Here is a 279,234-nt window from a genome sequence, read left to right as displayed (position 1 = left end):
ATATGTTTTATTACATCAAGATCTCATGCACCTATTCAGTTTCACTGATTGACTTTCTGGTTTTTAATCATTACCAAGTAGTTTTGATGAGTAAGATTTTTGTAGTGTACTTTGAGATTTGGTTTCATTCTCTTTATTTCTAGATCTTTGTTACCATAAAGAGTGATATTATGACTAATTTGGAATACATTGGACTCTCATTTTTGTCTTTGACTACCTTTGGGTATATGCCCAAGAAGAGGATCATTGGGTCAAATACTTTGGACAAAAGTCCAAAATTCCAAATAGATATCTTAAAATATTGGATGAACTCATGACCTACTAGCAATATATTTGCAGGGCCTGTCTTCTGACAACCCCTCCACCATTGACTTCTCGGTTTTTGTCATCTTTACTCATTTCCTGGGTGTTAGGTAAAACCTCAGAATTGTTCTAATTTGCTTATTCTTAGTGATTTGGAATATGTTTTCATATGGTCATACATAATTTACTGTTTTTTTGAAAACTATTTTTTTGTATCTTTTGGCTGTCTGCCAATTACAGGACTTGACCATGTCTTTTAGTCAACCCAAACATAGAAAAAAATATATAGAATGGAAAATCCTGGGTTCCAATTTTCCCCCCTGTAAAATGAGGGAATTGGACTGGATGACCTGTAATATTCCTTCCTGCTCCAACTCTGTGCTTCTGTACTGCTAGATGGAAGAATTGCCAGGGACCTCTTTTACTGAACTGCTAGAGAATGTTCTGAATGTTCTGAATAGAAGGAGACAGAGCTCCTATTATGTTGAGTTTGTGTGTTTTGGGCTGAGAATAATTTAAACTTTGTGTTAAAGGAAATGTATACGTTCTTTTCACTAAAGAAATATCCTGTGTTAGTTTTCTCATTAAAAAAAAAGGCTTTCAGTGGAAAGCAGGGAAGGGTCCAGAGTCCAGCACCCCACCCCTCCCCCCCAAAGCAGTGCTCACTTTTTATGAAAAGTGGTATTACTCCAGTTCTCCTGAAATAATTAATTGCTTCCGGAATAGACACAGTTGTGGTAAAAATGTAACACAAATGTTTTCCAAAATGACACCAAACTATATTAGAGAAACTAGTTTGTGTTGGAAAAGTGAAGTGCATATTCTTCAGCTGAATGAATTGTAGCCATTAGACACCTTGTATCAGAAGAGGGAAACTTTTTCTGTTGAGGGCCACAAAACCACAAAATAAAATGGAGGGCTGTCCACTAGTAACTATATTATGTATACTAAAAATTAAAAAAAAATCTAAATTTTACATTTTCCCCAGATTGTGCGTGGAGTAGATACTGTGTATGTAGTAGGTAGTTGATAACCTGTTCCTTGAATTGAATACATAGTACTCTTTGGTCATTGTGTATTTTCACATGTGCTCTTATAAAGTAAATAGTTCTCTACCCATTTTGCAGTTCAGAAAACTGACCTCAGAAATTGACTTGCTCAGAGTCATATATGTAAGCTAGTAAATGGCTTAGCTGGGAATCCCACTTGCCTTCAATCTTTAAGGCGTGGCTTTATCCCACTAATGGATAATGCCTCAGTAGAAGGAAATTAATGGGAAAAGTCCCACATATCCATTTCCAAATTTAGACTAGTAAGCACAAAGTTTATTCAATAAATAAAATGAATACTACAGAAATATACTTCAGTTTTATAGTGTGGTCCATTTGAGTGAAATAAAGCTAAAAGATGGAAGGTGGAGAAAGAGAAAACTTTACTTGAAATTCAAAAACCTATTTCATTTATTAATAACTCATGTTTTTTAAAGCATTTTATATATATCATCTTATTTGATCCTCCCATTATCCCTGTGAAGTAGGTAGGGCAATTATCATAATCCCCAATTTATAGACAAGGAAGCAGTCTCTATGAAATTAAATTATTTGCCATCGTCACCTAGCTGGAATTTCAAGCCCTTTAAGCCAGGACTCATCAACTGTATCATACTTGCTTTTTTTTTTTAATGGAGAAAGGGTGAGAGGATTTTGCCCCATGAAATAATGTGAAAATATTGTCAGAATATGCTGCAAAAAAAGATTTTAACTCCTACTTAAATTTGGAAGAAATGTTTTGTTTCTCTCCATTTTTAACAGAAAGATGTCAACTTGAAAATGCAACAATTGTTACATCTTATTTTACAGGGGAAAAATTAGCTCCCCTCTTATGCTATCTTAGAATATCACTACTTAAAAACTTAGTCATGTTGTGTTTTTGTAATGATAGACATAAATACGATGAATCATGTAAATAAAGCCAAGGGCTATGTGTAATGTTGGTTTGGAGATCCCACCTCCATCTGTGCTTTACAAAATCTTTATTACTAATAGTAAATTCATATTTTTGCCCCCACCTTCACTTATGTTTCCTAGAATACATATTTTTGAATGACCCTAGTGTAGACTGCTCCTTTGGAGATTCTTTGGGACCCAGATTTTTGAGGAATGGCATGAGCTGGTTGAGATATGATAACACCACGTGACCTAGTCAATGATTGGTTTAATTGGCTTTCAGAAATAACATTTCTGGTAATGTGCTTTCTAACTTGATGGAAAAGAAAAAGTCTGAAGAAAACTAACCATGAGTGGGTTAAAAAGCAACCAGAAATGTTTTGTTTCCCAAAATAGATATATTAAAAATATTAGTTCATGCTGACAAGGATGATATCTGAAAACTATGATAATTTAAAAGCATGTAAGATCTAGAATTGGTACCAGATGGAGTTTTAAATGTCTTAAAATGCAGCAGTTGTCCAATAAATATTTGAAACTCTCCTACCTGCCAAGTTCAGTCCGGGGGTGGGTGTGTGTGTGTGTGTGTGTGGAGGGGGGTTCTAGTTATGCTTGGCAAGTGTATGGAGGGGGGTTCTGTTTATGCTTGGCAAGATGTGTGTGTGTGTGTGTGTGTAGGGGGGTTCTATTTATGCTTGGCAAGACCTGGTGCTGGAAATAATCTGTTGTGGCAAGGGTGAATTGAATCTAGAGTTTCCAGATTAATAACAGAAAAAAATGGTTGCCCCAAATTCAGACTAGACTTACCCAGGAATAAGAAGATAGTAAAATTGGGTTGCCCAAAAATGAGTCCCAGGTATCTGATCTCCTAAGGATTCTTAATATAAGAATAAGCAAAATCTAAGGGTTTTTTTAGCCACCAATATCTAGTGAATGTTACCAATCCACCATAAAAATAGCTAGCATTTATATAGTGCTATAAGGTTTGCAAAGTACAAATAATTTTTATCAAATACATTAAATATTATCATTTCACCCTCACAAGTCTGAAATGGTAGTGCTATTCTTATCCCCATTTGACTGATGAGTAAATTGAGGCAAACAGACATTAAGTGACTTGCCCAGGGTCACACAGTGTATGAGGTCCAATCTGAACTCTTGCCTTTCTGACTCCAGGTCCAGTAATGTATCCACTGTACCATGCAGATTCTTGGAGGGACTTGGTGTGGGTAATAGAAGAAGCATTACATTAAGAATGAGAAGCTATGGGTTCTGTTCCCAGTGTCACCAATTATTAATTGTGTGGATGAAGGCAGGTCATTATTTTGCCTCTGTGGGTCTCAGTTTTCCCATCTTTAAACTGAGAGGAGAATTAGATCACCTTGAAAGTACCTAGTAATGATTTTGTGAAATTCTCACAGGTCAGTCACTAACCTGGGCTGTATGTTGCATACTGTTGCTGAATGGGTTTATTTATGAAGTCTTCATAGATTGCAATATTTCAGGCTTTGGTGATAAACAGGTTACATCTTCAGCCTGCTATGCACTTGTCAATATTACTGACCAGTCCAAGGCTTTTTGATTTCTGCCGAATAAAGACAAATGGAAAGGGTGTGAACGTAATGATCTTGTGGCTGTTCCCTCACCAGCCTTGTACAATAGCACTTCACTTTAAGTTTCAAATTCATCTGAAGCTTATAAAAAAATAAACCTCTGGAAATGAAATTAGTTAGAATTAAAAGGTATGAGAAAGAGCTGATCTTTGAAGCCATATGACCTCAGACAAGTCATAACCTCTCAGGGCTCTCTGAAACTCTCTAAGATTGTAAGTTTCAGGGAAGATGCAAATCTGAATTGACGGAGGTACTCTAAAGTAGACCTTTAATTGGAAATTTCCTGTGACCAGAAAACACAGAATCAACCTCTGTCCATATAAAGGGGAAAGGAAGAAAAATATATCATTTCTAAGACTGAGTAGCAGAGTTATTTGCATTGGGTATTTCCCTTACCCAATAAAAATAGGTAAGATTGGATTTACATAAATATCTTCATACATACCACATGTTCATACATACATGTGTCTACATCTCAAATAGTTTAATATTTCCATTTATAATAATAGTACTTACATAGTACTTTAAGATTTGCCAAAACACTTTACAAATATTTTATCCTCACAATAACCCTGAGAGGTAGGAGTTATTATTATCCACATTTAAAAGATGAGAAAACTGAGACTGGGTCACACAGTAAGTCTCTGGAAACTAGATTTGAAATCAGGTTTTCCTGACTCCTGGTTCAACATCATGCAGTTACTTCCTTCTCCCCAAATGGATAAACTAAGTAAGATTTGCTAATGGAACTGTGCTGAGATGCAGTTTGGATTCTTCAGTTTGAAGCTGTAGTTCTTCTGACATAGCAGATTCTCATTGTTTTGTTAAAAGAAAATGAAATACAGGAAAAACCCCAAAATGTAACTTTTTCTAAACTAGCCCATCTCTGAAGTTGGATATTGTCCTTTCAGTTCTGAGGATTATGGGCTTTTGATCTCTTGCTACTTGCTGACACCCACGTTCTGACTTTTAATCCTCATCATCCAACTTAGGTCACCATCTTCTGTTAGAGTTCTTAGATTAAACAAGTGTAGCAGATGTCTGAGATTGAATTCTAATTAATTAGAATTCTGCTGCATTTGGGAATCAAGAAATTCTAGGTGTGCATTAGCAGGTTTTTTTGGAGGGAGGGGGAGCTTATTTTAAAAATATTTGATATCTTTTAATATAATTTGTTTCTTTAGTGATCTTATGTTTTTTATGCATTTAAAAACATCCTGAGAAGGGGTCTATCGGCTTCACTAGACTCACAAAGATTAGCACAAAGATTCGTGGCAAAAAAGACATGACAAAAACGACTAATCTTTTTGCACTGTAGTAATGATACTTTATCACAATTTAGAGTAAGTAGACCCTAAAGTAGAGCTTAGCTGTCAAATAATTGTTCAGCTGACCAGTCACCAAGTTCCCACCCCTTTGTCAGGAGGCTGCTCATAGAAGGGGTGACTTTGACCATGATGGAATGCCTTGCTGTAGTTTTTGCTGGGAGAATACTTCCTGACTCAGATGTTTCCGTTAACTCAGTTCAATAGCTCTTGACAGAGCTCTGCCTCTGATTTACCAAACTCACAGAACTGTAAGATAACCCTGATTTAACTTCTCTACCAACTTTTCTTTCAACAGTCCTTAAAATAAGCACATTTTTAGCAACTAAAGGAACAGACAACTGGAAAATCTGGCCATCTGGATGGCTCAGTAACCTTTCTAAATTGCAGTAAAGTATCACACAATTTCTGTTGATTTTTGCTACCATGTTGGAGCAAAAAGCACACAAATGAGAAGTAGCAATTGAGAAATTATACCAGATGATCAACTTTCCTTAATAAGTGTTGAATTTGTAGCTGTCTCAATAGAAAAATAAGAGCACATGGCCTCTTTGTCTCTAGAAATGGAAAGAGAGGTTAAAAAGATGAATCACATGACTAATTGCCTTTCCCCAACTCTTAGATTATAGATTATTAAAGCTAATAGGAATATGAAAGGCTATGTAGCCCAATCCCCTCATTTGACAGCTGAGCATAACTGAAACTCAGAAAAGTTATATGTCTAATTAGTCAAATGACTAATTATTATCAACAGTAGGACTTGAACCCACCCTAGTTCAACACGTTTTCAATTGGACCAGAAGTTGGGTGTGGCCAAGAAGAGTTGGTTGAAGATTATAGGTGGGACATGAGAAACTATGAATGAGCCACTGGGATTCCGGGTTTAATTCTTTCTACAGTTATCATCTAACTAGGTTGGGAATTCCATCCAACTGAACATGTGTATTGTGTGGGCCCTACTTAGACACAACCCTATTTAGAAAAAAAATAAAAACGCTTAGCTAATATAATGAAGAGATGCAATCCTAACAGAACACAGGAGTCTCTGGTTATTATCTACACTCAGACTCTCTTGATGGAAAAGATATAGTACCTGTAAGTTAGTGTGCAATATTGAAGAAATACTAGTTTGGCTCTGTTTCTTGATTTCTTTGTGATCTTGGAAAAATTATGTAACTTCCCTGGGACTCAATTTCCTTGTCTTTAAAATGAGTTCACCTAGATGACCGCTAAGTCAAACAAGGAGTATCTATTAAAAACTTGTTTATAATAAAAAACAGTTCTAGGTACTAGGGCTACAAATACAAAGAATGAAACACTTCCTGTTCGCTAGGAGCTTATCTTTTAATAGATGAAGCAACAAGTACATATAGAAAATAGGTACAGCATAATGTGAATGCAAATAGAGATATATTTATACATTATATATAATAAATATATATTTCACTACTTGTATACATTATGTATCTACTCTTGTATGTATATATTGGTGTATATATTTATGTGTATATATATCTACACATATTTTAAATATACACATACACACATGCATAAAAGTAGTGAAATGCAAGGTAGTAGGGGAGGTAATGCACTAGCAGTGGAGATGGGTTGGGGGGGATATCTAGAAAGGCTTTGTACAGAAGATGGTGCATGAGCTGTATTGTAATGCAAGAGAGGGACTTACTCCATAAGACGGAGGTAAGGAGGGACTGCAATCCAGGCATAAATAGAGGAGATGTGAGATGGGAATTACCTGAATGAGGAAAAGAGAGAAGGCCAATTTTGATTGGACTGGAGTGTGAGATGAGAGTAATATCCAGTGAGACTGGTAAGGAAGGATGGGACCAGATTGGGCAGAGATTTCAATACTAAACAGAGAAATTCTTATTTTATTCTAGAGGCAATAAGAAGTCAATGGAATTGGTTGAGTAAGCCTCTTCTAGTCCCAAACCCAATTTATTGGGGTGTATTTCTCTATACATATAGCTTCAACTTGATTATGGTTGGTTGGTTGTTGTCCTTCTTCGAAGAGGACCAAAATGACATCACCATCATAAAGTGAAGTTTCAGTGTGTCCGACTGGCTGATCAGACCAACACGAGCTTGGAATGCTCTACCACAGGTTGGGCACAGATAGTCTGTGTGAATATTTGGGGTGGATACTCCAAATCTGCGCATCCTATGTTTACTTTGTGCTGTCTCAATTCTGCTTTGCTCATAGAGTACAGCACCCTTTCTGATGGGGGCATGCCATGCTGAGAGGTCCTGTGCCAGTGCCTCCCATGTCGCACAGTCAAATTCAAAGTTCTTGAGAGAGACCTTGAGAGTGTCCTTGTATCACTTCTTCTGTCCAGCATGTGATTGCCTGACCCATGCGAGTTCTCCATAAAATAGTCTTTTTGGCAAGCATATATTTTGCATTCATGTGACCAACCCATCGGAGTTACTCTCTGAAGCAAAGTTTGGATGCTTGGCAGTTTTGTTCGAGCAAGGAGCTTATTCTGCCAGGTGATCCTCAGAATCTTCCTAGGACAATTTAAATGGAAGTGATTCAGTTTCCTGGCATGGCACTGGTAGACTGTCCATGTTTCACTGGCATACAACAATGAGGTCAACACAGCAGCTCTGTAGACCTTCAGTTTGGCAGTCAGTCTAATACCTCTTCTCTCCCCAACTTTTCTTTGGAGCCTCCCAAACGCTGAGCTAGCTCTGGCAATGTGTGCATCAACCTCATTGTCAATGTGTACATCCCTGGAAAGTACACCACCAAGGTAAGTGAACTTATCCACAGCATTCAAAACTTGTCTATTTGTTGTAACCAATGGTTCCACATATGGTTGGTATGGTGGTGGCTGATGGAGCACCTGTGTTTTCTTGGTGTTAATTATTAGGCCAAAATAGCACAAGCAGCAGAGAATTTATCCATACTTTGTTGCATCTCAGCGTCAGAGGCTGCACTGAGTGCACAATCATCTGCAAACAGAAAATCATGCACCAACACTCCCTCCACTTTGGTCTTGGCTTGTAGCTTTTTCAAATTGAAGAACTTACCATCAGTATGGTAGTTTACCTTGATGCCATGTTCATCCTCATTGAAAGTATATGACAACATGGCTAAAAAGCATGGGAGCAAGCACACAGCCCTGTTTCACTCCATACATATCCAAAATTCCTTTCTCCATGCTTACAATAAAACAAGGGGAATAATGCTCCCCTATTAGCAGAATTTTTTATTATTTTATTTTTTATTATAATTATGTTATTATTATTTTATTTTATTTTATTATTTTTCCTCTCTACTACTTCCCAAATTACCAGGCCTATATCAGTCTATCTGTCCATCCATCTATCTGTCTCTCTATTTCTAATCTTTCATTTGTTCTGCTGGGTTTAAGTTCACTATATATATATATATATATTGCTGGGATGAAAAGAACACTGGTTTCAGAGAACCTGGCTTTGAATCTTGTTTCTGCCAATCACTACTTTGGGGACTTTCAAAAAAAATCATTTAACATTGGTGAGCCTTGATTTCCCCATGAGCAAAATATAAGGAGATTCGATTATTTCTGATGTCCTTTTTCTTCCATCTTTCAAACCTCATTATCTATGTATGACTGGCATCTCAGCCCTCCCTGCTTTTGTCTTCCCCACCTCTCCTACCCTGTATGTACACTGTCTTCCCTATGGACAGGTTCTTAATTATTTTTGTGTCATGGGCCCCTTTGGAAGTCTGATGAAGCAATGGACTTCTTTTCAAAATAATGTTTTTAAATGCATAAAATAAACTATATCATGTTGCAAAGGAAACTAACTATATTGAAATAGTTACAAAACATTTTTAAATATCAAATTCATGGACCCCGAGGTAAGAACCCCCACTTTACAGGGTCACACGCACAAATGCTCAATTGTTTCCTGAGCCTATATACGGGACTACAACTGTAAGAAAGAAAAGAAATGTGCCTAGAAGTGCAAAGGTGAATGAATAAATGGAGTGGGAAGACAGGAACAACTAAGAAGCTATTATATGTTGCACATAAAAATTAATTTTAAAGTATGAATAAATATTTATTACATACGTTTATGTGATGGGGTGGAGGTGAAATACAGGATGAATTATTTTAAAATGAAATTACATAAGAGGGAAGGAAAAGACAGCTGTCATTTTATATTATCTGTATTAATGAAATTAATATTTCTATGAATAATCAAAACTTGGCCGTATACATTTATGTCATGATGTTATAGCAGACTAAATTTGAGGCTAGATGCTACATTAGAGGAAGAATATACTAAATAAACAATCCAGTATCTTTCTAGGCTTTACCCTATTCCTGGTGCAGTGGAAAGGTCCACTCTAACCTTTGAGTTATAGGACCTGAATTAAAATTTGAGCTTTGCCATAATTTAAGTGACGTTATGTCACTTAACTTCTGTGATTCCCCCTCTCTTCATCTGTAAAAGATGAGGTTGTCTTAGATGGCCTCTGAGGTCCTTTCCACCTCTTGATCTATAAGCGTCATAATTTTAGAGTTAGAAATGAACTCAGGAACCATTGGTGACAGAATTATAGACTTGGTGCTTGAAGAGATCTTGGACATCATCTAATATAGAGGTGTCAAGCTCATGGCCTTTTAGCCTCATGACCCACAAAACTCCAGAGTGCAGCCTGAACCCAATTAAAGTGTAATTGGGAAATGTTTAACAAAATAAAAATACAACTCAACATAGACAATATTCATTTGTATTTGTCTAAGTCAATATGAGGCCCACAGGGATCTATTTCTATTAGAGTTTGACACTACTGATTTAGTCCAATCTACTCATTTTATACATGAGGAAACTGAGGTCTGGGCAGGTAGGTGACACAGTAGACAGAGTGCCTGGTCTGCAGTCAAGAAGATTCATCTTCCTGAGTTCAAATCTGACCTCAGACACTTACTAACTGTGTGACTCTGGGCAAGTCACTTCACCTGTTTGCCTCAGTTCCTCATCTGTAAAATGAGCTGGAGAAGAAAATGGAAGCTATTCTAATTTCTTTGCAAAAAACAAACAAACAAAAAACCCCCAAACCCCAGTAAGGTCAAGAAGAGTTAGATATGGCTGGAAAACAACTAACAACAACCGTAATAAATTGAAGTCTAGATCTGAGGATTCCACTACTGAAAATGTGTATGCAAGCATAAAGTTTTGTTTTCTGGAAAAAAAAAAAGATTGCCTTTTTGTTGCTGCTTCTTTAAACAATGCAGATATTTAATAGGAAAATATACCTCCATATACTCGTAGGGTATGAAATGGAAAACTCCTTGACTTTATTACATACATGGCAAATCCCATGGCTCTGAACTCAGGTGGAATCAAGTTACAGGACCTTCTTAGAAAAATCATTTCAGCTCTTTCTCTCTGTCTAAGAAATGGAAGGGATGCTGAATCCAAAACTTTTTTTCCTCCTTTAAAGCATTCACAGTCTACCACATGCCTTGGATTTCATTAAATTGGCTCTCATCCTGAAGAATAACATTTCACCAGGTGTCAGGGCTTGCTCATTTTTATAGGGAAAATAAAATCTGGCAGTCAACAACGACTGCTTTGGTTGTAGGGCTGTGGTAACTGCCCTGAGAATGTGAGCACTTTCAGCAGTCCTACAAAGGCATCATTTAAAGCATGTGCAGCATGTCTCACATAAGCCCTAGAAAACTTAATGGGGCCTATCCTGATTGCGTAGCTTCCTCTGAAAGGTTTAGGGGAAATGGGGAGTATTTTTAGTGGCATGATGATTGGTTAAAGGTGGGGGCAGTATTTTGTGTCTTACTGGAGCCAAGTATTTTTAACACCAAGTGGTGCAATATAACCAAGTGTGTTTGTCCTGAGGGAAGTGACTGGATCCTTTGAGAACATTGATGTAATGGTTAAGAGACAACTGTGATTTGAGGACAATCAAATCTAATGATTACTTCAGATGTGAACATAGCTTTGAAGTCATTCTGTTCACAAAATGATCATTTTTGTCCTATTTATGGCATAGTATGCCCATCTAAATAATTGGTGAACGCCTTCTCTTTTATATGGGAATGTAGAGAAGTCATAAAAAGAGAATTTAGGGGAAAGAAAACTTCAAGATACGATTCAGCAAAGATGTGAGCTTATTAAGACAAACTTGATTGGAGGAAGGTAATCTGCTGCTGGGAGGAAGCATTCTGATACCACCATCTGTCCAGGGTGATACATTGAGGCTTATAGTCCAAGGCCTAAGAAGAAAGAAGAAAAATAGGATTTTGCTTATCATGTATACCACGTTTCCAAGTTTCCTGAAGCAAAATCCAGTCACATTTCCTATGAAGAAAAGTACAATATTCTTTAAATGAAATTCTCCAGTTACAACTCTGTGTACACACCAACTATGGATTTAATGAGACTGATGACTGAAATCATTCTTTGCCTTGACATTCGTCACTTAGGAACATTAAAATATGGCTTGTGTCTTGGTCTCTGCAGCAAAAGTAAATGACCCTTCAGCATCCTCGAACACATTCAGGCTGACACCCCAAATACAGGTTAGGGATTAACAGAAAAGACCTACCACCAAGCCCACAACTAGCCAAATAAATTTCTCTTCCTTCTCTAGGAGTTTGTACCTCTGGCAGGTACTACCCTAGGGCTAATGCCCCAACCCTGACTACCCAAAACAACACAGCATTTGCAGCTATTAGAGAGCTAAGCCCTCAGTTTCCATGTTTTTTTGTTTCCCCAGTTTCTCAGTTAATTAAAGAACTCCTCTGTTGTCGGTTTGCATTTCTGCAGTTCCTTACTTGCCTTAGGAACTTCTTAAATCTTCTGGACCAGATGGTTTCTTGAAGGGGTCTCACGTGTGAAGGCTTCCCATCCTGGCAGCTGAGGCAGAGTCTGCTATCTTAATGTTCAGTTCAGGCTCCCTTGATATCTCTGATTCTCTCTGTTATAGTACTGGTTCAAAGATGTAGCCCAGGTATCCTGAAACTAGCTTTGAAACAATCATTCACATCCTTAATGTTACATCAGTGGGCTGAGTACCCTGGTCAGAGACGTATATCATCAAGGCCGGAATTCAGTCTCAAATAAGATGTAAATGGGGATATTGATGCCTTCTATAGGGTTATTTCAATGCCGGAACAAAAACTTTCTTAGTTAATACTGTTAAGTTCGATTTATCTTGTGGACATCATCTCCATATCACAGGGTATTTGGATCAGTGACATGTAAAGATTCATGAAAAAAAAAACAGAGCTAGGAGGAAGAACAGTTATGTTAATCACTAATTTTCTATCTTTAAAACTTAGACTCCATTTCTCATTCTCTTTCTTGATCTTGATTTCCCAATTTACTTGAAGCCAAGTTTTCTTTTCTCCTGGTACTTCGACTCATTCCTCTTTTGTTCTGAATCCATCTATATTCTTCCATGTCATGGGTCAAAGAAAACACATTAAATAAACAAAAATTAAAAAGAAAGAAAGTAGTGGGCCAAGTATAATGGTACACACCTGTAATCCTTGTAGCTAATCAGATGTCTACACTAAATCTGGCACCAATATGGGGAACTTCTGAGAGAGAGGGTGAGAAAAGGCACCCTGCTACCCAAGGAAATCCAAGTGGGAAACAGAGATGGCCAAAACTTCCAAGCCAACCAGTGATGGCATTGGGCCCTTGAGTAGCCACTGCGCTTTCTGCCTAAGTGAGACAGAAGACTCAACCTCAAAAATTAATTGATTTAAATTTAAAATAAAAATGGTGGACTCTGGTTCTAGTAATGCAATCCATCCAGTTTGGTCAAGATTGAGTTTGGATCTGGTTGAGCATGGAGCGATGTGACCACCTTTATCTGGGAGCACTAGCAGAAGAGATATATATGCTTAAGGGTTAAAAAAGGGGAAAGTTTTTCTTAAGGCACTGAAGAAATCTCATGGGCTTAAATACCTTTTATCTGCTCTGAGAGAAAAGCAGCAATGCCTTTTAGGCACTTTCTTCTTTATAGTCTGGCATGCCTCAGATTTTCAGGTTAGCTTCAAAGAGATTAGTTTGACCCTATTTGGAGGGAGATAAACAACAGGTCTAATTGCCTTTTTATAAAATATTAAATTATTAAAGACCTCGATAGTTTTAGTCATAAGATCCTATGTTCGGAAATTACAAACAGAATGAAACAAAGAAATGAATTTCAGAACACTCATCATGTGCCTGTTTGCTGATTTTATGAACTCCAACTTTTAATAGAAAGAGAAGAAACACTACCCATCATATAGCAATGTGGATTATTTGTCTTAATAGAGCATAGTGTATTTCAGGGGCTGATACGCTACTGAGTTCAACAAAATTCTTTGTTCCTCTGCATTGTTACCCATTTCCCTCTTATTCTGTTTGAAGAAGAGGTATCCATGGTGTTCACTGATCATATTATCCTCCCCATTGTAATGGTTGGTTCTGGAAATATCACGGGGAAAAGTAGTTTGAATGCAAGCAAAGTGCCAGGGAAATATAGTCCAGTGACTCAGAGGAACGATCTCATGATTTTAGACCACATGGCAAGACTACGAAGCCTATGAGGTTTGAACGAGGGTCTACAATTTTATGAAATGGTGAAAGGCCATCATTATGCTGAGAGCCAGGAATAAGTGACCTGCAGTAGCAGTAGTTGATGGCACCGAGTGTGTACAGGTTCCTCTGGAATGGCCAGAATCTTTGTCCACCAGAGGCAGAGATTACAGCAATAATTAGAATGGAAATATACGCTTGATCATTACAGGGCTCTCTGCTGGCTGAGAATCTAGGTGTCCTTTTCCTTTCTGTCCCCAAAGATTGAAATTTAAATCCAGTTTCCTGATTCTGTTTTAAACTGTTCTTTACTGTTTCAATGACATTTTAAAGCCTGGTTTCTCTAGAATGAAAGATGAAATTGATCTAAGTTGTTTTGAGAGTATGTCTTTAATTGGGGGTAGTACATATGAGCGTGGCAAGGTCCAGAGTAAAGGTTTCGAATACATGGCCAGCTGGCCTCATGCATCTCCAAACCAGCTTAAAATGTAATTGTGAAATATTTAAGAAAATCAGTAAAAATATAATAAAACATGCATAACATTATATAACTTAGTCAATATGTGGCTGGCAGGGATCCTTGTGTATGGATTAGTGAACCTCATTTCTATTTGAGTTTGATATCATCTCTCTAGAGCTTACGTTTCACAGAATATGGTTGACTGGATAGTATCCTCTCCAGTTTGTCATTTAGATGCTGCCTAGGGGGATAATGAACTTTTAGGAGGCATTTTATTAATAATTTGGAGAACTCTATGAACTCTCCCGGAGTTTTCCTCTTTTTTTCCCCTAACTGTTCCTCTCAATTGATTCCTCTCATTATGCCTACAAATATGTTCAGGTCTTCCCAAATCTAAGAACAAGAACAAAAACAAACAAAAGCCCTAATTTACCTTAACCCTCCCACTGATCTGGCAATATCATATTTCTCTCCTCACTATCAAACATTTTAAGTAATAATTTATACCCAAAATCCCTTCCCCAAAACTCTATCCTCTTATCACTTGAAATTTGGCTTCGCATCACTCCACTGAAACAACTCACTTAGAATTCACCAGTGTTCTCCTAATTGCCAATACAATGACTTCTTTTAAATTCTTGTGTTCCCTGACTTCTCTGCAACATTCAATATTGTAACCTGTTATTTCCTTCCTTGACTTCATACAGTATACACTTTCCTGTACTAGTTGCTTTTTCTTCTTCCTAATGCCTATGACCAGATCTTCCCAAGGGTCTGTCTTTGACCTTCTGTTCTATTCTGTTCTCCTCTCCTCTTCTTTCCTTCTTCCTTCCTTCCTTCCTTCCTTCCTTCCTTCCTTCCTTCCTTCCTTCCTTCCTTCCTTCCTTCCTTCCTTCCTTCCTTCCTTCCTTCCTTCCTTCCTTCCTTCCTTTCTCCCAATCTCCCTTCTGTTTCCGCTCCTTCTCTAGACCTTTCTCATGCATGAACTCCAGACAATTTTTTCTAAAAGGATGTCCCAAGGCCACCTCAAACTCAGCATGTGAAAAATGAATCAATCTTTCCCCTTAAACCTGTTCCTCCTTCTGACTTATTTCTGCTAGTGTTACCACAATTCACAAAGTCTCCTCTGAGTAGGAGTATTATTTTTGACTCTTACCCAACCCTTACCTTTCATATCCAAAGAACAAGCCCTGTAAATTCAGTTTCCATGACATTTTTCACATCTGTTCCCTCCTCTTTGTTCCCCACTGCTTCCATGCTCTTGTGGGTCGTCACTACAGCAACCAAGTGGCACAGAGGATGGTTTACATTTATATATACAAACAAAGCAGCTAGGCGGCACAGTGCTGGGCTAGGAAAATTGTAGTTCAAATTCAGCCTCAAACACTTACTGGCTGTGTGATCCTGGGCAAGTCACTTAACGCCTTTCTGCCTCAGTTTCCTCAACTGTAACATGAGGATAATAATAGTACATACCTCCCAGGGTGTTATGAAGATCAGATGAGATATCTGATAAGATGAGATATCTGATAAGATAAAGCACTTAGCATGGTTTCAGGCATATAGTAGGCACTTAATAAATGCTTGTTTCCTTCCTTCCTTCTTTGAATAATCTTAAGGCTGGGGTTACAATTGAAATTCTTTCAGTCACTGAGCAGTAGCTGATGAAAATTTTTACAAAGTTCAAAAATCTACTAGAAGAATGTATAGCACAAGATGGTGGTGATTTAATAAGAAAGATATAAGTATTTTAAAATTGAGTGATTAACCTTTCAGTTTTTGAAATTTTGTAGCATTTATTCTTCTGAACTTATTAAAGCTTAAAACATCACTAAGACTTAGGACACTCTGTATATCTCATATCCTGCCATGCAGGAGAGAGAGGTCCCCTTTTCTTTATATTTTAGTAATGTCACAGTGGTGTAGTGTTTTTGGTTTTCAAAAATATATATAAATTTGATAGCTTGTATTCTAATCTCATTTCAAAAGTTTGTAATGCACAGGTGAAAACATGCTATGAGTTCCCTGGGGGCAACTTCACTGTCATTTTTTTAAAGCCTTGGAGATGACAGGTGGATGGGTGGAGTGGTATATGAACTCGCTGTATTAGGGAAGACAGACAAAGGAGGGCGGATCACAATTAATTTTGTATGATCTTCACTGCTTAGGCAATTTAGAAATGACTTCATTTACTTTTAAGTGGCTATTGGAGGGGCTGTAAATTTACAATAAAGCAGAATGCCTGGAGGTGATTTTAGGAATTTTAAGGTGTGTGCTAAATTGTTTTGCTTAGTAAATATAATCCCATCTTGTACGTTACATGTTTTTTTCCATGAATGCTGCTGAGTGATTTGGGGGCCAGAAAAGTAGTTTGAGAAAGTTGGTACTTGTAAAAAAAAATGAAAATAGTGAAAAATGAAGTATTGCTTCGAATGTTGGGAACTATTCCATCCTCCTCCTCCACCCCTGGCTAAGGTAGAAAATGAATCACAGAAGGTAACCTTAAAAGTTACCCATCTAGTGAATTTAACCCTCTAGTCAATGGTTGAATGCGTTCTACCTACCACATCACAGACTAGCAGCTGTCCAGTTTCTAAACCCTTCCTATAAAGGATAAGCCTCAACTTAGCTGTTTAAATGGCTCTTTTTTTTTCCTGGAAAGTTGGATCACAACCTTTGAAGATTCAGTGCAATATGAACTCCTGTAATGTTAATGAGATTAAAGATCTTCCCCGCCCATTAATAGGCCTGCCCATTAAGGGAAGTTTGGTTAGGGGAGGCCCACACCTTTTGTTAATTTCTCATACTCTGGTTCTCAAGTGTTGTGATGCCTTCTGACCCTGAAAAATGTATAAATACTCTGAGGTGAGGTTTTACTTTGGGGCTTATTCACTGGAAATATTTGGTCAGATGAGATTCTGGGCAGCCTCTAAGGAGCCCCCTGGCTTTGAAAACCCAGGTGTTGGTGCTTCTCTGTCTGGTAACTATGTATGTGTGTAATGGTCAGATAGCTGACTCTGTCTGTTGATCTGTGTTGTGTGTATCGCTTATGTCAAGTGGTGGGAAGCCCTGTCTGTTGATTATTATTTCTCTGAATTTTCTCTGAAGTTCAGGGTGCTGACTTTTCCCGCTGAACTAAGGGAATGATATTTGTGCTTGATTAAAGTGGTTGTTGACCCCTCAAAAGTTGCCTTTCCTTTTAGAAAAGCAGATCCAAGAACCCGTGATAGCAGGCCCTCCTCTGTATGTCGAGGTGCTTGCTTTTACGACTCCTTTTACCCATCATCTTCCAAATGGCCTATTTGCCGAGGGAGACTCAAATGTTGGAAGTAAAAAGTGAGCAGGTTTGAAAATCTGGAGGAGCTCTGCCCAAGCAGCTTAAATGGAGCATAAAGTAACAGACAGATGCTCTGAGTAAGGCAGCTTGGGATGGGGGCTGGGGCAGAAAGGGGATATCCCTGCCATTGGACCACAGACCTACATAGATTTTAGCCGAAATGACATTAAAGAAGAGGCGCTGACATAAGCTTTGCCACTGAACTCTAGGGACCACGGGACTCTGTCATCTGACTTGTAGCTGAAAAGTTCCATATGTGTTGTCTCTTCCATTAGAATGTGAGCTTTTCTTGAGAGGAGCAACTGTCTTAAAATTCTATTTGTATCCCCAGTGTTTGCAGGGTTTTTCATGGGGCTAATGCTTAATAAATGTTTTATTCATTTATTTATCCATAGAGAACAGCAAGATGTATGTTCCAGGAATAAAAACACTACCGTGCACTGACATTTCTATGATACTATGGTTACCAAGTGCCTGTCATATATTATCATCTGTGGAGGAAAATGGGGATGCTTAGCCTAGAGAAGACAGGATAGCTGTCTTCGAATATTTTGAAAAGCTGTCATGTGAAATAGGAAGCAATACTTCAGGCCCTCCTTACCTCCTGCCTGGACTCTTGCAATAACCTCTTAAATACTCTTTCTGCCTGCCTCTTTCATTCATCCTTCTCATAGCTACTAAGGATATTCCTAATTCCAGGAATTTTGACCATGTCATTCCCCTGGGTGTGACTCCAGTGGATCCCTTTTGCTTCTCTATTAAAATACCAATTCCTGTGTTTGGCATTTAGCCTTTACTATCTGCTTCCATAACTTTCCAAGCTTATAATATATGAATCTTCTGGTCCAACCAAACTGATATCTTGTAAAGATACATGATTTGCCATCTCTTATCTCCATGCTTTTGCTCAGGCTATTTCCATTACTAGCATGCACTCTCTTTGCACTCTCAAAATCCCTAGTCTGCTTTAAAGCTCAGCTCAGATCCCATCTCTGCCTAGAGGTGTTAACTTGATCCCTCAAGCTACTAATCCTCTCCCTTAAAAATCATGTTGTATATCTCATTACCCCTAATAAAATGTAAGCTCTGTGAGGGCAGGGTCTATTTCATTTTTGCCTTTGTACCCCTAGCATCTAGCATAGTGCCTGGGATGTAGTAGGTGTTTAATAAATGCTTATTGATTAGTTTGTTAGGTCCCAGAGGGCAGAGTGAGGAGCAGTATCTCCTAGGTACAAGTAGGGAGATTTTGGCTCAGTGTAAGGAAAAAACTTCCTAATATTCTGCCTTCCAAAAACAAGTACTGGGATGGTCCCAAGCAGATATTAAGCAGAAGATAAATGATTACCAGTCAGGTGCTAAATAAATGTTTTATGGATAGTCCGCCATGTTGTGAAAGAGATTCCAACACTGGGTAGGGGATAACTTCTGGTCCATTACAATCATTCTAATTATAATGTTGTTTCGGTCAGCTAATGCAAGTAAATATTATTATCTGCATTTTCCAGAAGATGGTTGTTGCAAAGGTTCAGGCAGGAGGGCCTGAAGTATTCTCTTTTGTCTTTCACATGATAGAATTTCAGAGAACTGAACCAGGACATGTAGCTACAAAGTGGCAGAGCTTGGACCGAAACTCAAACTGTTGCAGTCTTTCACCATAGACAGAAAGAAATGGAGAGAAATATAATTTTTGGGGGGCGGGAGGGTGTAATTAATATTCAGATTTAAGTGAGCATAGGCACTGACCACATTTTTTAAGTTTAATTTTTTCAATTAATAAACATTTGTTTTTTTCCTTCCTACTTCTTCCCTCTCTCAACAATTGATTACAACAATAAATCCCTCATAACAAATATTCATCATCAAACAAAGTGAATTCTCACATTGGTTGGGTCCAAAAATGCCATTCTGCATTCTGAATCTATCAGCTCTCTGACAAGAAGGCAGCTAGTGTAATTCATTTTCAGTCTTCTGGAATCTTGGTTTGCAGTTGCATTGATTAGAATCCTTAAGTTTTTCAAAGTTGTTTTTCTTTATAATGTTACTGTTGTGTAAATTGTTCTCCTGGCCCTGTTCAGTTCAGCTCATACAGGTCTTCCCAATTTCTCTGAAACGATCCCTTTCTTATGGTGCAATAATATTTCATTATATTTGCATGCCATAACTTGTTTAACTATTTTCTGTTAGGTGGTTACACCCCCACTGCTTTAGTTTCTAGTTTTTTGCTACTCCAAAAAGAACTGCTATGAATACTCTCATTCATATGGGTCCTGTCCCTCTTTCATTGATCTTTTAGGAGTAGAGGTCTAGTAGTGGTATGGCTGGGTCAAAGGGCATGCATGGATTGCTAACTTTAAGGGCACAGTTCCAAATCACTCTTCAGAAAGGGTGGATCAAATTACAGTTCCATCAGTAGCACATCTGTGTGCCTGTTTTCCTACAGATCTTCCAACAATTGTCATTTTCCCTTTTTGTCATCTTTGTCAACCTATTGGATATGAGATAGGACCTCAGAGTTAACTTTAATTTGCCTCTTTCTAATTATTAGTGATTTGGAGCATTTATCTTACTGGTATGACTATTGATAGCTAAGATGTCTTCCTTTTTAAACTTCCTGTTTCCATCTTTTAGCCATTCCTCTCTTGAGGTATGCCTGGCCATGGCTTTGTAAAAGGGCAAGGACTCAATGAAATAATTTCTTCAGGTCTACATTTCTAGATTAGGCCAAGTGAAACACAGAACAACTGTCACGAGGTAGAGGCTTAGATATCACTTGTTGAATTATTGCACTTTGCAAAAACTTGGCTTGATTTATTCAGAACTTTAGCAGCTGAACTAAATTTGAAAGGGACATTTTCATGTTTCTAATGTGCTATACTGAACAAGCCATTGAATTGACTTTTCTGGCCTGTGAACTCAGCAGCAATGGGGGTAAAGTGTTTTATGGTTAGACTTTAATCTATAGCCTCTCTTTAAAAAAAATGGGGAAAGCTCATCAAATCAGTGACCCCCCCCTCTCCCCCTGCCCTGACACTCCTGAAAGCAAGAAACAAAACAAAACATCATCTGGTTTGATTACACGGTGACAGTTACAAGGGCAAGGGGGCTTCTGTGCTGTTCAGTGAATGAAAAGTTAATGTTTAGTAGAAAATGACCAAACTAGAGTGCTATCCAGAGGCAGCCCTAAAAGTCTGATACTGAAGCTTTCTGCTATCTTTTGCTCCTCATCAGGCAGGAGATTTTTTTTTTTTTAGAACTTAACATTTTAATTTCAATAGCATTTCAATAAGAATATCCCTCCTCCCAACCCCCCCTTCAAAAAGATGGGGAATTATGGGTGTGGAATATTGCATGTACTGTCAGACACAATTGATGGATTGATTGATTTTTACTGAACTTCTCTCTCTTTGTTCTTGTTATAAAAGATGGCTTTCTGGATAGAGGAAAAGGGAGAGATAAATTTAGAAATGAATGGGATGTGATATAAAAAGTGACAGAATTTTTTTTTAAAGAAAAAGTAAAATTTACTTTTTAAAAGAAAAATAAAATGATGTTCAACCTACAAATACATAACCTAAAAGTGAAATTTATCTTATTGTTTAGGAATCCAAACACATTTACTTCTCTGTACCCAGTGGATAGGAACAGTAAAGGCAGATTATATACCATCAGACTTGAGGCTGTCAGGATCTCAGGACTGCACTTCCCTTTTTGAGTGGAAAACAGATACCAAGCTATGGAGAATCAGTAGACAAAGTTAGACAGATTGGAATCATCAGAGTATTAATAGAATAGGAAAGCAGGACAGAGGAAACTCAAGATATAGGAAGTAGCCAGGGTACTTGCATCCAGAAGGTCCCAGCGGCTCCCACTTTGCCAGAAGGTTGTAATCAGATGGTATATAAAGGTCACAGAGCAATCAACCCTATTGGTGTCAGTTTCTTTGATCTTTAGGTTATCCATGTTAAGGAGAGTGAGCAATATTTTGTGAAGGTAGCAAAAATCTGGAGAACTAATCAGTTCTCTTTTCCTCTCACCTCTCCCTCTTCTTCTGCTTCCTCCCCCGCCCCTCTTGCCCCATCTCAACAAACACACACTTTTGGGAATTTCCAAAGTTTTTTTTTTCTTTTTTTCTTTCCTTTTGTGTTATTATTATGCCTTGTATCAAAGCATCTCCCCTGGAGGACTCTGGGAGAGCATGTACTATGTGTATCCTTTGTTTTTCTCTCTCACAGCTGGTCTAGTAAATCTACTATTTCATCAAGTAACTTGGGCTTTGAGTATGGAAAATACTCCTATCCCCAAATGATCTTGGCTGCTATGAATCTACATTTTAAGATCAGAGAAAAGCCATGACCTAGACAGCTTTTCTGAGCCACTCCCTTCCTCACGGTGTGTGTCAATGTCAGAAATCAGTGATCAGACTATATGGGAGTCAAAAATATAGTAAAAGCAAATTATGACTGGGAAGGAGGTTGGTCTTAAATTCTCCAAGTACTCTTCCTCCATCTCCCTCCTTATTGGTGGTCAATAATCAGGACTCATTTTGACCTAGGTCAAGACAGTAGAGAAGTGCAGGCTAACCCCAAGGACTCACACCTGGTCAAAGAAATAGAGTAAGGGACCAAGAAACCATCACTATGTTCTCTGTTTCCAAAGACAACAGAATTGGATTCATTATATAAATTACATTATTATTATTATTATATATCTGAATCAGAATTTGAACTCAGGTCTTCCTGACTCCAAGTCCAGTGTTCTCTCATACTCACCTAACTGCCTAAAGAGAGAGAGACTGCTTCAAGGTCTCTAGTTACTGGGATTCAATACGGAAAGCAAAAATTGGAATCTTGGTATAGGACAGCAGAGTAAATTCAAGCTTTCCAAGTTCATGGCTACCAAGCTTCCTTCACTGTATTTCTTTTCTAGGGAGAAAAAAAATCCTAGGGTTAGAGAAAAAGCTGGAGATCAAAGTTAGTCATCCAAAGCCCCACCCATACCTGTTCTAGGGATCAAGGTCCAAAGCCAAGGGCGAGAGACCAGAAAAACTCAATGTAATCCATGGGGGCTGGAGGCATTTCAGCATGTGATTGCATGGTATTTCAGCCAAGTCTACATGCCTTGCCTTTGTTTGAACAAGACCCATGAGGCCAGATTATTTTAGACACACATGATTGGTTGTATTGACAAATTTACCTCTGTTCTGTGTGGCTGAACTTCTCGATATGCAGCTTTATACACATTGTGCAGCAGAGATTAGAATCTGGTCTGTAGTGCTACTTTAGCCTAATTTTGCATGGAAATTCTACTTTGAGATTTCTTTGGATAGGTTCCCTTCATTCAGTGTCCTAATAGTCTGATGTCAAGGTGATCTAAGGTTATTCTCTAATACTTGACATATCGATAAAGGTTTATTTCATTGTTTTGGAAGAAAATTTTGGTTAAATTCACTGAAAAATCACAGGATAAGGAGTCAGGATACTTGGATTGTAGCCATGTTTTATTATTAATCAACTGTGTACCATGTGGTTCATTTAGCACTTAGGAGTCACAGTGGATAGAATGCTGGGCCTAGAGTTAGGAAAACCTGACTTTAGACACTACTGGCTGTGTGTGATTATGGGCAAGTCACTTAACCTCTGTCTGCCTCAGTTTCCTTAACTGTAAAATAAGAATAATAAAGTACTACCTTCTAGGGTTGTTGTGAAGATCATGAGATAATATTTATAAAGGGTTTGGAACACACAAGTATTTAATAATACTTCCTTCATTTGACTCCACTGGGTCTATTTCCTCATTTGTAAAGTAAAAAAGTTTGAACTTTACAATCTCATGGGTCCCTCTCAATTCTAGCAGTCTATGACAGGCAGCATTGCACAATGGTTAGAAAGGTGACTTTGGAGCCAGGAAGGTTTAAGTGCTGTTTCTGACTCATACTGTCTGGGTCACCCTGAGCACATCCCCTAACTCCCCAGTGTTCTAGACCAGTGTGTCAAACCCCAATAGAAATGGGGTCACTATTCTATACCTAAGGATTCCTGTGGACCCTGCACATTGACTTATTTTTAAGATGTGATATTATCTATGTTTTTTATTCTATTTTTATTTATTTTGTTACATTTTAATCCAGTTCATGCCACCCTCAGAAGTGTTGCGGGCTGCATTCTGGCCACATGTTTATCACCTGTGTTTGGACAGCTCTTTAAGACCGTAAATTGCAGAGATGGTGCCAACCTGCATTGGTAGAGGGCCTTTCTTAACAAGGGATGAAATCACAGTTCCAGTCGTTCTCTGTCCCACACAGAAGAATTAGGTGAGGCGGTCAGTGAGGAAAACAAGAGGCCTTTTTTATTTGGCTTAAGGGAAGACATTCCACCTCTCCCCCCCCCCCCCCCCACCCAACGCACACAACCCACCCACCTAAAACTGCATATGAACTACCCAAATGAACACCAAAGGGGAGACAAGGAAAGTAAAAGAATACTAGGGGCAACCTGTGGGGATTTGGGACTAAAACCTCTAAATGAGGACAGAGGTCTAAATCTCTGCCCCTCCCCCCTTCTCCAGGCATGCTGAGGCCAGGAAAGACACCTCCAACCAACTAACTCACCACCATCCCAGACATGACCAAACATATACATACACACATGGGGGGGGGGGGGGGAGAACTAAAGCAAAATCTATATCTATGTCTATATCTACTGTATCTATATCTACTATATCTGTCTATTTCTACTATATCTATGCCTATTATATCTACTGTATATATCTCTATCTATACTTATATATGTATACATGCACATATATGTATATATATATGTGTGTATGTTTGTCTATGTTATAAGGAGCACCATTCAAGAGCCCTGGGAATAGTATTCCTCATGATAAGAGAAGGCAGTCCATGCTGGTCTGGAAAGCATGCTACTCATGGAGAGGCCAAGCTCTCACTATTCATAATCACTGCATACTTCAGGGTAAGTTCTATTTTAAAAGTTGCTCAGGGATCAGAGCCTTAAGTATTCTATGGAGACAGGGAAGTGGGACTCCCAATCAGGAGCATCTGATTGGTTCCCCATCTCTAATGGGAAATTACCGGTTTTGCAATTTGAGGTCTGGAGTTCAAATCCCAGCTCTCCCACTTACTACCTGTGTAACTTAGGACAAGTCATTTAACTTCTCTGGGTTTCAGTTCTCTTATCTGTAAAATGAGGGGGTTGGAGTAGATGACTATTTGTATTCCTTCCAGCTCCAAATCTATGATTTTATCTTGTTATGAAGTCACAGGTTAGGAGGTACCAACTGATTAGAAAAATTGGAAGTTTCTCACTTGGAAGAATCCAAGAGGGATCCCAAAAGGCTGGGAAGAGGAAGAACAGAAGCAAAAAGGAGAAAAATATAGCTTGAGAAGCTAGAAAGTCAAGGAGAAAACTCTTGCTTTGTCTTGCTTTTGATGGAGTGGACCTGGGGCTTCCTCTTAACTCCGGGCTTAGTCCCCAGTTGACCATTTAGAAGTAGATTTTGTATTTGGGTGCACATGGGATCTTGTAGAGATGCTCCTCATATTCTGACATGGAGACTTAGTATAGTCAGTCTGTTATTAAACATTGTTTATTAAGGACCGGGGCCTGTGCTAAGCCCTGGGGATACAAAGAAAAGCAAAAGACAGTCCCTGACCTCCAGGAGCTTACAATCTAATGGTGAAAGATAAATTAACAAAAAAGAGTAGAAAAGGGTGGAAAGTAACTTGTAAAGGGGGGCAGAATGAAGTCCAGAGGAGTATAGGTGGATAAGAAATGAAAAGATGACTAACCTATGTTCCCTCCTTACATGGAGGAGGAATTTCTACTCTCCACTAGGGGAGGTGAAACAGTAGCGAAAGTAAGGTTAGCCCTAGAAAAAAAGCCATTCCTTCAACTGTAAAGTAAGGATAACGCTACATATAAGAACTCCTTCAGTTTTCCTGGAAGAGGAAGAAATGCTGTGGGATCTGCATGGGGAAGGTAGTGACAGAAAGTACTCTGTCTCCCCATGCGCTGCCTGATTGGCACGTGGTCAGGAACATATGGCATCTCTGCTTCTTTTGTTTCTTTATGTTCATTCATTTCTGATGTTAGGTGGATAAACATCAGAGACAAAATGGACCAAGGTATACCCTTATGCTCTTTAAAAAGTTGGAAAAGGGACTTGTGGGTTACATGACCAACAAGATGGAGGACTAGACTCCTCTGATCCCTATAGCCTCTCAGATGTCTTGAAAACAGAGAGGATGTGCCAAAGGTAAAGCATTTTCAGTTCTTTCCATACAGAGGTGGGAAACCTGCAGCCTCAAGGACACATGTGACCCTCTAGGTCCTCAAGTGTGGCCCTTTGACTGAATCCAATAAGGATTTGTTCTGTGAACTTTGGATTCAGTCAAAGGGCTGCAATTAAGGACCTAGAGGATCACATGTGGCCTTCAGGCCGCAGGTATCCCACCCCCTAGAACATTCAGAATGAAAAAACCAACAAGTCCATGAACTGACACTGCACTCTCTCCTCCACTACCCACCAAGCTTATGAGGCTATACAGTCAACTCAAAGACCTGACACATGTGCTTGCAACAAAGCCCATCCTCACACTTAGGCCTCCCTCCCTCTTTCCAGTGCCATGGAAGTCTAGGTTCCAAGGTGATGAAATTTGCTGGGGTCTCTGCTCAGGCTTCAACAGTCAGTCCTGGGTTATTTTGTGCAGCAAAAGATCTCCTCAGGAGACTGGAGGAACAGAGGAAAAGGGACAGGCCATGTTTCTGGGCTTAAAATAGAGCTCAGCTCTATACCCCACACCCTCTCTCCTCCCAGAGCCTGGGATACCCAAACTACAGAAATCATTTCATGCCTTTTCATAAATACACTGCATACAGTAAGCATTCTTTAACATGACTGACAATTTTACCATGGTTACTGGGATGAAAACACATCGAGATAGGAGATCCAGAAGGAAGTGGAAATTTCCTAGTGGGCAGGGTGCTTCCGAGCAGTCTTATAGGATAAATCTACATTGATCACATCCTTTAGACTAAGGACAGAATTGAGGACTCCCAGAAGGTAGCCATCTCTGAGAACCATAGAGAGCATGGCACTTACCTGGTGCTCCCTCTTGGGCTGGGTAGAACATTTAACTTGAGAGTGGGTGCAACACTTCATAGTACTTTATTCTTATATTTAATAAAATCAGGCTAGTGTCTAGTAGCTCTTTTGGCACCCAAAGAGAAGCATGCCTTGTAACGCTGATAAACTGTCTTTGATTTTGTTTGTTTTAGCCTGAAGTCAGTTTGTAACTCAAACTCACTCATGATCAACAAGCATTTATTAAACACCTATTGAGTGCCAGGCACCTAACCTAAGCCTTATGATTCTGTATTCTTTTTCTGGGTGTCTAAACTACTACCTGTTTAAAAGGAAGTTAAAGTTTCAGGGAATCTCCAATATGGAATCCCCAGGGGTACATATGCTCATTATATCTGAAATCATTCCTGTAACATTTCAGGTTTTAAGGCATGTCTTAATCCTTTCCCAGTCAATGTCTTTACTGTGGTTTTTGCCAATACTTTCTATAAGTACAGTCTTTATAGAGGAGACTATCAGGGACAGATTTTAGATGAGGAATCCTTTAGGCATGAAAAACTGAGACTACTGAGGAAACACTTCCTCAATCTCCCTAAGTTTTATAGAAAGAAAGATATATTACTATTTATAATAACAAAACAGAAACTAGCTAATTTACTTTTGAAAATTAAAGAAACCAATCGATAATAATTAGGAAAGAAGAAAAGGAAGGAAACAAACATTTATTAATGTCTATCGTGTGCCTGGCACTGTGTTAAGAGATTTACAAACATTATCTCATTTGATTCGCACAAAAAATCTCTGAGGTAGGTGCTGTTATTATCCCCATTTTACAGTTTAAGAAACTGAAGCGCACAGAAGTTAAGTGACTTGTCCAGGGTCATACAGTTAGTAAGGATCTGAGGCTGGATTTGAACTCAGGGCTTTTAGACTCCAGAACCAGTATTGTATCCACTGCACCACCTAGTTGTGAGCAAGAATACTAAATAGACCAGTATTAAATAGAGAAAAATGTAGTTTTTTTCCCAAAACTTTTTAACTTGCTTGGGATAACTCTACTTTGTCCTCCTTTTTCTGAGTTTTTCACTCTTTCAGCCAACAAAGATCTAGTTGTATTATTAATGCTGCTTTGCTCTTTAAAGACAGCTCAGTCTGCATCCTTGAATTCACCTGATGTGGTTAAAGAACCACTGTATCTGGAAGCAGAAGACCAGGTTGGAGTCCTCGTTACTCTTCTTATTAACTCTGTAACTAGGGGCAAGCTGTTTAATGTCTTAGTGCTTCAGTTTTCTCATCCGCAAAATGGGGAGCAAAAACTGCCACATGTTTCCTCTTAGAGAGTTGTGAGAATCACAAAAGATAATGAATATTAAAGAATATTAGAGGAGAGGACTGGAGATGTCATGCTAATATATCATTTTACAGTTGAGGAAATGGAGGCCTGGCATAGAAAACTAAATTATCCAATGTCTCATGGGTAATTAGTGTCAAACTGGTATTCAGTCTGAGCCTTTTGATTCCTGGTCTGGATCTCTTTCCCTTATCCATCATACAACCTTCATGAAAGTGATTTGCAAAGATGGGTTTTTATTATTGTTTCTCAGAGCATCCCACCACTTCAAAGCCATGTTTTGTCCTCTGAACACATTTTTTTCTTCTGGAATAGCCTTCTTTTTCTTGGCTTCCCCTATGCCTTATAAAGTAGAGGCATTTGTTTCCGCTTCTGTCTAATTAATCCTCTGTAAGCTGTCTCTCAACTTACTGAGCAAAGTGATTTTTTTTAAAAAGAAGGGATTTTTTTTATCAAATAATATTTGGTGAGCAAAGATAAATCCAATCTACAGTAGAATTACAAGATAAACTATTTCCTTCATAACTTGTGCTTTTGTCAAAACAACTGTCAGTCTCTCAACAAATCCTTATCAAATGCCTACCAGGCACTGTGCTAAATGATGGAGATATAAATCAAAGGAGAAGACAGTCCCTACCCTCAGTGAGCTCACTGTCTAATGGAGGAGACAACATGAAAAAGGCCACACCATAGATACAGGATGTTTGGAGAAAAATCAACAAAGGAAAGGTACAGGCATTGAAAGAATGAGGAAGATTTTTTGTAGAAGGTGGGATTTTAGTTGGGCTTTGAAGGAAGCCAGGAAAACCAGGAGGTAGAGATGAGATAAATATTTTAGGCATGGGAGGACAGGCAGTGAAAGTGCTTGCAGTTGGTAGATGGTACCTACAGGGATGATGAAAGTCGTGTCTAGGTTATTTTGCCCCTGGCACTGTTAGAATAGGGTCCCTCGCCTTTTCTCTCACAATTATACTGTGGCTATGTGACAGCTGTCCTGCTCCCACCTCTCCATTTGACTGATACCTTCAGCCTTGCATTCATTTCTTTCCATATACTCTATGACCTTAGTACGCTGGACCTAAGTGCTATTCATTTCACAAGTCACCCCATGTCTAGAATCATTGCCCTTGCACTGACTGGCCCCTGTCCTTGGGCTCTCCCTCCTTACCTCTGCCTCCTTACTTTCTTGAGCTCCTTTAAAACACAGCTGAATCATGACTGATTAGAGAAATGCAAATAAAAACAACCTTGAGATATCATTTTATGCTTGTCAGGTTGGCTAAAATGGTTAAAGGGGAAAGCAATAAATGTTGGAGGGAACATGGAAAAATTGGGACACTAATTCATTGTTGGTAGAATTGTGAACTGATCCAACCATTTTGGAGAGCAATCAGGCATTATACCCAAAGAGTTACTAAGCTGCCTATAGCCTTTGACCCAGCAATACCACTACTAAGTCTATTTCTAAAGATGATTAGGGAAAAAGGAAAAGAACCTATATGTTCTAAAATATTAATAGCAGCTCTCTTTGTGGTGAGAAAGAACTAGAAATTACTGGAATGCCTGTCAATTGGGGAACTACTGATCAAGTTGTGGTATATGATTGTGGTGGAATACTATTGTGCCATAAAAAATGATGAACTCGATGACCTTAGGAAAACATACAAAGACTTTCATGAAACATGAAGAATGAAATGACCAGAACCAGGATAGTGTTGTGTGCAGTAACGTCAGTATTGTTTTAAGAACAACTTTAGGTGCATAAAGTCATTTTGACTGCTATAAATACCTAAACTGACTACAAAGGACATATGAAACAAGACTATCTGCCTCCAGAGAAAGAACTGATAAATAGAAGTATATATATAGAATAGTTTTACATACCTACACATATTTCTGTCTAATATCTAGGGCGGTGGCGGAGAGGGAGGAAAATAAGAGAAATTTACATGATAACTTTATTATATATTTAAAAGGAATAGCAAATTGTACATAATAGATTTGTAGTTTCATATTCAATCATCTTTTTTATTATACTATGTTATAGAAAAACTTGTTTTATTCCACCAAATAAAAATAAAATAGATCAAAATGTAAAAAAAAAAAAAAATAGACAGCTGAAATCCTTCCTTCTGCAAGAAGCCTTTCTTGGTCCTCCTCTCTTCTATCTCCTTTCCCCCAGTTGCTAATGCCTTCCCTCTGAGATTACCTTCTGTTTACACCATATACTCTTGTATATACTTAGTTGGGATTTTTTTACCTGTTTCCTCCCCCATTAGAACGTGAGCCACTCAGCAGGAATTCTATTCTTGTCTTTCTTTGTACCCTGGCACTTAGTATAGCACCTGGCCAAGAGTAAGCACTTAAATGTTTGTTGACTAAGTAAAAAGAAGAAAAATAAATGCTCTGATTGTATAAATATATTTGCTTTTACTTAAGGTCCTTCTCACTCTCCCTTGGTTCTGTTTCCCACATCCCTGTACCTCCCCTGACATCTGCCATCTTTCCAACTCTGGGCATCTTCCTGCAGCTTTCTTACTGAGAAATTCCTGCACAGTAGAGGCTTCTTCAGTTTGGAAGCAAAAAACTGGCTTAAACAGTTGTATTTATTTTTAAAGAAAATACGGTATGTGGCACAGGCCTTATCTAAAGATGCCATGTAGATTACAGAAAGGAATTTTAGATTTGGAGAAGTCCACTGTACAGTGAATGGGATGTGGAGCTGGAACCCTAGGTAACGTTTGTGAATACAAAATTGTTTTCTACAATCTGGGAAAGGACACAGGTGAGACACCTTGGTTTTGAGTAAAATACATACCTCTTATCCTGGCTTAAGTAGTGATTAAACCAAAGCCTACTATTTACTTCCTTTTGGGAGAACAAAACTAGAATTGAGAAGGAAGTTAAAATGCCTGAGGCTGTAGACCATGAATACTAGACCTCAGGTAAATCAGGCCCACCTTCAGCTGGAGCTTTTACCAGATGGTGTTAGCCTAAAAGGCCAAGGTCTCCCAGTGCATCCTGGGCCATCTCCAGTCATCCTGATGAATATCTGGTCACTGGATCCAGATGGCTCAGGAGGAAAAGTGAGGCTGGTGACCTGCGCAGCCCTCCCTCACTCAAAACAAAGTCAAGTGCAAGTCATGTTATCATTTCTCTGATGGCATGGTCTTCTTTGAAAATGAAGGACGAACACAACAACAAGATGGAGGGACTGGTTGTGTGTATTAAACATGGCTGCAGTAACAACACTTATGAAATGAAATATAGCACAACTACTCAGACCAGTTCCCATAAAAGAGATCATTAGTGATCAAAATTGGTATAATAAATTAAATTAATTTTTAAGAACTAAACAAAATGCATCCTTCCGTCCCCTCATTCCCCACCCCCTCCTCCCAACCTCTTAACCGAAGTCCAAACACTGCCTTGGAATTTATTACACAAATAGGCATAACTTTAGACTCTGCATTTAAATTTATGGTAATTATTCCTAAATGTACTTTAATGCCTGGACAAATTTCAGGCATGCCTTTTAGCTGTAAGATGAGCCTTGCTTCAGACAACAATTCAGACAGAGCCAACATCTTCGGCATTTGTTTTGGTTTCTCCCATTCCTTTAATAGTCTCTTCATAAACTTCTGTCAGCATTATAGCTCTCTGACTCCAACAAAGAAGAGTTGGACCACCCCAGAGTACAGTGTAGTCTGCTTACAGTTGTAGATAACTTTGAAGTTTAGAAATTATATTGTATGGAGAAAAATGCAGTTTCCTCTTTGGCACTGTTGTTTCTAGTGGGGTACGAGAAATTTTTTCTTCTCATTGAAAGGCAGTTTTGACATGGTGGATAGATAGATGGTTGGCCTTAAATTAGGAAGACCTCTGTTCAAGTCCTATTTCTACCAAAACTGGCTTTGTGGTTCTGGGTAAATCACTTAGCCTGTCAGTGCCCCGAAGTAACCTTCTAAGACGATTCAATTGCAGAGCAGGTGCTGATTGTAGCGGTAGAGGAAGTTTTCTCACTTACAGGTCCAGTCCTCTCTCCACTCCCTAAATGCCCCCAACTCAACCCAAACCAGAGAATGAAGCATGATGGAGGTTAGATAGGGACAAAACTAATGCATCAGTAGCTTTGTACTGTTTTTTCCCCTTAGAGATAGAAAACCTGGAGATGCAGGACAAGTCATCAATCAGTTTTTCTAGAGGTTCAGATTACCTCATAGTAAAGACAGTAAGGAGAAGGAGGGAGAGTTTTTTCCCAAGAGTTTTATGTATAGATATTAATCAACCAAACAGTCAGTCAACAAGCATTTATTAAGCATTTACCAAGTACAAACTATTGTACAAAGGTTGGAAAAGCAAAGAAAAGAAAAACATGGCACCTGTCCCCAAGGAGTTCACATTCTAATGGGAGGAGACAACATACAAGTAATTATGTATATGGAAGATATATGTTGCAGAAATAAAGCAAGGTAAATCAAATTCATCTAAATTAAATTAATCTTAATTAATTCAAATTAAAATAATCTTAGAGGGAGGACACTAATGGAGGAGGTGATAGGGTGATGGTTAGCAGGCTGATTGGGAAAAGCCTCCAGAAGAAAGTAGAATTTGAGTTGAATTTTAAAGCATGCCAGGAAAGCTAGGAGGCAGAAATGAGAAGAGAGACCATTCTAGGAATGAAGGACAGTCGGGGGACAAATGCACAGAGGGTGGGAACAGAGTGTTGTAGGAGAGAAATAGCAACTATGCCAATACAGCTAGATCCAAGAGTGTATGGAGGTATATATGAAGACTCCCTGAGAAAGGGTTCAAAGTGTGAAAGACATTGAATGGCCAATAGAGGATTTTGTATTTAATCCTAGAGGCAATAGGAAGACTGTGGAGTTTATTGAGGTGGAGGGGGTGGGAATGGGGAGGTATTGGAAAGATCACTGAAGCTGGTGAGTAAAGGATGGACTGGAAAGAGGAGAGGAGGCAAGGGGTCTAATTAGATTAATTCATTATCCTAATTAGTTTATTAGGTAAGAAATGAAAGCTTAAACACTGCAATGGCTGTGTAGTAGAGCGAAGGGGATGAATAAGAAAGAGACAAGGAAGGTAGAAATGACAAGATTTGACAACAAATTAGATGGGGTGGTGGCAGATGAGAGAGAGGAGTTGAGGACGCCAAGGTTGCCTGCCTCAGTAACTGGGAAGATGGTGGTACCCTTGACAGGAATGGCCATGTAGGTGTGTATTGTTAATGCATATTTGCTTATTGTTAATATAATTTTGCTTCTTAATGGGAAGATCTTTCCCATTCATTAATAGGCCCATGTGACCCACTTGGATCACACGGAAACCTGAACCACATGAGTCTAAATCACATGGAACAGGAAGAGGTGGTCCTGTCTTCCTAGCTCTTCTCTCTAGCTACTTGATTGATTGGTTTTAGGTATAGTGTGTCGCCTGGTCTGGTTTTGTTCTGATTTTTTTTTTCAAACACTTCTGTAGATCTGTAATCTCACCATCATGGGTCCTTTCTCTAGTACAGATCACAACCCACACCTTCTCCTGGGTCATCTTTTTGGCCATGTCTTTCTGTGAATTTCTGTGACTCCTCCATAAAGAATCCATCCATTGTGTTGGAGACTTTGTAGGTTCTTTTACTATCTCAAGGATACCAAATAGAGCAGTAAATCCATTCAATTTGATTGGCTCATCTGTTACCTTGGTTTGCATTCCCAGCTTTGTACCAGTGTGACTCTGGGCAAGTCCCTTCACCTTTCCAGGTTTCAGTTTTCTCCTCTGTAAAATGAGGTGACTGAATTGAATGCTCTCTGAGGTTCCTTCCAGCTTTAAATCAATGATTCTATAATCTGTTATTTTCACAGTATCCTTAAGATTGAAACTCCAGGAATAGGATGAACACTTCTGAGTGGGATTAAAATTGCCCAGTTGAGTTCCCAATGGAGGATAATTATCCCCCTGGGAAAAAACAAACCCAAAGATTCTTCTATCACAGTACTCTAGAAAGATAATAATTTAAATAAATCAGTAAAAGGATGACAGGATGTTGCCACAAAGATGCATTTTGAGTCCTATGAGCTACTTGAGAAAATTAATATTACATAAGATTTCCACTTTCATTTTTTAAAAAATTATTTTATTTTTAATTTATGGAATAAAAGAAGCATTTCCACAATATAATATGATAGAAAAGATGATTTGTACATGAAACTTCAAATCTGTTATATACACTTGCTATTCCTTTTAAACATATAATAAAGTGATGATGAAAGTTTCTTTTTCCCCTTTTTTTAATTCCCTTTCCCTTCCTTCCCTGCCTTAGTGATGGCTACCATTAGACACAAATACGTATGTGTATATATATATATATATATATATATGTGTATATATATATATACACACACATATATATATATATATATATATATATATATACACATATATATATACATACACACACACACACACACACAAAGTCATTCTATACATCTGTTTATCAGTTCTTTCTCTGGATGCAGAGAACTTCCTTCATAGTCCTTTGTAATTAATTTGGTTATTTACAATAGTTAACAGAGTCACTCTAAACTGTTCTTCTGTACCCTTTTGGAAACCAGATTGTGATTTAACCATTGGAGAGGCTGACCAGAAAAAGTAGAGGTTCAGGAATTTTAAGTCCTCAGGCATTGTTTTTTGTTTTTTTTTCCCTGAAGACCCAAAAGAAATATAATGACCAGAAACTGAGTACTGGAGTTCATCAAAGTTATGAGTGTAAGACTAATGCCTCCTGGTCACGTTAGAATGTTCTCTCAGGTTCAAAGAAGAGACAACACAAAGAGGGATGAGGACTGGGCAAAAGAAAAATTAACTCAATTTCTGTTGTAAAACAGTGTCTATCTGGCCAAACAGCATGAGTCAAGTATTAGAAATTGTTTACATCTGGCTCATGTGGATATGATAAGTGTTATTTATTGGCTGGATTAGGGAAATGTAGACTACAACTGTGTCCTAAGACAGAATGTCTGGTGATTTTAAATATGAGAAGAGTTGGTCTCTGTAGAGTAAATTCAATCAGAGTATGGGAAACCAGAGTCATCTCAAAATCAGTTTTGCACCCAAGAGCCCTAAGTCTCTTAAATGAGAATAAGCCCATTTTTTATAAGGGGAACCATGGTCCTTAAAACAGGCATTGCTTCAAACTTGGTTCTGTGGGAAATAGTTTAACTATCGAATTAACTTGCTGTAAAGTTCTAGGGTATCTAGGTGGCACAGTGGATAGGGTGCTGGGCTGAGAGTTAGGAAGACTCATCTTCCTGAGTTCAATTCTAGCCTCATACGCTGGGCAAGTCACTTAATCCTGTTTACCTCAGTTTTCTCATCTGTAAAAAAATGAACTGGAGAAGGAAATGGTAAACCACTCCAGTATCTTTGTCAAGAATACCTCAAATGTGGTCACAAAGAGTCAGACAAGACTGAAATGACTTAACATGCTTATAGAGAAGTGTAATGTAAACAACCATGGGTGATCAGAATTAAATATCCTCTCAACCCATTAATAGACTTCGGGTGGAGTCCTTAAGGAAAGCTTGATTAGAGGGGAGCTAGTTTTGTAGGAAGGCCCATACCTTTTGTTAATTAATGAGGCACTTTAAGAAGGTCATGATGCTCTCCAGCTCTGAAGAGCGTATATATACCCCAAGGTGAGGTTTTGCTTTGGGACTTACTTACTCTTTGGAAGAAGGTCGTGTACCAGGTGAGACTCTGGGTAGCCATACTTTTGGTATATTGCTTATGGTCAGACAGGTAGGAGCCCTGTCTGTTGGTCTTTATTTCTCTGCTTGTATTTTCTCTGTTGGTATATGTGATTAAAGAAAATTGTTGGCCCCCTTTTAAGTTACTTTCCTTAGAAAAATGGTTCTAAGAACCTGTGCCAGCAGGTCATCCTGAATGTGTGTCAGGGTGCTTGCTACAACAAGAAGAAATAGGAAACGGAATTTTAAGAAAGATTTTCTGAAATTTCAGGACTAAAGAGTCCCTGTTCAGCAACTTTCTACTTATGTTACCTTGGACATGTCACATCCCACCCTCTCTGGGCCTGTTTTCCTCATTTGTAGAATGAGGGGATGAGAGGGTAGACTAATAATCTATAATATCTAAAATCTGCTCTGAATCCTGTGATCTTGTAAAATGATGTTTTTGTTTTGGCCCCTGTGTATTTGGCCAAATATACACCTTTCTGCCCATCTTCTCTGAGCACAGTATTGGGTATGAAAAGAATCAGATTCTAGTCTGACCCAGTAGTTTTGACACTAGCTATGGAACTAGAGAAGCCACATGACCTGCATGTGCTAGAATTTTTCCTTTCTGTTAGGGAAAGATAAAAACAGCTGCTTTATTTACACTAAAAGTTTGTTGTGAGGATAAAATGAAAACAGACATGTGAAAATTCTTTGGAAAATTAAAAGCATAAGTATAATTATTTTTATTATTATGATAATGACCTTACTTATCTGGAGGTCAGTCATTGGAAAATTTTAGCCTTCTAATGTTGGAGGGATTAAAGGTAGAGATCAACTAGTCTAACCCCATCGTTTTTCAGATGAGGGAGATAATGAGGCCTAGGTACCAGTACATTTAACCTTCAAAATGTATGCTTGTCTTCCCTGGTACAGAATGTGCACTCCTTGAAGGACTTTTGTGTTTCTATCCCTAGAGCCTAGGGCAGTAATTGGCAAGTCATTAGAACTCAATAAATGCTTGTTGGTCACTTTGTAGTGACCTGAGATATAAGTACTAAATAGCACAGCCAAGAATCAAACCCAGGTCCTCTGAATCCCTTATTCTCCCTCTTATTCCTGTATTTTCAGATATGTAGTAATGTGGTCAAGGATTTAGGGGGGCCAGCCTTTTCTCTGAGCTGTTGAACTAGCAATTCCTCTCTGGAGCCTTCCTTGGCACCTTACTTACCCTATCATGTGACAGTCTAAGAAGTTTAGTTTTATAGCCTCTTCATAAACAGAGGATCAGATTAGAAAGTGAGCTCTGCTGACAAACAGACCACTGTCTCATTTTTCCTAGTGGAGCCTGAAGAGACAGCAAGGAACAAGACCACAAAAACCCTATAAAAATAAGAGCTGAAAGAACATTGGGAGTCATTTAGTTCAGGGTCAAGCAATCCTACACACCTTAATTCCCATTAAGAATATTGCTACATTATAGTGTATAATGAATGTTCATTATGACAACCTTGAGTCATAAATAATTACACTGAGTTCAACAAATATGTATTTTTGAATGTTCATTATGATGGATTTGAATGAATAAGAAAAAGATTTAATTACTATTTATTGAACCATTTTTTCAGTTGTGTCTGATTTGTCATAACTCCATTTGGGGTTTCTTGGCAAAGATGCTAGTGGGATTTGCCATTTTCTCATTTTATCGATAAAGAAACTAAGGCAAACAGGGTTAAATGACTTTCCTAGGGTCATGCAGCTAGTAAGTATTTGAGGCCAGAATTTAACTCCAGAAGATGGGTGTTCCTGATTCCAGACCTGGTACTCTACCCACTATGCCACTTAACTGTCCCTCAATTACATATATATTGCTTAAGAATCCAGGGAGGGCATAATGCATTTCATTATTTGTTTTCTTTTTTTTAAAAAAAAGTTATTGATGAATTTTGTTTTGACCTAACAGTTACTTCCTAATGAACACATGAAATATGTTCATAAAAAATAAATAATCAATTATTAACAAAAAGGAGAGATGCATCCCTTTTTTAACTTTGACAACACAGTGCTGAAATAATTAACCAGAGTTTTCTTGCTTCTCTATGAGACTTCATTTACATGATCAGAGTCACTGTATATATTGTTCTTTTGGTTCTGCTTTCTTACTTTACCATCATTTTATATAAATTTTTCTGGGTCCCTCTATATTCACTGTAGTTGGTATTCCTCAGAGCTCAATAACGTTCCATTACGTTCCTACACCCTAGATTGTTCAACTATTTTCCCATCTCTAGACACATGCAGGGGTCCCAAAGTCTTAGACTAAGACTGGTAGCCCCAAAGTAGATTTTGAGGTCACCCTATATTTTCTTTCAGCCATATATCTTTTGTATCTAATTTATTTTAAAAAATCTTGAGTTCCAGATTTTCCCTCTCCCTAAGTTCCTGCCTCACTCTTTGAGAAGGCAAGCAACACATTAATTATACATGGGAAATCATGCGAAATGTATTTCCATATTAGTAATGTTGCAAAAAAAATAAAGCAAGAAAAATAAGTGGAGAAAAGCCTGTGTTTCAATGTGAAGTCAGAGTTCATCACTTCTCCATCTGGAGGTAGATAGCATTTTTTATCATGAGTCCTTTGGAACTATTTTAGATCATTGGGTCAATTAGAGTAGTCAAAGCTTTCACTGTTGATCGTTGCTAGAATATTACTGCTACTATATGCAATGTTCTGTTTCTGCTCTGCCTACTTCACTCTGCATAAGTTCATCCAAGTCTTCCCAGGTTTTTCTGAACCCACCCCCTCATCATTTCTTATAGCATTACAGTATTCTAGCACAATCATGTACCACAACATGTTAAGCCATTTCCCAATTGATGGGCATCTCCTCAATTTCCAGTTCTTTTCTACCACAAAAATTGTTGCTATAAATATTTTTGTACATATAGGTCCTTTTCCTTTTCCTTTGATCTCTTTGGGATACATACCTTGTAATGGTATTGCTGGGTTAAAGGGTATGTACAGTTTTGGAACCCTTTAGGCACAGGTCCAAATTGTTCTTCAGAATGGTTTGGACTAGTTTACAACACCACCAACCATAGCCACATCTTCTAAAAAATAATTTTATCAATATTTTATTTTTTTATTTTTTCAAAATTCATTCTCTCATTCTGCACCATCATCTCTTATGACTAAATTGTTTTTTTCCATGATAAAAAGTGCTCCTATGAACATATTAGTACATATGGTATCCCCCATTGTCAGTCATGTTCTTATGATATAACCCCACTAACAAGATATCAGTGTAACACATTTTAGGTTTTCATAAAGACCCAGTTTAAGTAAAAAAAAGAGATTTCAGTATTATAGAAATTTCTCTCATTCAAAATAATTTAGGTTGTGCTATGTAAATAATAGGTATTTAAATACTGCTTTGAAGTCTGTAAAGTACTTTCTATACATTATCTTATTTGATCCTTACAAGAATCCTGTGAGGTGGCTACTATTCTGATATTCATTTTTACAGATGAGGAAACTGAGACTGACAGAGATTAAATGGCTTATCCAGAGTCACACAAGTAATGTCTGAGGTAGGGTTTGAATCCAGGTCTTCCTGAGTCCAAATCTAGTGCTTTATCCCCTGAACTTTATCTAATTCACTGTATTTTCTAGAGAAGGCAGCATTGCAATCAAAAGGAAAATTGAAATAAAAAAATAATGAATTCTGCTTGTGAGTCCCAGCTAGTCTCCACATTCATCTCTTCCTCTCTACTCACAAGGTTTTTCAAATATTAGTCTCATCAACTCCCTCATCCAGAGCTAACCTAAGACTCTCAATCTTACTCACACTGTTGTTGTGAGAACAGTGCCTTGTCAATCTCAAGACATAATATAAATCTGATGTAGATAAATCTGATAGTCATCAGAGACATAGGTGATACTGAAATATATTGAGCCTGCTGTGTCCATCGTCTTACTCCAGCTACAAAATTTACCACTTGGTGGCAGTAGTCAGTTCTGACCACGTGTGCCAGTCATTAAACATCTCAGTACTTTTTTCATCTGTAAAACTCATTCTTTCATTACTCTCCTTTAAGTCCTAGTAAGGAAACTCCCTCTGAGCAATATTATAAAAAAAATGTTACTATAAAATATAATCGGTCCATTTCACTCATGAAAGAAGAGTTCAGTCTCGTCTTGGGCAAATTATGAGATAACTAGCTGGCATATGGTACAGGAACCATAAATAAATCCTATTTCCTCAATGTTTCAGGGATCTGTGATTTTGTTCCTCTTGTGTGGGCTCTATGTTCATTGATGTGGATTGTGAACCTTCGAGAATAGGGAGGGATTCTTAACCTTGTTTGTGTCACTCTTTGGCAGTCTGGTGAAGTCTATGGACACCTTCTTGGAATAGTCTTTTTGAATGATCAAATTCATGCTAAGGAAATAAAGTTATTAGTTATAGCATGTATTTTTAACTTAAATTCTGGATGAGTGCAAGTAAAATATGTTATATTACAAATAAAATAGTTTACATGGAAATAGTTATAAAATATTCTTTTTAAATAGAGTTAAAAGTAATGAGAATCTTAATTTTGACCAAAGTTTAGACTCTGTGCTCTAAACTGAATAGAACTGGTTTTTGAGAGTCACTGTGGCCACAGCACACCCAATCACCTTGATGCTAAGCCTCCCTTGATTGTACTTGGTTGGTCCTCATAAAACAGAAATATCACCCTATTCCTGGATTCTGTTTGAAGATGTCTCACTTTGGTGGGACTTGCTAGAATTTGCTCTCCACTGGCTTTGGAAACTCAGGGTCACTTGCATGTCACAGTGAGGGTTCAGAAAAGCGCTTTAGTGGAGGAAAGCTTTGCTATTAAGGGATAATTGATGGGTGGGGAGGAGAAAGGAGGATAGATTATTGAATTAGTATTAAGGAAATGCAGGTTTTAGGCATAGTAAGTATTTTAACTTAAGTTCTGGGTGAGTGCTGATAAATGAAAGAAAGAAATGAAAATATGACAAATTATGATGGAAATCACATATGTATCCTACATAGTGGAAACTTCACTCATTCAGAACACCTGAAATGAATTTAGGAGTCAACTGATTCCTATTCTAGTTCCATGGTGTACTATGCATGACTTAATTAAGTCAGAGCCTCAGTTTCCTTATTTACACAAGAGGGATAAGCCTGTGTAACTCACAGGGTATTTGTGAGAACAAAAGTGAAAAATGAATTTGGAATGTTTGGAAACCCTGAAAGTACAAGACAAACTAAAGGATTATTATAAACATGGAAACCTAAGAGCCCTTCAACATACAGCTGATTTCTTGGACATAGTGGTTGAAGGGCCAATGAAAGAATGTTTGATTTCAAATATTACAAATATTTACTGAGATCTTGCTTCAGGAAAATTATTGACTGAACTCAATGTAATTACTACTAAGACCTTGAAAATTCCCCCAGAGTTTCACTGGAAATCTCACCAGATCTATTTTAGGAAATGTTTTTTTATCATCAATTCCTGGTCATTCTCTCCAGTCATTCCTTGAGTATTCAAGCATTTATCCCAACAATTTCTCTCTCTTGGAATTATTTTTCAGTTACTACTTGGAGGCTCTGAAACAGTGTCAAAATCACTGAAAAGCTATGATTCGAGTACTAGCTCAGAATCTCAATCTTTGTTTTAGGCTTATCCAGTTTCATTGGAACTAAAGATAAATGCTATCACTGTGCCTTATTAAGTAAGCCTACATTGAAGTCTCAAATAGTCTTTGCTTCCCTCAGAAGTTTTAAAAGTAAGATTCAAGCCAACAGGAATCTTGAGACTAGTAAGGAATATTAACAGTGTCACTATCCAGTAGGTAATAGGTAACCACTGAGAAAATACCTTACCCTAATATTGCCTCCTTTCCCCTCATCCTCACATCACTCCCGTCACTGACAATAGAGATGGACTATTTAAACCTATGCATTCTAGGAAATGAAAGTCAGATGCAACTAATAGAAGATACACAGCCCACTATCTGAAATTTATGAAAGTACCTTTGCTCCAGGTCAAAGGCTAGTTGGATGTAGGACGCCACTAGGAGGCAGCATGGAGTCATCAATTTATTGACAGGTTTTAGGTTGGATTCTAGTCTGTGTAAAATAGATGGAACTTCTTTACAGGAATCTCTTGCCTGACAAAAGGAGGAACTTCACAAGAAAAGTGATAGAACATTAGAAAGGTAGTAAGTAAAAATATTTGTGATCTGATAGAAAGTTATTTGCCCCATAAAAGACAAATCATTTATCCTCAGTTTTCTCATCTGTAACATGGAAAAGAAATAATATACTGCCTATCCCATAGGGTTGCTAAGAGACTCAAATGAAGTTAAAAACCATAAAACACTTTACAAACACCCACATTATGTAGATATAGACTTATAAGATATTACTGGTCTCATGTTTGATGTTAGAGGGTATTGAGAGAACCAAAGGCATTGAATGGGAAAATGAGAGGAACCACTTAATGCTGAGAGTAATAGACTCTTTTATTTGGTTTAAGGGAAAGTTCAGAACAGGAGCCTCCATGTTTTAACTAGAGACACTGAAAAGAGAAGGAGACTAGTACATCAAGGGAAAGAAATTGGAGTAGCCCAGTGAACTCCCCAGCACTGGAGCCAGGACCTTGAAAGTTGGCTAGCCCACTATCCTCTCTCATGCTGGGGACAGTATAGAGACTTAACTCTTTCACAATGGAAATGAGAATGAGCAAGAGGAAGAGTTACAACCAGGTGTAACCACAATGGGTCAAAATGTTCTTCCTCTTGGGTTGTGGCTTTCTCTGTAGCTGCTTCCTAGGCTTCTCCTCCTCTAGAGGAGTGTTTTTTGTTTCAACAATAGGCTGAGGTAATGGCAGATGCTTGTCTCAAAACCTGTGACCTCAGAGATAGGAAACTAACCTGGTTCAACTGAGAAAGTTGCCCTTCCTATGAAACACCTGAGGAGCTTTGATCCTGTAGCTTAACTACCAAGAGTTGAGCCACTTGTCCTGGAGCATGTTTCAAGGAGTCCTATATCATCATGGAATGCCAAATCACAGGACTCTGACTTCCTCTTGTGTCCTGAAGAACACTTCTAAGGCTCCATCTTTGTGTGTTCTTTAGTCACACTTATTGTAGGCTCTTTGGTCTCTACAATGGCTTCAGGCACTTCTGGCTTCCAGCTTTGAGAGAGAAGATAGATGATGCCACATGCTGCTTCAGATTGCTTCAGGGAAAGACTCCAGGAAGAGGCTGACATAAGAGGAGCTAGCAGTTTTCATCATGTCCTTGTCCCATCTTGTTATACTATAGACTTCAGGATCTTTTCCCCTTGGGTAAGATCTGGGACACTCTTTTTCAGTTAAGTTGAGTTGCCTCCCTCTCAACAGGAGAGCTCCTCCATTATGTATTGTCTGGTATATATTTTCGTATGTATACTTTCTTTGATATATGTCCTGCTATAGACTTGGATAAATAAGGTTTTTTGTTATTTCTTATGTATGCTTGTTGTGGCACTGGTATTTGGTTGGAAAGGAGTCAAGCACTGGATAAAAAGCTTGGGTCCTCTTTCCCCCCAATTAATGAACAGTAATCAAAAGTTTAGCTTGAACTTGAAAGCCATATTAAGAAGCAGTGCTTCTTAAACTGTGGGTTGAGACTCCATATGGAGGCGAGAAAAAATTGGCAATGGGAAAAGGTTTCTGAATGCACAATGACCAACATTTAATGAATCTGAGGTGTTTCTGGCAGTGCTTGCCTGTGTTGCAGTGGAAACTTCACTACAGCCTTGGTTCTGAACACAAAGCATGCGCACTTTCCACTGCACATATCCTTAGGCCAGGCAACACCAACAAAGGCTTCCAAAATGCATAAAAGTGGTCTCAGATGGAAAAAGTTTAAGAAACCCTGCCCTAGACTAATGATATTTAAGAGATCAGATAAATATAATTCTAGCCTGGTACCTTTTTGAGGAAAGCAGAATGGCCAGCCTTTTGGTCTCAACTGCCTATTTCTCCTCTTGGTAGGAAATAAAGTCTTCCTTGGAGAAGGGTGGGTGGAAGAGAGGCTAGAGATGTCTATTCTACCTTGCTTTGAGCCACACAATGACACCTCCCTGCTACATGTGGGGGCCAGCCCTTGTTACATATACTGTATGATGAAATGATGAAAGGGATGATTTCCAAGGCAACTGAGAAGACTTGCATGAATTTTGGCAGAGGGGAGTGAGCAGAATTTAGAGAACAAGTTACACAGCCACTATAAAGAAAAACAGTGGAAGGACTTAAGAGGTTTGTCAATGCAGTATCGACCAGATATTAGAGTGGATGCATGATGAAGCATGCTACTTACCTCCTGACAAAGAGATAATAGATTCACAGTTCAGAATGAGACCATACATTGTTGAACATGACGAATGTAGGGATTTGTTTTTCTTGGCTATGCATATTTATTATGAGTCTTTTCCTTCTTTTTTTGTTTTTTTTTTTTTTGAGGGGGGATTTGGGAAAGGAGGTTGTAAATAATAGAATTGTTCAAAAAAAAAAAAAGAAAAGAAAAGAGGGTAAATGAAACATTTTAAAAAGGCACAGAAGAGAATAGGAGGCCAGAAGGAAACACATACCAACAAAACAGCTTTGAAAGTTATATATTAATTTTTTTAATGTATAAAGCAAATTGCATGTAATAGGGATTTGTGGCTTTATATACAATTGTTTTTTTCTGTTCTATTTTGTATATGAAAATGCTCATTTTATTTGTTTGCTAAATTCAAAATTTTAAGAATAGAGGAAAGCAGACTAAAATGAAAATGAAATGTGTGTTACTGGTATTTCTTCTCATTATCTCCATCTCTCAGAACCCTGTACTACCTTTCCATAGAGCAGGAATGGAGCTTCTCATTCAGGAGAAACTGAGGGAGGATTGTCCCTCGCAAATGGATGCTCACCCAAATTAAGTGCTCCCAGAAATCATTTTGTTTTGTTCTCAGCCCATATCTGTATATTCACAAATCTTTTTTCACTTCTCCATAAATTTACCTTTCTTGTGAAATAAATGTCCAGAGACCAGAGTTCAGAAAACCAGTGAGGTTCAATCATTATCTAAAGGTGATAGGAATGACCAGACATCAATTTAATTTACATTTTAAATTCCTTTTCTGTCCATTTCTTTTTTTTAAAAGCAGCTTTCCTGTAACATTTAGCTTCTCTTAGGGCTGAGAGGGACTTAAGAGTAGTGAGTGACACGTGAGGGTCTCAAAACCTTTTATCATCTATGGGCCTCAAGAATACAGACACAGCTTAGAGAGCACAATGCCTGTTTGCTTCTGAAATCTCCTGTCAGCTGAAGTAAAAATCAAGTAATTCATTAGTTTCTTCATGTGATGCCAGCTACTGTGAAGGCTTCATTTTATTAGGAAGGACTCTAGTGAACTGGATTATTTTGATTATTTATCTTTGTGCGCGGAACTATCCTTTTCCTCTCACACCCCACTGTTTCCATGCCAGGACACGTAATCCGGCACTGCTGTCCCAGGAGTGGGGAACCTGTGACCTCAAGGTGAGGCCCTTTGACCAAATCCAAACTTCACAGAACAAATCCCCTTATTAAAAGGATTTGTTCCATAAAACTCAGACTCAGTCAAAAGGTCATACCCAAGGACCTAGAAGCCACATGTTGCCTTGAGGCTACAGATTCCCCAATCATGCCTAGTCTAAGCAAACCTCTTAATGAGAAAGAAGTAGGCCTTTTGAGGTTGGTGGACGTTGCAGATGTGGAGAAATGCCCGTACACCATAGTCACATGACCAATGGAGGGAGCAGAGAGCATGAGAATTTGGGGGAAGAAGCTCAGATTTGGGAGACCAGGGCTTATAGTTATGACCATTTTTGTACTGAATGTTATGATAACATGGAGATCTTTTCACATGAAGTGCTGCTATTTGAGGCAATAGATGTGACGGTCCCTGATTTCTTCTTACCGGTCATTTTCCATTTTGCTGGCCATGGTTGCTTTGAAAGCGAAGCAGAGAAGAGAGGGCTGGTTGGACTGGGCTTGAAAAACTCTGACTTGTTCCCAATGCCTTTATATTTCTAATTAAACCATTGGAAGAGCCTTCGCTAACGTCAGCATTTTGCTTGGCAGGTGTAGATTTTAAACAGAATTGAATAAAGTCTAGCTACCTCTACAAGTAGAGCTCTAGTCTTAACTGTTGTTTGGCTTAATTTTTTAAATTTGAAACCATTGAGTAGAAACATGAGATGGTGTTTTGTTTTGTTTTGTTTTTTCCTGAGAAGGTGCAAACCAGTGAACCCAGAGGAGAGTGCTAAGAGGGCGGGCTCCAGTGAAATGAGAGAGCCCTTGTAGGAGTGCTTAAAGGGAAGGATTTGTCCATTTTTAGCTTGCCACTTGTCATTTTTCCTGCCCTTGTGGGTCAAAGAAATGAGCTATAGTTGGAAGATATCTTGGTGAGTGTTGCTAAAGATAGACTGAAAAAGGATTCTTTTTGTTTGTTTGTTTATCAGTCTGCAGTTATGTTATTTGGTAGCCCATTATGAATGCTTGAGAAATGGGGGCAAAGGAGGGAAATTCATAAAATAATCTGAATCTGGGAAGGGTAGCTTAGTAAAATCAGACAATTGGATCTGATGGAAGTAGGGGAGTTAGGCAGAGGAGTTCTCCCTACATGTCTGTAAATAGAGAGCCTTTGCCTCCAAAACAGGAAACCAGAGCAGCCCAATGTTTTGTACATGTGTCCTGGAAATGAATACATTGGGCAATGTTTAGAATAAATGGAATGAGACAGATCGGACTTGCCTTCCCAGAATAGCTATGCCTGGGGTATTGGAATCAGAGAAGGGTTTAGTAACCATCAGAAGGAAGAACGATGAATTTAGGGAAGTACAGTGAAACTTCCTCTTCTTTCAAAAGCTTCATTCTCTGGTCTGCTTGTGAACCCTGTTGTTGTCTGAGTCTTCCCAGTAGTTTCTGCTTAAATGGAATGAAAACCTCAGCTGTTGCCCTCTATGTTATGAGTTTTCTGAATTTGGGGACACCTGAGTCAGCTCTTGGATCTCTCTCCCCTTTACTCCATGTAAGTAACATGACTCCTTGGTCTATGGAAGGGAAGCAATTGCTGGGTGTATATATTAGGGCTGCAAAGCTGAGGGCAGCCCAGGGATAGTCTTGATTTCTGTGGGTGTCTTCTAAAGTGTGAATCTTGAGAAAGTAGCTCTTCAGCTCAGCTCTTTGTAAACCCACTATGACAGTGACAGGATAAAAGGGTGGTATTGAAGGTGTCCTTAAAATGGGGGCTTATCCACAGGCAGTCACTTGAAAGGGCAGTGCTGTGTACTCAGGGTCTCTCTCCTGCTCTGAAATGGATGGAGTATTGATAGCTGTTTGGACCATCCACTGTGGGGCTGATTCAGACCAGCACAATGCTGCGTTTGTGTGTGTTCTGTAAAGTTCATTTGGGGGAAGTCTTGAAGTGACATCCCTGTCTGAGGGAGTGTGTGTTCTTTGTGCCTGATTTGCTGTCCATTCTCCATCCTTCCCTTCCCCCTGCAGTTAAAATTCCTCTCCCTACCCAGATGCCTACAGCTGGTGGGGATTTCACTTCAAGCAAAATCAACATGCTGAAGAACCATGGTAGGGATTGAAAGGAGAGCCAAGCATAGGCAAGGTGCTGCTTATTTGGTAGACTTTCTTCCTTGGGGCTTTGGGAGCCCCTCTTTAGTTTGTCTTTGTGTGGAGGACATTTAATTATTAGAGGAAAGCATTAGTTGTGACCTTTCACATAGCACCTTTGACCTTAATAGTATTTATAATTATTAATTAGCCACTTCCCTTCCTGTTTTGACCCTACCACCTTCCCAATCACCCAAGTTTTCAACTTCAGAGTCATCTTTGATTCTTCCTCTGCTCTCTCCCTTCCTCCCTCACATCCCGTTGTCCAGTCCTCTCAATGCCACCTTTGAAGTGTCTCTGGAATCTGTCTCGTTTTCACTCCCATTCAGGCCCTTGTTATGTCTTTCTGGACCATTCTAAGAGCCTCCTCCTAATTGCCCTCCCTACCATCAGTGACTCCTCTTTCTATTATGTACTTCCCATTCATGCCAAAGTAATCTTCCCGGTGCAGAAGTCTGATCATATCACTGTCCTGCTCGAAACTTTTCAGTGACTTCCCTGTTGGCTATAGACCTGGTTCCAACATCCCTTTAAGGCCCTAATTGCATGATCCTCCCCTTTAGAAGTCCGTTCCAGGCAAGCTGGAATATGAACTATCTTGCCCCATTCTGCATTGACTTCACCTGCTTCTGCCTTTCCTCATTCTTGGAACAACCTCTTCCACATCTCCACATGCTGAAATCATAGGGCTTGATCTCTATGGTACCTTTAAGAGCAATTTTAAGAGCAACCTTTAATACTCTCCCATTTTATAGATGAGGACCCTGAGACCCCAGGAGGCAAGTGGCTTGCCTGAGGTCGCATAAGTAGTAGAGCTGGAATTTCAAATTCAAGCCACTTGACTCCAAATTCAGTGCTCATCTTACTAAACCGCAAGTTCTCTTCCTTCACACAACTATTTCCTCTGGGAAATCTTCTTAAATTTTGTTGGAACATTCTAGACTGCTTCTTTACCTTAACCGGTCTGTCAGCCTTCTTAGATGATAAACTCTGGATGGACCTGCCATGCTGTATTGTTTGTTTGTTTGTTTACATTTGTCTTGTATCCCTCATGTGTAATACAATTATTTTATGAAATGTAGCAGCTGCTTAATAAATGTTCATTGGGTTGAATTGACTTGAATGCCTTGCATCTGCACAGCAATTTTCATGTTAGAAGGTGAATTTCCAGTGGAGAGCTCACTGGGTCATCCCAACAACCCTCTGATAGTATCCAGTATCTTTATTTTATAGGCGTTGAAACTGAGGCTCCGAAAAATTAAGTAACTTTCCCCAAGTCCACAGGGCTAGTTAAATGGGAAAGCCAGGACTTAAACTCAGATGCTGTGATTCCCAATTTAGTTATTGCTATGACACCAGAGAATCACAGGATTTGGGGTCTAGAAGGAATCTTACAGATAAATTCTCTAGATCAGTCCCTTGCTTTTACAGATAAGGAAACTGGAGCTCAGGGAGTGTAAGTGACTCACCAAATGCCACACACATATTCATTACTTGCCCAGCACTTCTCACTTATTAGCACTGTCCTAGGGATGGTATACATAATGGATAAATATTTAAATGGCAGAAAAAGACCTAATGCTTGCCTTCTGATATGCAAATATTGAATAAGATTTGAAAATAAAATTGTTCCTTCCCATTTCAAGTGAGGAAGGAAAGGACTGGAGTTTAGAATTAAGCTTTCTCTCTTTCTCTTTTCTTCTTTCCCAGTCTTTGTATCCTGTTCAATGACAGGAACTAAAGCTTGCCTTCTCTGCAGAAGTTGCGTGTTTCAAGTATTTCAGGTGTCCACTGCATGAAGCAAGCTCCCACTGAGCAGAGTGGAAATAGGAAGTTTTCTGCAGCAGCGTACTGGGGCAATGAGAGATAAGCTATTACTTCATGACTCCATTGCTTGGGTCTGCTTTCTTTTTGACTCCTCCTGGCCTCTGTTTGTAAACTCACTTCTGCTTTTGCATCCATTTTGGAGCCTAGGAGTGTTCCTGTTACACTCATCAGACAACAGCACTCTGAATGGGACCTGAGTTTACTTGGCTTTTTCTCCTTTTGTTGTTGAAGAAAACCACTGGGGTAATGCTGCCATTAGGACTCACAAACAATAAAGGTCTTATTATATCTTTTCTGTACCTCCTAATTGGCCTCCCTACCATCAGTGACTCCTCTTTTAATTATGTACTTCCCATCTATGCCAAAGTAATCTTCCCAGTGCATAAGTCTGATCACATTACTGTCCTGCTCAAAACTTTTCAGTGACTTCCCTGTTGGCCATAGATCTGGCTCCAACATCCCTTTAAGGCCCTAACTGCATGATCCTCCCCTTGAGGAAGTCTGTTCCAGGCAAGCTGAAATATTAACTATCTCGCTCCATTCTGCATTGACTTCACCTGTTTCTGCCTTTCCTCATTCTTGGACCAGCCTCCTTGCAGATCTCCACATGCTGGGATCATAGGATTTGCCTTATCTCCCTAATCTATGGTGGTCTTTCTCTGGTGTCAGGTGACAATGATAGTGGAGGAGGATCATAGGTTGTTGTTGGGAGAAGGAAGAGAAGTCATTCAAGAGTCATAGCTCCTAGATCAGGCAAAATGGAAAGAGCAGTCACTGTTGTTTAAACCAGATGACTTCAATGTCCTAAAGATTGGGGTTTGTTGTGATGTGACATGTTTTCTTGTCTAGATTTTTAATTCTGTAGTTCAACATGTTCCAAATGGGGGTCAGTTGCAAGACTTGAACCAGGACCTTTGAATTGGCATATCATCTGTGCTCCGATACATACTAGCTGTGTGACCCTGGGCAAGTCACTTTACCCTGTTTGCCTCAGTTTCTTCATCTGCAAAATGAGCTGGAGAAGGAAATGGCAAACTACTCCAATATCTTTGCCAAGAAAACCCCAAGTGGGGCCACAGAGTCAGCCAGGACTGAAAGAGACTGAACAGTAACAACAGTCTAACCACTAGTATCACAACCTTCAATTTCAATTTAATAAGACAATATAGGCAGGTGGTTTCTTTAGGGTTGACGGTATGACAGAAAAGAGGAAGGAATCCTACTGAGAGAAGCCTTTGGTTCACAGCCTAGAAGAGTAGCCTTAGTTTAACAGAGACTAGATAGAGCAGGGACTTTGGAGTCAGAGGGTTTGCCTTTGCATCCCATTACTAATTGTGTGGGTAGGTTATATCACCTTTCTAGGGTTCAGCTTTCTTAGCTGCAGGATGAGAGTACTAGACTACCAGGGGTGGGCACATGGGGCCCTGTAGGCCCTCAAGTGTGGCCCTTTGATTAAATCCAAACTTCACAGAACAAATCCCTTCAATAAAAGGATTTCTTCTCTAAAACTTGGACTCAGGCAAAAAGACCCAAGGACCTAGGAGGCCACAGGTTCCCCATCCCTGGACTGCATGATCTTTAAGAATCCTTTCTGAATCTAAATCTATGATTCTGACTATCACTGGTAGAAGCCATGATGTCAAATCCCTGAAATTACCTACCAGGACTTCAAGACAGAACTGGAGTTCTGGAGGTGATTTTCATAAACATTTGGTAGAGATGGTAAAGCAGAGATATAGACTAATAATTCCTGGTAGCTTCTCTGTCACCCTTCTTATAACCATCGTCATCATCATCATCATAACAAAATAGCCAGCCCTTTGATAGCACTTTAAAGTTTCTGGTGAGCACTTTGCACGCTATCTCCTTTGACCTTTACAACAACTCTGAGATATTATTATCCCCTATTTTACAGATGAGGAAATCGAGCCTGAGGTGAATTGCTGCCATTATGTCTGAGGCAGACACTTACTTGAATTTGAATTTAGGTCATCCTGACTCTAAGCCCAGGACTGTGCTATGCCTCCCAGGGTTTCAGATTTTTTGCAAGTATTTGTATATTATGAGACTTGGTTGCTTATTAACACAGTTGTATCCCTTCTGGGATGAATATCCTCTTTTAATAATTTGTCTAATCTGCTCTTCCCATATTTGTTTACTTTAGGGCTTATTCCTTCTAGTTTCATTGTTGAATTCTTCCATGATAATCTGACTTTATGGGTCTTTCACTCACTTTCTATAAAGTTTTTTCTTTCACTGATTTTCATCTTATTATGGAGCAGTTTAATTTTCTTACCATTCTCCCCCCATAGATTTACAAACAAACTTGTATTCTAAACCAGTGTTGCCCTTGGCTGCCATCTTTCTCCTCTTGACAAAGAGATCAAGCATACCTCCACATGAGATGACCAAGTGTTCCATCAAATGTTTTTTGTTGTCTTTGGATGCATGATAAAAAACAACCCCACCAAGTGAAGTCAACAAGCATCTGTTAAGTGACTGCTATGTGCCAGGCACTATGCCAAACATTGGAGATGCAAAGAAAGACAAAAGACAGTCTCTGCTCTCAAGAAATTCACAGTCTAATGAAGGAAATAACATGCAAACAACCATGTACAAACAAAATATATACAGAACAAACTAGAGATAGCCTCAGAAGGAAGGCACTAAGGTTAAAGAAGACTTGAAAAGGCTTCTTGTAACAGGTGGGGCTTTTTGTTGTTGTTCAGTCATTTATTTTAAAGTTGTATCTAACTCTTTGTGACCCCATTTGGGGTTTTCTTGGCAAAGATACTGGAGTGGTTTGCCATTTCCTTCTCTAGTGTATTTTACAGATGATGAAAATGAGGTAAACAGGGTTAAATGACTTGTCTAGGGTCACACAGCTAGTAAGTATCTGAAGGGTGGATTTGAACTTGGGAAGATGAGTTTTCCTAACTCTAGGTCTGGAGTTCTATCCGTTGGGCAACTCAACAACCATAACTGAGACTTTAAGGAGGGAAGCCAGGAGGTAGAGATGAGGAGTGAGAGAGTCCCAAGAATGAAGGGCAACCAGTGAAAATGCCTAGAGTTGGGAGATGGAGTGTTTTGTCTGAAAGAATAGCAAGAAGGACAGTATCACTGAATCTCAGAATATGTGGGGTGGGAGGTTGGGAGAGAGAGCAAAGTATGTGAATTCTAAAAGGGTAGAATGGGGCCAGGTTATGAAAGGACCCAACAACTCCTTTGTCAACCGTCTTTGGATTATCTGTTACACCTTCCATTTCTCTTCCTCCAGTATGGTGGTTCTCAAATGCTTTGGTCTCGGGACCTTCTTACATTTCTACAAATTAACATTTATTTGGTTTTATCTATCAATATTTAGTGTCTTAGAAATTAAAACTAATTAAATTTAAAAATTAAAAATAACAATGAATTCATTAAACATTATATAACATTTTAATGAAAAATGGCTATATTTTCCAAAACAAAAAGAAGTTATTCATGAGTAGTATCATTTTATATATTTTTTTTGCAAATCTCTTTAATGTCTGGCTTAATCAAAGACAACTGTATTCTCATATAGGCCTCTGCATTCAATTTGTTGTGACGTTTTTTAGTTGAAGTACATAAAGAAAATCTGACTTTGGACAGACATATAGTTGGAAAAAAGAGGAGTATTTAAATAGGCAAATTATGTTTCAGTAGTACTATGAAAACAATTTTGACTTCACAGATCCTTTGAAAGGAATATGGATTCCTCAGGAGTCCAGAGACCACATTTTGAGAAATGATGTTCTGACAGTATGTTCACTTCTCCTGGACAAGGATAGTAACAGTTGGGATGATGATGATGGTAGTGGCAGGCAGCTTAGTATAGTGGATAAAGGGGCAGTCTCAGAGTGAAGGTCTTGATTCATGTTCTGGGAAGACAAGGTAATAAGGATTTAAATGGCCTCAAGTACTGTGTGTAATAAATGCTTTGCAAATATTATATCATTTGACAAGTGACTTGTCCAAGGTCACACAGTTAGTAAGTAGCTGAGGCTGAATTTGGAATCAGGTCTTCCTGACTCCAGGTCCAGTGCTCTATATATTGTACACCTAGAATTCTCAGACACATGCTGTGTGACACTGGGCAAGTCCCCTAACCTCTCAGTGCCTTAGACAAATTTCTAAGACTGATGTAGAATAGGTGTCAATTTCCATTGGCAAAAGGAATTTCCTCATTGAGAGTTCTCTATACCATGAAAATCATAGGTCCATACCCCCTAAAAGATAGTAGTATCAATAGCTTTAATAATAATAATAATAGCATAATTTTAGTAATAATAGTTGTGTAATACTTTAAAGTTACAAGTTTATCACATTTGAGAATGCGCAAATACTACTTCTACCTGAAATTTTCCTTTTACCCACCTAGAAATAGTTGCTTCTTCCTTTGAAATTCTAAAAGTACACATTGTGCCTCTCATTTGATTCTTATAAATACTCTTAGTATAACAGTAGATCTAGGACCTGGTCAGCTGCCCTCTTCCTTTAATAAGCCTAGAGCTCTTTTTGACTCGGTGAAAGAGGTCATTCTCTGCCTCATTTCTTACCTGGCCTTAGTCATTGAATGATAACTCCTTCAGTCCAACTGAAACTTGGAAAAGACTTTAAATTAAGAAGGTCAACCATCCAGGGTCACCTCCAGTTGTCCTGATCTATATCTTGCTACTGGACTCAGATGGTTCCTGAGGAGAGAGTGGGACTGGTGACTTTGTACAGCCCTGCCTCACTTAAATCCAATTCACTTACAAGTTACAGCAACACCTTCCTGAGGTCATGGTCCTCTTGGAGAACTAAGGACAAACCACAACAACAGTTCCAGGCTTATCTACAGATTGGGTAGAGGTCTCCTTTCTTTCTTATTGATAGAGGTTCTTTCTTATTGATCTGGATATTTATGTCTCCACTATAGAGCCCTAAGGGGAAAAATCACTTAAAACTTAGATTTGGTTCCTGTCTAGGATCTCCCTAAAACAGAATAGAAATGTACTGAGGGTACAATGTGGATTGGGAGTAGGATAGCTATTTATGCACATAAACCATAATTGATTTACAAGTGCACATGACAAAGACTTAAAGCTCAGTGTAATAATGTATAATCTATATCTCCTAGGAGGTTGGTACTAAAAACATGGGCCATTTTGTCATATCTTTGAAGAGGCATTTAACTTTCACCTCAGCTCTGGTAGTGTCTGATCACCTCTTTTAAGGTCTATGTCTTCTGGTAAATCAGGCCAAGCCTTGAGTTCATTCTCCCATCTGTGGCCACCTTTTCTTCTGAGAATCATTATAGTAGTTGAAGGGAATGCTTCCCACAGTGTAGCAGGCACCAACTGAAAGACTCAGAATCTCCTGACTTCTTGGATTTATAAGGTCGCTTCCTGGGGCAGAAACACCCATCTCAGGATTGCTGTTTGATCACCTATGCTCAGGGAAAGAAATACAAAGCCGAAGCATTTAAGGACCTGTGGCCTAGGCTTAGTCTTATATAGGCAGCAAACTTTCTATCTGCTGTATGTAAGCACTAGGACAGGGAGATAAGAGAGACCCTTGTTTTCTGATGGTGGGAAGTCTCAGAAAATGTTCTATACCACACGTTCTAGAGAGAAGAAGAAGACTGGGAGATTACCAATGATTAAGCCTCTTTTCATGCATCCATCCCCTCTCCTTCTTTTGTCATTGAGAGAACAAAGGATTGGTGTATTATCCCAAAGTGTCAAGTGTTTCAGCACTGATCCAGAGCTCATATGTCCCATCAGAAGTGGCCCAAGATCCCCTAGATCAGGGGCTTCCCCCATTCCATTAGCTATTTTTGTGCATGATCCTTATTAAATAGCAAATTTCTTGAAGGCAGAGACCATACACATAGTATATATATTTGTTGAAGGGCATAATGCCATACCTTACACAAAGTAGTAAATATTTGCTAAAATACTGGAAATAACTGTTCTTTCCACTATAATTTGTGCAGTAGAACATAGTATAATGTCTAGAATAGAAAAAGAAATAAGAGCAAAATATCTGCCTGACTTCCTGACATTACTGTGACATTTATTGTAGATGTTAGAACAATTGGTAAATAAACTAGAAGCTGATTTTGAAAGCTTTCCATAACAGTGGAAGCCATTTCTGGAAACTAGATCGAAAGGTACCATTTGCCTTTTTTTTAAAAAAAATGCTATTATCTAAAAGAGGGGTTCTAAATCTCCTGTTTCATGAATCCCTTTAGCAGTGCAACCTATGGATCCTTTCTCAAAATGTTCTTAAATGTATAGCATAAAATACACAGAATTACAAAGGAAACCAATTCTATTGAGATATACCTATCTGTCTGTCTGTATATGTATGTATGTATGTATGCATGTATGTATGTATGTATGTATGTATCTATCTATCTATCTGTTTGCATGTCTATGTGCTAAGTTCTTTGATGCTAGGATAAGGACTCCCCACTTGATGAGACTAACTCACATTATTTCACCTTGTCAGTATTCTCTAGAAGCCTTCCTCTGTTTCTGGTAGAGCCAGTCCAAGTTCCACATTTTACGGAAAATTATTCACAAAGCCATAAAAAACATTGCATTCAACTAAAAAGAACATTTTCCTCTGTTGGGGTATGTCTTCAATTAATCATCATTGTAGTGTAGCCCATTTCCACCAGGTGCCTGGACTACTGGAATAGTGTCTTTTTTTATCAATCCATCCTCCACAGAACTACCAGAGTGAATTTTTTTTCTGTTTACCATTTACTTTAAAAGGCATGCAGAGTTGGTGTTAGACAGCACTGCAAAGTAAATGTGCCTTCAGTTGCACCTTTAAACCTTTGTGCCTTCAGTATCTACTTTCAACCCCTGTTTCCTCAGCTTCCTCTTTCCTTCTTTAGGGTCACCATCTTTCCATCATTAAAAACATAGGAAAAGGATCTGAAACTCATTCACAGTAAAATGTAATATTTTCCAGGGAGATTCGCATTTTAGCAAAAGATGAAATGACAATTCAAAGAAATAAATCTTTTCTACATAAAATGCTTTGTAAATCTTTAAATGTTAGATAATTCTTGTGGAATTTCAGACATCAACAAACTGGTAAGAAAGGATTGAGTGGAGAGAGTCCTTCCAATATTTCTGAAGCTATGCTACTTAAGGGACCCCATGTTTGCTCCCAGTGGTACCCTGTAAAGCGTCTTGGAATTGGAATGAAAGGACTTCAGTACTATGGGACCTTAAGCAATTCAATTTAATTCAACTACAAGAAGGTCAGTTTGGTTAAAACTTAGAGTGAAGGAGGATGAATAATGTGAAATAAGTCTAGAAAGAGAATCTGGAGCAGATTAGAGATTATCTAACTATATTTTATACATTATTTATATTTTATCTCAGAGGTAATAGTCACTAAAGCTTTTCGAGTGGGGGAGCGATTCAACTACCAGTCATGTGCTTTAGGAACATGAGATTGAAGGAGTGAGAGACTGGAAGCATGAAGGCTATGACTATTGTGACATCCAGATGAGAAGTTAAGAGGGCTGGAACAAGGGTGGTGTCCATAGGAGGAGAAAGAACAGGAGGGGTGTGAAAGATGTTGTAGAGGTAGAATTGACAAGCATTGGCAGTTTATTGGCTATGAGGGATAAATAGGAGTCACAAAATCGTCAAAAAAGCATCATAATTAGAATGGACCTTTTACTTAATTTCATCCAATCCATATCTGATCAGGAATTTCTTCTCTAATGCCTCTGGTAAGTGATCATCTCAGCTCCATTTGAAGTTCTTAGCTTACCGCCTCCTCCAGGGCAGCTTATTTCACTTTTGGACAGTTGTGATTTTGAGGGTATTATCCTTACTTTGAACTAAAGTCTGTTTTTGCCTCTGGGACCAAGAAGAACAAGCCTGATCCCTGTTCTAGATGACATCATTTCCAATGTTTAAAGTCAGGTATTATGTTTTTCTTAAATCTTCTCTAGGTTAAACATTTTAATTCTTTCATGTGATTGTCATGGAATATTTTTAGATCTTCTCACCATCTTGATTGTCCTCCTTTGGATAAGTTCTTAATTATGCATTTCCTCCCTAAAATATTATGCTTAGAAATACAGTGTTGTACCTAAACACAATACTCTATGGGCAATTTGACCACAGTTGAGTACAAGATGCCTATCGCCTCCCTTGCTTTGAAAATTGCACCTCTCTTAATGCTGCCTAAGATCCTTGTTAGTTCATATTAAGTTTACAATCCACTAAAATCTCTCTCAAGAACTCTTACCTATCTAATGGCAGGTAGCTGGTTCAGTGGATAGAGGGTTGGGCCTGGAGTCAGGAAGATTCCTCAGAGTCTTATGTTCAAAATATAATGCTTTGCCTCCATCTCCTCAAGTGTAAAATGAGGATAATAGCACCTATCGCTCAGGGTGAAATGAGATGACGTTAGTAAAGCAAGTTTTCTGCCGTACAGTAGGTGCTTCATAAATGTCTATTTCCTTCCTTCCCTTCTCGTGTCCTTCCTTCTTCTCTTTCCTCCTTCCCTCCTTTCATAGCTGCCGTGGGTATTTTCAGAACCTGCCATTATTTGTGATTCTGCTTTTTTTTGCATTCTAAGTCAGCTAGAAGTACTTCCTTACTTTGGCAAAGATCTAGAAGCTCTCATATAATTAGACTTGGAAGAGTCCTTTTAGGATCACAGATGATGATGATGAGGGCAGCATTTATATATTTATATAGCACTTCAAAGTTTACGAAATAATGATCTCATTTGATTTTCACAACAAATTTAAATGATTAAAAACAAAAAGGTCACACTACCAGTTAGTGGAGGAACTAGGTCGCTAACCTCCTAAGTCGTTGTTATTCAAGTCACACCATAGTGGGATACGAACTGATAAAGTCTCTCAGGAAGTGGTTTCTGAGATTCTCCTTAAATATGCCCACTAATGGGTGGTCCACTACTTCAAGAGACAGCTGATTCCATTTTGGGATGCCCTAATTCAGGGGTTCTAAAACTTTTTTGGCATCATGGGACCCCTTTAGAAATCTGGTGGTTACTCAGAATCATGTTTTAGAGTAATTGATGGAAATGTTGTATTTCAGTTAAAGATTGATGAAAATAAAAATATAGGGATATTTTCCCCCCTCCAAGTTCTCAGACCCCATGAAGTCTATCCATGGGTGCCAGGTAAAGAGTCCCTGTTCTAATTTTTAGGAGAAGGCTCTTGGGATGTGCCTCCCTGTAGCTTTCATCCATCACTCCAGTTCTGCCATTGGTAGGCCCAGAGAGGGAGACTAATCTCTTCTACATAGCTACTTTTTCAGGAACTGCTAAACAGCATCTTTTTCTTCATTTGCTCTTTTGTATTTTTGTACATCAGTACACCAGTAGTCACTACGGTGTAGGGCAAAATGAAAAGAAATTTGATGGTCTGAAAATGGAATGAATGCCTTATGAAGCCATGAGAATTCTGTTTTGAGAGAGGAGTACCTTTAAGTAAAAGGTAAATGACTGTCAGAAATGTTGAATATGAGATTTCATAATCCTCTCAAAATGATAAAGGATTGGACTAGATGACTCCTAACTTCCAACTCTAATATTCTATAATGCTATAGATATTTATGTATATAATCTTTATGACCTTCTTTTCTCAACTTGATCATAGATGTAGAGCGGGAAATCATTTTCTAAGTTATCTAGTCCATCAAGTTGAGAAAACTGAGACAGATCTCAAGAGGTTAAAGGACAGATATAAATTTCTGGTCGGGTTGCTTGGCTCCAAATCCAGTACTCATTCCATTGTACCATGTGGCTTCCTTTTTCTCACCCTCCATTTTCATCCCATTTGAGGACTTATTTGGATCTACTGGACCTTTTTTGGCAAGAAAATTAGCTCTGAAGTGGTGCCTAATGCAGAGCAATCCCCTTAAGTGGTCTCGCAATGAAGAAATTCATCTACATCACTGGCAAAAACTTTCAGGGAACAAATCCAATATGAGTCACTTCAGTGACTTTAACCTGTGGCACTGAGCCTTAAATAGTAAAGAGTCATTTCATCATAGGATGGAAATAAAGTGTTACACAAAACAATGGAACACATTTAGGAAATGGGGGGAAAAAAGCTCATTGTGAAGTCTATTAAAAAGATGTCTTTTCATGAAGGGTTTAGCTGGAATTACTATGCAAGAGAGGGCATTTCCCAGATATGGGCACTTCAATCTTCATCTGGAAGGATGCTCTTTTTCCAAAACCTTATGGCAGAGGAAAAGTTCAGGCACTCAGAATTAGAAAATGATGCAATAGGATGACACATTATTCCAAAGAGCTAAACAAAGGGTCCACTCTAAGCAGTGCTAAAAGATGAAATATTCTAATGGCTGCACCAAATCTCATCTTTTTTGCTGTTTTCATTTGGTTAGGTTGTTCTGTAATGTGTACATGATTTCTGTGTACCTGCTTAACTACCTAGCACAAACAGCCTGGATTTCAGTCATTCTGGCCTCCACCACAATATTAAACTCTCATAAATGAGTAGCACTATGGTTTTCAATTACACTAATCCATACTACTGTGACAAAAATGGGAAAATATCATGGTCCAAGTTTGAATTTACTTTGTTGGGGGCACAAATTAGAATCTTAGCACCTTCTCTCTCCCTTCCAATTCCCTTGTTTCACTTTTGTGTAGTACTTAGCTTATTGAGGGGTTTGAACAGCTTTAAAGACCTACTCTACAGTAGTTAATAGTTAAATTGGACAGTTTCTCTTCTGAAATACATGAAGGGAAGGATATATAGTCTCAAGAAGACTGTACACTAGTACCTAAATTTTGAGAAGGGGTACGAACTTACTAATTTATAAACATTTGTGGTACCTAGATGCTTCACCAGTGTGAACATGTTGATGTTAGGAAAGGTAGTGAGATATTGTGGAAAGAACATTGAATTTAATACCAGAAGACCTTTCTTCAAGTCCTAATTCTGTCTCTTACTAGATTATTATGTCCTTAGGAGATTCCCTCCAGGACTTAGTTTCTTCATTTGTAAAATGGGGCTAAGAATACCTGCCCTGTCTATCTCACAGGATCAGCTTCTTTCAAAAGACCAGGTGGCATAGTATGGAGGAATACTGACCTTGAAGGCAGAAGACTTGGCTGCTGGATTCAAGTCCTTTCTTCTTCCCTTATTTGTTGTAGGACCTTGGCTAAGTCATTAGTTCCCATTTCTGTAAAATAGAGGTAATAATATTCATCCTATCTACCTCACAAGGTTGTTAAGCATAATGTTTTATATTAAAGCAAGCTATTAATGTCAATCATAAGTTCTTAGAACTTTAGAATCATAATAATGACAACAACCTTGAGAAATAGGTTCTAGTACTACCCCCATTTTACAGATGAAAAAAATGAGACCACCAGAAGTTAAGTGATTTGCCCAGGTTCAAACAGCTAGTATGTACTATGAGGTAGGATTTGAACTCAGGTCTTCTTGATTGGGTGTTGTAACAGCAAGCACCCTAGCATGCCCACGATTACCTGTTAGTGCAGGTTCTTTGATCTGCTTTTCTAAAAGGAAAACAACGTTTGAGGGGTCAATAATCTTCTTTAATTACATACTAACTGAGAAAATACAAGCAGAGAAATAAAGACCAACGCTTCTAACTCTCTGGCCATAGGCAACATCATAGATCAACAGACAGATCCAACTGTCTGACCATTACCAGAGAGTTACCAGAGAGAGAAGTACCAACATCTGGGTTTTCAAAGGGGGGGGGGAGTATAGATGAAGAAGAAGGAAGAAGGAAGGAAGAAGGTTTGGAAGAAGGTTCCAAAGAGTAAGCCCCCAAAGCAAAACTTCATCTCAGAGTATATATATATACACTTTTCAGAGTCAGAGGGCATCATGACCCTCTTGACCCAGTGCTTCATTAGAGATTAAGAAAAGCTTCCCTTAATGGACTCCAAGTGAGGCCAATGAATGGGTTGGGAAGATCTTTAACTCCCATTAACTTAAATCTCATTAACATTACAGGTGTAGATCCAGCATTCTATACATTGTTCCACTATAGGGATCATCTGTTTCAATGCTTCTTAAACAATGGGTTGGGACCCCATATGGGGTTGAGAAAAATTTGGCAGCGATAAAAGGTTTTTGAACTTGCAATGAACAAAATTTAATTAAAAATCAAACGTGTAATAAATCTGAGATGTTTCTGGCAGCACTTGCTGGTGTTGCATTGTACAACTTCCCTACAGCCTTAGTTCTGAACACAGAACATGTGTATTTTGCACTGCATGTGGCCTCAGGCCATGCAATGCCAATGAACACTGCTGAAATGCAAAGAGGGGTTGCCGGTGGAAAAAAGTTTAAGAAGCCCTAATCTAGTCTAAGGATTCTTAACCTGGAGTATAAGGGATCTATGCCTTAATTTAAAAAATTTTTTGAATGTGTCATTTGGAATTTGTATCTTTGATTTGACAAGGAAAACAGCAGCTCTCTGAGGATTGTGAGATATGTGTTAGACTTGTTTAATGCATCTTTATTAATGTGCTTTGAAAGCAAATGTTACCTTGTTAAAAAAAATGAGATGTGAAGATATTTTGGTTATAGAAGATCTAATGGCTTTTATTAAATTTACTTCAAAAGATATATAGATTTTTCCCACTTAAAATACATTTTTTGATAATTATATTTCAATATAATTGGTTTCCTTTGTAATCCAATATGCATTCAAAAACATTATTTTGAGAGGGGATCCATAGGCTTTACCAGACTGTCAAAGAAGGTTGAGTTGACTGAAGGTTGTTACTTAAGAAAGTGATTTTCTTTTCCTACTTTCATTGATGTATCTATTTTTCAGTTTACTTGATTGTATCCTTAGTAAGCTCTTTTTATTGCTTTTTTTTTTTTTCATTTCTGTATTTGTATCAACAATGCCTTACAGGTAATAGATCCTTAAGCTTGTTGATATAAGTAAATAGAATTGAATGGAATATGATCTCAGGAGGTGAGGAAGGGTAGTTCTTGTCTAAACCTAATACCTAGAGTATTCTACATGCAGTAGGCACTTAGCAAATGTGCATTTAATTTGAAAGGAAGTATCCAGAGCCCCATAATACAACTGAAGTGATCTCACTTATAAAGAAACCTCAGAGGATGAAATTTAATTTGTTAATCTCTTGCCTACATGTTTGGCAGACAGACAATTTTAGACTATAGTTGTCTACAGCATTTCATCTGGTCAATAGCCAATCTTAGTGACCTCAGTTTAGACTGGAGGATAAGTACTTTTCATAAGAAAAAAAATAGCATAGCACTGAATAACTATTACAATATTATTACAAATACTTTCATTTACATTAACCCACTTGACCCTCATAACAATCCTGTGAGGTAGGCAGAGCAGGTATTCTTGGCCTCATTTTACAGATGAAGAGACTAAATCCAGGAGTGAGTTTCCTAAGGACATAAAACATCTAGTAAGAGACAGAATTGGAACTCAAAGACAGTTCTTCTGATAGAAAATTCAAAGCACTTTCCACTGTATCTCATTACCTTTCCAAATATCTAACATGTTCACACTGATGAAGCAGCTAGGTGTCACAACAGGTAGAGTGAAGTGCTTAGAGTCAGGATTGTGTTCCATCCTTTGTTGCTGAAGAAGACCATGCCATCAGAGAAATAATGACATGACTTGCACTTGACTTTGTTTTGAGTGAGGGAGGGCTGAGCAGGTCACCAGCCTCACTTCTCCTCCAGAGCCATCTGAATCCAGGAAGACTGGAGATGACCCAGGATGACTGGAGATGACCCAGGATTGGGGTTAAGTGATGTGCCCAAGGTCATACAGCTAGTGAGTGTCAAATGTCTGAGGTGAGATTTGAACTCAGGTCCTCCTGATTCCTGCACTGGTGCTCTATCCACAGCACCACCTAGCTGCCCCTTGGAGTCAGGAACCTTTGAATCCAAAGCCTGCCTTAGACACTTGTCAGCTGTGTGTGTGACTTTGGGGAACCTTTCCTAGCTTCAATTCCTAATCTTCATAATTACAGTGAGATTGAACTCCAAGGTCCCTTCCAGTTGTAAATCTATGCTCCTAAAATCCTATACTTATTGCATTATGGTTCAGTAGAACCACCTCCCTAACTAGCATGAGAAAACTTGGTGGAAAGGTGGGGAGGGATCCATTGATTATCCCACCCACTTAAAAGAGATTCTTAATTGAATCAATCAACTGGAACTGATGTGAACAAAGCCTGTATACTTCCTTGAATCAATCGGTCACTTCTGAGAGACTGGGTCATGCCTTAAGGACTTTTGATGAAAGGAAGGGGTTGTCTCAGAAACAAATTACATGCCTGGAAGTAGAAAAGAAGGAGTGGAGTCTTCTAAAGCTGAGCTGAGAACCAGCAGCCCTGAGGCAACCAGTGAAAGGAGAAAATGAAGGTAGGACTGAACTATGGAAGAGAAAGGGGATATTGAAGAGGGCCATTAGCTCATGTACATCTTGGTGCAGGAAACCTAGGCTGACTATTACCAGTGTGCCCATCTACTCAAAGACTAAAAGGAAATATTGAGAAAAGATCTGCTCTGTTCCCAATTTCATTCTCAGTGCCAACTGACACTATAAAGTTCTCTATCTTGTTGCCCAAATGTTTCTAGTAAAATCTGGATTTTGCCCCAATCATGGAAGAGCTTGGGATTAAATAGAAATAAACATAAATGCAGGTTTAGGCAGAGAGCCAACTTCTACCTAAAAAGTTAGGAATTTCTTAAATCTTGGGGATGGATGTGGAACAAATGCTGTTGAAATCATAATTTTTTTTTGTGTGTAAACGACCTACAATTGCAGAGGAATGAACCATGGTGACTTTTGTGGATCACTGTATTAACCATAGAATTTAAATGAATTAGTTACTATAATAATAGTAACTAGGCAGCTAGGTGGCACAGTGGATAGGGCACTGGACTTGGAGTCAGGAAGGTTCATCTTCATGAGTTCAAATCTGGCCTCAGCTGTGAGATTCTGGGTAAGTCACTTAACCCTGTTTGCCTCAGTTTCCTCATCTGTAAAATGAGTGGAGATGATGGCAAACGACTCTGTTATCTCTGCCAAGAAAACACAAAATGAGATCACAAAGAGTTGGACATGACTGTGAGACTGTACAACTGTAACAAAGGATTACTTAGGGAAGAATTCTGTATTTGAATTGTGAGAAGCAGAATGAATGTAGGACTGTGAGCCAAGAGGCCTGAGTTCTGGATTTGCTACTGACTAGCTCTATAGCTTTATGTGAGTAGTGGTTCACTCAGGGTGGATATCAGTTCCCATATCTAATAATAATAATAATAATAATAATAGCAGCTAATATTTACATAGCACAAATTATAATTTAGTCACAATGCTAACTAAGCACTTTCTGATTATCTCATTTGATTCTCATAATGATCTTGGGAGGTAGGTATTATTGTTACAGATGAGGAAACTGAGGCAAACAAGGTTATTAAGACTAGAATGTAAGTTTTTTTGGGGGGGAAGGGGTGGTTTCATTTTTTATTTTGAATCCCTAGAATCTAGCACAATACCTGACGCATAGTAGGTATTTAATAAGTGCATACTTTTCTATTGATAAGCTAGATGACCTTTTAAATTCCCTCTCAGGCCTACACATTTAAATTCCCTTATAATGACTCAAAGGAACACATGACCTCTTTTCCCTTGATGAGAGCCAATTACTGTGAGATTGGTGAAGGGGCCTGGGTTTCTCTCCTCTTAGTCCTCTGTAATGCTTTTCTGGCTAGAACTGGATTTCTCTGTGCAATTCAAACTGCCAGGGCTTTCTGCAGTTCGATTTTCAACTTGATTAATCAACTAGACCAACTTTTATGTAGGTAATGGGAAATTAAAGACAGAATGTGTACTCTGAAGGTTCAGCAAGGAATTGGAGTCCTGTTGTGTTTCATCTCTTGAGCACTGACTAACGTTCCAGGCCTGTGTACAAATCAGTCACCTCAACTGGAACACAAACTCTTTAGCTATTTTGAACTAAGAAGTCAGCACAGGAATATGAAAGAAAAAAGACTGCATCTGTCATATAACATGGGTAAGTGAATTCAAGGGGATGGGAGCCCAGTGATTTTAACAGGGGTGCACCACTTGTGTCATTCAGAAGCCCTGTCTAGAATAGCTATCTATACTTGGTCTGGAATGCTGCCTATATTTTCTAGAATGGCTGCCCAGTCTTAAGAGATACTTGCTTGGAATCATAGACTGGGTATGAAATGGTGATGTCCCCAATAAGGAGTTCACAGTATCTTTGGAACTCAGCACTAGAGTCTATGTGTCATGGGTATAGAGGTCTTACATAGCACACGTCAGCAAATGAAAGACCATGGCTAGGCTGTTATCTACAATGTCAGCTGGAGCTTTCCACACTAAAATAAGTATCTTACAATGGCCTCTAAGACCCTGCTTTAGGACGCTGAAAGCCAAAAGGACTCAGGAATCTCTACAATAGAACCATGATATTTCAGAACTAATATAGACCTTGGAGATCATCTATTTAACTAACTCAAATCTTCCTGACTCCAGGACTGGTACCCCTGTACCACCCACCTGTCCAAATGAGGACTAGATGGCATTTTAGGTAACTCTAACATTTTATTAGTCTTTTTGTAATTCTTCATCTGATTTTTAAAAATGTATCTATAAAAGCTACTATTGTGTGAAAGGAAAGGATACCCTTTGTATTTTAATGTGTGCGTGTGTCTGTATCGGTAATGAACACTTTCAGCATTCTGATGAAGCCTATAGACTCCTTCTCAGCATAGAGTTTTTATCTACATTTGTAACCGAAAGAAGTGCTAAATTTTAGTTAGAGATTACTGAAAACAAAGATGTAAGGTTTTTTTTTTCTCATCCAAGTTCATAGACTTCTTGAAATCTGTCTTCCAGGATAAGAACACCTAAGTTAAGAATCCCTGATCCAATGTAGCCTCCTCAAGGGATGTCTGAGGATATTAGAGGTCAAAAGATTTAAATGACTTGCTTATGGCGACCCACAACTAAGTTAGTGGGAAAGTAAGTTCTTCTGATTTTCAGCATTCCTTCCCTAGACCAAACTTTGCTTAACATTCTTATTGGTATTTTTCTAGTTGAAGGTATTTAACAGTGTTAATAAAGGTCTCAGGACTCTTCTGTGTTCATAGCTGAATTATTTCACACAGATTGCTACTCCTCACCACCCCGTTTTTCTTGGTTATTGGATGTGAGGGTCTGTTAAGACCCAACGCATTTAAATGAATTGATAATGAGAGACTTTACCCTTGATGGCCACACATTTTCCTGGAGAACTGAGGAAAAGCTCATCTTCATCTTCAAAGGCATTCCTAGACCTAAGGAAAGCAATCAGATAACTTCAGTGAGGATAGGAGTGGAGATGAGAAATGACCCATGTGTCTGAATGAAGATACAGTCTATTTTTGAAATTTTGAAAAGAATTTGAAAGAAAAAAAGAGAAAAGTATAAGAGGCAAGTGGAATGTTGGGAGGAAACCCTTGGATAGTTTCCATTTATTTCTTCTTCTCCTTTGGGAGGTTAAATCTGAGGAAATTGAAAAATGCTTTAACTTTACCCCACTGTCTGAAAATGGAAGCCCAAGTTACTGTTCTCAGTCTACATACAACTACATAATCACCCTTGCTCCTACTCACCAAATGAATTAACCCTTGTTTTTCAATTATCTCAGTCATGTTTGACTCTTCATGACTCCATTTTCTTGGCAAAAATCCTGCAGTGGTTTGCCATTTCTGAAGAACCAGTTCACTTTACAGATGAGGAAACTGAGGCAAACAGTGAGAAATGACTTGTCCAAGGTCCTACAGCTAGTAAGAGTCTGAGGCCAGATTTTAACTCATGAAGATGAGTCTTCCTGACTCCAGGCTTGGCACACTATCCACTGTACCTCCTAGCTGCCCTGAATTAACCTATGGTATGTAAATGCTTCACCATTGCTTCCACAGCACTCTGATGATAATTAATCTCATTTGCATATTTTCAATAAATTCATGCCTGTGTTTGTATTGTTCATCTTGGCATTATCAGGGGCAGCTTTCCCCATTACTTGGAGTCTTCTTCTCACCTGCATTCACCTGTCTAAATCCTATCCTATGCTCAGTTCAAATTTCACTCTCTGAGTCCCCTTTTATCTTCTTTGTCCTCTCAAATCATGTAGCTCTTGGTTTCTGAATTATTCATACTGTCATGGTATCATATGATGCCATCTTGTTTTTAAAATATTTTATCAGTGATCTTCCTAAATAAAGTATAGGTCCAACCACATCACACCTCTACTTGATTAACTCCAGCCCTTTATAAATTGGCCTAATGCTACCTGTCCAGTCTTCTTATACCTAACTCCCAGCATATTCTTAACATCCAGTGACTCTAGTCTCCTTGTTCTTCTTCACACATGATATTCCCCCTAACTTCTTGTATTTTTACTAGGTATACCTGATGCCTGAAATGCTTTCCCTTATTGTTTCCATCTCATGGATTCCCTGGAGTAGGGAGATGGAGTGAATTATTTGAAGAACTGTAAGGAGACCAGTGTTACTGGATTATAGAATGCAGTTAGGGATGGAGCATAAAGTACAGAAACCTGGAAAGATAGGAGGAGTAAGGTTGTGAAGGGCTTTGAATGTCAAACAAAGGATTTTGTAACTGAGATGATAGAGAACCACTGAGTGGGTTTATTTAATGGTGTGGGGAGAAGGGAAAGAGAGACAGACAGACAGACATGGTCACACCTGCACTTTAGGTAGATCAGTTTGACAGCTGAGCAGAGGATAGACAGGAGTGTAGAGAGCCTGGAGGTAGGGACACCAAGCAGCAGACTCTTTGAATAATCTAGGCGTAAGGTAATGAGGACCTGCCCCAGAGTGGTTGGTAGCATCAGAGGAGAGAAGTGGTCATAGTTGAGATATGTTGTGAAGGCAAAATCAACAGGACTTGGAAACCAGATGGACCAAGTGGATGAGAGGATAACACCTAGGGTCTAACCTGGTTTACTCCAAGGGTAGTGGAGCCCCTTGACTTAATAGGGAAGTTAGGAAGAGGCAGGAGTGGGGTCTGTGGGGAGGAAGATGAGTTTAGTTTTGGTCATGTTAAGTTTAAAATGTCTACTTGACATCCAGTTAGAGATTCAAATGATTTGTTCATTCACCCCCTTCTTTCCTTCCTTCCTTCCTTCCTTCTTCCTTCCTCCCTCCCTCCCTTCCTTCCTTCCTTCCTTCCTTCCTTCCTTCCTTCCTTCCTTCCTTCCTTCCTTCCTTCCTTCCTTCCTCCCTTCCATGAGTCTATAATCTTCACTTAATATAAGAAGGCAGCACCAATGTCAGGAAGACTCGAGTTTCAACTTGCTTCTCATACTTCCTAAAGGACCACAGGAAAGTCACTTATAATCTCCCTGAGGCTCAAGTTGTAAACTCATGATACTGTAATACCCCCTTACAATGTCATGAAGCTCAGAAGTTTAAATTTGAGCTAAAAGAAGCACCAACATTCAGGCATTATGAAATCTAATAGAATTTAATACTTGGAGTGCAGAGATTATTTTATTTTTGTCTTTATATCCCTAAAGATTTGAAAGTCATTCAACTGTCCTGAGCCTCAATATTCTCCTCTCTGAAATGGGGCAGCAATTCCTTTTGTTGGGCTATTGTATGGATTAAATGAGGATAAACTATGCATTGTAGTCCTTTGAAAATTTTATAATGCTATGCAAATTTCAGTTGTTTTTATTAGTAATCTTAAACCTCATTGGCTTGGCTCCAGAGCACTTCATGCCCCTTCAACTTTGTGCCTTTGTTTGCATCATTTCTACTTCACTAGAATCCTCATCCTGTCCTCTCTACCCGTGCAAACCCTAATCATCTGTCCAACTCCAACCTAGATCCCACTTCCTCCAGGAGGCCTTTTCTGAGCATTCCAGTCATCAGCTATCTCCCCTTTCTTTGAACTCCTCTAGCATTTAAGATCTGGCTCATCCATTTTGACATTTGATCAAATGTTATTGTTCAGTTGTGTCTGACTTCTTGTGATCCTGTATGGGGTTTTCTTGATGAAGATACTGCAGTGGTTTGCCATTTCCTTCTCCAGCTCATTTTACAGATGAGGAAACTGAGACACACAAGATTAAGTGACTTGCCCAGGGTCACAGAGCTAAGTAAGTGTCTCAGGCTTGGGAAGATGAATTTTCCTGATTGCAGGCCCAGTCCTCTATCTACTGTGCTACAAGCTGCCCCATTTAGTCAAATACATCATGGTATTGTGACTTAACTGTTTTGTATGTGCACGTTTTGTTCCCTCTGTTAAACAGTGAGCTTTTCAAGGGCAGGTGGTGCATTTCTCTTCTAAGTATGATTTAGGTCCTCAATGAGTCCTATTGAATGAATGAATAGACCCTTCAGTTCTTACCTATTGGAAGGCTTCCTAATGACTAAAATAAAGGCTCTGAAGACAGATTTGGTTCAGACCTTAAAGTCTCTATCTTTTGTATGTAGCAACAGTCCTTTCCCCTGGGGATAGGGAGTGGATCTCTAATTTCCTTGGTTGAGGGAACTTAGAAACTTCTACCAGTAAAGGTCTTCATTTTCTCTGCAATTTGATCTTAAAAGAGTTGCCTTAAACACTGAGATGTTAAGTGACTAGTCCAGGGTCATAGTACCAGATCTCATAGAGGCCAGACCCAAATCTTCCTAACTCTATGGCTAAGTTTTTACCCACTGGGCCACATTATCTTTTCTCTCCTTCTTCCATGATATCTAGCTAAAATATATCAAACTTAGAAACAAAAAGATCACATAAGCCTTTCTACAATCAAACAGAAGAAAGAAGTAGGGGACATAGAAAAACCAGGCAGACAAATTAAAGCCCACTTGTGGCCTCGGATAAGTCATTTGATCTTCTTGGGTCTTGGTTTCTTTATTTATAAAATGAGGGGTTTGGACAATATTTCTTATCCATAGCCTATTCATTTACACAGTCACCATTCTAGTTCAGACCCTTATTACCTCTCAGTAAGACTGCTGCTGTACTTTTCTAATTAGTCTCCTAAATGGTCCTTTTGCCTCAAGATCCTCCCTACTCTCATCCATCTTCCAAACAGCCACCCAAGTGATTTTCCTGTAGTTCAGAGCTGACCAGGTCACCCTTCCTCCTCCTCTCCCCTACTCAATAAACAACAATAGTCTCCTGTTACTTCTTGGATCACAGTTAAACCTCTTTGTCTGGCATTTAAACCTCTTCACAGCCTGGTCCCAACTTTCTTGTTGTTCTATTATATATTACTTCCCCTCTACATACTATACAATTCAGTCAAACTGGTCTACTTGATGTTTCTGAGAAGAATTCAATTTCTTATCTCTAGATCATTACACTGGCTGTCCCTTACGACTGGAAGGTTCTTCCTTTTGAGTATTTTGCCCCTTGGAATCTTTGTTTTCCTACAACACTTGGCTCAGTCACCAATTTTTGCCTAGGATTGTTCCTGGGCACCCCACAAGATTGCTTTGCATCATTCTCTGCATGTGTTATATTTATACACTATATGGGGGTACGTTGCCTCTCTTTTAGAATGTAAACTGTTTACAAGCTGGTCAGGACTGCTTTTATTTTTGTCTTTTCATCTCTAGGGTTAAGAACATAATAGGCACTTGATAAATGGTTGATTGATTGATCAACTAAGGTTTCTTCCATCTCTAACATATTATGATCATAAATTCACCCTTAAATGCTACCAAATATAGTTTTAGCTGCTCTGCAAGGAAATTTTATCCTAAGCTAATGTGGCTGATCATTCGGGAAGCCAAAGGAAAATTAAATTAGAGCTAGTGCTGTAGGTTGAGCATAAGTGCCCTTGAGCCTTACTTTTTCCTCTCTTCTCTTCTGTATTCCTCCTCACTCATTACTTAGTATGGCTTGTCAGTAGCACCTTGTACAGGCACTTAAAACTCCTGTCTGGGCCCGATGGCATGATTACATCATGCTTTTCATCCTGGCTCACTCAGTCATTGTGATTAGAAATAATTTCCTTTCCTCTCTCCTCCCAGTTTAGCTACCAGGAAAATTGGTGTGGTCCATTTGGTTGGTAAGACTCCTTTTCCATTTAGCTCTTCCCCTTTCATGCATTACATTGGCCTTTCCAAGTTCTGTCTCTGTGTTGGACTCTGCTCCCTAAATGTCACTTAGAGTCCAGGAAGTGTCCTGAGATAATTTTGTTTGGGGTAGTGTTGAGGAGTTAAGCATCACTTCAAATAGGTGGGATGATGGCCAGGACCTATAAATCTTTTCCTTTTTGGAAAAAATTTCATTAAGTATGTGAGAAAACATTTATTAAGCACACATTTACTATGCTCCAGGAATGTGAAACAGTCAATGTAATCAAGGAATTTATATTCTATTTTGCGGAGACTAGACTAGGACAGTGATAACCAGGGAATGGAGTTTTGGCCTGGGAAATCACTAGGATAGTGAATGAAACAAATGGGCAGTGGATTGAGCCAATTTTTTGTGAAACAAAAGGCAGTTTGGGTTTGATTATAGTTCCCAGAGAAAGAAGTAAAAAAGTAGGAAACTATGTGGCAGCAGAGCTGGAGGTGATTAGGACAAAGAAAAATTGCCCTGGGGAGTTCAGAGCTGAGTGAATTACTTCTTTCTAGACAAGGTCTTTTGGAGGTTGAAGTAGCAGTAGAAGCAGCTAGATGGGAAGTAACCAGGACCAGGGACAGAGGGTTAGGACATCTTTTTCTTATACAGAAATGTTTACTGTACACATCTCTTCCTTTTGTACCATTGCAAAAATCTGGGGAAGTTGCCCTCAGCTTGGTAAATTTAGACGTTTAGTAAAGGAATCCAACTCACTTAAGGCTTTTAAGTAACTGAGACGTTGTAGATTCCAACTTCAAGACCAGTTTAGACTAGCTGACTTCAAAGATCACTTCTAACCAATGATAACTTGGGCAGTAGCATAGGCATGAGTCATTTAATGTTACTATTGTAATTGTTTTGGGGTGCCATGAACAATACCCATGTAAGATGGTGAGCTTAAATTGATAAGTGATGTGTATTCTAACTGTTCCACACAATAATATTGAAATTAAACCAATTAATAACCCTGCAATGGCCTCTAAGTGTTCAAGTGAAAAGAAGACTCATTGAGGCAAACCTCATTGTCTCATTTTAAGTAATTGCCACAGCCACCCCAGCTTTTAGCAACTACCACCCTGATCAGTCAGCAGCCGTCAATATTGAGGCAAGACCCTCTACCAGCAAAAAGGTTATAAATCACTCAAGACCCTGATGATAGAATTTTTTAGCAATAAATTAAGATATACACATTTGTTAAAGAAATAATACTATTGCATACTTAACAGAATACAAAATAGTGTAAACATAACTTTTATATGCACTGGGAAACCAAAAAATTCATGTGACTCACTTTATTATAATAGTTATTTTATTGGTGTGGTCTGTAACTGAACCCATAATATCTCCAAGGTATTCCTGTAATGGGTTCAGGACAAGGGAAGAAATTTGCCAAGCTAAGTGGAAATTCTCCAGGTCTCAGCAGCAACCCAGAAGTCAAGGGATATTTGCAATGAACATTTCTGCATAATGAAAGGATTTCTAAGCCCCAGCTGTCATCCTACCAACTAAGTGAAATGTCTCCAGGTTTGAGCAACGGTGCAGCAGGGAATGCTGACATTCCAATATATAGTATTTCTAGCAATGAAGCAGGTGGAAAATTACCTCTTTGGAAGTTTTTGCCTTCATTGCTCTGCTCATGGAGGAGACAGTGACCCAATTAATCCATTTCACAAATATTTATTATATCCGATTGTCTAAGTAGGGGAGACAGTTTGTTGTTCAGTCATTTTTCAGTTGTGTCCAACTCTTTGTGATCCCATTTGGGGTTTTCTTGGCAAAGATACTGGAGTGATTTGCTGTTGCCTTCTCCAGCTCATTTTACAGCTGAGGAAACTGAGGCAAACAGGGTTAAGTGATTTGCCCAGGGTCACACAGCTAGTAATCATCTGAGGTCAGATTTGAACTCATGAAGATGAAACTTCCTGTCTAGCACTCTATTCGCTGTGCCATCTAGCTGCCTGAAGGAGAGAAAGTAGGATTGAAATAAAAAAGTAAGACACAGTTCTTACTCTCAAGGATCTTGTATGGTAATTAGTTATGCAAATAAGTATAACTTAATGGTAGTTATCACTTACATAGCGTTTTAAGGTTTGCAAAATATTCTACAAATATCTCATTTGATCCTCATAACAGCCTTGCCAGGTAGGTGCTATTTTTATCCTTGTTTTACTGAGGCAGACAGGGTTAAATGATTTGCCCAGGGTCACACAGCAAGAAAGTGTTTGAGGCTGAATTTGAACCCAGGTCTGCTTGACTCCATGTCCAACCCTCTATTTGCTGTGTTACCTACCTACAATTTAAAAGAAGTGCTAAATTGTCTAAAAAGGCTATGAAATTGGATAAAGAAGAAAATAATTTCCATCTGAGAGCAGGAAAGGACACTTTTAGGAGGGGTGGCATTTTGACCCATGAAATTTACAAGTGTAACATGTAGAAGTATAGTTTGGCAATAGTGATGCTCATAGGAAAAGGGGAGAAATCTGCCCGGCTAAGTGGAACTTCCTAACATTTCTACAGTGGTAGCAAGGCAGGGAACATTTATATAGTTATATTTAGGCACAATCAGAAATGGGGATTTTAAAACTCCAGCCACCATCCAACCAAGTTCCTAGTATCTAATAACAGAGAAGAACAGAACATGAAGGATGAAAGGGATCTTAGAAGCAAACTAATCCAATACCCTCATTTTAGAGAGGAGGAAACTGAGACTGGGATAAGTACACTTCCAATTCTTAATTATCTGTATGTAGAAAATTCACTCTATTAAGGGTTCTTAGTCTAGGGACTGTGAATTTGGTTTCATTTTGTTTTTCCATATTTTGATGGGATAGAAGGCCACTCTTGGAGTCAGGAGGACCTGAATTAAAGAAAAACCCCAAATGGGATCACGAAGAGTCAGACATGACTAATTGACCAAAAACCAACATATTTCAAATAATTAGTTTCTTTTGTAATCCAATATATTTGTCTTTATGCATTTATAAAAGCATTGTTTTGAGAAGGGGTCCCTAAGCATCATCAGTTGCAAACAGGGTCCTTATGAGATGCCAGAAAAATAAAGAACTGTTTCTCTAGGGCTTTGTCCCAGACTAACTTCTTTTTTTGCTACTTAATGTCATCCTGGGCCTTCCAGCATCTTCCTGTGTCATGAGTTCTATGTATGCATTACTGTCTCTTATGAAAATGTGGTCGTTGTGATTTGAGGGCTAACCATTCCTCAAATATCTCCTTCTTGGTTACTTGCTGCAGCTTGATGGTTTGCCTTTAGTGCTTTGGGTTACAGATATTTTCCTTGATCAAATTCAAATATCCCTATGGTTATATACTCTAGGATCTCACTAAGAACTAGTCAGATTCTTTCAAATGGCATAGCTGACTGAAGACTAACCAGGTGCTGAAAGTGAAGCAGATGCAGACCACAGGGAAGCAGGCCTGGGTTGGGGACCCAGGTCATCAAGAGAACAACATGAAGGCAGAGCAGGAGAATGTATCCCAGAAGGAAAGAGAGGCTCATAATGGAGACAAAGGAGGGCAAAGAACATAAATGCCTTCTATCTCACAGTTTTATGGGTGGTTGGCCTTGGCTGTATGTTCAGTTAGTGCAAACACATTTTAATATTAACTAACCAAGACAATTCGAGAGAAAAATTAGCTCCATTGAGGGGGGAAAAGCTGCTTAAAGATACTTTAAAAGGATACTTAAACAAGGGATTAAAATTTTATTTTTATTATTTGGTCGTTTGGGATTATCTGTGTTACAGGTGCTACTGCTTTTTTATCAGGAATTCAGCAAATACCTATAAACACAGCCATTTCAACATACAAAGAACAGGAAAAAAAGGATTATGTCTGAAACTGTGAGCTTTTGTTAGACAGTTTGTTTTATAAAGCATATATATATTAAATTTAAACTGTAGTAATTAATCTGGCCTGTTTATTTGTTTCCCTGTTGGAACTTCCTTCTGCTTTCCTTTATGGCTTTTTGAAAGTCAATAATAAGCTTTTCTTTTTTCTTCTGTTTATTTTCATCTCTATCACTCCTTACCAATGACACCTCTTTCCCCAACTAGAAGTTCACTCTAATAATATGTTAGGCAAAACAAAACAGATCTTTCCTATCCTCAGTTAGATAATGAAAAACCAAATCATTTTCCAAGTGAGTAATCCAATTTGAAAAGGTATTATAAGAGGAAGGGGCCATGCAAATTGGGATGGAGAGGTGTCATCTTAGATTTAATTGTATTAACCTTAGTTCAGACCTTAATGGGATTTTAAGAAGCCCTGCTTTCCTTCAGGCCTTTAGAATTGGCCAAATCTTGTATTCTGAAGGTCATCTGACCCAGTTTCTTAAATGTTGGGGGATGAGTGTCTAAATTAACCACCCTTATTTAAGGATGGAGATTATAAAATCTTTCTTATTAGTGCCTATTAGTTTTAAACTTATTTAAAAATGCAGATTATAAAATCTTTCTTTTTAGTTCCTATTAGTTTTTAACTGTAATCTTTAAAAAAAAATATAGATCCTTTCCATATGATGGGGTTTTGCCCTTTGTCAAACAAAGACAGCAGATGCTATCTGCTAAACAACAGGTCATATTCATTAGTCTGCTATCTTAGTGGTGGTGATGGAGTAGACACCCCACTCTATCTTTCCCGGTTTTCTGGAGCTCCTTTATGACCAATGACTTGAATTTACAGTAGGGCTGACTAGGGTGAGTGTGATTTCTCGCTGGGAGTAGTTCAAAACTAACTGATCCATGTGGGAAATGAACAGATGTCTTTAGCCTCATTAGGAATGAGTTTTGATCAACTAAACAAATAGATTATCTTTCTTCTTTACCCTATGCCTACCCAGACCGTTTTTATTTTTTAAATCACAGAAAGAGATTAAGTTTGTCTGACCCTCAGGGCCTGAGGTGAGAGAACCCCTGGTCTCTCACACAGCACGGGTTTCACAGGATAAGTCTTTAGGAATAAAGGCAATGTCTCTCACCCTTTCCTCTTTTTAATCATGCATTTCCCAGGACAGGCTGCCTTCAGATTAGTGGAGAATTGCCTTAGTTATACCACTCCTAATAGTTAGCATTTATAAAGCACGTTAAGGTTTGCAAAGCACTATATATGTATTATCTCATTTGAGCCTCAGATCAATCCTTTGAGGTGGATGCTAATAATATAATATGCCCATTTTACAGATAAGGAGATTGAGGCTAAGGTTTAAATGGCTTGCCCAGTGTTCTTTACCCCTAGTTAGTATCTGAGGCAGATTTTTCAGAGCTGAAGGTCTTACCCACTGGATTAGCTAGCTGCCTTGATTATAAGACATCTTCATGGAGCCCTGTGCAACAGTGCTCCCAGCCTAAGAACCTAAGCTTCCAGTTGATCTTCCATGAGATAAAGGTCAGTTTTTGCTACTCATCCTTTGTAACTCAGGCCCTCTTCTCTGTAGTTCCTCCTCTCTCTGACCCTATTTACTATAAGCAATGAATGTGGCTTTCTGGATCAGAGATTTGATTTCTTTACACAGGAGTATTTGTTCTGACCATACTTATACTGTCTCCCAGGAAATTGGAAATGATGGATAAACTTATCATTTGGAGCCAATAAGATGGTACAGTGGATAGACTGCTGAGCATGGAGTCAGGAAGACTCATCTTCCTAAGTTCAAATCTGGCCTTAGACTCTTAAATAGCTGTGTGACTCTGGGCAAATCACCTAACCCTTTTTGCCTCAGTTTCTTCATCTGCAAAGTGAGATGGAGAAGGAAATGGCAAACGATTCCAGGATCTTTGCTAAGCAAACCCCAAATGAGGTCACAAAAAAGTCAGACACGACTGAAAATTACTGAGCAAAATGGATAATTTCAAGCAGAATCGTTGCAAAACATTTCATTCTCCAACTTAACATAATTATGAGAGAACAACAGGGAAATCTTTTCAGTCTCAAGCATTTTGGTGGTGTAAATGTTTTGCCAAAAAAATCCATCCATCCAGAATAAATCAATACATACAACTACAGTTAAAAAACCCCCAAACAAAACATTTATGAAGACATAAATACTTCCCTATAGAAGCTTGTGATAATGCTACATTTTTCTTAAAGATGCAGTAAATAGAGAACACTATATACAACTACCATTGTTTCAGATGTCAGAGAGAGAGAAGAAGAGAGAGAGGGAGGGAGGGAGAAATGAGGAGAGGAAGCCAGGGAGAGAGAGAGGTGTTTCTAAATGTTATAGCTAAGTCCTATCTCCTTGTACCTCAATTGCATCCTTCCTAAGAGTTCCAGTTAGAATCGGGAGGAGGAAACAAGTATCTATTAAATATTTTCTTTGTGCCAGATATTGCTAATCACTAGGTATATAAACACAAGCAAAAAGAGTGACTGCCTCTGCCACGAGGAGCTTACCTTTTAATGGGGGAAAAGACAAAAAGTAACTGGCAAGGGGGAGAGCTGATGAAGCTACCTCCCTCTTGATTATGGCTATGTGGCTAATTATATTTTATCCAATTGGCTATCATTATTTATAAAAACCAAACATTCTGTATATTGCCAAAAAAGTTTTAATTTGTTTGTTTTTAGACTACCACTTCTTAATGAGTGGGAAATGCTTTGGTGTGCAATTAGACCAAAGGAAACTCTTTGAAATTCAAGGTTATCTCTGCTCCCTGTGATTTTGCAGTTAAGCTGGTGTAATCAAAGTTTATAGGATAACACTAGTTTGTGAGACCCTGGGCGAGTCACTTAGACCTGTTTGCCTTGGTTACTTTATTTTGTAAAATGAGCTGGAGAATACCTTTGCCAAGAAAACCCCAAATGGGGTCATGAAGAGTCAGGCATGATGAAATGACTGGACCACAACAACAATAAGTTTGTGAGAGGCTCAGAAATACTTTTAAACAATCCACCTATTTGTAGTATTAGAAAAGAAGCACTCTTTTACAGCTTTACACACTAAGACTGGGAAGGGTTAGTTGAAACAGCTGAATTGAAAGAGACAAATCTTTTGTTTCTGAAGTCCGATTTGGTTCTTGTCAAGAGGAGGGGTGTTGGGTGAGTTTGTTCTCTGCATCTTTTTTTTTTTTAGTTAGATTTTGAATGGACTTTGTTTAGATAGTACTCTAAAGGTATCAGGAAGGATTATCTTAGATAAGGAAGTGATCAAATGGGATAATATTGAATTTCTTTCTAAATCCACACATTCACTGCTCAGGCCTTTCTTTTATTCCTTGTAAGAGCACATGGTTCCTGTTCCCTGTAGCAGAGGTATGCTTTGCTAAAATCATACGGACAATTTCCATCTAAATTTGGGGTAATTACAAAATGTGCCCATTTGGGGATCATATCTAGGGCAGAAGTTTTGAGTTTTCAGAGGTAAAAACAAAACCACTGACAATAGTTGTGAGCTCATGTGATATCAGGACACAATTCTTTTCATTTCTCCATTTCCCATCCATTTGTGGGTCTATATCCTCTCTCAACACTAGGCTGCTATGGTGCCAAAGCTGGCAAGCAGAGAGTGGGAAATCCATATCAAATAACCTGATTATTTTCCTTTTTGCAAGTGGATGACAAGACAGACTTTGGGGGATATTTACTGAAAAGGCTGTTATTAATGCAGTAGAGAGCTCCCCCCTGAACATTTTCCTTCTTGACCTTGCTCGTCTTGTCTAGGGTCTTAACTTATTTCATTTCTTTTATCTTTGATTCTTTGGGCACTCAGTAGCTTTGTGAATACTTTATAATAGTTTTTTGTGACTTGTCTTGATCATGGCCTTTTCCTAGGTCAGCAGTTTTTTATAAGTGCCCACCACTGTCATCTTCCACACTGAGGCAAAAGTATTCCTGATCACAGATGACCAGATGAAAGTTCTGAAGATTTTGTCCCAAAGTATAACAATTTGCCCCCTACCTTTTCTGATCATTATCTTGATAAGGCTTTTTGGATACTACTCATATTAAGTCAGGCCCAGAATGCCAATTTATAGGTCCTGGTTTGTCATTTTTGATTTTGCCTCTTACTTAGCCAATTACCTTTGGCCTTGCCTTTCTAGTGGCATCATTTGGAAAATACAGTGATTCTTGTTTAAAAAACACCAACAAAACTAATAAAAACCGCCACCCTGACAACCTTAGAATCTTGAAGAAGAAATTATTATAAGTTTGCAAAGCAGCAGAATAATTTTTAAGGTTGATTTTTTTATTCCCCTACTTGGTATGGGTTATCTGATAACAAGTAAAAGCCTCTTTCAGTCCCAGTATTTTACTTGTAATGCTGGGGATGTTAAAAATCACATAAAAGACTCTACCTTCCTTAATAATAATAGAAAACATGCATGAATATGTTTTAGTGCAGTTTCTTTGATAGCTTAAAACTCACTAATACTTTTGGAACACCATGCACATGGAAATATGAAGGCTAACAAAGCATCTACATCACCACATTTTATTCTCACAACAGCTCTGTGAGGTAGCTGATACAGATATAATTATTTCCATTTTAGAGATGAAGAAAATGAGGCTGCAGAGAGGTTGTCTCATGTCTGTAGTAACATAGCTTGTAAATGTCAGAGATGGGAATCAAAACTTGGGGTACTAATTATACTCATCTGGACCAAAGAGAGCTTCATTGAGGTTTTTTATTCAAGTCAATTTGAATGTGGTTAATTGAAGATTAAGCCAAAGTTATGATATATTTGAGGGAACTGCCTGGTCTTGGGATCATTGGGTCATCAATTTAAATAAATTAGATATATGGTGGACAATAAGTTTTATAACACCAGGAGCTCTGGTTTATATTGTCAGAATCTTAATTAGCATGAGGTAAACAGGGTTTTGACCCAAGGCATTGGCATCAGATGGGGCAGGCTTCCTTTCAGAATTATCTTCAGGACATTGGAACTATAGTATAGCTACCACTCTGACAATTACATTGCCATGGCACCACTCTCTCCTACCTTCTCTTCTAATCCTGATGGGAGCATGGATGTAAGTATCAGACTATGGCCTCTACCAGCATGGCTGTACTGTGGTTAGTTTGTCTTTTGCCTCCAAACTCAACTGTGCTAACTTTAGGTGAAAATATTTCTAATTTTGGCCTTCAGTACTCTCACTATATTATCACCTCTATTGCTGTTTTATGAAACCAAGGAAACGTTTCATAACATAACATTTCAGAAAGCATGTCTGCCCTTCACAAATTTGCACATGAAAGTGAAAAACAATTTCCTAAATAAGTGACCCATAGATATGTAGGATATCTGGGAGGCAATATCAAAGAGACATTAAATAATTAGTTTCTTGGAGTTGCTGGTGGCCCCTTGTCCTGACTTCTCTAGTCTAATACAGTTTCAAATGTTAAGAAGTTATGTCCTTAGGTTTCTATTACCTTTTCCCTGTTTGAAATATGGATCCTATGGATTGGGGAGCTTTTGAGCTGTGCCAAAATAAATGTTTCTTGTTCTGTGTCTTATCTAAAGCAAACAACAGGAAAAAGAGAAATTGATAAATGAAAGTATTTCAAAAATCTGTTGGCCAGTTTAATTGGAAATAAAAAGGAATGTAACAATTTCTTTTTCTTTTCCCCCCTTAAATACGTTGAGTATCTGGGGTTTATCATGTGGGAAGGGTGGATGTGTGTTAATTTAGTTGGATAGAGGATTAGGACTCTGAACAGAGAGAATTCTTTTTGTCTGGTTTTTGAAATCATCTTAATCATCATTGATCTTCTAGCTGTTGCTTTGGGTTCCCCGAGTCTCTCTAAACATGGATTGTCCTAAATTAATTTATTGCATGCTTTTTTCCTCTGCTCTACATATTTTGGTGGAATGCACAAGGCTCCAGAAGAGCGAATGGATCAGCAAGGCCTTTTGTTGACAAGGTGACTTTGTCATTGACCAGCTCCAATGCAATGTGAACTTTGTAAAGGAAAGGTGCATATCTTTGAAGGTGCATCATGATTTTGAGTTGTACTTTGTAATGCCTTTGGGATTATGTTGCTCCTCAAAGAAGTTGCTTTGGTCAACAAGAAAGCATTTATCCATTTGTCAGTCCAAAGGAGGTTAAAATACTTGCAATTTAAGAGTTAATTTATGAAGAAAATATTAATATCCTCTTCCCTGATATAATTCTCTCTTCTCCCACCTCCACGTATTTGCATTTGTTGTCCTCCATGCCTATACCAGACTCCATTCACATCTCTGCCTGTTAAAATCTATCCCATCTTTTAATGTGGAGCTCATTTAGTACCTTTTTCAAGAAATTTTTATAGATCATTCAATCATTCAAGTAATTTTAAGTGCTTGTTATGAGCAAGGCATTCTGCTATGCATTGAAAATACAAATACATAAGTAAGTCAGAATTTGCCCTCAGGGAGCTTATCTTTTGAGGAATATATCATGTTCTGAGAGCAGTGAATACAGGATATATATGAAATAAAATATATGCCAAGATTTAGGGAGAGGGAGGAGAATACCAAACTGTGGGAGTAGGGAAAAGGTCCCTTGACCTTTGTCTCTTGACGTATTTGGCATTTGAGCTGAGAGTTGAAGACAGCCAAGAGATGGAGGAGGAAGAGCATTTCAGGCATAGATGAGAGCCTCTACGAAGACGGAGAGACAGGAGATGGAGTGGTGTACACAGGCAATAGCCAAATGGTATGGATGAGAACCTCTGTAAAGACAGACAGGAGATAGAGTGGTGTACACAGGCAACAGCCAAATGGCATGGATGAGAACCTCTGCAAAGAGAGGAGATGGAGTGGTGTACACAGGCAACAACCAAACAACCAGTTTGGCTGGAATACAGAGAGAAAGTTATATACGACCAACCTGAGCCAGTTTGTGAAAAGCTTTAAATGCCAAGCAGAGCACTTTTTTTATTTTAGCCTAGAGGTAATGGGGGACCACTGAATCTTTCTGAGCAGAGAAAAGCATGTTTAGGACTGTATTTCAAAATAACAATTTGGCAGATATGTGGAAAATGATTTGTAGAGGGGATATATTAGATGCAGGAAGACAGGTATAACAGTATTGCAATAGCCCAGGAGATAAAAGCCTGGACTAAGACAGTTGTGGTGTAAATAGAGAGAAGGAGATGATAAAAGTGATGCTAAGGAGGTTGAAGCAACAAAACTTGGCATTACTTTGGACTGAGTGGGGCAGGTGGGAGTGAGTGACAGTGAAAAGGGAAGATGATGCCTAGGTTCTGAACTTGTGGTGATTGGGGATAGGATGGTACCCTCCCCACAAACAGGGCGGGGGGGGGGGTTCTAAATAGAAGGAGGAATGAACTTATGAAGAAAGAGAATGAGTTTTGTTTTGGACATATTAAGTTGGAAGTATGGAAGGAGAGCTGAGGGCATAGATGAAGACTGGATATATTAATTAATTAATTAATAACCATTTTCATAGAGATGTGAGAGTTGAAGAGATCACTAAGTATATAGAGAGAGAAGAAGGGAAGGTCCAGGACTCAACCCTGAGATCCGCTTACATGTAGGGAATAGGATAATAATAGCAAAAGAACATGTTTACAGAGTACTTTACAGTTTGCAAAGTGCTTTATATATATGATCTCATTTTATTCTCCCAGGAGCCCAAGAGGTAGATACTATTATTGACCTCATTTTACAGATGAGGAAACTGAGGCAAACAGAGGTTAAGTGACTTTCCCCAGTCACGTAGTTGACTATGAACCCAATTCTTCCTGACTCCAAGTCCAGCTCTCTAGCTATTGCCCAAAAGTGCCTGCTATGGAATTGGATGATGATCTTTGCAAAGGACTCCGAAAAGAACAGGTAGAGAACCAAGAAAACTATGAAGGAACTGTGTTATGAAAAGCCCAGGGAGGTGAGATGATGCAGAAGGAGGGGGTTACCAATAGTAACAATTTCTGCAAAGAGGTCAAAAAACTCTAACACTGAAAATAGGCAGTTAGATTCAGTAATAAAGAGATCATCCCTGATCTTGGAGAGAGAGGTTCGCTGAAGTCAAGCAGTGGGAATGGAAGCGGGTCTGAGGAAGCTGAGAAGTGAATGGGGGAGTAGAAAGTGGAGGCAATGAGGGTAGCTTACTCTAGGAGGTTGGTTGTGTGGTTGATAACTTGAGGGAACAGCAAAGTCAAGTGAAGGTTTTTGGGGTTTTTTTAAAGAATAATGGAGAGTGAGGCATGTTTAAATGCAGCAGGGAAGGCACCATTGAGTAAAAAAAATGGTTGAAAATTGTAGAGAGTACAGGGACAATTTAAGGGGCTAGTTCCTGGAAGAGGCCAGAGGGTTTGGCATCAAGGACACAAGGAAAGGTTCTTTGCCACTAGACATGAATGTCACATCTCTCTTTGACTTCCTTGTAATGATGACATTTGACCTTGTTTTATAGTTATTTGTGTATATCTATATCTATATCTATATCTTATTATTCTTTAAGACCTTAAGGTCTTTGAGGTCAGTATTGAGTACTTTTTTTCATCTTCCTCTCTCTCTGATTCCCTTCCCTTCCCTTAACTGAAAATGATCTCTCTTTTTCCATGTTTCCCTAAAGCACTTTATTTAAACCTCTCCTTTTTCTTACCACATCCTCCTTATAGCCACCTGTAGCCACCTTCTTTGGTTGAAAACTCCCTGAAGGCAGGCACTATGTGTCATTTTCTGTCTTTGTTTCCCTAGTTCATAACACAATAATTTGCACAAAATACATACCTAATAAATATTTGTGGGAATTGAACTGGACATAATTAGCACTTTGTAAATGTTTTTTGAATTGAAATATATTCATCCACAGATATGGCTAGTGATTAATCATAAGGAGTGCCATGGGAAGGAACAAAAAAAAAGTACTAGAGGCGGAGCCAAGATGGCAGAGTAGAAAGACACACATGTGCAGGGTCTCCCCACACAGCCCATAAAATACCTGTAGAGAGGGACTCTCAACAAATTTTGGAGCAGCAGAAGTGGAGAACAACAGAGTGGAGGAGATTTCCAGCCCAGGGTGACCTGAAAGGCCCATGAAACATCAGTTGCAGCATTCGCAGAGTGGAGTGCTGAGCCTAGCCCAGCCTTGGCTGCATGGTTCTGCACCACGAGACTCTGGGAGGAGGACACCTTGGGGCCAGAATCTCCAGTTGCAGCAGTGGGTCCTCAGATCCCTTAACCCACAGGAGCCAAAGGTCAGTGACAGGGTTTTTTCAGCTGGCCAGGAAGGGAGAAGGGCCTTCCCATAGCTCTGGCCTCAGAGGCTACATTGGGCAGGCAGCAGCAGTTCTCAAGGCAGCCCCTATGTCAGCCCACATACATTGTTGGATCGTAAAACCCCTGGGGACACTGAGGAGCTGAGTCTTGCCTCAGCCATGTGTGGAGGCCCTGGGGGAGCTGGTCTTTGTCTCACACTGAATGGTGGCCCTGCCCATCCAGCTTATCTGAAAATCAGCCCCCAGCACTGACTTGGCGGAACTGGAGGCCAGGTGGCTATGGAGAAGTAACTGCTAAGATTCTGGACACAAAAATCTCCCTGCTTCCAGATCAGTGTACATGCTGGATTGTGCCACCTTGGAGGAACTGAGATATTACAGATTCCCAGAGTATACCCTATTCTTGACAAAGGACCCAAAAGTCAAGTAACTGGTTGGGAAAATGCCTAAAAAAGGAAAAAAAATAAGACAATAGGAGGTTACCTTCTTGGTGAACAGATATCTCCTCCCATCCTTTCGGATGAGAAAGAACAATGCTTACCATCAGGGAAAGACATAAAAGTCAAGGCTTCTGTATCCCAAACATGCAAAATAAATATTCAGTGGTCTCAGGCCATTGAAGAGCTCAAAAACAATTTTGAAAATCAAGTAAGAGAGGTGGAGGAAAAACTAGGAAGAGAAATGAGAGAGATGCAAGTAAAGCATGAAAAGCGGGTCAACACCTTGTTAAAGGAGACCCAAAAAAATGCTGAAGAAAATAATACCTTTAAAAATGGGCTAACTCAATTGGCAAAAGGGGTTTAAAAAGCCAATGAGGAGAAGAATGCTTTAAAAAGCAGAATTAGCCAAATGGAAAAGGAGGTTCAAAAGCTCACTGAAGAAAATAGTTCTTTCAAAATTAGAATGGAACAGATGGAGGCTAATGACTTTAGGAGAAACCGAGAAATCATAAAACAAAACCAGTGTGAAATATCTCACTGAGAAAACAACTGACCTGGAAAATAGATCCAGGAGAGATAATTTAAAAATTATGGGACTACCTGAAAACCATGATCAAAAGAAGAACCTAGACATCATCTTTCATGAAATTATCAAGGAAAACTGCTCTGATATTCTAGAACCAGAGGGTGAAATAAATATTGAAAGAATCCACTAATCACCTCCTGAAAGAGATCCAAAAAGAGAAACTCCTAGAAATATTGTGGCCAAATTCCAGAGTTCCCAGGTCAAGGAGCTAGAAAGAAGCAATTCAAGTATTGTGGAAATACAATCAGGATAACACAAGATCTAGCAGCTTCTACATTAAGGGATCGAAGGACGTGGGATATGATATTCCAGAAGTCAAAGGAACTAGGACTAAATCCAAGAATCATCTACCCAGCAAAACTGAGTATAATACTTCAGGGGAAAAAATGGTCTTTCAATGAAATAGGACTTTCAAGCATTCTTGATGAAAAGACCAGAGCTGAAAAGAAAATTTGACTTTCAAACACAAGAATCAAGAGAAGCATGAAAAGATAAAAATCATATCTGTACCTGATATTGAACAATCTGACACTGCCAAGGACTTTGGTGGCAAAAACTTTCTTTTCTGGGTCTTCTGGAGCTCTAGCTACTGAAGAGATGGGACTGTAATCTCCATCAATGAGGAACCTGAAGCACAGGGAGGCTAAGGGGCTGCACAGAGATGAAGGGATTTGTATTGCTATTGTTTGTTTTGCCTGGTGTGATTTGGTTGCTGTCAAGAATCCTGGTGTGGAAACCTCTCTCCAATCAGCACATAGTCAGGGCATGCTGGGTCACAGTTTACATTTGTTCATGTCATATCCCTTATAGTATGTTATCTGTGTATCTATATACATATAGATAGATATACACATGCACACGTATACAAACATATGTATGTGTATATATGTATGTATATATGTAGATACATATATATGTGCCTCTGGAAAGGAGTCACCTATTGTATGACTTCCCCAGTCATGTCTTTGAGACTTTTCTGAGTGGGTGCAATAAAGGGAGGGGAAAGGTAGGGCTTGTCTTACATGCGGGAATCGAATTGGACATAATTAGAACTTTGTAAATGTAAGTACTTGACATAGTGACATAGTGCTCATAGTAAGCACTTAATAAATGCTTTTCACTCACTCATAGCCTTACTTTATGACACAGTCACCAACTTGGTGAACCTTACAGACCCAGGGAAGAATAAAACACCAAGTACAGTAGAAAGAACACTGGCTCTGGATTCAAAAGACTGGGGTTTGGATCCTACCTTTGATACTTACAATGGCACACTTACTAGATCTATGACCACCAGAAAGTTGCTTAACCTCTCTCGGTCTGTTTCCTCATTTGCAGAATGAGAGGGTTAAACCAGATGGCCTTTGAGGTGCCTTTCAGCTCTGACTCTAAGATCCTATATTGTTCATTCATTTCAGTCACGTCTGACTCTTTGTTACCCCATTTAGGATTTTCTTGGCAAAGATGATGGAGTAGTTTGCCATTCCCTTCTCCTGCTCATTTTATAGACAGGGAAACTGAGGCAAACAGAGTTAAATGACTTGCCCAAGATCACATATCCAGTAAGTGTCTAAGGCCAGATTTGAATTCGTGAAGATAAAAATCCTCCTGATTCCAACTCGGTGTTCTATCTACTGTGCCTCTTAGCTAAAATTCTATACACATGTTCACAAATACTTAGAATATAAAATGTCATCATTGCAAGACAGATCTAGAAGAGAGGCTTGAAGGATTCATCTCTAGCTGGGGTAATTTCATAAGGCTTTTTGGAGGAAATGACCCCTGAGTTGGGCCCTTAATGAAGGGAAGAATTTCAACAGATTTTCAGATGGAAAGAATCCAATTCCAGGCACAGAAAACGAGAAGTACAAATGTGCAGAGGTGGTAAAGGGCAGGATCAGATAAAAAGTTATCAATTAACGAAATGGATTCAGCAAACCATAAAGAAAAGTCAATGTTTAATCTAGGCTTTATGACTTCTCAGTTTTTATGTACACCTGGATCCTGAGAGCAAATTCAAGAGTTTCTATTGGGGTAGGTTTCCTTGTCTTGCCCACCCTTTAGACCTGTTGGTGGCACTCATGGACACTACTTAGTTCTGGCAGTGACCTGCAAAAGCTGTAGAAGCTACTGATCTCTGGCATAGAAGAAAAGCAGACTGTGGTTTCCTGTGACATCTCAAGCTTAAGCTTCCAGGTCAAGCTTAAACCTTTTGTTGCTATGAGGTTTTGAAGAATTGATAAATATGCTAGCTTCTTATACTCAGATCAGTTCTCTAGCACTGACACATGACTTTCAGGAAAGCCACACTTGATTCAACCATCTCTAAAAGTCCTATATCGCTACACTTTGTGTGTGTGTGTGTGTGTGTGTGTGTGTGTGTGTGTATGTGTGTGTGTGTGTGTGTGGGGAGGGGGCTAAATTCCTTGAGAAAGCTGTCTATTAGTGGTGCCTCCATGTCCTCTCTTTTGCATTCTGGCTTCTAACCTCATCATTCAACTCAAACTGCTCTCTCCAAAGCTACAAGTGATTTTCAAATTGCCAAATTTGTGACCTTCCATCAATTCTCATCTTTTTGGCTCCTCTGTTGCATTCAACGCTGTCAATTACCCTTTTTTCCTGGGTACTTTCTTTTCTTTAGGTGTTGATTATCCTGTTCTCTCCCGATTCTCTTCATAATTGATCTACCATCTTTATCCTCTTTTACTGGATCTTCCTCCAGGTCACACCCACTAACCATGTGTGTCCCTCAAAGATGGGCCCTTTGCCCGTTTCTCTTTTCCCTCTATACTATCTTGCTTGGAAAGATCACCAGCTGTTATGGATTCACTTATAATCTCTATACAGAAGCTTCTCAGATCTATTTATCCAGCTCTGACCTTTAAGCTCACATCATCAACTGCCTATTGTACATCTCAAAATCAATATTTTGTCCCACATCCTCTCCTCTTCCCAGTTTCTCTGTTAATGACAAAGGTACCCACCACCATCTTCAAATCACATAGGCTTAAAAGTTCAGTGTCATTTTCACATTTATCCATACTCACCTGTATATCCAATCTGATGCTAAGTCTTGTTTCACCCTACAACATTTATTTTTGTATATATCACCTTCTCTCTACTCACAGTTGCTTCCCTGGTACAGATCCTCATCACGTCATACTTGATCCATGGCAATAGATTACTTCCTGTTTGATTTCCTTGCCTCAAGTCTTTCCCCATTCCAATTTATCCTCTACACTGATGCCAAAAAAATCGTTGTTTCAAAGCCTAGGTCTAACTATGTCACTCCCTACCCAACTCAGAAGTTCTTAATAGTTCTTTATTACTTTCAGGGTAAACTCTTTATTTAAAACTCTTAACAGTTAAGCTATAGACTAACTTTCTAAACTTATTTAGGGTAAAATGAACATTTAGACAATAATTCAACAGCCAATAACATCATATTAAATGAAATTGTCTACATTTTAGCAGATACCCAAAATTTTGTTACCTTACTTTTCAGTAAGAAATGGTTTCCAAAGAAAACAGTGGGTTAGAATATAAACTCATCCCTAATATCTTACAAAAAAGCATGACGGGTTGTTGTGTGATGAGCAGAATCATCTCATAAAGAACTTATGAGTAATGGATGGTAAAGCCATCTTAAAGAAAGTTGGCAAGATATCCAATGAAGCAGAATCAATCCCAACGGCTTTATGAAAATGCATGAAAGGACTACAAATGAAAGAAAAATGGCAAAGTTTTGTAAGAACTATTTCAAAAAACTGTTTTTTTCATCAAGAATAGTAGAAGAAGCACCTTTGGAACCTAACATCATAGTCCCTGAGGTGCTTAGAGAGGAGGTAGAAATGACACTGAAACAAGAAAAAAACAAGGACAGGAAAATCAGTCAGGTTGGTTTAAGCATACATGTAAGAGATTTGCACTAAGGTAAAACAATTGTGAGGATGCTGAGGGACCAATTAACAATGTATCTAAAGGAAGGGAAGATACCAAAAGTGTGCAGAAAAATCCCATGCCTTATTAATACTGGAAAAGGTGGCCAAAAGACCACCAATAACTACTGAACTATATTCCTATTCTCCCATGTATATAACATTTTGATGACTTATCTAAGTATTAATTGAGGACATCTTCAATGAAGACATTTAGAAGGAAATAAGCAGGCTTTCACAGGTGATATTCAACAATAAATCGCATTTTCCTTCATTGAAGTTCTACTCTATTTACCTAAGTGTGTCATAGATGTGTCCTTGGGCCATTTGTAAGCCCTAGTAGGCTTCAAGAATGGACCAGCCAGGGTTTCCATCATTTGGGACTAGCCTAGGGGCAGATTCCATACCCCTGGACTAGCCTCATTTAGCTTGTGGAGGCTCATGACTAGACTGTTGAATATCAAGAGACTAATTTTTGGACTTCACTTTCTCATGTATGTTGCCTTCTAAAGACATGAAGAGTCACTGATCTTTCATTGTAGAGAATTCCTGGACCAATGAAATAACAGATCCTAGAAGTATCAAAGTAAGGAGTATACTTTGAGTGAAACCCCATGTCACTTTCTACATATAAAATCTCTGAGGAGGAAAATACAGAAAGAAAGGAAATAGAAATGGGAAACTAGAGACCCCATCCTTGCCGAAGGTGGTGAACAACACTGAGAAAGAAAGAAAACAAATGAAGAGATGAAGAGCCTGATAAAGAAAGGTTATGAGAGATAGTATATCACTGACACTTGTTCTTTGATGCTAAAAAAAACCAAACTGTCTTAAAACCACTCTGAAAAATAGAGTTGAGTTGTGTCATTTTCTCCTTTGGTGGTATTGGATGTGGTCAGATTCTTCTAGTACGGCTCTGCTTACCTTGACTTTCCATTCTCTACAACCTACTCTCTGTTCCATATTTAAAAAGCCCATTAAGAATCTATTGTGCCCAGTGCAATAATTTTAGAAACCTATGTATGTAGAAAGCAGAAGAGTCTAGTCTTTCCATTGAGCAAGAGGAAGGAAGAGGTTACAAGGGCAGTCCATGATAAATACCACCATATAAAGTACAGGGAAGAGACCGTTACGTAGTAGTTCATTCAGAGGTGAATTTCAGTGGATTATAGATGTAGAGATGGAAAGACCTGAGAGGGAATCCAATCCTTTCATTTTTACAGATAAGGGAAACTGAGGCCCATGGAGTTTAAGTGATTTGCTCTATGTCACAGAGGTGTGAGTTTCAGACAGGCTACATTGGTAGATTATAGTGGGTGTTGAATAATTTTTTATTGATTAGTTGTTTTATAATTTAATCACTTTGGAAAAATCACTGAATCACTTTGTGTAACCAGTTCCTTTACTTTTACCAGGAATGGTGGTAGTTCCTTCCCTGAACATTTTCTTTTTGTAGGGATGTTGTGAATTTATGTGATTAAATAAATGGCCAAAATACAGACGACAGAGAGAGAAACCTAGGTTCTACATTCAATTCAGATTAAGTATCTGTGATGTGGCAGGCACTGCGCTAAGTGCTGGAAATACAGAAAGAGACAAAAGACAGTCCTTGCCCTCAAGGACCTTACAATCTTATGGAAGAGACAACAAGCAAACATACATACAAAGCAAAACACACAAGATAAATAGGAAATAATTAGCAAAGGAAAGACACTGGAATTAAGAGGGGGTTGGAAATGATTCCTGTAGAAGGTGAGAGTTTTAGTTGGGAATTAAAGGAAGTCAGGGAGGTCAGTAGTCAGAGTGTAGGAAGGGAGAACATTCCAGGCATGAGGGACAGTCAGAGAAAAATGGTCAGAGCCAAGTTTAAAATAACTATTATTATTTTTTGGTTGTTCTTGTTGAAACTCTGTGATCAATAATTATGGAGAAACCATGTTCAATAACTGGCATTCTCTGGATACTAGAATAAAAAGACTGCAACTTAAAAAAAAACAAACAAAACCCCAAATCCCACTCTATTGAGAGACATTATTCTCTATGCATTAAAAGTATTTGACGAATATATTTAGTGACAAGAGACCTTTGTCACTATATTGATCCTAGAAGACTTGGGTTCACCCTGGACCCATACTAACCGTGTGACCCTAAGTAAGTGACTCAGTGTTCTAGGCAGCACTGTAAGGTCCTAAGTTTCAGAGAAGGAACTAATCTTCATGGATAGTGAGCTCTCTCACTGGGCATTCTTTTATCAGTGAAATCATGGGTCATCTCCATCTCAAACTATTACTTGCATAGTCTTTTCTGTACTGAATTTAAAATATAGTCAAGCTACCTTACGTGTTCATTGTTGATTATTTCCTTTCCCCTCCCTTATTATTAAGGAGTGTGAGAGGGGGAGGCAAGGGGAGAGCAACATGTGGTGGGAAATGAGAAACTCGGTTTCCAAAATGATTCCCAAAGTAGCAGACTGAAAGTCTGACAGGTTCAGTTCAGTTTTTAAAATAGTGTTTAGAGAAAGAAAGTGTCAAGACTGTAACATGTTTTATCATCTCTCAGTAAATAATGTGCTTGTTTAAAATATGATTGGCCTCTTTAAACAGGAAGCTGAGAGGATTAAAGTGAATGTTTGTGCCTGGCTTCGAAATCTGAGGGTACTAAGAATGATTATTCCCTGTGAGCCAAGAATTCTTTTGCCTTTCACAGGACCAGGTCATTCCTGAGGTTGTCCATAGTCATGAGACAGAGTTCAGGCACTTTTCTAGCAGAAGGGACTTTGCTCAGACATAATCAGAGTAATCTTGGAGTTGCATACCAGAAGTTGGCTGCTGTTCTTGGAGGCTTTTTTATTTAAGTAGGATTTTTTTTCCCTCTTCCTTTGGTATCTCACTTTAATTATGAACTTTTCAAACACTGATAAAAAAAAAATAAAGCAATGCACAAGAAATGACCCATGCTTTAGTCTGAGGAAGGATGACTGAGGGCAAGAGAGGTTTCTGAGGCAGGGGGGAGGAAAGGGAAGAGAAAGGCCATGGGAAGAGTCCAACTTCACTTCTATTTTTTCTCCATGATACCTAATGTGTAGTGAGGAAATGATGTTTTAGTCAAATACCTTTGAAAAGTGCTTAGTAGGCAAATGTTTTTGATATGTCGTCATGATGAAAAACACATGCAGATGCTGTTAAATCATGAGAAATATCTTGAGTTCTTGCCTGTGCACCCCCCCATGTGTGTAAATATTTAACTAGAGGAACGGTCACATGAGAACCACTCCAAAGCAATCTTGGAGGCAGGAAGCCACAAATGATAGGTCTGAAATTTACCATGCATGGCTTATGTGTCCAGATAAGTACAGCCAAATGAAAAGGCTCAGGGAGGTTTATAAATAGCAGCAAACTTGGGTGGGAAGGATTAAAGGGAATTTTAATAGACTTTTCTCAAGTGTAATCCAGACACTTGGTATATACCAAACCAAGCACAAAACCTTGTATGTGAATGATTTGTTCAGCTATGTGTTTGGAGTCTTGAATGTATTAATCTTTCAGTTACATAGGCAGCTAAGGCAACACTATAGGATCATAAATGGACTTATAGGATTTTTTTTTTGAACTAGGAGAAAGGGCTTTAGCAATCATCTAGTCTAGCCCCTTTGTTTTATTTATTTTTATATTAATTTTTTTCTCTCTTTCCTTCCTAAATTTACCCCTCCTCATTGGGAAAAAAATGAAAAATCAAGCCCTTGTAACTAATATTTGTAGTCTCTTCCCATCTTTCCAGTCTTCTTCCATCTCACTCCTTAACACATATTCTTCAATCCAGTGATGCTAGTTTCCTGGCTGTTTCAAGAACAGGAAGCATCTCTCAGCTCAGGATATATAAATATATTTTTGACTGTCCCACATGTCTGGAACACTCTCCCTCCTCCACTTCAATTACTGACCTCCCTGGCTTCTTCTAAGTCCCAACTAAAATTCCATCTTACAAGAAACCTTACTTAAGCCCTTTTGATTCCTGTGTCTTCCCTCTTATAATTATTTTCCATTCATTCTGTATGTAGCTTGTTTTGGACATATTTGTTTGCATGTTGTCTTCTACCATTGGATTATAAGCTCCTTGAGGGCAAGTATTGTATTTTGCCTCTTTTTGTATCTCCAGTGTTTAGCTCAGTTCATGACTATAGTAGGTATTTAATGAATGTCTGTTATTGATTGAAATAAATCATTTCAACTTTGTTCATGCATAGATCCAATCATATCTCTATAGCAGAAGTTCTTAAGCTGAGGTCTGTGAAGTTGTATAATTTTTTTTTAATAACTACATTTCAGCATCATTGGTTTAATGTGCAATCATATGGTTCTGATTTTATTCATTTAAAAATATTCTTCCAAGAAGGGGTACACAGACTTCATCCGATTGCTTCAACCTTCTGCTCTAGTAATGGCACATGCAAAGGGTTGTTCATTTCTTGTCTTCTGTTAACAGCAAAATTTCCCTTTTTTGTCTTTTATTTTTGTGAAATTGATTTAATTTTCTCTGTGGTTTACTACTGCACTGGCTTGCTGCTATAGCGATTGTGTCTCAGGTTGGCATCCACCAGTGCCCTTTTGCTGTTCATTTCCCACAAGGGTATGACTTCTCCTGGCAGCTGATGCTATTAGCTTCTTGAGTGTTACTCACCAAGCAATGGGTCAATGCACTGACCCTGGTAAGAGCTGGCAACATTACAGCGCCTTTCTTTTCTGAAGTTGTTCCAGAATGCATCAAAACTGTTGGAAACCAGTTTTTTTACAGCAACACCCCACAGCACTACTTTAATACACCTTACTTCACCAAGAGAATGACAGCTAGGTTATACAATGGATAGAGTGCTGGGTCTGGAGTCAGGAAGACTAATCTTCCTGAGTTCAAATCTGACCTTAGACACTTACTAGCTATGTAACTCTGGGCAAGTCACTTAATTTTGTTTGCTTCAGTTTCCTCATTTGTAAAATGAAATAGAGAAGGAAATGGCAAACAGAATTTGAATTTGAATAACTTTGCCAAGAAAGCCCCACATGGGGTCACAAAGGGTTGAACACAACTGAAATGACTGAACAACACCAACAAAATATTTATGCAATGCACACCAGATACAGAGTCTGGACACGTAGGTTCTAGGTTCTTCATATCATCTCTTGGATCACCAACCCCCTTCTATCCATTTGTACAGCTACTATTTCAGTTCAGATTCTTTTCACCTCTTGCCTAAATTATTGTAACAACCTCCCAATTGATCTCCCTGCCTCAAGTCCCTCCCTATTCCAGTCCATTCTATACACTGCTGCCAAAGTAATTTTTCTGGGACCATGTGATTCCCCTACTCAACGAACACCAGCGGTTTCCTATCAACTCTAGGATACAATAAAAGTTTGTCTATTTAGCTTTTAAAACCCTGACAACCAGACCCCACTCATCTTTCTAGCCTCATTGGTCATTACTCTCCCCCTCACTCCCCTTGCATTCTATGATCCAGCCAGATCTGTGCTTCTCACATAAGACATTCCATCTGTGTGCTTTTGCTCTGGTCTGCTTCCATGCTAGTACCTTCTTACCTCTAATTTATAGGATCCTTCTCTTCCTTTAAAATGCCACTCAAGCATCATCTTCTTCATGAAGCCTTTCTAGAGCTGGCCAAATGCTAGTGTGTTCACTCCCTAACTACCTAGTATGTGGTTATATTTCTTAACTTTATATGCTGTATATCATAGATATGGAACTTCTGTGATGGCATGAGACTTACAAACTGAGTGGGGCTGAACCAGATTAAAATGTAATTGGGAAATGTTTGACAAAATACGTAAAAATACAATACAATATAGATAATATTAATTTGTAGTTTTCTGTTTATATGCTACCATAGGGATCCATTTCTATTTGAGTTTGATACCACTGTTGTATATATATTTATATGTACTTCTTATATCCTGAGTTAAAACATGAAGTCATGATGAGTAAAGGTATTTTCATTCTTTGTAATTGTATCCCTAGCACAGTGCCTGACACATAATAGGCACTTGTGAAATACTCATTTACTGATTGTAGTCCCAGCACTCCTGCCAGATTTCTATGTGATCTTGGACAAATCATATTATTTCTCTGGGCATTAGTTTTCTCTTCTATAAAATAAGATGTGACTACATGAATCTAAGAGAAAACATAAGAGAGCATAGGCAGCACACCAGTAAGCTGGAAGAGGCAGCAAAGTGGCACAGGAAATTCATCACCATATATTGCACAATGTTACAGAAAATGTGTCATTGAGTATGCAACCACCCTTAACTAGAAGTTCTAAGCAAGTCAGAAACTTGTGTAGCTAGGTGGCATTTTCACTTAATTTCTCTATTGTTCGCTAAGTTTTGTTCAGTCATTTCAGTCCTGTCTGACTCTTCGTGACCCCATCTGGGGTTTTCTTGGCAAAGATATGAGAGTGGGTTTGCCATTTCCTTCTTCAGCTCATTTTAGAGATGAGGAAACTGAAGGGAACAGGATTAAGTGACCAGCCCCAGGTCACACAGCAAATTAGTATCTGAGTAAGATGAGTCTTCCTGACTCCATACCCAGCAGTCTATCCACTGTGCCACCTAGTTGTCCTTTATTAAGTTCTTCCTGCAATATTTTGCCCTGAGTTAGAAAATCTTTCATAGGCTCAATCATTCTATCTCCTTCAACCATTTATTAATTTACTTATTTTAAAGCCTGAGTTTGGATCCTACCTGAGGCACTGAGCAGCTGTAGGATTGTGGGCAATTTAGGTACACTCTCTCAGTCTCACTTTCTTCACCTGTAAAATGGGGCTAATGATAGCCTCTAGCTCACAGGGTTGTTTTGTGGATCAGATGAGATAACAAATGGAAAATGTTTCACAGATTTTAAAGCATTGTGTGGATATTAGTTTTTATTATTGTTATTCTCCAAAGAAAAATATTGCTCTCTGTACTATATGCTTAGCATATTATTATAACTACCATTTGTAATAGCAGCGACAACAAAATCACCCACTTTTTTTCACTCATGAGGCATGGAGGCGACACCAGGTTTCAAAAAACCATAACAGAAGACCAAAAACTTTAGCAGGCCTAATCAAGTCTTTGAAATGGAGAAATTTCAAGTATGGGCCCAGTGACCTGTTTTATGTCTTTAGCCTGAGGACAAATTGAACTGAATTAATTCAACAGGGATTGATTAAGAGCCTTTTGTACTAGGCACTATCATGCTGGGGAGGGGAGAATGTAACTGTGTTAGCAGTGGCCTCATCTCTGGAAAGCTGGATACTAGGTAAATATTTTTTCCACTTATAAGTGGAAGTACCTCAAGACTATCTCTGGAGGGCTTGGGGAAGCAAGGAGTGAGTGTGGTCTGCTGTCTCTGCATGAATAGAAGTGAGTACTCAGATCATTAAAATTCTATTTTCTTGAATTAGGGATGGACAATCATAGATTTAGAGCTAGAAGGATATCGCGCAGATCATCTAGAGTCCTTTCATTTTATATATGGATAAACTGAGGCTCAGAACATCTAAGTGATGTGCCTGGGGTCATATTCCCACTAAAATGACAGTCAGGATCTGAACCCACTTCCTCAGGTACCAAATCCCCCATTCTTTACCATTGTTAGTAACAATAATGGTAATAATGTTGCAGATTAGCATTGGGAGCTTCTTCTTTTAAATGTGCTTTATTAACCTTCTTTGACCCTCATGGCAAGGCTACTTTTATTCTCGGGATGCAGAAATAGATACAGAAAGGTTAAATAACCTAAAGTCAGACAGTAAACTTGTGACAGAGATAAAATTAGAATCTGTTTTCTTTTCCCTAATCCTCTACCCTATCTAACAGATACAAATGCTCATTCACAATTTATTCATGAAGAAAGAATAATAGGTAAATCTTAGTGCTAGTTTTCTTCAAATTCATCTCAAGCATCTCCTGCATAAGACTTTTAGTGATCACCCCATTTCTCTCCTCTCTTTGAACTGCTACTGTTTTCCCCTCATATGTATACGCTACATATGAACTTTGTATATACCGATATATGTGGATTTCTCTGCCATATTAGACTATAAGCTCCTTGAGGGCAGGACTATTTTGTTAGTATCCTTGTTGGTACAGATTTTTTTTTGGTCTATATCTCTTGTAGAGATAGAATGCTTGTTTCTATTTACTTGAACAGATCAGTCCCTAGTGATTGCACAGTTCATAGAGAAGACAAACATACTGGGTTGCCTTCTCTTTTTAATGAAAAGAGAAATTGAATTAATGGTTTGAAGTCACCATAGCTAATTCAGAGGGTCAGTGGTAGAATGATGTTCCTAGTATTTTTTAGATATTTATGTAAGGACATATCCTGGCTCTTTGACATATAGCCATAACTATTTTTGACACTAGTATTTGCTTCTTCTTCCAGTAAATAAAGCCAAGCCTTATTAATTGAGACTTCTCTAATCCTTAGTCAATGATAAGTGGAACAAGGGCTGTGCTGAAATTTTTATTTGCTAAGTAAAACTTTTCTTTAGAAATACAGTATATCAATTTTATAGTGTAGTAAGGATGCTTGAAAGGCCTAAGAGAAAAGACTTTTCTAGCATGGTCAACTGCTTTAGAAAATTTTGCTTCACATAAATTAAGGCAATGATAATTACATGTTATTTACTTATGTTCATTAAAATAATCCTACTAAAACCTGTACTTGCAGGACCACAGAATAACTGATCCAGATCTAGAAGGGATAATAGAGGCCAGGAAGTCCAATTCTCTTTTTACAGATGAGGGAACTGAGGTCCAGTGTGGTAAAGTATCTTGTCTAAGTTCACACAAGTAATAAGTGACAGAGGCAGGATTTTCATAATCTCACTCCAGATTTTGTTAGCGTGGACTAAATACTTAAGGCTGAATATAGAACAAAATCCACATTTCTGTTACGAAAAAGGAAAAGAAAAATATATCCCATAATTCAGATCCATTCCTCAATTTAATTTGAATTAAGTAGTCTGTAGTGATTATTTACAAAGCACCAATATGAGCTGGTTTAAATTTTGGATAGTCATATCATTAACACATCACTTAATGTACCCTCTTAAGATGAACTCAATATAATTTAGAATACAGTAACTATCTTACCCCTCTGGGGCAGTTAGGTGGCATGATGGATAGAGTGCCAGGCCTGAGCTCAGGAAAATTTCTCTTCTGAGTCAAATCTGGCTTCAGACACTTACTAGCTGTGTGACCCTGGGCAAGTCATTTAAGCCTGTTTATCTTAGTTTCCTTATCTGAAAAATAAGCTGGAGAAGGAAATGGCAAACCATTCCAGGATTTTTGCTAAGAAAACCACCAAAGGGGTCACTAAGAGTCAGACACAATTGAAAAACAACAAGAACCAATCTTTCCCCTGAATCACTTTGCCAACCATGGCTAATTGAAGGTATGTCCATTCGGTCATAAAGGTGTTCCTCCCCCCACCCCCGCCCTTCTTGGTCTACAATTTGAACTATTCTTAGTTTTATAATTACCCATCAAGAGTCAAATTTTTGGTACCCATGTTGTTGAATATCACAACTGACCTTTACAACTGAAAGAACAAAGCCAGGTTGAACAGTAATAAGCCAGGCACAGAAACTCAGGATAAATATTCTAAGGCATTGCCATCTTGTGGTCTACTGAAAAATGACACATTCTTCCCCTTTGATCTTCGGTTTCTATCTGTTGGCTCCTTTCCAGTTGCCCATTGTCATGCCCAGAGCTTTGCCATCCTTTAAAAAATCCTTCCCTTGCTTCTACCGTGTCCTCAAACTCTCTCTTCTACTTTTCACAAAGTCCTAAAAAAAGGCCACCCACATTTATTGCCTTTCCTTCTTCACCTCCCTCTCCTTTCCAAACCCTGGAAATCTGACTTCTGATGCCAAAGATCAATTAAAATAGCTCTTTCCAGTCTCTTAACTGTTAAACCCAATAGTCCTTTGAAAATCCTCATCCTCAGCTCTTCAGCTTTTTTTGACGCTGCTGGTTACCTTTTTATCCTATGTATTCTCTTCTCCTTCAGCTTTCTGGATACCATTCTTTTCTGGTTCTCATCCTATCTGACAGCTCCTTGGACTTTGCTGAATTGTCATTCATGTCTGGCCCTTTAAGCATGAATATATCCCAATATTCTTTTCTTCCTGCACCCTCTTCTCATCAGGGCTTGATTTATTGTTTTGTTGATTGCCTAGATTTGTGTTGGAGAAAATGTTAAAAAATGTAGATTAAAAAGTCATTGGCCTATTTTTTTGTGGGAATTGGGAGGAAGGAGACTGGAGCCTGTTGTGAAACATTTACTACCATACCCCTGGAGGGTGGGAGACTAAAAGGCAATCCGAGGGCTGAGGCATGACTGACTTACTCTTTTATCATCATCAAGATTAGCTCTGTCCTGAGGCCTAGCTCCAATGTTAATTTGACTATTATTTAAGGAAACTTCTGATTTAAGAAGCAGCCTGGCTGCTTTCTGCTAGAATTTTTTAAAATGATAAGGTTATTGGCATAGTTTTAAATTCCTTTTCATCTTCAGTCCAAAAGAGGAATGTTTTAGAAAGGGTCTCTCTATTCCTCCTTAATTTAAAAGTAAGCATATATCAGCCTTTTTTTCCGTCTCTTCTTTTTCATGAAGGAAGGTTCACATTTGACAGACAGGTTAAAGGAAGAACGAATAAAATTTTGAGATGGTTTGGACTCAATAGATGAAGGGAGTGATAGAGAAGATTTCAAATGAATTCTAAGATTTCAATTCTAATGGATAAGGAGGGTGATACCTGATCATTTCTGATTGGCCTCCCATAAACTGCCCATATACATAGAGCTCCAGATTTCTGTGGGTCATGGTTGGCCTGACTGTATACACATAAACACATTTTAACTGAGATGCAGAAAATGAGGGTGTCCTAGGTATCTACTTATTATTCATGCCTCTTAAGCTGAGTTGGTCATACATGAAAATTAAATGAAAGTTTTATCTAAACTGAAATGCAGGCAGAAAAACAGACCAATTGAGAAGGATTTTCCAGAGGTACTGATAGAATTAAAGTGGAGAGTCATGAAACCTTGAATGAGTTCAATTTTCAGGACATAGTCATCTCTCATTTTGGATTGGATGATTTTGACCTCATTTTCTCTTCCTTTCTGGCTTCTGGCCCAGAAATTCAATTAAACAAACATTGATTAAACACTTACATGGAAAACACCATGTGGGATTCTGGGGATACAAAGATCCAAACAAAGTTGTCCCTGCCCTCAAGGACCTTATAAACTTGAGGGAGGAAGCTGAGAGGTTGGACATGTACATAGCTAAATATAATACAACATAAGGTGGGAAATCAATGAGAGATAAAAATGAAAAGAAAAATTAAAGCCACTTATTACATACTTATTCTATGAAAACACTATGGTAACCTTGACATATTTAGAGGAAAGGAAGCTATTTCCTTCTTTCAAGAAGCTGGTATTCTAAGAGGGGAGACCACACCTACTGGAGATTTCAGCTGCAAGTCGTTTGGAAAGGTCTCAAGGATTTTGGAGCAAAAACTTCCTGGGTCTTTAATAGCTCAGGGAGGTTACTGTTGCAACACCCAAAGGAGAAGTTTCCAGAACCTATCGCCCCATGAATTGTTTCCTGGGACTATGGTTTTGCTTATTGGGCTGGAAGCAGGACCAGTGGCCTGGGAGTGAAGTCTGAGAGGTAACCTTCCTACTTGTGGCAATAGTCATTGGTTGGGAATGTCAGGAAGGTGGCCCCCCTTTTCATAGTGCTTGCTCTCTTCAATGCTGGCATCATGTTCTAGGAATATTTAAGGAGGGAGAAGACACTTTCTGATGGGGAGGATAAGGAATTTCAAACTCACATCCTTTCCCCAGTTGCAGATTTTATTCCATTAATGAAAGGGAAAATGGTTGAAATATTTTGTTTTACTTCTGCACTTTTGGGAGGAGCAAAGTAATTTTACTCATGTAGGGAACTATTGGTAAGGAACCTTTTTCTACCAATATAGATATGCACTATTCCATAATTTCTAGTGTCTAAATATGTTGTTCAACAAAATATTGCAACTTTTCACAATATTTTATAGGTTATCTAAATCAGGATAACACCATTTGAATAGAGCTTTACTGCACTTTATGTACATTATTTCATTTGATTACTCATAAAAAATGATGTAGATAGTACAAGTATTCTCCTTATTTTATAGAGGAGGAAGCAGGGTCAGCAAGGTTGATTTATTTCCCAATTATGTTATAATTCATAAGTGTCAAAGGTGAGATTCAAACACATGTCTGCTGACTCCAAGCCTAGTACTTTTTTCATTATACCACACTGTTGTAGTTCAAATGCAAGCTAGAGTACATGGGGAGAAAAGGTGTGAGATACTCAAGAAAAATAGAGAATGACAAGAAGAAGAGTTTCAGTTTTATTTGATAATCAATAGGGAGCCACTAAAGAGTTCTGAGGATGGGGATGATTCAACTAAATCTATTAATAAGGAAGAAAGTCTGGTAGCACTATGAAGGATGAATATAATCAGGAAGGCCAGTTAAGAGATTTTTGCAATTGTCTACGTTGATGGTAATAAAAGTATGGACCAAAGTGATGGTAGTGTAAATAAAGAGGAAGGAAGAGAAGAGAGGGTTATTATGGAGGCAGAACCAGCAGTAGCTATGTATAGGATCAATGAAAGAAGAAACAGATGATATGGTGGGGTAGTACTATAGATCACCCATCCTGAAGGAGGAAATAGATGATATATTTGGGAAACAGACCATGAACCAGATTTAGAGATAGATGTAGCTGTGAAGGCAGATTTCAACTAGCTAGGCATCTGCTGGAGCTCCTCCTCTGCTGAACACAGAGGAACTGATGCATTCTAGACTTCCTTTCATAATATTTTTATTCTGTAGAAGTGACAAGGGGAACTGCTATTCTGGACCTGATTTTAACTCACACAAAGGAAATGGCTGGAATGAGAAAAAGCTTAGTAGAAAGTGACTGCTCCATCTTAGAATTCATGAAGAAAGATAGGAAAACTGGACATAGTTTCCCATATAGGCTGGAGTAGTGGGTGGAGTTACATTTCAAAGATTTCAGAAGAAGGGTGAACAAGATGTTATGATGCAAAATTCTACAGAGGAAGTCATCTTGAGGCAAGGTAAGCTCTCAACTAAATTCTAGTTTCAAAAATACATTATTCTGATGAGGAAGTAAAGGGGAGACTATCTAAAGAAACTGATGTACATATATAGAAAACTCATGGACAAACTTAAAATAGAAAAAGATTATAATTAGCTCAGGTTACTGCGGTTTGCATGCAAAAGGATGTCATGATCTTCTAAGATTAGTATCAGGAGGCAGCTAGGTGTCTTAGAGGCAAGGAGGTGGCTTAATGGCTAACGTAGTAAATTTGGAATCCAAAAATCTTATTTTGAATCCTACCTTAGACTCTGGGCAAGTCATTACCTTCTGTCAGTTTCTTCATCTGAAAAAGGGGACATGTTAAGAAATAACTGATGAACTCAAGTCATTAGTTGTAGAAAGCTACAGCCTCTGAGTACTGAATGACCTGACTGATATGGCTGGAGAGCTGTTGTGAATGATCTTTGAAAACTCTTGTCATACAGGAGGAGTTCTTCAAGCCTGGAGATGAGTAAATGTCCCACTGGGGTTGGTTTGTTTGCATTTTTAGAAAGAACACAAACTCTATATCAGCAAACTTGATTTCTATTTCTGACAGAATTCTAGAATGAATTATTAAAGAGATAGCACAGAGCTTTTAGAAATGGAAATGATGATAACTAAGAGCCAGCATGACTTCATCAAGAGGAGGATACTATACCAGGCTAACCTCATTCCCTTTTTGACAGGGTTAATAGGTTGGTAAATAAGGGGAATTCCACAGATATAATATAACCAAATTTCAGCAAAGTATTTGACCATGTGTCTATCTGATCTTTGTACACAAGATGGAAAGATGTGGGTTAGATCAGAGGTGTCAAACATTCAGCCCACAGGCCACATGTGGCCCACAACAGTCCAAGTGTGATAAATGAGATGAAAATGTAATTGGGAAATATTTAACAAAATAAATAAAAATATAACATGTGACTTTCTAAATCAAAATGCAGCTCATAAGAATCCTTATATATGGAATAGAGGCCTTGTTTCTACCACTGAGCTAGAAGGTCATGCTCTTAGGTGAGTTTGGAGCTGAAAAGAAATAGTAATAAATCATTGTCAATTTGTGCAAGTTTTAATCTTGTTAGAAAAGATCCAATATATGGGAAAAGATCATATATATATACATATATATACACACACACATATATACACACATACATATATACACACATGCATACACTTAAAAATACATGTGTGTACACATACATAGGTCTACACATATACATATATATTTAAAAAAGAAAACCTATTGGTGCTTATGAGGATAAATTCTCAGCTATTCAGAAAATATTGTTCTCCTGAAGGATTCTTTTCCCTTGTGTCTCAAATGGCTAACATTTTACTATACCACATTTTTAACCATAACTTTCAATTTTCTTCTCCACCAGAACTGTATTCAGAGTGGGTATGAAGCAATTGTACTGATTTGGGTTTCACTTCTTTCTTCTACTGCCCACACTGTGGTAATGGTGCTAATGAGCATGGGAAAAGTAAAATACAGAGGAGAGAATCAGAAGGAAGTAAGTGGGATCATGTGCAAACACAATGATGGATTTCTAAAGAGCAGAGTTAGCTATATTTGTCTTCTTTTGCTCTGGACCTATGTTTACATGCAGAACTCTAGTGTGGAAAATTCCTATAGTGATACACACTGGTCTGTAAAGTGCAGTTTTAGAAAGCTAAAAGTGTGAGATCTCTTGCCCAGGGTCACACAGTTAATATATATCAAAGGCAGGACTTGAACATACATCCTCCTGACTCAAGGGTAACCTTCTAACCACTACTACCAGGATGCTTTTTAATTTATTTTTAAATACTTTTCTCATTATGAATTTGGCATTCATCAGTAACAATGAGCATTTCTATATACAAAGACTAGAAAATGAGGATCATACATGAAATCATGAAGCTTTTGCAATATAGCTTGTTGTTTTTGTAAGGAATATATCAAATTTAACATGATTGTACCAATATTGCTCATCTTGTCTGTGTATACCTCAGAACCTTTCTATTCTCTTTGGTACATTTTTCAATGTTTCATTGATGTTCTTTTCTTTTTTTTTTTTGTATTGTCACTTATCACCTTTGTATTATCACTTCTTTATATCCCCATAATACAACTGACCCTCCATACTAGGATACTTTTACAATAAATGTGTAAAGTCAGCTTGTTCTTTTCCTCTTAAATAAAGAGTTCATACTCAAAATTTTATGGGATTATTGAATATTTTTCAGCATCTAATAATAAAAGCCTGACCAAGGTTGGAAGGGCTATGGGAAAACAGGCACATTAATTCTTTTTTGGTAGAGTGATTTGCTCTTTTCCTCTTAAATAATATAAATCCATACCTAAAATTATGCAGCATTGTTGAATATTTTTCAGCACTTAAGAATGAAAGACTAACAAATATTGGAGGTGCTATGGGAAGACAGGCACATCAATTCACTGTTAGAACTGTGAATTGGTCTAGCCATTCTGAAAAGCAATTTGGAGCTATGCTCAAAAAGTCTGGGCATTTCTTTTGACCCAACAATCCAACTACTAGGTCTATATCCCCAGGTGATCAAAGAAAAGGGAAAAGGCTCCACATGTACAAAAATATTTACAGCATCTCTTTTGTAGTGGCAAAGAACTGAAAACTAAGGGGATTCCTATCAATAGGAGAGTGGCTGAACAAATCATGATAAATGAAAGTAGTAGAATATTATTCTCCTGTAAGAAATTATGAAAAGGGATAATTTTCAGAGAAACCTGGGAAGACTCATATGAACTAATAGAATGAAGTAAGGAGAACCAGGAGCACAATTATTAAATATTTCCAATTTATCTTTATGAACTGTGATTGATGCAAAGACCAGCCATGATTCTAGAAGACCAATGAATAAGAATGCTAACCAATTACTGTTAGGTGATAGATTCAAAGTACAGAATGAAACATATTTTTTGGACATGACTATTGTGGGAATTTTTTTCTATGTATATTTATTACAAGGGTCTTTTTCCCAATGGGAGAAAGGGAGAAAAATAGATTTTTGTTCATTGGAGTTTTTTTTTAAAAGAATGAAACTCTAAGAAACAATATAACATTAATTTAATCCATATTTTTAAGTCACCTCTATATTCCAGGTACTATGGTAGATACTGAAGCTACAAAAAAAAAAAAAAAAATGCAAACAGTCTCTGACCTCAAAGAGCTTATATTCTATAGGACAGAGAGTAATATGGAGACAGATAGGAAAACAAATCCAAGTTATATACGTAGAAAATAAGTGATTTTTGGGGGGAGTGAACGTGTTGTTGTGATTTGTCCTTCATTCTCAAAGAGGACCATGACATCAGGAAGGTAATGCCATAACTCCTGCAAGTGAATTGAATTTAAGCTGGGGAGGGATGTGAAAAGTCATCAGTCTCACTTTCTTCTCCAAAGCCATCTGGGTACAGTGGCAAGATGTAGATCAGGATGATGGGAGATAGCCCCTAGTGGGTGAGTAAAATGGAAGGAGATTTAGGAAACATCCACAGCAACTAGCCCTTGAGCTGATTGTTAAATGACCTGTAGGTGTATGGAGGAAGTGAGGAGAAAGAATATTCCAGGAATAGGGGATGTTACACATAACTATGTAAAGCTGTAGAAATGAGTGGTAGAATTTATGAGTGGGGCATTGTTAGCTAGAGTATAGAAAATGCGAATGGCAGTAAATGGAAATAAATCTGGAAAGCTAGCTTGGAGTTAGAAGTGAAGGTCTTTAAATGCCAAAGAGAAGTGTTTGTTTTTGATCTTAGAGTTAGCATGGTATGATGGAAAGGGCATCTAATATAGAGGATGACCTGGGTTCAAATTCTACTTCCGATATTATCTATGTGACTTCTGGCAATTCATTTAATCTCATTTAGTCTCAATTTCTTCATCTGTCACATTAGGGATTAGATAAGAAGGTCTTAAAAGTCTGTTTCAGCTCATTAGATTGTAAATTCCTTGAGGGAAGGGATTCTTCCTTTTTCATATTTCTATCCCCAGCACTTAGCAGCCTAGCACATAGCAGGCAATTAAATGTTTATTGATTGTTTGAGAGAGACTATGGCAGGGAAACCAATTAGGAGTTTACTGCAACAGTCTAAGAGAATGATCACAAGGAGCTGGGTGTGAATAGACATGATGTAAATGAAGAGGATGATGGATGCAAGTTATGTCTTGGAGGTTGAGTTGACCAAACATGGCAATTGAATGAAAGGGATTGTAGGAGAAGTAAAAGTTAAGTGTTAAGGAGGATTCCTAGATTCTGAACATGGGTAACTGGAAGGATGATGGTACCCTGTCTTTTTAACCTTATTGGATATTCTTCCCTTTTCTACACTTTGCAATCTAGCCAGCTATGTCTCTCGATGAGGATATAGTTCCTGTCTCCATGCCTTTCCCCTAACGGTTCAACTGTCTTATGCATAAAGCCTTTCCTTGTCCCACTAACTACTAGTGCTTTCCTTCCCAAACTAATTTTTATTTAGGCATTTGGTATATATTCAGTTATTCAATTCATATTTATGCTATATATACATATATTATTAAGTATTATTACATTACATTATATATTATTTGTCTTTTTATTAGAATGTAAATTCATTGAGAGAAGGGAATGTCATGTTTTTCTCTCGCATCCTCAGTGTCTAGAACATGGTAGACACTAAATGCTTCCTGGCTGATTGACAGAAATAAAAAATTTAGGAACTAGTAGTGCGGTTTTTTAAAGGAGGAGCTAAATAGTGAGTTTATTTTTAGATATGTGAATTTGAGATGCCTATAAGACATCTTAAGGCATCTAAGAGAGGTATCCAGAGGAAGTTGTAGCTGTGCAAATATGCAGATTTGGGAGTTATCTGCATAGACATGGTAGTACTTGTCTATCTCCCTGGTGCCTCTTGAGAGCCAGGTCTGTTTCACGGTTATCTTTGTACCCTCAGTATCTAGCACAATGCCTGGAATATAGTTAGTGATTTTAAAATGATTATTGATCGAATGAGTTATTCATTGTGTCCTCTCTGCCACCCAGCCCCATGCTGCCTAAATGGGGGGCACTAAAAGAATAGTTGATGGATGGACTAATTCAAAAGAATCAAGGAGGTAAGCTTTGATAATATCATCTTAAAGGACAGAGAGTTCAGAACATTTCCAGGAAAGAAACATCTAGCTTTTCCAAGAGCTCTCCTGACAAAGTGCTTGACTAAATGGGAACACTGTGGCTTGCTCTTCCTTTGATATCTGTATATATGTGTGTATGTGTTATGATGCTCAGTCACATTAATAGGTTACTTTTGTGCGCTCTTCAGGAAAGGAGAAGAAACCCTTCCCTGGTGTTCAGTGCTGACAAAGATGTTGTTTTTTTCCTCTTTATTCTCTTTCAGTTTGCATTGCTATTTAGTTGAATTAGTTGGGCACAGTCTGTTTCTGCTATGAACAAATAAAAATAGCCTCTTCATCTGAGTTAATGTAATTGACTCAAGTAATTCACAGGGTGTTAAAAGAATTCGGAGCTATTAGAGCTTCCTTCTATTTCTGAGGATTGCTGTTAAGACAATCTATATAATTGAAGTAGAAGTTTCTGAATCTTGTCTTCTCCCACTAATAGTGAATTGTAGCTTCAATAATTCTTCACCTAAGTTGTAGCGTTTTCAGATACTGGAGTAAATTGACATTTTGCCTTTTATGCAGTATTTTCCAAAAGAACTTGGAGTCCTAAACCATCAAAATAGTAGCTATATACCTTGATAACTGCAGCTTTGATAATATTCATTGTTGATTTGTGAAAGGGAAGTGTCATTTTGCTTCCCAAACTAGTTGTTAAATTTAGAAAAAGTAATGGGGAAGTATGTCTATGGGCCTCTCTAGTGATCCATCCCTTGAGACTGCATACTCAGCAATTGAGATAAGGAAAGAATGATCTGGAACAACATCATAATGCATTGGTATGCGCTCCAAAAATTTGCAGTATGCTGAATAAAGTTGAGGAAATGATAGATAATGTGTCTTCTAAATTAAATGAACTGTATATGACTTAGAGGATTTAGAGATGGGACCATAGAAATCACCTAATATAATCTCATTTTTCAGATGAGGAAACTGAGCACCAGAAAAATTTAAATGATTTACCCATGGTCTTAAGCTGTACAAATAGGACTCATACCTCAAAATTCAGAGGGGACAAAATTCAAGAAAAAGCTCAGTAACATAAAGCCCAGGACCTCTGATGTCTATGCACAAATACACAAAATATGGCCAAGAAGCAAGAAAAGCTGGAAATCTAAATGCAAGTAGACAAATTTTATATCATCCAGAATACTGAAATTTGATGAGATCATGACTGGAAAATGACTTTGCTGGAAGGTATGGCATTCGAAATCATCCAATAAACAGATGTCTCTTATGTGCCCAGTATAGCAATTGAGTCTGGAGTACAAAAGGGAAATCAATAGTTACTAAGGAAACACTTAACTGCCCTTAATGAATTCACATTTAGGCTCAGATGACCTATATCTCAGGGTACTGAAATGATTGGCAGATATTAAACCACTCTTAGTGGTCTTTGAAAGACTGGAAAAGTCATTAACAATTGGAGAAGGATAAATATCCCAATTTTTGGTGAAGGAAAGAGAAAGGAAAACTACAGGGAAACAAACATGATTTGAACTGCTGGCAAAATTCTAGAAGATATGATCATTAAAGAGATAGTTAGGGAAACCTTAGAAAAAGAAGCAGTGATCAAAGACTTAGCCATTAAGAACAAGTCATAATGGACTAAACATTATTTCCTTCTTTTGCAACATTCCAAGATTGGGATATTAAGGGAATTGGGCTGATCTAACTTAACCTAGGTTTTAAACAAAATATTTGGTAAAATCTCTCATGCCATTCTGGTAGAAAAGGAGAGATGTCTACTAGATGATAATACCATTTGATTCATTACATCGACACCATAAAGAGTGGTCATTAATGATTTGATGTGATCTGCAACACTTTTATGAGTAATTTGGATAAAGGTACAGATAAGATAAAGGGCAGCTAGTTGGTACAAAGAGTAGAACCTGGATATAGGAAGACAGAGTTCAAATCTAGCCTCAGATACTTACCAGCTGTACAACTTTGGGCAAGTCATTTCACCCTATTTGAGTCTGTTTCCTTATCTCTAAAATGAGCTGGAGAAGAAGTGGCAAACCATCCTAATATCTTTGCCAAGAAAACCCCAAATAAGTTCACAAAGAGCAGGACATGACCGAATAACAACAATACAAACGTTGTACTAGGCTCTTTGGATATAATTTCCCACCAGCTTCGCTGCCTTTGGACTTCTTTGGATTTCTCCATCATACTTTCCTACTCCCCACACCCCTTCAGCTTCCTTTTGTGTATTGTCTTCCCCCTTGAATTATAAATTAAATTATAAACTCCTTGAGAGCAGTGACTGTTTTTTTAAAAATGTATATTTGTATCCCTATTTTCAGGAAGTGAGTGCCACATAGTAGTAGTCAAATGTTTATTGATTATTTGCTAAATCAGCCCCTACTTAAGGGGTTTGCACATAGGATTATATACAAAATACACAAAAATCCAAGGTAGTTTTGAGGAGGGTGGGAGTAGCATTGGCAGTTGGGATAATCAGGGAAGGCCATAACATAAGAGGAGGTATTGACCTGAGTTTTAAGGAAGTTAGGGATTCATTTTTCTGTCTCTAAATTCCTCCAGGGGATATAATAAGATTTCTAGCTAGATGAGACCTTAGAGATCATCCAGTCTAACCCTCTCATCTTTTTTTGTCATTTTCTCCCCAAATTTATTGGTTTTCAGTTTTCAACAATCACTTCCATAACTTCCAAATTCTCCCCTCTCTCCCCTCCTTCCCCAAGATGGCATGCAATCTTATATGGGCTCTATGCATACATTCCTATTAAATACATTTTCACATTAGTCATGTTGCTTAGAAGAATTAAAATGAATGGGAGAAACCATGAGAAAACAAAACAAAACATAACAAAAGAGAAAATAGTCTGCTTCATTCTGCATTCTGACTCCATAGTTCTTTCTTTGGGTAAGGATGGCATTTTGCATCATGAATCTTTTGGAAATGTTTTAGGTCTTTGCATTGCAGTGAAGGGCTAACTCTATCAAAAACAGTCATTGCACACTGTGGCTGTTACTGTGTATAACGTTCCCTGGTTCTGCTCGCTTCACTCAGCATCAGTTCATATAAATCTTTCCAGGTTTTGCGGAAGTCTCCCCGCTCATCATTTCTTATAGCACAATAATATTACATTACATTCCTATACCACAACTTATTTAGCCATTCCCCAATTGATGGGCACCCCCTCAATATCCAGTTCTTGGCCACCACAAAAAGAGCTGCTACAAATATTTTTGTACATGTGGGTCCTTTTCCCATTTTTATGCTCTCTTTGGGATACAGCCCTAGAAACCAACCCTCTCATCTTACAGATGAGGAAATGAAGGTCCAGAGGGTTAAATGACTTGCCCAAGGTCATATAGTTAGAAGTCACCAAAGCTTTAGCATTTGGATGTTATTTACATTGCTGTATTATTCTGTTGATACAAAGAGAATTAGGAGATAAAATGAGTTAGGGCTCTTTTTTGGGGGCTTGGTAATAGGAAATAGATATTCGTAGACTCGAACCACAGAATACCAGAGAAGGAAGGAAGATCAGAATTATCCAGCCCAATTGGGCGTAGAGCGAGAGCTCCTACTACATCATTGCCTACAAATGGGCACACAGTTTCTAACTGAATACCTCCAGAATTGATACATTTTGAGGACTGCAAGCCTGTAAAATAGAATAACAAGTAGGACTCAGATACTTGTTTATTTCTTGCTTCCCTCTCCCACCTCCCCCTTTTTGTGCTTCCAGCTTTCACCATTTATGTATGTTAACTCACTACTCATGCCAAATTATAAAAGAATGGAAAATCTTCATGATTAATATTTAAAACATTAAGAGCATCAGAAAGCATTAAGGAGACATACCATATGGCCTTTAGGCACAGCTATGCAAGTATTAAATATAGCCATGCTATCATAAGTGTCTAAAGTGGTTTGGTAATTTAATACTATGTGACATAGTGAAAGGTAATTTGGCTTTTATTTCTAAGGGAAGGTACTCCACATGTGGGCTTGTAAAAGAAGAGTAGAAATTAAAACCTTAAGTGAGTTATATATTACTTAAGCAACTTTAAAAAACCAACGCCATAGTTCTAATTTTCTTAAAGCTGAATCTGTTCCTTTATTCATTAATTTATTTTTGACAAGTAAAAACCCAAGTTTTGCTATAATCTTATACTTTGGGAAAGTTGTAAGAATTAATCACTAATCACCCAGAGAGAGAAGTTAATGTATTGTTAGAATAATTTTAAAAACAATTTTGAATTCATATTCAACAGGACATAATGGAAATTTCATGCAGTAGGCTGTGCAGTCTTTAGTTTCACTCCATGGGAAATTAGAGCTGTTAAATTAGCAGGAGGTAGCCTCCCCCATTGTTCTTTGAATGTAATAGAAGTCTGTTAAGAGTTAGCAGAAAAAAATTAATAAAATCTGTGCTATTAAAGACTTCAGAACTCAAATATACCCTATTGCTCTCTGTTTCTTGCATATAAAACTTGGCATTCAAATTCTATGTGTGTTGCTGTATTTAACCTGTAAAACTAATTTAGGTGAAGAATGAAAACAATAAATTCTTACTGAATTAGCTGAGTTTTTGAAGGTAGTGTCAAAGCTGAAAGATGTTGCATTTATTTTCCTGGCTGGATATTTTAATGATCAGATTCATTATTTCTTTACAAAGCTCAGTACCCAGGGCTAGAGAAAAATGTCTCTATCATTAAACAATTGCATAATTCCATGGACTGGAATCTATGTATTGATTTGAAAAACATCCATAGATAAGGAATTATAAAAGGTATTGTTCTATGATGAAAGGATAAATGGTTCTTGAACTGACAGATGAATTCAAGCTAGCCATCTACATTTTATACCTGTGTTTGACACCTCACAGGTGCTTTCCTGGAAGGAACTTTGCTGTGCTTAAAGTTTTGTCAGTGAATTCCTTTTTTTCATTCCTTAAAGGAATGCTGGTTGTGTAGTTCCTTTAACATTAGATTTCCACTTATCAACTTTGTAAGCCCAAGCAATTTAGGGAATACATCTGAGGCTAAACAAAATTCCCCTCAACCTCCATGTTATATATGCTAATCTTCTCCTTGATCAGAGGAAATAGATCTGGGAGCAACCGTAGAATTTAGTCTAACTTAACAGCTGTGGGAAATCTGTGTCTTCAAGGCCACATGTGGCTCTCTAGGTCCTCAAGTGTAACCCTTTGACTGAATCTACTACTTTTTCTTTCTTGGTAATCTCATTAGATTCTTGACTAATAGATTCAACTATCACCTCTATGCTGATGACTTTCAAATAAATTTATACGTTCCATTCTTGCTCTCTCTGGGGCACTAATCCCATTGTACATCTAGACCTCCATGTCCCACAGGCACCTCAAAATCAACACATCCAAAGCACAACTTATTATCTTTTCCTTTAAATTTCATCTCTTAATCATTTCATTTCTCTCAAGGGTGCTATCATTCTTCTAGTCACTCAGGTTAGAAACCTGGGAGTCACTCTTGACCCTTCTCTCTCCTTCACCCCAGAGTAATAAAGTAGTATCTTATATTACCAGAAGTCAAATCTTCTTGATTCTGCCTCCTCGATCATTTTTCATATTCATCACCTTTTTTCTATTCACACTATAACTATTCTGCTTCAGGTCCTCATTTTACCTCTTGCTTGGACTATTACAGTAGCTTCTAATTGTTCTCCCCACATCCTACTTCACCCCTGACTCCACCAATTTATCCTCTATGCAGTTGCCAAATTTGCAGGTATGGACATAGCACCCCTTGCTGAAGAAATTTCATTGTCTCTAGGAGAACATGCAAGCTCCTCTGTTTGGCATTTAGAACCCTTCACAATCTAGCTCCACCTTACCTTTCCAGGTTTATTGTGCTGGACTCCCATTTATGTACTCCACATATGAGCCCAGCTAGCTGACTTGTTTTTCTCCATCCTTGACATTTCACTTCCTGCCTCACAAGTGATCTTTAATTCCTGGGACTTTTTCTTCATCTTGCCTCTTGGAACCCTAACTCCCTTCAAGTCTCGGCTCAAAGGCCATCTCGTTCAAAACCTTTTTTTCCTTATTCCTTCAATTGTATATGTTCCTGATTACGCTGTATCACTTTGATCGAATATCACTTATTTGCTTATCTGTGAATATGTAAGCTCTTTGAGAGCAAGAACTGTCTTACTTGTGCATTTTAATTCCCAGAGCCTAGTCTAAGGGCTAGCATGTTGTAAGTGCTTAATAAATGCATGCTGATTAACTGCTAAATTGTCAGTTTGTTGAATTGAACCAAATTGTCTAGTTCAAGGCCACATAAGTACTAAGTATCAGAGCCATTGATTCCAAGTCCTGAATCTATTTAGTGTACTATTTGCCTTTTATTATACCATATTTCTTGTCCCGTCCATTTTTGAGATGCTTTAATTAAACAGTCTCAGTATTCCTAAACTTCCCGTTACTTCCTACCATCAGTTCCTTTGCTCATGCAATGAGAAAATCTTTAGGATAAAATCTGTGTTTCTGAGAAGGTTGTAACCAAGTTTAGTTCTGGTAGTTACAGAGTATCTCAGATTCACATGACATCCCATTACTGCTTTCCTTTTCCTTTTTTTTTTTTTTAAACTCTCACTTCCTATTGCATATCAATGAGGATTTATGATTTTAAAGCCTACAATGGAACTAAAACAGTACCTATTTCTTTTGAACAATGTAATTCACTCATAGCAATGGTAATTGCCATATGAATATTTAGCCTCCTACTCCCATGTCTCTTGTTACCTAGGTGATTCTTCCTGGGAAATCAGGCACAAGGTAAAGCAAGTTGTAGTGAGTTACTGGTATGACTTCAGGGTATCTTCTTTTAGCTTTGCTTGTGAATAAGAGACACATTGGCTCTAGAGCTGGCCTCCTTACTGGTTATCTTTTTCCCTACCCCAAAATCTCTGAGTTTAGCTGAGGGAACATGTTGGGGAGCCTGTCTTTTTCTTTATATGCTTTTCTATTCTTTCAGTGCCAGTGACACTTTTTGGAGACATGACTATAGGTTAGGTACAAATGCCATGGCATTGTGACTCTCATGGAATACATTTTGGGAGATGGTTCCATTTTCTCTCTTGAAGATTGGTGTACTGGGAATATATCCTAGGTTGTATAGCATTTGTGACTTCATCATGATTTTGTCCTTTACAAAACAGAGTATTTACTATGTGCCAGGCATTGTGCTAAGCACTGGGGATACCAATACAGCCAAGTAAAAGAGTTGTATTGAACTGTGTGATCCTTATTAATCATTTATCTGTTTGGCACCCCAAGAAATATCCTAAAGATTATTCTTATAAATAAATAAAAATAAAACAAATTTCAGAATCATTATTGACATGCATTGGTAGAATAAGTTTCTTCATTGAGGAACTGTTTATTATTATGTTTCGATTATATTATATTATTATTATATCCTTATACTGATGAAATTCCGTGTCCTGACAAATAATGAAAACAAATGAATATGAAAAATTCATAGAAATATTTGAAGACTTGTATTAACAGAATCAGGAGAACAATATATTCAACAAGTATAATACAAATGGTAACACCACCAAAAGGCGATCAAATCCCATTTGCATACAATACAAATTTTGAGTTGTATAACTCAAGGGAGTTATATTCTAATGGAGAAAGGCAAATCCAAATGCACCACATTTAAAGTCTCTGAAATTTTCCCGTCATTAATTGATATTACCACAGTAAAGAAAATGGTTCTTATTTTAAGCAGGTATAATTCAGACTTGATGGCACCTATTTCTTCCAGAAAATACCTTTCCTGGTGTCTGAAGAGACATATCACATAAACCATGTGAAAGCTTGGGAAGGCATGTCCATTCTTGGCCCTGTTTTCTAACTTCAAGGCCAGTCCTGAACTAGTTGATGCAGGGTTAGACTTTTCTAGTGGCATGAACTTTGTGACTTCTCAGATAACCCTTCCATTTACATAAGGAAGAGATGATGGGAGAACATTCTGCTGAATTCTACCTCTCCCTCCTCCAACTACCCCGAGAGAACATTTATGCAAACCTATCAAGAAACTTTGTCCAGTGGCTGGACATCATGGGATTTTTCTCGACATTTCTTGGCTGCTTGGAGGAAGTTTATTTTAGTTTAGTTTAGTTATAGTTGTCTTTCCTCCCAGTTCCACCTACCTCATTCTGGGGGAAAAACGTGTTAATCCCTCCACTACACATGGAAACCTGGTTACAACTACTTACTCTGTGAACAACTAGTTACATATTTCCATGACATCCAATTATAAATATTACAACATTTCTGGCAAAAGTATTATAAGTTCAGATCATAAAAATACTTTGTTGAAACTCAGTCTTGGGTAGCTAGGTGGCACAGTGGATAGAACACTGGCCCTGAAGTTAGAAGGACCTACGTTCAAATCTGGCCTCACACTTACTACCTGTGTGACCCCGGGCAAATCACGTATCCCCAATTACCAAAAAGGAAAGAAGAAAACTCAGTCTGAAAATCTCTTGTACTTTAATTTCAAAAAATCTCTCTGAATTTTATTGCGTTTTTTCCCATTCCATAATCATTTCCACTTAATTTCCCCTGTTGAATCCTCTTTTGGAACAAAGGTAAAGATCATTACAATGGTTGAGAATTTGATTGCCTTTGGTGTTGCTACCATTTATATTATTATGGTTGTTGAATATGTTGTTCTCCTGATTCTGTTTACTCTTCATCTGTTAATACAAGTTTTCAAATATTTCTATGAATTTTTCATATTAATTTGTTTTCGTTATTTGTCAGGACATGGAATTTCATCAGTGTAGGGATATAATAATAATAATATAATATAATCAAAATGTAATAATAAATAGTTCCTCAATGAAGAAATTTGCTCTACCCATTCATGTCAATAATGATTCTGAAATTTGTTTTATTTTTATTTATTTATAAAAATAATCTTTAGGATATTTCTTGGGGTACCAAATAGGTAAATGATTAGCAAGAATTACACAGCTCAGTAGGTCATCCTGACTCCAAGACTGGCTCTCTATCCATGATGACATGCTGTCTCTCTCACAATTTCTTACAATTCAATAATATTACATTCCTTTCAGATATCACAGTGATGTAGTCCTTTCCCAGTTGGTGGGTTCTCATGGTTTGTTTTTGTGTGTGTCTGTGTGTGTGACTACAAAAGCATTTGCTTTTAAAATTGAATACTGTAACATCTCTATAGAGTAAAGATAAGGGGAAACCTAACCTAGAAGAGGGACAATAGTGGTTGAGGGTGGACTGAGAGTGGTAGGCTGGTAGTGGCATGAGAATTGGTTGTAGAGGGAGAAACAAATGTGTCAACTTAGCCTACACATGAACTCTCACATTCTTGGTCTACTCAGGTGATCAGATGATTTGTTTACTGGAGAAAGGGTTGCAAAATGGACTGGCACCTGCCACAGTGCATCGCATGAAGCAGCATTTGTAGATTTACTGATTGTCACCAAATACTCAGCTAGAATGCTGGACTTTGAGTTAGGAAGATCTGAGTTCAAATATGGCCTCCAACATTTATTACTAGTGTGATCCTAGGCAAGACACTTAACCTCTGTTTGGCTCAGTTTCTCTACAATAAAATTCAGCTAATAACATCACCTAATCCTCTGAGTAAGGCTCAGATGAGAAATAATTGTAAAAAACATTTAGCAACAAATAATAATAATTAATATTTCATCAATAAAAATAGCTTAGCCTGTAATATAGTAGGCCCTACATAATTGCATATTCTCTTTCCTTCTCCTATAAGCAGTTAAACAAATAAATCAACCAACCAAAAGAATTCAACCAAAGTGTCTGTGAAGACAAAGCCATTTGGAAATTCACTCCTGTAAAATGCCATATGCAGAATAAATTTAACGACTGTCTTCTTCTCTCTGTCATTAGTTTGTCTTTCAGGGACCAGCTCCAATTGTCCTGGTCTCTATCTGGTCACTGGACCTCGATGGCTCCGGATGAAAAAGTGAGGCTGGTGACTTTGCACTGCTCTCTCTCATTTAAATCTAATTCACTTGAAAGTCACGGCATCACCTTCCTGACATCATGGTCCTCTTTGAGAATGAAGGACAACAACAGTTTGTTTTTCAAAGCCCTTCACGATCTAGCCCTCTCCAACCTATCTATTCTTAAACTTTCCTGTATTTTAGGTCCCTTTACATGCCCTGTGTCTCAGTGAGAACTGGCCTCTTTGGTGTTTCTCACACATGATGCTCCATCTCTCTTCTCTGAGCATTTTCACTTGCTGTCTCCCATGCCTGTGTCTCTCTCTTCATCTCTGCCTTCTAGCTTCACCAAGTTCCTTAAAATCTCAGCTAAAACCTCATCTTCTGCAAGGGGCCCTTCCCAGTTCCTCTTAATTTTCGTACCTTCCCTCTGAGATCAGCTCAATTTATCCTCTAAATATCTTGATTGTATGTAGTTTTCATGTTATCTCCCCCATTAGACTGTACATCCTTTAAGACCAGGGACTATTTTTTAACCTTTATTTTTATACACGGTGCCTAGCATATAATAAGAGCTCAATAAATGCTAATTGATCTACTGTCTCTCCTCCTTCACACTGGACATAAATACATGAGTTTTGAAAATAATACATCATTATAGCACCTTATTCCTGAGCCATTGTCTAAGAAATAGACTGTAGTAATACAAGGTGGAGTTATCACAGTTTTAACCTTTTCTTTCAGTGTCAAAAGCCTCTTCAAAATGATTCTCCTTTGTACATAATAATGACACATTGATAGATCCAGAGAAAGGAATATCTGAATTCATTCATATACTTTTCATGAGTGTTGTATGCTTTGTGAAAAGTCATAGAGTTCAAATAGGATTAGAAATAGAATTCAAAAGGATTAAAATGTTTATTTCATTCTACTTTTTTCCAGAAAACCTTCAACTGTGAAAAAATATCAAACTTAAGTGTCTGAGATATATACATAGCCATCCAGGCTTTCTCTGAGATTCGGTTTCCATGGCTACATAGTTTTCAAGTTCATCCTCCTGGTAAGACCTTGGGTAGTTATGATAATCAGTTTACTACTGTAGAGTAAAGAGGAATTATGGTGCAGTGGGAAAAGCCCTAACTTTGAACTACAAAGATCAGTGGTCAGGTTCTATCCCTGTCACATAAACCTGTATGACTTTGGGCAAATTATTTAACCTCTGTGGACCTCAGTTTACTCATCTGTAAAATGAGGAGATTGAACTAGTTGGCCTTTAAGATTCCTTCTATCACTAAATTTATGACCCCATGTTGACTCATCCTGCTGCTATAGTGGGAGGTTTAGATTTCTCTTTGGACAACTAACTGTATCCAGGCTGATAAGCTGAGTAAGAACTTATATGCTTTTTCTTGACTAGACCAGAGGTAAGCAAAATTAGAGTAAGATAGGTCATAATTATGCTTGATTTTGATATATGTAATTAATTCATCTTAAAAACCAAGTTGTACTTTTGCCTGTTGAGTAACTAAAGGGCCCAAGATCATATACCCTTTGTTTTGCTAACTTGCAAGCCTGAAATATGTATCTATTATCTTGGATCAGATTCACATACTCAAGGACTTGACTTGCATTGTCAGATAACTCCTTTTAAATAAGTTAATTTTTTTTGCAAGCCAAATATCCTTTTTCTTTCTTCCTTAAAATGGAGTTCTTGATGGCAATTGTGGTTTCTTTTAATTCTAATATAATTTTTTGAAAAAAATCTCCATTGTTTACCATCAGGCAGGCTATTGACGATATGTGAAATTGAAGCAATTAAGTGGTATACAACATATGTATTCCACAAATATAATTTTATATTATTTAGATATGTTTATATGTATACATATAATGCATCTGTACATGCATATATTCATTTGTACAAACATACATGTAGTAACTGAAAGAAAAATTGAGCAGTTTCTGAAAGTTTTTGAACGGGAGGGTAAAATGCTTATTTGCACACTAGAAGTAGTATTTGGGAAATGAAAAAGGATCGGATGAAAGAAGACCCTATTAGCTGTGTGACACTGGGCAAGTCACTTAACCTCTCCTTGCCTCAGTTTCCTCATTTGAAAATGGGATAATAATGGGATGTACCTTGAAGGGTTGTTGTCAGGATAGAATGAAATAGTAATTGTAAAGTGATAAGCACAGTGTAGGACAGTAAAAAATGTCTGAGTTTGTGTTTGTGTGTGTAAGTATATATAGGTTTGTGTGTGTGTGTGTGTGTGTGTGTGTGTGTGTGTGTAGAGTTAATGCTTTGTAAATTAGCTACTATTATGACAAAATTATTGTGACATTGGACAAACAACTCAGTTTTGGATTTGCAGAATCCAAATTAGATGATCTGTGGAGGCAGGTAGGTGGTACAGTGAATAGAGGGCCAGGCATGGAGTCTGGAAGACTCATCTTCCTGAGTTCAAATCTGGCCTTGGACACTTACTAGCTGCATGACCCTAGGCAAATCACTTAACCTTGTTTGCTTCAATTTCCTCAGCTGCAGAAGGAGCTGGAGAAGGAAATGGCAAACTAGTCCAGTATCTTTGCTGAGAAAACCCCAAATGGGGTCATGGAGAATCAGACGCTTAACAACTAAACAACGACAAAGATGATTTAGTCCCTTTACAATTCCAAAATCTGTAATTAGCACTCTCATTGAAATTTTTGGTGAGAAATCTGTCATGGGGGTCTTCGAGCAGAGTTTGTATAACTACTTGTTGGGAATGTTGTGGAAAGGATTTTTGATTTGAATAGGGTTTGGATTACATGTCCTCTGAGGTCTCTTCCTGTTCTAAATCTGATTATAACAATTTGTCCATGCCCCAGAGAATGTGTGTTGTTCTGTACCAACATATAAATTCCAACACCTCTCTAGAAAGTGTGAGCTGCAACACCACTCAGTAGGATTTTCTTTTTTCTCTTTATTTTGCTATGCCTATTGGATCTGTGCCTTAGATGATGATTTACTTTGCCATGGGATATAGGAAAGTGAAGCAATTTTTCTTATGAAGATATGTGCAGGTTCTGATCTAATGCCTATAATTAAGAATCAACAAACTCCCAAGGAATTGCCTGGATTTTTTAAGAGAATTGAAGGTAAATATTTTGTACATTGCCTAGGAAGTAACTGATGATTTAACAGGTGTTTCTGTCTCAAAATGTTTTATGATTTCCAGAAAAAATAGCAATATAAAGAGTGGGAAAAGAAATCTTAAGTAGAAATGGAGAATTAGGTTGTAAAGAAATGCTTATAAAGACCTTTATTCTTTAAGAGGTTAGGTCTACTTTTCAAACTGTCTCAAGAGCAAGTGAGATATTATTTGTCTGGCAAAGAATTTCATGTCCTTCTGTGATTGTCTGGTAGAAAAATTTGGACCTAACTTTCTAAAGAGATAGAACCAAATTTGAAGACTGAGGGGGAGTTAGAGAACAGAAAAGTTCTGACATCTTTTTTTTTCTCTTTCCCTCTACTTTATAGTATTTCATTTTTTTCAAATTACATGTAAAGATAGTTTTCAACATCTACTTTTATAAAATTTTGTGTTTCAAATTTTTCCCTCTTATTCCTTCCTCTCCATCCTCTGTTCCCTCCCCCTTCCCTAAGACAGTAAGCAATATTATATTGGATATACATATACAATCATATTATTCATATTTCCATATTAGTCATATTGTGAAAGAAGAATCAGAACAAAAGAAAAAAACCATGAGAAAGAAAAAAAAACAAAAAATGTGAAAATGGTGTGCTTCAATCTGCAATCAAACTCCATAGTTCTTTCTCTGGATGTGGACAGCATTTTGACCATGAGTCTTTTGAAATTGTCTTGGATCATTTTATTGTTGTCTCAACAATAAAAGCTAAGTCTATTATAGTTGATAATCACACAGTGTATCTGTTACTGTGTACAGTGTTTTCCTGGTTCTGTTCACTTCACTCAGCATCAGTTCATGTAAGGGTTTCCAGATTTTTCTGAAATCTGCCTGCTCATCATTTCTTATAGCACAGTAGGATTCCATCACAATCACATATCACAATTTGTTCAGCCATTCCCCAATTGATGGATATCCTCTTAATTTCTAATTCTTTGCTACCATAAAAAGAACTGCTATAAACATTTTTGTACCTGTTGATCCTTTCCCCTTTTTTATGATGTCACTGGGATACAAACATCATAGTAGTATTTTTGGATCAAAGGGCATGCACAGTTTTACAGCCCTTTGAGCATAGTTCCAAATTACTTTCTAGAATGGTTGGATCCATTCATAACTCCACAAACAATGCATTTGTGTTCTAATTTTCCCACATCTTCTCCAACATTTATCATTTTCCTTTTTTGTCAAATTAGCCAGTCTGGTAGGTGGTACCTCAGAGCTACTTTAATTTGCATTTCTCTATTAACAGTGATTTAGAACATTTTTTATCATATAACTATAAATAGCTTTAATTTCTTCAACTGAAAACTGACATCTTTTGAGGTAATTTCCATGATCTATTACCGGAAGACTCTCTTAGACTATTTTCTGGAATATTGGGTTTGTAGACTGTCACTAAAAGGAAAAAAACTGTTCATAGGCAGCTAATTGTCCCATTCTCCTATACTTTTCATGTCCCCTTTGCTTTACTTCCTTCAGGGGAAGTATCAAAAGTTTTCCAATTAAAACCAAATTATAAAGACTATACAAGGGACTGAATTCCCTTGTGGTATATTAGCTCGCTGCTAAAATGGAAACATTGGAACATAACTCAGAGTAATCCTGAGGTTCATTTGATTATTCATTATTAAGCACATGGTTCTTGTTTGATGAAAGTTTGAATGAAAATGATTCATTGGGTATATGTGATTGTAGCCCACAATAATCTCATCACCTTTAGATCTGGATTGCAGTTCAAATTGTGGTGATAGAAGAATGCTGTTCTTTCACTTTGTGGTTCACAAACTATGTTGGTTCATTGGAGGAAGAAAAGATAAGTTTTGAGCCCTTATTCAGTGTGGGTTAACTGGGTGCATCTAAAGTTAATACAAGCCTAAACAGTCAGTTACTCACCATGATATTAAAATATTAAAACATTTAGTTGGATGAAATGTGCCTAGTAATATAATAAAAACACGATTAGTCACATTCTTGAATGAATTGTATCCTTCCATTGTTTTCCCTTTCTTCCCAACTCCCCCCCCCCACTGCACCCCCCAAAAAACTGAGTAGCAAAGACTTATGCTCTGGATAGAGAAGGAATATTCAGTCTCTCTGAGTAACCAGAGTATACTCCTGGACATACCTGGGAATGTTGACTTCAGTGAAGGAATTCAAAAGTACTCATAGGTACTTAAAATCAGGTAGATTTTTAAAAAGCAGGTTGTACTGCCTATGGAGCCAATGTAAACTTTAGACTGCTATAATTACGTTTTTTTAATTATTATTATTTCCCTTTCACCTAAGAGTGGTCTTGGTCCACCTGTTTTCCCTTCTTCTCCAATGTAACTGTAAATACACAAGTACTACACACACACACACACACACACACACACACACACATACACACACATGCATAAAGTCACTCACACTCACATATTTATTGCTGTCTTCATCAGCTTTTCTCATTAGCCCCAATTCATCCAAAGCTTTGTCAGTCTCAAGCATGACTATTAGAGGACCCTGCCATATTTTACTTTTTTATTTATAGTCGCTTCCCTCAGGGTTCTCTGGTACCCTTAGGAGCATCTTTCATCTTTGCCTTTGATACAATTTCCCCATTAATTCTTTTCCTCCAATTTTAGAGGTGAAAATACTTGATTTCATTTAACCCTTAATAATTAGATTAACTTTAAAAATTTTATTTATTTCTTTCTAGGTTTCAACATTCATTTCCACAAGATTTTGAGTTCCAAATTTTCTCCCCATCTTGCCCCTCCCCCACCCCAAGACCCTGTGCATTCTGATTACCTCTTCCCCCAATCTACCTTCCCTTTTATTACACACCTTCCTTCCCTTATCCCCATCTTCTCTCTTTTCTTGTAGGGCAAGATAGATTTTTATACCCCATTATCTGTATTTCTTATTTCCCAGTTGTATGCTAAAACAATTCTTAACATTCATTCCGAAAACTTTGTGTTCCAGTTTCTGTTCCTTCTGCCCTCCCCACCTATCCCCACTGAGAAGGCAAACAATTCAATATAGGCTATACATGTATAGTTATGCAAAAGACTTCCATAATAGTTATGTTGGGAAAGACTAACTACATTTTCCTCCATCCTATCCTGCTCCCCATTTATTCTGTTCTCTCTTTTAACCTTGTCCCTCCCCAAAAGCGTTTACTTCTAATTACTCCCTCATCCCATTTGCCCTCCTTTCTACCATCCCCCCACATTCTACTTATCCCCTTCTCCCTTACTTTCCTGTAGTGTAAGATAGATTTTCATACCAAATTGAGTGTGCATGTTACTCCCTCCAACTACTCAAATACTGAGAAAAGTTTCAAGAGTTTCAAATATTATCTTTCCAAGTAAGAATGTGAACAGTTCAACTTTAGTAAGTCCCTTATGATTTCTCTTTCCTGTTTACCTTTTCCTGGTTCTCTTCATTCTTGTGTTTGAAAGTGAATTTTTCTATTCGACTCTGGTCTTTTCATCAAGAATGCTTGAAAGTCCTCTATTTCATTGAATGACCATTTTTCCCCCTGAAGTATTATACTCAGTTTTGCTAGTAGGTGATTCTTGGTTTTCATCCTAGTTCCTTTGACTTCTGGAATATCATATTCCAAGCCCTTTGATACCTTAATGTAGAAGCTGCTAGATCTTGTGTTATCCTGACTGTATTTCCACAATACTTAAATTGTTTCTTTCTGGCTGCTTGCAATATTTTCTCCTTGACCTGGGAACTCTGGAATTTGGCTACAATATTCCTAGGAGTTTTTTTTTTTTTTTGGATCTCTTTCAGGAGGTGATTAGTAGATTCTTTCAATATTTACTTCACCCTCTGGTTCTAGAATATCATAGCAGTTTTCCTTGATAATTTCATGAAAGATGCTGTCTAGGCTCTTTTTTTGATCATGGCTTTCAGGTAGTCGCATAATTTCTAAATTGTCTCTCTTGGATCTATTTTGCAGGTCAGTTGTTTTTCCAATGAGATATTTCACATTTTCTTCTATCTTTTCATTCTTTTGGTTTTATTTTGTAATTTCTTGGTTTCTCATAAAGTCATTAGCTTCCATCTGTTCCATTCTAACTTTTAAAGAACTATTTTCTTCAGTGAGCTTTTGAACCTCTTTTTCCATTTGGCTAATTCTGCTTTTTAAAGCATTCTTTTCCTCATTGGCTTTTTGGACCTCTTTTGCCATTTTGCTTAGTCTATTTTTAAAGGTGTTATTTTCTTCAGCATTTTTTTGGGAGGTCTCCAGCAAGCTGTTGACTTGTTTTTCATGATTTTCTTGCATCATTCTCATTTCTCTTCTCAATTTTTTCTCAACCTCTCTTACTTGATTTTCAAAATCCTTTATGAGCTCTTGCATGGCCTGAGACCATTGCTTATTTTTTTTGGAGGTTTTGGATGCACAAGTCTTGACTTTTATATCTTCTTCTTATGGTATGCTTTGTTCTTTCTCAAGAAAGTAACCTATTGTCTTATTCTTTTTCCATTTTTTGGGCATTTTTCCAGTCAGTTACTTGACTTTTGAGTCCTTTGTCAAGTGGAGGGTAAACTCTAGGGATCTGTAAGTTCTCAGTTCCTCCAAGGTGGCACAATCAAACCTGCACTCTAGTGTGAGAGCAACCACAAACTTTTCCCCCTAGGATCTGTGAGTAGAATTCCCTCTCCAGAGCCTCCAGCAGCTCTACCACACCAGTGCTCTTCCTCACCCCTGGGCTGCCACTCAAGACTGAGACTCAGATCAGCTGCTCAATTTCCCCAGGTTCATTAGGGTGAGGGCTCCAAAAATGGACTCTGTGCTGCAGTGGGTGCCACAACCCTGGGCCTGGGGCTAGGGCCAGATCCTGCTTCCTTCTCACCCAGGTGAAAGACCTTTTACACTGACCTTTGAAGCTATCTTTGGGGGTTGTGGGTTGAGAAATCTGGGAACTGCAACTGCTGCCCGTGATTCCATGCCCTGAAGCCTGCTCTGGTCCTGTCAATGCCCCACCATGCATCCAAAGCTGGGTTGCACTCCATGGACTCTGAGCCTGGTGCAATAGACCTTTCCTGTCAGCCTTCCATGCCGTCTTGGGCTGGAAAGCTCTTTTGCTCTGTTGTTTTGTGGCTTCTGCTGTTCTAGAATTTATTTAGAATCATTTTTTACAGGTATTTTATGGGTCATGGGGAGAGAGCTTCTACAGGTCTGTCCTTCTACTCCACTGTCTTAGCTCTACCCCCTCTAGATTAACTTTTTAAAAGGAACATTTACTTTAAAGGTATGACAAGAATAAACATACAAACATTTTCCCCAATATCTGGGGTACAAGGTTCACAGCTAAACTCCGGTGTTTTTTTTAATATAGCATCAGCCCCACCAAGTTCCAAGTACAGCCCCCCCCCCCCCCCCCCTTGCTTCTCCAGGCTTCCCTGCTGAGCTAGCAGCAGCACCTGGCCTGGAATTCTGGGCTTCATCATTACTATAACTTTCTTTCCCATTCTTTGTACCTCAAACTGGAAAAGAACAAACAAAACAATACTAAAATCCCAGGACTCTTTCTTGGGACCACAGGTCCTAAGGGGGAGGGGAAACTTTTTTACATTCCCAACTTAGTCTATGGCTATGGGTAACTGAGACTTTCGCTTCTAGTTGCTATCAGAAAGAGAGAATGATCATGCCTCAGTCAGGTAGATTTAAAGAAGCAGATTGTTTTGGCTATGGAGGCAAAGTAAAACTCCCACATGAGTGGGAGTATCTCTATCTTATGTGTTCTGAATACACACAAAAACCCCATTATATGTATATGTATGTGTGTATAGATGGATAATTATAGGTAAGAAAAGGAAGATCTTGGAGTGCAGGTTATTTTGCTCACTGCTGATCAGCAAAGGCAGGGGGTTAAAAAAGAGAAAAAATACATATCTTGAAAGCTAACATCTAGTTAAGAAGATAATGTCAGAAATTGCAATTTTGATTTCTTGACCATGGTCTAAATGTAAGAATGGCAGACTCTTGGCTAGGGATGGAATGTACCTAAGGAGTACCATACTTTTTGATCCATTAACTCTACTGCTAGGCATATGCCAAATTCAAGGACTAAAAAAGAGTCTCCATGTAATTCAAAATGTTTATAGGAGCATTTTTTTGAGTAACAAAGTCTAGATATCAAGTAGAGGCCCACTGATTAGAAAATAACTAAACATGTGATGCATGAATGTAAGGCAGTATTACCGTGATATAAGAAATGAGGATGATGAATGCTAAGAAATTTAGGAAGACATAAAAACTGAAGATAAAGGAACTAAGCAGAATCTGCAAGTTTTACAACAATGTAAATGGAAAGAACACAAAAGCAATTGAAACAGAAAGTTCTAAAATTATAATGCACAAATTTGGTCCCCAAAAAAGGGATATGAGAAGACACCTTCCTGCCCCATTCTTTGCAGACATGGGAGGGTATAAGAGTGGAATACTTTGGATGATGTCAGATTAAAATAATTTTTTTAAATGTGTTAGTTTTTTTGAAATGGTTTTATTTCCTCTTTTTTATTCTTTGTCATATTGTACAGCTTTTCAGAGGGAGTTGAGGAGAATACGTCAGGTGATGTAGGTGTCATAAAACAAAACATATCAATAAAATTATTTTTTAAAAAAGAATGTTTTTGCCTGGAGTCTTGCAAATCTAATCATAAGAGCTTTAAACTAAAAGAAAGGAAAAGGAAAATAACTGCTATAGATAGATTAGATAGATAGATAGATAGATAGATGGATGGATGGGTTATAGATAGATTGATAGATACCACCTTCATACTGCCTCCAATACTCTTGCTGTGGTGATCCTCAAATACTAGGTATCTCTTGGGAGAGAAGGCTACCTCACTCTTTTCCATGATTTCTGACAAAAGTATAGTAACTTCCTAAGTTCTTAAAGGGGATTTTATTTGAAGATCTCCAGGGAGTGCTGTCTGTAGAGGGGGATAGTTGGGGAACCACTATTCAGTACTATACAGTATCTTTATATATACTTTATATGTATATCTTTATATATACTTATACATAGATACATTCACAGTCCACAGTTTACAAAGTGTATATAAAACAGCACATAGTAGGTACTTAATAAATCCTTGTTGATTTGGCTGCTGTTTACATCTTTTCATTCAACTTGTCATGTAGCCCATTTTGCTCTCTTTTCTATAAGAATACATGTGAGGCTTTTTTCTTCCATTGGTAAATTGAAAAGATTAGGCTAAAAGAACTCTACAAGTCTATGAGGTCAAATCTATTACAAAAACCCAATCTTTATGGAACGATATGTGTTATTGCTGATGGCTTTCATATCCAGCAATACTTGTCACAACAAAATTTTAGTATAATGAAAAGATATGAAAGAAGAGAAAAGAAATCTGAGTCATGCGTAGGAATATATTATAGAAAAATTGTGTATAGATGGATGAGGCTATTTTGAGTAGAAGGAGAGAGAAGCCGGGGAGAATAAGTAGATAGCAGAGGAAATGGGTAGAGGCAGACAGCTAATTAGAAACAAAAATGAGGCATGAAGGCAGGAACTAGAGTCAAGAAGGTCTAAGTTCAAATCCATCCCACACGCTTGTTAGTTGTGTGATCCTGAGCAAGTCACTTGACCTCTTTCTGCCTCAGTTTCCTGATGCATAAAAAGAAGAAAGCAGTAACACCTACCTCAACAGGGATGTTGTGAGGACCAAATGAAAGAACACATAGAAAGCACTTTAAAACTTAAAAGTGTAACAAAAATATTGGTCATTATTATTGCTATTATTTTTATCTTTGACTTTATTTAAAAAGCAACTGGGAAACCACAGAACATATATATACTGAAGGGAAGAAATAAATAAAAGTTGCATACTGAGGCTGAATAGGGAGGAAGTCAATTAGTTAAAATGTATCGTGGTAATATTTGTATTAGATCTTCATTGTGGTTGAGGTGGTAGAAATTAAATGGCCTGATAAAAGATAACTCGTATCAGATCACAGAATTAGAAGGCACTCTAGAAATGATCTTGTCCAACCCCTTGATTTTACTCTGATGCTTATATAAATTCTGTTACTAGCTCAGTCACAGAAACAAATATTTTTCTTTTTTGTGTACAACTTAGATTTAATAACCTCATTGTTTAGAAAATGGCCCCAAAATGAATTCAGTCAGGATCATAGGATCCTAACTTTAGAGCTAGAAGGAATGCTAGAGACCATTTAGTTCAACTCTTATTTTTACAGATGGAAGTGAAAGTTGTTGTTTTGTTTATCATTTGCTCTTTGTTCTCAAAGAAGACCAATGACATCCACAGGGTGATGTCTTGACTTGCTAGTGAATTGGATTTAAGTGAGGCTGAGGCAGTGTAAAATCATCAACCACACTCTCTCCTCCAGTCATCAGAGTCCAATGGCAAGACATAAGTCAAGAAGACTGGCAATAGCCCAGCATGCAGAGGGAGACCTTGGCCTTTTTAAGTGGAAGTGAAAGCCCAGAGGATTGAAGAGACTGTCTCAAAGTCATACAAGTGGCAGAGCTTAGGGTTTTAATTCAGCTCCTCTCAGTTGAAATCCAACTGACTTTCTACTGTACATGGAGGATCTAGTTTCAAATCCCTCCTCTGATCCTTATTACTTATGTAATTTCCAAGTTTCTTGATCTCTAAAATAAGTGTTGAACCAAATCAGGGGTTTACAACCTGGGACCTGGGGCCTTTAAAATTTTTTTTGGATAAATATATTTTGATAAGATTAAATGGCAATGAAGTCACATTGGATTTCCAGTAGAAATTTGATTCAATTCAACATTTTAACGCACATTGTATAGTGCTGGGAGTGCTGGGTGTACAGATAAGAAAACAGCACGGAGTTTACAATCTAATGAGAGTAAGGGAAGGGGAAGAGGAAAGGATAAGATAGAATCTGTGCAGAAATAAGCGTGGTACAAGGTATAATATCAGAGGAGCAAAGGAGAGAACCAGATAAAGGAATGTTTAGGAACATTAAGCAGAGATACAGATCACTTTCTGTAGAGTGGAAACAGATTAAACAAACACATAGAAGACAATGAATATTTGTTGATTTGAATTATGAAGAATAGTTAAATTTAGCATCAAACTAAATACTGTACTTAAATATTTTTAACCACTAGGTGGCTCTTTGGATACACTTTTGGGTTACAGCGAAAGCTAACCTTTTAATGAAGGTATCACTATGAATTCATTAACGAAGTGTTTCCTGGGTATCTTATTAGATATTTTCCCCAAATCCTCCCTAGTGAATGAAAAAGGACAGCTAGAAGAGTCCCTATTAAAGCCATCTAACTATAGAGGCAGGTGTCAGGGTTGGGTTTCTGGCTGTTGTGGACCATTGCAGGTCTTTTGGCTGCTCTTTGATGAGTCTTGGAAAAGATTCCTTGCTGGAATTCTAGAAAGGATGCTAATTAGAAGAAAATACTAAGATTATTCTGCTGGCTATTATGTGTAGAAGGTTTTTTAGCAGCATAGCAATTATACTGAGGGGATCCAAAGCATCAAGTTTAAATCCCTCTCAAATGAGAATGGATCATAAATAGAAAAAGCAGTGATGAAGCCTCTCGGTTACAGTACAACAAAATCTAATGGATGTTATTCAGGGAAAGGTAAGCCAGTTTGCTGATTTCCTTTTTTTTTTTATGCTGTAATTAAAATGTGTTATTTCTCCAAAAGAGAATTAGAAAAGAAAAGAGATAAGATTTAAGTTGTTTATCAGTAACTGTAGAAAAGGGTCCCAGGGCAATAGTTTACCTGCCAGTTCTATTGTGGATGGGTCTATTGGATACTCCTGAGACATCCTAACTCCTACTGAAGCTAAGCCAGGATCGAGGTCAAGTGGTTCTCTTGAGAAGTATTTAGGAAGTCTTGGGCCTTCTTGAAGGCTGTGACAGATATAGACCTGAAGACCTACTTCAGGCAATAAGAGATCTGCTTACAGCAGCAGGGATTGTCTTTTGAGATCTAGGGAAATGATGAGAGAAGAGAAATGATTCCAGGGTTTTCCTGAAAATAATAATCAACTCTTACAGATTCTTCAGAGAGGAGAGAGATGCTACACAGGACAAAGCACTGGAGTCTAACACTAGAAGCAACTCAGGATTTCTTTGGATTAGGAGCTAATCTAATGTGGAAAGGCCATCCCTGAGCTAACTGTAGGTCATGCCATTCTGCTAATATAGATCCATGGGCCTGGAAAATGGGGCCCAGGCTCAAAGGCCTTTCTCCCCTGTCAGCCCCTTCTATACCCAGCTCCCACAAGGGCATTATGGGAACTGTACTTCTGACAATATCTAACACATAATTCACTGTTTTTTCTTTACTGGTGGTGTTGTTCAGTTGTTTCAGTCATGCCTACTCTGGGTTTGCCATTTCCTTCTCCAGGTCATTTTATAGATGAGAAAATGAGGCAAACAGGATTAAATGACTTGCCTAGGGTCACACAGCTTAGTAAGTATCTGAGGCTGGATTTAAACTCAAGTCCTCCTGACTCCAGGGTCAGCACTCCATCCACAGTGCTACATAGCTGCCCTGTAGCTGTTCCCTTCTGTAGAGAAGAAAGAAAATGAAAGATTTCATCAGGCATAGTGAGATGCCTTGTGCTTCAGCCTGTGGTAAGAAGTTTGGTGATGACAGGAGCTGAAAGTGTTTGGCGGATTTTTTTTTTTTACCCATCTCTAGATTGTCAAGAGATGACAGTTAATGTGTGAATTATGAAGGACGAGTGTGTGAGAGCCCTGCTAGTCTCTTCACGTGAACGATTGTGGTATATTTATTGTGTTGAAAAGAAAGTGTTTTTAATCATCATAGTTTTTTTAAAATAAACTCTTCATGCCATCTGCCAATTCATTGTTGAAGCATGGAGTCAGAAGAGAGGAGGAGCAGTAAAATAACCAGAGAGGGCAATATGTAAAAGAGAAAAGTAGTGAAAAGGAGAGAGGAGTTTCTAAAGTAAGTAAAAGAAGACAGAGTCATATTGGTGTATTGGGCTTGAACCAGATGAAGAGTTGGAAAAACACAGATGACGCCACGTCCTATGGCCCAAAACATCATTTTCTCATCCTATTTCTATTCATTACATAGGATGGAATGTTGTTGTACTTATTGGAACTCATACTGTGGGCAAACTGACTCAAACTGCTTTCTGAGGAAAGGAGGAGAAAGGAGGGGACAGGAGCTTTATTATGTGCCAGGAGCTGTACTAAGGGTTCTACAAATATCTCATTTTAGGTTCACAACACCCTAGGAGGTATTACCTACATTGCACAACTGAGGAAACTGAGGCACACAGCAGTTAAGTGACTTGCCCTGGGTCAAACAGCTAGTAAATGACAGATTTGAACTTGGGTAGACCCAGTGCTCTACCTACTGCACCACCTAGTTAGAAACCTCTGCCCTTAAGGGCATGGGATATTTAATTTTTTTATAGCTATGGTAATTGGCACAAGGCCTGGCAAATAATTGGTACTGAGTAAATGCTTGTTGATTGGTTGGTGAGTTGATCCTGGGAAGATGCCAATTCAAAAGATCCATGTACCCAAAATGTAATCCCCACCCATTGAACTCTGGATTATATTAATATTAATGGAGGGATATTGTGCTGGTAAATGGATTCTAGGTAGATTCTTACACACTGTAGTTTTCAATCTTCTCCTCACCCTAATATAACAATGGCATATATTATAAGAAACAGCCTTGCTATTGATTCCCATCCTTTTTTTTTTTTCACCCTTTCAGAGGAGGTGAATTTTCTTTTTTTCTTTTTCTTTTCTTTCCCTTGAACTGCTGCTTTCCACTACAACAGAACAGTGACGTTGTACTCCTTTTGCCTGCAAACTGACACATCCGGATGCTAGGTCTGTTGCTACACACGTTATGGGTTTGTTGATCTAAGGTAGTTCTGCTCTAAGAATGACTAGAGCTTTCTGTTTCCTCTTTCTCTGAGTTTTTAGATGAAGAGTAACACATTTTACGTAAATGGCTCCCATGAATTTTGGGTAATTTGTGTACCCAAGTGAAGTCTTGTCAGATATTGGTGCCATAAGTTTAAAGAACACATTGACGGGGTGGGTGCCATGTTGCAAAGTGCAGAAATGAAATCTTCCACATTTTATTTAAATAAGAAACATTTCTAGGCCATACAAACTACCTATTATTGATGCTGTTTTCATTTGGAATTTGTTTATTGCTTTTAGAAACTTGAATTACATTTATTCTGTTCAAAATGTCCTTCATTCCATCTGTCTATGTGTATTGCTCCACTGATTTTCAACTTAAATTTTTAAAAATAAATTGCCAAATAGCATTATTAAAAGAAGATGGCTTTTCATAGGATCATAGATAAGAGCAGGATATGAGACTTTATAAATCATCTAGACCAACCTGCCCATTTTGCAGATAAGGTAACTGAAGCCCAGAGAGGTGAAGTGATCTGACCCAAGTCATATAGATTTATTATCTATACCAACAATATTAGGATTTGAAACTAAGTCCTTGGGCTACATTTATGGTGTCCTTACATATTGTAAGTGTGGTAATAGAAATGTTTCTCCATAGAGTTTTGTGAAAGAAAAGTATCTTTCTCTAAATTCATTGTATTCTTATATTTAAAATGAAATTTTACTATCATTTCTTCAGTGACTAGTGTGGCCCCAGACCAAGAGACTCTGAATCATCGAGGTCTCCCATTTTGAAATCTATTTATGATAGCCAGTTTTAGAGCCAAGTCTGTGGCTCTGGCTTCCTTCTTATAGTAATTCTTACTTTCAACTTATTTTTACAAAGATTACATTGAAATGTAGCTAAGCTCGACACACCAATATATTTTAACCCCCAAAGATTTTCAGTGGATGAAATAATTACTAAATTTTTCAGGATCAATGTGATTTCCTAGAGAAGATCACTGTTTGTAACATTACTAGGATACCTTGTTCATTATGTTCTCAAATTTGGCAAAAATAGCCATTCCTGAGAACATATTTTATGAAGTATAAAGGAAACAACTTTCAATAGTAGATGATGCTTAAAAATTGAATTAAACCAGATAAGTCTGGTATTGAACCCTCCTCTTGTGTTTTCCTTGTTTCATTATGATCTCAATCAATCTTCAAAGCCCTATGTTCCAATAGAAATGTGGAAACTCATTATCCAGATGTTCTAGCACAAGGATTTTTTGTAGTTTTTCCTAATTATTGATTTCTAAAATTTATTCACTTTTCCTGAAAATTTGCTGCTGAGAAGTGACTCTACGTCCCTCCTGTTTTTCTCTGGTTTCTATATATGTATCCGGTTTAAGACATGTATGGAGAATATGAGCAGGATATATCAGAACTACAAATCCCAGAGGAAGTAGATAATGCCACATTTAATGTATATGATTATAAAACTGTTTTCAACTGATTTCTCAAGAACAATGATGCTCAATTAACTCAGGGAAGCCTTCCTGTGAAGAGGGACCATTTCCTTCAGAAGTACCATCACTCAAAGGTTGGATCCGACAGGCCAAATTCCAGTAAAGTGAGTGCCTCAAGACTTTCTTTCATTGTATTAGATTAAAAAAACACACTATAAAATATTATGGGAAGTAAGTTATGAGGTAAAATTGGACTTCTTTGGTTATACTGAGATTTGTGGTTCCGATGACTTTTATGAAAATTTGCAAAGGAATATTTATCTTGAATTAATCAGCTCCAGAAAAAATGCTTTTTTTAGGCACTCTCACATACTGCAGGGTTAATTGCATTCTACCAGAGTTGGATAATGATTCTATATAACCTAAACATGTATTAATAATTCTAGCATACAACTTAAACAGGTACTAAATTGGAAAGTAACTATTAAATCCCACTTCAGAGAATACCACCCAATATTATAATAAGCATTTTTACTGAAAAAAAATGACAAAGATTTGAGTTTAATTTCTTCTTTTCAAAAATTTCTTCAGAACTGAGTGCTATTTTTTTAAACCATATACTTGATTCTATATAACGGTTATTTCTATTACTCACAAGCCCAATAAACATCATTTTGTGGACGTGGTTAGTAGAATTCTGCAATAACTAATTCTGAAAGAAAGATTTCCTTTGGTCCTTTTCCTTATACAAGTCAGTTTCAATGAAGAAAGTGCCTGGTTGTACACTATTTACACTATATTTAGAAAGGAAAGAGGAGAGATGATTTTAAAAAAATGTTTTTTTTTAACCATCAAGTTTCTCCTACATTCCCCATACCTATGTGCCTTCTTAAAGAACCTTCTTAAATAAAAGCTATTTTATTCATTTATTTATTTAATAAGCATTTATTAATGTCTACTGTGCGCCAGGCACTTAACTAGGTGCTGAGGATATAAATACTGCTCTTACCTTCAAAGAATTTGTATTGCCCTGGGCAATAGGGGGGTAGAATGCTATGTTTCCAGAGAAATCAATGTAAAATCTACACACAGTGATTTTGGTGGAGGTAACACTAGTAACCAGAAAAGCCTTGTGTAGCTTAGGTAGCTCATGTAGCCTCAGGAACCGAGCCTTGAAGGATTCTTGGGGATTCTAAGGGACTGAGTGGAAGAGGGAATATACTCATAGCTGCAGGGTGAAGGGAAGTGACCTGTGTAAAGACATGGAGATGAGAGATGGAATATCATGCAGGTTGGCCAATTTGATTAGAATGTGTGTCCATATATGTCTGTGCGTATGCATGTATGAGAAGGTGAGGGACATACAATAAGCCTGGAAAGGTAGTCTGGAGCAAGATTGAGAAGGGCTTTAATGCATAATGGAGGACCTTGTATTTTATCTTAGTAGCAGGAAGGTTGTTGTCCTTCATTCTCAAAGAGGACCAAAATGACATCACTATGTTAGAGTCAAGTTACAGTGCATCCAGCTGTGACTACTCAGACACACAAGAATTTGGAATGCTCTACCAGAGGTCGGGCACAAAAAACTCATGTGAACATTTGGGATGGATTCTCTAAATTTGCATATCTTGAGTTTCTTTTGAGCTACTTCAATTGTGCTCTGTTCATAGAGCACAGCACCCTCTCTGATGAGTGTATGCCATGTTGGGCAGTCCTGTGCCAGTGACTCCCATGTCACACAATCAATTCCAAAGTTCTTAAGAGAGACCTAGAGAGTGTCCTTATATTACTTAATCTGACCATTGTATGAGCTCTTGCTCTGCGTAACAGGAAGGAGCCCCTAGGGCAAGGAAGTTGCAAGATTGGTTCAGTGGCTTCAGTGAGCAGTGTCAGAATGAGGTTGTACCCTTACTCTCTGACTAAATACCTGGAAAACCTGCAAATAAACCTTTGCATATGCAATCCTTTCAGACATTTCATGATCACTAAGACAGTACTTCTAAATGTTTTGAGTTTTGGTAATCCCTTAATCTAGATCTTTCATTATTGCCCAAAGTCCACTTGAGGGCTTTTTTCAGGACACTCCTGGCTTCTGAATGATTATCAATAATAACTGTTGCTCTTTCCCTCCCAGCTCCATTTACATATTTTTTTCTTTCTTTTGCTCATTAAAGGGCCATTCCTGGTTTACTTCTTAAAGATGCCTATTCACTGAAAGGGCATTACCTCACTCTAAGTGAGTACCTGAATAGGCCAAGGTCTCCCAGTGCATCCTGGGCCTTCTTCAGTCATCCTGATGAATATCTGCTTGCTGGATCCAGATGGTCCAGGAGGGGAAGTGAGGCTGGTGACCTTGCACAGCCCTCCCTCACTCAAAACAAAGTCAAGTGCAAGTCATGTCATTATTTCTCTGATGTCATGGTCTTCGAAAATGAAAAATGAACACAGACCAGACAGATCTATGCTTAAGGAAGATCAGCTTGACCACTAACTAGGTAGTAAGTAGATGGATTGGATAGGGGACAATCTTGAGACAGCAAAATCAATTAGGGGCCTTTTTCTGTAGTCCAAGTGAGAGGTGATATGAGATTCAACTAGGCAAGACAACCAGCATTTATTAAATTCTTAATATGTGCTGAAACTCTGAGAATATAAATACAAGGAATAAAACAGTTCTTGTCCTCAAGGAGTATTTAGTTAAATTGAGGAAGACAATGCAGGAAAGGGAGTGGAAAAGTAGAATGAGGGGGGGAGATGGTAGGAGGGGAGGAAGATTGGAGGCACCCAGATGGAACACGGTTTTGAAGACTGGGAAGTCAGAAGTGCCACTGGAAGGGAATGAAAACTGATCTGCCTGAACCTTTTCCAAAACTGGAGGCCCTGGGAGGGAGGAGCTCATCAATGGGAGAAGGAAGCTAATATTGGCTGATGGCTGTCTGGGGTGAGCAGGCTACAGACATCCGGTGAGCTCAGGGTGAAACTGCAGCAGAGGCATAAATCTAGAGTGGAAAGTCTCCAACTGATAGCCCAAACAGAGCAATAACAAAGAATGACCCAAAAGCCAGAAGAAGCAATGAGCAGCTGAGGTTATCTATAAGTGACACATCCTTCCTTATTGACTTCAAAATATTTGTTTTTACCTGCTGATTCATAACAGTGGGGCTAAGAATCAGTTTTGTTTCCTCTCTACATTCTGCAGATTGGGCAGGTAATTTTTCAACTGTGTGGTTATTATGACAAAATTTTAAGATAACAGAAAGTGCAAGTTCCATGGATTTATTTATAATGAAGAGAGATGTCTTACTTGAAATTTGGGTGGGAAGCCTCAAATGTTCAGAGATAGCTTATTCCTAAATTTGCATCAGGTGGCTGGGAGGTGAGAGGGAAAGTTCTTTCTTGAGAGAATCTTAGAGGTGTTCATGAAATGTGGTAGTTACAGAGGTCAGGAAGGGCAGCTAGGTAGGAAAGTGGATAGCGCTAGGCTTGGAACCAGGAAGATATCTTTATGAGTTCAAATTTGACCTCAGACACTTATTAGTTGTGTGGTCCTGGGCAAGTCACTTCACCCTGCTTGCCTCAGGTCCTAATCTGTAAAATGAGTTAGAGAAGGAAATAACAAACTACTCCAGTATCTTTGCCAAGAAAAGCCCAAATAAGTTCACAAAAGAGTGAGATAAGGCTGAAATGACTGAACAGCAATAAGTAAATAGACCTCATGATAGAAGGGTATTGGTTTGACAAAAATGAATAAAGGAAAAAAATAGAACAAAAGGTTAGCTTCTAAAAATTAAACTCAACAGATTAACCTTGAAGAGAAAATTTGGGCATAGACTTTTGTCCTGGTCTCCCATCAAGTCTCTAATTAGATTGACCATCTCACCATTGTCTTTGTCTGTGTTTATTTTTTCCTTTAAGGACATGACAAATTCAGAAGTGAGGTATGAGTAGTTGAATTTACAAAGTCAATGGAGAAAGATTCAATTAAGAAATTAATCTTGGTTCAAACATCAAGTGAATATTTTTCGTTGTTTTGCTTTACTTCAAATCAAGCTTCAATGAAAGCCAGAGGTCTTTGGACCATTTTAGACCCATTTTTGATGATGGCTTTGATTTGGAGTAAAAGCTGATGGGTTTTTAAGCATATAAAAATGTATGTAATACCTGTTGGGGAACCCAACCTCTCATCAGCTCAGTGTTTGTTTCCCCTCCTCCACCTCCTCGGGGCAGCACCTCCAGGAGTGTGGTCCCCATCTCCTGTCCCAGCTTAGACATTAGCAGGAATTCTCGTCATGTTTTATACTCTCTCAGGCCTTGATTTTTCTAAGTGAGTAACTAAACTCACTGTCTGGGAGATGGGGAAGGAACTTTTCAGATTCCAGACAAAGCTTGACATTCATGCACATTTGAAGTTTTTGCATATTGAGATCATCATAAATTTTAAAATTTTAAAATATAGTAAAATATTCTTGGAGGAAAAAAATAGCAAATATCCCTTCTGGTTCAGTTGTACATTATCCGGGCAACAATGATGGAAATTAGATCACTTGAAATTTAATTATAACATCAACCTACATACAGATTTTAAGTTAATAAAGCCTAAAACTACACTAAGACTTTGAGACATGTATTTCCACTTACATTGCCAATACTACTACTACTACTATTACTACTATTGTTACTACTCCTACTACTACTACTTCTATTACTGTTGCTGCTGTGGCTACTACTTCTCCATTTCCTCCTCCTCCTCCCTCTACCATCACCTCCACTACCCCACCCACTCTTTATATTGATTCTAAGGTTTACAAAGTGCTTCATACACACACACTTGTGTGTGTGTGTACGTGCCTCATTTGATACTCAAAACAACCCTGTCATGTAGGTGCTATTATGATGTCTATTTCACGCAGAAAGAAACCAATTCTATCTAACCACTCTTGGCGAACAGTCTGGGTAGTCTGTATCATATTCTCAACATTTAGTGATTAAGTGCCTTGTCCAAGTTCACTAAGTCAGTAAGCAGCTGAGATGTGGCTGAATTTAGGTCTTCCTGACTTCAAGTCCATCTCTCTTATGCTATATAGAAAAATTATCTTTGATTCTATGCAAGCTGTGGAAATTAAGTAGGAGAAAGGAAGGAATATACTTTATTAGAAAATAAAATTAGAATTAAGTATTAATTTTGAATTGCATGGTTTAAGGCACAAATTTGTTTTGGAAATGAAGTGAAACGCAACATGTTAATGCCAGCATATTGATTTCTGTTATCAGCGGAAAATTTTTGTTTTTCTTACAACAAAAAAAAAGGTCACACTATGCTAATATCCTGGTCAGGGTTTCAGAGTTTCAGAACTCTCTTGATGTTCCATCATTTTCCAGTGCTCTTCAGTTTGAAAATGGGAGGTTTGTTTTTCCCTTTCACATTTACTTTTTCAAAGTCAAAAATTTATCACATTTTTTAGATAACCCACATGGTGAACTAATGGAGGTGGATCAAAAGGACTTTTCTCTCCATTTTAAAGACTGGGAGAACTGAGGCAGAGCAAATTGTGACCTTTCTGAAAGCTTCCTGAAGCTTCTTTACCTTCAGGGCAATTTCCCCTTTCTCTGTTACTTTAGCAGTATCAGCAGTTGTCAGACTCCACACTAACAGCTACTCACAGAGAGAAGGAAAAACACAAACATCAGAGAGGAATTCTTGGAATTTTCTCTTTTTAAAACTGAAAAGTGTAAGACAACATTGTATCTACAGATGATATTCTTTGGCTGTAGACCTAAAAGAATATTGTACACACATGTAAAAGGAGATGCTTCTACTTTGATCAGTTCATTTTTAACTTCTGGACAGGTACACATATTTCCCTGATCATAAAAGTCATTATATGATTTTTTCTTGCAAAAGTAATCAATCTAGACTATGAGATGCTTCCCCTACCACATATTTGCAAGTTATTATGAACATTTTATTTCATATTAGCTAAATATTCTTTTTTTCTTTCAGCTTTGTTTCTGATAATTTGACCTCTCCCATGGCTGCTGATGGCAATGATATCGTAAGTACATTTTTAGAAAGCCTTTAGCTGGAGAGATATTAGTGGTCAGATGAGTGTAGAAGAACACTTAAAAATCATAGCTGGATTGATTGTGTGCTTGAATGACTGTTTTTCTCAATTCATTAACTACAATGAAGCTAAATTGCCAGAGGTTTTATATTCACCAAGTGCTTGATTAGACTCTCCTCTTTAGCAATCTCATTATCATCTGGCAATATGGTATATCTGTATTGTTTTGTCCTTTGTTTTAAAGTTGATGTGACTGATGAGCTTATCATGTGTGAATACAAAATTCAATGGTACTGGTACCTTCATTTCCAGAGTTACATTTTCCAAAGTGTTTCCATATCCATTATCTTTCCTGGCCCCACAACAGGGGTGTATGATAAATAGGGCAGGTGATAGTAACTCTTCTTTACAAATGAGGCATAAAGAGGTTAAGAGAATTAAGATGGAACTTATGTTTAGAACAGGACAATTAAAAGCTAATCTTTGCTTAGAGGGAACAGATTTGACAAAACGGGAGGAAAAAGTGAAATATATGTTAAAGTGATGGAGAAGGAAATGGCAAATCACTCCAGCACCTTCCCAGAAAACACCATAAGGGGTCACCAAGAGTTGGATATGACCAAGAAGCAACAACAACCACCATCACAAATGCTAAATTGAATGAATTTGGGACACAGAGGCAAAGTGGAAAACAACGAACTAAAGACAAATAAGAGAAAAACAGAAATCATACAATATTGGAGTACACTACAGATGATCCAAACCAATGAGAGGATCATAGATTTAGAACCAGAAAGGAAGTTAACTTGAAAGTTAATTTTAGTGATCATTCCACAGTCATGCCATTCATATTGCTTGGTTGTGGCTTTATATAAATATGCAAAAGGATGCTTTCACTTTTCCTAATTTCCTTTCTTTAAAAGTTTGATTTTTCTTCTGGGCTCGTCCCTGAATCCCAGTGGCAGAACTAGAATTTGAACCTGGTCTTTTGACTTCAGATCTAGTATCTTTCTATCATGCCACACTATTCTCTTGAGGTGGTGATTAAAGCTTTAGTAATGCTGATTATAAAGTTGGTATCTAGATATCTACTGTCAGTCTCACTGAGAAAAGCAGAGTGTCTGATTATTTTCTTGTCTTTCAGACAGTTTCATTTCTTGCAAAGTAGACAAAGCAATGAAGGGAACTGCTTCTTTGGATTTAATTCTGACTAATGAGAAGAAACTGGTCAGTGAAGAAAAGTGGGAAACTTAACAGGGGAAAATGAACCAATCATCTTAGAGTCTGCTATTTGGAAAGAAGTCAGTTATGCAAAAACATTTATTAAGTGCTTGTTGTATACTAAACTGTGTTTTAGGCATTTAGGAGACATATGAAGAAATGTGGCCTAGATGATAGAGTTAGTTGCCTCCTGAAGCTGGTAGAATATCCATACACAAAGATGGTTAATTAATGAATAGATTAATGTTGGAACTGGAAGAAGTCTTTATTGGCACACTTTGTCATTTGTACTTTGCTGTTTAACATTTTTGCCAACAACTTGAATGAAGATCTAGAAGGTGCACTTATTAAAATTTCTGATTAAAAAATCTGAGCTGACTAAAAAAAAAACAAACCCAAGAACAAAAGCAATGTAGTTATATTAGTGGATGACAGAATTGGTATTCAAAATTATCTCAGTAGGCAAAAATGATGGTGATATTGAATGAGTATGAGTCATAGAATCTCATTCTCTGAAAATTAAAGTTGAGTCATCCAAAGTGCAGTGGGAAGGTTTAGGGTGGGTGTGAATGGGTCATGACACAATACCACCCAAGAAGTGATCAGAAGACACAGCATGCAGGAGGCAATAAGAGAGGTACATGACCAGAAAAGACCAGTGGGTGGTCATGTGGTAAAGAGCAAGAAAAAACCAATGGCTAATGCTTTGGGAGGGAGGTAAGATTAGATGACTTAAAACCACAGGATCATAGATGAAGACATGGAAGGAATGTTGGAGGCCATCTGGTATATCCCCCTTATTTTGTAGCTGAGGAAACTGAGGGCCAGAGAGTTAAAGTGACTTACTCAAAGTCACACAAGTAATAAGTTTCAGAGTCTGTATTACAATTCTAGGACCCAAAACCTAGAATTCTTTCTAAGGTCCAGTGCTTCTAACTTCAAGGTTCTAGATTTGAAACCAAATAAGAAATTAGTAGAAGTGAGTTGTTAAAATTATTAGAAGCAGTGAAGTGGATAAAGCTCTGAACTTGGAGTCAGAAAGATTCAAGTGAAACTTACTAGCTGTGTGATCTTGGGAAACTCACTTAACCTCTATCTCCCATAGATTCTTCACATTTAGTATAGGAATAAGAGTAGTACTTGCCTCTCAGGGTTGTGGCAAGGACAAAATGACACAGGATTTGTAAAGTACTATGCAAACAAAATAAAGCTATTCTGCATGGCTAACTCATTACAAGTGAATGGTTTCTAGTTGTGGCTCTGTTTTTGCTTCATCGTCATCGTTATCATCATCATCATCAAGTTGGGTAGGACTAGGACCTGAGTTTTTTGACTCCTAGCGCAGGGATCTTATCATCGTGACACATGGTCTGCTTTCTTTTACCACTGAGCAAATATATTATCTGTCCATCAGTTGCTTATTCTTGTAGGGTGGAGAGCTGTTTGTCACTTTTCATCTTATGAGTGTTATAGGTCAGAACAAGTCATCCTAACGTTGATCTCTGTGTTAAGTTGAGGGATCCATTGCCACTTCCCTCAGCAGCTGTTGCTTGTGCTACACTAATTTATGTTCTCCTGCATTTCTTCTCTCTGCCCTCCAGCAATTAATCTTTCCTAGCTTTTTAAAAATAATTTACATGGTTTTTGGATTTCATACTGTCTTCTGTCCTCCACTCAGTTCAGGCATCAGGTTTGTGTTCTGGTTAAGAGTTTTTGATTTTAGAAATTTGATTCTACTGGACTGACCATTCCTAGAATTTTATTTCTGATGATCCTGTCTTGTTCATTTAGTTTAGCATGGTTAACAATGTTAATGAAACTACTCACGAACACTGATTCTATACATATAAAACCGTGCAGTCGGGATCCTGAAGCTACATTATTTTTGGTTTGAATACAAATTTATCCTACTATCTGCTTTATTTTCTTCATCAAATTAGCCTGCAGCATCTTTCAGAGACCAATACTATATGTGGAACCAGGTGCTTTTAAAATATACATACATGTATTATTTTTTTCCTAATTACATAATAAAGCAGATTTTTAAAAACATTTTTTAAAAATTTTGAATTCCAAATTCTTTCCCTCCCTCCATCCCTCCACTTCTCCCTCCCTGAGATGGTAAAAAATCACATATAGGTTATACATGTGCAATGATGTAAAAAAAAAATTCCATATTAGTCATTTTGTACGAGAAGACTTTAAAAGAAAAAGAAAGAAAATAAGTAAAAAAATAGCTTCAGTCTGTATTCAAACAATAAAGGAATAACAAAATTCATCTGGAAGAACAAAAGGTCAAGGATATCAAGGGAACCAATGAAAAAGTATTTTAAAAAGTGAAGGAAAGTGGTCTAGCTGTACCAGATCTAAATTGTATTATAAAACAGTAATTATCAAAACAATCTAGTACTGGCTAAGAAATAGAGTGGTGGATCAGTGGAATAGGTTAGGTACATGTTACATTATGGTAAATAACCATAGTAATTTAGTATATGATAAACCCCAAATTCATGCTTTTGCAACAGACTCATTATTTGAAAAAAACTGCTGAGAAAACTGGAAAAGAGTATGGCAGAAACTAGATATAGATTAACATCTCACACAGCGTACCAAGATAAGTTCAAAATGGGTACATAATTTATGCATAAAAGGTGATACCATAAATTAATTAGGAGAGTCTGGAATAGTTTATTTGTCAGTTCTATGGAAAAGGTAAGATTTTAGGACCAATGAAAATATGGAGGGCATTATAAAGTATAAAATGGATAATTTTGATTATATAAAGTGAAAAAGTTTTTGTACAAACAACACCAATATAATCGAAATTAAAAGGAAAGCAGAAAAGTGTGAAAATTTTGTAACAAGTATCTCTGATGAAGAACAAGGTGCTTTTAAAGATCTCGGGGTGTTGGTGGTCCGTAGGTTCATTATGAGTCAACAACATGATTTGGTAAGCAAAAAAGGTTAAGGCAATAGCTTGCATTAAGAGAAACATAATAGTGTCTAGAAGAAGAGAGGCTATCCTTCCATTGCATTCTTTCCTGATCAGACCAGTAGGTGAGCAATGTGTTCAAATATGGACTGCATATTTTATTTTTTTTTCTTGTGAATTTCAAAAGGTTAGGGGAGCTGAGACCAAGTCCCTGCCAGTTTTTTTTTTCCAATTTATTTATTTATTTTTCATTTTCAACATCAATTTCCACAAGATTTTGAGTTTCAAATTTTCTCCCCATCTCTCCCCTCCTCCCACCTCAAAATCCCATGCATTCTGATTATCCCATCCCCCAATCTACCTTCTCCTCTATCACACCCTTCCCTTCCCTTATCCCCATCTTCTCTCTTTTCTTGTAGGAGAAGATAGATTTCTATACCCCAAGACATGTTTCTTATTTCCCAGTTACATGCAAAAACAATTCTCAACATTTGTTCCTAAAACTGTGAGTTCCAACTTCTTTCCCTCCCTCCCTCCCCACTCATCCCCACTGAGAAAGCAAGCAGTTGAATACAGGCTATATATCTATAGTTTTGCTAAAGACTTCCATACTAGTCATGTTGTGAAAGACTAGCTATATTTCCCTCCATTCTATCCTGCCCCCCCTTTATTCTATTCTTTTTTGAACTTGTCCCTCCCCAAAAGTGTTTACTTCTAATTACCCCCTCCTCTCATTTGCCCTCCCTTCTACCATCCCCCCCACACATCCCCTTCTCCTCTACTTTCCTGTAGTGTAAGATAGATTTTCATACCAAATTGAGTGTGCCTGTTATTCCCTCCTTAAGCCAATTATGATGAGAGTAAGCTTCACTTTTTCCCTCTCACTTCCTCCTTTCTCCCCTCCATTGGAAAAACTTTTTCTTTCCTCTTTTATGAGAGATAATTTGCCCCATTCCATTTTTCCCTTTCTCCTCCCAATATATTCCTCCATCACTCCTTAATTTTATTTTTTTAGATATCGCTTCCTATTCAACTCACCCTGTGCCCTCTCTCTATATGTGTGTATAATCCCTCTAACTACCCAAATACTGAGAAAAGTTTCAAGAGTTACAAATATTATCATTCCATGTAAGAATGTAAACAGTTCAGCTTTAGTGTGTCCCTTATGATTTCTCTTTTCTGTTTACCTTTTCATGCTTCTCTTGATTCTTGTGTTTGAAAGTCAAATTTTCTATTCAGCTCTGGTCTTTTCAGCAAGAATGCTTGAAAATTCTCTATTTCATTGAATGACCATATTTTACCTTTGAAGTATTATACTCAGTTTTGCTGGTAGGTGATTCTTGGTTTTCATACTAGTTCCTTTGACTTCTGGAATATCATATGCCAAGCCCTTCGATTCCTTAATGTAGAAGCTGCCAGATTCTGTGTTTTCTTGATTGTATTTCCACAATACTTAAATTGTTTCTTTCTGACTGCTTGCAATATATTTTCCTTACCCTGGGAACTCTGGAATTTGGCTACAATATTTCTAGGAGTTTTTCTTTTTGGATCTCTTTCAGGAGGTGACCAGTGAATTCTTTCAATATTTATTTTACCCTCTGGTTCCAGAATACCAGGGCAGTTTTCCTTGATAATTTCATGAAAGATGATTTCTAGGCTCTTTTTTTGATCATGGCTTTCAGGTAGTCCCATAATTTCTAAATTGTCTCTCCTGGATCTATTTTCCAGGTCAGTTGTTTTTCCAATGAGATATTTCACATTGTCTTCTATTTTTTCATTCTTTTGGTTTTGTTTTGTAATTTCTTGGTTTCTTATAAAGTCATTAGCTTCCATCTGCTCCATTCTAATTTTGAAAGAACTATTCTCTTCAGTGAGCTTTTGAACCTCCTTTTCCATTTGGCTAATTCTGCTTTTTAAAGCATTCTTTTCCTCATTGGCTTTTTGGGCCTCTTTTGCCATTTGAATTAGTTTATTTTTAAAGTTGTTAATTTCTCATTTTGTTATTTTTTATTATTACTTATTATTATTCCTTCATAAAGAAAAATCATTTATTAAGCACTTACTATGTACTAGACTCTATGCCAATTTTTTTTTGGGTCTCCTTTAGGAAGGTGTTGACTCACTTTTCATGATTTTCTTGCATTGCTCTCATTTTTCTTCCCAATTTTTCCTCTACCTCTCTTATTTGATTTTCAAAATCCTTTTTGAACTTTTCCATGGCCTGACACCATGCATATTTATTTTGGAGGTTTGGGGAGCAGAAGCCTTGACTTTTAGGTCTTCCTCTGATGGTTTGCTTTGTTCTTCCTCATCTGAAAGGATGGAAGAAAATACTTGCTCACCAAGAAAGTATCCTTCTATTGTCTTATTCTTTTTCCCTTTTGGGGGCATTTTCCCAGCCTGTTACTTGACTTTTGAGTCTTTTGTCAAGAGGAGGGTATACTCTGGGGACTTGTAAGTTCTCAGTTCCTCCAAGGTAGCACAATCAAGGGAGAGGAGTAAACTTCTCTCCTGGCTGCACTGTGGTCTGGGAGCAGGATTCCCTCTCCAAAGCCTTTGCCAGATCTACCATGCCAGCACTCCTCCTTACCCCAGAAGTCACCACTCAGGGCTGAGTTTCAGATCAGCTGCTTAATTCCCCCAGGGTCTTTAGGCCAGGGCTCCAACAACGGAAGCTGCCACCATCTGGGACCAGAGCTAGACTTCTGGGTTTCCTTCTCATGCAGGTGAAAGAGCTTTGTCACTGACCTTTGAAGCTGTCTTTGGTGTTTGTGAGTTGAGGAATCTGGGACCCAAAGCTGCTGCTGGTGGCACCTTGAAACTTGCTCCAGTCCTGTCCCTGCCATGGTGTGGCTAAGGCCAGGCTGCACTCCACTCTGACCTGGTGTGATAGACCTTTCCTATTGGTCTTCCAGGCTATCTTGGGCTGGAAATCTCTTTCACTCTATTGTTTTGTGGCTTCTGCTGCTCTAGAATATGTTTAGAGTAATTTTTTACAAGTATTTTACGGGCTGTGAGAGGAGAGCTTCTAGAGCTACATCCTTCTACTCTGCCATCTTGGTTCTGCCCCCTGACTGTATATTTTAAGAAAAGAACTTCATCTAGCCATTGTCCTGGGCCATCTCTCCAATTACCCTATTATCACTGTCCCAACTCTCCCTACCTAGATCAGCACTCTCTGTATTTTGCATTAGCGATCCTCTCATGGACTTTAGACATATCCTAGTTCCTGTAGGAATTAATCCATGAAACTCTTGAACTCTCACCCTGGGTGTAAACCATCTTGCTTTGGGACAGAGAAACTCTAAATTTACTTAACTCACTATATATAGGTGGCTCCTAGACTATACCTAATATCCTGTTTGACCATTTCCCTAGGCCATGTTGCTACACACATAACTCTTTCCTTCTCTCTCCCTATCTTTTTACCTCTTGATTTGGGGATGGTAACCAAATAAATTTCATCATGATTTCAGGAAATGGGATTGTCAGTTGACTGAGTTGTGGATGAACTGACCATCTGTGATTGCCTTGATGAAATGACTCTCTAGTTACTGTTCCCTGTATGTATTTTCTTCTCTATTAGAGTGTAAGCTCCTTGAGACCAAGGCCAGTCTCACTTTTTGAACTTGTAACCCCAGTATTTCCTAGAACCTAAATTGGCATAGTGTCTGGTATATAGTAAGTGCTTAATAAATGCTTTTTCCTTTATGAAGGAATAATAATAAGTAATAATAAAAAATAACAAATCCTTTTCCATTTTGTTATGAATTCAATTTGTATCACATGAAGAAGAGGGTGACCAAGATGGTAAGAAAGAGTATTGTAGAACATGTTATATGAAAACAAGTTTAAAAAAATCTGAGGATATCCAGTCTGAAAAAGAAGAGACTTAACAGCCATGTAATTGCAGCCTCAAGTATTTGAATAATTGTCATGTGATAAGAGGGTTAAATGTGCTCTGTTTGGTTCTAGGTTTGAGAAATAGGAACAATTAGTTGTCCTTTGATTACAGAGAGGCAGATTTGAGCTTGCTATAGGGACAGACTTACTAACAATTTCTTGTTGTTGTTGAGTTGTTTCAGTTCTGTCCAACTCTTCATGACTCCATTTTGGGGTTTTCTTAGCAAAGATACTAGAGTGATTTGCTGTTTTTTCTCCAGGTCATTTTACAGCTGAGTAAACTGAGGCAAGCAAGTGACTTGCCCAGGGTCATGCATTTACTAAGTGTCTGAGGCCAGATTTGAACTCAGGAAGATGAGTCTTTCTAACTCCAAGGACAGCACTCTACTGCCACCTCAAAGTGAAATGAACTGTGTCTTGAGGTTATAGATATCTCCTCATTGAAGACCTTCAATAATAGACTGGGATGGTCACTTGTCAATAACATTGGAGCAGCAAGTCTTGATCCAGTACAGTCTGAGCTAGTTGGTTGAGATGTTCCTTTCATTTCTAAATTTTCTGAACTCTTTCAGAACAAATTATATCATTTAATGCACTCAAACAGGACTTTTAAAAAAAGTCTCATCATGGCCTAGAAGAGTCAACATATAATGCTAATAAAGAGCTAAAGCCATAACCTAATGGGTTGTTAGGATTGGAAATTCCCATGAGTGCTCTATCTAATCTAATGTTCTCATTTTGGATATGTGAAACTGTCACTAGGAGGGAGAAGCGTGATTCATCCTAGGTCATGCTGGGAGTTAGTGGCAGAGCTGAGATTGGACCCCCATTCTCTTCACAGCTGCATTCTCTTTTCACTATACCATTCTGCCTCAGTGAATTTATTCATCCACAGGATCTGGATCTTGGCACAAGGAAAAAAAATCATTATTATTTTGACATAGCTCATAAAGGATTTTAAGATATTCATGATTTTCTTCAACTCCTATTTACTCCATCAACATAACAACAATGATTTCATAATAACTATATCACTAGAAAAAAGATGAGCAACTTCCTATATCCTTTTGGTCCTAAAAACTATTATTAGAATTCTTTAGTCCAAGATGTGTATTAGTAAAGGGATACTTCCATTATGAAAGGAAACCCAGATTCACTTCAAAAAACATCGGATTCAGCAGGAATTTCAGAAATTCAATCTCATTGATGTCAATTTTTTATCCTAGGTCTAGCACCTCCCTGACTTAGTCTTGCCATGGAGACATGCCACATTGAAATGCCAATACTGAAAGTTGCAGGATTTCAACATCTTAGATTTGAGTTCAAAAGTAATTAATGAAACAAAATAAATATATATGAATAAATGAAATAAAATTCTGTTTTTGAGGAAGGAATTCAGTCACTTTATTTTCTTTAATTAAGTGAGTGACTTGGATTGACATGATCAGAGAAAGCTTCACAGAGCCTTGAATTAAATATTGAAGGTTGTGTACAATATGGATGATGGGGAAAGAGGCACATTCTTGGTGAGAGAAACAGCGTGAGTAAAAACACAGAGATGGGAAAGCATGAGATTTATTCAGGGTACTGTGAGGAAGTTTTTTTTCCCCTTTTCCTCCTGCCACAGATAATTTTCCACATTTTTTTCAGTACAATATACTTATAATGTCTGTTCTTATGTTGTTATTTAAGTATTAGGACAGTGATAATAAAAATATTAAATATAATTGTATCCTGCATCTCTGAAAAGTTGTATGTGAATCAAATGTTTGTAAATTATTATTTTGAATGCACTAGGGAATTTTTTCCCCCAAATTTATTAATTTATTTGTTTTCAGTTTTCAACAATCACTTCCATAATTTCCAAATTTTCTCTCTCTCCCTCTCCAAGACGGCACGCAATCTTTTATGGGCTCTACACATACATTCCAATTAAACATATTTTCACATTAGTCATGCTGCATAGAAGAATTAAAATGAATGGGAAAAACCATGAGAAGAACAAAACAAAACATAACTTAACAAAAGGGAAAATAGTCTGCTTCATTCTGTGTTCTGACTCCATAGTTCTTTTTCTGGATGTGAACAGCATTTTGCGTCATGAGTCCTTTTGAAATGTTTTAGGCCCTTGCATTGCTGTGAAGGGTTAAGTTTATCAAAAACAGTTCTTGCACTCTGTGACTGTTACTGTGTATAATGTTCTCCTGGTTCTGCTCACTTCACTCAGCATCAGTCCATATAAGTCTTTCCAGGTTTTTCTGGAGTCCACCTTTTCATCATTTCTTGTAACATAATGGTATTCCATTACATTCATATACCACAATTTATTCAGCCATTCCCCAACTGATGGGCATCCCCTTGATTTGCAGTTCTTGGTCACCACAAAAAGAGCTGCTATAAATATTTTAGTACATGTGGGTCCTTTCCCCATTTTTATGATCTCTTTGGGATACAGTCCTAGAAGCGGTATTGCTTAAAGGATATTAAAGATGGCCTGTTTTTCACCTTTTTTGCAAACTAAAAGATTGCATTATAATTCAACTTTTCCATAAGTCTGGAATTTCAAGTATTGAGTTTGCATAAAGCAGGATGGGTCTTTTATATTTTTAATAACCAATATTGTGGCAACAAAAGGGGTTATAAATCAATCAGTGAATCAATCAACAAAACCTCCTATTGTTCCAGGTATAGTGCTAGACACTGGGTATACAAAGAAAATAGTGAAAATAGAAGTTGTCCCCAAGTTGCAAAGAAAGTGTGTGCATATATTGGTACAGCAGGGAGGGAAGTATCATGCCTTTAAATGAGCCACTTTGTGACCTTTTGTTCTCTGTTTGGTAGGTATTTTCTCTCTCCCCATCCACACCCCCTTTCCCCTTTTGAATGACCTGGAATCAGAGCAAGCAGGTATAAGTAGGAATGTTTCACTAATATGGCCCTATTCATTCTAAAGAGGCTCATAAATCTGTAAGGGGATGATACCATACCCTGTCTTTCCTGCAATGTCACTGACTGACTGAATTGTCAGCTGCCATCAGGTTAGCTAGAGACAGTTTAAATTGGTGGTTATATCCAGCTAGTGAATGTGATTCTTTCTGACACTTCAGCCAATCATTGACTAGGGATGGAGGAATGCTGAAGGATGCTATCCAAATCCTGGTATCCTCCCTTCCTTCTCTCCTCTGCTTGTTAGACAAGGGAAGGAGGTCACTGGCAGCAGGCAGAGGATATAAAGCCCTGAAATGCCAAAGCACAAGCAGACATTACTGAATTCTCAGACTGCTGATGGTGACTCCCTTGCAACTTCTAGGTACCTGGAGGAAAACAAGACAAATGTAAGTCAGAATCTCTGCTTGTCCTCCCGTAGCTTACCATCTAATTATTTAATTGAGCAGACAAAAAACAAACATAAAACTACTAGGGAATTCAGGGAACCTAGAATTAAGTGCTAATAAGAGAAAGGGTCCTTGAAAGATCCCCAATAAAATGTGAGATCCCTAAGGGCAGGGGCATTCCTCCACCCTACCCCACCTCACTGTGCCAGGCTTTGTATTCTCAATGCTAAGTTTAGTGTTTGGTATCCAGTTTGTGCTTCAATGATTGTTGACTGACTGACAGGTGGAGGTGAGGCAACTTTTAAATGCCATTTCAAAAGGAGTTGTTGTTTAAGTGGAAGTAGGTAAAGGTGTAGGGTGTTGGTAAATGACTTATCCTTTCCATTTTACTGTTCTTCCTTTGGGAGATGTTTACAATTTCATGAGAGGCAGTTAGGTGGTACAGTGGATAGAGCATCAGTGCAGGAGTCAGGAGGACCCGAGTTCAAATCTCACCTCAGACACTTGACACTCACTAGCTATGTGACCTTGGACAAGTCACTTAACCCCAATTGCCTCATCCTGGGTCATCTCCAGTCATCCTGACGCATATCTGGTCACTGGATTCAGATGGCTCTGGAGGAGAAGTGAGGCTGGTGACCTACACAACCCTCCCTCACTCAAAACAAAGTCAAGTGCAAGTCATGTCATGATTTCTCTGATGGCATGGTCTTCTTCAGCAACGAAGGATGAACACACACACAATTTCATGACAAGTTAGTATGTAATAACAATTCTTCTTAGCCTTACTGCTAAGTTAGCAAAAAAGGCAGAACTTAGATTGCAGAGTACTTAATGGTACATGACAAAACCAGAAAGGAAATATATAAAAATAGAGTTAGTGAGGTGATTTCACGTTCCTCTGAAGCGTTTAGGACACATCTTCAGGAAAGCATATCCCCAAAGTCAGGAAACACAGCATCTAAACTAATTAGAAGCCCATAATGTAATCTATGTCACATCTGATTTTTCTTTGATTAGACACAGAGTGCCATTTCTTAATAAAGTGTTTATGAAATGAGGAAAAGTAAATGCTACTATGCAAATTATCTTTCTTCATTTATAGTAGATAAGCGGTTGAGCTAAGAGTCAGAAAGATCTGGTTTCAAAGCCTGTCTTTTACACTTAGGGTCCTGTATGACTGTAAGCAAGTCACTTAACTGCTCTCTGCCTCTATGTTCCCTTTTTTAAAATGAGGATACTGTACTTCACTGCATAATTGTCGCAGATGTTATGCCATTTATTTTTTGCAAAAAATGAGGTGAGATCATTATGTGAAGCTTTTTTTTAAATTAGAAAAATTGTGCTGGTATTACTTAAAAATCATTGAGTATTAGACTGTATTGCTGACAGATGAATTGTATAGTTTAGCTAGTATGGAAAGATGCAAGTCTTACCATATCACATGACTTACTCATGGCAGCTTCACCGGCCTGCTTGCTTACTCCCATTGTGTCTATGGCTCTTCATTGGGTAGAGTGATAATACTATGAGTACTGCAGTTCTGTAAACAAACCATGGAAGTCAGCTTTTGGAAATATACGTGAGATGAGAATTCTAGGTTGGAGGTTGGCAATGCACTAGAGATAAATGTGTATTTATTTGCCATTGGTGAATACGTTGCCCCTCTGTTTACCTTTTAAGTGGTGTGAAGAACAGATGTGTACTATGTGACAATTAAGCGATAAAAGGTTATAAACTAACTTTTGGAGTGAAAAAACAGAGTGCAACAATTATGCAGTGAAATACAGTAATAGCAGCTCCCTCCCAGACAGGGTTGTTGTGAGGGTCCAATGAGATAACATATTGCAAAGCAGTTTATAAACTTGAAAATGATATAAATGCACTACTATTGTTATCCTTGATGGCCATAGCCTTTAATTGGAAATAATAATTTTCTTTAACATCTTAAAAAAGTATATATTATTTTATTTTTCCCAATTACATGTTAAAACAAATTTCTAATATTTTTTTAAAGTCTTGACTTCCAAATTCTATACCTCTCTCCTTCTTTCCCCTCCCCCCTCCTTCAGTCAGATCTAGGTTATTCCTGTGCAATCATATGACAAGGAATAATAATTTTCTATATCAGAATTTTCTATTTTAAAGGTAGATCCTTAGAGCCAGTGAAGAGTATTCAGGAATATCTATATTTAATTTTGTTTTCTTTGTAATCATTACATATATTTGGTCTCATTGAGGTGCAGATTGTGGACTTAAATCTTTTTCCTTCCATTGAATGCTTATTGTATTGACTCAGGATATGTCTACATGGTAGTAAGTGAGAGCCTTGAGAATAAGTAACTGTAAAGTTTTATTATAAGTTAATGAATGATGATACAGCCTGTGTGTGAAAACTATTCTTACTAATGTATAGTCGCAACTTGACTGTGGAGTCAGCTTAACGGGGAGATGTGAAACAGACTTTTGTGCCTGAATGATTCAAGTGGGCATTATCCATATACTTTTACCACAGTTATGTACAGGGGTGCCGCTGTATTTTTAATCATCTACTTTTAACCAATTACCAAACTTGGAAACATCACTGAATCGCAGACTCAGAGTGGGAAGGGACCTCTGTCCCATCTTGTCTAATTCATTCCCTGAAGAAGGAATCCCTCTATAAAATACTCTGTGGATTAATGGTCACTTAATAGTTATCTTGTAAATTTTCAAACAACAAAAGTAGCAACTAACCACAACAACCTAGAACATAAATAATAGGAAACACTGATTACTTACACAATGATTCCACTGTGATAGAAGATTTGGCATTGCTACAGTGTCTTGGACTCAGCAAACTCTTAATAAATGTTAGTGTACAAAAATAAATTAATAAATTGCCCTGGGAAGTTTAATCTTAAGGTGGTTGGGTGAATCCTTTCCTTTTTGGCTGTAATGTTTGCATTGAAAAGAGGGAGACTTGAATGTGAACAAGGTTTTGGCAATTACTTGTGATCTCTTTTGGAAACCATTATTGCACAACGTCTCCTATCTGTCGTTCCCCAAGTACAAACCCACAAGCGAGACTTTCTTCAGACTGACGCTGAGTACATTGGTTCTACTTCCTGTTTTGAGAAATAAGATGTAGCTGACGTTCACTGAAGTTCTTAAGCCAGTATTTTATTTTCCATCTGAACAAATACACCTTTAAGGTCCTTGGAGTATAGTAATACCTAACATTTACATAGTGCTCTAAAGTTTTCAAAGCACTTTACTGTTATCAATCCCACTTTACAAATAAGGAGACCAAGACTGAGTGGGTTTCAATGACTTATAAGGGGTCATACAACTAATGAGTGTATGAAACAGGATTGAACTCAGGTTTTCCTGACTTCAAGGATAATACTATGTCTACTACATTATATTTGCCTGGAAATATAATATAAAACTGAAAGAAATGGAAATTCTATGATTTTCACCTTATAAAACCTATTAAGGATGGTGGGAGGAGTATTGGGGGGTTACAACCAGTTTGAGAAATTCTTTGGATTATATACAAGCTTAGATTAGAAGGATCACTACTGGGGCAGATCAAAGTTTAAGGTTTCTGACAAGAATGAATATCATATGTTACTTAAGAAATTAATCTGTAAACACCAACCTGATTCCTGATTGGAAAACCTGAGTTCAAGTCTCACTTCTGGTACGTTTTGGATTTGTGACCCTGATCAAGTCACTAAATTGATAAGTTTGGTGACTTATAGGCAACTTTATAAAACTGTAAAATGCAGAGAAGGTGCCAATCTATATTGGTAGAAGGAGTTACTTCACTAATGAAAGTATAGGTATGAAAAAAAGTAAAATTTCCCCCATGCAATTCAGTCAGCTTTCTTTCCTTCATTGATTTCAAGGTCCATCTTCAGTGTCTGAGAAAAAATAGCTGTGCAGTGGGTGAGAGCATTGAATTTGGAGTTAGGAAGTTCAGTTCATTGTTGTGTCTGACTCTTTGTGACCTCATTTGGGGTTTTCTTGGCAGATACTGGAACAGTTTGCCATTTCCTTCTCTGACTCATTTTACAGAAGAGAAACTGAGGCAAACAGGCTAAGTGTTGTCCATGGTCACACAGCTAGCAAGTGCCTTAGGCCATGTTTGAACTCAGAAAGATGAATCTTCCTGACTCCAGGTTCTGCACTCTCTCCACTCTGCCTGCCACTCTGAACTCAGAGTGCACATTTTAGAGGTATAAACCTGGGGCAAGTCACTTTACCTCTTTTTTCCTTGTTTCTTCATCTTTAAAATGTGGAAAACTGTAGTATCTACTTCACAGAATGGAGAGTATTAAATGAATTAACATATGTATGGTGCTTTATGAACTCTAAAGTGCTACATGAATGCTAGCTATTATTACTATGAACTAATTCAATGGGATGACCATTCAACTGTATGTCACAATATGGTTATTATACATTTTTCATTGACTGAGTTTTTCTTGAGTAGATTAATAGGTCAATCATTTTCAAGTGTCTGTGCCTCTAATTGAGGAAGACTTTTAGTATTCTGGAACTTCATTCAGTTTATTGATTCTACAAATAATTTTTAAGTGCCAGCTATATACAAAGCACAGTGCTAGGTTCAAATACATGATACTCAGATGGATCTGTCATTTCATCATTGTAGCCTCCAATAATGATCAATCCCTCTAGGCCTGATCCTCTTATATTACTCTCATCCATATCATACTACAAATTTGCTGCCCGGGACTGAAGTGGGGTGACCCAATGTGCCTTCTTTGAGTTTTCTTGACATAAAAAGAATAACACTGGGGTACTCAAACTGTTGATAAGTTGCTTGGCCTACTTCTTTTCTTTTTCGCTTATCCATTTCCTTGACGTCATCTGTACTACTTCTTAATTCCTTGCATGTAATATGTCCAGCTTGTTTATGCTTACCATGTGCCACTTCATTGTGTTTTGAGTGATCTGCAGTTTCATTCAGAGAATGAAATATTCTTCAACTCATAGTCATGTACCGTTACTGGAAGATTAGGATTAAAAGGATTGACATTTGTCTCAAGGAGAAATTTGAGCTCACTAAAAATATGGTACAATTTGGTGAGGCTAATCTCATTTGCTCTCTTCTTCCTGACCAATTATGGATGGACCAATCACATTGTCCATTTTCAGTGTCTGTCTGAGATGTGCATACTGGTGGATGAATTCTATAGGTTGTCTGCCCAATGGGTTTTCATAGTCTGAATTATAGGCATTCTTTATCCACTTGTTTTTTTCCGTGTGGATTGTTAGACCAAATATGTTAAATGGTTTTGAATCTCATTTAGAAAGTTCTAAATTGTTTTGAGGATTGTTATAATTATCACAATGTCATCTGTAGAAAGATTTGCCATCTATAACAAAACCTTCTTCAACTTGGACTGTATATTATTTTTCCTTCACATCAATGATATCCCTTTAGTGACTGTATATCTTTAGTGAACAATTGGTATGATGTCTAGACAGTGTCAGACGAGGTTATCTCTGTTGCATTTTTCATGGAATCTTGTATAATTTTGTCATATGCATAGGAGACACCTTGCTGGACATGATACTTTAAGAAGGTATTTTGCTGAACCCAAAAGAAGACTCTTTTTAATAATAGAAAACAATTAGAATATTGAGATCCCATATTCTTTACATCTTTCAAGTAATAACATGTTGTAAAGATGTAATCTCTTGTGAAACATCCTTTGTACAAGTCTTTCTGTTACTTTCTCATACCTTTATAAAGGTATGACTGCATAGCTGATCTATTTATTGCTATCTTTTCAGTCCTTGTCCTTCTTGAATTCTTTTTCACTTTTACATTTAATTTTATTTTTATTCTGAACTTTAAAAATGCCAAATAAGTGGAACATTTTCCTATATGTTTTAGAACTGTGGAGCTCGTTTTTTTTTTAAAAGTATAATAAATTCAATTCAAAACCTTGAAAACTGGCCTTATTGTGATTACTTCTGGTTTTCCTCTTTTCTCTTTTTTTGGAGGGAGTGTATGGGAAGTGCTCTATTTCTATTTTCCTCTCCCTTCAACTTACCTCCCAAATTGAAAAACAAACAAACAAACCCAAACCTTTGTAATAGATATGCATAGTCAAGCCAAACAAATTCTGACATGAACTGGGTCCAAAAATGTCTCATTCTTCATCCCAAGTCCAATACCCCTTTGTCAAGAATTAGGTAGCATGCTTTTTCATCAGTCCTCTGGCTTCATGGTTGGTCATTTCATTGGTCAGAATTTTTAAGTCTCTCAAAATTATTTTTCTTTTTTAAAGCTATTAATTGTATACACTATTCTGCTCCCTTCTCTCTGCATCAGTTCACATGAATCGTTCCAAGTGCCTCAGAAATGGTCCCTTTATGTAATTTCTTATGGTGCAACAATATTTGGTTATATTTATATACTATCATTTGTTCATCCTTTTCCTAGTTGATGTACATCCCCTTTAGTTTATAGTTCTTTACTACTGAAAAAAAAGAGCCAGGTATAAATATTTTGTACAGTTATATCCTTATTCTCATTCCTTGATCATTTTAGGGTACAGGTCTAGTAGTGGTATTGCTAGGTCAAAGGGTATGTACAGTTCAGTGCTTTCTTGACTTGCCTGTAATTTCTAACTCTATTAAATACCCTCCTTTTCTGGATATACTCTCTTCTCTCAGTTTCTGTGTCACTAATCTGTCATGGTTCTCTTTTTATCTCTATCATTAAATCTGCAAATGCTTCCTTGCATGATTATCATCAATCTTCCCGATCCCCAACCTCTTTGAGTGGTTATACAACAGGGCTTTCCCCAAGACTCTCCTTTTCTCTTTATCTCTTTGGAATTTCATTAGTTTCCATGAATTCAATGGGTATCTTTGTGAAGATGACATCCAAGTCTGTATATTAGCCCTTATCTCTTTCATGGTCTCTGGCCCTTCTTCTCTAACTACTTGTTGGCCATCTTTACTTGAGTGTCTCATAGGAATCCTAACTCTACCATGTCCAAAATGGAACTCACTATCTTTTCTTTAAATTTTTGCCTCCTTTTAACTTTTTGTGATTGCTGCTTTTGTTGGCATCACCATTTCCCCAGTCACCCAGTTTGTAAACTAGGAATAACCCTTAATTCTTCTCTCTCATTCATACCCCTACATTGTCAAGACTTGTTGGTGCTACCGACACAACATCTCTTGTATCTGTCACTTTCCCTCCACTGCCATAGTGGTTCAGGCCCTCATGAGCTCTCCCAGGGACTACTGTAATAACATCTTAATTAGATTCCCTTCTTCCATTCTAATCTCTTCGCTATTCATCTGCTAAATTGATATTTTCTAAAATACATTTGACTTTGTCCCTTCCTAATTTAAGAAACATCAGTGGCTCCCCATGGCCTCTAGGATCAAAGACAAATTTGTCTGTTGGAACTTTTCAATCTGTCTTCAACCTATCTTTCCAGGCCAATTGCACGTTGCTCTCCCCATAGTAACTACATGCTTTTTTCCTTAAATAGCTTCTCATTTCCTGCCTTCATGCATTTATGCTCTTCTATCTCCCTTTTATTACTTCTGACTCTTGAAACCCCCAGTGCTTTTCAAAGCTCAGTTCAACGGCCACCTTCCAACATACCTTTCTCAATTTTTCTAATTGATAATGTGCTCCCATTCCTAGTAATCTGCATTTATTTTGTATATTTAACACCCTGTTACAATAATTAACTTGTTTTTAAGCCTGGGGCAATATAATGATCTTTAAGGTCCATATAGTTCCCTCTTCTGTAGTTTTAGGGAGTCTATTTCAGATGAAAGGTTTTGAGTTCAATCACCATCACTTTGAATCACTAGTTAGTCAAATTCAGGGGTATATGGGGTGTTCAAGGAGGACTAGCACCTCTGATGTGAGGGCCATCCACTTGTGGTATCCACCTTCACCCAACTCTCACCTGTGGCTCCAAGAAATTGTCACGGTAAACCATCGAGGCAGATGGGCTAAACCAGGCTGAATGTAACCAAGAAGCCTCAAACATGTCAGTGAATTAGGGGGATATCTGTCCTAAGCATGTGAAGACTTCCCTCCGGTGGAATGGGCAGATGAGAACAATTTGCTCTAAGGGCCACGAAGGTAAATGAAGCAGGCACTGTGGAATGCTTAAAGCCTGGTCAGGCATCGAAACTGTCAAGATCATCCATGGCAGCCTGGGCCATTATCAGTCACCTTGACTTTTGTTCTTGCTATTGGTTCTTAATGACTCAGGAAAGAGAGTTAGGCTGATGACTTTATGCAAACTCTCCCTCAATTAAATCATAATTCACTGCAAATCAAGACATCACTGGTGATGTCATTGATCTTCTTCAAAACATAAAGGATGAACAAGTAAAATTTGTAATATTTAGACAGAATTTGGGCCCTCTGCCTAAATGTACATTTCTTTCTAGTTCTAGTTAAACCTTGAGTGATTTATGGTTAAGGAAACATTTAGGTTACTGGAAATGTTTATGTGATGAACCAGTAGATTGTGTCATCATATCTGTCTAAGGAAAGTCACTGGAAGAGAAAGTTGGAGAAAGAGTAGATTTTTCCTTGGGAATACCTTCAGTCCTTGACTAGATGGCTTCAGCTTGGGTCTTTTGCCCTGAGATGCTTGTTGAGTTGATCTTCCTTGATATTGTTTGCCACAGCTCAGTCCTGTCAACTCTTTCTGCTTTGTCTGGTTGCCCCAAGGCTGCTGGTTTTTGTTGTTGTTTGGTTTCTTGCCTCGCCTCTATGAAGAGTGATTCCTTCCTCTCCTCTTCCAACCCTCAGAATCCCCATCTGGTTCTGAGGTAGCACTTTCCTTTTATACAGATTCCTGAGGGGGTGACCAAATCTATCAAGTAATGGATGTGATTGATTCCAAGCAGTGAATAGATCTTCACATCGACTGTTTAATTCAAGAAGCATTCTTACCTAATAAAAGTAATCACTTATAAGTGAGGGAGATGATTAGTTGAGTCCCACCCTTCCATAGTGCCACCCTTTATTTGTCTGTGGATAGGTTCTATCCCCACACTGAAATGTGAGATCCTTGAAGATAAGTGATGTTTCACTTCTGTATTCCTATCACCTAGAGCAATGCCTTATAGATAATAGGCATTTGATAAATGCTTGATGATACCTTATTAAATTATTCTCAAAAAAGTTTATATAGATGGGAAAGTAGGTATATCTGTCAGTAGTTCTCAATGTCTTTTTAATCCCTTTTCTTTTGGCAGTAATAAGGTCTGTAATTTCCTCGCCCTATGCCCCACACTTTAATGATCTTTCCCTCTTTCGGATACCTTGCCTGTTAATGCTTTGCTGTCCTCAAAATTGTGTCACTCCCATCACAGATCTCCTCTGTGTATACCTGACCTAGTTCAGATGCCTTTCCCATTTCAGTTTTTTTTCCTATGTTATTTCCACTTCCTACCTAAACACATCTGGGATTGTGATGCATGCTCGTTTTGCTGTCCAAGGATGAAAAGACTTTGTTACAAAAAATCTTTACTGACGTTTTGTACCTTTCTTTGCTCATTATTCTTCTTCCCATTTTATCTCCAAATGCCTGATGGATGGCATTACTTACTTTGGACTATTGCCAAGCTCCCTTTAAAACTTTTTCCCTCCCATGGCTTCTTTATGTTTTATGAGGTAATACTGCTCATAATCTTTCACCATCTATCTTTGTAAGAGAGTTAGTCTTAACTGATATTGTACTTGGTTGCCATATTTTTTGCTTGTCAAAAAAATTAAATAAGTCAGGCACTAGGACTAGGGATAAGAAGATAAAAACAACACAACCCCTGATGTCAAGAGATTTGTTGTCATTACAATGTTATCTATCCCTAAATAAGAGTATCTGGAGTGATGAACCTTATCAACTATAAATCACTCTTTCCTTTGGATTCTGTACCAGACAGATGAGTTCTGGACTTACATCAAAAAGCAAAAACATGGTCCCTGCCCTCAAGGAGCTTATATCCTGATGGGAGGTGACAACATGCAAAAAATTGTTCTTTCAAGTTATATACAATATAAGTGCAAGTCTTTGTATCCTCAGTGTTTGTACATATAGTGGAATATAGATGACAATAAATATTTGTTGACAGAACAATTGATTGTTTAACTGATTGAAGGTGAATTTTCAGGAAGTTAGTAAAAAATTGGAAAATATATTTTTGAGATTAAAGAAAAAATAGGAGTTATCAATTTCTCAGAAGCTTTTTATCTATCATGAAAACTTCCTTCAAGAAGTTGTAAGACACCGAAATTGAAAGCACTATATATCCTCCAGAATAAAATTTACTGTAATTTAACTTCAGAAAATGACTGGTTTGCAATGGGGAATTCTGCCTTCCCATAGCTAGATCATTGACTAACTAGAGCAAAGGTCAAGCGTAAAACCAAATGAGAAGAAAGTATAAAGCTGAGAAGATACTGCATGAAATTGCAACAGTTCCAACCTGACCTATTTAAATAAGCTATTGACTGATAAAAGGGGAATGGATGTGCATTTTGAGTATCTCCATTTCTCAGAATAGCTAGCTAATATGAAGGAACCACTCCAACAAGGAGGCCAAAAGGATTCAGATAAAATTTGGTCCCCCGGCCAACTGAAGAGACAAATGCTGAGAACAGTGCTCTAAGCCAATTTGCAATATATTATGGAGAGTAATAGTAGTTTATAGATAGTATTATAATAGTTTCACCAAACAGTCAAAAGCAGTGGAGGGGAAAATAAATCCATAGAAAGCTTAGCGTGAGACCCGGATAGGCCATATTACCCCCAATGGTATGTAGAAATGAAAATGAAAGGACAGCAGGTATCCATGAAATAGAGCAGATTTGCTAGTGTTTTATAAAATGATTTATTCTCATAATTGATGACAGTGGAACCACCACTTTTGGACTCAACACCTCAGTGGCCCATGTCCTATACAAAGAAGTAGAAATATTGTTAAGAAAATGAATTTGGGAGGAGTTGATGAATCTGGTGAAATATATACAGAAGAAAACCAAGTTGGAGGTAATATAATTTTAGAAGAATGCAGAAATATATTTTATATATCATATATTTTCCAAATAATGAAAAAGGATTACAGATGGTATTATTCCTAAGAAAATGGAAACCCAGGAGATATTGGCAACTAATAACTCATATGTCTACTTTATCATCTTAATAAAATCTTTAATTGGATAGTCTATGCATATAATAAGGGTATCTATGATGAAAATATAAGAAGGAAACAATGTAGACTTATGTAGTTAATATTCCACCATAGACCACTTCTTCTCAGTTATGCAATTTATTGAGTGTTACAGAGAATACAAGATTCTACTGTGGCTATTGGGCATTGCATTGTTAATTGTCCTTAAATAACTGAGTTCAACTGTACCAAAATAATGATGGGTATAGGATTGGGAAGTATAAGAATGAGGTGTGATTTACTTTGCACATAGTAGGTTCTCAACATTTGTTGAATAAACAATTGAATGATTCCCCCTTCCCCACCCTTCCTCTCCTTGTACTCCTTAGGAATGGCTCTTGATTACCTCTTATTGTCATTTTCTTTTGAGCTGTCTTGGCATTGTTGTGCCACTGCTCTTAAAGCTCCTTCCCTGAAAGTTAAAACCTTTCTTTCTAGCCTCCTTCCAATTTTGAGTTCTATTTGTCCACGAGCCTGCTCTCAGCTAGGTTTAATTTACTTGCCTTACAGGGCTGTGAAGAAAACACTCTGTAAACCTTCAAGTTCTGTTATTATTAACCAATCTAGTGAATTTATCTGGGCCAAAATTTTAATGAGTGCTAATCATTTCCTGTGTTGCTCCTCTCCTGTAACTTATTTGCATCTTAATGGAGGACTCCTGGAGACAAAATCAGTGATTAATTCTCAAATTTTTTGTTCTAAGAACCCTTTTATACTCTTAAAAATTGAAGACTCCAAAGAACTTTTGTTTGTGTTATTTCTATTGATATTTACTGTGTTAGATATTAAAACCAATAAAATTTAAAAATTTATTTTAAATTCATTTAAAATAACAGTAATAGACTCATTACTACATGTTTACACAGATAACAACTTTTAAATGAAAATTACTATATTTTCCGAAACAAAAACAAATTAATGAGAAGAGTGGCATTCTTTTACATATTTTTGCAAATCTCTTTAAGGCTGGTCTAATAGAAGACAGCTGGATTCTTATATCTGCTTCTATATTCAATCTGTTGCAATGTGTTATTTTGGTTGAAGTATATGAAGAAAATCTGATCTCACATAGATATGTTATTGGAAAAGGAAGGATTATTTTAATAGCCTCTGCAGATAATTATGCACATTTTTTCTTTGATACTACACCAGAACTCTAGGAGTTGTAGGTAGTTCCTTAAAGGTTCATTGCAATGTGATTTCTGACATTTCTTAGTATTATTATGAAAATTTTTTGACCTCATGGATCCTCAGGAGGCTCTTCAGGACCTCTAGAGGTTCTAGGACTATACCTGGAAAACCACTCATCTACAGGAATTTCCCTATTTGCATGAGTTTAATGACAAATTGACTGGTCAGTGGGGATGATATATTGAAGGTAAAGACAGTGGTGGAAGCTTTGAATTAGCCCCAGATCACATGATTGCTCAGAGAAGGTCTTATCCTGATAATAGTACTATCCACACACATAAATCTTAAGGACCTCATACAAAAGTAAACAAATTCTTTTGTTGTTGCTTGTTTTCAAATGTCAAATCTTAGGATTTAGAATTGGATAGAGCGCTGTACTTGGAGTCATTAAGACGAGTTCAAATGTGGTTTTAAAAACTTCCTAGTCTTGTGGTGCTGGGCAAGTCACTTCTCCTCTTTGCCTCAGTTTCCTCATCTGTAAAATGGTGATGATTGTAGCATCAATGTCCCTGGGTTGTTGTAAGGATAAAATGAGATATTTATAAAGTGTTTTGTAAACCTTTCCATCCTAGATATTATAGCTACTTACCTAACTCAAAATTGTTTTTTTGTGTTTAAACTTTATCAGCCTTAGAATAGAAATGCAAAATATGAATATTAAAAAAGAAATAATCATCTAAATGAAACTAAGCTGTTTATTTTCATTATCATTGTTGAAAGAAATGTGAAGCATACTTAGACTTTGAATTTCAGAAAGGGACTGGGTCTTAAAATATTTTTTAAAAAGTTCAAAACATTCATGTCTATTATGCCTATAAGCATTTTGTGTCATGCACCTGACACTTGTACTATACAAGAATATACATCACAATAAACTATAAAAATTACTTATGAACTTCTCTCATTGATTCTTCAGTTACGCAGATTTTTCTTTGGGCTATGAATATTGCACACTTGTTAAAGGGCAAGTCATTACACATATTGATTCTGTAAAAGTAATGTTGAACAAACACAAATTTTAAAAGTGGAAGTTTCCCAAAGGACAATTGAAGGATATTTGCTGTAGAGAGAAGTTAGAGGGAGACAAGAGGAATTATGAGCTAAAATAGATTTTGTTTTTTATATTTATAGTAACTGGGGCTTTAAAAAATTGAATCATATGTGTGCATAACATAATTATATCTCAGATAAATTTAAAATGCAATAAACTTTGTTCATTTTCATATAATATCTATATGTACACATATGATGCTTGAAATAATATTATAAGGTAGAGGTAGACTGTGAATTTATCCTTTGTAGACTATATTTTCAAGTCATTCTCACATAAGGAGAATGTAAAAAGAAATAGTTTTCAATTACAACAGGAAAGATTGAGTTTAAATATAAAGAAGATTTTCTGGATAGAAAAGTTGGATAAATACAGATGTGTAACCAAGGAAGACTGGAATTTCCCTTTCTGGAAGTTATTTACCTGATGTGATTTTAGTGTAACTCTGTTAAGATATGGTTTCAATGACAATCCTATAAATTCCACAACCTGTCTTGTAAACCTTTCAATGTTTATTTAAATTACAATCAGCATTTAGAAACTTTAAGTAGTGAGAAGGGTTAAAGTGTCAGACTTTTCATTTTCCCAGCTCAGGAGAAAATGAAAAGTCTTTATTATCATAATATAATGTCCGTTTTTATATTTTCCTTTAAAGACCAGTATTACTCTCTTGACTCAAAAGTACTAGTGAGAAAACTGCTTGTGGGTGGAAACAGGAAACTCTAGTGATAAAAACAATGTAACATTTTTTTTTTACCGTTCAAGTCTATCTACCTCAATTCTAATTAGCTCATTTTAGGCAGCAGCTAGTAGCTTTCCTTTATATCCAAGTGAAGGGTTGTTGTTGTACCTTGTTTTCGTTTACTTCTTTTTGAAAATTCTATCCTGCACGTGAACACCACCACCTCCCTCCTTCTCTCCTTTACAAATGTTACAACATAATCAGAAATTTCCTCTTTTCTTTCCTTCCTGCACTTCCTGCAGGTTCCCTTGCGTCAGAAGCCGAGGAAGAAAACTCAAGGTATTGTAATAAGAGCTCTCATTTGTTCCTTTATTATTGATCGTTATTATTATAATTTTGGATGTGTTCTTTGGGATCCGATTTTTTTTTTCTTTTGCCTGTCTGAGTATCGTGAGCCTGGGCTAGTTGGCAGGCAGCTTGACTCGTGGTTATTTTTCCATCGCTTCTGAGAAATGACGACATGCTGCTCATTGGGATTAATCCCTTGTGGTATGTCAGTGGGGCTTGGAAGATAGTGGAATTGAGAGCCAGGGAAGTAGCTTCACGCGTAAATGGGCATTAGCCCGCACGCTTCTATTGCGTAACTGCAGCTCTTGGGGCTGGCTGCATGCAGCTGAGCTGTGCAGTCATATGCCGGGTGGTCTAATGCACTTTATTCTCTAATTTACAGTGTCTAATGGCATGTTTTTGTTTTTTTTTTTAAATACGACTCATGCTGAACACTGTTCCTTCCTTCTTGTTTCATTTGTTATACCTTTTCTATAGAAGCTATGCCTTTTGAAAGCTGAGGCTCCCAAGGAGGTGGCAATTTGTATTTCTCAGACTTGTTCTCCAGGGAACTCTGGGGTGCGTGATATAGCAACTTGGAGGCATTGGCTTTAAGTAATTGATTGTTTTAACAGGTTCTTTCTCGGGCTTCCCGGAGCATAGAATAATCATTTCATTCTTGGTTTGAATGCTGTGCAGGTTTCTTCACAATGAGCCGGAGGAGGATATCCTGCAAAGATCTGGGACACGCTGACTTCCAGGGGTGGTTATACAAGAAAAAGGAAAAAGGCACCTTCCTCAGCAACAAATGGAGAAAGTTCTGGGTGGTGCTCAAGGGGGCCTCGCTGTACTGGTACAGCAATCAGATGGTGAGTGCGCTTTTCCCCTAAGCCCCTGAGCTTTGCTACCTGAGAGCCATCGCTGGGGCAGGGCATGACTCCAGGGACTCCATTCTGAGCAGAGGAAGTGATTCCTCAGTGAATTGACTGACACCTTGTAGAAGCCCTTTCTGCATCAGTAAAATTGTGAGAAAGGCAATCTTGTTTTATCAAGACAAAACCTCTCCACCGTGCTTTTGCCTTAAAACTCTAAGCCATTTGTGGATGGGGCTTTCAGATTTCATCAGTTAATTCTGGAAACGATTTCCCTCATTTCAGATGAAAGATACCGAAGTATGATAAATGAAAAAAAAAAAAGATAATGAAGAGCAAAACTCCTCGGGGGTCTCTGTCTAATGGGCACATGCTATGTATGCTGCAGATTGTTAATTTGATTAAGAGAAACCACTACAGCTTATATGTTGATTGTGCTTTCCTCTTCCTCCTCTTCTGTACTGTGAACCTTGCCATTAACATAGTTAACAGCTATTTCAGCTTTGTGTTTTGCCCCAGTGTTTAAGGTTTTGTCATAGATGGAGGGCATTAAACCACACTGTCTCCTTCTTTTAACATACTGCTTTGCCTGCTCTTGATGAAGTGCTTGGGAATTCAGTCTTTAACAGCTTGATTAAAATATGGCATGCTGTCTTGGGGAGGGAGAGAAAAGGGAGGGGGAGAAAATTTGGAATTTATGGAAGTGATTGTTGAAAACTGAAAACAAATAAATGAATAAATTTGGAAAAAATATTATGGCCTGCTTCACAAACCAGATCTCAGTTGTATAGGGCCAGAAATAGGCAAATTTCAGAAGGAGTCAATCATATTTAGAGTTTACATTTGTGTAGTACTCTAAAGTATTTTCTTCACTTCTGTCTTGCTAGATTGATAGTATATTATTATTTCTATTTTATAGATGCAAAAATTAAGGCTCAGAAATTATCTGACATATCTGTAGATAATAGGTAGTATTAGAATTTAGAGTTTAAACTAAGTCTCTTGACTTCATATGGTACAGTGAAAAGATCACTGGCTTTGGCTTCAGAAGCTCTGGATTTGAATTCCACCTTTGACAGTGACTACCTTTGTGACTTTGGGCAAGTCACTTAACTTCCCTGGGCTTCAGTTTCCTCTTTTGTGAAGTATAGGGGGATTAGATTATATGGACACTGAGGTTCTTTTTAAATCTGTGATTTTATAGCTCCAAGTCTACGGTTCTTTCCATTATATCATGCTGATTCAGAGGGAAAGCATTTCTTCCTCCCTGAAATCCTGAGCACCTTACTTATGTTATTAAATACATGCATTAGCTACAAGTCCTGGTGCTCTGGAAGATAGTGTCTGTTAATAGAAAAGCCCCCTTCTCTGCCAAAGATTAGGAAAATAAAAAATAATACTCTCCACTAGTTATGTCTACATTCATATGCATCTGTTAAGCTTCACAATTTTAGAATATGAAACTTTATACATGAGTTGATTGGACTTCCCATAAAATGCTATTGTTTAATGGTGGGCAAAATCTTGAGCTGACCAGTTTCACTTACCAGGCACCTATAAAGAATGTAGTTTTAGGATATTATATTTAACTGGGATACAGATGATACTAACAGCTCAAATCTGTAGATATTTTAAGACTTAAGAGTGTTTTCCTCAGCACAGTCCTCTAAAAAATAATACATTTTACAGATGAGAAAACTGAGGCTGATAGAAGTGATTTACTTACATTCACACAGCTAGTAAGTAGTAGAGCCAAGACTCGAATCTAGAACTAACTGAAAGCTAATGGTCTTTCTGTTATACCATACTGTCAAAGTCATTGATCTAGATTTTCCACATATGTGATAAATACATTTTTTAGGACAACTAGGAGGTTTGTGGGAAACTTTGCATTTTAAGAAATATAATATGAGAAACACAGAATAGAGAGGGTACCTGACTTGAACACAGGAAGATCTGTTTTCCAAATCCCACCTCAGGCACTTACTAGAAGTGTGACTTTGGGAAAATCAGTGCCTCAGTTTCCTTATATGTAAAATGAAAGAGTTGAATTTGATAGCCTCTAAAATCTTTTCTAGTTCTAAATCAATGATGCTATGAAAAACTTTTTTGCCTATTGCTCTAAATATGTTCTGAGCCACAGAGATTGGAGATGTGCTCTGGCTGGTCCACCATTGACACCTTTTGCTTTGATTTTTCCTTATGAAGAGGACTGCATAATTTTGGGTAGCCATTAACTGTTTTATGTTTATGTAGCTTCTCTTATAGAGTTTGTTACTTGGGCCATGGCTTTGAAAGTGCCCCTGATTGAGAAAGAAAGTAAACTTACAGTTGTTCATGTACCTCTTTCCTGTCCTTGATGTTACCTGAACTTCTTTCCACCTGGATGAACAACACTCAGGTTGCAGAACATTAGCTTGAGTGGTTACCAGTTTGAAAGAGACAGATTCTGCTAGTACTGATGTGGGGTTTATTACATCAAATTGGTCATATATAGAACACTTCCTCCTCTGACCCTAAGCTGATTTTTTTTCTCATGGAGGAAAAGAGTCACCAGTGAATCATTAGTTGACATTCATAATCTGGCCATCAAGTGTTAGTATAAAATAAAAAACAAGACCCCAGAACACATGCTTAGTCGAAGATTACATTTATTTTCAGCCCCTAACAGAATTTGGTTTCAGTAATACTGTTGGTAGCTGTTCTTTTGGTACCTTTGATCAAGTCATCAGACAAGGTCCTGAGCCACTTTCTTTCCTGTTTCCTTTCAAATTCTTTATTTTTACCTAGTGACAAATTCTGTCACTTACTGGTTTGTTTCTGGGTTGTTGGGAGAAATGGGTCCTCCTTTCAGTTCAAGTTTAAGTAAAAGGATTAAGGTCACCATGATTTTTCTCAGAAGTTTTATATTTAAAAGCCAAAGAAATAGAACTGAGGTCTTCCACAGAAGCACCAATTTTCCCAATAATAGCCTTGACAGAAATTGGTACATGTAGCTTCTTTAGGGAGATCTCTTAAAAATACGCTGTGCTTCATTCTCTAAAAATCTCAAACCTAGACCGGTTCATAAAGATATGGCTTAAATTGGGGGCAGTATTTCTTAGTATTCCAGATCCAGGATCTTTTTTTTTTCTTTTATGCTTGCATAGTATGATTGATTGGGGAGGTTCAAACACATATGACATGGAAAACAGTCTCTTTAAAATAGTTATGTTTATGGAATAATGGAAAGTGAGCAAAATTTGAAGTCAGGGGAGCTGAGTTCAAATATTGCCTCTACCACTTACTATCTCTGAATTTAGGTAATTGATTTTATATCTCTTGACTTTCATTTCCTCATCGGTAAAATGAAGAGAATTTTTTGGAGGGAGACTAAATGACCTAAAAAACTATAATTTCTTAACATAAAAGAAAAAAACTAAACCAAACCAGCTTTGCTAGGATACCCCACCCCCTTTTAAAATAACATTCAGCGAAGGTCTCAGATATAGAAATTGACATGGGTTGGGTAGGAATACTGCTTTTTGTAAAACTCTTCCTGATGCCTGGTACATGGGGACTTGACTGGGTTTTGTACTATAATCTAGACCAGTGGTTCTCAAACTTTATGGTCTCAGGACCACTTTAAAATCTTTAAAATTATTGAAGAGCCCCCAAAAGCTTTTGTTTATAGGGGTCATCATTGTTGATATTTTTTGTGTCATGAATTAAAATATCTTGGTATTAACTATGAAAATAATTTTGATTTTGTTGACCCCCTGAAAAGGGTCTCAGAGATCCCAAGGCATCACATATTGAGAACTGCTGATTTAGACAATTTCTAAGTTCAAGGTTACCATGGACTTTCTAAAACTGAAAATAGCACCTGCAACAGGGCTTATCTTCCTTCCTAGTAGAACTCGGCAATGGAGATGGATTTGAGAACATGAGGATTTGGAAAGAAAGAAAAATGAAAATATCTAAGTAAGCATATGTCATTCCCCTTCTCAAAAACTTTCAGTAATTGTTTTGTACAATAGAAAATCTTTAATCTGAATTTTGAGGACTTTTATAATTTGACTCCCACTTATCTATTTTCTAGCAATTCATATTACTACTCTTCACAAATTCTAAATTCTAGCCAAATTAAATTATCTTTTTCACACCATTCTCTAGGTCTGAAATACATTTCTTCCTCATAGCTGATTCTCAGAATTCTTGTCTTTCTTCAAGGATTAGTTAGGGTGTCACTTCCTACAAGGAGCCTTCCTTAATTCTTCCAAATCTTGATGCTTCCTGCTTACTCAGTTTTTAGTATCTCATATTTATTTGTCTGTATTTTGTCCCCCTTTCCAGCTCCAAGAGAACATCTTTGAAGGCAGGGACTGATTCTTTTTTATTTTTTTAATTCTCAGCAGCTAACTCAGTGCCTAGCACATGGTGTGTGCTTGATACATTTCAACTGAATGAATTGTTGAATTGTGAAAAAAATCGTTTGACCAGCATTTATTAATCATCTGTTAAATGCCAGATTTGTTACTAGGTCCACTAGGGATAGAAGGTACAATTCAAGAAGGCTCTTGCTCTCAAGCAGTTTCTATTTTGTTGTGGAAAACAATATATTCACAGATAAGTAAATGCAGTATGTGTAAAGCTTAAATTTAAAGTGATTTGGTAAAGAAGGAAAGACTTTACAATGGTGAGAATCAGAAGTAGCCTCCTAAAGTAGGTCAGCCAGTCAATCAACAAGCATTTGTAAAGTGCTTACCAAATTGCAGACATTTGCTGGGACTTGGCAGTTGAGCCTAGCCTTGAAGGGAGTTTTGGGTCACAAGAGGCAAATGGGAAGATGAGATCATATTGGGCATATGGACAACCTGTGCATCTGCAGAATCAGGAGATAGAATGTTTTATAGAGAGAACAGTAAGTGGGTCAGTTTAGACTACAAAATGGGTAAGGTGGATGGAAGAGTAATGTTTAATCAACTGAAGAGACAGGTTAGAATCAGATGGTGGAGGACTCTAAATGTCAGACAAAGAAATTTGTATTTTATCCTAGAAGCAATGGAGAACCCCAGGAGCTTCTTGAATGTGGGAGTATCCCAGTTATATTTGTGCTTCAGGAATATCAATTAGGTAGGAATATGAATCTCTGAATAGAGAAGAGATTGAAGAAGGAGCAGATTGGAAGCAGGGAGGCTTAAAATATTGTAGTGAGAAGTGATGAGAATATGGACTGGGATGGTTGTAATGGGAATGGAGAGAAGGTGATATATGACAGGGATGTTGTGGAAGAAGAATTTGTGAATCTTGTTGGTCAATTGGAATTGGAAAAGGCATGTATGTTGTGAACTGGGAGACTAGAAAAATGGTGATGCTATTAACAAGAATAGGGAAATTAGGGGCAGGTAGAGATTTAGGGGGAAAGACAATGAGTATAATTTTGGACATGATGAGTTTGAGATGCCTTTGGGTCATCTGGATAGAGATGTTCACTAGGCAACTGGAGATGTGGAACTAGATCAGGAGAGAGAAGAAGACTGGTTAAGTAGATCTGGCATTAACATAGAGAGATGATGGTTGAATACATGGGGGCTTATGAGATAGTTCTCATTCAGTCATTTCAGATTCTTTATGACCCCATTTGGGATTTTCTTGGCCCAGTGGATAGAAGACCAGGCCTGAAGTCAGGAAGACTCATCTTCATGAGTTCAAATGTGGCCCCAGACACTTAAAGATGAGTCTTCCTGACTTCAGGCCTGGCATTCTATCCATTGTGCCACCTTTCTACCCTCTAGTGAGATTACCAAAGTGTAAAGAGAGAAGAGGAGAAAATCTAGGATTGTGTTTTGGGGCATATTCATAATAGGATGTGGAATATGGATAAAAATCTTACAAAGGAGACCAGGAAGAATTGGTGAGAGAAGTAGGGAGAAAACTATGGCAGAACAGTGTCACAAAACCCAGAGATGAGAGCATTCAGAAAGAGTGGGTGATCAATAGTATCATTTCTTGCAGAGGCCAAGAAAGATGAGAATTCAGAAAGGTCATTCCATTACAGATTATTGGTGACCTCCGCACAATTTCAGTTGAGTGGTAGATATGAAAACCTGATTACCAGAAATTGAGAATGCGGTAGGAGGTGAGAATTATTATTTGTATCTCATAGTTGTTACTTGCTCCTCTATAGCTGGAGTTCTTAATCAGGGGTTGCTTGGGTGGTCAGTAGATAAATTTCCATGGATTCCAGGAACTTAGATGGGAAAAAATATTTTATTTTCAGTAATGTTCAACTGAAATTCAGCACTTCAATCATTTAAAAACATTTTTCTGAGGCATCCATAGACTTCACCAAACTGTCAAAGAGGTCCATGACATTAAAAAAAAAAAGTTAAGAATCTATGTTCTATAGGACATTTTTTTCAGACAATAGAGAAATCCAGAACAGAAGACAACACCTAAAATCTTCTTACAAGGAGTGCCATTTGTTCCCCATCCTTACCCCTATCAAGGCTTTGTGTTTGACCTTCTCTTTTTATACTTTCTCTCTGGACAACGTCCTGTGCTCTTGTTATTTTAATTATCTTATCTTCTTGGATGATATTTGATGTAATCTCCTACCAGATCTCTCTCTCTGTCTCTCTCTCCCTTCCTCCCTCCCTCTCTCTCTCTCTCTGTCTCTTTTTTTCTCTCTCATCTGTCTCTAACCCTGTTCTGTCCTGAACTCCAGTTCTGTATCACCAAATTCCTTTTAGACATTTCAAACTAGGTGTCCTGTAGTCATCTCAAACTCACTATGTCCAAAACAGAGGTCAGCATCTTTCCTCCAAAAGCCACCTTACTTCTGAACTTCTCTGTTTTTGGTAAGAGAACCACAATCTTTCCAGGCTCCCTGGTTTTCAGTCTCTTCTTATCTTTGACTCCTTTTCCTTCCCTCTCCATATCTAATCAGTTATCAAATATTGTCATTTCTACCTCCACAACATGGTGCTCATCTGTCCCCTTCTTGCTACTCACATGGTCACAACTTTAATTTAGACCCTAATCATTTCTTAGTTGGACTATTATAATCACTATGATTCTCTAACCTTATTTTTTTCTCTTCTTCAATCCATCCTTTGCATAATTGCCACGATGATTTTCCATAAGTGTAAGTCTGACTAGGTCAGATTTACCTAATAAATAAATCTTTACTTCCTATCTCCTCTGTTTAGCTTTTAAGCTCTTTACAACTTGGTCCCAACTTACCTTTGCAGTCTCATCATATCTTACTCCCCTTCCTGAACACTCTAGCTGTGCTGAATGTGCCATCTCTCTGTTCTTTACGTATGACTTTCTTCCTTTTCCTTAATTTTGTACCAGTTGTCCCACATGCTTGGCTTCATACTCCCTCTTCATTTATGCATCATAGGGTCCCTAATTTCTCTCAATTTTCAGCTCAAGTACCACCTAATACACCAAGTTTTTCCCAGGCTATTGCCCTTCTTTTCTAAAATATCTTGTATTATTATTATTTCTTATATATGTACCTATATACTTATATATGTGTATATGTACATATACTTATATATGTGTGTGTTATCTTCCCAGATAGCATCTAAGGTCCTTGAGAGCAGACAGCTAGGTGATACAGTGGATAGGGCACTGAGCCTGGAGTCAGGAAGACCTGAGTTCAGATCCAATCTCAGATACTTGTTAGCTGTGTGGCCCTGGACAAGTCACTTAAACCTCTGTCTGCACTAGTTTCCTCAGGTGAAAAATGAGAATAATAGTAACACCGATCTTCCAGAGTTGCTTTGAGAATCAAATGAGATAACATGTCAGTTTCAGCACATGCTGGTGCCATAGAGATGTTAGCTATTACTAACAATATCATTTTTGGTCTTTGTATTTTTACTTCCTGGGACATAATGAGTGGGTGCTGAATGAAGGCTTGGTGATTAAACAGGGCCAGTTAGGATGTAGTGCAAGGTCTGGAGTCAGGAAGATCTGAGTTCAAATCCAACATGAGGCACTTACTAGCTGTGTGATCCTGGGCAAGTTACTTAGCCCAGTTTGGCTCAGTTTCCTCATCTGTAAAATGAACTGATAAAGGAAATGACAAGCCAGTCCAATATCTTTTCCAAGAAAACCTCAAACAGGGTCCTGGAGAATTGTACTGAAATGACTGAAAAACAGCTTCAGTGCCTGACACATAATGAATGGGTGCTAAAGGAAGGCATGGGGATTAAACAATTCCTTGATGGACTTCTTTTGGATGTATGTGTTATGAGTGTATGTACACACGCAGTGTGTATACATATACATACATCCTCATTACATACTTTCTTCTCACAAAAAAAAAAATTGTGTTTTAAAAGACAATGGAAAGGAACCCTACTCTGCTGTTGGTTGCTCTAGGTCTTTTTTTGGCACATATGGAGTACATTTTAAGCAAGCTAGTCTTTAAAATTACTTTATTCAGAATGACTTCTAAATTCTTAATTACATTAATTAAGTGCATTTGTGATGTCCATTGAAAACAGAAAGGCAATCAGAAGGTTCTTTCATTGTAGGTGAGAAATCTCACTTGGACACATTGAAATTAGTCCAATTAAAAAAAAACGTCAAGCCCCAGGATCACTCAGTAAGAGTAAATGTACCAAAGCTCACAATATGCATTTCTACCTCACTGCATCCTGGGATGTTATCCAGAACTTGGTAGGAGAACTGAGTTGTTGTTGTGGGATGTAGCTAGAGGAAGTAACAGGGGTAGGTGGTGGTTAGGTTAGCCAGGGATCCTAAATTTGCCTATAGGAACACAGTTGAAAAGGGTTAATGATAAAACTTGTTGTATCTTCTATAAGTACTAAAGACTTCATAGGCTGTTTGGGTAAGTAAGGTGTGGGAATGACTTCTGCTACCTTCACCACTTCCACCATGCAGCTCAACATTCCCAGCTGACAAAATCATGTTATTTTTTTCTTTCCAGATTGTAGTTCTGGGAGGTTTCATTCATTCTGTGAATAATTATCAAGTGCCTACTTTGTGCAGAGTTTGGTGCTAGAAAGTATATAAAGATAAATAAGATCCTCCCTGTTTATGACCTATTAGGAAGGAATAAGACATGATACAAATAACTATAACCTAAAATACAAGTGGGTAAAAAGTACAAATAAAATACTGTAAGGAGTTCAAGGATGAGCTGGCCTTCATATCCTTATTGAAGGGCTAAGGGGAGACTTTATGGCTTAGGGATCATTTGGCTTGTGTCTTGAAGGATAAATGGGATTTCAATAGATAGAAATAGGGCAATAGGCCAGTGAGGTGGTCCAATGGATAGAGTGCTAGGATTGGAGTCAGGAAGACTCATCTTCATGAGTTCAAATCTGGGCTCAGAAATTTACTAGTTCTGTGACCCTGGAATCTTATTTGCTTCAGTTTTCTTCTCATCTGTAAAAATGAGCTGGAGAAGGAAACGGCAAAAGTACCTTTGTCAAGAAAACCCCAAATGGAGTCATGAGTTATGAAGAGTAGGACAAGACTGAAACAATTTAACAACAGCAGAAGAAGCTGGAGAAAGAAACGGCAAATCACTCTAATATCTTTGCCAAGAAAACCCTAAATAGGTCATGAAGACATGACTGAAAAAACAACTGAACAAATAGAAGAGGAGAGTATTCCAAGTGCAAGGAACACGTGAACAGAGGTAGGGAAAAAAAGCTTAGCTATATTCAAGGAATTTCAACAATGAGCCAAGGTTGTATATTCTAGAAATAAACAGCAATTGACAGAAATAAATTAGGTGTGGACAGACATGAAGGTGCATTACAGTAATATTGCCTTCTAACTATACCTGTAGTAGACATTCAGACATTTAGGTTACGTTTTCATGCCTGTGATTTCCTGTGTCCCATCTTAAGATTGCCCAGTAAAGTTGTTTGTAGGAAAGCAGCTTGATGAACTGGCAAGAGCATTGGATTCAGTTATGAAAATTGGATTTGGAGTCAGAAGAACTAGGTTCAAATCTTAACTCTGACATTTACTAGCTCTTAGAACAGGAACTGAACCTCTGATTTCACTGGTCTAGGAAACTTCACCTGTTACTGTTGTTTGGTACTTCTCTGTAACTTAGAGCTTTAGAGATGTGTCTCAATCATTGAGGGGCTTAAGTGATCCCTTTAAGGTCATGTGACCACAGTGGGTCAGAGACAGGACTTGAAACCAGGTCTTTCTGGCTCTGAGATTAACTCTGTCCACCATGCCTTGTAATTTTTGGAAAACCACTTGCTGTTCAGTTGTTTTCAGTTATGTCTACTTGGGGTTTTCTTGGCAAAGATACCTGGAATGGTTTGCCATTTCCTTTTCCAGTTGATTTTACAGATGAGGAAACAGAGGCAAACAAGGTTTTTACAGTGTCAGTTACCCTATGTGTTAAATGAGAGCAGTGGACTGGATGATCTCAATGGTTCTTTCTTGACCTCTGAGCTTGTTATTTATGAAGCAGGTGTAATAACACTTGCCCTGCCTATTTCATGGGGTGGTAGTAAGGGTCAAATGAAATTATCTCCTATGTAAATCTGTTTTCTAAATTTCTAAGTACAGTAAACATTTTCATGATCGCCATATATATATAAAGAACATTTTAATATATGTCTAATATGGATAATAAAGTATATTTACATTCGTGCCAATGTATTATATAAGATGCCTGTCAGCTGCTTATATTCAGAAAGTGTTACAGATTATGCTAGTTCTTCCAGCTGGCATTTTACTCCCTTATATCACTGAGGAACATATGTAGACGATCACAGGGTGTCATCAGAGTATATACATGGATATTTCTCTGAATCATTCCCTGTAACAAATAAGTCTTTGCATTGCAATGTCTATGTGATTGCAAGGAATGGTGAGTAGACCAGGATTTTGTTTTAAATGATTCAAATTTTGGAACAAGGGTGTCCCTTATTTAAAAAAAAGTAATCTGTGCTTAGCACTAAGTTAAATTCTCCACAAAAGAAGTAGTGGAATGTAAGAACCCTGAGGTCAGAGATTGCTTCTTTTTTGTCTTTAGATCCTAGCTCCAACCCTAATTTCTGGCACATCAATCAGTAATCAGTCAACGAGCCATAAGTACTTATTAAGCACTTACTGTGTGCTAGATACTATGCAGCCCTGGGGATACAAAGAATAAAACCTAGAAGGCACTACATTGATAAATGTGTATTGAATTCAATTTAACTGTAGTAAATAAGTTCCTTGAGTTTGAAAGAGCTTAATGGCAAGTTGGGGACAAGCTAGAAATAAATGAAACAGAGAATAATTCAAGGAAATCAATCTATATGGGGCAGACTACATATACTAAGTGCTGGAGGAATTGAGTAAGGGAAGAGTCATTATGAGGTAGATGTGAGGGCAGTGTGGCTGTGGTATATCCAGTACTGTGCTGGGAAATATTTAACAACTGGCCTTCTGTAACAAAATATTTGTATGATATTGCATTATTAATATTTTCTTTATTTCTATTTTAAGTCTAGATTCTAGAGAAGGGGAACATGTGGCCTTAAGGCCACATGTAGCCCTCTGGGTCCTCAAGTGTGATCCTTTGACTGTATCCAAATTTCACAGAACAAATCACTTTAATAAAAGGATTTGTTCTGTAAAACTTGGACTCAGTCAAAAGGCTGCAACCAAGGACCTAGAAGGCCACAGGTTTCCCCACCCCTTCTCTAGACAATTAACAAAACAATAAACCAACCCTGCCTTGTAGTGTTCCTTAATTTCCAAGTTGTAAATGCTCACACCTTAAATTTAACAATCAACTCAGGTTGGAGCTGGCTCCAGCACATTCCTAAAAATGTGTGGCATAATGACCTTCATTCCTGACATTTACTATTTGAGGTAGTGTGCTATAGAGGAAAGAGTTCCTTTTTGGAAATCAAAGGACTTGGATTCAAATTCTCAGGGCTCTTTGTGACCTTGGGCAAACAAACCACTGTCTATCCCTGTTTCCTCTGAGGTCACTTTCAACTCTAAATCTGTGTTCTGTAAGTTCAGTTGTTCTGACTGGCTACATGAGCATCCTCTGGTTCTTCCTTACATCTCACCTTTAAAAGAAGTTTTGAAGGTGAATTGATGGTCAGGTAAAATGATCTTCCCCATTAGAAGAATACCTTTCTTCCTTATAGATTAGAGTTTGTCTAGCAATACTCTGTGAAGAAGCTGTATCTCAAGTTGGGCCCTATAGTCCCAGATCTATAATGTATTAGGTGATGAGACTTAGGGGGGCATAATGGCTGTTTGTAAATACTTGGCAAGCTGTCACGTAGGAGAAAAGACTGGGGTTGTTCTCTTTGGCTTCACAGGGCAGAACTAAGATCAATGGGTGGAAGCTACAGAAAGGCAGATTTCATATTTTCCTAATGATGAGAGCTTCCTTGAAGTGGAATGGGTTGCTTCAGGAAGTGATGAGTTTCCCCTCACTAGTGGTCTTCCATCAAAGGATGGGTGAACATTTATTGGTTATGTTATAGAGGGGACTCTTGTTCAGATGGGTTGGACTTGGTGGCCTCTCAAGTATTTTCTTCCTCTGGAGATTCTGTGAATGGGTAGGATTTTGACTGTATAAGGAGAGGTGGAAGGGGGAGGCATGTATGTTTTTGATAGAGACAATAGCACAAGGAAAGGAATGGAGTCTGGCCTGACTGATGTGGAGGGATCTTTTAGGGGCTACTGGGGGATGACTTGAATGAGTTGGGAACTATTGATGAAAAGCTTCAGTGTTAGACTGAGGAAATGAATCTCAGTCAAATAAGCCATTCCTAAAAGGGCTCTACTTAAAAATCTTGAAGGGTATGTGACTTTATCTACACAGGTGTGCCTTCCACAATCACAAATTCTTTCACATCTTCCTGTATGTTTTTCTGAGCTGCTGTGGTCAGAAAACCCCAAAACATTGGTACTTGGTCTCCAGTCCTATGATGATAAACTTCTCTGTTCCCTTAGGTTATGAAGAGCTTTAAATGCCAAATATAGCAAGGTCCTGATTAGTGTAAATGATGATTCTTCCTTAAGTGGTCACATTATTCAGATCCATACTATATTTCCTTTGGTCTGGAAATACTCTATTTTATATAATTATAACTTCTAATAACATGAATTCAAATATATGCGACTACTAGAGGGGATTCATTATTTGCCTTTATTGAGACCTAGCTCTAGAGGACTTTTTGATCTCGCAGGTAATAGAGACACACCAGTTTATTGAATGGTGGTATATCATGGTCAGACCTATCACTTTGGCAACCAGATGGATGATCATTAGAGACTGGAGACACTTGAGAAAGGGATCTAAAATAAAAGGCTATTGAAGTAGTCCAGGGGAAAAGTGAGAAAAACCTGAACTAGAGTGGTGACTAGTTAAGTGGAGAGAAGGGATGTACTGTATATGACACATACTGTGAATGTTATGGACTGGGTGGTACCTAGGGGATTTTAGAGAACACTAAATGTACAACCAAAAAGGATATAGTAATGAATTAGATAAGGAAGAGGAAAAGGGATAAAGGGTGAAGTTTATATGTGGGGGCAGTCTGATAAAATCCATGGCAGAAGTGAACAACAAGGTTCTTGTTAGGCTGAATGAGTGAATGGGTGAAATTTGACAGTATGAAAAGTGGGGACTGGTTGTACTTTTTATCACTGCTGTCATTTTAATTGCAAGCAAGTGGGAAAGAGTGTTTTAAAAACTAGCTGATAGTTTGTTTAGTTTCTGTAGGGAACATGAATCTGCTACAGTAGGCTAATCATTTTTTTGCTTAATGGATCATTTGTGTCTCCCTTTAGTAATGACTTACTATGTATTACAGTTTGCTATGTCAGGATGGTCCCTGAAAAGAGGTGGAGTTTGATGTAGGCCGTTCTTTATCTAAACTCTGAATAATGGGAGAACAAATTGCTTTTTTTCAGATTTTGTATTTGTCTCTTTTCAACTGGATAACTATTGTTTCTCCCTAAATTTTCCAGTGAATTTTTTTCTTTTTCTTTCTCGAAACATTTATGCTATTAAATGGTTGTTTCATTGTCTCAGCTGAGAGGAAAGAAGGGAGGTAGGGAGGGAGAAAAAGAGAGAGAGACAGAGACAGAGGCAGAGACAGAGATGGATAGAGACAGAGAGAGATAAAGTAATAAAGAGACACAGATTTAGAAAAGAGAATGATGTAATAGAAAGCTACTGGATCTGATGATAGGAAAGAATGAGTTCAAGTCATGGTGACTGATTCTTTTTTAATATTCATTTTATTAATACCTTTGAGTTTTTTTACATTGTCTAAATTTCCTAATGTATCTTTTAGTTCTCCCTCTCCCATAAAGCCATCTTTTATTAAAATAAAAGAGGAAAAAAAAAAGTCCAACAAAAGTATAGACCACTTCTATGAAGTGTGGTATATGGAGCATTCCACACCCATTCCACCCCAACCTCTGCCAAGAAATGGGGAAGTTCCTATTCATGTATTTTCTTAGGGACAAGCTTGCTTGTTACAATTTCATTGCATTCCATTGCAGTTACTTAGTTGCTATTGTTTTTTCCTTTTGCATTTTTATAGTCAGTGTGTATATTATTTTCTTGGTTCTGCTTATTTCACTCTACATCAATTTATTTGTCTTCTTATGCAACTTTATATTCATCATATTCACTGTTTCTCATAGCACAGCAATATTACATTATATTTAAGTACTGTATCTTATATAGACATTCCTAGGTTCATGGGCATGTACTTTGTTTCCAGTTTTTTACTTTGTTGCTACAAAGAGTAAATGTTATATATTTGGGATCTTTCTTTCGATTGTTCACTTCCTAAGAGTATATACCTATTATATTGCCACTTAGTATCTGTTATGTTTTGCAAAGTACTAAATTCTCCTCTGTAAAATGAGAAGTTTAGTCTGACATGACATTCAGTGTCCTTTCCTACTCTATATCTATGACCTCATGACTCAACTGGCACTATTTTCCTCCCACTGATGGTGTAAGGAAGGTATTGTACATAGATAAGTTATTATTTTGACATTAATAGAAATATGCTTAGGCATTTGTTGATCTGATAAAGATCTTTTGATTTGGTGGTTTAGGAAGGTCCATAATAGAGCCAATTTACAAGTAACTGCTTAGAATGCTTTGCTATTTCTCTTCATCTTGGAATTCTGTAGAACATCAGGGCATTCTGGGAAGCTGTTGAGGTTCATTCTCTAGTATACTATGCTGTTAACAGCAGAATCCTCCTTTGGCTCCTTCTCATGACCTGTACATTAGCCCTTTATCTTTCAGAACTTTTCTTCTTGTGTTGCTGACTCCCATTGTATCACATAACCACACAATTACAGGATTTAAAAGTTAGAGGAGACCAAAGTGGATTCCAGTTGAACCTGTACGTGAAAAAGAAATCTCCATTCTAACATACTCAATAAGTCATCACTTAGCCCCTTTCTGAAGACCTCCAATGAGTACTGGGGGTCTGCCATCTTATTGAGTAGCCTTTTCTGCTTCTGAAAATCTCTAATTTTTGGGAAGGTTTTCTTGACCTCTTGACAACTTCTACCCTTGATTCCTGGTTCTGTCCAATGGGGGAAACAGAACAAGTCAAATCCATGATAACCCATTAAGTACCTGATAACAGCTGTCACACTATACCTCCTCCTCATCTTCTCTTTTCCTCACCAAACATGCCCAATTGTTTAATCTTTTATGTCATGAACTTAAGGCCTTTCATTAGTCTGGTATTTCTCCTTCTCGATAGTCTCCAGTTTATCAGTCTCCTTCTTAAATTTGATACTCAATATTCCTGATGATAGGATTATCACCTGCTAGTTCCTGGAAACCATCCCTTTCATTGGGCAGCTAAGTGTTTCAGTAGACTTGGAATCAGGAAGACTAATTTTCCTGAGTTCAAATCTGGCTTCAAACACTGACTAGCTGTGTGATCCTGGGAGATTCACTTAGACTTCTTGCCTCAAGTTTCCTCATTTGTAAAATGAGCTGGAGAAGGAAATGGCAAATGGCTCCAGTTTCTTTGCCAGGAAAACCCCAAATGGGGTCATGAAGTATCAGACATGACTGAATAACAACATCCCCTTTTTAATGCAGGCCAAGATTGCATTAGGTGTTTTGGCTGTCATATCGCACTGTTGACTCAAAATAAAGCTGGTTTTCTAATTGTAAGAATGCCATTTTTTTATTCAATCCATAGACTTTATCAATATTAGTGTTGGGAAAACCTTAGACACCTTCTTCTTCAACCATTTACCTGTACAGATGAGGTGTCTGTGGCCCAAGTAGCAGATTCGAACTTGAACCCGGGCCTTTTAACCCTTAACTTTAAAACTAAGAGAATAATCTGGAGGTGGTGACCAAAGTTCCTATTAAATACTTTTAAAATATCAATATTTTTGAGATGTTATATGTTAGGGACTTGAGAATAGTGACTGAATTAGGTAGAATGGAGTTTAAAACCATAATTTGGAATTTTTGCACATGGGGTAAGGGGAGAATTAACAAAGGTGGGTGATATAAGGTTTGAGGTATAAGGAAGAGGCAGAATGCCTCAGGATACCTGGAAATTGCCATGTTGCTGAAAAACTGGCCAGTGCTGGGAATGCTGATAGAGGCAAAGGGCCTTCAGCATTTAGCCACTGGTTGGCACAAAATGTATCTTGAGATGGGGCTGTCTCAGCCTTTAAATTTTGGACATCCTGAAAAAAATGTCAGTTACGGTTCTGATGTAGATGTTGAAGAAAAAGCACAGGACTGGGGGGGGGGGTCAAGAAACAATCTATGTTTGAGTCTTGGCTCTTCCCCAAATTGGCTTTTATGCATTCGACTTTCTTGTGCTTTTGACTTATCTGTAAAACTAGTATACCAGTTTTTCTTTACCACATGGATGTTTTATGAGGATCAGATAAGATACCTTACGTGAAAGTGTTTGAACAATTTAAGGTCTTGATAAATAGATGGCATTATTGTACCTGGAGAAGAGATGTGCTTCTGAGCGTTGGGTGCATGAATTATTTTTCTAATGATTTTTGTGCAGTAGAATAAATTCCTGCAAGGCAGCTGTGACATCTCCTGTTCTCACTTTTCTAAAGCCAATAATCTTGTCCATCTCTATGGGCTGGTTTGGTTCACCTAACAAGAAGATGGATTAACTTCCTCTTAGCATTCACCCCCATCCTGTCATTTTTACTCAAGAGGAAGTTACATATCATACATTTTTCACTGGCAAGACTGAAGCACACATTTCTCCCACAATCAGAGATGAAGAGTGCCCAGTGGGATATATTCTGAACTTTTAATGAGCTCTGATGGCTTTCTTGAGAGGTAATCATTTGGAGAAGATTTGCTGCACCTTTGGATCAAGCTGTATCACACATGAGGGACACACAGCTGCTTTTCCAGCTGAGTTCACTGATAAATTTGTCTGTGATGGTTTGGTACATTGGGCTTGTTTTTAACCACCCACCTGATCCCTTCCCTATTTCTCAGCATGTTTAAAAGAGATTTTTAAAGATAGCAAGGGTAGCAGAAGACATGCAAAATAATGAATAATGTTTAAAAGGCAGTATTTTAGGAGGAAATTAGTTTCAATACAACATACATTGATTTGCTATTTATTAAGCACTACTATGTGCAAAAGCTTAATGCTATACCCTGAAGAAGATATAAAGATTCTCTGCCTACTCTTTATTTATGTTTTTATTTTATTATTTTTTTGCCTACCCTCTTGAAGTTTATAATCTAAAATTTAGTTAAATGAATGAAATAATTTTTCCTAGTCATTCAGTCAGTAAACATTTATTATGTGTCTACGATATACTAGGTCTGGGGATCTTCAAAGAGCTTACGATCTAGTGGAGAAGATAATAAGCAAACAAATATGTGCAAACAAGCTATACAGAAGATAAATAGGATATAAATAAGGGAATGCATTAGAATTAAGAGGGATTGGGAAGAGCTTCTTGCAGAAGATGGGATTTGTGTTTGGACTTAAAGGAAACAAGGAAGTCACTAGATAGAATTGAGTAGGGAGAACATTCCATACGTGGGGGAAAAGCTAGAGAAAATGCCCAGAGCAGGGAGATGGAGTGTCTTGTTTGTGGGACAGCAAGGAGGCCAGTATCACTGGATCGAAGAGTTCATGTGGGGGGTGGGGAGGAAAGTGTAAGAAGATTGGTAACATGGGAACATATTATGAAGGGCTTTGAATGCCAAACGGAAGATTTTTAATTTGATCCTGGAGTCAATAGGCAGTCATTGGAGTTTATTGTTGGGTGATATGGTCAGTCCTGTATTTTAGGTAAATCACTTTGGTGTCTAAATAGAGGATGGATTGGAGTGGAGAGAGACTTGACTATTGCAGTAATTAGGGTGAGGTGATAAAGGGCCTGCACCAGAATGATGGCAGTGTTAGAGGAGAGAAGGGCGTATAATCAAGAGATGTTGCCAAGATGAAATCCACAGGCCTTGGCAGCAGATTGGATATGGCGGGGGGGGGGGGGGGGGGGGGGGGGGAGGAGGGGGTGGCGGGGCAGTGAAGAGATAGTTGAATGACTCCTAGGCTGCAAACCTGAGAAATGAGAAATGAGGACAGTATATGGAAGACGTGTGTTAGAGAAGCAGCTTACTTATTAAGTTCAAAAGGAAACTGAATTGGAAGTCAGAAGAATATGATTCCAGGGTTAGTCTTGTTCCCTACTAGCTATGAGACCCTGGACAAGTTGTAGCCTCTCTGGGGCTTTGCTTTTTCCCCTACCAAATGAGGATCACCAAGGTGACTTGGAGCCTTAAAATATGATGAACCTCTTAAAGAAATAGCAAAGAAGGGCATTGACTGCATTTCCTGAATCAAGGAGGATGTGTTTGCCCTTCCTCACTAACAAGGTTAATCACTGGAGTACTTGAACATCTGTTCATAACCCTTCCTCTCCTCTTGCCCTGCCCCTTCCCCCCACTTCATCCCAGAGATGGGCCCTTTTGTCCTTTCGTGGCTAACATAGATCTGAAGACATTAGATTTCTCATATCATGTTAGAACCTATGAAAACAGCTATCTTTGACAAATTTGAACATTGTGAATGTGTGAAGACAGGAGTGTTACCCTCAACACTTCATACATCCTCCTTTGTTCTCATGAGCATTCATTTGTTTTCTCAGTAGCTTTTCCTTTCTTGGGTCCTCTGTTGCTTCCAGTGGTGGTTGCTTGTGATTTATTCTGAAGCATGGGATGTAATTTATACAGCAACTGGGGGGTTTAATCAAATTTGCTCCCACGCATTCAAGATATGTTCCTTTCATTTAGTCTTTTATTTGGCAGCTTTCTCTTCATGTCTTTCCTACATGACTAACCTGGTGACTGTCTTCATACTGATTCAAAGATGCTCATATCAATTTATTTGGTATGATTTAGTCAATGTACAGAGCCTGAAGAATTTAACCATGTGTAAACTAATACTTTTATTTCTGAGAAATAAATACAGATTGAAGGATGGTTCACCATGTCATGCACATATAGTTTTTTAAGGATTAGGAAGCATTTTTTTCTCATAGCAGCACTGTAGATCAGTAGTATAAATGTTATCCCTATTTTATTGATTAGAGAACTGAGATTGAGGGAGATAACTTGATCCTGGTACACAGCCATTGGTGGCAGAGTATATGCCACCTACATATGAGTATGAATATCTATTCAGTATAGCATATGAATTCAGCCAGAGATATGTTGGTAAATGTTTAATACCAGTCTCCCCCCAAAATACACATGGCACACTTTAAAGATTAATTTACATTATTAACACTTTCCCTCTCATTTAAAGTCTGGACAGTCAACACAACAATGACTCAAGTCCTGATTTGTAGCATTTACCTGTTTCTAAGGTATGAATGTTCACTTTCAAAATGTAACAGTTGGCTCTGAATTAAATGGTATGAGCTGGCTCTAGCAAATCCCTGAATTTCAGACATCTGGATTCCGACTCCAGTCCTTTGACTGCTATCATCTCTCTCTCTCTCTTTCTCTCTCTCTTTCTCTCTCTCTCTCTCTCTCTCTCTCTCTCTCTCTCTCTCTCTCTCTCTCTCTCTCTCTCTCTCTCTCTCATCTCTCTTCTCTCTGTGTCTCTGTCTCTATGTCTTTCTCTCTCTCTCTGCCTCTCCCTCTCCTGAAGATATAAAGAAAAAGGGCATTTGTTTACTCTGACTGAAGAGGCCAGGGTCTGAATTCCAAGAATAAAGAGAGTATACATGCTTGAGTACCAAGGTGTCTTCCCTACCTTCTCTATGGCTGTAGAGAGATTATCATCATCCTCCCAGTCTGTCATCCTGGATTACTCACTCTCTTAGCCCTCCTGTGCAAGCTGTTGCCAAGGCCTGCTGATTTCACCTTTGCACCATTTCCTGAATATATCCCCTTCTCTCCTCGGACACTGCCACCACTCTAGAACAGGCCTCCTCTCCTCACACCTCAATAGCCTCCTGGTGGGTCTTAAGTCTCTCCTGTTCCAATCCATTCTCCATTTAGCCACTAAAGTGATTTTGCGAGTCTGATAGCATTCCCTCCCGTTCAATAAGTGACTTCCCTTAGCCTCCAGGAGCAAATATAAAATGTTCTGTTTGACCTTCAAGGCCTTTCATGACCTAACCCCCTCCCACCTTCTATATTTCTTCAGCCTTACTCCCATCATGTAGTAGTCTTCAGAAGCCATGATGCTGGCCTCCTTGCTGGCCCACAAACAAGATGCTCCAGCTCAGTTCCAAGTATTCTCTCTGACTGTGGCCTGTGCCTATAATACTCTCCGTTTTCTACTTACTTCCCTGGCTTTCTTTAAGTATCATGTAACATCCTACCTTCTACAGGCTGCCTTTCCCAAACTTTCTTAAGTCTAGTGCTTTCCTCTCAATTCTTTTCTATTTTTCCCTACATAGCTTGCTTTGTATACATTTGCATGTTATTCCCCCCACCCCACCTCCCGTTAGATGATAAGCTCCTTGAATTCAGAGACAGTCTGATTCTTTTTGTATCCTCAGTGATTAGCACAGTGCCTGGCACACACTAGGCACTTAATGAATGTTTATTAATTTGTATTGGATTGCATTTATCTGGGTCTTTTAATCAACATATGTGAGTCTGAACTTAGAAGGGGTAGTAGATGTATGATTTCATTGGCATAGGGTACTACTGGATAAGGAAAACCCTTCTGCATGGGCACGTTGGTACTTTCTCTGCAACATTCTGTCTTAGAGAGTGGGTTGATAGGATCTCCACCCACAGTTTAAGAAGTGCCAAAGGGATCACGAATGGAAAAAGTTTAAGAAGGCCTGCACTCTAAACCACTGAGAGATTAAGTGACTTGTCCAGGGTCACACAGAAAATACATGTCAGAGGTAGTACTTGAAGCCAAGTCTTCAAGCCTGGCTCTTTATCAGTTTCCTGGGGCTGCCTTGACCTGCATTTCCAAAACAGATGGATTAGGTGATTATGAGAAACTTCTTTCAGAGTTTTACAAAGAGATTTAGTGTATCCTTCCTTTACAAAGTGAGGTCTGCAATTGACTTTATTTCTGAGGAAGATGCTGTGTTGAAGGTGACTGATTTGCATGTGCCTGTGAGGTTGAAAGGTCCAATAGGAGACCAATAGCCACTTGTATACTGTAGACAACTATTTAAAATATTATTCAGTATAAAAATTTAGATTTCACTTGTAGCTTTTCCAAGAATATAAATTCATTGTGTGGAGTGAGCATTCTTTTCTCTATTTGATGTTTGTCAAATAGTTGTAAGATTTTAATATTTAGACTTTAAAAATGAAAATTATAAACAGGAGAATTTATTGGGTTTGAAAAAACATAATTAAGCAAAAATATCTTTGAAGCCAAGTGGATTGGTTATAAGATGAGAAGTATCTGCTTCTGGGCTACTTCATTAAAGCTAGCCTAGTTCAGTTGAGATACAATTGTTTCCATTGCATGATTTTTGGTAGAAAATAATGACAAAGGTTTATGGTCACTCAATAGAATTACCTGTGTTACTGAGCCCCTTGGTGAAGTCTATGACACCCTTTTGGAGACTTTCTGGTCTTAATTATTTCTTTCCCTGTCCTGAATGGGAACCTATTCAGCAGCACCCTCATAATTTGTGTTAATTTACTCTCTTTGTCAAGGTTTGGTGAGGTGTATGGAAAATGGAGACGTTTACTGTATTTGTATAATGTTCTATGTACAGGCAGTTAAGAGAAAAGGTATGATTGAAACACAAATGAAAAATGAACCCTGGGTTCCTGACTTCTGGCTGTTATATCCCCTGGACCATATTGTTAGGAGGCAGTTTTTTTAAAAAAAATTATTGTTCAGTTGATCCAGGGTCCTCTAAATTACTATAATTCTAAAAATGCCAGGTATTCTCCCAGAATTAAATGCCAGTAGGCAGGGTATGCTATTTTCTAAAATCAGTCTAGCTCCTCTAGATTCTCAGGTTAAAAATGTTGAATGAGGAGGAAAGGTTGAGGCTGTTGAATCTCCTGAGCTTGGGAATTCTGGGTTGCAGCAAGCTAAATTGATCCATTTAGCATTAGTGTGGTGAGCCCTTAGAAGTTGGGATCTACTAGGTTACCAAAGGAGTAATATGAATCAGATCAGCTCTGAAATGAAGCAAGCTATAAACCTTGTGTGCCAATCAGAGCAGGGTTGGCTATGAAAAGGCCTTGTACTTCCAGCCTGGAAGAGATAGGGAGATCTAGTCTTTAAAAATAAAAGCAAAAACCAAACTAAAACAAAAAGCCAAGGGAAGAAAGTAGGTGGATGGAGGGGTTGGAGCAGATATGAAAATAAGTAAATTGTGTAACAAAGCAGTGTGTTGAAGAGCAAGCCACTGCTGTGGGAAAGAGAAGAATGAGAATGATTAAAAAAACTCTTAATTTCTCCCTCCCTCTCTCTTCCTTCTTTCCTCCTTCCCTCCCTCCTTCCCTCCCTCCCTTCCTTCTTTCCTTCCTTCCAATACACACTTTCCTCATAGTTGTAATTTTACAAAATTATAAAGTTGATTTTTGAAATACAGAAGTAGGACTGTACCTTTATTCACATAACTTTATCATCTATCTATCTGTCTATCTATCTATCATCTATTTATCTACCTATCTACCTAGAGACTAACAGTAATAATAGCTGCTGTATTCACCTTCTAGAGTAAAACTAGGATTAACAGTATATGCCCTCCCTATATCATTGTTATATATGTATACACACAATATAACATATAATGTACATATGTATGTAAAATATAAGCATATATACATGTGAGTACATACATACACATATAACATTATGTGTGTGTATATACACACAGACGTGTATGTTTGTGTGTGTATATGCATGTATAACAGAAAAAGAGGCAGAGCAGCAGTAACAAAAGTTGTTATTTTCAGCTTTCAGTGTCCTGACAGTTAATATAGGGTAGCTCAGTGGCTCAGTTACAGTGCTGGTTCTGGAATCAGGAAGTCTTATTTTCTTGAGTTCAAATCAGGCCTCAGACACTTCTTAGCTGTGTGACTTGAGGAAGTCCCTTAACCCTGTTTGCCTTAGTTTTCTCTTCTGTAAAATGAGCTGGAGAAGGAAATGGCAAACCACTCCAGTGTCTTTGCCAAGAAGACCCTAAGTGGGGTCACGAAGAGTCAAACGCAACTGAAAATGACTGAACAATAACAGTTCGTATCATTTAGAGGGAAAATAAAAACCAGTAACCATGAAACCACCTAGAATTTAGGTGAAGAAAGATAAATCTTGTATATTAACGCTTATCTATGTCTATGTATATTTGAAGATGTATATGTACCCAGGACTTCCTTTTGTTAATGATTAATCTCAGATTACCGTATGATGTCACAATTCTATAAATATCAATTAAACTCAGTGTCATGAATATTATATTCAAGTAGCATAGATTCCAAATCATCTGAAATGATTCTGAAATAGAATCAGTAATTGCTCCATCAAGAAATCCTTTATATACTCAGAACTTTCTTCCTAATGGCTTTTTTTCTGTTATTTTCATGTTCCTCTGCTTTCTTACTATTAGAACTATTTTTTTCCACCTTTCAAAATTTTGACTCTAGAATATCAGTCATAAAATCAGGCACATACTTACTGAATTCCTATTGTGAGGCCAGCATTTCAGCATGCGTTGTGGTAGAAATGAAGAAGAGTAATTTCCATGATATCACAGTTGCAGGGATCCAATAGTATTCTGCTTTAAAAAAATGTTGAGGTTAAAATGTTTGTACTAGTGAAACTGGTATTATTAGCTTATTTGGTCTGTAGAATTTTCCTGCTGTTTGTACCTACTTATCTCTCAGTTTAAATGTGACCTCAGATTCTTACTAGATCTGTGATCTTAAACGAGTCACATAACCCTATTTGCCTCAGTTTCCATATCTGTAAAATGAGCTGGAGAAGGAAATGGTAAACCATTCCAGTGTCTATGGCAAGAAAACCCCAAATGGGGTCACAAAGAGTCAGACATGACTAAAACCAGATGAACAAACCACATACATGCACACACACACACACAAACACCTCTTCAGTTTCCTCATCTTTAAAATCAATGAGTTGGATCAGATAATCTTTAAAGTTGTTATCAGTCTGTAAATCTGTGATCTTCACAGCAACCTAATAAGAAAAGGAGGACATTTTTTATTACCCCTATATTTACAGATGAGCAAATTGAGGCTGTAAGAAGCTTTGTGGCTTACTTAAGTTTCCACAGCTAGTAAATAATAAAGACAGATACCAGTCTAGACCTTTGGACTCCAAGGACAGCTCTTTTTGCTGCACATCACACTGTTTCATAATTATTAAAATCTCCTAAATTCTAAATTCAATAAATACCAAAATGAAAAAAGAGCACTTGCATATAAAGTGAACAGAAAAAAATTTATGTCAAACTATAGATTTCTATCATATATAGTTATATAATGCTATTTTTTAAAAAAATGTTGCCATGCAGTAGTCAACTGTTGATTAATTAAATCTACTCCTTAGAAACTGCTTTTCTAGTAAAGCACAGGAAATTAGCTATATCAGGAAGAAGAAAAAACCCCTTAGAAAATCTATCAGGAAATCTGAGTAATAAGTGGTTTTAAAATTTTATTTAATTTTTCATTTTTATGGTGAGCTTTAAACTGTAGTAAAAGCTTACTTAGAAGGGCTTAGCAGTTTTGAATTTGATTGCTTTGATCAACCTTTGCCTGTAAAAATACCTTTCAATGAACAAGGATAAGTTATTGGAATTTCTGTTTACCCTGCTCAAAAGTTAATTACAAATAGCTCCTTTGCATAATTATTAGTTTTGTTGACATCTTCAAATCTCTTACATGTCATCCTAGCAAGGAAACCTCAGCATTGCTGTTCTAGGAAAGTATGAAAAGGGATTGGGTTGTTCATGCTAGTGCTAGAAAGAGAACATGATCTGGGGGTCAGGGGAACATGATTCAACCCTGACTATCCAGCTACTGAATGGATGTTATTCTCATTAATGCAGTTTCTTTTTATTCAATCAATCAAATGTTTAGTAAGTGCCTACTAGATTAGTTTTATCATCTGTGAAATGGGAATAATAACATTTACATTACCTACTTATAGGTTTGATGTGAGAAAAGTAATTTTAAACCATGAAGATATTATATATCCAGTGTTAAAGCTGGAAAGAATCTCAGAGGCCACCAGATCTGAAGCTCTCATTTGACAGATGAGGAAACTGAGACTGAGAGGTGTTAAGACTTGCTAGGTCTGAGCACACAGCTCCTAAGAGTCTAAGACAGAATTTGAACCCAGGTCTTCTTGATGCCAAATCCAGCACTCATCTATCCCAGTTAGAATGCAATGGATTTCAGGGATGGGAAAGGCTCTGAAGTGAGATAGGGAACTGGAAAAATCTCATTTCTCCTGATTTAAATGACTAAGGCATCATTACTTTGAAGTATATTCTCAGATTTTTAGATAAGAAGTAAATTTAAGTAAAAATGCCCATTGCAGGCACCAGACTTTTTTCTTGAACAGTCTTTCATCAACGTCCTGTTTCTTTCTATTAGTTTGACTTACTGAAGGAAGAATATAGTTCTTTTTTTTTTTAATCATAAGAGACACTGGATACATAAAGAACAGTTCTCTCAGGGTTGTCTGGTCTGTGGAGCCAGTGTTACTCTCATTCCTACAGTTTCCCCTCTCCTTCACATGTCACAGTGCACTTGAAAAGTTAATTCATTTAAAAAAAATGGTGCATGGTCATATATAGCACTCTCCTTAACTATCACTTATCTCATTGAACTCTGTCTTATAGTAATAATGGCTATCATTTACGTAGTGCTTTATGGTTTGCAAAATACTTTTAAAGATATAATTTTATTCTTATACCGCTTCTGGGAAGTAGATGCTATTATTATCCCCATTTGCAGATGAGAAAACTGAGGCAGGCAGAGATTAAGGTTGTGCCCAGTGTAACACAGTTAAGGAGGGTCTGAGGCAGAATTAGAACTCAGGTCATCCTGAGTTTCAATTCTGTGCTCTAGCCGGTACTTCACTTCTTCAACTATTGTCTAATTTACGGGTACCCAGCTTCTTTTCAGTTGTTGCTTTGTATGTGGTACTGAAGTGCTGTTATAAATATCTTGGTATATATTGTGGTTTAGTCACTTAAGTCATGTCTGACTTTCCATGGCCCCATTTGGGGTTTTCTTGGCAAGGATACTGGAGTGGTTTGTCATTTCCTTCTCCAGCCCTTTTGACAGATGAGGAAATCAAGGTAAATAGGGTGAAGTGACTTGCTTGGTCACACAGCTAGTAAAGGTCTGGGGCTGAATTTGAACTCAGGTCTTCGTGACTCTAGAGCACCACCTGTCCATCTTGGGATATAGAGGATTCCTTTTTTTCTCCTTCCTTAGGGCATGTGTCCAGTAATGAATGGCATCGTCAGTTACAGCCTCCCACTGCCTTTAATGTATCTGGTTCTATCACCCCACCTGCTTTTCCAATCTTGCAGATGGTTTTTTCAGCTCCTCTGTGCCTTCAGAGAGTCTTCATGTGCTACTGTGATTTAAAACTATAACAATAACAATCTCTTGGAGGCCAGCCTTCTGATGATAGGCTTGTATGAACTCATCGCCGTGACTGGTAATCTGATATAACAAAGCTTGTTGCTGAGATCTTTTGGCTTAATAGAGACTTTCAGAGCTTGTGCTTCCCTGGCAAACCACTCAGGAGCCCAGGCTGCCTCCATTCTATGATGAAATCTCAGAGCAGAACCTTGGTAGAGGCTTCCAGTACACACAGTGGAGAACTGAAATGCATATGGTGGTGACTTGTTTCATTATGACATGAAGGTGACCCTGTTATATCTATAGCATTACATGTAATGGAGACTTACAATATATATTCTAATGTATTTTATACATACCTATAATATTTTATATATACCTATATAATATTTTATCTATACCTTTATGCATATGTCATATAGATATAATACATATTACAATACATGTGGTCGAGACTTGATTCGTCATGAATAGATCATCATCTCATGCAGGTGACTCTTGGTTTTATATACATATAAGACCATACATATAGTAGAAACCTGCACTATGTTGCAGGATATATGATGCTGCATATATTCTGCATTACATATGCATATTATATATATTTCAGTACTTATAGTGTAGCCTTAATGTATCTGTACCTGTGTGTATATGATTGTATGTATAGTTTCAGATACGTATTTTTTTCCATTGGTTTAGGGAGCCTTCATTCACAATAGCTGCATCCAGTGGACCAGGGTTTGATTTTATTAAAGATTGGAGATCCTATATGGAAGACCTAGCTTATTGGTCATATTTAGCAAAGAGACAAAAGCAGGCATAGATTCTTCCACTTGGATCAGACTGGGCAGGCCAGGTTTTACCGTTAAACTGCAATGTTAAAATATTAATTTTGATGTTTAAAATAACTGTAAAGTAAAACAGGAAGAAACTTGGTATGTCAGCATGAATGCTGACTTTGGAGTCAGAGCGCCTCGATTCAGATCCTGCCACACACTTCACTGTATGACTCGGGCTAGATCATTGTCTGTTTCTTAATTTGTTCATATACAAAATGATAGAGTTGGACTAGCTGGCTTCTGAGGTCCCTCCCAGCTCTAAATCTATGATCCTAGGAGCTTATTATAGTATATGAACACTATTTTCCATTAACAAAGTGTTGTAATATTTAAAACTTTTCCCACAGTGAGACAGCATAGTGTTTGGTTTCTTAACAAATCTTCAATATCTTGATGCCTCCATGCTCCTGAGGTCTCTACCTAGCAGATACTAGAAGACTCTAATCTTTGTAGATGAGAAGATATCTCAGAATATAGTAGCTAGTGACATGCTAGCTTGCATTTGTATTTGTGTGGTGTTTTTAAGGTTTGCAAAGCACTTTATGCATATTTTCTCATTTGATCCTGGACAACTATTTTTTTTACTCCCGTTTTACAGATGAAGAAACTGAGGAAAAGATTAGGTGGCTTGTCTAAGGTCACATTGCTCGTCAGAAACAGCATTTGAATCCAAATCTTCCTGATTCTGCGTCCAACATTTTATCCATTACACCATATTGGCCTTCATTAACATTTAATCATCTTGCAGTCATGTTTCCTTATCTTTACTCCACTTCCTAAATTCACCTTGTGTAATTGTAATAAAATAAACTCAGGATAAGCATGACTAATTCAGATTTGTGATTTGCACTTCTTTCAGGCAGAAAAAGCTGATGGATTCATCAACTTGCCAGATTTTGCTGTGGACAGAGCTGCTGAATGCAAGAAAAAGCAGTGAGTCATCACATGCCACAAATTCCTGCATGGCCCATGTTAATATTCACCTAATTCATGTTCATTGTGCATTTGGTTGGGTGGGATCCTAACTTCAAAAAGGTGCGGTGGTTTAGAAGTTAACAAAAGGGAACAGACCTGAAGACTGAAAAAGTTGACTAGGAATAGATGAGTTTCTCTTCGTGTATGTTGTACGTTGACATTCCAAGAGAACTGAGCAGCCTTTTACTAGACCCCCTTAAAATTCTATAGTGAAGTTCTGTGTTCTGTGATGCAAGGGAGCTCCATGAGCGAGTCCTCCTATAGAGGTCAGGAGATCAGATGCCAAGGTTCTGTGCTAGTTAGTAACTGAGATTCAGCAGACCTCCCTCCACATAACTGCAGGCATGAAGACAAGTAAGACCAATGCTGTTTTCTTACTTAAAATCTTTGTGAAACTATTCATGACGTAGATAGTCGTTTATTGTCCAAGTCAGGTCATAAATCCCAGGCTAACTCTCTGCTGAAAACAAATGTTTGAGTAGAGGTATTTCATGTACAGAGGTAAAGTGGGATCAGTAGAGTTTCAGAGCTGGAAAAGGGACTTAAGGTTATCTGGTCTGAGCCTCTCATTTTGCTGATGAGACCTAGAAAGTTTATGTAGCATGTACAAGATTACAGGGCTAGGTAAGATGCAGAGAGCTAAGACTGGAACCAAGTTTCCTGACTCCCGATTCCCTTCCCTTTCTATCCCAGTGTCTCACTACTACTTCTCTAATGATGCTTCTTCCTTTCTCCCTCTTCCCCAGTCTCCCTCATTCTCTCTTTCACTTTTAATTAATCTGTTCTCTAGTTTAATCAAAAATCAGTATTCATCAATGGTAATAGTTATCCTGACGTATAATATAGTGTTTCCAGAGCCTCTCCCAGGTTTTGAGCCTTTAACAAGGAGGATGAACTGAGTGGAAGGTACTAACTACCCTTTGGGTATTAGGAGCTTTGATGCAGCAGGATGTGTGCAGTTTTGCCACTTAGGTGGCTTTTGTTTAGTTAGCAAAGATGGTCTGGCCATATGACCTAGGACTTCCGGTTTAAAAGCTAATGTGGAAATTGCCACTGCAAAACTTTTGCTAATTAATTTCAGTATTTTAAGCTTTTATTTGAAACTGAGGTGAATACTAATTTTATTCTTTCTTTGTGAAAATGTGTTATATCTGTCATGAAAGAAGGATGTATAGAACTGATTGTTACTAAATAATTAAAATAGGAGAATTTTATATCTGTTTGTCTATCTTGAACTTTAATTATGGCAAGTTGGAACACATAATTTTTTTTTAATGAATGGAACTCCAAAACTGTGACCCATGTCAAAGTGTGAATAACTGGACAGGGCTTTTAACTTAGGACCCTCCCATAAGGTAATGTTCTGAAAGACCTCTTTGGAGTTAGGGCCCTGAAACTTCAGGTGCCTCTCTAAATTTCCTGTGTATGTTGGAGGGATCTTGATTGAAAGATTTGGATCAGTTATTCTAAAATGAAACTCCTTCCCCTACATCTTTTCATTATCTTAAGCATTGACAAACAGCATATTCTTGACCAAATATAACTGGTGTAATTTTATTTTAAAGGGAATGTCTTAAGTATCAAGTAACATTATTCTCTTGATGACAGGAGAAATTGACTGGTACTTTTCTGTGGATGCTAGCAAATAGAATAGGCAGCATTCAATTTGTTTGAATTACTTTTTAAACTTGAAATAGAAAGGGAGGAGTATCATTTTTACTGGGATAGCTATGAATCCATCAAATTCTATTCTACATTAATTTCTCATGTATCTTTGCTGTTTTCCCTTCAAGTGCTTTTAAGATCAGCCACCCACAGATCAAGACTTTTTATTTTGCGGCAGAGAATGTGCAAGAAATGAACATGTAAGTAAATAAAACAGCTGCTTGTGAGTTTTTATGGGCATAGACACATTTTGCTGACATTTTGGCATTTTAGATGCCAAGCAAGGGTCAGATTTTTTGTTGTTGTTTGTTTTTATTTCTTTAAATTCAGTTTTATTTTTTTCAAATTAATGAAAATGTATGTTCTCATTCTCCTGTTGAAAAAAAAATCCTTGTGATAAGATATGTATAGTCAAGCAAAACAAATTCCTTCATTGGCCATGTCCAGAAAATTATATGTATCAGTCTTGAATCTATTACTTCTCTGTCAGGAGGTAGATTGCATGTTTCATCAGGAGTACTTTGGAGTCATGGTTGACCATGTTGTTATTGTATACATTGTTCTTCTGGTTCTGCTTACTGCACTTTACATCAGTTCGTACAAATCTTCCCAGGTTTTTCTGAAACTGTCCCCTTCATCATTTTTTACTGAGCAATAGTATTCCTATGGGTCAGTTTTGATTTTAAGTGGATTTCATATTTCTACTGCTTCTGAAACTCCTATCCTTGTCTTTTCCAGAACCTATCTGCTGTTTTCATATTCTTTCTTTAGAGTGTGGAAAAGGACTAGAAAAGAAAGTACAGCTGAAAATTAAGTTCTTTCAGATTAACCCATGGGATACTTCTGCAGGAACAATAAATTAGGGAGGAGGAAATAGTGGCCATTTCAAGGGGCTACTGTTGTTAATCTTACATAAGCTGTGAAAAATCAAAGAATTAGAAAAATGAGGCTAGATGGAATCACAAGTAAATTTCTCCGTTTTCAGCAGATGCCATCTGTGGCATCTCAGCTGGTATTCACCATGGAGCCATATGGAAGTGGGCATTTATTAAATAGTTTTTGGTTGTCACCATGAGATGCTTGAAGATTTTCTTGGCAGAATACTCCACAGCCTTCTGCCATATCCCTTTGACAAACTTGCTGTCAGAAAGATTTTACTCTTAGTATAAATTTCTTTTTCTAATTTAAACCCATTTCTTTTTTCTGTCTTTTATAAATGTACGTGATAGATACTCAGATGGTAGCGTCTCCTTGGTTTACATCAGTGTGCAGCTAGAATGGTAAAAATTTTAATTGATTGTGAGTTTATATGGTGCAGCAAAACTTATAAGAGGAGATTGCCTTACTCTCTTCACATCTGGTATTTGTATATTGCTTTTATATTTGTATATTGTTTCACCTCTTTACTCTCATCCCACTATAGCTGATAATTTGTATATTGCTTTCTTTTTACTTATGTTTTCTTGTTACCTGTTTATTGCTAATCAGCCAATCAATAGGCATTTATTAAGCATTTATTTATACCAGGGACTATCCTAGCTGCTGTGCAAATACAAAAAAATGAAACTTAATCCCTACTTTCAGGGACCTTCTGTAAGTTCCTTATTGATTGTGTCCAGAGGAGAAAGACCAGAATGGCAAAGGGCCTTGAGGTTATTCTACATGATGATTCATTGAAGGAAATAAAGATATTCAGTTTAGAGAAGATTTAATGCTTGGTAGGGAGAACATCTGGGAGAACATTCATTTTTTTCTGCTTGGTTCTAGAGCTAGAGTGGATAGAGGTTGTAGAAAGTCAGATTTAAGTTTAATGTAAGGAAAATTTCCTCACAATTATGGAAAAACTAAAATGGAATAGGTTGCTTTGGGAGGCAGTGGGTTCCCATCAGTAAATGTTAACAGCTGGCTATTCTACACACCCCTCTCCCCCAGCAAAAAAATGCCATGGTATAAACTTTTAAGTTTAATTTGCGTTATTAATATTTTCTCTACCACTTTCTTAAGTCTAATTAACAAAACAATAAGTCAAGCCTCAATGTGTAGCCTTTGCAGATTTTTGAGGTATAAATTTAGCAATCAGTTTTCCAGAGCCAGTTTGAGCTGGGCATCCTCTCACAAGAGGGGGTTTATTGAGAGGAGTCTTGTTCTGCTAAGAACTAGGGATTCAGAGCTTCTTAAACTTTTTCCATTTGTGACGCCTTTATGCTTTTCGGGCATCATTGGTTGGCATTATGTGACTTGAGGGCATGCACAGTGAAAAGTGCACATGCTCTGTGTTCAGAACCAAGGCAGCAGTGAAGCTGTTCAGTGCAACACGGGCAAGTGCTGGCAGAAACACCTCAGATTCATTACACGTTTGATTTTTAATTAAGTTTTGGTCATTGTGTGTTCAGAAACCTTGTACTGTTGCCAAATTTTTCACGACCCCATTTGGGGTCATGACCCACAGTTTAAGAAAATTTGAGAGGTACCTACCAATTCTCAACATCCTATGATTCTATGATCTTCCCTGAAGGTCTCTTTTTATGCTGTCCCCCACCTTCTTATCAAATATCTATAAGGCAGAGTAGTAAAGGCATGGCTTCTCTTGCTTGCCAGCAACATTTAGTTGTTAGTACACTGAACCCAGATCGCACACACTTAATGATTGCTACCTCCCTCACCAGTAGTTGATGGATCGGCACTCTTCAGGTGAGGAGCAGCATGGCTCCTTAGTACAAAGGGTTCGCTTGTTCTAGAAGGAACAAAGGATGAATTAGCCAAGCTTAGAACTAAATCCCAACTCGGCTACTTATTATCTTTTGACCTTGGGTAAGTACTTTAACCTGTCTGAGAATCAAGTTTCTTTGTCTAGAAAAAGAGAGGGTAAGGTTGGACTGATGAGCTTTAAGGTTGCTTCTTCCTCCAAATCAGTGATTGATTTTATGGTCTTGACTAATATAGGATAAAGAATGGTCTCAGTCTATTTTTTTTTTACTTTGTTTAACAAGCTTATAGTACTCTGAAAAAAATAATAAATCAGTGCTATAAATTTAGTTTAAAACCAAAGCACAGATATTTTTTCTTAAAAAATTAAGACAGTTATTGCTATGATTAAACAAATTTGTGGATATCTTTGTTTTTATATCATGTTGTTTCCAATAAATTCTTCCTCTCTTTGCCTACTAAAGTCTTACCTTGTAGCAGAGAGTAAAACAAGAAAAGAATCTAAAAATAAAAATAATTCAGTGAAACTGACCAACCCATTGTTTTTATCTGACAGTAAATTTATTCTTCCATGCTCATATTCTCCCACTTCTGCAGTGGAAGGATGCGAGTGCTTTTACCAATTCATTTCTGTGTTCAAGCTTGGTCATTATAATTACAGAGCATTCAGTTTCTTAAAAACCTACTTTTACTGTTTGCATGGTAGCCGTTGTGCCTATTGCGTTTTTTTAAGCATCTGAATCAGTTTATATGTCTCCTCATTTCTCTGAATTATTTATGTTTCTCATTCAGTTAGTGGTATTCCATTAGATTGAGGTACCATAGTTTGCCAGTTGAAAGAGACGATTTTCTTTTCTACTAAGCAAAGTAAAAGCAGGAGTTATGAAGAAGGCTTGAATGTTAAAATGCTTTTAATTTGCAAAAGAAATCTTAAGTATCACTGGCTAGATTCTGCTGTATAAGGAACATATTATGTGTATTTGAAGGTAGAAGGTATTCTATTATAGTGAGGGCCAAACCTGGACAAAGTGATGAAATAGGTGAAATTTGCCTTTGGTACCTTTGACACTAGCTTAGATTTTCAGTGTTGATGATCTCCCCATGAGATTGGCTACATTCCCATGAAATTGACCACATTGACTAGATTAGAATAATAATAACTGCCATTCTTTTCTTAGTGTTGTTTTGAGCTCCCCTGAGATAATGTGTGTAGAGGATTTGGGAACAGTAAGGCATCCTACATGTATTAGTGATTATTTTAATCTGCTAGACAAAGCTCCACATCTCTGACTTACTTTTACCCACTTTCAAATCGACCTGTATTCTTATTCCTTCAAGAAATCTGTCTTCCATGTGACAATGGGTGTCAATTGGCCAATCAGATAAACAAATCCCTGGCAATGCTTTAGCAAAATCAGAGACAAGGGATGTTTATTCATTAAAAGAGCAAAAGTGTCCTAAGGAGACCCCACTAGATCAAAGACTACTGTGGCCAGTGAAAATTGTATGTGCCATTTAAAAACAACAATCATATCTCTCATAATGTAATTGTTGCAAAGCAAAGAAAAACAGCATTCCATCACATTCGCCAAATTAAAAAAAAATTACTAAAGGAATGTAAGGTAATGACTTTTAAGAAAAATGTTGCATTTCCTCATGTATGCCAAATTAAAAAATATGAAGAAGCAAGCATGTTTTAATGATTAGAAAAACACCCAACATCTGCTTGTTATGAACTAAGGACTTAATGTTTGGCTCTAGCACTGTAGTCTCTAGCAAGAACTGGTTTTCTTTCTCTTTTTCCCCAATTTATTTTTACTCTAAACTTAACAAACATCAAATACAATGGGCATTTTGACATACATAGCAGAACAGAAAAAGAGTGCTGCACATGAAGCTGTAGATATCTGTCTTGCAGTTTACTTTTTAAGCATATAATAAAGAGCAATTGTCATGTGCAGATTAGATTTGAATCATGTCTGAAAACACTGATTCACAATCAGGTTCATACACTTCATGGCACCTGCTTTAAGTGAGAAATTCATCTTGCTGAGTCTTGTGTAACTGTATTAGAAATATTGTTGAGATGGCATAGAGGAATTAAATCCTCTCCCCCAAACTTCAGCAACACAGATGCCACATAAAGACACCCAAACATCAGAACCAATTTATAAAGCTCTTCGTTGTCATATCAAAATAACCTTCTAGTTTATATTTATTTATAGAAGTCAGAAAGTTACTGTGGCTGCATGCATCCCCTCACTCTGAGGAGCCTGATTAAGGCCTTTTTATTTTCAACCATAGAAAGGCCATAAAGGAGTAAAATAGCTTGAAATTATAAGACTACCCCGTCCATATAGAATTAAATGACCCTCCTATACCTTTCTTTCTATGTTGTCTGTGATATTTAGCAAGTGATTCAGTGATAATTCTGAGACTGAAGAGAATCTGGCTCATTTTTGTAGTACTCTGAGTTTTAACTGGTTGATTAAACCCTTCACTAAAGTCCTCCAGGGCCTCCCTAGAGCGTAGTATCAGGATGCAGAGTTGATGTTGGCTTCTTATATCTAGGCAAATGAAGCTTACAATTAGAAGGTACCACCTGAGCTCAAAGGTTTGAGGAGCTGCTCCAATGATGGTAGTGTTGTCTGACATCTACCTTAGCTAAACACCTAGAAAGTCATCACTAGATTTGTCATGCAATGGGATGATAAATCTTTTCAGTTTCCATTGTTATCAAGGTTTATCAGGTCACAGAGAATGTGTGATTTGTAGCAGTTTAGTGGAAAACCATATTGACAAAGTCTCTGCTTTTTTGAAGCATTGATGTAGAATAAATAATGTAAGTATTTCTCAAATTCAGAAGAGATACACTTACCAAGACAGGCTACTTTTAGATGTCATTTCCATTTTTAGAGCTTTGTCTCCATGGGTAACAGCTTTGTTTGAGTAGCTGCATATCTATCCTAGTGGATGGAGGGAAAAATACTTAAGGTTAATAGAAACCCCTCATGTTTGCAGTTTCCCTCGATTTAAAACTACATGGGGAAGTAATTGCAATGGGAAGAATCAATTTCTAAACTCAGTCTGGGGGTAGAAGCAGGCTTTTCTGCCAGAGTGTCTGAAATAAGAATGCTTGGATTTTGTGCATTGATGTCTCAACACCCGTGCTATGCTAGCACACACATTCAAATCAAAGGAATGTACAACAAACACCCAGGAAACATCTGTCATCTTTCCTCTCCATAACTCTGTGTCCTTTTGTGTAACCATCATTTAACCACAAATAGATGCTTTCTTGTAGCCTTAATATTTTAGAAAATTCTTGGAGAAGGGAATGATGTAAGTCAATGAGTTCTAGAAACTCAGTAGTCAAATAAAAGATCCTAATCTAAAGCCTGTTTCTTATGATTGGTTACTGTTTTGTGTGCATTGAGACTGTGTAATTGAGACTGCAATATATATTCTCTTTTTTATACATACATAATGGATAGGGTGCAGATGGTGCAGTGGGTAGAACACCAGACATGGAGTCAGAAAGATGTGAATTCTAATCCAGCCTCTGATATTTATTAGCTATGTGACCCTGGGCAAGTCCGTTAACTCTGTTTACCTCAGTTTCCTCATGTGCAAAATGAGCTGGAGAAGAAAATGGCAAAACCCCTCCAATACTTTTTGCCAATTTGCCTGAAATGGGGTCACGAAGCATTGAAGACAACTGAAAATGACTGGAAAATATAACAATGGATGGGGTTGGATAGATATGTGGTTGTTGCTGTTGTTTTTTCTGTTGAAACTCTGGTAAATTACTATGCATTTGTGAACTGGGAAACCCCTTCCTTATTTCTGTGAACTCTTCTCAAAACCTGAGATTCTTTTTACCATTTCAACTTTGGATTGTTTGATCTATATTGGATGAAATAAAACAAAACCCTCACATTATCCATATACAGATTTTGCCATTATGGAGTTTCTAAATAGGCTAATTACATGTTACTTTATCCCTCCTGACTATAAAGTGATCATGCTCCCATGTTACCATGTTGGTGCTTAAAATGTTCATCAAGGTGATTGCTCTCATTGAAACATAAATTTTGTGAAATTAGTGTTGTTTTATTTGTTGTATTTGTACCAGATAGCTCCTAGTGCAGTGTCTGGTTCATGGTAAGTTGTTAAAAAATGCTTGTTGATTAATTGATATTTGAGATCTGTAGTTCTGTGAAAACCACCATAGTTACCTTCCCGCAACCATCAGCATGATTCAGGATTGGCTAAAAATAATAAGATGGAAGACAGAGCTTATTTGCCATGCTATAGAAGCACTTGGCTTCCTTCCTTCCTTCCTTCCTTCCTTCCTTCCTTCCTTCCTTCCTTCCTTCCTTCCTTCCTTCCTTCCTTCCTTCCTTCCTTCCTTCCTTCTTTCCTTCCTTCCATGTGTTTTGATATGCCCCAGTGTAACATGGTGCTAGAATAAGCATAATCCTAATTGACTTTTACTATGTCTAGCATCATCATAGAATCTTAGATTTTTAGAACTTGAAGGAAGTTCTGAGATCATGTATTCTAATCTTTTGCTCTTATTGATCTAAAAACCATAATGTGGAAAAGTGAAATGACTTTCCAAAGGCATCATACAGGTTATTAAGTGACAGGGCTGAGGTCTTAATCCAGGTCATCTACTCTAAGAGAGTGTCATTTTGTTTCCAGCTGAAATTTTCAAAATGAGGCCACTGGGGAATGTTCCCTCACAGAAACACAACTCTACTTAAAAAGTAAATGGAAAACAGGATTATCAAATATTTGTATTATATTCAGCTCTTCCAAAATTATATCTTTCAAAAATTAAGGGATACCATAAATTAAGTTGTAGTCAGATTTTAGTAATTCAATGTATACCCCAAGTTTTCCCAAAGAGAACTATCCAGTCATTTGTAGTCAAGGAGATGCAATTTTGATGATGAACTGAGTCAAGTATTTAGAAATTTAAGTGATGACAAAATATTTGGAATGGACTCTTTTGAAGGAAGCTATATTTGATCTTAGAACTTAGAACGCTTTAGAAAGCTATGCAATTTCATTACTGCTCCAAACCAACTGGCCAGGTGTTCACAATCAAGGATGACCTGAATACAAAAGTTATGTAAAAGCCGTAGGCTGCCATTTTGTAGGATTATATGAAGCTTGTATATCTACATCAATGAACTACCAGTCTTTCTGGAAAAAAAAATCCTCTTTAATTATTGCCTCTTTCTATTCCCATACAGATACTGGGTAGAAATTAGAATTTACTTTTGCACCAGGATTGAATCTCTTGCTGCATATGTTTGGGGAAGAAGACGCAGTGAGGGGGTTTGAGGCTGGGGTACCAATTTTGTGTGGGGGCATTGGGCTTCTCTATGATCATTAAAGTTTGTCATATCAGATTTTTGCTTTCCATTTTGAATTTTAGGTGGTTAAATAAGCTCGGGTTAGCTGTAATTCGTCTTGCATCCACAGGAAAAGAAGAAGGTATGCTTTATTTTAAACCTATGGATATAGTGGGAAGTGATTAGGTGATAGAAATAGAATGGGCTCTTATGCAAGTGAAATGAACATAACCACATTTGAACTTGAACTTCCCTAAAAAATTAGAAAGAAAAGGAGAAGGAGAACAAAAGGAAGAGGGGAGGGAAAAGTGGGAGGGAGAAATAGAGATGAAGAAAGAGTTAAAGGAAAGGAGCAGATAGATGAATGTTCTGTACTGGCCAGTTTGTATTGGCTATAAGTATGTTGTTACCCTTACTTCACCCACATAGTAGCTGTAAGTTTCATTGGCACTGAAAACAGTTGCCAGTATAAATGTTATATTTCCCTCCTTCTGTAGTTATGACAGCTCAGACTCAGACAGACACCCCTTTTACTGATCTAGTCATGCTCTCAGCCAGACAACATTCCATCCTACGGTTTCCTCTCTTGTATTTTAGCATATGTGCTAGGTGGGTATGCTGCTAATTCCTGAAAGAAAACGCTAATAAAGGGATGCCAGGACCTGAAATGGTGCTAGTGGGAGGTCTCATTACATGGGTCTGCCTGGAGCTTTCATACTTCAACAGACTTAAGAGTCTCTAGTCCTTTCCAAGTAATCACTAGATTTTGGTTTTTGACCTGGATTCTGTGAAATTGTTAATTTTTTTCCTAGTATATTTTCAAGTAAGTCATTTCTTTTGCAATATTTTACATTTTATGCATTTGAAATATTATTCTAAAAAGGAGTCTGCAGGCTTCACCTGACTCCCAAAGGGGTCCATGACACAAAGAACATTAAGTAGCCCTGCACTGGAAGGAGCAAAGAACAAAATTTCAACTTTTAAATGAAAAGAGTGTAGAATTTTCAACGTAGAAATGGAAAAATTCTCCCTCTCTTTATCCATTTGCTGCACCTACCTGTTCTAACCTGATCTTAAAACCATTTAAAGAAACTCAACACAATGAGACCAACCTACTCACACTCATTTTTGCTTCTTTTTCCTCAATGTAGGCAGATCTTGAGGCATGGAATTTTGTGCAGGAGATAGGTATTTTTTGTGTATTGACCTTTGCAGGAAAATTAGCCAGAAAAAATCTTAACTGATGCTTATGGAATATTAACAAAGAACACCAAAATACAATTGAACACTTTCATTTTCATTGCAGAATGCTACAGTGAAAGTGAACATGAGGATCCCGAAATAACTGTGGAGACACCACCCCCTCCCTACTCTGCTGAGCCTCCATCACATTTGGTGTGTGTAATAGTAATTAGCCTGCTTGTCATTGCTACAGTGACATTAACGTCATTCCACCCTCTTTGTATAATGTATCGATGACTAATAACTTTTAAGTGATACAGTAACTTAATGTGTCTACAAAATGGGCAGGTGTTTATTTAGTCATTTATAACCCTGTGGTCCTCCTGGATGCTGATTTGCAGCCTTCTCCATGGCAACAACTGATATGATAAAGTCAGCATCTGTGCGCATAAGTGAGTACCTCATCTGTGTCATTATTTTTAAAAGGAGAGTGCAGAGGACTCAGACCAGAATATTAAAAGCTTCCAGGTTACCAATTCAAAACCAATTCAGATTGTTAATGAAGAGCCACAGGACTAAAAAATGTCTTCTTATCTAGATCATACTTGCAACACGTATTAGAAGGGATGATAATAACTGCTTATTTGTGTGACAAGAAAGTGCAAGTTTCCAAGTTCAGGGCTTAATAAGAATATTTAAAAATAGATTTATTTTTATTGATATCTTTTGTTTTTACATTGCCTTTATTGCTCAACAATTATTTGTAGGTTTGCCCCAAAACTGGCTTATGTATATTTTCAGTTGCCCAGCTGTACTTATCAAATCAATTCCTCCCTAACTTGCTCCCTTGGCTCCTACTTACATTACTTGTCTAAGAAAACAGAGCTTTATATCAAAACCCATACATGCTTAGAATCCATCCCCAAAGAAACTCTCATGAGTATTCAATATGAGGAAATGAGAACAGCTAAAACTGTTAAATAGTATTTGGGGCCATTCTGTGCTTTCTGTTAGACCCCATGAAAATTCTTTTAGCCTTTGGGCATATAGGGGACTTCTAATTGGCATTTACAGTGTTGATTTAATGAAGTCATTCCCTGTGGGACAGCTGCCTTGCAGTTTCCTTATCTAAGGGTTTATTTAATTTTCTTTTTTTAACCGTAGCACTTAATTTGCATAGTTTATCACAAAGTGACATTAGGATTGTAGATCTGTAACTTTACAGGATCTTCAATGCCCTTATAGCACAGCTGGGGAAACTGAAGACCAGATGGCTTAAGTCATGGCCATGTGATCTCATTGGGAAGGTTCAACAGCTGAGATCAGAAAGGTTCACTTTTTATCAATCAACAAGCATATGTTATGTGCCAAGCATTGTGCTAAGCTCAGATGACACAAAGAAGAAGCAAAAACAGTCTCTGCACTCAAGGAACTTACATTCTAATAGGGGAGAGAAAATTAAAAAACAAAATAGTCCCACTCACAAAAGCTATAAAGAATGAAGATAGCCTCAGAGAGGAGGCTCAGAAGACTGGGAGGTGGGGAAGAGGGAGGGACAGACCTCTCTTTACAGTTAAATTTATGCAGCAGTTACACACCAATGGTAAAATGATGATGTTCTGTAAATTGATTTATGATACCAAGGAATTTCTTTGATAATAGGCATCATTTCTTAACTGATTTCTAGCTGTTCCTAATCCGAGCCTTTTACCCCTTGAAAATCCATAGCAGTCTTGTTGAATATCTCTTCTCCTGAAATCTACCTAACTTGAACTGAATTCCTAATTTTTCCTTCATAGGATGTCTTTTAGCTTATTTCTCATTAAGAATAATCATTCTGTGACTTGCTAGGAAAGTACCTGGACACTTTGTCTTACATATAATAAGTACTCAATAAATATTTGTTGCTAATTTGATTCAATATAGTTTTTGCTATAGTAGAACATAACACAGAGAAGGGATGGGTTGAAAAAAATTAAGATTTTGATGAGTTCTCTTGCTGCTTCCCATTATTCCCCTCTTATCTAAACCCCAAAGATCCTTATTTTGGGTATGATATTCTGGGAACTGAGGTATTGAGATTTATATATTAAGAATTTTTTTCCTTTTTGTATGGGAGGATAATTGACTGATTCAAAAATTTATATAATAAGACCATTAGCAGTAGTACATGAATTTGGGAGGAAAGATTGCTTTCTTTTAAGAAAAAGACATATTGGTATAAGGTCAATTTATTCATCCTCAGAATCTTGATCAAGTCCTGGAGATTCTGAAGCTAGAACCATTTTGCCAAAGGGTCAGTAGGAACTTGGGGACATATCAAATGAAAAAGAAATTTGAACTATTGAAGATAAATGTTAGGCTTGATAATCTTTTACCCAAAATGATTTGAAGTATGCTTATATAGTATATTCCATCTCCATTAACTAATATATATCTTCTAAAATCATGGCAAAAAGGAAACAGAATGATGCCTTAACAAAGGACCCTAAACAAGTGGAGATCTGGGTTGGGCAGATAGACTGTGTTTTAGTCCTGCCTTTGCCCTTTTGTTTGATCAAGATAAGCCATGTAACCTCTTAGGGTCTCAGTTTCTTTATCTCTAAAATGAGATATGGGATTATATGCTCTCTTTATGAGTGATTCAAGCATTAAGATTTTATGATTCCATGATACTATAATTGGCATCTGGATACATATGATATACATCTATATATACATATAACTAGCATATATATGTGATATGTCATGTGTGTAGATCTACATGTATACACATATAAAGCAAGTCTGGAAGAACACTTGAATTTTGCAAGAAATTGAGAACCATATGATAGCATAAAAATTGCTTATATATCAAGGATCATGGTTCACTCACAGGAACACATTATTTCTGCATTTTAAAGAAAAATAGTACAGTAATTTTTTAAATACAAAAAAGGAGGTGCATTTTCTGTCTGCAATGGGCACAGCCATCTTCAGAAGGGAGAGGGGCTTCCACTTATTCACTCTTAATCCAGAGGGTAATGGAAGTATATTTATCCTCCTGATTAGTCCTCATAGGGCTAATAGTAAGGAGTTAAAACAAGTGATTTATTGTCCTTTTTGTTTTAATGAGATCCATAATTATGCTCAAGAAATTGGTTAATAAACCATGCATTAAAAAATTAAGTGGGTGAAAAACATTTATTGCCTAGACTGTGACATGTAGTTAGATAGTCTTTTGTGGTTGTGCATCAGTCCATTTGTCAGAAATAAACACTGGATACAGATGGACAACTGAGATGGAGCAACATAATCTCTACAGAGTGCAAATTGTGGATGATTCAGAGGGTAATGGAGAGATAGCTGCATGATGGACATAGATAGTCTACAACAGAGATGCCAGACTCATGACCCCTCCTGTGTGCCACCAAACCACAGAAAAATGTCACTGGGAAATATGCAACAAAATTAAAAAAATACCTGATAACATAGATGATGTCAATAGGTAGATTTCTAAGTTAATGAATGGCCTTTAAGGTTTTTATGTATGGTTTAATGGCCCCATTGCTATCTGAGTTTGACATCAATGGTCTATAACCTGTTTCCAGTGATGTCCTATATATTAGATATGATATAAAATGTATTACCTAGGAAATGAAATATATGATCAGAAAAATAGGTATCTGGTGAGAGAGGGAGGGGGAGAAGAAAGTAGAGGAATAGAGAGAAAGAGAGAAGAAAGGGGAAGATGAGGGAGAGAGGAAAAGACAGATTTGTGGAAGACTTGTGATGTACTAGTACCCACAAGTTAAGAAAATCCTAGAAGAAGGGCTTCCAGAACATTGAGATTTCTTCTGAGGATACATGATAGAACATGGACAAGAATTACATTGGATAAGAAAAAGTAGAAAGGATGCTATGGGACAAGGTATGGGGGTACACCTGTAATCCATGCTATTGGGGAAGCTGAAGCTGGTAGAATACTTGAGCCTGGAAATTCTTTTTTTTTTTTAACGATTTTTTTTATTTTTATTTTTAAAAATTTATTTATTTATTTTTAGTTTTCAATATTCATTTCCACAAGATTTCGAGTTCTAAATTTTCTCCCCATCTCTCCCCTCCCCCACCCCAAAGCACCCCGCATTCTGATTACCCCTTCCTCCAATCTGCCCTTCATTCTATCACACCCCTCCCTTCCCTTATCCCCATCTTCTCTCTTTTCTTGTAGGGCAAGATAGATTTCTATACCCCATTACCTGTATTTATTTCCCAGTTGCATGCAAAAACAATTTGCAACAATCATTCCTTAAACTTTGAGTTCCAGCTTCTCTCCCATCCTCCCTCCCCATCCATTCCTACTGAGAAGGCAAGCAATTGAATATAGGCTATACATGTGTGGTTTTGCTAAAGACTTCCATCATAGTTATGTTGTGAAAGACTAACTATATTTCCCGCCATTCTTTCCTGCCCCCTATTTATGTTAGACCTTCTCCCTCCCCTTAAGTATTTACTTCTAATTACTCTTTCCTCCCATTTACCCTCCCTTCTATCATTCCCCACCCCACTTATCCCCTTCTCCCCTACATTCCTGTAGTGTAAGATGGATTTTCATACAAGATTGAATGTTCATGTTATTCCCTCCTTAAGCCAAATATGATGAGAGTAAACTTCACTTTTCCCCTCTCACCTCCACCTTTCTCCCCTCCATTGGAAAAGCTTTTTCTTGCATCTTTTATGAGAGATAATTTGCCCCACTCCATTTCTCCCTTTCTCCTCCCAATATATTCCTCTCTCACCCCTTAATTTTATTTTTTTAGATATCATCCCTTCCTATTCAACTCACCTAAAGTTCAACTTTAGTAAGTCCTTTCTGATTTCTCTTTCCTGTTTACCTTTTCATGCTTCTCTTGATTCTTGTGTTTGAAAGTCATATTTTATATTCAGCTTTGGCCTTTTTATCAAAATTGCTTGAAAGTCCTCTATTTCATTGAATGATCATTTTTTACCCCTGAAGTATTATATTCAGTTTTTCTGGGTAGGTGATTCTTGGTTTTAATCCTAGTTCCTTTGACTTATGGAATATCATATTCCAAGCCCTTAATGTAGAAGCTGCTAGATCTTGTGTTATCCTGATTGTGAATCCACAACACTTGAACTATTTCTTTCTAGCTGCTTGCAGTATTTTCCCCTTGACCTGGGAACTCTGGAATTTAGTTACAATATTCTTAGGAGTTTCTCTTTTCAGATCTCTTTCAGGAGGTGATCAGCAGAATCTTTTCTATATTAATTTTACCCTCTGGTTTTAGAATATCAGGGCAGTTTTCCTTGATAATTTCATGAAAGATGCTGTCTAGGCTCTTTTTTTGATCATGGCTTTCAGGTAGTCTCATAATTTTGAAATTGTCTCTCCTGGATCTATTTTCCAAGTCAGTTGCTTTTCCAGTGAAGTATTTCACATTGTCTTCTATTTTTTCATTCTTTTGGATTTGTTTTGTAATTTCTTGGGTTCTCGTAGTCATTAGCTTCCATCTGTTCCATCCTAATTCTATTTTCTTCAGTGAGCTTTTGAACTTCCTTTATCATTTTGCTAATTCTGTTTTTTAAAGCATTCTTCTCACTGGCTTTTTGGGCCTCTTTTGCCATTGAGTTAGTCTGTTTTTCAAGATGTTATTTTCTTAAGCATTTTTTGGATCTCCTTTAGCAAGCTGTTGACTTGCTTTTCATGATTTTCTTGCATTGCTCTCATTTCTCTTCCCAATTTTTCCTCCACCTCTCTTACTTGATTTTCAAAATTCCTTTTGACCTCTTTCATGGCCTGAGACCATTGCATATATATTTTGGAGGTTTTGGTTGCAGAAACCTTGATTTTTATATCTTCCTCTGATGGTATGCATTGTTGTTCCTCATTTGAAAGGATGGAAGAAAATAACTATTCACCAAGAAAATAACCTTCTGTGGTTTTATTTTTTTCCCCCTTTTTGGGCATTTTTCCCAGCCAGGTACTTGACTTTTGAGTCCTTTGTCAAGAGAAGGGTATGCTCTGGGGACCTGTAAGTTCTCAGTTCCTCCATGGTGGCACAGTCAAGTAAGAGGAGTTACTCCTCTCCTGGCTGTGCTGTGGTCTGGAAGTTACCACAAACTTTTCTGCCCAGGATCTGCAAGTAGAATTCCCTCTCCAGAGCCTCCACCAGCTTCACCAGGCCAGCGCTCTTCCTCACCCCAGGGCTGCCACTTAGGGCTGAGAACCCTATCAGCAGCACGATTCTGCCAGGATCTTTAGTTCAAGGTTTCCAAAACTGGACACTGCTGCTGCCACTGCCTGAGGCTGGAGCTAGGGGAGGACCCTGCTCCTTTCTCACCTAGGTGAAAGAACTTTCTCACTGACCTTTGAAGCTGTCTCTGGCATTTATGGGTTGAGGGATCTGGGAACTGCAGCCGCTGCTGGTGATGCCCTGAAGCCTGCTCTGGTCCTGCCCTTATGGAGATGTGCGGGCAAGGCGGGACTGCGCTTTGCTTGGAGCCTGGTGCGATAGCACTTTCCTGTCGGCTTTCCAGGCTGCCTTGGGCTGGAAATCTCTTTCACTCTGTCATTTTGTGGCTTCTGCTGCTTTAGAATTTGTTTAGAGTCATTTTTTATGCGTATTTTATGCACTGTGGGAGGAGAGCTTCCACAGGTCATCCTTGTACTCTGCTGTCTTGGCTCCACCCCCTTGCCTGGAAATTCTTAGCAGCAGTAGGGCTAAAGCTGATGAGGTGTTTTCTCTAAGATTGACACCAACATGGTGGTCCCTGAGTAGAGTTGAGTCACTAGGCTGCCTTTAAGGAGGTATAGAGTGGTCCAGGTTGCAAAACATGGAGCAGCTTAAAGCTTCCATGCTGATCGGTAGTACGATAGGACCCATGTTTGTCTATTATACTTCTAGCTGAGGTGAGAGAGTAATAGTCTCTCCAAAGCAGACCTGCGCAACTTGGTAGTAGATAGGGGCCAAAATTAAAACAGGCTTAAAAGTGTTTGGGCCTCAGGTTTTTAGCAGCTCACTTTTGAAGTAAAGGTAACTAGAGACAGACTGATGATGGTTGGATATCATGGGTCATGTGACAAATCAGGAGCGAGTGCCTAGTGGCAGGTTTCTTGAAATCCTTTGGCAGAGATCTGTAAGAGGTCTGTAGGCCGTATGTTGTGCAGGCCTGCTGTAAATACACACACTCACAGACAGACACAGACACACACACACACACGCAAACCAGAAAAGATATAGCACCAATAGAAGGTATATCTACATGAAGGACATCTAAGATCTTCTCAAGTATTACAATATTAATTAAAAGGCTCAAAACATAGAATAAGAATATTTTGGTTTTGAAATAAATGCATATTATTACATTGAGATAAACAATTTATACAGTATATACCCTTTATCACATTCATCCTCTCAACCAGCCTAGATGATAGTTATTACCAAATATTATGGCCATCTCTGGAATGTTAATGATTCAGTAACTTTAGATGATTTCAGTCACAGTACCTTCAAGGAACCCAGTCCCAAGAGATCAGTGAATTAGCAGTAGCATCTACTTTGTTGAAAGGGCCTCAGTTGAGACTTCCTTGGCAGGTTATGAAAGTTATGAAGCTTCCAAAGAGATCATTGAATCAGTTAGATAAATGTTGAACAGTTTTGTTTCACTTTTTCAAAAGAACACCATCTTCCATCTTCCATATTTTCAAGCCAGATTTTGTTGTCATTTTCTTCTGTTTGTGAATAACACACATGGAAAGCATTGGGTTGAAATAATATTAAGTCTTGTTTGAACAAATGAAATTGATAGAATGTAATTAACCCTGAGCTAGAGAGCTAAACTAGTCAGAACTTGGCTCAGTCACTTGTGGGTTAGTTATAATTTTAGCAGTGATAAAAAGGGTGATGTGAGTAGGGGAAGAAAGCAAAAAAGGGTACATTTTTCCCAGAGACACTTTTCCTGAAAAATTTCAAATTATTCTTTGAAGGGAAAGTATAGATAAAATACCATAAGGAGGTTATATTTTCTTACTCTCTTACTCCTCAAATAATTAAAACAACTTATATAACTGGAAACTTAAAAGGAGAATTGTCTTTGGCATCTGACAGTATCTTTTCTCCATTCATTGATATCTTCTTTATTCACAGACATCTGAAGTGATTTGCACATGGCAATGAAAATAAAAATTCAATTTCACAGTATGTACACATGCTAGATAAAGTCTACAGAGTTTAGTCAGTAAACTAACAAGTGTTTGTCTGTGGCTAAGTGGCTTGTATCATCAATAAAGATTTGATTAAGTTTGTCTTGACTTTGTGTTTAACTAGGGCTACGATATTCCATTAAAACTAAAAATGTGATTGGTTCTCTTTGTGAACATGAGGGTTTGTGATACTAATAGGAAGGCAATCTGTCTTATGGTCTAGTTTTCTTCTTTGACCTATAAGTTTTAGTTTACTTTGCACTAGGATTGGTGGTATTTATTATTTAGTTTTGAAAAGTTAAATACCTGCGTACTGACTGGATTAAATTGGAAGAATCAGTTCTGATTTGACAGAATGGTTTTATGGTGACGTCATCATCAGTTTTTATAATGTGAGTTTCAACCATAGCTAATATGTTTTACAAGAAAACAAAATAATACTACCTTAGTTAAAGTCATGTTTATTAAATGGTTATCCAAGGAATCATAAATCATCCACAGTTGCTTTTTTTTTTTTTAATGAGCTGCCTTTGATGGAATGTAAATGAGTGGTCCAAAGGACCACAGGTAGTATACAGACACAAAGCCCAAGTATGTGCTTTCATCAGCATAGGTAGTTACTGGTGTGGAAACTCTTTCTACTAAGGCAAATGAGCAATTTATAATTTCTGGTCTTAATAGAATTGCCTGAGATATTGAGAAGTTGTGATTTGTCCATGGCCATATAGTAGTGAATTTATATATGTATGTATGTATGTACATGTATATTATGCATCCATATTTTTCATGAAAGGAGATTTTTTTAAAAAAGAAAAGTTCAGTAACTTCTTTTGCAACATTTTTTAGGTAGGCTTAAAAAATTCCAGGCATACAAATTTTTATACTGGTTATCAATGTTTTTATCAATAATTTTGAAATTTAATATCTTACAGATATATTAAATATGTTATTTAACTTCATCTGAGCTCTTATGGACCTTATGGCTTGTTGACTCCCTACGGTATTTCCCAAATCTACTGCCCTCAGCCCTCCAACTCTATTCCTGTTCCACTCACTCTCAATAGTTGGTCATATTTCTTGCTTCACTGAAATACAAAAACAAAAAACCAGTACACCAAACCATCAGACCAAAAATAAAATTTTCCAAAGCTATCTTACTTAGACTCCATTTCCCTCATCAATGGGATTTAGTTTTTCTCTAAACTCTCAACCATCTTTTCTTCATATTTCATATTTCCACATCCTTTCTCTCATTTCAAAGTCAGAAATATATCAGTCTTTCCCAAGATATTCTTCTCTATCTTTGCTTTCGGTTCCGTTCTTTGTAATCTTGTCCAGGGCCTTGTTCCATCCATCAGACCCCCTCCTTTGCACCTTCTCTTTCTCCTAACAAATGGCTTCTTTCTTTCTGTTTGCAAACATTTTCAGTTCTCCCCAGTCAGTAAAAAACTTTGCCTTCAATTTTTGCTCCTCCTCATTTCATAGTCCTGTCTCTTTTGCTCCTTTCCAGGTCAAATTTCTTGAAAGAGTAGTCTTTGCTCATTGCTTTCATTTTATCACCCACTTCTTTGCACCTTGCAAAGATGAAGCTTTATCCACCTTCATTATATGGATACTTCTCATAAAGTCATCTCCTTGTTGCCAAATCTAATAATTTTCTCATTCTCCTTCTTTATGTTGTTTGATAGTGTTCAGGCCTTCCCTTGAAATGTTTCATATCTTGCCTTTCATACTAGTGTATTATCTGGCTCTACTTTCATTTCACTTTATGGCCACTACATCTTGTATCTTTTGTTGGATCCTCTTCTTTACCTCTAAATTCCTTTGTATTTTGCTTACAGTGCTCTTTAATCCTGGGTATATATTCTCTCCCTTAGTTATCTCATCCATTTAGAATCACAAAATCTGAAGTTAGAAGGGACTTCAGAGGTCAGCTAGTCCAGGCTATGGGCAACAGAAATCACCTCCACGTCATACCTGATAAGGTGTCAGCCAGCTTTGATTTGAAGAATTCCAGACAAGGGAAATCTACTAACATTGTGAAATAGTCCATCATGTGTTCGGTTAGGAAATTTAGGAAATTTTTCCTTTACATCTAGTCTAACCTTTCATTTTCTTTCTGGAGCAAGGTAGAACAAGTCTTATCTGTCTTCCAAATGACAGCTTTTCAGATACATTAAGATAGCCATCATCTTCACCCAAGATGGATTTTGAATCCCCACTCTCCCATGTCATCACTCCCCAGTTAACACATTCTGCTTTATATTGTAGTTATTTGTGTACCTTATCTTCTCCCCTCTTTATATTAGGAGTTCCTCCTGGATCTTATTCATTTTTATATTCTCTATGCCATTGCGGCATAATGTCTTTAATAAGGTAGGTCCTTAGTAACTATTTTTAATGAGTGAATGAGTTAATGGAAGGATGAAATGTAAAATTCTTTTGCTGTGTTAGAACTGCACTTTTAATAAAAATGTTTACTTTCCTATGTATAATTTCAGCCAGGCTGTTTTTAGCCTTAAATGTTAACTTGAATTTTACAATATTGTTTTAAAATCTGTATCACAGTGTCGATTTTTCCATGTGAAAATGAACATGGTAACTAAATAATGCATTTCTATGTACCTGGTGTCTTCTAGTGAAGAGGTTTACAGAATTCAGCACAAAGAATTTAAGTGCCTTGTCCAACATTCCATGGAGAATTAATGGAAAACATAAAAATAAAACTCTAGGCCCATATTCTCTGGTCTTATTTCCATAATACTAAAATAATTGGTCACTTTAATGAATTCAGGGTGGGGGAAATGATAAAATTAATTTTGAGATCACTAAACAATCTGAATGAACGTAGCATTTGTCAGGAACTACCTTGAGTCCATTGTATCTGTGACGAGAATATAAATTTTCCATACTTTAATCATCTTTTTATCTTTAAACAAAGAAACACATTTATTGCGTGGGAAACACATTTATTGAACGGATAAATGAATGGTTATTGTGCTGTTACAGAGATGTCACCATCGTCATCTGTATTTAATCAGTAATTTTACACAAATCAACAACAACACATTTTCATAGGATCTTTATATTCATTTTCTCATTTGCCCCTCAAAATGTCCCTGTTCTTGTTGGTTGGGCAAGAATTATGATTTTCATTTTATGAGTGAGGGAACTGAGATACTGACACAAATATTTATTTGCAGTCAGTCAACTAGCATATGTTAAGTACCTGCTATGTGCCAGCCACTGTTCTTAGTGCTGGGAATACAAAAAATGAAAAAAAAATCCAAAGCAAAACCAAAGGGCCCAAATCAGTCCTTGCCTCTGTATCAACAGAATAAATTGGGAATTGTCTCTTAAGGAAGTCAGCAAAATTAAGGAAAGCCTGCTTACATAGGGTATGACTTTAGGCAAGAATTGAAGGAAAGCTGTGGAAGCTAGGAGGCAGAGATGAGGAAGAAGAGGGTACCAGGATTAGTGGATGATCAGTGAAAATGCTGAATCAGAAGATGAAATGTCTTGTTCAGTGAACCTTAAGGTGACCAGCACTTCTGGACTGCGGATTATGTGAGGTTAGATTAGGGAACCCTCTTGAGGACACCCAGGAATGTAGTTGTGGAGCTCATACTAGAATCAAGTCCTTCTCATCCTCTTTCTAATGTCCTTTCCCCTATACCATAAAGGAATCAAATAAACACCATTTTGCTCCATTAGAAGTAGTTATTGTTGGTCAGTTGTTTTCCCATTGTGTCCAACTCTTTGTGACCCCATTTGAGGTTTTCTTAGCAGGGATACTTTTCCTTTTCCAGCTCATTTTACAGATGGAGAAACTGAGGCAAACAGGGTTAAGTGACTTTGCCAGTCTCTCACAGCTAGTAAGTGTCTGAGGCCAGTTTTGAACCTAGGAAGATGAGTCTTTCTGATCCTTCCTGTTGCTCTAACTACTGTGCCACCCAGCTGCCCTAGAAGTAGTTATTAACTAGTCTTATATTCAAAGATTTGACCAGAAACCAGTGAAGGAAAATGTGTTGCCTCCTACCCTTCTGTTTCCCTTTCGTTTTTCTTCTTTATGTTGGCTTTGACTAATTTCTCCTCCAGTTTGTATGTTGACTCATGCCTTCCTGATTGCAGACTCTCAGTGCTTCTGTTTGATTAATTTTCACAGGATCAATTTCATGTTTTCAAATAGCTGAAGGGGAAAGAATTTGCCTTTAGCTGGTGGTTGAACTAAGTTTCTTAAATAAATAAACGTATCATTTACTTGGAAATAAAAAAAATGTTTTGAAAACAAGAGAATGTGAGGAGAAAGAAATTTTGTCTAATTTGCTTTTAATAGCACTGGTCAAATAAAAAAAAAATGACATGCTTTCTAAAACAGATCTTTTTAATTTTGCCAATGTTTTCATGAGGATAAAATGGCATTACTTCAGATTTAATTGGCCATACATGACACTCAGCCTATACTTAAAATTTCTTTTGGTTTCTTTGGCATCTGGAAGAAGTTTTATAGAAGTTAAAATTCCTGAGTCATGGGGCTTAGAAGGGGGAAGACCTGCCTGCCACAAATGCCTAGGACAAGTTAAGTTACAAAACCTTGTGGGCAGGGTGCATTCACATTTATACTACTACTGTATATATAGATAAGCTAAGAAAAAGAAGAATTCATCTTGAGCAAATCAGTTTCTTCCTTTGTAAAAAGAGGATTTGATGCAATATTTTCTAAGGTCATTTGGTGATCCTACCTGTGCAAGACCAGTATTGATTGCTCTATGTCTCTGCCAAATGGTTCAGTGAGTGAGTGGGTGTCTGAGAGGTACATCATTGACTCTTGATGAAGGCATTATTCCATAAGGAATCCAGATGTCTAGTCTCTTCTCTGATGAGTCATAGATTTTCTTGTAACTTATAAATTTTGCACTGAAATGTTTATGATGCTTTGAATGAATAAATCATATTGAATCCTTGCTGGGGAAAGGACATTTCACTAAAAGCTATCTGGGCACCTGATGGCTATAAAGCTTCAAGCCTCAATTTAATTTGTCTTTTGTAAATGTTTCGCTATTGCTTTTACAATAGATCTACATGAAATAGATAATAGATCTACATGAAATTTGTCCTTGGCAGACAAAGTTTAAAAAGTCTGTTATTTTCTTCCCATTAGCTTTCTTTCTCTATGGCCCTACTGCCTTTCTTGACCTTCCTGTTATTCTTCTTGATCCCCCTGTTCTTTCCCTTCCCTCTCTCCCTCTTTTCCTTTTCCTCCCTCCCTCTCTCCCTCCCTCCCTCCCTCCCTTCCTTCCTTCCTTCCTTCCTTCCTTCCTTCCTTCCTTCCTTCCTTCCTTCCTTCCTTCCTTCCTTCCTTCCTTCTTTCCTCCCTTCCTTCCTCCCTCCCTCCCTCCCTTTCTTCCTTCCTCCCTCCCTCCCTCCCTTCCTTCCTTCCTTCCTTCCTTCCTTCCTTCCTTCCTTCCTTCCTTCCTTCCTTCCTTCCTTCCTTCCCTACAGTTTCAAATCCAATGCTTTTTATATTCTACTACTCTTTCATAAATATTCCTTACCCAAATTGTAGCCATTTAACACATATTCTCTGGTTCTTCAAGCAGGATTTTCTGGTTTTGACTGTCTTAAGGCAGCTAAGTGGTGTGTCAGTTAGACCATTGGTGTGGGAGTCAGGAAGACTTGACCACAAGTGGGGACTGAGATCCTTCTTGGCTATGTGACCCTGGTTGGCGTAGTCATCTAATGTCTTTATGTTTGAGTTTCCTCATCTGTAAAATGGAGATAATAATAATAGCACCTATCTCACAGGGTCTTTGTGAGGATCAAAATGAGATCACCAGTGTAAAACTCTTTGCAAACTCTATATAAATGGTAGCTACTATTAATATACTTATGAGGAGTGTTGTCAAAAATCCTTGTAAACCTGGAACCTTAGCAAGCTTTGCTTTCATCACATGAGAAAAGCATCAGCAGGAGCCACAGGAAAAGTTTTTTCCTGATCTCTATTTAGAATAGGAAGTAGAACATGTAACCACAGCAAGTTACAAAAATAACTTGCAACAGGACATGACATTAGATTGAACTGGAATGAAGTATAGTTTCATATTTGCTGATATTAATTGTTCTGGATCTTGCTAGTGGATAAGCTTTTCTTGGAGTGTTATTTGGACATTCCATTTGGTATGAAGTAACTTCTGTATATCATTATGGTATCATTTAACAAATTGCTTCTTTTTGGCTTTAAGGGTCCCGAATGTCCAAACAAATTGATATACTTCTTCCTCTGTCCCACTAAGGTATCCAGAGGAAGAATTTTTCATATCTACACAAATTTATTTTTATTGAGAAAGATGAGTTAATTTAAGTCCCTAACCAAATGCTTCCATGATCTGTCATTCTTTTAACTCCTTGGAAAAAGATTCTAGATCAGAGGTTTATAACTTTTTGAACTAACTTTGAAAGTCTGTTATAATGAAGCCAGTGGACACCTCAGAACAGTTGTTAAATGCATTAAAAAAATACATAGGAGTATAAAAGGAATAAGTTACATTGAAATATAGTTTCAAAATGGAGGTGCTAGATGGCATAGTGGATAGAATGCTAGGCTAGAGTTAGGAAGACTTGAGTTCAAATCCAGTCCCAGACTAGCTGTGTGACTTTGGGCATGTCCCTTAACCTCTTTGTGCCTTAGTTTTCTCATTTGAGAAGTGGAGATAATAATAGCACCTACCTCATGTTGTGAGGAATAAATAAAATAACATTTCTAAAGTGCTTAGCACAGTATCAGTATGTAGGCTGTATAAGTACTAGTAATTATAATATAACCTTCTTATAGAATAAATGATTACATTATATAATTCTGACAATGTGTTGTACAATTATTGTTACTATTATTTATAGTTATCAAATTATTTTAAAAACAAGCTCACAGACCCCAAGTGAAGAACACCTTTTAAATTTTTTGGTGTATCACAAAGCTAGTATGTAGTCAGGATATATCTGGCATGATATATCTGGCATTTCTGATCTTTACCCTTAGAGGCCAGAATTGCTAGAATAGCTAGAGCTGGAAGATGAATGCTCATCTAATCCCCCTTCTCTCATTTTTTAGAGGAAGATATGGAGGACCAGGAGATTAGTTGTTCAAGGAAATGTGATAAGTCAGATTTGAACCTGGGTTCTCTGACTTAAGAAGCACTTTTGCACCAAGCCCACTCTATTTTAGAGGGGAATCAGTCACTCTTAGAATATATTTAGGGTCCACTGTCTCCCTTGGGAGGAACTGGACAGGTAATAATTTGGCTGTGTCCAACTCTTTGTAACCCAATTTGTGGGTTTTCTTGGCAAACATAATAGAGTGGTTTGCCATGTTCTTCTCCAGCTCATTTTACAGGTGAGAAACTGAGGTAAATGGGGTTAAATGATTTTCCCAGAGTCACATGGCTAGTAAGAGTCACTTGACTGGTAAGTGTCTGTGGCCATATTTGAACTCAGGAAGGTGAATCTAGGGCATCTAAGTGATGCAGTGAATAGAACTGCATCACTTAGATGCCCTAGAGAATAGTTCAGTCTGTGACTTAGCAACTTCTTCGTTACTATTAGCTGATCTTAATGGGAACTACTTTTTTTATTAGACAATATTGGTAAATAGTTAAAAGCACTTTGTAAATCTTAAAGAGTTGTCGAAAGTGTTGTTGTTGCTGAAAGATATTCTGTACAGGCAGGGGGTTCATATTGGCTTGACTTATGTCACTGAACACTTCCTAACTAGCCTAGCTCCAGTCTTTGCTGTTTTCCTTCTTTTCAAGTTTCTTTGGGGTTCCCCCCCCCGCCCCAGTATCTGTCTGTTAAGTGATGGAAACAAACTTATTTTGTTTGAGGCTAGCGTTAGGAAGACTTGAGTTCTTCCAAACAATACAAAAAAAAAAAAAAGGAAAAAACCATCAAAGGTGAGTGACGTCAATAACGAGTAGTGAAGGTGATAGAGGTTTTTACTTCTTTGAATAGTGAGTTGAAAGATATCCAAAACTATTTGGGAAAAATGTAACATATAGATTTAGCTTACTGATGTTATTCAGATGTAAAATCACAATTATCCCCTGTTATTTTTTTAATATTAGTAACAATTCACATTTCTATAGTGCTATAAGGTTTATGAAGCACATTCCTTGAAATAATTATGCAAAGTGGGAACTGCAAAATTTATTATCATTACTTTACGTTGGAGGAAACTGAAACTGTAGGAGGTTGCAGTAGTTACCTGAGGTCATCCAATTAGTAAATGCCAGAGTAAGGATAAAAACCCATGTCTTTTCTGACTACTAAGTTAAATTTTTCTTTCTACTGTACATACTAGCAGCAGCCATAGCAGCTAGCATTTCATGTAGTGCTTTTTAACATTTGCAAAGTGCTTTACAAATACATCATTTGATTCTCATAGCAACCCTGGGAAGTTGGCGCTATTATTATCTCTGTTTCAGATTTAGATAAGAAGATAGATATAAATAAACACATAAAGAAACTTAGACCGACCATCCACAGTCCTGTAACTACTGTAGACTTTTTGAATACAAGGTGAAATGTCCATTACAAGTGCATATGGGAAAGCAATCGAAAATACATGCTGTGAAATTATAATGCCTACCCTTGACTCCAAAGAAGAAAAATTGAATACAACTCACCATATTTATTTGCAGAGATGGGGAACCATCAATGTGGAAAACTAATTATATCATCAAACTTTTTTAATATGTTGGTCGGTTTTGCAGATTTTTTTTTCTATTTTTCCATTCATTGTTTTAAGGGGTGGTACTCAGAGAGAATGGGATAGAGTTACTGTAGGAAATACAGGTGATGAAAAAAACAGATAGCAATAACATTTGTTTTTAAAAAGCATGTGTTGGATATTTTTTATTTTTTCTTCAGCTGATGAGCTGATTTTTTTCTTACTTGTGAATAATAGGGTCCACAAGAAGCATCTTCATCCTCACTTGTACTGAATGAACCATCCTCTTCTCTTTCTTCCCTGGAGAGTTCGATCAAATCACCCAGCAGCTCTTCTTCCACATCTAAAGCAGCAGCCTACCCAGAAAGGCAGTCTTGGCTCGACATTGTCAACAGCTCCTCGGCCACTGAAGATGTGGGACAGTCCATAATGGTTCAGATCCATTCACCTGCTCTCCCAGAGGCCTCAGAAAATGGCCTTGTCAAATCTGAAAGTGGATTTCTGAATTCTTTATCAAGTGAGGAGACATCCTCACTGAACAGCAGTTTAGATCACCTCTCTGTTCCTGATGACACTCTCGGACTCAAGACATCAGACAGAGGTAACTAGACTGAAGAGTTGTCTTGTATGTATGCACTTGGTGCATATACCACATGCCCAACGCCACATATTTTCGGTAAAAAAAAAATTCTTATTTCTTGGTAGAAGTATAGCCCAGTGCCAGGCACATGATATATAAATGTGAATTAAGAACTTTCTAAATTATGGTTATTAAGACTGAATAATAGTAATAATAAGACTGAATAATAACTGATTTAGTTCAAACTTATGTTGTCTTTTTCAATTCAGTGTACGCTTGATAAATTCAAGACTTAGTTTATAATGTTCAAATATTTTTCATGGTTCTAGATTAATAATGCATGCTGATGAATTATTTCAGTTTGACAAGTGCTTTTTAAATACATGAGTCGTAATTCTAGAGCATGATTCTGATTTCTACAAACGACCTGGGAAAGCAGGTTTTACATGCCATGTGTATTCTGTTGTTTGTGACTGGCTACTTCAGGGTTGCCCTTCCTTCCTTCCTTCCTTCCTTCCTTCCTTCCTTCCTTCCTTCCTTCCTTCCTTCCTTCCTTCCCTCCCTCCCTCTTTCCCTCCCTCCTTCCTTCCTTCCTTTCTACCATTAATAACATCATAGGATCAAAAGATGTGTACCTGGAAAGATATCATCTAGTTCAGCTGCCTCATTTTAGAGACAAGGGAGCTGAGCTGAAATAATTATCTAGTCCATAATCATTTAAGTAAGTTGAGTCCTCCATAGGCCATATACTTAATGTGTTTTAGATGGTTATTTCACAAATACATCCTGTTACACAGAGGAAAATGACAATTGTTAGCTCCACTGCAATTCAATTAATCAATTAACAGATCTACTAATATGGCAGGCCCTCTGCTGGGCATTGGGAATATGGAAACAAAATGAAACATTTCCTGTTTTCCATGAGCTTAGATTCTACCAAATCCACTGACATTGTTGCATACTCAACTCAAGGTCTAGTCTAATATAAATTATTAGAAATATTTTATATGTGAATAATAATACATTTTTATTATTTATTCTCTTTGCAAATTAGTTTGTTTTCTGTATTTATATATCTATATATCAGTTATGCTATTTGCTCTGTTACACTATTTGTAAGTCTTTATTTTTCAAAATAGGAACTTCTGTGTTAAAATTCACTAAATTCTTTGGCCCATCTGACTTTTCCATCTTCTGTGCTGACAGTCAAATCTAATTGACAAGATTCTGAAATTATTAAATTTTGATATCTCTGGTATATCTTAAATAGGGTTCCTATGAACTGAGGGGCACTGGCCAAATTACTATAAGGTCGAAGCGCTACAAAGAGCTTCCAAGTTCTGTTGATCCTTGCCTGCAAATTGGGGATGTGGGAAAGCCTCTGAAAAAATACCTGATTGTATTCCAAAGGTTGGTCTTCTCATCCAGCAATTTGGAGGATCACAGTATTAGAGGGTCATCAATCTAGAACTGAAAGGGATTTCAGAGATGATCTAGTCTAACTCTCATTTTACAGATATGAATACTGAGGACCAGAGAGGGAGAGAAATGAAAAGATAGCAAATTGTCACACAGCTGTTAAGTGGCAATTAGGATTTGAACTAAATAGCTAATTGAATGTTTGGCCGGGGTATCTTTTTCACAGATAAACATTTTTTGAGTGATTATGTGATGATAACTTGTTAGTTGGAACAAAGCATTTCATTTAGTCATTTAATGGTTATAAAATTGTGGACTTGGTGTATGCTAAATAAAAATTTTAAGTCTAGTTTTCACAGTAGGGTAGCTAGGTGGCATAGTGGATAGAGTGCCAGGTCTGGAGTCAGGAAGACTCACCTTTCAGAGTTCAAATCTGGTTTCAGATACTAGCTGTGTGACCCTGGACAAATCACTTAACCCTGTTTGCCTCAGTTTCCTCATCTGTCAAATGAGCTGGAGAAGAAAATGGCAAACCCCTCCAGTATCTTGGCACAAAAAAACCCAAACCCAAATAGACTCAAAAAATGTGTTGAACATGAATGAAACAACTGAACAACAGCACAGTTTTCCCAGTAAATACCTTACTTTCTGGAAAATAAAAATTGATTTAATGATGTACACACCCTTGGAGAAATAATGCTGGCTTTCAAAAGTCCCAACCAGTCTACAGGGTTACAGTCCTTTACTGGAAAGAAATGTGATAAAGTTTTAAATGCCTGTTTTTGCATTGTTTTCCATGAGATAGCCTTGTAGCTTGAGGAAGGTCTCTTTGGGACAGCTGGTCTTAAGTCCAACTCGGCAGAAAGGTCAAGGGAAGGCTCCTGTTGTTGTTATATCCAGGTCACTTCAGGAGAGCTCACAGGACAATATTGGACTATGTATGTATCAATAGCCCTTTTCATCATGATATTTTATGGAAAGGAGGAAAAGGAAATCCTGGAACATTTTGATTTAGGGGACTTTGAAGAACCGTGTAGTCTGTAATCTCTACACACTTGTTTAAATTGCTTGCAGAAAAGACATTCCTGTGAAGAAAAATCAGAGAGAAAACAAAACTGTTTCTCCCCTTGTGTCACTGACAGTTGCCATATGTTATGGATCTTCCTTCTCTCTCTCTCTCTCTCTCTCTCTCTCTCTCTCTCTCTCTCTCTCTCTCTCTCTCTCTCTCTCTCTCTCTCTCTTTCTTCCTTTTTCTTTCTTTCCTCTTCCTTCCTTGCTTCCCTCCTTCCTTTCTTTTTTTCTTTCCTTCTTTCTCCCTTCCTTTTTTTTTCTCTTTCCCCTGCTATCTATGGGTTTTGGTTGAATTCCCAAAATAGCTAAGTCAAGTGAAGTAATCACTATGGAAACTGTAACCCAATCATTTGGTCATGTGCACTTAGCACTTACTGTTGAGGAATCAAATTATGTAAGGTATGCCTCCTGGTCTTTTGGGAATTGCATCTGCATTTCTTGGGGAAGGAGGGAAAGGGTAGGCCAGGTCAGAGGGTAACATTTCATTTCTGCAATTTTTGGAAACTTTGCTACTGTTCTGCTACAAAGAAGAGTCCTGAAATGTCTGTGATTGAGAAGTGTCACAATGTTCAGGTTTCAAGGTAATAACTAAAGTACCAATGTATTCCTAGTCAAGATTTTGGTTCTAGAAAACTGCTATCCCAGCTCAGTGTTGCTAACCTTCGCTTCCAAACTTGCTAAGAGAAGGGCACATTTAGCCTAGGATGGACGTTAAAAAAAACAAACAACAAAACTTTGCAAATCTCCTTTTATTCTACTAGCATGGATAACTTTACAAAATGCCAGTTTGGATAGTTTTCATTTTTATATCACCTTGATTTCCAAATATGTCTCTCCATCCAGAGAGACATCCTTTGTATTAAGAATAAAAAAGATGAAAATATTCAACAAAATTAACCAACACATTAATTAATTCTGACAGTATATGGAATATACCACACTCATAGCCCTTAATGGAGAGTCCAGTCTACTTGGGAAGCATATGAATTTGTATGTATGGGTGTGCACTCATATGTATGTGTCAGACATACATATGTTTGCCAACTAGACACATGCATGCATTCATGTACATGTGCGCACGTGCACACACACACACACACGCACATGCTTCCCAACTAGACTGGACTCCTTGAGGACAGGAACTGTCTTTTGTCTCTTTGTATCACCAGTGCTTAGCACAATGCCTGGCACATGTTGAATTGTTGAGTCATTTTTCAGTTAAGTTCAACTTTTTGTGAATCCTTCTAAGGTTTTCTTGGCAAAGATACTGGAGTGTTTTACCATTCCTTCTCCAGCTCATTTTACACCTGAGGAAACTGAGGCAAACAGGGGTTAAGTGACTTGCCCAGGGTCACACAACTAATAAATGTCTGAGGCCAGATTTGAGCTCTTGTCTTAATAAATGGTTTTTGAATGAAATAATGAAAGTGCTCATCAAGCCTCCTTTTGAGATATTTTTCTTTTGGATCAGCTACCACTCAAGGTATCCTATTCCAATTTGAGATAACCTTGTTAACAAGATTTTTCCTTCTATTAAGTCGAAGTTGGGCTCTATAATTCTATCACTGCTTATAGTTTTTCTCTCTGAGTCTAAGTGGATCAAGTCTAGCCCATCTTTTACATTACAGGCCTTCAAAGACTCCAATAGAAATTGTCATATAGGCGCTCTAACTTTTCTTTCTCTAGACTAAGCATACTCAGTTCCTGCAACTGATTCTCAGGTGCCACAATCTCAGGGTCTTTAAGTTTTCTGTTTATCCTGTTTGTTATACATTCTAGCTGATCAATGTCACCTTTTTTGGGGGGGGCATATTAAATCACAAGTTTGTATTAAAATTTTTCAGTGCACTAAATCCTCCAAACTAGAAGTTAGAAGTGAGAAAGGAGGCCTTCTTGGTATAGGATTCAGAAATCACATCTACCAGTTTTTTTAGGTGCTCTGTACTATAAGTTAATTTGGCCTTGAACTTGAGCTTCTCTCAGCTCATGATTTGCCATCTTATCTTTGTATCAACTTCTAATTAGGCATGAGTGTTCTGTTTACTCCAGTGAAAAGGTCATTTTCCTCAGAAGAGAAAACAGAAACAGAGTAACAGCATTCTAGTTCTGCCTTTTCTCTATCATCTGTTCTCAACATCCTATATACTTTGAGTACTAGTCCTATCCCTTCTTTGATTCTTCTATTTTCCTCAGTATTTAAAAACAACAGTAACAACAACACACATACATACAACAGATGCTCTTTACATTCTACATAAAGGATCTACCCGGTATGACAAAAGTCTTTAATTGGATCCTTTATTTATTTATTTTTTTTGGTACCAGTCCTAGGGTCACCATTCTATCTCTTATTGTCATTAGTTGGGATCATAGGATTTAGAACTGGACATAACTGTGTACTTCTTTTCAGGACATAAATGTCCATAATCAAATATTTTGTACAGCTCCTCAAATATACCTTTCTTTTGATATCATACTCTAGCCCAAGGGTGCAAATATGTTGTAATATTTGACATAGTGTAACCCTGAACCATATTAGAATGTAATTGGTAAATATTTAGCAAAATAAGGAAAAATACAACAGAACATAGATATGTGGTTTTCTAAGTCAATATGCAGCCCACAGGGATCCTTACGTGTAGTTTAGTGGTCCCTATTTCGATTTGAGTTTGACACGACTGCTCTAGCCTACTTTCACCTACCATGCTTCTTATTGTGACTTTTTAAATTATCTTTTATTCTGAGTCTGCTAATGATTTGACATAGTTAAATCTCATATAGACATTCTGATTTTGTTGGTGATTTGGCTTATTTAAGTCTCTTATAAGCCTCTCTATAGGCTCATTTTATCCTCAATTGCTTTTTCACTATTTGAGATTCACAACAATGTATCATCTGTAGAAACTGTCCAAGATATGTAACACCAATGGAGTGACTCAATGAGTTGTTCATACCAACTGGCTGTTATATGTTGAACTATATGTATTTTTCATCCATGCTATTGTTTTGCATATAAATGAAAAAGCCAGTTCTTTTTGAATCATTATGGATTTCATTAAAGTGTTTCTGTAGTGTCCCTGGGCTCGAACTAATGAGTAAGATTGTTTTTGAATAAAGGACATTTAGAGAAACCATCCATCAATAGGAATACTTTCCCTACTTCGATTTTGCATGGGGCATCTTCCATTTCAATGCTGGATTGAAATGTGCACCTAAATGTGCACACCCCCCTCTGTTTTACACCTTGCTTCATGTTGCCACTAGGCAGATTGTTGGAAAATGTCAGTTTCATGATTATGTCTTAGAATATTCTATACTTTTCACCATATGTGTGGGAGATAGTGTGTTTTATGAGAACCTTTAATTTAACTTTACATTTCAAATCAATGGACTCTTAACTCATTACTACAATAACAATGCATTTACTAACCAAATGCATTAGAGTAGTCTGTTGTTGAGAGAGAACTCTCTTAGTTTTAAGATCAGTTTCTAAAATCACCACATTTAAAGGTCCCATGGATTGGGAAAGGCGCTGAGTTTAGAATGGGTCGATCTTAGTTTTAATATAGCTCTTCTCCTTAGTACCATGTGATCTTGACTAAGGTATTGAGCCTCTTTGTATTCAGTTTATCTGTAAAATGAAGTAATTGGACTGGAAAATTTTTTTCAGTGATTACTATTATTTATCTTTAGATAAAATGGAAAAGCATCTACTCTTTCAAGTCTATTATTTATTGTAGTTTGGTCTATAGTAACATAAATTATTCTGTTTTGCCTAACAGGAAATGACATTTAGATTCAGCAGTATATATTTTGTGAGTGATTGCTAGAATGGAATTATTGACAAAAAGAATTTTTTTTCTGGTATTTTTTGTTGGTAATGCATGTTACGTTATGTTTGTTATGTTTTTTTTTTTTTTTTTTGGCTCTGGAGTAAAAAGGAGGTTGCTAGATTTTGAATTTGTTTCTTTTGATCAAAGGTTGTTAAATTCCTGTCAACAAAAACTAACAACTATCTAGTTTCCTAGAAACTATTGCCTTTGCTGGAGAATTGAAGTTAGTTTAGTGATGTAGATCACTGTTGATGAAGGAAAACATTTACATAATTTCCACAAACCAATATTTCCTTTAAAAATTAATCTCTCCTTCTCTTTCTTCCCTTCCATTCATTCATCCCTATTACTTTATGTAGTATGGGTACCTGTTTTGGCAATCTATGAAAACTACGGACTGCTCAAAATAAACTTTTAAGAGGCACTAAATATAATGCGTAGTATTACAAAGAAAACCAATTATCTTGAAATACACCTATTAAAATATCTTCTTAAAAATGACAAGTTCATTTTTGTTTTCATTCAGTCTTTCATTTGCGTCTGATTCTCTGTGACCCTGTTTGGGGTTTTCTTTGCAAAAATACTGGGGTGGTTTTCTTTTTCCTTCTCCAACTCATTTTACAGATGAGGAAACTGAGGCAAATGGTTGGATGACTTCCTGAGGGTCACACAGCTAGTAAGTGTCTAAGGCTGGATTTGGAATCGGTTCTTCCTGACTCCAGGCTTAGTGCTCTGTCCACTGCCCATCTAGCTACCCCCAAGTTAAGGAGAGGGTGGAGAAAAAGCTGTACCAGTAATGTTGCTCATAGTAACAACATTACACATACCCTATCTTGAAGATATTTACTTTTACTGAGTCTGACTGCAGTGGCAGCAAAAAAAGTAAATCTTTTGAACCTGTGATAATAGAGTAAGATGTTTGTTTCAGTTTTATTAACCCAGTGTTTACTTGTTTCTTTGAAGCAGATGGGATATTACTGACTTTTGAGGTTTAATATTTAAAAGTGTAAGTAGAGAAGAGGGGAAAATATAATAATCATTCAGTCAATAAGCACGTATTTATTAAGTACGTATTATGTGTCAGAGCAGCTAGGTGGTGCAATGGATAGAGTACTGGCCCTGGCATAAGGAAGACTTATCCTCATGAGTTCAGATCTGACCTTAAACATTTATTAGCTGTGTGACCCTGAACAAGGCATATAATCCTGTTTGCCTCAGTTTCCTCATCTGTAAAATAAGCTAGAGAATGAAATGGCAAGCCATTCCAGTATCTTTGCCAAGAAAATCCCAAATGGGGTCACAGAGAGTTGGATGTGACTGAAAAACCACTAACACACAACACATGCTAAGAACTGGGATACAAAGAAAAGAAAAAAATGTTCTTGTCCTTAAGGAGCTCATATTCTAATGGAGGAAATGAGATGCAAACCACCATGTATGTAGAAGACATGTAAAGCATAGGAGGAAGATAATTGTAGAAGAAAGAAACTGGGAAGAGATCTGGAAAGTTCTGAAAAGTGGGATTTGAGCTGAGTCTTGAAGAAGACCAGGGAAGCCAGAAGTCAAAAATGAGAAGGGAGGACATTCCAGACATGAGGAAAAGCCAGTGAAAATATGGCAGCAGGAGGTGAAGTGTTGTGGTTAGTGGAGCTGGGTCATTGAGTACATAGAGTAATGGTTAAAGTTTGAGAAGAATGGAAAGATAGCAAAGGGCGAAACTTGGTCGTTAAAAGCCAAACAGAGAATTCTATATTTTGTCTTGGAGGTAACAGCAGGCCACTGGAGTTTATTCAGTAGAGTAGAACAATGAATTATGAATATCACTGATAGCTGAGGATTAGAATGGAGAGACAAACAGGAACAGTGAACAGGAACAGTAACTAGGCCTATGTGGTGGGCCATATGGCCAACTGAGAGTTGGCTTCTTATTTCAAATAGTTCCGGTAACAATTTTAAAGTAGAAACTGCAGTTTTTCTTTAGAAGGTTTGATTCAAATACTTATAGCTTTTGGCAATATCAACACCCATAATAATGTCAGTAATGCCACCACCTTCCATACATGTCTTCCTCTAGCCCCTCACCATTTTGTGACCCTGGATTTCAGATACAAAGCACAAACTCTCATGGTTCCTGCCTCAAAGGAAAGGCCTTTGCAGGCCTAACAATAAATGAGTGAATGAATGGATGGATGGAAGAATCAAATGATGGATGGATGGATGAATAAGAACAGTTATTACAAACCTGTGATTTTATATGGGTAAAGAAAGGAAGTATTACATAATGGACAGAGTTAGTCTTAGGGTTAGAAGGGCCTGGATTCAGATTCTACTTCTGGCACATACTAGTGATGTTTGTGACTATGGTAATCTCCCAAAGACTATACATTGCATAGAAGGCAAGAAATAAGGTATGCATTGGTAGAGGAAGCTAATCACCATATTGATGAACCATCATATTGATGAAAACACTGGCATGAATTAAAAAAAACCAAACCTAATAGCGCTCAATAATATCAACATATGCAAACAAAGCATTTTCCTCGCAGCAACCCCGTGAGGTAGAGAGTGCAAAATTTTATGGCCCCATTTTCTTGATTAAGAAGCTGAGGCAGAGAGAAGTTAAGTGACTTATCTAAAGTCACACAGGTATTATTAAGTGGTGGAACCAGGATACAAACTTACTTCTTTACCAGCTCAGCTCCATCTCTGACATTCTTTTCATGACCCCATGCTGCCTCTCTTCAGCCTAGCTGCTTCTATCCACAAGAATCAAAAGGCCTAATCAGAGGTTTCTAAAGTGATTTCTGTCCATAGAGGCCATTTGCATGAATACTTATTTTTACATTTTTATAGATAACAATTGACCAAAGATGCTCAGTAACTTTTTGGTGATGCTCGCCTTCGTCTTCTCTCATTTCCTGTGGTTGCAGCTTTGCATAACACGCAGTAAATCTGATTTTCTCTTTCTTGCCAACTCTTTCCAAGTTTCTTTTGTTCTTTGGGGGCTATAATTATCTTCCACGGGACATCATTAAACTTCTACAATCTCAAAAGGGCTTCCTTTGAATTGTGAAGTGAAAAATGGCAGATGAATTCCCTTCCTGTCTCCCAAAAGCAACATTTATATTCAAAGTAGAAAACAAACAGCCCTGTTCCAGTGAGCACAAGGGAAAACTTAGCCAAAAATAAGATAGTGGGGGAGGCAAAGTTAGAGATCATCTCTATATGGTGTTTACGACAGCCAAATGCAGGGTCTATTAGTGTTTCGTTGCCTTGTCAGACAAAGACAATAGCTTGGAGCATGTAGGAGGAAGAGGAACGAGCAGCACCTTCACATGGGTTGATAAACTAACATGAACTTGGCACTGGGTGGCTGCCAACCATATGCCAGAATTGTTATTTTGTCATCGTTGCTGATGACATTAAAGGAACATAAAAATCAATATATTTTAGCCTTCAACTCTTGACATTTCCCATTCTTATTATCATTACAGGGATAATTGACATTTATGTGGCTCTTTAGGGCTTAGTACTTTGCATAAATTATCTTATTTGTTCCTTAAAACAATCCTCATGAAGTTGGCAGTGCAAATATTATGAACACCATTTTACAAAATAGAAAATTATATTTCAGTGAGGTTTTTAGCATTTTTCCCTCCTGTGGTCCTAAAGCCCCTAAGATCCTGGTCCCACCAGAGGTTAGAGGAGTGGACAGGGATCACGTTTTAATGTCCCTTCCAGCCCTCTGAATCTGAGATGTTCCCAAAAGACAGTTTCTGTTTCTTCTACTACCTTTAGGCACACTTGTTGGACATTACTTCAATATTCAGAGATCAGAATTCTCTATGGCCCTGAGATAAACAAGGCTAAGCAAGATCTGCAAGTCTCTAAGACTTTAATTGTACACTAGAAAGAAGGGAGTCACTATCCAAGTAAAAAGATAAGTGGAACAAAGAAAAGCAGTAAGAGATGGAAGAAAGGAGAGGGTATGTAGAAGAATTGAATAGGGTAAAAGAGGAAAGAGAGATCTCTAGGTTGGATCCTGTTCTCTGTTCTCCCTCCATTCTTTGCTGATCTTATCACCTCCCCTGAGTTCAATGATTATCTGTAGAGATATAGGTTAATGAGGCTCAGATCTATATATCCAACCCTGGTTTATTTCTTGAACTCAGTGCTAGCTATTATCACAAGCTACTTATCAGATATCTCTAACTGGATATCCTCTAGCTATCTGAAACTCACTGTATCTAAAATAGAATTGTTATCTCCTCACTTCCACCCCAAACTCACCTATCTTTCAAAATTCCCTGTTACCATCAAGGGTACTACCATTCACTTTTGTTTCTTCCTCAACTCCTTACTGTCATTCATCTACTATATCTAATCAGTTGCCAAATCTTGTCATTCCCACTTTCTGAACATATGAAGCAGGATTGATCATGCAGTGAATGGTGTGTCTGCCATGGAGTCAGCAAGATGTACTCCATTTGTATTTATATAATGTGGAAAGCCCTCAGCATGGTGGTTTTATGGGAGATATGGACAAAAGCCTTAATGTCTCTTGGCCTCAGTTTCCTCACTGGTAGAAGAAAGGGTTTGAATTCTAAGATCACTTTAGTTCTAAAGGTATGATCGTATGAATTACTTGGGATAGGAAAGCATCACTAAAGAAGGTATCCCCATTGGTGAGATCAGGGGAAAAGTATGAATATATAAATATTCTAAATTGAAAGCAGACATGCATTTCTAATGCAAAAATCTCTGCTCTATCATACTAGATTTTTAAGAATGGAGTGACTGAAATTTTCTTCTCTCCACTGCTCATTATCTATCATAGGAAAATAATTGCCTATACTTTCATTTCTCCATCTAGAAAATGTGAGTCCTTTAACCTGCTTCACAAAGTGCCTTATGAGGATAAATGAGATTTTGACTATAAAGTGTCTTCTGTGTCCACGGAAATCAACACTCTATTATCATCATGTAAGAATATGGGCTTGATGAGAAAGGGTAGCAATTGCAATTGAAACACTTGGATTTCAGACACGATCCATTTATCTGGCCTCAAAAAGCTAAGAGAGGTGGAAATAATTAACATGGCTTCTGTTTCAAATGGGAGGGAGAGGAACTGATTACCCTGCCAGTTTTATTGTCTTGGTCATTTTAAGATGATGGGATACAATGAGGTATTTATTCCTAATTCAGTAAAATGAAAAAAAAAACACACTGCAAAATAAAGTGAAAACTTTGAAGTAATTGAGAAAAAATGATGGGAGCATGGTGCAGAAGTGGAAACAATGTTGGATTTGGGGTCAGGGGCCTAGGTGCAAATCCATAGCTCTGTTGCCAATTATCTGAATAACCTTGGGCAAATCACTGAATTTTTCTGGGCCTCAGTTTCTCCATCTAAAAAATTAGAGTTTTGGACTAGATGGTCTCTGAAGTTCTTTTCAAATTTAAGTTTATGATCTTATGATTTAAGGGAGAAATCTAGAAGGAATACATTAAAGACATGACTACTGGTGGACTTCTTAAGAGTAATAGTCCTATGAGAATCTAGAATTCTTTGCCTGTAGCTATGTGCCACCTTTATCTCCTCTATCACCAGGTTTATCTACCACCAGTCTGGTCTCATGGTCTATTTCAATAGCCTATTTCAATTTGATTGATCTCCCTGCCTCGGGTCTCTCCCCACTCCACTCCATCTTCCACTCAGCTGTCATACTGATTTTCTTAAAGTGTAGTTCTGACCATGTCAGTAGCTTCCTAAACAGGCAAATATAAAATCCTCTGTTTGCCTTTTAAAGCCCCTCATAGATCTGACCCCCTTTAACCTTTCTAATCTTGTTACACATTACTCCCTTCCATCTGCCCACCACTCCTCCACATGCTCCACATTCTTGTGACACTGGCCTCTTGTTCCTAACATATGATGTTCCATCTCGAGACTTTGAGAATTTTCATTTCTCTCCTAGGCCTGGAGCGCTCTCCCTCTTCATCTCTGTCTCTTCCAAGTCTCAGTAAAGTCTCACTTATGTTAGAAATCTTTCCCAGTCTTCTTTAATCTTAGTGCCTTCCTTCTGAGATTGTCTTCAGTTTATCCCACGTGTATCTTGTTTGTACTTGTATTGCTTGCATAGTGTCTTTCCCACTGGGAACAGGAACTTTTAAATTTTCTATGTATCCTCAGTGCTTAGTATGATGGATGACACATAGTAGGCACTTAATAAATGCTTGTTGACTTGTTTAGAGGGAAGGCTTTTGGGTACAGTTTTTATATTTGTTCTGTAAACTTTTAGGTCCCATGATCTAGTATGTTACCAGCTTTCATTATTATTATATTCTTAATTTTCTGGCCTATGGAGACTTAAACATCTGCTGTTGGAAATATTCTAAATATAAAATTCCAAATATAAAGTGTCATATTAAACCACAGTGTCTGATACATAATAAAACTCCTAAAATAATGCTTATGGACTGATGATTGGCTTTGCCTTTGGTTATAACAGTGCTATGTTCCCTGTGTTTATAATACATATTTGACACCATAATATGAAAAGCTAGTAGATGCTTTTAAAAATTTTAGATATCTACATGGCATGGTAAGGTTTACAAACATTTAGATACATTTTCTCATTTTATTTTTAGAGAAATGTATGATTGAGAAAGAAGGTGATCTGGTCATATAGGTAGGTAGAGAGAGAGAGGTAACTTAGAGTCTGAGGAGCTCCATTGGTATCCAGGCACTGTCAAGAGAAATAGAAGAATGTTCTCAGGATATGGGTGAGAAGCAGCCTGGGATGGAGGATGGAGGTCTGACTGCAGAGTTGACATGAGTTTGAGTCTTGCCATTGATTTATACTATAGTCTGTGTGGCCCTGCTCAGGTCATGTATCTTAGTGTTCTCAGGTATTCCAACTTGCAAATCTGGATTGGTAGAGGGAATTTTCTCACTAGAATTCCCTGTAGCTGTGAAATCACAGGTGTTAACTTCCTCCCCCTCCCAATTCTCACATTAACTCTATGAGGTAAACAGTATTACTAATGATTTATGAGATATTGTAATAATATCTTTAATTTAGAAATAATAATATAATAATTTATAAGATGAGAAAAGTCTTCAAGTGACTTGCTCATGGTCCCATGGCTAATAGGTGGCTAGGCAAGAATATGAACCCACATCATTGATATTCTGTTTGATGTGGGTTTTTGTCTTTATGCTCCAATACCAGCAGTATGATAGGATTATATTTTCCTCATGATTTGTGGCTGACACTAGTTTCAGGTTACTGGAAGACTGTCCTACAATGTCCTTTTAAGTTTTAAGTTTTCTTCGATGGAATCCAAGTTGGGAGTTACCAGGAGTAAACTAGTAAGTGATTCATATGCCCTTGCCTCATTGGTTGCTTCTCCACTCCCTGATATACAATGTTAGCTAAATTATGCACCTTCTGATAGAAAAGTATTAGACTCAGGGCACAGATTGAGATAGATTTTTTTGAACATGGCTCATGTGGGTATATGTTTTGCTTGAAAATGAATATTTATTGCAAGAGCTTTGTTTTTTTTTTCTTTTCAAGTGGGATGGTGAATGAGAGAAAAATAGATTCATTTGTTAATTAAAAACTTTAATGTTTAATGTCAGCAAAGTTTACCAGTTAAAGGTTATATTTATTCAGTTTTCATCTTATTTGAGTAGGTATTGGTCTTTCTAAATCTATCTTAACATTTTAGACAGTTCCAAATCATGAATGCTAACTCCTTTAACACTGCTAGATAATGTCACTTGGACTCTACATAAGCTTTCTATAACTCTGTTTCACATTTCCATATGGCCCCTGCCTATTTCTGGGAGCATCCAATAGAACCGATATGCTCTATTGATGTAGAATTCTTGGAAGCCCTGATTTTGCAAAATTGGGTTGGGTGATCCTCTGAATGTTAAAGAAAACCAAATTCAATTACCGGTGTCCTTGATTTCAAAATGGGGCCAAGAGAGAGTAATAAGAGAAGACAACTGATTTTATTAATATAATATAAATTCATTAGTTTGAGAAATAGATGATAGGAGATTCACAGGTAGTTATTTTTACTACTTTGGACCAACTCTAGGAGTCCTTGTCCAATATTCCTCTGTGAAATGCAGCATGGGATTTTTGCCTGGATCAAGTTGTTCCAAGATATCAAAAGGTAATTTTGTCTTATAGTATTTTATGATTTCACCAAACTTGATATAATATATACACCTTTATATGGCACAGTTAGTTTAGCAAAACATTTGACTAAATTGATGATTAGGGTGTATTTGTGAACAGTATGGAAAGATGTGAACTAGATAATACAATTCATTGAATACAGAAATTGTTCGCCAGTGGAAACCATAGAATGAATGAATGAATGAATGAATGAATGAATGAATGAATCAGCATCAGTCGAGAAGGTGGCCAGAAGTAGAGTAAAACAGGACAGATCAGTTGAGTAATGGCCAGGACCTGGAAAAAGATCCAGCAGAGCAGTCTGATAGGTAACAAGGAAAACCAGGAAAGAGCACTGTTGCAATTAGAATGCTGGGTCTCATTGTGTTCAACAGTTTTACCAGTGATGTGTGAATAAAGGCAGAGATGCTTGTGTTCAGTGGATTTACAGATTACGTGAGGTTGTGAGGGATAGTTGATGCATTGAATGACTAGCTTGGATCCAAAGCTGATGGTGGGCTGGAAACTTAATATCTGAAGCTTTTAAGAGGATATTTAATATGGAGAAATGAAAAGTCATGTACTTGGATTTCAAAAGGAATCAATTGCAAATGATAGGGGAGATGTGCCTACAAGCAGTTCGTGACCTGAGAGTACTATGACCTTATTGTACTTAATGATCCCATGTAAATATGTTCATGCCTTCATAAAAACTAATGTAATTTTAAACTTCATTAATAGTTATATTTATCAGAATAAAGAATGTGGCAGTCTCATTGTACTTAGAATGGAGGATGGATTGGAGTGGGAAGAAACTTGAGGCAGGGAGACCAATTAGAAGGCTATTGCAGTAGACCAGGAGAGAGGTGAGTCAAGTGTGAACATGAATATTATTTGAGTGAATGGAAAGAAGGTTATGTTTACAAGAGACGCTGTGAAAATGATAAGCTTTGACCACAGATTAGATGTATCGGGAAAGGACAAATGAGGAAGTAAGGATGATGATGAAGTTGTGAGACTGGGTGGTTGCCTAGATGACAATGATCCTGATAGTACAAGAACATTTGGGAAGAGGGAAAGGTTTTGAAGGAAAAATAATGAGTTCTGTTGTGCACATGTTGAATTTGAGATGCCTATAGGATATCTAGTTTAAGATGGAACTATGGGGTTGAAGCTCAAGAGAGAGATTACAGTTGGAAGTAGGGATCTGGGAACCATCTGGGAACCAATAGAGGTGATAGATGAATCAACAAGAACTAATGAGATCCCCAAGGGATACAGTACAGAGGAAAAATGAGGGAACCCTAGTACAGATCCATTGGTCAGTGAGCATGACTAGGAAAAGATCCAGCAAAAAAGAAAGGTCAGATAGGTACAAGGAAAATCAGGGGAGACCACTGTCACAAAACCCTAGAGAGAAGGGAGTATCCAGGAGTTGAGAGTGATTAAAGGATGAGGACAGAGAAAGGGCTATTAAGGTTTGGCAACGAAGAGATCATTAAAAGTTTAGAGAGAGCAGCTGACAGTTGACAGAACTAGGAGCAACTGATGGAAATTTGCAAGGCAGCAGATTTTAATTAAAGATAACATTGGGGGTGAGGGAGCTTCATAATAAACTATCCAGCAAATCATTTGGGCTCCTTTTTTTTTTATCACTGGAGTTCCTCAAGCACAGCTAGACAACCCATTCCTGGGAGTGTTGTAGAGGGAAGTAATATTTCAACTAGAAAATCTCTAAAGCTTTTTCAAACTACAGAATCACGTGACAACAGATTTTTAGAGGAAATTATTACACTGTTTTTGTTATGCGGAATTTTTTTTTCTCTTTTGCTTTCTGCAAGTCATTACAGTATCTACTTTAGTAAAACATTTAAGTCCTGAGCTATAGTTACCCTTATTAACATTAAAATGCAACTACTGAGCTACTTAAAAGCATCCCCAAAACACCAGTTTCCTAGGAAGCAGTTAGGTGATAATGGTAGATAGAGAACTGGGCCTGGAGTTCTGAGTTCAAACCTTCCCCTCCCAGATGCTTACTAGCTGTGTGACCCTGGACAAGTCACTTAAATTCTGCTTCAGTTTCCTCAGCTGTAGAACTGTAGTAATGGTGTCTACTTCCCAGGGTTGTTCTGAGCATCAAATAAGATAATATTTTTAAAGCTTGTGCCAAGGTACCTGGCACATGGTAGATACTTAATAATTACTTGTCTACCTTCCTTGTCCCAGGACATCTGAAAACCCTAGAGCCATAGTTCTAAGTCCAAAAACTCTACTACTTTTGAGACATCTTTTTTTCTGATGCACATAAGAGATGAAAAAGATACTGAGCGTCTAGTGGATTACAAGCTCAGACTAAGATCTTCATGACCTTAGGCTGAATTTGGAAAAGCCATATCCAGGTCTAGGGTGTCAGTAGTCCTACTGAATGCTTCCTTAATCAGACAACATTTGAAATCTCGTACTGAGTGGTGTTTACCACATTTTAGGAAGCACACAGACATAGTGAAGAATATCCAGAGGCGGGAGACCAGAAGGATTGTAGGACTCCAAACCATTTCATATGATTTTTGTTTCATGGGAAGCTTGATTTAAGAGACCAAAGATATTTAGTCTGAAGAAGAAAATATGGGGAACATAACATTTATCTTCAAGTATTTGAAGGCCTATCTTGTAGAACTGAGATGGCAAGAATGGGTATAAGGTGCAGAGAGACAAAATTATAATGCCATAAATTTAGATCTGGAAGGGCCTTTAGAGGCCATTGAGTCCAATAACCTCATTTAAGAGATGAGGAAACTGAGCCTGATAAAGGTTGAGTGATTTGTGTGTGGTCAGACAGCTAAAAAGTATCAGGCAAAAGTTCTAAACACTCTTCATTAGACCATTCTGCCTGTCCAGGAATGAAAGCATCCTGACAAATAAGGAAGGAAGGAAGGGAGGGAGGGAGGGAAGGAGGGAGGAAGGAAGGAAGAAAGGAAGGAAGGAAGGAAGGGAGGGAGGAAAGAAAGATAGAAGGATGCACAGAATGAAGGATGGAAGGATGCATCGAAGGAAGGACAAAAGAAAGGATGTTTGAAGTACTACCACTACTACTAGTTGAGGAAACTAAGGCAAACAGAGATTGAATGACTTGCCCAGGATCACACAGCTAGGCCAGATTTAAGCCTAGGTCTTCTGGAATCTAGGCCCAGTGCTCCAGGCCTAGTTGCTAGGATATAGCCATACAAAAGCCAGGAATGCCTTTAAGCAAAGAATAGATGACAGGCTGCCATTAAATTTCAGAGTTTTCCTATTTAGTTACAGATTGGACTGTGCAGCCTCTGGTTTTCTTTCCAGCTCAGAAAGTCTGTGATTCTAACGTTCTTACACTCTTAGCCTAACTCTGAGATGGTTGTCGTGATTTGTTGTTTCTTCCTTGTTGATCTCATCCATTGTGATGACAGTTGCACAAAATCTCCCTTGTGTTACTGGTGCACAGGCTCAGTCAGGAAGGCTAATTGTGCCCACATGTAGCTTTGACTGGAGTTTTCTCTCATTGTTCTTCCAAAACTATTAAGAAGAACAAGGTATTCCAGGCTAACCAGTATCCTTAACAATTAAGTTTCATTTGGGGAATTAAGAGATACTGTAATGCAAGCACAGTATCTACTTTCTTGATTTAGAAGGAAATGATAGGAACATTTGCAGTTGATTTTCTTAGGGAAAACATTTTTTCTTGAAAATATTATGTTCTAAAATAAAAATTCATAGAGTCAAAGGCATAGAAGAAAGGCTAGCCTTAACAAAGTTATGAAATAGGAACATTATATCTTTCTCTTGTGTCTTCAGCCTCCTTTCCCCCTCTCTTCCCCATGAAGTCTTCTCACCATTTCTGTCTGGGGCACAGTGCTTACTATGCATCCTCTGCTTACTATGAAATCCTGCTTTTATGAAAACATATGAAGCTTATGTACATGGTGGTAACACTTTACACAAATATTTGCATTAACTAGGAATTAGTACTGTAAGTTAAAGGACACTGATGTGAAATTTTAGGCATTATCAGGTAAGATAGATATTTTGAGGGTAGCTTTGAAAATTTTAACGTTTGGTGGTTTCCTGATTGCTAAGTTTAGCTGTAATTGGAAAGGACCTTCCAAGATCACATACTGAGTTTCTGTCCCCTGCCCTCAGACAACACTCATCCCAGGATGATGAGAATCAATCAGTAAATATATATATTGTATGCCTACTGTGTGCCCAGCATTATTCCTGTTTTTATGAGCTTCCTAGAGAGAGGCATTACATAATCTCTGTTTTGAAGAGATTTCAGTGGTCATAAATTTTGTTAATCCCTTTTGTCAAAATATTAAATTATTCAAAAGATTCAATATTTCATCAATGTGATTGACTGATGAATACTAGACAGGTGTCACATTGGATAGGGCACTAGGCTTGGAGTCAGGAAGATGTAAATTCAGGTGTGGGCTTAGAAAGGATTTGTGATCAAACAAGAGATAGAGAACATTATGAAATGCAAAATGGATAATATTGATAACATTAAATTAAAAAGGCTTAGCATCAACAAATCCAGTGCAACCAAGATTAGAAGGGAAGCAGAAAAAGGGAAAACATTTTTTCCAGCCAGGTTCTCTGATAAAGGACTCATTTCTAAAACACATAGAGAACTGAGTCAAATTTATAAGAATACAAGTCATTCCCCGATTGATAAGTGGTCAAAGGAAATGAATAGGTAACTTTCAGATCAAGAAATTAAAATTATTTATAGTCATATGAACAAATGCTCTACATCACTATTGACTAGAGAAATATGAATTAAGACAACTTTGAGGCACCACTTCCCCCCATCAGATTGGCTAATATGACAAAAAAGGAAAATGATAAATGTTGGAGAAGATGTGGGAAAATTGGAACATGCATACATCTTTGGTGGGGTTGTGAACTTATCCACCCATTCTGGAGAGCAATTTGGAATGAAGCCCAAAGAGCTATAAAACTGTGTATACCCTTTGATCTAGCAATAGATGTGTATTCCAGAGACATCATAAAAGAAGGAAAAGGACTGACATGTACAAAAAATATTTATAGCAACTTTTTGCGGTAGCAAATGATTGGAAATTGAGGGATGCTTATCAATTGGGGAACATCTGAAAAAGTCGCAGTATATGAATACTGTTGTGCTGTAAGAAATGATGAGCAGGTGGATTTCAGAAAAACCTGGACAGATTTACATGAACTGATGCTGATGAAGTGAGCAGAACCGGGACAACATTCACAGTAACAGTGATGTTGTGTGGTGATCAGCTGTAGACTCATCTCTTTTCAGCAATGCAGTGATCTAAGACAACTCCAAAAGACTCATGATGGAAGAATGAACAGTAGAGTCTGTATGTAGATTGAAGCCAACTATTTTCTCTCTTGTGGGTTTTCCCTTTTGTTCTGATTTTTCTTTTACAACATGACTAATGTGGAAATACATTTAATATGAATGTATATGCATAGGCTATATCAGATTGCATGCTGTCTTGGGGATGGGGAGAAGGGAAGGAAGGAGAAAAAAATTTAGAACCCCAAATCTTGTAAAAGTGAAGATTGAAAACTATCTTTGCAAGTAATTGGAAAAAATAAAATACCGTTAAGTGGGAAAAAAAAGACTTTAAGAGAAAAAAACACCGCACTGCCTTAAAAAACCCCCCAAACCAAATGTGGCCTTAGACTCTTACTAGCTGCATGACCCAGGACAAGTAACGTAATCTCTGTTTGTCTCAAGTTCGCCATTGTTAAATGGGGACAGCAACAGTGCCTATCTCAAAGGGCTGCTATGAGGATCAAACGAGATAATATTTGTAAAGATCCTAACTCAGTGGCTGGTACATTGTGGTGCTTTATAAGTGTTTCTCCCCCCAACTTCCCTTTCCCCTTTATATGATGGCTCATTGAGGGAGTTAATGTTTAGCTTGGAGAAGACTCAGGAGGCATGTGATAGCTGTCTTCAAGTGTTTGAATGGGTTGTCAAGCTGAGGAAGGATTAATTTTTGTTGTTGTTTTTTGTTTTTTTTCTTTTCATTTTTTTTTCTGTGGCCTTAGTGGTTAGAACCAAAGTAAAGGGTGGAAAGTACCGAGTCCAGTTTAGATTTGATTTCAGGAAAGACTTCCTAATACCTTGAAGGTGGAATGGGCTGCTTCAAGAAATGCTTGGTTCTTCCTCCTTGGAAGTCTTCAAGCAGAGTCTAGACACCCATTTGTCAGGTTTGTTATAAGGGGTATGCGCTATATGGAATGGAGGAGATAGTCTCTGAGGTCTTTTTCCACTCTTCAAATCAGTGATTCTCTGTGATAATTGTTTTTCTTTGTAGAACAAACAAAAGGCCATGAAGATGATGAAATGGAAAAGCTTTACAAGTCTCTGGAACAAGCCAGTTTATCTCCCATTGGAGATCGACGGCCTTCAACCAAAAAGGAGCTGAGGAAGTCATTTGTGAAGCGGAGCAAAAACCCATCCATCAATGAGAAACTCCACAAAATCCGGACTTTGAATAGCACATTAAAGGTAAAGCCTCTGGCATTAAGATGAGCTGGCCGGATGTTTAGCTCTGGGGGAAATCCCTCTAGTCGTGTGGGAGCTCAAACTGAAATCTTCACAATCCTGAGTGTTTTGTGAGATCTTGTGTGAAGGCATAAGTGTGCAGTGAATAGAGTTCTGGACTTGAATTCAGGAAGAACTGATTTTAAATCCTCTCTTTTGCCCTTATTAGCTCTGTGATCCTGGGAAATTTATTTAACCTCTTTCAACTTTAGTTTCCTTATCTGTAAAATGGGGATGATAATAGCACCTATGGGGTTATTTTGAAGACCAAATGAGCTAACATGTAAGATATATTTGCAGATGTGAGGGAGACAAAAATACTATATATAGTAAATGTTTAAATTATGCATACAATTATGTTTGTATAAGTTTTATACATGTATATGTAATATATGTTTATATCATAGAGAGGTACAATGACTCCTCCTTAATAATTGCTTTACATAGTCATTTTGATAGAAAAGTCCCAATATATGCCATTAGTTCCTCTTATTCACTTGTTCTGGGAAGCATTTTTGCTGTTTAGTCATATCCAACTCTTTGTGACCCTGTGGCTGTTTTCTTGGCAAAGATACTGGAGTGATCTGCCATTTCCTTCTCCAGTTGATTAAGGTAAACAGGCTAAGTGACTTGCCCAGGATCTGAGTGTCTAAGGCTGGATTTGAACGCAGATCTTCTTGACTCCATTCCCAAGGTTCTATCCACTGAGTCACCTAGCTGTGTCCTATGTAGTAAGAATAACGGGTAAACTAGAGATTAGCAGCATGGTGTAGTGGACAAAGACATGCCTCTGACACATACTGCCTGGGTCCCCTTGTAACAGTCATTGAGCTTCCCTGAGATTTAGGTAAACTCACTACAATTCTGAGTTGCAGAGAAGATTCAGATCTATATTGGTATGGGAAATTCCTCACTGGAGTTCCTTATACCAATGAAATTACAGATCTAGTTGAAAAAAAAAAAACAACAAAGCCAAGCAAAAATAAATGGGATAGAATCTGTGGGATGCTGAATGCTGTACTAAAGGATGTCATTTTAATTACTGCACATGTCATTAAAACTTCTAGAGGTGTGAGTATAGGTATATATCGTCTATGTTCTGACCAAGGTCAGATTGGTATCTCTTCTTTTAAGTAATTTGCAAAGTCAGTGGCTTCCAACTGAAGTTGCTTAAAGTTGGGGATTTGAATGAAAGCAGGATAGTGAAACGTGTACATATGTGATCATGGAGAAGCAGATGTTTTCATGACGTGCTAACAATGCACAGGATGTACTGAGTTATTTTGGGTCCTCCTGTAACTAAAACGGTTCTTAATAGCAATGACATCCTGCTTCCACATTGGCATAATACCATGGACAGGAATTTTAGAGACTTTGGAAAACACTCCCTGGAGTGAGAGAAAACATTTCAATTCTGGAAAGCTTTGATAGATCAGCTTGTTTATTTCTATTTTTCAATCTGTTTTAGTGTCATGCATCATGAGTGGGCTACCAGGAAGCATTGTAGCAGTGCAATGATGTGAAACAGCAGAGTGAGGGGCTCAGTGGATATTAAACAGGCTTGCCATGTTGGTCAACAAAAGATGAAATCATCCTAAGACATCTATTTAGAATTCTTTCTCTTTGTAGTGAGAGTAGGAGAGAAGAGTTTGGGAAGGTATTATAAAGAATAGGGGTTTGATATTAACTTTCTCTAAAATGAGGAGGTGGCTCACTCCTTGCTAAACCAGGCCCTGGATTATTCCCACCATCTGCTTCCCCTGTTTTACGGACTTAGAGAAAGTCACACAATCATGTCAAGTGCACTGTAAATTTCTGTTTCCCAACCTCAGCTGGATGCTCACTACAGCAGGACAATCTTTTTATTCCTTCCCAATTGATCCCCTATCTCACTTTCCAAAGAAGTTATTCCAAACCTTCCCTTTATCTCCAAGCCTTCTACACCAGTTCTTCTTCCTCTCTCTCACATAAAATCTTATTTCTTATTTTACTGAGACAATTAAGGTCATTTATCATGAACTATTTTCCCCCTTTTGTCACCTAAAACCCCTTGACTTTATAACTTACTTTGTTCTCATTTATTTAAGTCTTCAGGAATTAAACGGCATTTCTTCTTCCCCGGGCCAATCCTTTGACACATGTCCTGGCTCTCATCCCCTTCAGTCTTCTCCAGCATATTCTTTACTCCTACAAAATATTCCTTCTCATTGTTGTCTTTCCCTATCTCCTAGTTCCTTCCTTACTGCCCTCATATATACTCTAGTGTCCCCTATCCTGTAAAGAAATACCCCAAACCTTCACTGGATCTTACCATTTTCTCAAGTTATCATTTCATATATCTCTCCTCTTATCTGCCAAATTCCTAGAAAGAAATATCTATACTCATTGATTCCACTTCCTTTTCTCTTACTCTTCAACCCTTTTGGTTTCTGAACTTATAACAACTGAAACTGCTCAGTCCAAAATTAACAATGATCTCTTAATTGCCAAATCTAATAGCCTTTCCTCAATTCTTATCCTTCCTGACTTCTTTGCTGCATTTGACACTCTACTACTGGATATTGTCTCCTCTGTGGGTTTTCATGGCATAATTTTCTCTTCTTCCTCCTACCTGTGTAATCATTCCTTTGTTGACTTGTCATCCATCTCGTGCCCTTCCCAAGGTCAAATTTAAAACTTAGATCCTGGAAACACCATTTAGTTTAATTCAATGAATATTTGTTGGGAAATATTATGGTATAATGGTCTTTCCATTTCTGAATCTGGAGCTGGGTTACTCAAAAGTTCAAACCTGTGTAAGTTGCACCACATGCTACTCTTATGAACTTGGGCTATTCAGATAACAAATCCTATCAGGTACTATGATATGTGCTGTAGGAAAAAAAAGACAACAAGGAATCAATCCGTGATCTTAAAAATTTCCTATTCCAATATGGGAGAGAACATGCATATGTATAGATGCATATGTATAGATATATACGAAATGTGTATAAAAAACAGATATAACATAATCTTGGTTAAGGAGGGTACTCACATCTGGGCCCCAGTATCTTATTCTGTAAAATGAGGGAGGTGGCAATAAAAATCTCTAAGATCCCTTCTCATTCCAAATCCTCTAATCCTGTTGTACCCATGGCTGCAGGGAAGTTATAAAGATGCATGAAAGAGCCTACATGCTAGAACATGGAAGCTAACTAGAACTCCCCAACATTTTTCTAAAAAATCTAACATAAGTACATAGGAGGGGCAAGTAGTGTTTCTCTTAAAAAGTAAGTCTTCCAGGTCTCTCCAGCTATATTTATCCTTTCTGTATATGACTTAGAATCATAGATTTAGAATTGGAAGGGAACTGAGAGGTCATCATCTTGTCCTGAGATTAAATAAAGGGATAGTGTTCAATTACTTGCTTAATATCACTTAGGCAGTAAATGAAAGATTAAATATTCGAGCGTAGTGTTTCTGACTTTAAATCAAATACTTTATCCCCGGCATAATCTCCTGCCCAAATTTAGTTGACCTTCCTATTGTTGCTTTAATTTTTCAACTGTACTCTTTCCCTTTTGTGGTTTCTAGATGAACTGTGATTCTTAACTTCAGTTCATCAACTTGCCTCCCCATTTCTCATTCAAAAAATGTTGAATAATAATAGCTCACATTTAGGTGGCACAGTGGATAGAGCACTGGAGACCTGAGTCCTGGATAAGTCACTTAACCTCTGTCTGCCTCAGTTTCCTCATATGTAAAATAGGCATCTACTTCCCAAGGTTGTTGTGAAGACAAAATGAGATAATTTTTGCAAGTGCTTTTGAAACTTATACTGCACTATATAAATGCTAGCTATTATCATTGTTATGGGCAGCTAGGTGGCTCAGTGGATAGAATAACAGGGCTGGCATCAGGAAGACTCATATTCTTGAGTTCAAATCAGGCCTCAGATGTGTAACCCTGGACAAGTCACTTAACGGGGTTTGTCTTAGTTTCCTCATTTATAAAATGAACTGGAGGAGGAAATGGCAAACTACTTGAAGATCTTTGCCTAGAAAATCCCAACATAGGGTCATGGACAATTGGACATGACTGAGCAACAATAAAAAACTCAGTTTATTAAGCGACAAGGGAGATCTAGTCCCTATTTTCCTATAACTTCTAATGATGTGGGGAACAAGGGGGAGTTTTATGACACCTAAATACAACTAAAAATGATATAGAATAGAAACTGTGAGGTTAAAGGGATGGTATTCCTGATTGGGGGAATAAGGAATTTATTGCCTTGTGAAGGGATTACAGAGTGAGTTGTAGTATTTCAGTAAGTGCAGTTGGGAACAGAGCATGCCTGAGGAGAGAGTGAGTGTTGATAGCACTGTTAGAAACTCAGTTGAAAGCTCATGTTTTTCTGACAGAGGGTCAATAGCATCATTTTGGAAAGTTTGGTTGTTTATGTTAGCAGATGGGAGGTCTAACACATATTTTGTATTATTTTGGTTCATAATGGGATGATCACTATGTATTAGGTATACCTAAATGATTCCTGGCAAAAGGCAATTATTCAATCCATATTAAAAAAGACTTGCTGATGTTCTTTGCATAATACATGAACTTTTTGAGGTCAATTAAACTTCAGTAAATGGATGGAATTTTTTTTATCTCTAGAGGTTAATGCAGGGATCATACATTAAAGAATTTAATAATTATAGGGTATGTAATTTTTTCTTGGCCATTACTGGCCATTTATATTCACATATAAATTTATAATTTCTTCTTCTCATCCCACAGCATGAAAATACCTTTCCCTAGCTTCTCCTCCTTTATTCCTATCCCAGATGAAGGAGGTAGCCTTTCTCTTGAACCAACATGAACCCTTGATCCTGACTCCTCTTGTTTTCTCCAGCATATTGCCCCACTATCACTTTTACTCTTTCCAATCCTCAATCTCCTATTGTCTACTAGCTGCTTCTTTGCTGCCTACAATGTCACGTCTACTTTGTCCTAAAAAAAGACAAAAACCCCTTACTTGAATCAAAACTGCTAGTTGTAATTCTGTAATTCTATTTTCTTCACTGTTGAAGCTCACTTTACTCATGAATTATTTCTTCCATTGGAAGTACTTCCCACTCCTGAGGCCTCATATTCTAATTGGCTGATTCCTCCCAGAACCACCAATTTAAGGAGGAGGTCCAGAGCAAAGATGTCTTCATCCCTCCCCAGGTTGTACCGCAACTTCATCTCCTCAAGACTTTCTTTGTGTCTGGTACATTCTCTCTCCTTGCTTTTATATGTTGTTTTCACACATTGTTGAACATAAACTCCTTGAAGGTCAGAACTATCTGCTTCTGTTTGTATTCTGATTGTTTAGCAGAGTGCTTCGCACACAGTAAGCAGTTAATAAATGCTTATTGATTGACTGACTGTTGGACTTTACTCTCTTTATCAGCTAACTTCCTTGAGAAAGTCTTCCATAGTAGGGTAGGTGCCCTGCACTTCCTCTTTATGATTTTGGTCAGATTATCAGCTGTCATAGATTCAATTCTCATTCTATGCAGATGATTCATATATACACACACACACATATGCAAGTACACACATACATATACATACATACATATATGTACACACATACACACACATATATACACACATATATGTATATATGTCTAACTTTAGTCTTTCTCTTTATAGCACCAACATGATATTCACAGTGCCTATGGAAGCCATAAATATGCTGACATGATTCTGAATTGCAAAGTATAACAGACTCTCCACATAGAAGGCAGAAGAAAAACATTTATTCAGACACCAGAAAGCCAAGTCCCAACACCAGAAAGCCAGATCCATTATAGTAACCAAGAAATCTAAACACAATAACAACGCAGAGAGCAACACCATCTCCAAACCTTCCCTCTGTTAGACTTCCCACAAACCAGCTCCCTTAAAGAAATCACAGACAAGCTCTCCCACTCAGGCTAATTGCTTCCTTTTCCGGCTCTGACTGCTCTCTGACCAGCTTCCTCTCAGCTCTACTCTAGCTTCCTGTTCTACCCTTCCTGTTCTATGTGACTTGACTTACGTGACTCAGGTGTCCATGTGACTTAAGTAGGTCACATGGACCTATTAATAGATGGGAAAGATCTTCCCATTAAGAAGCAAAATTCCATTAACAATAAGCAGAAATACATTATCAGTACACTCTTGAGCTCCAGGCAATTCAGTTGCCTTTTGCACATCTTGAACTAGATATCCTATAGGTATCTCAAACTCAACATGTTTAAAAACAGAATTCATTATCTTTCACCTCAACATCCCTCCTTACCTCTGAACTTATTTATTGCTGTTGAGGGCATCCCTATCCTTTGGGTTACTCCCACAGCCTTGATGTCATCCCTGAAGCCTCATTCTCACACCACATATCCAACTTGTTGCCAAATCTTGTCATTTCTACGTTTCTAACATCTCTAGTTTGTGTTTCCTTATCTTAAGTAGTTCCCACCATCCTTCAGTCCTCATCACCTCACACTTGATATATTGAAATAGCCTCCTGGTTTGACTCCCTGCCTTCATTCTTTCCCCGCTCCATCCTATCCTCCAGTCAGCTGCCAAAGGGATTTTCCTATTTCATGATACCCCATTTCTACCCCAACCCTCTCAATAAACTCAAGTGATTCCCTATCATCTTCAAGACCAAATAGAAAGTCTTCTCTTTGGCATTTAAAGCCCTTCATAGTTCAGCACCTTCCTACTTCTGGAGTCCTACATTTTAGTTCCTTCCACAAATTCTATTTCTCTTCATTTCCACTAACCTGCTTACTATTCTTTACATAAAGTACTCATCTCTTTTTTTTTAATTTTTAAAAACTTTTTAAACTTTACTAAAACAAATACGCAGTAAGAGAAAGAAGCATAAACTTAAATATTAAAACTTAAATACAAAATAAGAAAAGAAAAAAGTGTCACCATATGCACAGCAGAACATGAGAGGATTCAAAATACACAACAACACATTTCCATTTCAAGGAAGCCTGTATAAGAAATACTAACACATTGGGTTGGAGTTTATTGTGTTCGTCTTTTCTTTGCTTCCTTGTAAGTTTTCTTTTGTTCTGTGCTGTGTATTCCATCTCCTTTCTGCGTGTGTTTGCTTTGTCTGTGTTCCAAAGCTGTCCCTCTTCACCTTTACCTCTTTAATTTCCCTGACTCCGTTCAAAACTCAGCTCAAATCTCAGTTCCTGAATGAAGCTTTTCCCAGGTTCCCCAGATGTTAACACCTTGTCTTCTGAGATTACCTTCCAGCTACTCTGTATATGTCTTCTCTGTATAAGAGTTCTCTTCCAATTCAAAGTGAATTTTTTGAGGGCAAGACCATTTTTGCTTTTCCCTTTTATTCTTAGCACTTGGTACAGTGCTTGGCACGTGGTGAGCACTTAATAAATGCTAACTGACTGATAAAAGAGTAATTTTTTTCAAAGGACTAATCTTGGCTCTTTGGATTGCATGGATATATGACTCCATTTTTTTATTTTTATTTTTCCTCCTTTGCCAGTGTAAAGAACATGACTTAGCCATGATTAACCAGCTGTTGGAGGATCCAAAGCTGACGGCGAAGAAGTACAGAGAATGGAAGAACACAAACAGCTTGTTGGTTCAGGAGATCTATCAACAACAGTGCGACAAGACCATGGCTGAAGGACCCTACCTGGAGTCTGAGGGGCAGCCTTCCTTAACTGATGTCTAAAGTTCTGTTTGAGATCAAGCCAGAACTCTCCCTACCTTATTTTATCCTCAGCAACCCTTTAAGCTGCTACAAAGTCTTACATTTTTCCTTAAAAGGAGATCTAAAAACTATTTCCCGGAACCCAGATCTGGCCTGATAAGGCGACTTCACTCGAAGTAAAATAGTTAATGCATGAATCCCTGGTTGAAATGACTGTCCATTTGATGAATCAGTCAATTTAATTGAGGTATATATGAGCGAAGGCCTTCTATATACAAGGTGCTATAAGGAAGTGGGGAGGGAGGACAGGAGATTCATATAATATGATCTGCTTTCAAGGAACGTACAACAACAATCTGTGGAATAGAGAAGGTGTTTACTCACAAGTGATTTTGATAATTCACTGATTCAGTCCCTTGGTGACAGGAAGAGAATGTAAAAAAGAATATATACGGTCTAGCTTGTTGGGATGCTGTCTTTCCCATGTCACTTTTAGATGGGAGGAATACAGTATAAATGCTTTTTTTGTTCCTGTTTAATTCAGAATCTTGTCTTTGGGGTTGCAGATCACCAATCTCATTTCCATATCCACTTAAAGGGAATACATTGGCATTTAAAAAAAAGAAAGACTCAGAAGAGAGCTATTCCATGGAAGCTATGTTCTATCATTTGTGGACTCAGAGGACTACTTGACATTTTCCAATTTCACACTGGTTGGGGGAATTCTACGGCACGTGGAGAGATGTTGCTTGTGCCGCTTGGGGACATCTATTTTCTGACTTTTTTCATCAACTACAGGACTTAACCATGCGTTGGGAAAGGTGTGTCTGCTGCCTGTAGACTTGACTCTGGTACAACCACCGGATTTGGATTTGTGTCCAGGTGCCCTAAGATCCACACAGCAAGGATATTTTTGGCATCTGAAGGTTTTCAATTTCTTTATTCAAAGGAATGAAAAAAAAATTTGAGCTAATTCATAGTTTGTTTTATTTTTGTAAGGTTATCTGTCACTTTATGGCCTATGTGAATATATAGCTATGTACATATAAATATGTATATGTTTGTTATTTAAGTCTATTTATAGAAGTCCAGATTTACTAATGTTAATAAGATCATGCTATTTTTCCCTTATTGAATTGCCTACATGTTCAAAGTAGATATGCTTTTAATTTTAGAAAAAATGGGGGTATATTATTGAGTTGTTTCATTCTGCTGCATCAACTGTGAAGTTGGAAGTATTTTCAGGAAACTTGTAGGATATGTATGGGAACATGCCAGATATGTTGTTTGGTCTCTCCATCTTCCATTGGAGCAGTATAGTATATTGGAAAGCACACTGAACCAGCAATCATAAGATCTGGATTAAGGATATGGCTCTTTTATTAGCCATGGAATCTTGGCCAAGTCACTTGTCTTCCCTGAGCCTCAGTTTTCCTATCTATAGAATGGATCTAATAATAGTGGACTAGACAATCTCTAAAGTCCCTTCCAGCTTTAATACTCCCTGATTCTCTTTCCCTATTTATACATGTAGTGGTATTCAGAGAATCTTAGAACCTTAGGGTTAGAAGGGACCTCAGAGAAGCTCTACCTGAACAAGTATCTTTTCTACAATATAGCTGGCGCCTGTGCTTAAAGATATCCAGTGATGGGACACCAACTACTACCTGAAAAACAGCCCATTCTACTTTGGAAGAGTTCTAGTGGTTAGGAAACTTTCCATTTCACAAGGCTGCCCATCTCTTTTTAACTCCCATTCATTTCTCCTGGTTCTGACCTCAGGGACCCAGCAAACAAACAAAGACACAAAACTCTTAATACCTCATCCATTTGATATTTCATATTTGAAGAGAGCTGCTGAGTATTTGTAAAACAAATCAAAATTGTTTAAAAGTTTAAATGGGAATATCTTGGTCAGAGAGGTCTTAGAGTCCATTATATTTTCATATAACTTTGTCATTCAAAACAAAAAGGAATTCTGTGTTTTGCTTTATTGTAAGGAACCTTTTCCTTTAATCAGCCTTCTCTCACATTGCTAAGAATATACATACATACATACATATATTATGAATATATATTATGTGTAATTGCGTTGACTAATTATAGTCATGTATGTACATATGTGTATATAAAATGTGTATATATTTGCAATTACATATTTGTGTGCATATACAAACATACATGTAGTCAGATGCCAAACAGATGCAAACACTCCTGAAATAACATTCTGATGAAGATGTGTTAAAAATCCTAGTACTCCTTGGTAAAGTTGAACTTGGGTTATTAGAGGAAGAAGATGAGGAAAGCAGCTGCTTCATTTAGGAGTTATCTAATCACTGTTCACTAGGAGAACAACCATGGCTCACTTTGGTCTTACATCAAACAGACCATTGAAAGGCCACATTTCACAGCCTAAACGTTAAAGATGTAAGGAAACTCCTAAACTGCACCCATCAGTTAAGTGCAAATATGCAGTCAATTAAAAGAACTTGAGATTCCATGAGGTTTAAAACTGTCAACTTTAAGGATGAAGCAATCTTATTGTGAAAAGGAAAAGAAACGAGGGAGCCTCTGTGTAGTACAGTTATGGCAATAGAAATGACACTAGCATGAGAAATACTTGTTCTGTCATGCAGATAAATTTCCATGTCTCACTGCAGGCTTTTACTAATAAATAAGTGCTATGAGGCAGTCCCATTGACTGCAAACTCTCATATTACTATTGAAATTGAAGAGAGGAAAACGTCTGTTAGTTTCTTCAGCCAAACCTTTAACAGATTTTCAAAAGTCATCTATGATACAGTTCTATAAAGAATTTTGGCAGTGTCCATTAGGGGTTAAGACTGTTGTATCAATAGTCCACCTGAAAATTGAGATTCCACATGTTAAGCTGTGCTGCACTTGTCGCTACATAGACTGGGATGTTGGTGATTGGGGAAAGGTGTGGAACTGGACCCAAAGAGTCAACTCAGTGTCATTGGTTGCAATTATCAGAATTACTGCAAACAGACACTAGTTCTTACTAATGTTTTGAAGCTTTCTTCTTTGTAAAATCGAGTTATTCCATAGGCATTACTCTTTACAAACTTATTAAAAGAAAGTGTCACATGATGCTTAAAAAGATAGTCATCATGTGATGACTAATGGGTAGTGTAAGTACTCCCACTGATATCTGCTGATATCAAGGGGACATGAGGAAGGCTCTCAGACCGTGGGGTAGATCTGCAGTGAATTTAGGAGAGACTATGGAAAAGAATATGTACAGAATGGATAGGCATGGATTTAAGAGAATACCCATATCAATAAGATTACTGATCTAGTTGAGGAGGATAAAGCCAGGGTACTATTGCCCCCCTTTCTTGTGAAATTTGTGTAATGTTGGAGATAGATCTGGAAAGTTGAAAACTTTGTTCTGTCCCAGATAATGGTAGTTTTGCATTACTGAGCATAGAGGATCTGACCAAGAGTCAACTTAATAAAGTTACTAGGTATGACCTTATTTCTGGCTCCCTAGATAGCTCCCCGTGCAAAGTGTGGAAATGTCCTCATTTGGTGTATAAGAAGACTGATGGAGATGAATATTTTTGTGTTTCTTTGAAAAACTGCTGTAGTTATTTGCTGCACCATCAATGATCCAACTTTTTTTAGGAGTGTTTGTAGAACTTTGCTCAAGGTAGGTCACTGTGGGTTAAAGAATGAATGGAAAATGACATCAATTCAAGCTTATTTTTAGAGGTTAAGTCTTCATGTTTCCTGTAATCAAAACTAGTGATTCAGAGTAATCATGGTCCAGAGCTTTCCTTGATGGCTGAGGTCTAATGAGGATACCCCCTGAGGATACCTCAATCCATACCTGACTCAAGAGAGATTATCTCAGAAGATGGAGGGCCAGCTTTAACATTTTCTGCCACTCTTTCTCCTCATTCTACAACTCCCAACCAGAACACTCTCAAAAGTGATATTTTTGGGACAAATCCTTCAACTACCCTTTGGGTCCTGGGAGACCTCTTGCTGCATATGTCATAGAAAACCAGTTCTTGAAAAACGAAAGGTTTGAAGAACATTGCAAAATATGCCAAGAGTTACATTTTTAAAGATTCTTAAGAAGTCCCAGAATGTATCATTATTTGGAGTAGAATTTAGATGTAAAATTGATGTGAAAAACAGAAACTAAGGAACAAAAGACAGTTTGACATACATTAATTAAATACATGCAGAAGGTCATAGTGGTCCAGTCACAGAATCAAAATTTTACAGTTGGAAGAGATTTTTAGCAACCGGATAGTCCAACCCATACACCCACATTTCTTTAGTATAACAGGCCCAACAAGTGGTCATTCCAGCTTCTGCTTGAAAGCTTCCCTCCATTGAAGGGAAATCCATCACCCCTTGAGGCATTCTATGGCATGTTGGGGCAGCTCTAATGGTTAGGAAGATTTTTCCCCCTAGTATTGATCATAAATTTGCCTTTTTGCAACTTTTATTCATTGCTTCTGGTTCCACTTTCTGAAATGAGATATTCTCTTTTACCGTTCATGGCAGAAAAAACCCTCTTCCAAGTGTAATGGGAATTCATTCCTTCCTCCCCTTCCCCCCTCCTACCATGAACCCTAATAATGAGTTATTATATAAATCAGGGACAAACCATTTACCTTGTATGTTTCCCCCATTTTGTTAATAGAAATTATATTATTAGGCATTTGGAGATACTTGAATAAAATGGACATTAAAAAAACCTGATGGAATCCCATTTTTCCTGAAGAGGGAATTGAGAATTGCCATAGATTATAACTGGCCAAAACCTTAACCTTAATTTCTCTATAGGTAAAATGGGCATTGTTTCTCTTACTCCCCTAGAGATGTTAGGAAAATGAATGGGATATAAGATGTGCAAATAATAAACCTTTGCACTTCCAAAGGTGCTGTATAATCCCAAGGGATTGAATGTAATCAAGTTCTATACTTATTATCAGTAAATATATCTCTAAAGTGTATTTCTATGAATTGTTCTCAGAAATACTTGTGTTAGATATATTCTAGCAATGAAGATCAAACTATCACTCCATACTAAAATAGCTTTCAGGGTCCAAATGAAGTGTTTGTCTTTTCCTGATTTAATAGTACTCTCAGCCCATAAATTCCATAAGGCCAGGAGCTGTCTTCAATTTTGTATTTTTGCCAGGACTAACAAATAATGAGTACTTAATAGATGTTTATTGGATTCAATTGTTAAATTTGAATTGGACCTTCCTATCCATGTTCCTCTCAATACAGCCAATATCTCAGTATTCTCATTTCAGAGAAAGGAAACTGAGTTTCCTAACAATAGAAAGGTGATGTGCTTTTAGCAGTATGACGTAGAAGAAGGAATACTAGATAGGAAATCAGGAGAACTGAATTCTGCTCCTCCCTTTTTGCCTAATTAACTATGTGGTTTAGAGCAAGTCATATAATCTCTCTGGGACTCAGTTTTCTCCTGAAAAGCAAGGGATCTCTGAGATTTCAGTTCTAACATTCTAAGTCTGTTAGCAGTTCAGAATTATAACTCAGATAAACAGAACATGATTCTGCTGCAGTGCCAGTTTTCTCTTTAAGGTAGAGTTAGTGAAGCTATCCTGTGGTAGATGTTCCAGCCACAGGCATCACCATAAAAGACCATAGACTTCAACGAATGAGATTCAGCTGTGCAAGACTGTGAAGCTGTGGGTTTTTTTTTTTTCTTATAAGAGTGTGAGAAGCTGTGGGTTTGCTTTTTTGTTGTAAGGCAGGAAATGGCTTTCCTGCCTTCAGTGTAAATAGGTATCTTTCACAAACACGGACATACACATACACACACACACACACGCACACCAAGAAGCATTACAGTGATTGTTACACATACTTTGCAACTTCATTTGTTATTAAAAGGAGAACTAACCTGTTCCAGACTAACTGTACCTAAAATATTGAGACATGTCTCAGTGGAGAATTGCTTTTCAGACATCATGTGATACAAACTGGGATGGTGTCACTGCATTTTCTGGACGTCCTTCTTCTCTGGGCAGTGTGGTATTTAGAACCACATGGATAGATGTCTCGACCCTATTTTCTAATTGTTCCTAACTCTTCTGAGAAATACCCCAGACTCCCATGTTGTCAAATCTGAAATAAAATGTAGGAAGCATCACCTTATGCTTTTAAATTGCATCACCAAATGTCTTTTTAAAATGTTAACCAAAAGAAAATACGTCTAGTAAAGCAACACAGAAGGACTGGCAGGGAATTTCTCCAAACAGCACTTGGTGTTCATCTATTTCCCTGCTTGCGGCTCTGCTGGGAAAGCAATGCCATGTTTTGGGCTGCCTCCTTGGCCAGCCTTTCTCTTCTACAAAGGTTAGAGTGACCTCTTGTGGAAATGAAGGGAGCTTCCCACTTATCTGAGTAAATAGAATGGCCCCAGCTAGTCACTGGGCTTCACTTTCTGTTGGTGCATAGTAACTTATATTGTTCTGCAAATAAAGCTTTAACGATGTGGGGGAATCGGTTTTCAAATAACAGCTTACTGTTGTTGTCTTCAGATGATGCATGTTTTCAAATATGCAAGAGCTTTGGTAATATTTCCTAGCATTCGTTAGGTTTGACAAAATTGTGTTCCTGCCATCAAATTTGCATTGCATGTTTCTCATTGCTCCCTTCTTTACCATTCCTAGGTGGTCCCAGTTTTTTTCTAGTATTGATAGTATCGTTAAACTTTGAGGTTGAAATTTACAGCAAAAAAAGAGTTTCCCTAAAATAAGATACTCCCCCAAAAAACTGTTCTGGAAAGCATTTAGAGAGTTCCCTAGTTTAATAAATGTCCTCTATGATATCTCCAACAAGTGGTCATCTCATCTAACCTCTGAATATATCAAGCCTGACAAATAATAAGCATTTAGTAAAGAACTTCTCCCTCTGTTCTCTCTCTCACCATCATCCGTTCATCTCTCTTTCTCCCTCTCTCTCTCTCTCTCTCTTCTCTTCCCTCCACCCCCCTCTTGTCTGACAGGAAATTTAGAATATTGAAATAAAAGACCAGGTAGATTAGAGGAATTTGATTTTGAAGGGACCTTGGAGCTTATCTACTCAAACTTTGTCTTTTGACTAATGGGAGAACAGGGACAGGGGCATAATTAACTTACTCAGGAGTGGTATAAGCAGAAGCAGAATTCAGATGTATTTTGCCCTCAAGTCCTGTGCTGTTGTTTCATGGTGTATCTATGTTTCTTTCCATCCCATTTTCTTATTTCATGAAATTCTCCAAATATTCTTATTTAGAGATTGCATTGGGTCCCAGAAAAGGACAAAGTCTGGTTAACAAATTCCATATCAATAATGAGATGAAAAAATGGACAAAATGTTGCAAAACTGAAGAGGAAGAATGAAAAATAGAAATTTAAAGAAAACAGAGGAAAAGAGAAAGATAAACAAGTTATAGTCTATTCAAATAATGGGATTACAGCCTGAAGAGACCTTAGAGGCTGTCAAATCCAAGGTCTTGAGAGATGAAGTGACTTGTCCAGGTTTCAAGTGTCCGAGATGCAGGTCTTCCTAATTTCAAATCCATTATTCTACAGGAACGTAGTGGTTTTACACTGTTGCCTGCAAATTATAGTCAGAAGTGGCCTTGTCTAGTTTTCTCAGAAGTGGGGGTCTTGATCTAATCTCGAAGTATGTGATCCACTTGTCCAGAGGTGGCAGGGCAGTTCAATCAATAGCCAAGACAATACAAAACAACAACTTATCTTCTAACATTCACCCACTCTAAATCCTCCCTTTCCTTTAGCTGTGCAATCTTCCAGTTTTCTCCTCACTCCTCCCCTTCTGAGCTAAGTGTTGCCTCCTCATGGAAGTTCTCACCTAGATTAAAACCAATGGTAGACTACATGACCACAAAACTTTGGACCCCCAGCTTTGTCAGTCTGTCTAGGTTGAGGAATGAGGCAATTCTTTTTTGCATCTCCTGAATGAGGTGTAAGTGAATACCCTTGTCCTAATATTTGCTTACTGATACCAGAGTATTGTTGAACCCTAGGCGATTATCAATCTGAGCCAAACCAATAGATATGACTTTTAAATAGGAACAGAGAGATCTAGGAAGAAGGGGCCAAGAAATAGAGCTGAGAGAACCAAGCCTAGATAGAACAGGGACATGAGAAGTTGAGAGCTGAGAGGAGGATCTTATCTATCCATGCAACCCTCGTCAAGGAACCCACTGACCCCAGACATATCAGACGTGGAAATTTAAAAGCTTTGATCCACAGACAGGCTCGGAAAACTTAGCATGAACAGAGAAAAGAGCTGAGAGAGGGGCTGTACACGCAGAGTGAACTTCTATCTTTGGAGCTTAGGGTTTTCTTGGAGACTAGACACATGCAGGCCTTAACCCTTCAGGAACCCAGGTCCAATTTTTGTGTATGGTTCCTCTACCAATTCCAGTCAATGTGATCTCCACTGTGCTCCTTCTGTCCCCTCCCCACCTTTTTAATAAGCCAAGTTCAACTGTAAAGCTTACACTCACAATAGTCCTAATTCAATTAATGATCCTCAGTGGCAACGGCCCCAGAGAATGGGTATTCATTCATATCCCATGAGGGAGACAAAGTTGATGGAGAGTTGATGGAGACTATGCCTTGCAAACGGAGATATCTGGAAAGCCTGAATAAAGACTTCATACTTAACTTTGTTAAGGTATTTGAACTACTCTTGCTCATATGTTCTACACTCCACAACACCAAACTACAATTATCCTTAGAAAAAGAACTTTTTGAATAAATTCGATATTTATTTAGGAGGCTGAATTTCTCAGCATCTTTGTCAATTTTCTATATATTCCATGCTCTATGGCACTTATCTCTTACATGCCTTAAAGAGTCAGTTCCCTAGAGCCTGGCTATTACGTCCCCTCAGAGGCCTGAGATACGCTTGAGGAATTGGGACTTGCATCTTCTCTAATGTCATAACTCACAAGTCCCCACTGATGTTTTTTCATGGGGATTATCAGTTGAGTATTGTTTAGTTAGCCAGACTTAAGTAGCTTTCAGATAGAGATATTTCCTAAGGTACTATAGTTGTTATAAAACATCCCATTCAAGTCTCACACAATCTCCCACCAGTAGGTACAGAATCCAGAGGAAAGTGGGCTTCAGCTTGGGTATATATGTGGCAAAGGGATAGTTCACAGCTCCTGATGACTAGAAGTTCTTTTCTCCCCTTTGTAGGGTACTCAAGGTTTTTCTTAGTCATGGTGTTCTCTGCTGAGCTCTTTGCAGAACTGCAAATCTATGTCTGTTTTATTCGTGGCTTTGAATGCAGACATTGTGTCAGCTGCTCAGTCCATGCTTTTTAGACATGGATGGGAAGATGAAAAGTCTGAAATCTTCCAAACCCACCAAAGTTGTCAAGGTCTTTCTCTGACCAAGGAGAGTATAAGGAGAACAAGGGTAAAAGCAGAAATGCTCTCCTCACCAAGCAGCCCATTTTCAGAAGTTTCATTCCTTTGTTTTTTGCTTGTTGGAATCCAAATCTCTACCAGATGCTCAAATAACCTGGTTCATTTTCTAGACCACATCATAGATCTCCTGGTAGTGCATATTTAACAATTGTCATTTTCCTTCTTTTGGTCATTTTTGCCAAACTTGTAGATATGAAGTTAAACTTCACACTTGTTTTAATTTGCATTTCTTGAATTATTAGTGATTTGGAGCATTTTTATATGGCTTTTGTACTTTGCATTTCTTTTTTTAAGAGCTATCTGTTTATATTCTTTGACCATTAATTTAATGAACAGCCCTTGTCCTTATATATTTGAATATGCTCCTTGCGTATCTTGCATATTCAACCATCGTTAGTGAAACTTGGTGCAATGATTTTTTTCCTAGTTAATTATTTCCCTTCTAATTTTAACAGAATTGATTTTGTGCAGGAGGTTTTAAATTTTATACAGTTGAAGTGATCAATTTTATTTTCTATGATCTTCCTTATCCTTTGGTCATAAACCATATCCATAGTTTTAAAAAGTATCTCCTTAATTTGCTCCTCTAATTTGTATATGATGTGGTCTTTTGTATTGTTTTTTTCCTTTAAATTAATGTATTTAATTTTAGTTTTCAACATTCACTTCCACAAGCTTTTGAGTTTTAATTTTTCTCACTGATGTGATCTTTTTACGTGCAGGTGCTGTGTCCATTTGGAGTTTATCTTTGTGCGCAGTGTGAGATGTTGCTCTAACCATAATTTCTGCCTGACTGCTTTCCCATTTTCCCAGCATTTAAAAAAGTAATGAGTCCTTCTCTGGGTAGTTGAGGTCTTTGGGTTTATTGAACACTTTGTAACTATATTAATTTCCTTTTGTATGTTAGGGACCTAATTGTTCCTAATTGACTTTTCTATTTTTTTTTTTTACCAGTACTAAATAGTTTAAATTGCTACTTTGTAATATAATTTGAGTTCTAATGCTGCTAAGCCCCATCCCAATTTTTCCCACTGTTTTCTTTGAAATTCTTGATATTTTTTATCCGGATTATTATTACGTTTACCATTTTTCTAATTACATAAGGTAAGCTTTTGGTAGTTTGGCGTGGCTCTAAATAATAATATTAATTTAGAGGCTACTATAATTTTTTATTCTATTGGTGAAGCCTCATCATGGGACAATGAATATCTCTTCAGTTACTAAGTTGGAATATTTTGTAGTTGTGTTCATTCACATGCTTCTTATGCGTCCTTCGGTAGGAAGATTCTCCAATATGTGTGTGTGTGTGTTTGACTTTTTAAAATGAGAGTTATCTTTCTACCTGTCTTTTGTTGGAGTTTTACATAAGAAGTGCCTGTTCTGTGTTGAGTTAGCATTGCAACTACACCAAATAAGGAGTAAGCCTCAGTTTCTGCTCTTATGGAAAATAAGCTTGGTTTTGTGTTTTCATTTGGTTTTTGGTCATGATGTATGACTTCTTTGGTATAGGGAACTCTTAGTGAGGAAACTCTATCAAAACAGATGAGTTACTCTTTAGGAACTTTTAGAAACTTATAGGGGTCACAGAATGGTTAAGTGTCTTGACCCCAAATCACACAAACAGTATGTGTCAGAGCCAGAAGTTAAACCCAAGTTTTCCTGATTCCAAGGTCAGCCCTCTATCCACCATTTATTTATTATTTATCCTGCATAGAGTTTGTCTGCACATATTTGTTTTCTTGTTTTCTCTCCCATTAGATTGTGAGCTCCTAGAGGACAGAGACTGTTTTTTGACTCTTTTTGTATCCTCCAGCACTTGGCACAGTGCCTGGTACACAGTAGGCACTTCATAAATGTATATTGGCTGGCTGAATGACCAAATCATGTTTCTGTAACATTCTAATTGGAGTGATAAAGCATATACATATGATAAGTTAATAACTCTGTAAAAGTTGTATAATCATATAGGGATAATTTTAAGAGAGGTTATAAGACAGTATGACTAATCGACAAATAAATAGCATAGATAGCAGGTACTATGAGTTCAGAGGAAGGAGACAACACTGTAAGTTGAATTCATTAGGGAGGACTTCTTGAATGGGATAGGATTTAATCTAGACCTTGGTGGGTGGTTTAGATTTTGTATAAGCAGAGAAATTAAGATGAGGAGATTCCTGGAAAGGCAACATAGAGGAATCATAAGATCCTAGATATAGAACTATAAAAGATGTTAGAGTCTATCAAGTCGAATGCTAACAGCTTAGACACAGATTCAACTAGAATTCCTGGAAGGGATGAAACACATATTTTTAAAAAGAGTTAAAAATGCATTTTTAATGAATGAAATGAGTGATAGAATTTTAAAGGTGGAAAAGAAAGGAGAACTATGGAAGAAAGAATTGGAATGGGAATTTATAGCTTGGTCCAAGAGTTTCAAAACCTTGTCCAAGCAAGAAACTCTAAAAACTGGAATGAACTAAATAGAAACCAATGACTCTATAAACAAACAAGAAATGTTAAAACAACATCAGATTTCAAAAATAGGAGAAAATTAAGTTATCTGAAAACAAAAACAACTAACCTGGAAAACAGGTCAAAGGGAAAAAAATTAGAACTCATTAGACTTCTTGAATGCCATGACCAAAAACAGAGTTTGCACATCATATTTCAAGAAGCCCCAAAAGAAACTGTCTAAGGATCCTAGAACCAGAGGACAAAGTAGAAATAGAAAGGGTTCACTGATTACTTCCAGAAAAAGATCATCAAATTAAAACTCTAAGGAATATGAGAGTCAAAATTCAGAGAGTCTAGGTAAAAGAAAAATTCTTCAAGCAGCCAGAAAGAAAGAATTTCAAGTACCAAGGAGCCACAATCAGGAACATATACAATTTAGTAGCTACCACTATAAAGGATCAGAGCTAAAAAAAATATAATATTCCAGAAGACAAAGGACATAAGCTTACAACCAGGAATAACTTATGCAGCAACCCCAAGTACAATCCTGTAGGGGGACATATGGATCTTTAATGAAATTAAGGACGTCTAGGAAGTCCTAATGAAAAGACCAGAGCTGCATAGACTTTGAGTTGAAACACTGGAATTAAGGAAAACATAAAGCTAAACTACCATAAGGGAATAAATAAGGATAAATTGCTCATACTGAAATATGAGGGGATGTTTCCCCTTATATCATCATCATGTAGGGTTATAAATGAAGTCTAATTAAAGGAGATGCAGTAGCAGTCCTATTATGTCTTGATCTTATGAGAAAAATAGAGAGGAGAAGAGGAATAGGTTGGGGAGAGAGGAAATTAGGGGAAATTATCTAATATAATTAGGGTAGATATCTACACAGATAAGAAGGATGGGGTCAAATGGGAAGCAATTAACACTTGAATCTCGATCTCATGTGAGCTAGTCATTGGAAGGAAGAGAGGGAGGGAGGGAGAGAAAAAGAGAGAGAGAGATACAGAAATAATTTCAAAACTCAATTAGGAAATATGAGAGAAAGGGAAAAGGAAGGAGCAAACAAAAGAAGGAATGTAGATATATAGATTAAGGGAGGTATTATTCCTCAGCAAACAAGTTCTAAGTATGTATAAAAATATGTAGCTCTTCTTGAAGTAGCAAAGGATAGGAATCTTAGGATTTGACCATAAATTGGTGAACAGCTGGGACCTTCTCTTGTCTTGGTGTACCACAACCTCCTTTTCTTGGATACTTAGTTTTTTTGAATGGCCAATACAGAAATTTGTTTGACTATAATGTGTGTAAAAAGGATTTTGCTTTTCTTTCATTCTCAATTAGAAAAAGCAGATTTTTGCTGATTAAAAAGTATATAATTTTTAAAAATATACCCCACCTTCTCAATTTATCTCTTTTCTAACACTGTTTTCCGAAGAGGCAGCAAGGTATACTGTCTCAGACACCTTGCAGCTATATATATATATATATATATATATATATATATATATATATATAGAGAGAGAGAGAGAGAGAGAGAGAGAGAGAGAGAGAGAGAGAGAGATGTAGATATATAGACTCCATTTTGTTATCTCTAAAATAGATACTGAAGTTCTCCTTGGCTGTTCCTGGCATTCCTAGTGTCCACAGATCTTTCTGTCTTATCTCTTAAGCCAACGTAGGCATGAAAAATGCCTCATTGTGACATTTTTTGGGGGGAGGGGAAAACTTCCATGTCAGATTCAGTCTGTGGCATTTTCTAGAACTGTTTGGAGGAGGGTTATTTTTTAGGGGATGGTGGACAGAACTTGATGCTACTTTTGTATCTTGGCTCACCCTAGGGAGTGTTCTGGAGACATTGAGAAGACAAATCTGCTTTCATTCCTGGAAGTAGAAGAATTAGCTTACAAAGGTAGATTGGAGGCAAATAGTTGTAGAGCCAGATCTGAAAGGATATTATAGCTTTGATTCAAGTAACACACAATCAGTTGATGGAGTTTTGCAGATATGTTGTCTAGCACATAGTATAGTTTGTTGGCTTGTGGGGAGAAAGACACTTGAAATAGAGATTTGGAGGCTCTACCTAGAGGATATTGCAAAATGACAGATTTAGGGGCTGAAAAGACAATTAATATGACCTTTTTGTTTTAGGCATATGACTTACAAAGGTCATGTCAGACTTGAGATTTGACCTTGAGGGACCCTAGCTATAGTTTCTAGACTCTTTCACTTCTATCGTTGACCTGAGCCTGTCCTTTTCAAGGCTCTCTCAATTCATTAGCACATCCTTGGGAAGACAAAAGCTAATAAATATAAACGATAGATTATTATGTAATTTTTAAGTTCTTTGTAAAAATCTGGAAAGCAGCCCAAACTGAAACTGGTTATAGTTCTCAAAATCTTATTTGTCTTAGGGAAGATAAACCCCATGGTTCTTTTGTTGTAATGGTGACAGTGTGTTGAATCCTAAATCACTATCTGTTCATTTTGCCTGACTCTTATTCACTGAATAAATACTGGTAATTGCTAATTTCTTTCAGAAGAAAACTGATTCATTGCCCGAGGGATGACTTACATATCAACACTTTCTTCCTTTCCTCTGCATTTCTGTCTTCAAGTTGAAGGAGGTATTACAGGTGACTGCAGACCAAGGCTGAGAAGATTGGTTGGCTCTTCCTTAAACATCCTATTGACCAGACAGATTCAAGGATTTGTTTTTTCTTCCTAAGGAGATATTATCCCTCACTTGGTGAAATTAAAAATGTTGACAAGGTGATTAACTTTTATTATTTCTGGCTAAAGTACTGTGCATTGGCACGATGACCTGGGCTTTTGTTTTATATACGTTGGAGGATGCAAAGTGCATTTGTTTAATTTATTAACATATTCAATGCTGGACACTGATCCAAGTGTGTGTATTCATTCTGATTCCAAAGATTTTAAAGTAGTGTACACTCTGATGGCTCATCATTAAATGTCACAACCGGTTCTTGATTCATGGTCATATCATACCACTGCAATATCCTTGAAATAGTACATATCTTTTCTTTTAGAAAACTGTGAAATAAAAGACACTTTCTTTCAAAGGGTGAGGAATTAACCTCAAAGGACCCTACCTTGTGGATGTGAATAAAGAGTGTGACTCCAGACAAGACCTTCAAGGAACCATAAAATAAATGGCCCATTGAAGATGATTGCAGGGACCTTTGGCAGAACTCCCAGGGAAACCAGCCAAGGCTTTGTGCCATGACTGGCCTATTGTTTGCTCTAAGCTGAGAGAAGATTTTGAGAGTTAAGAAGTTTTAAAGTGGCATTGAAAGAGTGTCATTTACTTTGACCATGACTGACTGTCAAGGTGAAATATTTTGAAAATCTCACATTGAAAAAAAAACTATAGATGAATCCCCCCTGGGATCCAATGTCATCTTCTAGGCACAGTGCATCTTAAACTGTGGGTTGAGAAACATTGGGCCACAGTAAAAGGTTTCTGAATGCGCAATGACCAAAAATTAATTAAAATAAAATACATAATGAATCTGAGGTGTGTCTGGTGGTGCTTGGCTTGACCGTGCTGCTTTGGGCAGCTTCAGTGCAGTCTTGGTTCTGAACACAAAGCATGTGCGCTTTGTACTGTGCATGCCCTGAGGCCACCACAGAACACTGTCCAAAAGAAAAGTGTTGTGAGTAGAAAAAAATTTAAGAAGCCCTGTTCTAGGATACATCGACATTGTCCCTCCATTCCATCCTGGAATATCTCTTTACTGTTCCCTATATATGCCACTGCCATTTTTATCTCCCTGCCTTTGTTGGTATTGCTTACTCTTTGTCATCCTCTACCTATTTAAATTTAAAGCTTTCTTCAAGGTCCATCTCCCTTTGGAGATTTTTCACCTCTATTGGTGACTTTGGCCTCATTAAAAAAAAAATCCTCTTGCATGTATAGTATATAAAAGTTTGTTATACATTTGTTTGAGGGGACATGGAGTGGCAGAGAAAAAATCAGCAGATTTAGAGTCAGGGGAGAGAGACTATCTATATCTATTAAGAGACTAATATGTGTCAGGCACTGTGCTAAACACTTTATAAATTATTTGTTTTGATTCTCACAGCAATTCTGGGAAAGTAGATGTTATTATTACCCATATTTTACAGTTGAGAAAACTGAGGCAGGCAAAAGTTCAGTGACTTGCTTAGGGTCACATAGATACTACGTGTCTGAAACTAGGCTTGAATTCAGGTCTTCCTGACTTCAGGTCCAGCACTCTATCCACTGTACCACTTGGAAAACCTCTATTATTACCCATATGACCTTGAGCAAGTCATTTACTTTTCCTGGACTTCACTTTCTTTAAAGTAAGATACTCATCCTTTAAAATGAGAAAATAGATGGCTTGTAAGATTTCTTTGAATACATTTATGAGCCTATGACTAAATGACCTTGAAAGTCCCTTTCCATTTTAAATCTATGATCCTCCAGCTTGTACTGGAGTATTCTTTTGTTCTCCCTCCAAAAAAAAGATTTGTAAGCTTTTTGAAATTGAATCACTCATAGTCTGTAAAACTGTGCTGGGCATTTAGTATGTTCTTGATAAATACTCACTGTTGTAACTTAATGTACACATTTTTGAACTGGAAAAATTGAACTGAATTGACTTGGAGTTTACCACTTTATTTAAATGCAGCCTCTGTCCCAAAGCCCATTGTCATGAGACTGTCTCTCCTTATTGGCAGAGATGAGTGCCTTGACCTTTGGGAGGAATGGAGCATATCTGGGGAAGGTGAGAGCATTAGTTCTTAGCCAATAAAGGGAGTCTCCAAAAGAGAATTATCTTTTGAGTCCCCCTTTAGGACTTCTCAGAGCCTTTCACTCTGAATGCCAGTCTTCTTTAAGATTCTTCATATGCCAGTTGCTTCTGTCATTTCTGGCTTCCAGCTTCCAGAACAAAGATGGAAGAGGTCAATCCCACTTCAGGTTGCTGAAAGAGAAGACTCTGGGAAGGAGGACATGAGGGGAGCTAACAGTCTCCATCATGTGCCTAAATCTAGCTTGCTAAAACAGGAGACTTTAGGTGGTTTTCTCTTGGGTGAGATTAAGGGCTCTCTCTGGGCTGAGATGAGTTATCTTTCTCACAATGGGAAAGCTCCTTTTGTCTGTATTATCTGGTACATATTCTCCAACGTGATTTCTCTTTTGCTACAATTTGGATAAATGGGCTTCTTTGCTATTTGCTACGTGTATTCATTGTGGAACTGTATTAAGTAGGAAAGACAGGAAGCTTTGGATATGGAGCTTGGTGTCCTCCTTAAACCAAAATGACAAAGTGATCTGAAGTTAGATGGAGCCCCACTGTATTCCTTAGATGAACAGTACTTAAGGGAGTAGTTGGACCCTCTCTCTGAGGAGAGCAGAGTGCTAGTTTCTGGCTCCAACCCTTCGCTTTTCCTTCTCATAGGAATGAAAGTTTCCCTTAGAGAAGAGTGAGAGGAAGAGAGGCTAGAAGATCTATTCTGATTCCCCTTGTATCACATGACAATTGGACTCGTCACTCATGCTGTTATATAATACATAAATATAAATAAGGCAACCTTTTCATAAACAAGCAAACAAACAAGAATTAGTGGTTAATTCTTATCCAAATATGTCACCGAAAATATAAAGCTAAGAATGACTGGTGAGTTTTGTTTTTATTCTTTCTTCCCATCTGTTCCTGTCTTATTACTACTCTAATGGTAGACGTGTTGAGTAGGAAGGAAAGCTCTCTTAAATTTTTATGGCTTTAAAAAAATTCTCTCTTGCATTAGAATTCTAATAAACTACCATTCTAAGAGTTGTGACTAAATTCTTCTTTGTGTCCAGGGTAAGCACCTTATACCAAGACCAGTGCCATGAAAACACCCTCAATTGTGTGGGAGTGAGTGGGTAGGGCAACAGGGCTAACATCACCTGGTGGGGGGAGATGAAACCCAGGACATTGCTGCTTCTGCTTCTAGGAGATGGTTCCCATACCGGATATCTGGTAGCCTCAATGGGAAAAGTTGGATGGAGAGGAAGAGGAGCCCATGTTAAGAGGAGAGATAGTGACAATGAGAAAATTGGAGACATAAGGAAACCAAACCCTGGGTTTTTCTATAAGAAGAAAATTGAGGAACTCATGGAATATTTATTGTCACTTTTGTACAATAATCTGTGTTTTCTCCTGCTCACATTCCCAACTATTTTTTTAAACAATAGAGACCCTTCCCATCATGCATTTCCTACTTTCACTCCAATCTCTAATTAACCCAAACTGGAGCCCATACATCTATTTTATTTGAATGTCCCTTATGTGTTTGAAGAATTACTTAAAGTTGTTTTAACATGTAATTTGAGAAAAATATTTCTTCGAGGGAAAGAAATAAAATAAAAAAATTAAAATGATGCTCTAAAAAAAGAATTATTTCAAAATAAAACAAATCAGTATGGGAAAAAAAAAACCAGCAAAGGGAAACATCTCTTCTATAAATGATGTTTGTTTTAAAGTTCATCTAATTCTTAGGGTTTGAAGGAAGCAGATTCTCCTCAAGTCAAGTCCAAGGTCGCAAGAAGTATGTTTGGCCTATGATCTGGAGCTCCTTTCACAGGCTGTATTAGGAGAGTCTTCACTGTTTCAGAGTTCCTAGGCAAGCTCTCAGAGGTTCTGGGGACAGTATGAGGGATGTTCACACAACATATACTCCAAGATAGTTAAGGATGAAGTAGATTGATAATTTGAGACTGTCCAAATAACAAATAAAAAAAAAATTTAGCAAGTGAAAGCAAAAATGACAGGGTTAGTGATTCAGGGGCTGCTTCTTAAAGCACCAAAAACCTGAATATTTTTATCTTAAGAAAATCAAACCAGCTTGATCATTTCCCCCATCTTATTCCCTCCTTCATTCTTCTCTGGGCCTCACTCTTGACTTTTCAAATTTCTTCTTCCATCATGTCTCATGATCCAGCAGCCTTCCCATACTGGAAGTCTCCTGCCCCTGGAGTGGGGTTGGGTGGCTCCTCTGATTTATTTCCCTCTTAACACTTTTATTTCAAGGAAGAGCCCCCAGGCCTGCCACATTTGCACTCCCTTCTGCCCTCTCACAGCCCTTTTACTGCTTTCTTTTATTATGTGTAGTCTTTTCTCTTCAAACATAAGCTCCTCCAGGGTTGGGGTTATTTTTTTTTTTTTTTGGTTTCTATTTATATCTCCATTATTTATACCATACTTGTAATGTATTAAGTGCTTAAAAAATGCTGATTGACTGGAGTTTATTTGCTACCTGACTGGCTAGTGACTTTTGTCACTGAATGGTAAGACACCCAGATGTGGAATAGGTAAACTCAAACAAAAGGACTGTGCAGGTCTCTGATTTAAACACCCTAGGCTGTACTGTAGATACTGTAGATAAACCAGATCCTAGCAAAATGGGCCTATTGACAGTCTGAGACATGCTGAGTACAGATGTAGAACCTACTCACAACATTCTTTACTTACCTATGAAGATATTCTGACTGTGGCTGTCCCCAAAACTGACAAAAAAAAATCTGAGTTTTCATTATGTGTAGAGAGAGCCTGTGTCCTTGAGAGACCATGTGGATAGGATAGATGCATCAGATACAATAGAAGCCTTTTTAGAATTAGGGTGTAGTTATGTAGGGAATGGTGAGCTGTGATGAGGTGCAGAAAAAATGAGAAGGACTTTAAGGAGAAAAGCATAGTGTAAAATCTATCCAGCAGGCATGAAAAATCTTGATATTTACACATTTCTAGTAGTTCACTTATTTAATTTAATTTTTGTATAACTTTCATTTATTTACCTGTGCACCTAATGTTTCCATTGAGTAAAACACAGAATATTAGCTCCTTGAAGGCAGGGATTATGCCTAGAAACAGTCTCTTCCACTTTCTTCCCAATATCTGTATTCTGGTACAGCTTGGGTGAGTGTGAATGGGGAAGGCAACATAGGGCATGCTTGGTCGTAAAGGGTCTTCTGATGGCACAGAAGACAGGGATTCAACTTCTCTCTCTGATACATAAAGATATAACCATTGGCAAGTCAATTAACCTCTCCGTGTTGAACAGGTGACTCTCAAAAGGGGTTTTTAACCTGAGGACTTATTTTAAAAATTATTTTTGTGAGTTTCAGTACCATTACTTTCCTTTGTAATTCTCTATGCTTTATTTTATGCACTAAAAACATTGTTATTGTTCGTCCTTCTTTCTCCAAAAGAGTCAATGACATTGTGGGGTGATGATGACTTGTGGGTGAATTGGATTTAAGTGAGGCAGAGCTGCACAAAGTTGTCAGCCTCACTCTCTCCTCCATAGTCATCAAAGTCCAGTGACAAGCCAAAAGTCAGGATGACTGGTGATGACCCAGAATGCAGTAGATGCCCTTGGCCTTTCTAAATTAAGGTTTTTTCCCAGGACTCAGTTTGTGTGAGGCATCACCAATTCAATGACTAAGGGCTAGGTAAGAACTGAGACATTATTCTGAGGATTCCAGAAGCTTCATGAGATGATCAAAGGGTTTTATGGCACAAAATGGGTTAAAACCCCTGCTCTAAGGCTATGAATTGCTGATACAATTGGGTAGAGGGAGTTTGTACACACTGATGAAATCACAGGTCCATCAAACAAATCATAAAAGAATCATAGCTTTAATAATGGAAGGGACCTTAGAGGACATGTAATCGTATTTCACCAATGTACAGATGAGAAGACTGAGACCAATAGAAGCTAAATGATTTGCCCTAGGTCACACAGGTAGTAAACATCAAAGGCAGAATTCCTTTGGTTAAAGAGCCAATGCTCTTTCTAATTTACAACCCTGTCTCACTTTTCACTTGTTTTCCCAAAAGGGAATTAAATTACCTCTCAAATGAATAAATAGAATTGCAATCTTTTAAATTCTGGGTCATTATTTTCCTCAACTGTCCTTTTCATTATCAGTAGTAGAGGCATAGGACATATTTGGGGATATTTTTCTTTTCAAGGAGATTAGTGTTGGTCATCCACTCTCTATGTAATAAAATTATGATTATACATTATTTTTAATATCATTTGTTTCCGCTGTAAAGAGTATTCATATAAAAGCTGGATTCCATTTGCTTTCCAATTTTGAGTCTTGCCTGAAACATTGAAAATTCAAGTTCATGGTCATGCACCTAATATGTGGCAGAAGTTGGATAAGACCCCAGGTTTTCCTTAGTTTTATGATAAAGAAAAAAATACAGATTTTCCTCTGAATTCAGTTTTCCTTTATTCATATATGTATATATTTTCATACAGAACATGCAATAAAATCACAGCACATTTATACACATTGTTATATATCCCAGCACATTGGGAAAACACGATGAAAACGTTTCAAAGATTTATAAACCACAGACTTACACAGTTAAGTACAAGAGTAGAAAATTATTCTCCAGGTACACTGACTCTATTTAATGAAGATCTGATGGGTAATTGTAAGTGCTCTAAGATGACTTTACACTTGGATTCAATTTCTCCACCTTTGGGATTTGGCAGGAGATTTCTGAAAATTACAACTGGTCAGCTTGTCCTACATAGAAACATTTATGTCTGGGTAAAATGTGAAAGAGAGAGTGACAGTTTACAGAGGATTGGCCATTATAATAAGCAGGGGTATTCATTTCTGAACAATTCAGAAGACACTGTAAGGTGGGATGGCCAATAAGAACATTATTCCCCAAACCAACTAAATGAAAGGAGCAAGGTTCAGTTTCATGCTTTTCTCCTCATGTTGCATAACCCAAATTCTGCGAGTATTTTGTACACATGTTCCAGAACAATTTCACAAAGTCCTCTGGAAGACACATTTTTTTTCTCTTTTGAAGTGATTATGTATTATTTTTATATCATTTGTTTCCACTGTAAAGAGTATTCATATAAAACCTGGATTCTACATTCTGAAGAACCAATGGATCTTAAAGCCCACTCTACTCTTAATCCCATTTAGTTTATAATAATAAGTGAAGCTTTTTCCAATTTCCAAATGGTTTCATTGGTGTAGGAAATTTCCAGTGTGGAAATTGCCTCTACTAATGCAGAACAGCAACTTTAAAAAACTAGAATATTGCCTGATGCATTGACAGAGTAAGTGACCTGCCCTGGCCTACATGGCCAGAATGTAGCAGAAGCAAATATGGGAACCTAGTCTTTGATTCTAGGAGCATAGCATCAGCATAGACTTAGAGCTGGAAGTGACCTTGGAGGTTATCTTCTCCAGCCTCCTCATTTTACAATTGAGGAAATCGAGGCTAAGGTTATTAAACGACTTGCCCCAAGTAACCCAGGTAGTGTCAAAGGCAGGATTTGAACTCTAAGTCCAATATTCTATCCACTGAGTAAAACAAAACAAAACAAAACACAAACTCAGATTACTCCTAGGACAAATATTTTGTACTTTCTTTTCTTTTTTGGCCAGCTCTTTTTGAGGATTTCTAAAACTGAGGGTTCTTAAGTATGTTGTGCCCAATGTTCAATCTGATTTCTCATTCTATTTTGAAAAGATTTGATATTGTTTTCCTTGGATGGGACACAAGAATCTAAAAACTCTGGCATTCAGTCTTTTATTTTTTTCATGTTTCCATATGTTGCTACTTAGTAATATCTCAAATATTCTGGTCCAAAAGATTTCTCTCTAACAGCAATTGGGCTATCATTCTAGGCTGGGGAGACGTCCTGGGACTCTTCCCATTTGAGAACCTTTCTGGTTAGAATTTAAAAGTCAAAAGGGATTCTGTGTGCCTTCCAGGGAAATAGAAGCGTTGGTTATTTCGGCTGAACAGTGCTTTGGTCAACTGTAGTTGAAGGGTTCAATTTAAAGTCAGAGCACAGGTTAGGAGACAATTTCATTGTTAGGTGTACAGGCTCAGCAGGACAGAAGTAATTTTGCCAAGTCCCTGTTTAAAAATACCTGAGCTAAATTATCCACAGGCTGCTTTCTTTAATCTAGCGAATTCATTAAACTCATGGTTCTTTGCCCTCTTTTTTTCTTGTAACTAATTAGACCATGGGGTGGGCAACCTACAGCTTGAGGTTATATGTAGCCCTCCAGGTCCTCAAGTGGGGATTTGTTCAGTGAAATTTGGATTCAAAGGGTCCCACTTGAGGATCTAGAGGGTCACATGTGGCCTGAAGGCCACAGATACCCCATCCCTAGCTTAGACAAATTCCTTATCAAAGAGTTATTAGCTACTTGAATATGTAATTCAGTTAGGGGATGGTACAATTGCAAAAAATATATTACTATCTAATCCTTTAGGGGAGAAAAAATACCATCTTATGAAAAGAGACAATGCAGCTACTGATTTGTTTTGAATCTTGCATTTATCTTGCGTTTTTACTTCATTGTTTTGGGCCTCAGTTTCCTCTTCTATTAAAGGAAAGCATTGGATTAGATGGTTCTTCCTAGGTTCCTTCCATCTCTAAATCAAAGCACTCATTTAGAGCAGGAGGTGATATCAGGGACCATCTATAATCTAACCTAGTGCATTTCCTGTGGGCAGTGAGGGAGAATTTTTAATTCTTTTTTTAAAAAAGTTTGTACACAAAAGAATGGATCTCATTTTTCTCTTTGTGTCAAAGTGAAAGCTATAGAGCATCTATTCATCTACTAGTTTCATTTTCTGAAAATTGTTTTGCTGGGCGAAAGGTCCAGGAAACGCACTGCCAAGGCAAGAAGGGTGTCGGGTTTATAATAGATCTGGCTGGCTCAGCTACTTGGAGAAAATTTATTGCGTCCTTCCCTGAACCATACTTATCGGGTGATCATGTATGGATCTGTATGGTGCTACATCGGTCCTTATGCTTGCCGTGAAGGATATAATTAAATATAGATTGTACTCCACCATCCTGGAAGCCTGATTCCTCTGTGATTCCTTGTGAGAGAATGATTCATTGCTTCAGGTAAAAAAAGGTGGGGGGAAAGCAACAAAAGCTTGCTCTAGAGAAATATCTTAAGTCAATTGAACTCTAAATAAAGACATCCATTAAAAATAAACAGAAGGGAGTGTTACCAGTTTTCTGATCTTTTACTCTACAGTTTTGTGTCCATAGGAGAAATTGAGATGTGTTTAAAAAAATTAACTAAAAGCAACACAGGTTAAGTGAAGGAACTGGATAAAGAGTCAGAAATCCTCCACTAGAATTCTCACTCAGTGGCTCATTGTGTAATCTCAGGTAAGCAAGTTCACTTCTTGAAGCTTCAGTTTCTTCATCTGTAAGAAAAGGGGGGGTGGACTAAATGATCCTTAGAATTTCTCACAGCTTTAAATCATAACATCAGTGATTGGAACTAAAAGGGAATTCAGAGGCCCAGTAACCAATGACCTGCTCCAATGACCTCATCTTTCTGAGGAAGAAACTAATGCCCAGAGCTTACACACATAGGGAGCAGTAGAACTGGGCTTTGAACTCAGATCATTTAATTCCATGTTCAGGATTATTTCCATTGCACCTGGTTGCTGTGATTCTTCGATTTTGATGACTTGAACAAGCTAAATATTACGACAAAGTCCCAAGATGAGGCTTCTGTTAGGTGTGTGTGTGTGTGTGTGTGTGTGTGTGTGTGTGTGTGTGTAGCTAGATTGATCTGGGAAGTTTTCGTTTGCTATGATCTCTTCCCTACCCCTACCCCCGAATGGAACATAACCTCTTTCCTCTTTTTGTTGGTAAGAGCCCAACGGCAGAACATATCTGCAACGGCAGGCCAAATCAGGCTATAGAGCAGAGACAGAGGGATGATGTTAACCATCTTCATGATCAATACTGAACAATAGGTGACGTGATTTTTTGGTGGTTTTATTTGTTCTTTGTGCTTAAATGGAAGCCAGAAGCACAGCTGAAATATTTCATAGGATTTATATGATTTGGAGAAGGTAGGGACCCCAGAGAAACATCTAGTCTAACTCCTTCATTTAAGAGGTGAAGAAATAGAGGCTCAGGTGGACTGAATGACTGTTGCAAAGTCAAACAGCTAATCAATTTCTGTTCAGTCATTTCAGTCACATCCAACTCTGTGACCCCATCTGGAATTTTCTTGGCAAAGACACTGGAGGGTTTGCCATTTCCTTCTCTAGCTCATTTGACAGATGAGGAAACTGAAGCAAACTGGGTTAAGTGACTTGCCCAGGTTCATACAGCTAGTAACTGTCTGAGGCCAGGTTTGAACTTAGGAAGATGAGTCTTCCTGACTTCCATTATGCCACCTAGCTGCCCGTAGTAATAAACAGCAGTATCAAAATTAAGCATGATAATATTTAGCATTTATATAACACTGATTTTTGCAAAGATCTTTACATGTATCTTATTTTAACTTCATAACAAACCTGTGAGGTAGTTTCTGTTATTATCTTCACTTTACAGATGAGGAAACTGAGGCTGGGAAAGGTTACATGACTAAGCTAAGGTCACATAGCTAGTAAAGGAGGTCTGAGCATGGTTTTGAATTCAAATAGCCTTGACTCCATCTCCTCTCATTCAAAAACCACACTCAAGTCTCCTATGACTTCCAATCCAGTGTTCTTTCAGATACAAAATTCTACTGGTTTACTTTTCCTTTTAATGAAGGAATTTATTTTCCACCAGAAATACTAGTTATAGCAACAGTCAAATTCAAGTCAGTGGAAGAGTAGGAGAGATACCTAACATTAGGTTCAGCAGTAGAGGGCAGCC

The 279,234-nt window shown here is 37.7% G+C and overlaps 1 protein-coding gene and 1 long non-coding RNA gene across 7 annotated transcripts; one reads left to right on the top strand and one right to left on the bottom strand.

Moving 5' to 3' along the window:
* The first annotated feature begins 46,733 nt into the window (after positions 1 to 46,733).
* On the top strand, positions 46,734 to 254,559 carry IPCEF1 (interaction protein for cytohesin exchange factors 1). 5 transcript variants are annotated; one of them, XM_072643745.1, is made up of 14 exons: positions 46,734 to 46,879; positions 119,019 to 119,136; positions 134,694 to 134,801; positions 140,639 to 140,690; positions 166,558 to 166,594; positions 167,282 to 167,451; positions 196,238 to 196,311; positions 198,147 to 198,218; positions 206,174 to 206,232; positions 207,397 to 207,485; positions 224,435 to 224,798; positions 239,213 to 239,290; positions 245,652 to 245,845; positions 253,416 to 254,559. In XM_072643745.1, exons 4-14 carry the CDS (start codon positions 140,667 to 140,669, stop codon positions 253,605 to 253,607), a joined length of 1,353 nt encoding a protein of 450 aa, XP_072499846.1. In that variant the 5' UTR covers positions 46,734 to 46,879; positions 119,019 to 119,136; positions 134,694 to 134,801; positions 140,639 to 140,666; the 3' UTR covers positions 253,608 to 254,559. The 5 variants fall into 5 exon arrangements, with proteins under 5 accessions (XP_072499846.1, XP_072499847.1, XP_072499850.1 ...); XM_072643747.1 differs by lacking the exon at positions 46,734 to 46,879 and adding an exon at positions 102,656 to 102,873; XM_072643746.1 differs by lacking the exon at positions 134,694 to 134,801.
* On the bottom strand, positions 160,061 to 196,525 carry LOC140527083 (uncharacterized). Of its 2 annotated transcripts, none has more exons than XR_011974665.1 (3): positions 196,450 to 196,525; positions 191,596 to 191,694; positions 160,061 to 161,052 (listed from the first exon to the last, which is right to left on the bottom strand). It is a non-coding gene; the product is annotated as an uncharacterized lncRNA (long non-coding RNA). The 2 variants fall into 2 exon arrangements; XR_011974664.1 differs by lacking the exon at positions 160,061 to 161,052 and adding an exon at positions 164,943 to 165,031.
* Positions 254,560 to 279,234: the final 24,675 nt, after the last annotated feature.

Source organism: Notamacropus eugenii, chromosome 2, assembly GCF_028372415.1.
Source record: "Notamacropus eugenii isolate mMacEug1 chromosome 2, mMacEug1.pri_v2, whole genome shotgun sequence".
Classification (NCBI taxonomy): domain Eukaryota; kingdom Metazoa; phylum Chordata; class Mammalia; order Diprotodontia; family Macropodidae; genus Notamacropus; species Notamacropus eugenii.
The sequence above is the reverse complement of the archived record's forward strand: the minus strand, read 5'-3'. Positions and strand labels throughout refer to the sequence as shown.

Bases quoted from the DNA above. Each gene is read 5' to 3' on its own strand.
- IPCEF1 (XM_072643746.1), top strand. From the start codon at position 140,667: ATGGCTGCTGATGGCAATGATATC. The intron at 196,312-198,146 runs GTGAGTCATCAC...TTTCCCTTCAAG, and splicing joins GCTGAATGCAAGAAAAAGCA to TGCTTTTAAGATCAGCCACC. The intron at 245,846-253,415 runs GTAAAGCCTCTG...CTCCTTTGCCAG, and splicing joins CTTTGAATAGCACATTAAAG to TGTAAAGAACATGACTTAGC.